The sequence below is a fragment of the Lissotriton helveticus genome, chromosome 1_2, assembly GCF_964261635.1.
Source record: "Lissotriton helveticus chromosome 1_2, aLisHel1.1, whole genome shotgun sequence".
NCBI lineage: Eukaryota > Metazoa > Chordata > Amphibia > Caudata > Salamandridae > Lissotriton > Lissotriton helveticus.
This window is the reverse complement of record NC_136058.1, coordinates 410,112,319-410,400,676: the sequence shown is the minus strand read 5'-3', so window position 1 is coordinate 410,400,676 and position 288,358 is coordinate 410,112,319. Positions and strand designations below refer to the sequence as shown.

The following is a 288,358-nucleotide window of genomic DNA, read 5'->3' as shown; positions in this document are numbered from 1 at the left end:
TTTTTATATATATTAAAATCGATATTTCGTACAACTATATTTTCTCATCTATATATTTTATTTAAATGTGTACTTACAATAATAAATATCGGATGTCAATATTTTTTACATCTATATTAAAAACTCGATAATTGTGTATGGGGATATTTGAGGGGTTGATACTCTGTCAGTGAACCCTATTTAACTCCCTCGTAGGACTCCGAAGCCAGATCCACATGGATTTAAGGACTTCATATGCCTTGAGATTGCTGTCCATGTTATGTAAACTTTAAATGCTTCCGAGATTGTCTGATAAGAGCCAACTGACCCTACATTCTGTTTAAAATATTCATCTATGGCTGTCCTCTTTGCTCTGAATACTGCGTCCCTTAATGCTGATGATGGAAACACCCAAGGTTCATGTCTTTATAGTAAGTTGGGTAGCATAATGGCAAGTAAAGTAAGTAAAGTAAAGTCCACATTTGTAAAGCGCACAATCACCCGTAAGGGTCTCTAGGCGCTGGGGGCCGTCGGGAAGATTAAGCGAGCTATTGCCCAGAGTCACATGGTGCTGGGCTACCCTGCGCCGGAGCCGGGGATCGAACCGTGGTCCCTAGATTCCAGCGTCAGTCGCCCTGGCCGCGGCGCCACACCTCTCCCCATGGCAAGTACAACGGATGAGGGGTCGGAGAATTTGCAGGGTTAGTACTCAAGGGAGTGGACCCAGGGGACCTCCTTGGCGGATTGAAGCAAGAAATCAGTCCTCAAATATGTGTTGTGGGCAGCGGAGCACTGTGAGTAGAGGTCTTTGCTTCCCCCCGCAGCTTACACCATACATCCACTAAACCGTCATGCTCAAGGATTTATTGCAAGGCGTCCGCTGCACTGGGGGCGCTAGTCATGTCTCTGTATCTGCTATCGAGTTCTGAATTAAGAACTAGGTTAAAGTTTTAAGCCCCAAATAACACTTATGTCACCATGTCTACGATAATGCTGCATAACGTCCTCGAAAAACTTTAGAAGTCTAAGTTAGGTGTGTAGGAGTTTTTGACTGTGATGGCAAAGTCACAAGGTAAGCCAGTTAGATAAATGAATGTGCCCAAGGAGTCTCAATGAATATAATTAAATGAGAAAGGCAATGTTTGATGGATTAAGATTACAACTCTAGCCATGGATGAGCTATAGGAAGCAAAGTAAATTGTGGTTCCCCCGTGATGCACAAACTTAGCCCTGTCCTAAAGTGTTAGTTGCATTGCTTGAAGAAAAGCCACTTCTGCCCCGTGTCTTTCTAAATATGCGAGTATCAATCTGCATTTTTAGGGATACCAATTTCTTGTACATTGCATGTTATATACCGAATTATATCTGCCACCCTTCAAAAGGAAAAACATAGCACACATTAAACAACCTGTTGCAAATATCCATCAACAGTGGTGTAATGAAGGACAAGTAGTTCCAGACAGCTCGCTCCTCAGTGAATGCCGCCAAACCAAAGTTGCAAATGAAACCAAACTCCTTTCCTCCCACCTCCCGTACCGACAACCCAACCATCAGTGACAACTGAAAAACTCAGCAACTCAGTTCAGATCAGCAAACGTGTGCTTAGCACATGAGACTAGAATGGTAGAGCAAGCTACCGACACACAGCTCAGTGCAGCACAACTGTGATTTGAGATTAAATACTTGGGGCATATTTACAAGCCCCTTGCGCCACTGAAGCATCACTTTTTTTATTGAGGCCAATATCTACAAGACCCTGTAAAGCCGCTCTGCGTGGCTTTTCTTGGCATTGTAGATAAGGTGAAAGACACAAGTCGCTGCGCTGCCCGATAACCCGGAAGGGAGGCGTTCCGATGCAACACCCTGGGATTTTGACACTGCCCCAGATTTACAACATAGCGTGAATCTGCGGCAGCGCCAAAACACATATGCCTCCCAGAGTAGACACAGCGAGAAGAAATGTTTACATTTCTCCTAGTTTTCTGCTCTTTCCATGTGTGCTGCATTGTGTTTATGCAGGAAGGTGTCCCTTGCTGCACAAATATAATCATGCCAACAACACAGACACCTGGCACCATGGTGCAACAGTGCCTGAGTTGGCGCACATCTGCCGTTTATGATTTGGCACTGGCTGAAAGAATTGGAATGCACTGTATCTTGTAAATGCAGTGCATTTCTGTCCTTTCAAATTTGCATAGGGCAGCGCATCAATTCTTTGTAAATATGGCTGTTGAATTTTGCAACAAATGACTAAGGCAGGGTGGAACATCAGGTTGTCGTAACTGTTATTGTGCGGACCACCTACAGGTGTATAGCTAAGACACGCTGCCCTCTATCACTGTCAGCACATCAGAGCTAAGTGTCCACTCCAGGGGACGTCGTTTGTGAAGTAATAGTTAAGGTTAGGCATGACGGGGGGCCATTACTGGTAGGAATGCAATCGCTGATCGAACACCAACAAAAAAACAACCAAAACAAATAACTTCACCCTGCAGTGGATTCTGGTGAAAGCAATCAATCTCAGCAAAGGTGGTGAAACCCGAGAGACAGCATTCCACACATGCAATGCACATACGTAACTGCAATAACTACGAAAAGACCCCAGTCTCATGAAATTACATCTCATATCCTATATAGAATGGAATCTGCCAACATAGAAATGTGCCAGACATTGCATCATCTCTCTAAAATCAGACAACAAATACAGTGGACTTTCACAAGTAAGAAATTACTTTCCAGCAACGATTACCATTAAAAAGCACAGCATGTTTTCACAAACATAAACTTTCTAGCTATTTAAAAAAGTTCAGGCAAGTAGCGTCACAGTAGAAAGTCATTTTATATCAGCCCAGATTAAAATCTTCTGAAACATGCAATTTTCATTTAGGTAAACATAACAGCCCACTGAACTTCCGTCTCATCTTGTGCTGGGACATGTTCCTGATCAATAAAATTGATGTAAAACTTACCAATAAGTGAATTCGCAGAAAGCAGCCGTCTGCAACCTCGCTCCATGAAAATCAGCGAGACCCTGGGGTCTAGAATGACATCGACAGGTCTTCTACTGCTTATGCTGAACAGGTCACAATGCGGAACGCATCATTCACACTATGACATCACCCAACGTCACAGAGCTTCAGGCTAGCAGGGCAGGGTCCCTAAAGCCATGGCAACAAGGGAGCACTGGTACAGGAAAGTTCACATATTTCTAATGAATTATTAGGCAGATTTAGTTTTCCTATTTGTTGTCAATTTATGAATCACTGTCCACTACTACGTTCAATTTAGAATGTACCTCAAATAAATGCCTCTGGCACTGGTTAATATCAAATTAAAAATTATTTAATAAAAGGAAGACCAGTTGATAAAAACAAAGAGATTCTAGGGGCCTCATTTACAAACTTTGGATTCACGGCAGCGCTGCAGGCCTTTCTGCTGCCCTGTTGTGCGTCACAAGAAAATGGCAGGAATGTGCTGTATCTATGAGATACAGCGCATCCCTGTCCTTCTCCCCTGCGCCGGCGCACAAACAGCAGCCATGCGCCAACACTGACACCCTTGCGTCATGTTGCCAGGGTGCCTGCATTGCGGGTATGATTGTTTTTGTACATGAAAGGACACCTTCCTGCAAAAAAACAATAATTCATGGCATTTGCCTCTTTCTATGAGTGCTGCAGAATGCATCAAGCATAGAAAGTGGACAAAAACCAGGAGGAGTAAAAGTATTTCTCCTTGCTGGGCCCCTCCTATGCCACTCCCACGCCACTCCCACACCTCCCATGCGTAGGTTTATGACGCAATCCCAGGTTTGCGATTCCTTGTACATATGGTAATGCTTCAGATTCCAAGCGTGTTGTGTGGGAAAACCCACAGCAACTCACATGGAACTCACCTTTAACGCAGTGTCCTGCATCAAAGGGGCATATATGGAGAGAAGTGTGGCTCAGGGGTTAGAGGCAGCAGACCCGGAAGCTGAGATCGGTCCTGGACCAGGGTTCAATTCCCCGCCTAGGCGGGTCTTGGGCTAAAAATTCTACGGACTCGATAATTCTCGCCCCGGTGCCTCCTCGACTCACGGGTTCACACTCTGCGACTCTGGGCAATAGCTTGCTTAATCTCCACAACGGCCTCTCGCGGCGGGATGCCTGACTTTCACCTTGTGGATACCCTGCTATCTCACAGGGGAATACCAGGAAGGGTTCCCTAAGCAAGCGCCGGGAAACCCACTGCGGGTAGCTGTGCGCTATATAAGCTCAACTACATTTACATTTACATATATTTACAAGGCAATGAAAAGCACTGTACGGTGGCTTTGCGTGACCTTTTAAGTATGCTGTGGCACTTTGTGCCGCCGGAGCGTCAAAAAAGTGATGCTCCATTGGTGCAAAAGTGCCACTGGTGGCTCGTAAATGAGGCCCCAAGTGTCCAATCAATTCACTCACAGAAGATGTAATAATCACTTTTCATAAATAACACTGTACACCGCGGCTGTCATAGAGACATACCCAAGAAGAAGAAATCCTTACATTTGGAAGTGCATCTTTTCATTCACAACTAGGCAAATGCAGGTTTATGCTTCATTCAATGAAGTTCCTGATATATGTTTTGTTTACTGTCACGCAGCTGCCCGGCAACAGCTCGACTTCTTAATCTGGTGCTCATGTAAAGCACACTAATCCCCTTAGGGCCAAGCTCGCACTATATAAAGCTGCCCAAAAATAAGAATTAAAAAAAGCATATTTGGATTTCATCCCAAGAAGGAAAAGCCAACTCCAATGACTCAGTAGATGCCAGTGGTGAGCAGCTGCATTCACTCCCACTCTGAACAAGTGGAACGGGCATCAGTACCCTGGACATTGGCACATTAGACTCCCAGGAAAGACACCTGTGTGTGTCTCACGTGCTACGTAGTTTCAATCTGTGATCTTGCTGAAGTCCCTGAAAGACTGTGGGGCTTTGTGGGCTTACATTCTACTGTCCACATAGGATCACTTGCAATTCTGCCCCTCCGCACCCCTTCTCACAGCGTTCGCCAATAGGTGTCAGGCCGGCTAGTTACCAACCTCAGGTCATTAGGTGCCTAGTGGGTCTGTGAAACATGACAGCCACTCCCTGAAAGAGGGGGACATTGGGGCTTCTGTTCTTTGTTTATTCAAGCAATGAAGTACATCTGCAGGACCTGGTACTAACAGTAGTAATACCACCTCTCTGTCTACCAGTGTCCTGCTGTCATCTAAAAACATGAGACTGCAGTCATTCCTAGCTTGTGAAAGTGCAGCAAACAAAGTTGACCAAGTGAAGAGGTAGGAAAGTGAGAGCCACAATGCACCCTAGTATCAAATAAGAAGGATGGGCACGAAATAGCAAAGAAAACATTGTGTGCTTGAAATAGGTGGGAACAACGTATTCTCATTTGGAAAAATAATGCTTAACATAAGTTTGGTTCAGTTAGCATAACTAGGCCGCAACGAGCCACTTTACTAAATATTGGTTTTGCTCTCAAAGTGTTTTGACCCCACTGACTCATATGTTTGCTGGCTTTGGCTCTAATGAAAGCCTGAAGAGCTGGACTGTGTTAACAGATCATTTGTATCACCTGTTCCATCGCTCCAGCGCTTACGGGACGCTTCGCAGCGCTCGGCTCCCGCTGTCTTCGTGGATCGCGCTACAGATTACTCTGCCTCTGCGACGCTGGATTGTAACAAAAATAGCCCCTAAAGCAGCACAAATCTCGAAGGAGCAGGGAGGCACGAAAGAAGAGAAGAACATCAAGGAAGGTAAAGATGCGAAAGACCTGAGAGACCTGAAAAAAGCAGCCGGGGGGCCAAAGATAAGAATGAACACCTGAAAGAGCACCCGGGCGGACTGGTCTCTTACACTGAAACAAACCAGGGGCAGTCACGGCGTGGAGGAGCCAAAAAGAAAGGCAAGGAGAGCAAAATGCTGGATGTTGGTGTGGCCGGTAACACAAGATTGGGGACAGCTAATGCGGGTGAGTGCACTCTGCGCCAGCCATCAGTAATGGAGGTGTTTGGGATGTCAAGCACTACAGACGCTACAGCAGTAGGTCCCGTGAGCAATACGAGTTTACCGGTCAGTGCCCCTGTTCTGGCTTCGCCACCGGGAACCGAGACTGTCCAACAGGCTCTACAGGTTGCTCCACTGGGGGGAGTCCCAGTCAAGACTATGTCAAACACTGCTCTTTCCATCACCACCCAGCTGCATTCTGGGTCTGGTAGTCTCTCCTATGAACAACCACATCAGACAGGAGATAGCAATGTGCTGGTTTCGGGGGGAAATAGAGCGAGACAACTGGAGGGAAATGAGGCAGATGGACTGCATTTAATGCCTAATTTGGAGGGGAAGAGCCAATCCACAATTGCATGCTCGATTAATACATACAACAGTAGTGGAGGCAACGGCGATGTGTAAAACAAGGGTGCAAGTGGCTCTCACAATAAGGCCCCAATAGGAGGTATGAACATAGAGGTCGAGGCTGAGACTGGGGGTTTTGGGGGGTCTCCCCTCTCAGTCAATCGAAGGTCACTTGCACGTGCAAACTCACCCCACGAGGGAACCTTCGGGCATCGAAGTTGGAAATATGAGCATGTCTGGCAGGCCGGGCGATCAAGAGACTACCTCTACTTGGCTGAGCGCCCCCCTGCTTTCCCCCGATGGAGAGAATTTTTTTCACTGAACGACGACTCTGACACATCTAAATCAGTGTGGAGGAATCATCACAGGAGAGTGTCTCAGGGGAAGAGTTCCCGGCTGCGCAGAAGAAGCATCACGACCAGCTTAAGGCCGCTAGGCGACGGACCAGGACAAAAGGCCGATCCCTGGATTCAGCCAGTAGGTGACATGAATGGGACTATTCTGCATCAATCCTGACAGCCGGCTCTGGTAGTGGGCCTGATGGCGGCACAGGAGGAACTAGTGACTATGGCAGCACACCTCAACTTCCATCCCGTACTCTGGAGCTACTGAACACGACCCTCAAACAAATGCAGGGCGAGGCACGGCAGGAAAGCAAGAGGTCGCAACTAGCTTCTAAGAAACTTCAAGGTGCAATTCGCAAAACAAATAAGTTATGCTCTGACATGTCGGAGCGGATAACTCATTTAGAAGCACGAACTGTTGCAGTAGAGGAGGAGGTAAAGAAATTGCATATATTCAAAGCTGCTCAGGAAAAACAAGCATGGGATGTGGACTGGAAACTCGAGGATTTTGAGAACAGGCAGTTCCGAAATAATGTCCGGCTGCTAGGCCTTGAAGAAAATGTGGAGGGGGAGAATATTCTGGCCTTTGTTGTGAAACTCTTGAAGAGTGCATTCCCAGATTTGGCTCACTGGAACTGGGAGATGGAAGTGCAGCGGGCGCATCGCTTCCCGATGTTAACCGCATCCGTGCGGCTCATTTTCCCGCGGTGGGCTAAAGATTTTAAAACCCCGCGGTTCATGATGAGCTCAGCTCGTCATCAGCGTACAAGAGATGTACTTCATGACGAGCTGAGCTCGTCATGAGCGTCCAAGGGGTTAAGGAAGAATCACACCAAACATTAGGGAGAAGGACCTAGAGCGATACTGATCTTCATTGGCAACTTCCTGCATAGGCAGGCAATTATAGATCGAGCCAGACCTGACTCAAAAAGAGCAGTTGAGTGGCATACCTTCTTCGCTCGGCCAGACTTTTGCCACACAACGGTCGAGCGGAGATGGAGGCTATGCCAGCTGATCACCCCATTTCAGGGGGTGGGCTGTGAGGCCTTTTTGTTATTTCCTTCACGACTTAAGGTTATTTACCAGGGGAGGGTTAGAATGTTTTTCTCGGAGATTAAAGCGCAAAAGTTTCTCACAGAATGAACCAAATCTCGAGGGATGAGGGCTTTGGTGAATGCAGTTGAAAGTGAAAAGGGTGCCACAGGGAAGGAATGATGTTTTTGTCTAGATAAAAAAAGTCTATCCCAAAAATGATAAATATATGGAGAATTCTGTTAGTAATCAAGTAGTTAGTAATCATCTAAGTGTATGGATGATAGGGCTTGGGGAGAAAGAGAAGTGAAGATAAGAAATGTTTTGTTTGATTATCATTGGAGTCACTTCCTTGCTAAAGCTGGGGGATGGGGTCGGGGTCTGTAATTACTTGTTAGACAGATGTAACAATGTTTTCATTGGGGTTTTGAAGTAAGTGAAGCATTTTTGTTTTCAGGGTCACCTGGGGGGAGGAGTCCGGCGCTGCCTGAGATGAAGTCATCTCGGTCATATTTAAGTCATGTCTGACCCAATTGTTTGTAATGGAGGTAAGGGGGGGTGGGGGTTAGGGGTGGGAGTGGTGGGGTGTTTCTGGAGGGGGTTGGTGTGGGATCAGTACAGTATAAGTTATTCCATCATGTGAGGTTAACGAAGGGGTAGCAGAACTGGATACAAGACGGATTGGCTAGGCTATTTAAGGAGGCTTGATAAATGAGTAGGAAGGGAAAGGCAGGATGCAAGAGACTAATTGGCAGAAGGAGTCACTGTATAGAGCTGAGAAATCTTAAGACATGAGTTTATGGATCTTGTCATTGAATATTTGTGGGCTTAATGATCAGATCAAGAGAAATAAAGTAGCAACCTGGCTGAAATTAGCAACCTGGCTGAAATCTCTACGGATAGATTTTCTTTGTGTCCAGGAGACACACATAGAGGGCAGTAGAGCTCGTATAATGGAACAGCTTGCGTTTAAACTGCTGGCCTATACCACACAGGGGTCTCAAAATCGAGGGGTAGCAATTCTTACACGGAGGACTGACATTAGGGTGCTCAGAAAGTCCGTAGACCAATGGGGTCGGTGGGTAGTGATTGAATGTCTGCTCAGTAATTTTAAATTTACACTTTGCTCGCTATATGGCTCAACATGCGATGATCCGGAGCTCCTAGAAACCTTAGATCTTAGTCTGGCTATATGGCCCGCCCCGATCATTATCTACGGGGATTTTAATATTAATGGTTTGGGCATACGATGGGGTATGCCAGGAAGAACGTACTTGGGGAAAAAAAGGAAGGTTGGTTATGCCCTTACTAATCTAGTGCGCAACAATGGCCTGACTGATATATGAGCACATTTGAAACCATCTGATCCAGCCAGTACTTTTTTTCGGCCCCGTATAAGGTGGTTTCCCGGCTGGATTATTTTTTTATTTCAAAACAACTCATAACTAACTCTGGTATAGAGAGGCATCCTCGTGTTATATCGGACCACAACCCGCTAATTCTGACTGTTAATTCTAATAGCATAGAGAAGAAAAATGTGGCATGGACTTTTGAGCAGAGGTTGCTATACGACTCAGATTATATTGTATTCATGAAAGGGTGGATTAAGGAATTGTGGGATTTTAATCGGGGGAGCTTGGGATGCTTTCAAGCGGGAGTGGGAGGAGAGACAATAAGCTATAGCTTGTGTCGTCAAAAGAAGGAACAACTCCGGGCACTTTTAGCTCAGGAAGAGCTAATTAAACTCGAAGAAGCTCTAGCCACTACTATTTGTGTTGGAGGAGAGACAGCCAGAATATTATTACAGCTGGCTATGAAGAAGGCTGAGGTGGGAGAGCATATTGCCAAGAAGGCAGCAGAGGTATATTTGTCTAAAAAAGAGCATTGCTATGAATTCAACGAGCGGGTGGGGCATACGTTGGCCGTAAGAGTTAGGCAAAAATTGGCAGCCGGGAAGATTCTCTAAATATATGAAGCCAACAAGAATTTATTCGAGAAACCTTCAGGCAATGTTATCAGTGTTTATATAGTAGTGGACCACTAGTGGCAGCTGCGGATGTTCGTATATTTTTGGATAGGGTGCCTGTGCAGAGGGTAGACCCCTCAGACAGGGAAGAACTGGAGAAGGTGTTCTCTCATGAGGAAATATGGGTTGCTCTGGGGTCTCTCCCCTCTGGTAAGGCAGTCGGTCCGGACCAGATTCCGCTGGAGTTTTACAAGATCTTCAAAGACGCTATCCACCTAGACCTTATAGATGTTATGCTGCTAGCCCAAAAGGGTGGGTCGTCCCTGAATCTTGGGCGGGAGCAGACGTTGTGGTCTTTCTGAAGAAAGGCAAACCAGCCAGAGAGACGGGCTCATACCGTCCGATCACACTGTTGAATAGCGATGTGAACATTTTTTTCTAAAGTTTTGGCAACACGTTTAAATGGGATTTTCAAAAATAACTATTCAACACGGCTTTATAATGGGCCGGGGGGCCATACAACATGTGCGTCGGGTGATCACTCTCTTTGATGCAATGGAGATCTCAGGAGACCCTATGGCTGTTATGTTTTTAGATGCTGGGAAGGCATTCGATAGGGTCTCCTGGGATTTCCTCTGGGAATTTTGGGCTAGGGGGAAGGGTTTATCAAGTCTATTCAAATGCTATACGTGGCACCTACTGCTCGCTTAAGGTTAAACGGGAACTACACTCTCCCTTTTAATATATAGAGAGGGACACGACTTCACCGCTACTATTTGCTGTTTATATGGACCCCTAATGAGGTTATTTGAGTCCAATATGGAAATTTGCCCAGAAGTAAGCCATGGGATCGAGTCTAAAATCCTTGCCTATGCCGACGATGTGGCTATCATCACCTCAGACCACGTCTATTGCATTAGAGTTTGGCATATATAGTGGATATGCACTGGATAGATCTAAAACTCAAATAGTATAGAATCAGTTTGCCATATATGAGGACCCCCGGGTCGCAGAATCGGCAATATATTTAGGCATAACGGTTACATCTGATTTAGAAACGTTGGTGGCAAAAATATCGAACCGATTATCAGGAAAGCAAGGCTTGATTTTGACAGGTTAAATAATCTACATCTCTCTTTGGTGGGATGGTGCAATGTAATTAAGATGATGTTTTTACCTAAGATTCTGTATTCGATTAGGACTATCCCTTTGGAATTTCAAAAATCGTGGTTTGTTATTTTGGAGGGTTTAGTTAATCGTTTCATCTGGGCACATGGGAAAACTAGGAGGGCTCTACGGTTTATGTCTTTGACACGGTAAAAGGTTTTTTTTTCAGTGTTGGAGAGTAGGGTCTGCTGCCTATGGTCACCCCCACTTTTTGCTATGATTCTCTGGTTTTTCGGCTTTAGTGTGGCTGTGGGTCTGCTAATCAGCCCCACAGCCCAGCTGTTCTCTCTCTAAATTGACACCATGTACTTCAGGTACATACCTGATTGGGATTGGGTCACCTTTGTGAGCCTCTGTATAGTGTACCATACGTACCCAGGGCATAGGTCTATCCAAGGCCTACCAGCGGCTGCAGCATGTATTATGCCCCCCTGGCTGGCCATCTAAACTGACACCGCAGGCTGATCACTCAGCTTGAGTAAGGTGGTGTACTCACCCGTTACTTAGATATAGTATATCTATATCTACCTTATATATAGACACATAGTAACCTATAAGTCACTCCTATGGCAGGCCTTAACAATCCTGGATGCAGAGTGCTTGGTTTTATGTGAGAGGGTGCCCTAGCATGAGCTGAGCCCCTCTGCAGCTTTCGGAACCATCTCCTTATAGCTGTTCTATGATATAGCCATACCATATACTCTTAAGTGCATTATAATCCTTGCGGTTAATGCTAACTTTGGTTTGGCTTTATCAAAACATGTAGTGTAAGGTGTCAAGCACTTTGGAATACTACCCCCCCCCGCCAGTCCTGGCGGCGGGGGTAGCATTCCACCCTTCTAGAGGGAGAAGACATGTAGTTACTGGTTTACCCGGTTAAAGTTAAACAGAGCCCAGAGCCTCAGCATCACAAAATGGATGCTGCTGCCACAGACACGAGTGTGACCTCCTGCAGCTGGACAAAACTCCAGCAAGGGAGGCCTGGACAACAGGTTTCCTGTCGCTAGCACCTCCCCAGCGAGGCCGTAGTGTATTGGGGCAGGGTGGGTTGAATGGAAAGATGCTTTTCCAGACACTGCCTGGGGCACACAAGGTGCTCCATGCATAGCCCGGTTCAAACCAGTTGCTGGGGCACTCCAGCCCCGCTCTGGCGCAAAACTGGACAAAAGGAAAGGGGTGTAACCACCCCCTTCCCAGGTCCACCCTAGCAGGTAATCCAGCCCCTAAAATCAGTATAAAGATAGGAGTTGTGTCCCCAGGACATTAGATTATCCTAGAATGAATCTCTGATATGAAACTCTTGGACCTTCGACGTTCTATTTCGACTAGAAGACTGAAGACATTTCCCTTGTGATCAAGGAGTGACCACCCTGTGCAAACAGGCACCGCCAGTAACTTGCCCGTTTGCTTTGTCAATGTTCCTACTAGGACACGAAGACTCAGTGACACAGGAACTGGACTTCAAGAGTTCTCTGACTCCGATCCACCTCTACAGCAAAGCTGAGACCCGTGACAGACACGAGAGACGTGGGACCAGACACCCTGGACTTCCTGCATTTTGCTAACTGCATCGACTCCTGAGGTAACTCGCAGTTGTGCAGTGGGGTACAAGAAGCCCCAGACCCGAGCGCCATTTGCACCAAAGCTCAGCCCTCCACACTCCATGAGTGCTGCGTGGGTCCTGCTCCTGCATTTCAGCTCGATGCGTCTTCCCAGTTGCTAGCCTGCTGGCTAGTTAGCCCTCTGAAGACTTCTTTTTGAATTTACACCACGGGCCTAGTTGCTCCAGGCTTGCTCCAGCTTCCCTTCAAAGGAGAAGCTCCCCCGACCTTGCTGGTCTGACTCGAAGCCAATCTTCACTTCCTGCGTGGGTTGCGTTTGCCAAGGCTTGTTGGGTCCAATCCGGATACTGATGCCGCAGTCAACTAGATCCTTCATGGGGCAGCTCAAACCCAGCTTCTGCTCATCGTTGACGCCTCCTGGTCCTTATGGCTGTAGAGACAAGCTTCACCTCTTCACCTGAAATCGACTCGACATTGCCTGGTTCCTTCCTGGTTCCTTCCTGGTCACTGGCTAGTGACCCAGACTCTGTCCCCTCTGCTTTCAGGTTCTTCAGTTCCTCCATCCACCTTTGGATCCACCCGGACACTTTTCATCTGGTCGCCTGCAGCACTTCTTTGCAGATCTCCATTGAAACGATAGACAAAACCCAACATCAAAAGGCACCTATGCACCCGGCTTCCCTGGGTGAGGTAACACGAGTACTCCGGTGCTCCCGTGGATCTTGACTCTCGAAGTGTCCTACTTTAAAGTGGTTTTGTTGTAGTCCATCCGGAAGTGCCCAAAATCTTTAACTTTGTAACTTTTACGTTCCCATTATAAGTCAATGGTATTAAAGCTATGGGGAACTCGGGTTTTTTAGAAGTTCAGGGAAATACTGGGCGCACAGCTTACGTAAGTGTAGAGAATGGTTAGGTCTGGGTGCAAGAAGGTGAGGGGAAAAAAGGCCCTAAACCCCTCTAAAGAGTGTGCAGGGCACACGCTCAATAAATACAGAACAACTACCAAATGCACACCAATATACAGTACAGAAAGAGATGTCTCAATGGGCATAATATAGTACAAATGACCAAGTTCAGAACAGAAAGAGGGAAGCGAAGTTGTGCGGTTCCTCTTTAATTGTATGGATGGCCAGCCGACACGTGTTTCGTCGTCAAGCGGTAACAATGCTTGTACGACTCATCAGGGCTGGGGAAGATACAAAATACATGATGGAATAGGTAGTCCACACAACAAAATGAAGTTTTTCTATAGCAACTAGTGATCGTGTCTAGTTCTTGGTGCGCGTGAGAGTGCAGGTGAAAGTTGTGACAGTAATAACTTAGTATAAGTCCAACAGATTTCGTAGTGGTAGCACACAGTGCCAAACACGGTGAAGGCGAAAAAACCGTAACGACGGGTGTCAGGAGTGATTGAATGCAGGTGCGTGAAAAGGTGCGGGTGTGGGTAGTGCCGGTCGTCAGGTGCCTATGGTAACTGGGTTGTCCCCTATTGAGAGTAGACGGATGAAGGTGAGTATTCTGTGATCGTAACATGGGTGGTGGTGCCAACTGTGGTGGTTCTAGAGAAAAGAGGATTGGTAGTCCTCCGAAGGTGTTGCTAGAGCATGCAAACACACTACGCGGGTAGATTCAAAATGTAAAACAAGAGGGGGGGGGAGGAAATGGTTTAAAAGTGCACGCGCACGTCATCAATGTGGGAAGTGAGACCGAATTGGCTGAGTACTTCCTACCTGTAACGCGATGAAATAGGACCATAGGTCTATGGGGATGAAGAATGAAAGAGGGAACAAAAATGGCAAGACAAAGTATCAGGCTCAATGGAAATTGAAGAATAATAATAACGAGGAGCACTGTACATTTAAGTAAGGTCCCATGCGTAGATATTGTCACAAACCAAAAAAATGAGTAATGTGCAGACATGAAAGACTCACCGCTAAGCCGGTGATTCTTCCGACCCGGCCCCTGCTCGAGACCAGGTTAATGCTTGTCGGTGATTGATGCTCCAAATTTCGAGAGTTATGCAGTTAGGGCACGCTGTTATGAAATACAATAGAAATATTGTATTTGTGAGACCCACAAGTAGTGCATAAGTAAAGTTAAAACAAGGCCCCAAACTAAGGAACGGGGCGCGGTTAAGGTAACAGAATCATTCATAGCGATTGAGTCCCAAAGTGAAAGTGAGGCTCTCACCTTTGTGTTTCAGAAACAGTGCTCCAGGCGATTATGGTGGATACGAAGCCACAAATGAAATACAGCAAAGCCTCTGTTTTCGTGGTGCTTGAATGTCTGGGTTGGACGATCCGTAGTGATGGTCCAAGGTTCTAGTACTCGCACAAGTGTGTGCGTTCTGTATGGGACAAGAAAGGAGAGCGCGAGCGTGAGTAAGCTCGTTTGCACAAGACCGGAAAAAGCGGTCTTGTCATCAAGAACGTGGGGATCGGACTGAAATACTCCGTGCGAGGGAGCATAACAAAAGGATAAATAGATAAAATGAAAAGGGGGGCTTACCAGAGATTAGAGCGAGCTGCTGATGGCACGGTCTGCGGGATGTGTAACTCCTCACAGCGGTTCCGGGTACGGACACGTGATTCCGACCCGGAAATGAATTTATAGCTTTTCGGCGGAACTGCCCGTATGCGGACAGCTAGAGCGCTAACACCTCCGGTTTGGTTTTTGTATTGAAAGGAGCGTGAAGCATGTTTCAGGAGGTGCGCAAAAAGGGCCAGGGCGACCCAATCCGTCAAATCGTGGTAATGGCATGTGTCAGAGGTGTCAAGACAGTGTTGTCTGTAGTCATATAATACGTGGCGGGATATTGTGAGGCTTGACAGTTTACAGCCAGTATGTTGATCATCTGGGAGTAAACGGAAAATGGATAAGATACCAATTACTGCGTAGATAAGTCCCGCGACAAGACAAAAAATAGTGTCAGCGAAAAAGTAGAGTGATACTTTATACAAAAAATATAATCATCATGCAAAAAAGGTGGTCATGCATCCGATCCACGACGTGTAGAGGTGATCAGTGACACATTAACATGGACGTAAAAAGCACATAATACATCACATCGGTCATATCAACTCAATTAGGACGACATGTAAAGGTAAAAAGGTAGCTGATCAACACATCTTATCCCAATTAATTGTGGAAAATTATGCAGATGATCCAGATTGGGCACAAAAGTACATGATAACACAGTTGAATGGAAATGCCTGCAGGTTGATGGTGTTGCGTGTCCATTATGACACGAAATGAGTGACATGGGTATCGCAGTAACATTTGTGGCATGAAATTAACATACATGTGTTGCAACGATGCAGAGATAAACAATAGTGTCATAACCAATAGTGGCCTCATGGACACTTCACTGCGAGACACTGCCGCAAGGGCAGTGGCGGAGCAAAGTACAGTAGGTCAGGTATAATGTTCCCTACAGAAATGACAGGATTATAGCATGTAGAGAATCGCAAGCAGGAAATGAACAAAGGGGTTGGAAATGTACACAGGGATTCAATCCCCTAGAAAGAATTGCATCTCCTGGTCATAATTGAGCCCCTGGGTCACGGTGCGAAGGCGGAGAATCCATGTTGCCTCCAGGCGTCTTAGCTTGAGTTCTCTGTTACCGCCTCGTGCACCAATGGGGACAGTGTCAATCCCATAGAACGAAACTTGTTTGTCCAAAGACTGATCGCCACACGCAGCCGCGTGTAGGGCCACTGGATATCTAGGATCCTGTTTGTGTAGCGCCCTTATATGTTCCGCTATTCTCTCTTTTAACGGGCGGATGGTACTCCCCACGTAAATTTTCTTGCATCTGCATTCAATTATGTAGACCACATAGCGTGTGGTACAATTAATGTTAGTTCTGATGCAGTAGGTTTCTCCCTTGGTATCCTGAAATTCAGTAGTTCTGTGTTTGGCCCACCGGCACATGGAGCAGAACCCACATTTGTAGAAGCCAATGTTACGCTTGGTCAGCCAATTGTCCTCCGTGCTGCTTCGAGGTATTGTGGGACTTAGTCTGTTCTTCAGCGTTCTGCCTCGCCTGTAGGTGATCTGGGGGTATTCTCCTATGTAATTCGAGATGTTTTTGTCTTTCTTCAGGATGTTCCAGTGTTTGCTAAAGGTCCTGCGCAGTGCCTGGTGGTGGTTGCTGAAGTCAGTAATCATGCGAATAGTACCAGGGTCGTCTGTCTTCTTGTTGGGTCTCTTTTTCAGAGTGTCTTGTCTTTGAATTTTCATGATCCTAGATGTCGCTTTATTTAGTAGGTTGTCTGAGTAGCCTCTTCTCTTAAAACGTTCCTGCATGCTAACCAAAGTGTTCTTGAAATCTTGGTCGTTACTGCAGTTTCTGCGAGCTCTTAGGAATTCTCCAAAGGGAATGCTGCTAATCTGGTGGGATGGGTGAGCGCTGCCAGCGTGCAGAATCGCATTACAAGCAGTATCCTTTCTAAAGAGTCTGCTGTTCAGTTTGTCGTCCAGGACATAAATCTCCAGGTCTAGAAACTCAATCCTATCTAGACTCGCCATCATGGTGAACCTCATGTCCCACGTGTTGTTGTTGAGATGCTTGTAGAAATCCATCAGGTGTTCATGTGTGCCAGACCAAATCAGGAAACAATCATCTATATAGCGCCCCCAGTATACTATTGAGTCAATGAAGGTCGCTCCTTTGGGGCCCCATATAAGATCATTCTCAAGGGCGCCCATGAATAGATTGGCAAATGATGGGGAAAATTTCGAGCCCATGGCGACTCCTTTTGTTTGTCTGTACCATGAATTGTTGAACATGAACGAGTTGTTATTAAATATGAGGTCCATCATGGAGATGAGCATGTTGGTGTGTTGCCACATGGTGGCTGGACGCTTCTGTAGTATTTTGGTGACGACTTCGAGTCCCAGATCTGGTTTGATGCCTGTGTACAGCGCTACCACATCCATGGTGACCAAAAAGTTGCCAGATTGCCATTGTAGATCAGAGAGAATACTCAATATGTGTTTGGTGTCCTGTATGAAGGACGGTTGGTTACGTACCAGAGGCCCCAGGAACAGGTCGACATATTCCGCAATTCTTTCTGTGGGGCCCCCAATCCCGGAAATAATGGGACGTCCGGGCGGGAAGGGTTGATTTTTGTGCACCTTGGGAAGAGTGTACAGCCAAGGGTACGATGGTTTATTAACCTTCATGTACAGAAATTCATCCTCATTAATCAGGCCACTCTCTTTCCAAGTGATAAGAGATCGGTTAATGTGGGTCGTGAGTGGTGCCATGGGATTGTGGTCCAGAAGCAGATAGCACGTGTTGTCCTGTAGCTGACTGAGGATTTCTTGGTCATCGTCCTTTTTATTCATAATGACAACGTTCCCTCCCTTGTCCGCTTCCCTAATGATGATCTCATGATCCTTGATGAGGCTGTTCATGGCTGCTCGTTCTCCTGGAGTAAGATTGTCTTTGTATCTAAAGGTTCGTTTGGTGTCTTTCAGTTCAAGTTTATCAATGTCCTCCAAGACTCTTTTGTGGAAGTTGTCTATGGAATTCCCTCCCGGTAATGTGGGGATCCATTTGGATTTAGATTTGAGCCCACTGACAATGCTGAAATCTGATTCTATATTAAGCTCCTCTAGTAGGGTGTCCATGTCTTGAGGAGATCGTTCTACATCCGTGAGAGAGAGAAGGAGGTGTGTGGCTTGAATATCATTAATGGTTAAAATATCAGGTTCAAACTCAGTAGGGATGTTTGTAGGGTTTTTAGGGTTTAAGAACAGACTAAGTCCCACAATACCTCGAAGCAGCACGGAGGACAATTGGCTGACCAAGCGTAACATTGGCTTCTACAAATGTGGGTTCTGCTCCATGTGCCGGTGGGCCAAACACAGAACTACTGAATTTCAGGATACCAAGGGAGAAACCTACTGCATCAGAACTAACATTAATTGTACCACACGCTATGTGGTCTACATAATTGAATGCAGATGCAAGAAAATTTACGTGGGGAGTACCATCCGCCCGTTAAAAGAGAGAATAGCGGAACATATAAGGGCGCTACACAAACAGGATCCTAGATATCCAGTGGCCCTACACGCGGCTGCGTGTGGCGATCAGTCTTTGGACAAACAAGTTTCGTTCTATGGGATTGACACTGTCCCCATTGGTGCACGAGGCGGTAACAGAGAACTCAAGCTAAGACGCCTGGAGGCAACATGGATTCTCCGCCTTCGCACCGTGACCCAGGGGCTCAATTATGACCAGGAGATGCAATTCTTTCTAGGGGATTGAATCCCTGTGTACATTTCCAACCCCTTTGTTCATTTCCTGCTTGCGATTCTCTACATGCTATAATCTTGTCATTTCTGTAGGGAACATTATACCAGACCTACTGTACTTTGCTCCGCCACTGCCCTTGCGGCAGTGTCTCGCAGTGAAGTGTCCATGAGGCCACTATTGGTTATGACACTATTGTTTATCTCTGCATCGTTGCAACACATGTATGTTAATTTCATGCCACAAATGTTACTGCGATACCCATGTCACTCATTTCGTGTCATAATGGACACGCAACACCATCAACCTGCAGGCATTTCCATTCAACTGTGTTATCATGTACTTTTGTGCCCAATCTGGATCATCTGCATAATTTTCCACAATTAATTGGGATAAGATGTGTTGATCAGCTACCTTTTTACCTTTACATGTCGTCCTAATTGAGTTGATATGACCGATGTGATGTATTATGTGCTTTTTACGTACATGTTAATGTGTCACTGATCACCTCTACACGTCGTGGATCGGATGCATGACCACCTTTTTTGCATGATGATTATATTTTTTGTATAAAGTATCACTCTACTTTTTCGCTGACACTATTTTTTGTCTTGTCGCGGGACTTATCTACGCAGTAATTGGTATCTTATCCATTTTCCGTTTACTCCCAGATGATCAACATACTGGCTGTAAACTGTCAAGCCTCACAATATCCCGCCACGTATTATATGACTACAGACAACACTGTCTTGACACCTCTGACACATGCCATTACCACGATTTGACGGATTGGGTCGCCCTGGCCCTTTTTGCGCACCTCCTGAAACATGCTTCATGCTCCTTTCAATACAAAAACCAAACCGGAGGTGTTAGCGCTCTAGCTGTCCGCATACGGGCAGTTCCGCGGAAAAGCTATAAATTCATTTCCGGGTCGGAATCACGTGTCCGTACCCGGAACCGCTGTGAGGAGTTACACATCCCGCAGACCGTGCCATCAGCAGCTCGCTCTAATCTCTGGTAAGCCCCCCTTTTCATTTTATCTATTTATCCTTTTGTTATGCTCCCTCGCACGGAGTATTTCAGTCCGATCCCCACGTTCTTGATGACAAGACCGCTTTTTCCGGTCTTGTGCAAACGAGCTTACTCACGCTCGCGCTCTCCTTTCTTGTCCCATACAGAACGCACACACTTGTGCGAGTACTAGAACCTTGGACCATCACTACGGATCGTCCAACCCAGACATTCAAGCACCACGAAAACAGAGGCTTTGCTGTATTTCATTTGTGGCTTCGTATCCACCATAATCGCCTGGAGCACTGTTTCTGAAACACAAAGGTGAGAGCCTCACTTTCACTTTGGGACTCAATCGCTATGAATGATTCTGTTACCTTAACCGCGCCCCGTTCCTTAGTTTGGGGCCTTGTTTTAACTTTACTTATGCACTACTTGTGGGTCTCACAAATACAATATTTCTATTGTATTTCATAACAGCGTGCCCTAACTGCATAACTCTCGAAATTTGGAGCATCAATCACCGACAAGCATTAACCTGGTCTCGAGCAGGGGCCGGGTCGGAAGTATCACCGGCTTAGCGGTGAGTCTTTCATGTCTGCACATTACTCATTTTTTTGGTTTGTGACAATATGTACGCATGGGACCTTACTTAAATGTACAGTGCTCCTCGTTATTATTATTCTTCAATTTCCATTGAGCCTGATACTTTGTCTTGCCATTTTTGTTCCCTCTTTCATTCTTCATCCCCATAGACCTATGGTCCTATTTCATCGCGTTACAGGTAGGAAGTACTCAGCCAATTCGGTCTCACTTCCCACATTGATGACGTGCGCGTGCACTTTTAAACCATTTCCTCCCCCCCCCCTCTTGTTTTACATTTTGAATCTACCCGCGTAGTGTGTTTGCATGCTCTAGCAACACCTTCGGAGGACTACCAATCCTCTTTTCTCTAGAACCACCACAGTTGGCACCACCACCCATGTTACGATCACAGAATACTCACCTTCATCCGTCTACTCTCAATAGGGGACAACCCAGTTACCATAGGCACCTGACGACCGGCACTACCCACACCCGCACCTTTTCACGCACCTGCATTCAATCACTCCTGACACCCGTCGTTACGGTTTTTTCGCCCTCACCGTGTTTGGCACTGTGTGCTACCACTACGAAATCTGTTGGACTTATACTAAGTTATTACTGTCACAACTTTCACCTGCACTCTCACGCGCACCAAGAACTAGACACGATCACTAGTTGCTATAGAAAAACTTCATTTTGTTGTGTGGACTACCTATTCCATCATGTATTTTGTATCTTCCCCAGCCCTGATGAGTCGTACAAGCATTGTTACCGCTTGACGACGAAACACGTGTCGGCTGGCCATCCATACAATTAAAGAGGAACCGCACAACTTCGCTTCCCTCTTTCTGTTCTGAACTTGGTCATTTGTACTATATTATGCCCATTGAGACATCTCTTTCTGTACTGTATATTGGTGTGCATTTGGTAGTTGTTCTGTATAAGTCAATGGTAACTCGCGACTGTGTTTCCGTGGGAGTCGACCTGAGGGCTCAGTCAGAGCGGGCAGCTGGAGAGGCACACTGACAGGAAGACTGTGTGCAGTTGAAAGATTAGTTAGAGCAACTCTGCCACGTGAAACAGCGGCCAGGAAAACATTGCGGGCGGCGAAGTGTGGTCTGAGAAATAGCTCATGTAAGGCATCGCCACGAAGTGAGGAGCCGCCTGGAGTGATCCTGTAGGCTCCAAAGTAACCCAAGAGACACGCGACCCAGGAGATATGGATGCAAAGGGGAAATCCCATGTAGTGCGGCCTGTGAGTATGAGGTGGAGCAGCGGTGGAACCAACATCGGAGTATAAGTGGGGTACGGATCGCAGGCATAGCCCTACACGACAGACATATGCTTAGTGAATTGAGCAGTTGGTCCCTCCACGCACGACGCTACACGCTGCGGCTGATAGGTACAAGGTGGGGAAATAACTGGAGAGTACAGTGCGTCTGCAAAGGGCACTACATGGGTGCGTGGGGAAACCAGAATTGCAGCCCGGAACTTCTGATCTGTGGATTGAGCAAGCATACGCCCAGTGGCAGAGGAACAGCCTGGGGAAAGCAGATAAGGCACAGGCAAAGTTGCAATTTGAGCCACAAAAGTCTAAAAAGCAGAGACACCGAACCTGATGCTGCTGGCTCCATGCCTGAAGTTAGTGACCTCCTGCGGAAGCAGATCTCAAACAAATGTTGGTAGCCATGCAACACAGTTCAACAAAATTAGATGGGAAAATAGGCATGCTTACTAACCGTATGGACAAAATGGTGGAAAGACTAGACAAACATGCAGAGAGACTTGACACTGTAGAAAGAAGTGTCTCTGACATGGAAGATACGATCAGCGAAGGAGTGACTAGGAACAAGGTAATGGATGGAATACTCCACACCCTGCAAGCAAAGTCAGAGGATCTAGAAGCACACTCTAGGCGGTGCAATATACGCATAGTGGGTGTTGCAGAAACAGCCAATATAATGAATAAAGAGGAATTTGTGGAAAGCACACTGGTGAGCATAATGGGCAGAGACACTTTTTCAGAGATCTTTGGTATGGAGTGGGCTCACAGTGCCTTGGCCCCGAAGCTGGTCCTGGGGGGCCGCCCCTCACCCAATAATTGCCAAACTTTTAAACTATAGGGACCGCGGAGGGGGGCGTGGCTTGGCAGCGACCAAGATGGCCGCATAATCCCACCGCGCACCGGCGGCATACCTGAAGACCCCTGAAATCTGAAATCGATCCTGTGGATCCACGACGCTACACACTGGGATCTGAGAGTTGACATACTCCGATGCACAACAGTGTGTTTTCTATCTGGATCCGAAACCGGGAAGCCGAGTACTGGGGATCGGTGAGTGTGGGCCTGCTGCGGCCTAAGCGGTGGAGGCCTGCCATTGAAGCACCGGCCTCGAGTGGAGAGCGGGCCGCCGCGGGAGCGCAGGAGGTCGGCACGACACAGGGAGGGGACGCGACGTAGCGGCGATCCCCAGAGTAGGACGAAGCGTTTGGAACCCCCACCTCCCCTGGTGTGTGCCGGTGTGGTGTGCTGCTCTCTCCAGTGCTACGGTGAGTGGGCTGGTCCCCCGGGCAGTGGATGCAGAGAGGGCAGGCCAGTGTGGCGGTGCCCCTACCACGTGGCGGAACAAGGCGGCGGAGAGGCCTAAGAATCCTTGCCTGCGGGCCCAGGATATGGCGGCAGCAGGGGTGCACTAATTAGTGGAGGTAGCAGTGGCAGAGGCCCTTGGTGACCACGGTGCCGAGGCCGGGGGCGACAACAGACCGCGGACCGGTGGGAGAGGTGTGGGGTCCCCGCCGGGCGGCACTAACGATTGGCAGACGGCCGGCCGGCATCAGTGGGCTCATGCTGGACTGACAGGGGCTACCCCTGCCTTTCCCGAGTGAGATGGGGTGCGAACGGAGGACGGAGGGCCAAGTGGCGGGCACCCTATATCACGGACTGCCATGAGAAACAAGAAGTCCACGGTGACCCAATACAACACTATGGACAACTACACGGCGGAACAAGGAGGGGGAGCCGGACCCCACCCCGGGACTTCGGAGGAGCCCCGTGAGCCATCCCTGTCCTCCATAATGCAGGCCATACAATCTTTAGGCACCACTCTGGAGTTTGTCTATCGAACTGACGCTTTAACGGGCGGACTTGAACAAGACGTCCAAGAAAGCCACATAGAACGCCGCCTCCATTACGCAACTACATGGTGCTACTAAGAAGTTACAACAACAGGTCCAACAGCTCACACACCAAGAGAGACAGATGGCGGCAAAGCTGGAGGACCAGGAAGGGAACTCTCAAAGAAACAACCTGCGGGTGGTGGGAGTGCCGGAGAAAATGGAAGGGGCTAGCATGGAACTGTTTTTGGAAGATCTCATTTTAAACCGCCTGCAACCCAAAAGACTGTCTAAATTCTTCGTCATAGAGCGGGCACATAGGGCACCGATCCCGCCGCCACGCCCGGGGGCCCCACCGCGCACCATCATTGCGCGGATTCTCAACTACAGAGACAGGGATGCAATCCTACAGGTGACCCGGCAACATGGGGACATTCATATGGACAACGCCACGATACGTTTCTTCCCAGACTTCACAATTAGGGTCCAGCAAGAGCGCCGTTCATTTGATGCAGCCAAGAGGGAACTCCAGGAACGCGGAGTCAAGGACATGATGTTCTTCCCGGCGTGGCTCAAGGTCTTGGCGGAAGGGAAATCCTTTTTCTTCACCCCCCCGGAGGAGGTACATACCTGGCTTGAAGAGCGTGGCCAGCAGCAGAAGGGCCCGGAGCGTGGGGGAAGTTGGAGAAGCGTGGCGCCCCAGTCTCCGGCCTCATCTGTGGGATCAGCAGGGGGAGCACGACGACGACAGGAGAGCCAGCACCAAGCAAACAGGAGGAGGACCCGCAGCCTTTCGGCGTCTCCGGACCTGGAGTGACAAGAATGAACACATTGGTTTGGACTGGCCGGAAATCGTGGACACGTAATGTATATGGGGGCTATTGATACTGGTCCTACAGGGAAACTGAGGGATGGGGGTCTCAGAATGTATGGGGGTCCTGCGAGGGACAGATATGAAGGCCCCGAATATTATTTGCTGTTACTCCTATACCGTACGGGCGGTGAGACCCCGGTTGAGTCTCTCGGAAGTATTCTTTCATAATGGGACGCTGCTCCAGATCAGGGCAAATGGGGGAGTACATTATGAACTGTAAGGGGGGGTCGGATGGGAGCCTCGGATGCTGATCTTGGTTGTACCACTCGCCTCTGAGTTTTTCGTTTTAAGGGCTACAGGCGCTCTGCTTGTAGGGGATGTCTGGCGCGGTTCGCCGGCGTAGCAGGCCAGCAGGGTGGGGGGCTGATGATGGGGGGGGAATGGGGTTTTTGTTCTAGTTCTTACTGTTTGTATTTTATGCTATATGTCTTTTCTGACTCCATTGACACAATCAGCTGGCGGGTGGGAGGGGGGTGGAGGGGAGATTTGGTTGCTCACCCTTATACTTGGCGGGAACGATGGCTAGGTTACACACGACATGGACGCAACACATTGATATAGTATCCTGGAATGTGAACGGCCTGCAAAACAAGATCAAACGCACTGTGGTCCTTCAATACCTTCGAAGGCACACCCCTGATGTCATTCTCCTACAGGAGACGCATCTGTTAGGGAATCGCTGCAAGGCCCTAAACAGATTTGGTTACACCTTACGTGCCCACTCTGGCTTTACTACGAGCTCCAGGGGGGTAGGGATCCTTGTCAAAAACTCCCTGCCACTGGTCCTGGGGCGGTGTTGGTTGGATCCCCTGGGTCACTTTGCGGCGTTGTCTGCACAATGGGAGGGCCGAACTCTGAACCTATGCTCACTTTACATTCCTCCACACGAGTACTCTCCCCGATATTGGAAAGTTGCTGTTGGAAATGCCCATGAGGACACTGATCCTGGGAGGGGATATGAACAACGTGATGGCTAGGGAACTGGACCGGTTGCCGCCTCAACTGAGTAGGAGAGGGGCAAACCACCTTAGGGACTTTGCACAAGCGCTGGGTCTGGTGGATCTCTGGAGGACACATAACTCGCAGGCTAAACAATACACACATGTCTCCGCGGCCCATGGATCGTCCTCCAGGATCGATTACAAATTCACACGGACAGACAACATGAGCCTCTTTAGGGACAGACATCATAAAGCTAGAGGGATATCTGACCATTCACAGGTGGGGGTTCAGATGGTGGGTCCCAGGCGAGATTGGAGTGTCCCCCCTTGGCTCGATACCTTTTTATTTAAGGACAGGGAGTTCCAGGAGAGATTACGGGAGAGGGTAGATCATTATTTCGAGGACAATGTAGGCTCGGTGAGCTCCCCTGGGATAGACTGGGAGGCGTACAAGACAGTGGCCAGGGATTTCGTGCAGGCCGAGGTTGGGAGACGGCGCAAAGAAAAACATGCACAGGTGGAAAAACTGGAATTGGAGCTTTGTGCTCTGGAGGATAAGACGGGGCTTACCCAGGAACAGTGGCAGGACAGGCAGCATAAGGCACGCCTCCTAAGCAAAGAGTTAAGGGACATTCTGACGGAACAGGCACTATCACATGCACTTGCTACCCATTGGAGGGTGTTCGACTTGGGAGACAAGGCAAGCAAAATGATCGCCTGGCTGGAGAAGAGAGATCGGGAGCGCAGTTAGGTACCGGGAATAGAGCGACCGGACGGGTCGGTGAGCACCACGAGTGTGGCGATTTCAGAGGAATTCGCGTGCTATTATGAGGAGGTCTACCGATCTCAAACGGCTAGGGAGGAGCGGGAGTGTCGCAATTTCCTAGCCCCCTTGCGGCTGCCCATACTGGAGTCTGCTGACAGGGATATTCTGGAAGTAGATATGACGGTCAAAGAAGTGGAGGAGGCCATGGGGGACCTGCAGGCAGGAAAGGCCCCGGGACCCAATGGGTTCCCAGCAGAAGCGTTTGGGTGTGTGGCAAGTCGCACTGCACCACACATGTGAATTATTCATTTTAGGGAATCTCGGTTGTGTTAATGTATTTTTATAATTGCGTTGGCTGGTCTGTTTTAAAGCAGGTTTGAGTGGGAGCCTGACTCGTGCACAATCTAATATTTAAACACAGAGTTACATAATATTTGTTTTCGGTGAGTCCCAGATGGTATTTATGTATTATGTATGTACAGCGTGATTATAAGAATGCTTACATTAATCCAGGATTGGAGTTTTAAGTGCGATTGTATATTTCATGGCGTAAAACATTCGTTTTAAAGGATTGAACAATTCTGTATGAAATACAGATTGTGAGGATTGATTTTGGATAGAACTGACCAGGATTCAACCACTTGGATGTTTCATAGGTGGGGACTTTTCCACAGGTACACTGGACATCTTGTGGTGTTCTTCTTGCCCAGCGACTCCAGGTGTTGTACACTTTCTGGGGTGTCTTTTTAGGTCTTGCCTACGCAGCGCACATGCGCTGCTTAGGAGATCTTTAGCCGCCGTTCAGCTCTTTTTTAAGCACTGCACTCGTGCTTGTGGCAGCATACACTTTGCGGGAGCGCGCAGGGGCACACCACTAGCAAGAGTGTGTCCTTCGAAAAAGAGCAGACTACTCTCCAAAGCGCGCACCTCGCTCCGCCTCTCCATCTTGCTCACGCTTCTTGTTTCACTATCCCATCCTTTTCACTTTGAGGTTTATTCTTTGGGGATGCATTTTTCATATGCTTAGATTATTCTTTGACGTTTGCAGATTGAGACTCACTCACCGTTCACAAGCTCATACAACTTTATTGAGGCTTTGAGCCAGTGGACTGGTAGAAATGAGCACTGCACTTTTAAGGTCGACCAGGATTATGACGTTCGCATAACGTTTTCACATCCGGTTTCTACATAAACACACTATGTTTTCTTGCGTGCATTCACTACTTTGTTGGTTTTGGATTATATATGGATGGAGGTCACAGATGCACCAGTAAGGAATGCTTATATGTCTTTTTTCTGATACTTTTTCACTACTGTGACTTGGTCTCGTTTTCACATTTGTTGCCATATGGGATTAGATTCGGGTTAAGCCAATCTCCAATCATAATAGCTTTCACGGGTAGCGGTCACGCAATTGTTGTTAAATTATACAAGTATTCCTAGACTCTCGTATTCACTACTCTGGTCTGCATTTTTACAGGGTGGCATATTCCAACTGTATTGTTTTCTGTCTTTTGATCAGGTTACCGCGCATCCCTGTGTCCCTTTACCAATTACTGATTTTTGCTTAAGAATTTGGGGACTCTGTGTCCTTTGCTGGTGAGTTTTAGCTTCCTACAGATCATTTCACCATTGGGTTCATTCCAATTCTCTAGTAACGTTTTATGGCCTATTTGTTTTCAGTTGGAATGGGACATATGATGTCCCATTCTGCCTTTCATCCACGTTGAGTTCCTTAGGTATTGTAGTTCAGCGATTAGAATAGGTTTAGCTTTTTGGACCTAATAAGTATTTAGTTATGCAGCACAATATCCTTGGTGCAACAGCATCAACTGTTCCATGGCTAAGCACTTATAAGGTCCCAAAGGCAAGACCTATTGGCTATGCCAATGCTGGTTTGTTCTTGATGCAACAGAGTTCTTGATGAGAAAGAACTTGTCTGTTGTGGCATCTTTCGGGTCTTTTTTCCTACTTATGTTTCTGTTACCCGACTAGTGAACACATTGGTACACCTTGTAGTTGCTTTTGAACTAAATAACCGAACATGAACTGATAAATACTCTTGGAGATGGTCTTTTGGCGTAAAGTGATATAGCATGAAATAGAGTGCTGTGTAGTGGCATTGAGAGGCTTTACATTGTTGTAATTGCGTATAGTGGAGTGGCATACACTGGAGTGCCTTAGAGAGGAGTGGGGTAGAGTGGTTCTAGTTTTAAAAATAAGTTTATTTAGACAATTGTCCATAGGGCAGAGACAAAGACCACTATTATTTTGCACCCCGGTCCTATATGTGTGGGATGAATAGATTGGATTACATCCCCCCCGAGCCCATTAGGATTTCTTTTCTCAATACCTGGATCTGGTAACTGTGTTAAGTAAGGGAAGATACAATCTTGGTCAAGTGAAGCCAACGAGAAGCTAATAGATGATTTCTTCTTTAAATTTAATACATCACATTGTTGCGACACCATAGCAGCAGAATCTCTCAATACTCGTTTGCCTGGGAATGTGAGCCAGGATGTGACTGTACCACTATTTAAATGGAGATTCTTCATTGCAGTCATTCTGGTTCTAACAGCCTTTGCCCACATCCTTTCTCCTCTTCGGCTCTCTCAATCAATCAATCAGGAGTTTGTTAAAGCGCGACTACTCACCCGTAAGGGTCTCAAGGCGCTAGGGGTCAGGGGGGGTTTGGGGGGGTGCAGGTTCCATTCCATCAAGGAGGGGGTCTGTCGAAGAGCCAGGTTTTGAGGTTTCTTGCGAAGATGGGGAGCGATGTTGTCTGTCTGAGGTGGAGCGGAAGGGCGTTCCATGCTTTGGCCGCGAGGAAGGAGAAGGAGCGGCCTCCCGATCTGGTCTTTCTGGTGCGGGGGACCACAGCGTAGGAAAGCTGGGCAGATCGTAGGGTCCTTTGGGGTGCGTGGAATTTGAGTCGGCTGTTCAGGTATGCTGGTCCGGTGCCGTGGAGGGCCTTGTGTGCGTGGGTGAGCATCTTAAAGGTGATTCTCGCCGCGACGGGGAGCCAGTGGAGTGTGCGCAGGTGCTGGGAGATGTGGCAGTGTTTTGGCAGGTTGAGGACCAGTCTTGCGGCGGCGTTCTGGATGTTCTGTAGCTTGCGGATGAGGTTTTTGTTTATTCCGGCGTAGAGTGCGTTGCCGTAGTCGAGTCTGCTGGTGACCAGGGCGTGAGTGACTGTCTTTCGGTGTTCGAGGGGGATCCATTTGAAGGTCTTACGAAGGAGGCGGAGGGTGTGGAAGCAGGAAGATGAGACAGAGTTGATCTGGCAGTCCATTTTGAGCTCGGAGTCCAGGATGATTCCCAGGTTGCGTGCGTGGTCTGTGGGGGTTGGCGGGTTTCCGAGGGCGGTGGGCCACCAGGTGTCACTCCAGGCGTCGGGGTTTGGGCCCATGATGAGTACTTCTGTTTTGTTGGTGTTTAGTTGTAGGCAGCTGTTTTTCATCCATTTGGCGACGGCTTCCATGCCTTCTCGAAAGTTGCGTCTGGCGGTGTTGGGCTCGTTGGATAGGGAGAGGATGAGCTGGGTGTCGTCTGCATATGACACGATGTTGAGTCCGTAGGTTCTGACGATGGGGGCAAGTGGAGCCATGTAGACGTTGAAGAGCGTCGGGCTGAGGGAGGAGCCCTGGGGGACTCCGCAGGTGATAGGTGTGGGGTCCGAGAGGAAAGGGGGGAGTCTGACCCGCTGCGTCCTGCTGGAGAGGAAGGAGCAGATCCAGTCGAGGGCTTTGTCCTGGATTCCTGCATCGTAGAGTCTGCGTATTAGGGTGCGGTGGGAGACTGTGTCGAACACCGCTGATAGGTCGAGGAGGATGAGGGCTACTGTTTCTCCTTTGTCCAGTAAGGTGTGGATGTCGTCTGTTGCGGCGAGGAGGGCGGTTTCCGTACTGTGGTTTTTTCTGAAGCCGGATTGGGAGGAGTCGAGGATGTTGTGTTCTTCAATGAATGTGGCGAGTTGGCTGTTGATGGCTTTCTCAATTACTTTCGCTGGGAACGGGAGCAGGGAGATGGGTCTGTAGTTTTTGAGGTCGGTGGGGTCCGCTGAGGGTTTCTTTAGGAGGGGGTTGACCTCGGCGTGTTTCCAGTCGTCGGGGAATGAGGCGGTCGCCAGGGAGCGGTTGATGGTTTGGCGGAGCATGGGTGCGATGGTGTTGGCGGCTCTGTTGAAGATGTGGTGGGGGCAGGGGTCCGTGGGGGCCCCTGAGTGGATTGACTTCATTGTCTTCAGTGTGTCTTCGGTGGTGAGGGCTGTCCAGTCATCAGTCGCTGGTTTCCGTCTCTCTTCCCAACACAGTCTGGATACTTTAACCACCTCATCATTCTCCAGCAGGGTGTTGAAGCATCTTAGAGCCCGGGTAGCGGCTGCCATGTTCCAAGATACCAGTGCTAAAACGTACCTCTGACGCAGGCCATTGTCGAGAGAGATTCTTTGGGACAACCGTCCTGCCTTATCTAACTGCACCAGGGCCCAATTGCCAGAGTGCAGGGATTGAAGAGCCCCAAGAAGGTATGGTTGTAAGTTCCAAGCAGGAGATTTTCTCCATAATATCCCTGTCAACAGAATCGAAGGCTGTCCGGAAATCTACAAAGCAACTGCACAATCTATGATTTCCCTCCAGAGCCTATCGAGTAATAGCCCACAAAGCAAAGCAGTGGTCTGTGGTGGAATGACCCTCCCAAAAGCCCCCTTGTTCTAATGGAATTCTCTTGGTTTCAGTGGCCCATTCTTCAAGTTTGGCTAAAATAATCTTGGAGAATATCTTTAGTGAAATATCCAAGAGGCTTATAAGCCTGTAATGCATCGAGTCTTTACCGCTCCCTTTTTTTATAATCGGTTTCACACCCTCCAAGTGTTGGTCTAGCTGTACAGGGAATAAACGAGCATTTAAGTCCCCCGCCATTATAACTGCTTCTGGGTATTTTGCCACTAAATGCTGGAAAGAGGATTCAAATAATTCCAGCCATTGATTCATTTGGCGATGATCTTCTTTGTGAATATAAACATTTATAAGCAAAAAAATAATAGAGGACATTTTTACCCACAACCATTTCCCCAACAGATTCTCTCTTAGCCAAGACTCCTGAAGGAATACCGGATGAAAGGGTTTCAAACTTTCTTCCAGTTCACTGCTGTTCCTCAACTATTCAAACCCATGGATATTTCAACTTAAGATTCTTAGATTTTGAGAGGACTCCTCATTCTAGAGTAAGGTGGGCCTAATATTCCAGTTACCTTCTGCCGGCAAGTGTCGCAGAGGGGAAAACCTATTACTTTGAGCCCATACTTATTGTCTAGATAGATTGTGAGATTGGCCTATCATTTACTATAACCACTCTCAAGGCGGTGGGTAGATGGCTACTTTGTTGTGTAGCTTCGGGCCTTTGGGACGGGATGTATGATAAAGATCATTCCCATTGAGTTGCGGATAACCCACTGTGCATGTTTAAAATAGCGGAAGGAAATGAACCTGGCTGAGGTATTATTAATTGAGGGCTCTTTTTTACGGATCATAAGGCCTGTAAAGCTAGTTTGGCCTGGTCTTCGTCTGCCTTAAGTACTAGGTCAGCTCTACAAAGAGATATAAAACAAACTCTGGAAACTTCTCTACCTTGATCGCCCAATTGAAAACCCACAGACTCTAAGTCTAACGAGGTTATCCCTGAAAGAGGGGGGATTTGTTGGAATAACTGAAGGATTTTGGAGCGGTTCAGGGGTCGAAGTTTCTTTGCTTTTTTTCCTCAACGAATAATATCGAGCAGAAGTTCTGTACTTCCTAATTGCGACCTGATAAAGGATTCCTTAGCTGAGGGGTGTTCTAGGGGCAATTTATTTAAGGGCCGAGGCTCAACCATCTTATTACGGGCCACCATATGTTCCTTATTAGGTATGGTAGAGCGGACTATTGGGGAAATAGAAGAAGAATCAGGACTGGTTTTAGGACGGGGTTTCACACTAAGGTTTACGCTGTTATGTGCCTTTTTATGTATCTTTTTGCATTGAGGCACTTTTACAGTACTACCACAATGGGGTCTGGGATGTTGGCCTTGGGCTTGGGAACAAACACCATTACTATATTCCCCTTTCTTATGCTTACATTTCTTTTTGCATACACGTGGGGCACACCACCAAGCAATCCATTCCAGGACCCAACCCCCATTGTACGGTATGACCTTGCGGTAAATTTTGAGGGCATAAAACCGTGCTGCCTTTTCCTGACAAGCATAGGGTATTTAGAAACATAAACAGATCTCTCCATATCTAACTGGCATTCACCTTTCTCTGATGTTACACTATGCAACCCAAACGCTGTAGCCATTACTACAGGAGGTAATTGAGTTTTCACAGAGCCACCCAGATTGTCTTTAAAAGATTTTAAGGGTATCAGTTCATGTCGAATGTCATTCAAAGAATTTAATTGCATTAAATTGATACCAGAGTTTCCTTATTGATACCAGAGTTTCTAGAATCCCTGGAAAGGTGGTCTGCATAAGTAACATAACGTCCAACAAAGATGACGAGGAGGAGGGCTGGAATGATAAAGACCTCCCCAGCAATCCAAGCGTAGAGTTTGGCTCCCCAACCATGGAGGCAATATATAATAACGTTGAGCTTCCTTGATGGTCTTCTCGTGAAGGTGACTGGGATGAGCTGGAGTCATCGGGACTAAATGATGGTAACGAAAAGTTCAAGCAGGGAGAAGAGGACATTCTTGGACCCCCTCTCACAGATGCCGTTTCATTCTTAAATGGATCCACTGAAGGATAAGCTGGTTGCACTTCATCCAGAGCTAAGAGAGAGGCATCTATAACTTAAGCCGGAGGACAGAGGTGCCTGTGGGGGGTCTTTGCCACCTCCTCTGAGAACCGCTGAGCTCCATTATGGTAATGCTTAAATACAAAGTTCCTTATAGAGGTTGCTAGGGGTGAGCGTGGGACCTCGCTTGACGACACACTTTGGACATGCTGGACGGACCCCTTCTCCCCTCCAATCTTCCTCTTTTTAGTAGCTCTCCCCTTCGTTTTGCCTTTTGAGGCAGCAAGAAGAGGTCTCTTACTGCGGAGCACAGGGGGAGATGGACATGAGGACATACTCTTTCCTTAAAAGGATATGCAACAAGAAAAAAAAAGAAACCAGCTCACGGGGGCACACAGGATACGCAGAGGCACTACTGCCACAGTCTCTACTTCTGCTGCTTGCAATATGCCACTAGCCGTCTGCCTTTTCAAAGCTCACCTGTGCTCCTGTGCTCCCCCATCATTGCTGTTTCTGGTGCTCTGGATGAGGTCAGCAATAGGTTGGATACACCACCGGCAGCCGCAGCCACAGCCACACTCACGATTAGCACCCGGCTACTCGCAGCTCCAGAAGTTGTACAAAAACCCCCACTAATTGGAGGGCAGAGAAACGGTGCAGATCAGCCAAAGAAACCGGGAGCCGGTGTTCAGCCAGGGGCCAGGGGGCCGCGGTTCAGCTGCATTGGCGCCTTCCTCCACGAAGACAAGAGCCGCAAATTGGCGATAACCAGGGGCCGCAATGCAGTGATGCAGCGAGCCGCGGTTCAGGTGAGAACCGGGAGCCGCAATGGCGTCTTCCTCCTCACCGCCGGCTGTGCGACTGTCTGCTGACTGGCAGGCGGAGTCCCGTCAAGTCCGGCCTGGAGATAGGGAGATAATGAGAGAGGGGGAGAGCAGGGCTCACTGGAAGCACCACAAGCCTCACCTGACCTATGTGGGCATGCCTGGGCTCTTCACTCTGTGACCTCCACTAGAGGTAGTCACGCTCTCCTCCTCACTCTCTCATGGCCCTCTGTGAGCTCTACACCCTGTTCGCTGCTGCCAGCTCCTCACCGGTGCCCCGCTGCGCTGCACCATACCTCACAGAGCCTCTCAGCTCTCAGATCCGCTCAGTGCACAATGCTGTCCATGGCAGGCTGCGGTAATCTGTGGTTATTGCTGTGGTTTCAAGGCACAGAGGGCTCGGGCCGACTCATGCTGGTGCAACACCAACACCAACTCGGCCCCACCGCGCACCTCACAGCCCTGCTCCTCTTTGCATTATCTGCCTCGCTCGGCTCAGCCTGCCCCAGCGCCCCAGCAGGGTTGGGAAACTGGGACCTGGAAACCACGGAAGCGCAAGGCAACAATTTCGGAGTATCGGCGTCTCTGAGTCCTTCCTCATGCCTCCTTGAAGCCTGAAGCACACCGCAATCGGCAGTCAGCGGTCAGAGTGGGGCCAAGGAGAGGTCAGAGTGGAGTTACCTACAGTGGAATAGCATAGAGTAAAGGGGAGTGGTATAGAGTAGAGTGGTGTATAGTGGGGTAGAAGGGAATGAGGTACATTGGAATAGTATTGAGTAGGGTGGGGTAGAGTGGAGTTACCTACAGTGGAATAGTGTTGAGTAGAGTTGTGTGGAGGGGAGTGACTTCCAGTGAAAAAGCCTACAGTATAGAATCACACACTAAAATAGGGAACAGTGGAGTAATGTAGAGTGGAGTGGCATACACTGAAATCCTTAGAGTGGAGTGGCATAGTGTGGAGTGACGTACAATGAAGTGGCTTAGAGTGGAGAGGCATACACTGAAGTGGCTTAGAGTGGAGTGGTGTACACTGAAGTGCCTTAGAGTGGTGTGGCATAGTGTGGAGTGACGTACACTGAAGTGGCTTATAGTGTTGAGTCGACATAGTGTGGAAGTGGCGTACAGTGGAATAGTAAACACCGGGGTGGAATAAAGGGGAGTGGCATAGGGTGGAGTCGGCGAAAGTGGAATAGCATAGAGTAGTGCACAGTGTAGTGGAGTGCTGTACAGTGGAGTGGGGTAGACTATAGTGCCGTACTGAGTAATAGTGTACTGTGGAGTGGCAAACAGTAGAATAGCGTACAGTGGAGTGGTCAAGAGGAAAGTGGCATAGAGTGGAGAGTCACACAGTGAAATAGCGTACCGTCCAGTGTTGTACATTGAAGTGAAATAGAATGGCACAGAGTTGATAAGTGTAGAAATTATGGTCATAGAGTGGAGTTGCCAAAGTAGGGCGAAGGAGTGCGAGTCACTCCTGAGTCCAAAGAACAAGTCCCTTGAGAGAAAAACCTAAACGGTGCTCTGGAACAAACACTTGCCCATCGTTGAGCCCTCTAGGCTCTAAAAGAAAACATGTCTCACTGTTGGAGCGCAATGGCTCTGTGTGGGCATGGGCCCCCGGGACCACAGGGCCCTCGAAACAAAAGAGAGGCAGCGGTGGAGCGGCCGCCACCGCGGGCCCGCTCAAACAATCAGGAAGGACTTTGCGCCACTCTGGGGCGACCCGCTCTCCTGGCGGGACCACTCCCTCTCTGCCTCTCCCCACCCGGACTCCCTGGCTGACTCACCGGCTGGGGCGGGTGGAGGCAGATGTACTCAATCAGGGGCAGTAGCGGGGCTCTCCCAATCCCTGGGAGCCCCGCCCAACAGTGCCCTTGTTCACCCATCCCCCATCGTGGGACCGGGACTCAGAGATGAGCCTGAGAGGCTCGGCGGCTTCTCTTCTCCTGCTGGCGGCCCCGGAGCTCTCCACAGCTCATGTGAGCCCCGGGCCGCGGGGGGACTTCTCTCCTTCCCTCTGGAGCTCAAGGAGGCGGGGTGGGCTCCCGACCTCCTCTTCCGGCCGCACTTCCTGGTTGCCGCGTCCGGCGCCTTGCCCACAGTCAGGCGGGCCGCAGGTGGCGGCGGCATCTTGTGTCGGGGGCAATAATGAGGGGTAGGCTCCCTTGGTGCACAAAATAAACGTAGAAATGGGGTGGGCACCCGTTAAGCTACCCAAATAAGCGGGGTGGGCACCCGCTCTAGAATTAAGCAACTGACCAGGCATAACGCAGGGTGGGCACCTGCGAGGGGTGCAAAAGGGCAGGAGAGCTTCCCTTGGGGAAAATGCCAGCACTCTCCCCAAAAATAGAAATAAAGCACTCACGAGGCGCTGGGGGCCAAGAAACCACCAAAGGCCCCAGAAGGGGGGACCCCCCTAAAGCAAAAAGGGGTCCCAGCGGTCCTGGGCATCAGGAGGGGAATGCAGGGCCCAGAGGCCAGCACACAGGGCAGGAGACAGCCCCCAAGGCGGTCCCTCCTGGGCCCCACCAGCAGCAACCCCCTCCTATTAGGACTAAGCATGGGCGGATTTTGCGGATCCACGATTCGCGGATTTGCGTATTCACGGATCGTGGATCCGCAAAATCCGCGGATTTTGCGGATTTGCGTACCCGCGGATTTGGGGCGGGGCTTCCATGTGAGTGCACATGCCTCTTGTGTGTATAAAAGGTCAGAGACCGATCAGAGCAGCAGATGAAAGATGCAAAGGCCTCTGGGTAGATGTATAGTGCTTTTACTACACTACAGCTGCCTAAAGTGCCAGAGAGTTGTCTACAGCGACCAGGTGTGTGTTACTATGCAATTGCGCCGAAGGGCGCAGGGGTCCCTTGAGTGAGCTGCCCATCATAGTGGGTAAATGGCGGGAAGACGGTGCACACCGCGAGTGTGTGGGCGGGGCCAAACGGACGGCGCTTCCATGCGAGTGCACATCCCTCTTGTGTGTATAAAAGGTCAGAGACCGATCAGAGCAGCAGATGAAAGATGCAAAGGCCTCTGGGTAGATGTATAGTGCTTTTACTACACTACAGCTGCCTAAAGTGCCAGAGAGTTGTCTACAGCGACCAGGTGTGTGTTACTATGCAATTGCGCCGAAGGGCGCAGGGGTCCCTTGAGTGAGCTGCCCATCATAGTGGGTAAATGGCGGGAAGACGGTGCACACCGCGAGTGTGTGGGCGGGGCCAAACGAACGGCGCTTCCATGCGAGTGCACATCCCTCTTGTGTGTATAAAACGTCAGAGACCGATCAGAGCAGCAGATAAAGATACAGAAGCTCCTGGCCACAGGAACAGCACGAGGATTGCGCTCGTGAAAGTCAAGAAAGCAAAGGCCTCTGCCCAGCATCACACCTAATTTTCGATGGTATATTTAGGAAGAAGGTACATCTGCCCAGCCTTGACAACGCTCACGATTGTTTTTGGGCAGATGAATGAGTCACTGAATTTAAGCTTCAACTAGGGCACATGCTTAATCGGTATCTGAAAGTGCCTGCGGTTGAGGTTTAATTTTTGTGCCAGGACCGTCGTGCCAGAATGAACCCTGCCCTTCATATTTATTCAAGAAGACGCCACCGTTTTGTGCCTGTTGTAACTAATTTACGATGGCGCCGGCAAGCTGCCAGCGCCATCCTAAAATAGTTACTAAATTAGCTTCAACAGGAAGCTCTAATAGATAAAATAAAGCAGGCGCTCGATGACCTGCTTTAGCTTATCTATTAGAGCTTCCTGTTGAAGCTAATTTAGTAACTATCTTAGGATGGCGCTGGCAGCTTGCCGGCGCCATCGTAAATTAGTTACAACAGGCCAGCAAGGCTTGAACTTTTGCCCCCGGAATCCGCCGCTCGCGGATTGCGAATTTTCGGTAAATTCGCGAAAGTTCGCGGATCGCGGATTTGCCGAAAATTCGCAAAATCCGCGAGCGTAGCGGATTTTGCGCTCATGCTTAATTAGTACCCAAGCAGGAACTCCAGGAATCCAGGCATCCAGGGGCTGGGCAGGGCCCAGGAAGGCAAGCCTTCCCCAGGGCCCCAGCAGCAGCACGCCCCTGGTGGATTCAAGTTGAGCACAAAACCTTTTATAGGAGGTCACAGCCTCCTTTTATACACAAAATCCCTTTGTCTCTAGGGTGCAGTGTGGGGCGAAAACCAGACGCAGCTGGTTTTGGAGCACTCTGTTGATCAGCCCCTCTTCCCATTTACTGGCCAGGCTAGGGTCATCAGTCGCCCCACAGGGGGTGAAGCCAGCATTGTGTAGGGAAAGCCCAGGCCTATTCAGGTCCCATGTGCACTCCTCCCCAGCCATCAACATGCAGATCTCCCATTCACCACCGGGGCAGACCCATCCTGACTCCTGGAGCCAGGCACACCAGCCAGCTCCAGCCAATCACAAGCCCGACAGCCAATTCACATAAATTACACATACATGCCAGCTTCTAGTAGTGGCACTACCACACTAGACAAATTTATGCCGCACACATCATCGCGCAGCATTTAATCTCACGAGTCCGCACATACCAAACTCGCACCTGCACTCCCCAGGCATCAGGAACTACCAGGGACACACATATTCCCCATGCATTCCTATGGGAGGGCAGGCCACTCTCAAACACGCACTCAGAGAGCGCACACACTTTATACTGCGCCACGGTGCTAAAGTGCGCTAAGACCAGAAATCACTATAATGAGGTAACCTTAAAAGGCAAAAAGTTCAGGGGTGAACCTGCCAGAAGGGCCAAGTCCAACACTCGGCCTGGCTATCACAGAGCTGCAGCTTTGTTTGCTCAGAGGGCAGCGCACACCAGCAGGGTTTATGTAAAATGAGGGTTCCGTTTTGCTCATAAACACAAACCCAAAATGTTATTTGTGTCAGGAATAAATATCATTCCTGCTCCTTCTCTTTTGAATCCAGATTTCTGTTCTAGGCCAAGGGACCAGAACTGTAAAGCAGAGAGTCAGTAGGTCTGTATTCTAGCTTCTAAGCCCTGGAATTTTTTACTGTTCAAGATTCAATTTTTACCGAGCCGTCAAGATTTCAGAAACCTGTTAATAACTAAAATGTTTAAACTTCTTTGTCTCCTCAGATTTGATTGAATGATGATGGAAATGAGCATCATTTCTTCCACATCAGGGCTTCAGGGGTAAATTGTTAGACCTGGCATCATTGGCGTGAGTCTCCCATCCATTTTTTACAGATTGCCACCTCTGTTTTGATTTTATTTTGCTGGATTTATGCTTTGGGCACTGTGCCACTGCTAATCAGTGCCACAGTGCAAGTGCTCCCTATGTTACATTCATGTACTAATTGGTTATTCCATGATTGGGGAATTTGATTTACTGTCAGTCCATAGTACTAGTACAGTGCACCATGTGTGCCCGGGGCTTGTAAATCAATTGCGGCTGGTGGGCTTGCAGCACTGGTTGTGCCACCCACAGAAGCAGCTTGTAAAGTGTGTCTCACACCTGCCATTGCAAGGCCTGTGTGCAGATTAGCACTGCCATGTTGACTTGGCCAAGTGCACCCACTTCCCAGTCTCTAAACCATCCCTTTGCTTCATATTAGACACCCCTATGGTAGGCCCAAGGGCCGGGTGCATTATAAGTATAAGGTAGGACATGCTCTGATGGGTGTAGTATGTTCTAATAGTGAATTACAGCCATTTTTGTTTTTCACTATTGAATGCCAGCTGTTCTCTATAGGCCAGAATGGGCAGTTAAGATTAATACATTCTTATAATCCTAACTGACTGGTAAAAATTCGAATTTAGTATGCCTGAACTCAGAAATAATAAAATACATCTTTTAGTAAAGTTTATTTTAATATTCTGTGTTTGCAAATACCACTTTTAGAAAGTAGGTATTTGCTTGCCTAACCATTTGAGCCTGCCTCTGCTGAGTTGTGTATTCCTTGTCTGGATTTGGCTGTGACAGGGCTAGGGGATTCCAAGAGACAGGCTGGGGCAGCCCCGTGGTGAATAGAGAGATCTGCATCTAGATGGGAGGGAGTAGTTGCACCTGGGACCTGAATAGGGCTAGGCCTTCCCTCTACAATGCTGGCTCCACCCCTTGTGGCTTGTCTGATGTCTCTACCCTGCACTGTGAAAGGAGAGGAGGAATCATGTCAACAGAGTGCTCCAGAGCTGTATCTTCCCTCCCCTGTGGTGGCTCCACCTCCTGTGGGGCGGCTGATGTCTCTGCCCTGCACAGTGAAAGGAAGAGGAGAGTCATGTAAACAAAGTGCTCAAGAACTGTTTTGAACTAGGCAGAGGCCTCTCTGCCTTCAGAGAACAAAGGATTTTGGGGTATAACTATTGGGACCCTGATCCCAAGAAATTAGATCACTTCTGGACAAGAAACCTTTCTGCCAAGGAGAAGAACCAAGGAAGCTGCAGGAGTTTGGACTACCCCTCTGCCAGTGTGCTGTTTGCTGGGTTGGCCTGCAGTGGTTGCTTCATTGCGAAAGGGAAAGGAAAGGAACTTTGTAAGGACTTCCATCTACAGAATATTCTCTAAGGGCTTGAACTGTGCTTGCCTCCTGCTGAAGTCTCAGGGACAAAAGACTTCACCTCCCGCTCCCTCCTGAATTTCCTTGCTGGGAATTCTGACTCCAGTCACTTGCGTGCCGCTGGGAGCTGGAAGCGCGATGCAGCGATAAGAAGCGTGTCGCCGCAGCAGCTGAAATCATCGTAACGCCGGAGAAGCGAGCCTTCGCTGCATCTCCCTGGAAGCGTGTGTTCATCGAAGCTGCCTGCTGTCGCAAAACCGGAGAAGCATGACGCCATCGTGAGAGTCGCCATCGCATCATCGGAGAAGCGTGTCGCAGGGCCTGTCGCAGCTCCAAAGTACAAAGTCGTCTCAAGGCTGCCAGGGCGTCATCACATCATCATCGCATCACCACATCAAGGGCGCCATCTTCTCGCAGCGCAACCGGATCATCGCATCGCATCAAGGCGACATCTTGCGCATGGCAACAGGCCCACAGGCCGAGAATCTACGCATCCCCTCCACACCGGTAAGAAGCACGACACATCCTCTACTCTGCGCAAGCATTGAGGCACGACGCATCATCTCCCCCGGATCACGCAACCGACGCATCTCCCCTTTTGCGAGCCTTTTGTTTACCTTGCGTTACGCATCCAGGTACTTTGTTGAGAACTTTGTAGCATTTAACAGCAACTTTAACTGCTCATTATTCCCTGTCTCTGCCGAGCCAAAAGGAGTGTTTTATCATTCCCCTGGAGGGGTTAGAACGCTGTTTACTTGCCCTGAGAGGTCCGACCGCTGGTGGGAGATCGTCCACAATCGGCGGATTGATAGCACGCTCCCAGTGGTTGTAAAGACCCAGGTTCATAAGGTGCCCTACCGGGGGACTGCGAGGCCCAGCATCCATCACTGAACGCAGCTGGTGCCTCTTCCCCCGGCGGACACGCCCCCACGCTCGCCTGCTGAATACCTTTCGCGACACCCGCTCCGCGGGTGCCGCTCATTATTCCCTGCCTCTGCCGAGCCAAAAGGAGTGTTTTATTGTTCCCCTGGAGGGGTTAGAACGCTGTTTACTTGCCCTGAGAGGTCCAACCGCTGGTGGGAGATCGTCCGCAATCGGCGGATTGATAGCACGCTCCCAGTGGTTGTAAAGACCCAGGTTCATAAGGCGCCCTACCGGGGGACTGCGAGGCCCAGCATCCATCACTGAACGCAGCTGGTGCCTCTTCCCCCGGCGGACACGCCCCCACGCTCGCCTGCTGAATACCTTTCGCGACACCCGCTCCGCAGGTGCCGCTCATTATTCCCTGCCTCTGCCGAGCCAACAGGAGTGTTTTATCGTTCCCCTGGAGGGGTTGGAACGCTGTTTACTTGCCCTAAGAGGTCCGACCGCTGGTGGGAGATCGTCCGCAATCGGCGGATTGATAGCACGCTCCCAGTGGTTGTAAAGACCCAGGTTCATAAGGCGCCCTACCGGGGGACTGCGAGGCCCAGCATCCATCACTGAACGCTGCTGTTGCCTCTTCCCCCGGCGGACACGCCCCCACGCCGTGAGTACTTAACAGACCTTGCTCAAACCGCGAAGCGGGACGCACGCGGGACAAAGCACGGGGCGAAGACCGGGCAAAGAGCGGGCCGTTTTAGGCCGTTCGAGGACCTGAGAGACTGGACTGGGCCACTCCCTTTGTAAAGTATTTTAACACTCTTATAAATTTATTAACTAGATAAGATTTTACGTGCTGCTATCCTCTGTGCTTTTCTTCCTTTACTTTTTTATTATGGTAGTTACCAGAGGAAACAAGATAGCGGCTCCAGGGAGTGTAGGTAAACTGCTAGGTCCCATGGACGACTTCATCACTAAAGCGAACTCGTTCATTGATCAAAGCATCTCACTAATGGAGATAAGGGTTTCACTAGATTTAGATTTTGCTAAAAGATCTTCCCTGGGAAATCTCGCAGAAGCTAGAACACCTATCCCGAGTAGTAATAAAGAAAGGTCAAGGTTAGCTGGAGAGGGAAGACGTAGCTTACCCAACAACGTAGACCTGTCTGTATCTGAGCTCGCAGATTCACCCCTAAGCTCAGATATAGAAAAAACCCCTGAGTTACCCCCTCAATCCCCTTCACAAATGTCAACTATAGAGAGAATTCAAGCTAGGGGAAGGAGGGAAGGAGCAATAAGCAAAAGAAAGATTAATCAAACAAACTCCAACAGAATTATGACGGAACCCCTCCCTAGCACTCCACATATCCCACTCACAAGATTAGACCAACATGCCGTTACAGCATTAATACATCAGGACGACCAGGAAGGTGCCACTCATGTAATAACAGACTCACCAATCTTAGTATCTACTGACAAGGGTCCGATAGACCCTGATAATGCAATCATCCTAAACAAAATTGCCGCTCTCCTTAAACTATCCTTACAACCAGTAGAACAAAAACTAGCAAAATTGGAGAGTCAGATTTCAAAGCTTATTACACTTTCACAACACAATCAGGTGCCTGTTCCACAGAAAAGAGGGAGAACCAATCCTGTCCAGCATCCCCTTCTGAACCCTTTGGGTGTCATCCCAAAACCTGTTACTCCCCAAACAAATTCACCACAGACTGTAAGATCCACAGCACCGACTCCCATTCCAACGTCTTTAGTAACGTCTACCTCGAGCACACCAAACCCAACCACTAACGTAGTAACTACAGCGAAACAGGGCAATACCGTACCATCAATAACAACCCTGTCGCAGCCAGTGGCAAGAAAGAACCTAGCCCCCAAAACTTCGGCGCAAAATTTCTTTCCACATCCAACCAATAGAAACGCGTTAAGAGGTCCCGGAGAGGTCAGAGCCCCTGTAGAGTTACCTCCAGAGGCTGCACCGTATGTAGCGGTCATGACTGGTGTACCTGAGTTAGCTCCCAATAATGCGGAACCTCCTTGGTCACTAAAAAATAAGGTACAACACTGGCTACAGACAAACCGTCCCATGCCACCAAATTGGCATGGAAGGATCTCCTCACTGCGCAGGACCCCATGGGTGGGAAAAGGCAGAAAACTGCTTCCAGGAGATTGCATAGTTATCACCTTCGAAGATCCCTGGGTAGCTGATTACATTAGCTCCTGGGATCAATCTAATGTAAACGGGGGTATTAGAATTAAACCGCTGTCTTTCTTCTATCCCATAACCCTACCTAACAACAATAATTTCTTCGAGGATCCTGTTTTTCCTTGGGGTGAACCACCCTCCCGTCAGGTCACACTCTACGACAATAGACAAAACGGAGCCCCCCGCTTCCGTGAGTACGAGAATCCCTGGCATGTAGTAAGACCACGTCACCAGGGAGGGAACTGGGAGGAATGGGGACAACAACAGCAGAGGATGGCCTACAGAAAACCGCCCCGATGGGACCCCTGGCATAACATCCCGCTAACAAACAGATTTAGTGCATTAGAAATGGTTGATTGACCATCAAGGGATACGGAGTACATCAATCCCAACCCACCACACACCCCACCCCCAAGAGAAAACACGGCGCGGGCTCCAGCAACAGCAATTCCAAAAACTGACGCATTAATTATACCCCTCCTTTCCTGGAACATGGCGGGTCTACGCTCAAAGATTGAGGACGCTGTGGCCCTTAATTTCCTGGAGCAAGGGGAAATAATTTGCCTCCAGGAGACTTGGTCCATAACAGAGCTCCATCTTTTGGGCTATAAAACGTATTCCTCTCCAGCTACCCGTAGTACAATAGGTAGGCCCAAAGGAGGGCTAATAATATATATAGCGAACACACTTACCCTCTTAAAAGTGTTTAATGTATTCACTGATCCTAACTGCCAGATTTTATCCCTCTCTCTTCCAAACAAGGACATTATCCTCCTAGTAAATATGTATAATAATCTAGACGAGAATGACTTTTTGATTCTTGTCAGAAACATACAGGAGAGACTAAGAAGTGTTTATCAGTGGAAGGACCACCCCGGAATGATTCACCTCCTATGGGGAGGTGATTTTAACCTTCACCCTTGTTCTATGGCTAACTCCCAATGTTGTGGGTTTGTGGACGAACATGAGATTTCATTAGCCCATTTCGTCCACAACAAATCGGGAAATATAATGAATAATATACTTTCTGACCTGGTAATTGCTAATAGCCCAAATCTGGAAAAAAATCTTTTCTATCCGACCTATGTGGGCAGAGGCCATCAAACGACAGTCGACTATATTCTTCTGTCTCCAGGACTGCTTCCGATGGCCAAAGCCTACCAGGTCATCGCTAATCCACTAAGTGACCATTCCACATTAAAAATGGACATTCATATTATTGAATCCAAATCCAAGTTCACCGAAATAGCCAACACTCTCACCCAAAACAGGTTAGAGCTAGCAAAAAACAACGGATTCTCAATAAAATGGGAAAAAGTTAATCCCAATGAACTCACGAAAAAGTTAGTGGACCGGGCATATCCAAACATAATTAAATGCTTGGACCTTGCGGCAAACCATAAAGAGGTTCTAAACAATTTTATAGAAATCTTAGAAATAACTAAGGGATTGCTCACGACGAAAACAATAACTAAACACCCCAGGAAGAAAGGGTGGTTTAACCACAATTGCACCAGAGCCCTATCTGATTTAAAATCCGCTCTCCACAATAAACCGAGAGATGCGGGCTTTATCCAACTCCTTAGACGCAATTACACTCAAGAACGCAAGCTAAGAGTTCAGCAACTGAAAGAGAAGCTCTGGGAAGATCTAAATAAGAGCGCTCTCTCAAAAAATAGTCAGGCCTTCTGGCGAACGGTCAGATCCCCCTACTTTACAGACACCAATTCCCCCAGGATAGAGGTAGCCATAGATGAGGACACCTGGATAGCACATTTCGCAAATATTTTTAAAGATCATGTGTGCGTAGATGGGCTAACAAACCTCCACGCCAAGGTACAATACCCAATTCCATTGTCCTTTGACATCCCGGATACATTAGTGGCCCTAGAAAAAAGTAAGACTGGTAAAACGCCTGGCCCTGATGGCGTCCCAGAGGACCTTTTTAAATTTAACCTAGATCTATGGGCGCCTATTCTCACAAGAGTGTGTATAGCTGCAGCCAGTGAGGGCGTATTAGATTCTTGGACCAAGTCAATTATGGTCCCCATTTTCAAGAAAGGGGACCGCCAGGACGTGAAATGTTATCGCCCCATTTCACTCCTGGACTCTCTGGGCAAAGTGGTGGGGAGGGTCATCTTGGAGAGACTTCAGCAGTGGGGCGAGGAAAGAGGCATTATTTCGGACTTGCAGTTTGGGTTCCGAGAAGGTTTTGGGACGGTAGAGCAGGCCCTTAACTTCAGCCTGATAATGGGCAAATACATGGAGGCAAAGAAGAGTACGGTGTACATGGTCTATGTGGACCTGTCCGCCGCATTCGACTGCGTCTCGCATTCAAAACTATGGACAGTTTTAAGACAAATGGACGTGGATCCCTCCCTACTAGACTTCCTGAGAGAGCTCTATTCAGGTGCCTCCCCGAGAGTTCGCTTTGGAAGAAACGGCAAGCTGACGGCGTCATTCGGAGTGGAGCGGGGAGTTAGGCAGGGCTGTGTCCTGGCCCCCTTCCTATTCTCACTTTACACCAACGGCCTGGAGGGGGATATGTTGAGGGGGGCCCAGGACCTCCCAAGAGTAAACCAGCGCCTGATCCCAGCTCTGCTCTATGCGGATGACGCCGTCATCCTGGCGAGAACCCCGCGCGAACTCCAGAGCTCACTGAACAGATACACTAATTTCATGAGTAGTCTGGATCTAAAGGTGAATGTAAAAAAAAACGTTTGTCATGATCTCGGGGGGTGCGAAGAAAGGCACAAAAAAGATATATCTTGACAATCAAAGCCTCGAGACCACAGCCCAGTACCCATACCTAGGGATCATGATAGATGACAGGCTGACATGGAAACCAGCAGTGGAGACGAGATGCCATCTGTTTAAAAGATCGATAGCGGCCTTACAGATTTTTTCACAGAAACTGGGGAGGAGGGCCCCAGTGGAGTTATTGACAATCTATAAAGCTAAGTGCCAGGCCATCGCTCTTTATGGAGCAGGAGTGTGGGGTCACACAGACACAAGAGCCCTCCAGGTAATTGAAAACACATTTATAAGATTTCTCTTAGCAACATCAAAAGGCACATCAACCTACGTCTCCCACATGGAACTGGGAACTCCCTACCTTGAGGACCTTCTTAAAATTCAGCCATTAATGCTGTGGAGGCGCATTTGGTCATCCGACACGAATGCGCTAACACAGTCAATTGTGGCTGATACAATGTCACTTGACCAGTCCTCAAAGCTAAAGTGGCTCCGCTATATCAGAAACTTCTTCACAGACCTTGGCCTTGAGAACTACTATTTGCAACCTGACTCGATGGCTGGCTTGTCGAAGAAGAGTCTGAAGGAGCTAGCCCTCCATCACTTAGAAACATTGAGATTGACATCAGAGGCCACAAAACCATCAGTTATCCACGCGAACCTGGTCCAGACAACATATGGCATTCAACCGTATTTAACCTTACAGATTAAAACATACGAGAGAATGCTGATGACCAGATTCAGACTGGATACTTTTTTTAGATTGGTTGTTTTTCCAACAAATAAAGGCTGGGAATTAACTTTGCCCCCATGTCCATGTGATGGGAAATCTATACAGTCCAACATACATGTGATCATGTTCTGTAAATTTTACCATCCGCACAGAAAATGTTGGCTTCTTCCCACATTTAGGCGGTGGGGTCTCAGACAGTGTCGACCAGCATTTTATCGACTGCAATTGCTAAAGACCGAAGAAGTGTGTTATGTAGCTCTAAACTTTTTAAAATGTATCATGAATCACAGAAAAAATCTTTAAAATATTTTTCCTGATAAAATAATAACATTGAAATGCATTACTTTTTTCCTTTAGAAATCTTTATTTCGACCGTTTGGTCATAAAAGATACATATACAATAAAATCACATAAATTCCGACACAGTCATAAAAACATCAATGTATGCAATTAAAACCATAACCAGAGAATGCAAGTGATTATTAAAAAGTAAGCAATTCTACAATCTACCCAGCAATTTTTAAAAGACGACTGCGCGTGTGCCAAACATTCGTAAAGAATTTGGAAAGTGCAAAAACAATTGGGCCGGAAACATCACTTTTCAAAATCCTGTACATCGGTCCATATTCCCTGCCCCCCAAATTCTTAATCAAGGGCAGCAGCCAGTACTTTCTTGCTGCCTTATATGCTGGGCAGAAAAAGATCACGTGCAAATCATTCTCCTCTTTGTCAACACAAAGAGGACAGAACTTAATAGAAGGGACTTTTGACCATGTACTGCAAAAGGACCGTAATGGGAGTGTGCTGTATCTCCACTGGAGGAATAACTTTCTAGAGAGAATGGGATAAACAGGATCCAAAACTTTCTCGAATGTATAGAGATCCTTGGTTTGCAGGAATATATAGGAAAGGGACCCCTCCTTCTGGGTAGCTATAGCCCTTACCCTTTTGTGTTCGTGGTACAGCTTCGCCAATGCTCTCCTGGAGATTCTTGGTGCTGTATCAGCTGGTTCAGTCCACAATTCAGGGAGCCCCACATCTGTGCAAACTGACTGGATGTTTTGGACCCAGGGGATACTGAGCGCCTTAGGATGTTTTAATAATTCGACCAGTTCCGCCCTATAATCGGCGAGATTATCGCTGCTCCATAGCCTGCGCCAGAAGGCAATGGGTCTTAGGCTTATCTCGTCGGCAAGTGGCCGCAGCCCTAAATCAAGCCTCAGGGGGAGAAGCGGTGTGCTGGGGGGAAGTGCGGTAATTAGCCTTAAAAACCTGTTTTCTGTACAAGACAAATTCCGACATGGAATGTGTCCCCACAATTCAGCCCCATACAGAATAGCCCCCCTTGCCTGTGCCTTATATATCTGAATTAGGGCCCCCAATGGGCGGTAGGTCGAACCGGTCATCATCCGGGAAATACCCCCGGTGATTTGTACTAACTTAAGGTTAGCCCTAGTTTGATGGCTCTCCCAGGTCATATTTTCATTGAGTGTCACGCCAAGATATTCGAACGTGGCTACTCTTTCCAGTCGTACTGCTCCCAGTAGGGGGTTTGGACGCTGTTTAGTGTTTGGGTTCAATACCATATATTTGGTTTTTGTGGCATTGATTTCCAACCCTCTATCCTGGCAGAAGGCCACAAAAGCATCAAGTATCTTTTGAATGCCCATGGGTGTTTTGGATACCAACAGTGTGTCGTCCGCGAACATTATTGCGGGTACACTGTTGCCATTCAATTTAGGGGCATCTGTGTAGTCGGTGGCGTTTAGATGGGCGATTACCCCGTTGACAAAGAGGCAAAACAGGGTCGGCGCCAGCACACAACCCTGTCTCACCCCTCTGCCCACGGGGAATCTATCAGTCAGCTCCCCCGACCGCCCACACCTCACCTGGGCATAATTATTTTGATGCAGCCTCTGCAGGGTCAATAGGATATCTGGTGGGACGCCCATCCCTGCTAAGATGACCCATAGTTTACCCCTAGGCACAAGGTCGAAGGCGGCTCTTAGGTCCACGAAAATCGTGTACAGACTACCGCCTTCGAACCTTACTGTCCTCCAGTAGATCAGATTTAGTCTGAAGACCTGGTCCACAGTCGATACCCCTTTCCTAAAGCCTGCCTGGTATGGACTGAGGGCGCCCACCTCCTCAATCCATTCCTGAAGCCTGTTCAGGAGAACCCTGCCGAACAGCTTCTGTGCTACATCTATCAGGCTAATTGGTCTGTAGTTGGCTGGGAGCAGGGGGGATCCTTTTTTGAAAATCGGGACCACCTCGGCCCCCAGCCAAGTACTGGGGATTTCCATCCCACCAAGGACACCATTAAAAAGGGTTGCGAGGTAGGGCGCCCATTACTATTTTAACATGCCTGCTTATATTCAATTTATACTGTCTTTTGTATGAACCTTTTAAAAAAAAAAAAAATCACTGTATAACCTGCACCTTTTTATCAATTGTATTGCTGATTGTCTCTTTTATGCTTTTCCTTGTGATAAACCGAATAAAGATTTGTTATATTATTTAACTGAGAGACTTTAATCATCTTTTAAGTAATCTTAAGTGTAGTATTGTGGATTTTTGTTGTCTGTGGTCTTGTGTTTAGGTCTATATAAAGAACACTTATTTTTTATAAAACCTATGTTGTGTCCATCTGTAGTGTTTTCAATGTATTACTGTGTATATTCACAAATGCTTAACACACTCCCTATGAGATTAGCCTGTCTGCTCGTGTCAAGCTACCAAGGGGGTGAGCAGGGGTTATTAAGGAGTGTAATCCCCTTATCCTGACTTAGAAGTAAGGGTCCCTATCTGGACAAAGGTGAATACCATTGCCAACTAGAGACCCCCCAGATCTAACATTGGTGGTCAGCGGTGAGGATTTGGACTTTGCATTTGTGTTCATATACAGTGATTGGTGTACACTACTAGTGAGTAAAGACCAAACGCGACCACATACTTTGTTTAGAATCTTTTTCCTTGGACTGTTAGTTTTTCATGAAAACTTCTCATTTTTACTACCATGAGTAAACCGTGTTCTATATAAAGGGGGTAACCCATATATACTACCTGGCCTGGGTCAATGAGTACAGTATCAAAATGTGTGGTCGCGGCAGCAAACAAAACTTTTCATGCAATTATAGTAGCATTCCTTTTTCCTACCTCACCCAGAGCACTGTAAAATATTTCACATTTGTTTCAATGTGCAATTGTATGGCTCCTATCTGTAAATACTTTGAATTGAATTGCATCAGATATCCTTGAACGATATAAAGTCACAGAAGTGGACTTAGACCACATAAATTTGAGTTGTGTTTTGTGCTACTATATCTGCATGAAAAGTTTTGTTTGCTGCCGCGACCACACTTTTTGATACTGTACCATGATTAAACCAGCATCTTTTGCATCTATGGATCTTGAATTTGAGGAAGAAAGGTTGGCAACCTACACTGTGAAACAGCTCAAGTATCTCTGCAGGAAATTGAAAGTTGCTACACAGGCATTTCTAAAAAGGAAGATTACCAGAAGGCGCTGAGGGCCTGGGTAGAAGCAAGAATTGCCCCTGATCTTGTAGAGCAGCCAGTTGGGGATGCAGATGGGCAAATTGATGGGCCAGAGTTTCCAGCCAGGGGAGGGGTGCCGTCCCTACCTGGCAGCAGCATCTCTTGCAAAGAACTGTCTCCCAGAGATCTGGAAGACAGGGAGAGAAATAGGGCACTAAAGCTGGAGTTGGCTAAGCTTAAGATGGAGTCAGAGGGAAACAGAGAATAACAGGTTGCCTTTGGAAAGAGAGAGAATGAGAATGGAGCATGAGAGAATGTTGAGGGAGTTAGAAATCAAGGCCAAGGGCTTATAACTCAGTTCCTCTGGTGGCAGCGCACCATCTGTGCCTTCAGAAGGTGGAGTACATATTCCCAAGGATGTCATCAAAGATTTTCACAAGAATGAAGATATTGGGCAGTGGTTTGCAGCCTATGAGATAGCAATGTTGGCCCACCGGGTCCCTGAGAAGGATTGGGGAGCGGGGTTGAGGGCCGCTTTTTAACTGAAGGTAGGGATACTTTGTTAGACTTGCCCAGTACTCACAGGATGTCTTATGCCCACATGAAGGAAGCACTGATGACAAGGTATGGATTAACTCCAGAGCTCTATAGACAGAGGTTCAGGAATTGTAAGAAACTGGAGGGAACCACTTGGGTAGACTATGTGTCTTTCTTTTGCAGAGCTATGGATGGTTGGGTGAGGGGTAGCAATGTTGATAATTTTCAAGAGCTCTATGACTTGATTGCTAAGGAACATTTGTCTGCTAATTATTTTCCAGAGCTACGCCAGCACCTTATTGATAGCAAGTTGAATAACCCTAGAAAACTTGCTGAAGAGGCGGACCGCTGGGTCAGTACCAGGGTCCACAAGGGTCTTGTGGGAGACTCTGCCAAAGGGGGGCAGGGTCCCCAGCAGAGGAGTGGTGGGGCAAAGGGTAAACAGAGGGAGTTACAAAAAGGTCCCCATAGTAATTCCCAAGAGAACCAGGGTAAGGGTTCCCAGCTTCCCCCTGAAAAGAAGTCAGGACCCCCAAAGGGTAAACATGTTCATAGGGGGCTTGTTACCTGCTTTCAGTGTAAGCAGGTGGGACACCGTTGGTATGATCCCGAGTGTCCTCAGAAAGGACAGTATGTGCCACCCCGTGCACCACCCCGTCAGATGGCCAGTGTAGCCCTGGGTGGGTAGGAGATGGGTGCCCAAGGTGGGTGGGGTCCCGCAGAAATGTCCCTTGTCTCATTAGGAGACTTTGAGGTGGTCCCTCAAACTCAGCTGCCTGCTAACACTAAAAAATACAGGCAGTGGGTAACCATGATTGGCCATAATGTGGAGGCTCTCAGAGACACAGGAGCAAGTGTGACATCTGTCAAGTGCCACTTGGTCTCTGAAGAGCAGGTAGTCCCCAATGCATTCTTCCAGTTGTTGCCGCTGACAAAACAGAGAGCCATTGCAAGGTGGCTCAAGTTCCCTTTGAGTGTGGGGGGTCTCTGGTACTCTTCAAGTAGCTGTGAGGCCATCCATGCCTGTTGGCTGTCTGTTAGGCAACGATTTAGAAGCTCCCCTTGGGCTAAGGTGGAGAGGAAGTCGCATTTAGAGATGTTGGTCTGCCTGAGTGGGCATGTGTGACCACTCAGTCTATGGCAGTTAAGGGTGTTCAAGAGACCCTGGAGCCTGGTCTTATTCTGGGGCAGAATAAGACCTTTGAAAGGCTTGTCTCCCACTTTTATTGGCCCCAGATGCGGAAGAGTTCAGATACTCATCATAGGACCTGTCAAACTTGTCAGGCAAGTAGGAACAGTAGGAGGAGGCACAAGGCCCCTCTCCAACCCTTCCCTATAGTCAGTACCCCCTTTGAACGGGTAGGGAGTGACATTGTGGGGCCACTGGACCCCGAGGCAGCCATGGGCAACAGGTTTATCCTGGACTTGGTGGACCATGCTACCTGGTACCCAGAAGCCATTCCGCTCAGGACAGTGACGGCACCCGTGGTGGGACGTGCACTGATGGGGATCTTCTCCCGTGTGAAGTTCCCCAGAGAGGTTGTGTCTGACCGAGGTACAAACTTCATTTCTAATTATATGAAGTCTCCGTGGAAGGAGTCTGGTGTTCGCTACAAGTTCACCATTCCTTACCACCCACAAGGTAATGGGCTGGTTGAAAGATTCAACCGGACCCTTAAAGGCATGATCATGGGTCTTGAGGAACCAATGAGGTGTAAGTAGGACGTCCTCTTGCCATGCCTTCTGTTTGCCTACCGAGAGGTGCCAAAGAAGTCTCTAGGGTTCAGTCCTTTTGAGCCTTTGTATGGTCACCCGGTAAGAGGACCTTTGAGTTTGGTCAAGGAAGGCTGGGAGCAATCTCCCAGGAAACCTCCCCAGGATGTATACAGCTACATGCTGAAACGGTAAACAATATGCTAGATTCAAGATCCTAAACAATTACAAACAGTGAACAAAGCCAGGTCACTGTTTGTAATTGTTTTGGATCTTGTATCAAGCATATTGTTTACCATTTCAGATATTGTGCCCTACAGCTAGCAAGATACATTATTGTTTTGTAGGGGTCCCCGTTTTTCAAAATAGTATAGCTACATGCTGGCCTTCAGGAACCAGACTCAGCGTTTCAGAGATCTTGCTCAGGCGAATCTGGAAGCCAGCTAGGAGGAAATGAAGCGGTGGTACGATCAGAATGCCACTCTGATTGAGCTTCAGCCTGGACAGAAAGTTTATGTCATGGCCACTGTGGAGCCTTGTGCGCTCCAGGACAGGTGGACCGGTCCATATGAGGTGGTGGAATGCAAGATTGATGTCACCTATCTGGTGAACTTTTGGTCTCCCAGGAACCGCTTGCGGGTTCTGCATGTTAACCGCCTCAAGCCCCACTTAGAAAGGTCCAAAGTGGGCATGCTCCTAGCGACAGATGGTGAAATGGAGGAGGAGACTGAGCCTCTTCCTGACCTCCTGTCTGCAACAGAGCAAGATGGGTCAGTGCATGGTGTCAGCTTCTCTACCACACTGAACCCTGATCAGCAGCAAGATTGTCGCCAGCTGTTGGGGCAATTCTCTGATCTATTTTCCTTGGTTCCTTGTGTCACAGAGTGGTGCGTCCATGATGTGGACACTGGCAACAGTTCTCCTGTCAAGCACAAGGCTTACAGAGTGACTGACAAGGTTAGGGCTTACATTAAGGAGGAAATCTCCAAGATGTTTGCTTTAGGGGTCATTGAGTCCTCCAACAGTCCTTGGGCCAGCCCAGTGGTCTTGGTCCCAAAGGCTGCCTCGCCAGGCGCCACACCCGAACTCTGGTTCTGTGTGGACTACAGAGGGCTCAATTCAGTAACCAGGACTGATGCACACCCCATCCCCAGAGCTGAGGAGCTCATTGATCGGTTAGGGGCTGCACGGTACCTCAACACGTTTGATTTGACGTCTGGGTACTGGCAGATCGCCTTGACTGGTGGGGCTAAGTAGAGGTCTGCAATCTCCACACCAGATGGGCACTACCAATTCCGGGTTATGCCCTTTGGGATGAAGAATGCCCCTGCTACCTTTCAGAGGTTGGTCAACCAGGTGTTGGCTGGGCTGGAGGATTTCAGTGCCGGCTACCTGGATGACATTGCAGTGTTCAGTGCCAGTTGGGAAGAACACTTGCAGCACCTCTGGGAAGTGTGGATGTCACTGCGCAAGGCAGGCCTCACTATCAAGGTGAGTAAGTGCCAGATCAGGCAGGGTTCTGTTGTGTACTTGGGTAACCAGGTAGAAAGCGGCCAGGTGGCGCCCCTACAACCCTAGATTGATATCATCCTGGCATGGGGACCCCCAAAGACTCAGACACAGGTGAGAGCCTTTTTAGGACTCACAGGGTACTACAGGAGGTTTGTCAAGGGGTATGGCAACATTGTTGCACCCTTGACTGAGCTGACTTCCAGGAAGCAGCCCAAGAAAGTGAACTGGACTGACACCTGTCAGAAGGCTTTTGAACCCCTGAAGACTGCCTTGGGTACAGCCCCCGTGCTTCATGCGCCCAACTTCTCAAAATATTTCATTGTTCAGACAGACGCTTCAGAGCATGGTGTGGGGGCTGTTCTATCACAGATTAATGAAGAAGGCCTAGACCAACCTGTAGCCTTCATCAGTAGGAGGTTACTCCCACGGGAACAGAGGTGGAGTGCAATTGAGCGTGAGGCATTTGCTGTGGTCTGGACACTGAAGAAATTGAGACCATACTTGTTTGGGACTCACGTCCGGGTTCAGACCAACCGCAGGCCCCTCAGATGGCTGATGCAGATGAGAGGTGAGAACCTAAAGTTGTTGAGGTGGTCCATTTCCCTACAGGGTATGGACTTTACGGTGAAACACCGCCCTGGTACAGAACACGCCAACGCTGATGGTCAGTCCATATTTTTCCGCCTTAGTGAAGAGAACTCCCAAGGGGAAGGGTAGGTCTCCCAACATTTCAGCTGGAGGGGACACGTGTTAGACCTGGCATCATTGGCGTGAGTCTCCCTTCCATTTTTTCTGATTGCCTCCTCTGCGTTGATATATTTTTGCTGGTTATATGCTTTGGGCACTGTGGCATTGCTAATCAGTGCCACAGTGCAAGTGCTCCTTATGTTAAATTGATGTACTGATTGGATTTCATGATTGGGTTATTTGATTTATCTGTCAGCCCCTAGTACAGTGCACCATGTGTGCCCATGGCTTGTAAATCAAATGCTGCTGGTGGGCTTGCAGCACTGGTTGTGCCACCCACAGAAGCAGCTTGTAATGTGTGTCTATGGCCTCCCATTGCAAAGCCTTTGTGCAGCCTAGCACTGCCATGTCGACTTGGCCAAGTGTACCCACTTGCCAGTCTCTAAACCTTTCCTTTGCTTCATATTAGACACCCCTATGGTAGGCCCAAGGGCAGGGTGCATTGTAAGTATAAGGTAGGAATGCTCTGATGGGTGTAGCATGTTCTAATAGTGAATTACAGCCATTTTCGTTTTTCACTATTAAAGGCTACCTGTTCTCATAGGCCAGAATGAGCAGCTAGAATATTACACTCTTATAATCCTAACTGACTCAGGGAACACAGTAGAAATTTGAATTTAGTATGCCTGAACTCAGAATAATAAAATACATATTTTAGTAAAGTTTATTTTAATATTCTGTGTTTGCAAATACCACTTTTAGAAAGTAGGTATTTGCTTGCCTAACCATTTGAGCCTGCCTCTGCTGGGTTGTGTATTCCTTGTCTGGGTTTGTGAGTGATAGGGCTGGGGAATTCCAGGAGACCGGCTGGGGTAGCCCGGTGGTGAATTGAGAGATCTACATCTAGATGGGCGGGAGGAGTTGCACCTGGGACCTGAATAGGGCTGGGCCTTCCTTCTACAATGCTGGCCCTGTGGCCTGTCTGATGTCTCGACCCTGCACTGTGAAAGGAGAGGAGGAATCATGTCAACAGAGTGCTCCAGAGCTGTATCTTCCCTCCCCTGTGCTGGCTCCACCTCCTGTGGGGCATCTGATGTCTCTGCCCTGCACAGTGAAAAGAAGAAGAGAGTCATTTAAACAAAGTGCTCAGGAACTGGTTTGGACTAGGCAGAGGCCTCTCTGCCTTCAGAGAACAAAGGATTTGGGGTTATAAATATTGGGACCCTGATCCCAAGAAATTAGATCACTACTGAAACAAGAAATCTTTCTGCCTAGGAGAAGAACCAAGGAAGCTGCAGGAGTTGGACTGCCCCTCTGCCAGTGTGCTGTTTCCTGGGTTGGCCTGCAGTGGTTGCTTTATTGCCGAGGGAAAGGAGAAGGAACTTTGTAAGGACATTCATCTACAGAATATTCTCCAAGGGCTTGAACTGTACTTGCCTCCTGCTGAAGTCTCAGGAACAAAAGACTTCACCTCCAGCTCCCTCCTCAATTTCCTTGCTGGGAATTCTGACTCCAGTCACTGGAAGCTGGAAGCGCCATGCATCGAGAAGAATCGTGCGAGAAGAATCGTGTCGCCGCCGCAGCTGAAATTATCGCAACGTGGGAGAAGCTAAACTTCGTTGCATCTCTCTGGAAGCGTGTGTTCATCAAAGCTGCCTGCTGTCGCATCACCGGAGAAACATGACACCATCGAGAGAGTCGCCATCGCATTACCGGAGAAGAGTGTCACAGGGCCTGTCGCGGCTCCAAAGTACAGAGTCGTCACAAGGCTGCCAGGGCGTCATTGCATCGTCATCCCATCGCCGCATCAAGGGCGCCATCTTCTCGCATCGCAACCAGATAATTGCATCAAGGCGCCATCTTACGCACCGCAACGGGCCCGCAAGTCGTGAATCTAGGCATCACCTTCGCTCCAGTAAGGCTCACGACGAGTAACCTACCCTGCGCAAGCATTGAGGCAGGACGCAACCGTTCCCCCGGAACACGGAACCGACGCAACTCCCCTTTTGTGAGCCTTTTGTTTACTTTGCGTAGCGCATCCAGGTACTTTGTTGAGAACTTTGTTGCATTTACCAACAACTTGAACTAAGCAACTTGCATCATCTTTTAAGTCATCTTAAGTGCAGTATTGTGGATTTTTGTCATTTGTCGTCTTGTTTAAAACCTGTGTTGTGTTAATCTGTAGTGTTTTCACTGCATTACTGTGTATATTCACAAATGCTTAACACACTGCCTCTGAGATAAGCCTGTCTTCTCGTGCCAAGCTACATAGGGGATGAACGGGGGTTATTAAGGAGTGTAATCCCCTTATTCTGACTTAGAAGTAAGGGTCCCTATTTGGACAAAGGTGAATACCATTGCCAACTAGAGACCCCCAGATCTAACACATCCTCATACACAAGAGTACTTGTAGTTCTCACAGTACACTAGCTGCACATCAGAATCGGCTTGCTCCTATGCAATCCCTCTGTGGCTTCCTTGGTCTTGCGACCTGAATGTCTAGGCCACACACTTTCGGACCACAACCACCTCAAACCGGTGATTCAGTGGAGCAGAAGACATGCACCAGTACCTACTAGGAGGCTGTATGCCCAGGCCCTACAGGACAGAGTCTTCTGTGATACTGTAAGTACACATATCGCCATCTTTGAGGAGAACAAAGGGACTGCCTCTACGACAGTGATAGAGTGGGATACCTTTAAGGGTGTCACATAAGGCCTGTGCATCAAGATGTAGCACAGTGTAAAACATGCCTTGTGAGCCAAGAACCTCTCCTATGAACAAACAATATGAACAGCGGAAATATATGTGTGGTAGCTGCATGAAACGAGAACCTAATCACCCCTCTCTGAAAGGAGTAAAGAGAGGCGATGGTCAGACTAGGAACACTACACTATCAAATAGTAGCAAGGCTCCTATGGTCGTTGACCCCAAAGACCCCAAGAAACGGCAGTAGATCACCGGTGGGAGAGATATTGAATGTGCAAACAGATATAAAACAGGCTTTCCAGTAGAACCAGACGCCTGTATACCAGGCTGTGTTGAGAGTGCAGGCACCCCAATTAGATGAGTATTTGAAAAGACTGACGATCCCCAAACTTAAACATCTTCAGGGACATACATCAGATGAAACCCTGACCACTGAGGAAATTGGCTTCATGATTGACTAGATCGCGTGCAACAAAACTTCTGGGATGGACGGGTTACCGGTGGACTTTTACTTAACCTACAGAGCATTCCTCTCGCCAAAGCTACTCCAAATGTACCAACAGGCCAGGCAGGAGGGCACATTGCCGGGATCCCTATGGGAGGCTATGATAGTGGTACTGCCTAAGCCCAACAGGGACCCACTGGAGCTACGCTGTACACCAACCACAAGATTTGCAGGAAGGTCCTTTCAAACAGGTTGCTCCCCTGCCTCTCTACATTGGCATCAAGACCAGAATGGTTTCGTACTTGGGAGGAAAGTATATCTTAACCTATTGTGGTGTTGGGTTCAAATCAGGCCTACATACTCTGCTAAACTCTCGAACACCTTAGTATAGAAGTTGGCACGGACACTGGAAAAGGTAAAAGACAAGTTTATTAAGACCCCATGGGGTGGTGATACATTCCAACAGCACCCTTCGGTAATGTAAGAAGTAGCACACCGAACATCGGTGCACGACCTCTTTTATATAGTTTAATAGCAATAAAAAGATAGGCGGTTACAAGTTTACACATTTTAGGTACATATAAGGTCATTTTTGGAACACAGCCAACACGTGGGAGGAGTTTCGACAGCACTGGTCAGTTAGCATGAACATTCCTGAAGAGTGACCAATTGGTGCGTAATGCGCATGTGCGCTTGACCAGTACTAAAAATAGCCTGTTGCCGAGCAGACTAGTGACCATGGGTATCGAGAAAGGACAAAAGGGCACACTGACCACGAGGCAGCGTGTTCATTGAAACGGAAGTCAGAGGGATTCAAAATGGCCCCCGTTCGTTTTGGTCAAGTTTACAGAAAAGACCGTGTAGCTGTGCTAAACGCTAACTCAGGAGCTGTCAAAACACGACAGACGGCCCTTTTAGCGTTTAGCAAAAGCTACCTCATAGTGGACATAGTCAGAACGCTCATCCTCAATGTTAATAGCCATAATTTTCAATACTTCATCATTGCTCAGTTTCTCTTGCTTGACAATAGTTTGTTTGGACGGAATGCAGGCTGTGATACATATAGAACATAATGTAGGGCCACATTGAATACATAGACAAAGGAAAAATAATACTCCAATAAAAACACAGAGAATCGTTAATAATTTCCAACCCCAAGTACTAAGCAGAGTCCAGAACCAACCAGAAAAAGTCCATGTTCCATTTTCTGGGTGGATCTCAGCAGCTATCTTATGTAATTTTGTAATCGAATCATATACAGAAGGTGAGTTATCTGGTACGTACACGCAACAACTACTTCCGATGACGCGGCATGCTCCACCCCTATCAGCTAGTATCACATCTAGAACCATTCGATTCTGGAGCGCCACAATTCTGGTAATTTGCAATTCCTCAGTAATATTCCCTAAAGCAGAGGCAGTTTCGTTGGCAACGGCTTCCACCACACGTGTAAGCCGCCTTATCTTTCTACTATTTAATGCAGCTCCTACGAATGAAAATAACCCCAAATTGAAATCTACATATTGTTGTAAAGTGGTATCAGTCTGGTCTATTTCATCAAGGTCTATTGATCGTTTCACTCTATTCAATATGAAATCATGGTACAAAACATAATCATTGTGATACATGGGAGGAGCAATAAACACAGGTGGTAATACAAATGCTACATAACACGTTCCTAACCATCCCAAAGGTAGACGGTGATATCCCTTATTTCCACAAATAAAATATGTGTTATGCGAAGCTACAAATGCAATTCCAGTTGGTGTATCAAAGGTAAGTGTAATATTACACTCACTGCGACCTACGGGGATTGTACCTTTATTTCTAATACACAAATCTGCTTTTGTATCGATCACGGTTATTATATGCATGTTCGTCACATTTATGAGTCTTTGATTCGTATATACACGAGGTGTAGAAATATTGTCCGGACGATATTCTTCCCATTCAAATTTAGTTCCTTCAGCATGTGGATAGCCATCTTTATCGTTATAGCATATTTTATTCAACCGAAAAAGTAATCCACCTTTCGTTGGCCATCGCAGAGTAAAAAGAAGAGTGTACCAAGCATGACAAGAACCATTATGAGAAAACGGGAGAGGAATGAGTGGTGTTCCTCCCTTCTTCTGATGTCCGGGCAACATCCCACATACCCAACAATTGGACGTGTTGGTCATGTTATGAGTATGATGCAGAATCTTAATAAAACTGTTATTCAAATAAGTCTGCCTATGTCTTTCTTCGTGAAAAGGCAGAGTGAAATGAAAATGTTCAGACGGACTTGGAGTGGTGGGCAGTAAATGTTCTCGTGCAGGAAACAACAGTTCTATAGTCCAAGCTAATACTGCGATCACCACTACGGTCAAGACAAACAAAACAGCACCAAGAATTCTCCCTTTTCATGTCGAAGGAGATGCCATAGTTCATAAAACAATACTCTTCAAAAAGCAACACTAAGCGAGAAAAAATAAAACGATGGTTCTGAACCGAGGCTGCCGTTGATTTGTTCTCCGGGATTCAAGACGGGTGTCGCTACACTGGGCAGAACTGATCCCCCCCCCTTGATATTCCCGGCTTCCGTTTCACAAACCTCAGAGCGGTCACCAACCAGTTTCAAAAAGAGCACAAAAGAAATCTTATTTCCTGGGGCGTAGATTGTACTTCACTTTATCAGAAACAACGTGGTCCGGGAAGGCTCCCTCCAATTCATCAGGCGTGACAGCTGGGCTCTTTTCTGTATCCAAAATCTTTCTGTAGTCGGATAGCACCACAGGGCTCACCAGATCCGGAGAGACACGTCGGCAGTGCGTTGAATGAATCCACCGCTTCTTATTGGTGACTCTCACAGCAGTTCGCGTAGCCAGCAGCACTTGCTCAGGGCCATGCCATCTCGGTTCCAAACTGCTGGATCGCTCAAAGATTTTGACCATCACGTGGTCCCCAGGACGGAGATCGTGAGCCTCACCAGCGGAGTTATCAGGGAGCGCCTCTCGAACCTGTTGATGAATAGAAAGCAAATCATTTGTTAATCGTGCCAGATAATCGTTCATCATTATACAAGGCATATCATGTATCAAACGAGGTTTTGGAACTCCCCAGATATTCATAGGCCTTCCAAACACTACTTCATAGGGTGTGAGGCCAGACCGAGAATGGGGCACTGATCGAATGGACAGCAATGCCAGAGGCAAAGCGTCCGGCCATTTCAGAGATGTCGATGCCACTATCTTTGCTAGCTTCAGCTTCAGAGTTGCATTATATCTCTCCACTAAACCTGCTGATTGCGGATGAAAGACAGCATGGAATCGTTGTTTGATTCCCAATCCTTTCAGGACATATTCCACTACTTTTCCAATGAAATGAGGGCCATTATCACTCCACATAAGTTTACAAACACCATAGCGCGGGAAGTACTCCTTGAGTAGCACCTTAGCTGTTGTCAATGCTGTATTGTCTTTCGTAGGGTAAGCCTCAATCCATTTGCTGAAGGCACACACCACTACTAGAACATACTTGAGATTATTACAGCGTTCCAGCTGGATGTAATCCATTTGTAGTACTTCGAATGGTGCAGTAGGTGGAACAAACCCACCTTTAGGAGTATGAGTCCCTTGTCCGGGATTGTGCTGCAAACATATCAGACAGGTCTGCACTACTCTCTTAGCCGTGCTAGCAATGTCAGCATTTTCCCAAACTCGTGTAAGCAATTTAGTAATTGCGAGAGCTCCAATGTGTGCCAGTCCATGTGTCATTTGCACCATTGTTTGTAAATAGGCCATGGGTAGTTTCCATCTCTCCATATCTTTACTACGCCAGCAACCCTCATCATCCAATACTCCCTCGGTGGCCCATTTCACAAGTTCTGCCTCTGATGCTGACTTCTGTATATCTAGTATTTCTTCTCTAGCATCATGCCACCGCTCAGCTTGTGACTTCACCACATACATGGGGCAATTATTTTGCAGCATAGCGGTCTCTCTCGCAATGCGGTCTGCAAAGGCATTGCCTTGCCCTATTTTGTCCGTCACCTTTTTATGTGCACTGCACTTGACTATTGCAACTTTCTTTGGGCATAACAGTGCATTCAGGAGATCGCGCACCAACTCTCCATGCATGATGTGTACTCCGTGTGAAGTCAGGAATCCTCGTTCCTTCCAAAGTAGGCCAAAATCATGCACTACTCCAAAAGCGTAACGACTATCCGTGTAAATGTTCACACATAACCCAGCACTTAACTCACATGCCTTCGTTAAGGCTATCAACTCAGCCGCTTGAGCCGATTTTTGGGGTATCCGTGCTGCTTCTACCACAGTCTTAAGTGTCGTGATCGCATAAGCTGCGGAAGTCGTACCATCTGGTAGCCTCACACACGACCCATCAACCCACAGTTCCCCATCCACATCTGGAAATGGCGTATCCTGTAAATCGATACGACCCTTTGTCTGTTCCTCAGTCAGAAAAACACAATCATGTTGTTCTTCCTTCTGGGTCTCAGCAACAGGATCCGGCAATAAAGTAGCAGGATTTAGTGCTGCACATCGCTTTAGTGTGATGTGCGGCGCCAACAATGTTAGCTCATATCCTGTCAGACGGGCACTAGTTAGATGCTGTGTTTTCGTTTGATTCAGTAACGCATCTACTGCATGGGGAACTAGCACCAACAATTTGTGTGACAAAACTATTCCCTCACTTTGTCGTATCGCAACTGCTGTTGCTGCAACTGCTCGAAAACATCCAGGCAATCCTCGAGCCACAGGGTCGAGTACCGCCGAGAAGTATGCACAAGGCCTCTGTTTATCTCCGTGTGTCTGCACTAACATTGACAATGCACACCCATCCTTCTCGTGTACATATAATATAAAAATCTTCGTGTAATCAGGTGTACCTAACACTGGTGCAGAACAAAGAGCTTGTCTCAATTGTTCAAAAGCATTCTGACATTCATCCGTCCATTCAATGGGAATCGGTGTATCTTTAGACAACAATGCTAACAATGGTTTAACGATATGTGAAAAACCCAATATCCATTGCCTACAAAAAGACGTCAGACCTATAAAGGCGCGAACATCCTTCTGAGTGCGAGGGACTGGAGTATCTAGGATTGCTTGAATTCGATCTGGTGTCAATGCACGGCCCTCCTTAGACAAAAGATGACCGAGGTAGGTCACCTTTGGTCTACAATATTGCAGCTTTTTCTTTGAAACTTTATGATTATGTTTGGCCAGGAAGGAAAGCAAAGCAAAGGTGCTCTTCTCACATTGTTCTGGCGTGTCTGCAGCAAGTAAGATATCGTCTACATATTGAATGAGAACCACTCCCTCTTGTAAGTCAAAAGAATCAAGCTGTCTTTTTAATGCTTGACTATAAATGCTAGGACTTTCAGTATAGCCTTGAGGAATTCGACAGAATCTGTACGATTTATTATTTAATGTAAAGCCGAATAGATATCGACTGTCAGGATGTACAGGGATCGAAAAGAAGGCGTTCTTCAAATCAATGACCGTAAAAGTAGTCGCCGTCGGTGGAACCAACGTAAGCAATGTGGTGATGTCAGATACCACTGGATACTGAGGCACTACTATCTTGTTTATTTCCCTCAAATCAATAATGAAACGGTAAACTTTAGTATCTGTATCTCTTTTAAGAATCGGTAAAATTGGGCTATTGCAAACATTGTAGGGAACTTCCTCAACTACTCCTGCAGAAATCAAATCATTTACAATGTGTATCAAAGCAAGTTCACCTTCTCTAGAAATCTTATATTGTGGGACACGTGGTAAAGATACTCCCTCCTTTACAGTAATTCGTACTGGAGGGATTAACATCTGCCCCACATCCGTGTCAGAAGTGGCCCATAACGTATTTGGTAAGGAGGCCAATACTTCAGATTCATGGAGAAAACACACTCGCTCAAAGTCTGGGTAATTCTCATTCAGCACAACTCGCACTCCTTCTGGGGCACAGCGAATAGTAGCTCGAAAGTGTTTTAACATATCGAGTCCAATAATATTATCGGGTGTATTTGGGGACAACAAAAAGGGACAAGGGGCAGCAAATTTATCAACATGAAATGCTACTGGTTGAGACAGTGGGCTAGAAGTAGGTGTTCCATCGAACCCTATTGCTGTAATTACCTCGCCAGACAGGGGAGCCCTTGGAACCAAGTGTTTGGACAAAGCGCTACGAGTAGCTCCTGTATCGACCAGAAATTTATCAGTAGAACCCAAAACATATGCTTCTATGTATGGACCCCTCTGATCAACTGGTACCTCAACCGATTCCACACCCCATCCTACGCAATCCTATGCGTAATGCTCATTCCGTGGTTCAGCAGGATCACCCTCATTTATCTGATATTGATTGCGGTTATCAAACGTATTATAATCTGACTGACCACGACCCCTTGCTCCATATCCTCCACGATCGTTCGTGCCAGAACCTCCTCTTGACCCTCCATAATAATTCCTAGATCTCCCACTTCCTCGTCCCCTCAAATTACGCTGCTCTCGAAACACCGGACAGTCTGCAATCCAATGCCCAAACTGTTTGCAGTATGCACATTGATTCACAGAAATGTCAGAACGAGGGGGAGGAGCATTACTGTACGATCCTCGCCCCCCTCTATTGTTCCCTCTCGTAGCCTGAACCTGAGCTAACATTACCTTCGTTTTCAATTCCTTCGCCTTCTTTTCACTACTTTCTTTCGCCTCCAATTCCTGTCTTTCATAATATTGAGCCATAGTCAATAAAGAAGCAGGGGTTGCTGTGGTCCATGAACTTTCACTCGCTTTTAATCGTTTCGCAATCTCCGGTAGGAGATTAGCTACATACTTATCAACGAATAGATGCCTGCCAGTATCTTCTGTCAATAATTGACCACTGTAATCATGGAACGCTTCCTCGAAGCGAGAGAAAAAATCAGAAACTGATTCATCCGCTTTCTGCTTACACGAGGCTAATATAGTCCAATCAATCTTTTTAGCGGGAGCAAGAGTCTTTAATTTTGTTAGTATGGCACCTGGAAGGTCTAATATTAATTGACACGGTTTACATGCTGGTTCTCTATCTAAATCAGCCTGAGCAATATCTTTCCAAGTGGCCCCGAGAGTCGTCTGGTCATCAAACCTACGAATTACTCTCCACATATCAGGGGGCAATATCAACCCGAAAAATAGATCAATATCAACTAACGTCATGATACATGAAGAAATTGCACTTTCAACATTTTCATAAAAAGCCGCAGGGTTTTTACGGGGATCAGGTAACGCATTCTTAAGCGCCATAACATCTGCTCTATTCCAAGGCGTATAAACCCAATTATATACAAAATACCCTTTCGCGTCTTTGGAGCTTTTATCATCATCTGTGCCATCCCCTTTATGAGGGACATATAAAGGCGCAGCTTCTCGCATAGGTCTAACATTAATCGCAGCGATCTTATCTGTTTCAAAGATAGGGCATTCTTTGGATATCCCCGTTGCTCCGGACGTAGACGAATTCTTCGACTTTTCCAACTCCCGTAGCCGTGTCGTCTCATTACGCAGTTCAAGCAAACGCTTGAAGAAGTCGTCCGCATCTGAAAGAACAAAAAGACCTTTACGAAAATTCTCACGATCCTTGGATATCTCCTTAGGTTCTAACTCGAGAGAATATTTTCTATATCGCTCAACAACTTCATCTCCAAAATGATCTAAAAAATACAGTCGTTCCTTATCAGACCACTGTTCCATTTGTTTAGTAACATCAGAAACAGTAACAGTATTACTATTTAGCTTTCGCGCAATCGAGCGCAATTCCGTAGCTCGTTCCGTATATAACCTGGTACGCTGTGTTCGATCACTATCCTCGTCCGAGTCCTCGTTCGGAGCCGTAGGTGCGACGTACGGAGGCGGACAATGATCTAGTAATGAAAAATCATCCGTTTCATTAGTAAGGACTGGATAGAGAGGACGCCTGATAGGGAATTGACCATTAACCTGTAGATTACGTTCTCGTCTCTCCCTCTCTTTCTTTTCCTGTAATTCCTTCTCCTGTAGCTTTAAAGCTTTGTCATGTGCAGCCTTCCGCTGCACTTTCTCCGCCAAGGCTTCCTCACGCTTCGCTCGTTCACGCACCTCTTTCTCCCACGTACGCACACAATCAAACATATCTTGTCTAGACCTTCGTTGAAACAAGCACTGCTCTACATATTGTACCTTTCGAAGGTCAAACGACCCATATAGTGGCCACTGTAATTCACGATCAGTCTTAGTATACTTATGCCATAATGCACTATACATTATAGGTGGAATACCGTATTTAACATACATTTCACGATTTGGAGTCCCCTCTGGGGGAGCCGGCTGTTTTTCACTTAATCGATAATTGGTACCATTTTCAGAACAGCACATCCTACGGAGTGTGCTAAAAACAGGCATGTTTCAAAAAGTACCACGAAACCGCGATACTACAAAATGACACCTAACACGGTGCACTATTCAAATCAAATAAATCAGAGAAATATCCCTACATGCCTGCCTATGTGAGGTGCACTTCACATATTCAAATTCAAATTCATAGATTCAAAACGTTAGCTAACAAATTCAAATTCAAAATCAAAGTTTCAAAAAGCCACAGTAAGTGTCAGTAGACTACCTCACCACTCAAAAGCTTACCAATTTTCTTTTCAAACGTCCAAAGTCCAACTGCCAAGTTCTGTGGTCGAATCAGCCAAAACGGCACATCACGACAATCCAAGATCAGAATCTCAGTCGAGGACCGGCGCCACCTGGAAGGTCAGATCGGAAGGACGGGAAAACACACCGTGGGTGCCGAGACTCGGGTCACTCAATGGCAGCGATCGCGTCCATGGCGAGTTTCCTAACCTTCGTCACGACCTTTCCTTCGGGCATCCGAGTCGCCGATGAGTCCCTTCGTGGTCGCCAATTGTGGTGTTGGGTTCAAATCAGGCCTACATACTCTGCTAAACTCTCGAACACCTTAGTATAGAAGTTGGCACGGACACTGGAAAAGGTAAAAGACAAGTTTATTAAGACCCCATGGGGTGGTGATACATTCCAACAGCACCCTTCGGTAATGTAAGAAGTAGCACACCGAACATCGGTGCACGACCTCTTTTATATAGTTTAATAGCAATAAAAAGATAGGCGGTTACAAGTTTACACATTTTAGGTACATATAAGGTCATTTTTGGAACACAGCCAACACGTGGGAGGAGTTTCGACAGCACTGGTCAGTTAGCATGAACATTCCTGAAGAGTGACCAATTGGTGCGTAATGCGCATGTGCGCTTGACCAGTACTAAAAATAGCCTGTTGCCGAGCAGACTAGTGACCATGGGTATCGAGAAAGGACAAAAGGGCACACTGACCACGAGGCAGCGTGTTCATTGAAACGGAAGTCAGAGGGATTCAAAATGGCCCCCGTTCGTTTTGGTCAAGTTTACAGAAAAGACCGTGTAGCTGTGCTAAACGCTAACTCAGGAGCTGTCAAAACACGACACTATGGCGCCTCTCCGGCTGATGGAAAAGAATCTTCATGAATTGCCTCCATACACAGCACTCTCACTAGATATAAAGAAGGCCTTCAACACCCTGGAGTAGTTTTACTTAACGAAAGTGCTAATGTGCATGAAACTAGTCCCAGAAATATTACACTGGATTAATCTCCTCTACACCAACCCGCTGTCCCGCATCCGGACAGGCAGAAATATCAGTTTATTTTGAAGCATACAGCAAAGATGCCCACTGTCGATTACTTTTGCCCTAGCCATGGATCTGTTCGCTGTCCTGTTTCGGTCACAGGACCCAGCAATCAGTATACCGAGTGAGCCAAATTGAGAGGACATATCACTGTATGCTGATGATGCATTTGTGTACCTCAGGAACGTGCATTCGTATCTACCACAGGTGATGGATGTTCTAGACGATTTTGGTAGGGCTTCTAGACTAAGGCTAAATTAGACCAAATCCAGCTTATATCCCATGCGCAAACTAACAACTTAAAACAGGAAGTGCTGCCACAATTAGCACTGGGGTGGCACCCTAACATCTTCAGGTATTAAGCGATGAACTTACCACACGAAAATGAACGTGTACAGGGCAACTTAGGTGATATCCAAGGTTTGCAGCTCCCTGTTGTTTTGGGGCTCCCTGCAACTATCGACCCATGAGTAGAGTGGAAAAGCAAAAATGCTGTAAATACATTTATACTGCTTCTCGACCCCTCTAGTTTACCTGCCTCTGCGCTTCTTCAGGCAGGAAATTGGACTCTGTTTCTGTTCTTATGGACTTAATCTGGGGAGCGGGCCACGAGAGAGTCGCGCTTCGCAAACTTTATTCTAACTTGGAACGGGATGAGGATGTACATTTAAAATACTAATAAAGAACTACAAACTACTGTGTGACTTGGAAGACGATTATTTCTCAATACAGCCCTTGTTTGTGATCTCGTTACAGTTCTCACATTATCATCTGCACTAGAAGAGATGGGAGCCTGGGGTGTCTGATCACAGAAACTCATTTGCATACAAAGGGGGGTGAAAGCCTGTTCACAAAGCACAACACAACTTGTTTATGTAAAAGTTTGAACATTGCACAGGGAGTGTGATTCAGTGTGAGTGTTGTATGACAGGAGCGGGCAGTCTTAGTTGCTGAGACATGGATCTCTGACGGGTGCCTCTTGAGCTCTTTCAACTGTTTGAGACTGTTTGAGAGGCAGTCTCAAATTCCCGGGGCACAGCTACCAACAGCTTCCCTCATAATCTTTGATTTTTGCATCTACAGGTGATGCAGAAGCCACCTAAGACAGTAACCTTGGTGTGCTTTCTGGAGTCAGCCTGCTTTGCTTTTCCCAAATTTTGGCCAGCAAAGGTAAATGTGTCTTCTACTGAAGTGTTCTTAGCACGCTTTTGGTAACGTGGCTTGAGCAGTATGGCCTAAGGGGCGCTCGAAGGAAAAGCAAAACAGTGGAAGTCACACATTTCAATACAGTTTATTAAAAATAGACAAGGAACTGTAAGATTCAAACCAAGTTTAGAGCAAAAAGAATATTTAATAATTATTAAGAAGCAACATCAAAAGGTGGGCTGTGATTTAAGGATTATTAATTAGCAAAAAACAACTGTCAAAACCAAACAAAAAGGTAAATAAATAAAAAACAAGCAGTTCTACTAAATCAATCAGGAAGTCATCTACAAAATTGTAGCTGACTTTGGTAGCTATGCTCGAGAGGACAAAGATAAGTTTAGTCTCTGGTGATGATTAAAACACTGGAATTTGATGCAAGGTTTTTGGCTGAATCAGTCTCAGAAGATGACGAGCTGCACAGAAGTGGCTTGAAGTGCAAAATGCCCACAGAGTAGAGTTGGGTCATCAAGTTGAACCTGAATCCACGGCCATCAAAATGTGTGAAACTTCAAGCAGTTACAACAGCTGCGAAGTCTTCGGAGCTTCCAAGTTATGGAGACGGTTCGAAGTTGATGATAAGAGCTAAAGCATGGAACCTGGCAGGCCTGAGGCATGGTTTAGGGGATAGCAGGTTCCATTGGAAACAAAAACAAGATGGAAAGAGGCCACTCATGTGGATCTTTGTAATACAAGGCTGTGTCCTTTTGGAACAGAAGTCATTACGACTATTTAGGAAGGGGCCAAGAATCGTTTGCATATGGCTGACCTCATCTGTAGTTACACAAAGACTAGAGAATGATGTGGTGGGATGTTGCAGAGATTAACTACCAGTCCATCCATCACGTTTAGTTTTTCTCAATGATCAGCCCTACGTGGTACAGACATGAACAGATGTTGGTCCCATAGAGACCTATGCCAAAGGGACTCCTGCTTGAGCCCCCTGTGAGGCTCGTTAAGGCTGGAAACAGTTTGAGGTTCAAGCATTCCAGATCCTTGGGGGCGTGGCCTCAAAGTTCAGGATCGAATGGACTTTGTGGGTCAGTCATTGCTTATAAACACTCAGCAAACAAAACACGCTGAATGGAATGAGGCCACAAATAGTTACAAAAGAATGAGGTTAATTCAAGCATTTCCATTCCACGCTGTGTACTTTTCTCAGTAGACGGTTTGTTGGACAATCAATAGAGCGGTGTCTTTGTGGCTGCTTCATCTAAATGTTTTGTGATGCTGAAAGCTCCTCCTCAGGGTTGACAGTGAGCACCTTTTATTCTCCCACATTGTCTCTTTTATGTGGAAAGGTTACATTTACAACTGAAGTTTTTGTCACATTGAGAGCACGGATCATTTTCTTTCACGTTGTGGGTTCTCTCTTGTTGAATGAAACTGAATCTCCAGCAGACCCTTCCCTGGCATTTAGAACAATGACAAGGTTTTTTCCAGGTAAGTTCTCCCAAATTGAGTGAGACCAGATTTCGGACTGAAACTTTTCCAGCATTCAGAGAGCTAAGAAGGTTTTACCCCAGTGTGAGTTCTCTCATGTCTAGTGAGAGTTGTTTTCAATCTTAAGCTTTTCTGGTATTCAGAACACTGATACGGTTTGAGCCCAGTGTGTGTTCTTTCATGCACAGTAAGGTTGGATTTCTGACCAAAGCTTTTCCAGCATTCAGAGCACTGATAAGGTTTTTGCCCAGTGTGAGTTCTCTCATGGTGAGTGAGAGTCTGTTTCAGTCTGAAGCTTTTCTGGCATTGAGGGCACTGATATGGTTTATGCCCAGTGTGGGTTCTTTCATGCACAGTAAGGTTGGATTTCTGACTGAAGCTTTTTTGGCATTCAGAGCACTGATACGGTTTGAGCCCAGTATGGATTCTCTCATGTTGAGTTAAACCGGATTTGTGATAGTAACCTTTTTGGCATTCAGAACACTGATACCGTTTCTGCCCAGTGTGGTTTCTTTCATGCACAGTAAGGTTGTATTTCTGATTGAAGCTTTTACAGCATTCAGAGCACTGATAAGGTTTTTGTCCAGTGTGGGTCCTTTCATGTGCAGTAAGGCTGGATTTATGACTGAAGCTTTTCAAGCATTCAGTGCACTGATAAGGTTTTTGCCCAGTGTGAGTTCTCTCATGGTGAGTAAGAATTATTTTCCGACTGAAGCTTTTCTGGCATTCAGAGCACTGATAGGGTTTGAGCCCAGTATGGATTCTCTCATGTTGAGTTAAACCGGATTTGTGATAGAAACCTTTTTGGCATTCAGAACACTGATACGGTTTCTGGCCAGTGTGGGTTCTTTCATGTGCAGTAAGGGTAGATTTATGACTGAAGCTTTTACAGCATTCAGAGCATTGATAAGGTTTTTGTCCAGTGTGGGTCCTTTCATGTACAGTAAGGGTAGATTTATGACTGAAGCTTTTAAAGCATTTAGAGCACCGATAAGGTTTTTGTCCAGTGTGGGTTCTTTCATGTGCAGTAAGTCTGGATTTATGATTGAAGCTTTTCTGGCACTCAGAGCACTGATAAGGTTTTTGGCCAGTGTGAGTTCCCTGATGTTGAATCAGACTGCCACTAAAACTGAAGCTTTTTTGGCATTCAGGGCACTGATAAGGTTTTTGCCCAGTGTGGGTTCTTTCATGTGAAGTGAGATTGGATTTGCTACTGAAGCTTTTACAGCATTCAGAGCACTGATAAGGTTTATGCCCAGTGTGGGTTCTTTCATGTACCGTAAGGCTGGATTTGTGATTGAAGAGTTTCTGGCATTCAGGACACTGATAGGGTTTTCGTCCAGTGCTAGTTTTCTCATGTTGGGTGAGGTGGGATTGATAACTAAAGCTGTTCTCACAGTCATTGCTCTTATTCGAGTTGTTTGTTTCTCCAAGTTGGGTTTGTTCCTGGATACATGCCATCTTAAGACTAAATTTGATTTCTGATTGTGTAGTTGTTTATGTTACAACTCAGCATTAACTTCTAAAGTACATTTCAGATGCTCTTCTTAACATATATTTAACTAATGATAGTTTTTACCTGGAGATCATTTTTCTACCTTTAAAGGCACCAATCTAACTTGTCTTATTAACTTTCACCGAGGAGCCCCTTGTATTGATTAAGATGCCCTCATGGATTCATTTTCTCCAAGTTATGCCCGGGTGAATTCCCTCTAGTTTAATTAGTCTTATTTAGTGATTCTAGTTTATCACATTTGATTTAGGAGTTTTAAGGTCTTTGGGCTTTAGTGTTTGCCTGTTAGGTATGTTCGTTCATACCAGTAATGACCGATGATTAGGGCATGCCAGGGTGGTTTATGAATTATCAATAGCGTAACACTGGGCCCTTTTATACTTTCTGTGCCAGAATATGCTTTTTTGTTCAGTGGTTAATGATCGACTTTGGAGTTACAGGACACTTTGAAACCACTCGGATCAACCCAAGAGACAGAGTTGGTGGGGGAAAATCTTCCTATATTGGAAGTGGTAATCCAGCATCTTTGCTGTAACGACATCTGAGAAAGTGTATTTAAACAACCTTTTCTCTCCTCTCATCTTCAGGAGACAGAGACAAAAGCTTCCGCTTGTAAACCAGGGATATTAGTCTTTTTGATGGTTCTGTCACATCACAACACGTCTACGGATGCTGATCTGTTGGGGAGGGTTTGCGTCTCCAAAGCATTTCTCATAAACCATCAAACAGAATTTACAACACTGAGTTTTCTCAAGTGCACTGTGTAGGTATCAGTTGTGGCCAATGTTCTCCTCAATCTCAGTTTCCTGACACTTGATAAACATTTATGGTCATTTTCCTTTAGGGATTTGACAACTTTCGCATTCACCAGTTTCTTCCGCACCAACATCCTCACCATTCCTGGCACATAGATTGTGTTTTCTTCTCAAGAGCTCGAGAATGTTTTAACTTTCCTTGAAATAATCCTTTTCGTTGCGTTTCACTAAATTTAAACCTTCTTTTTTCTCTTCATGCTTCAGTCACCTGTAGAAACGGAGTCAGAAATTGTAAATGAAAACAAAGAAAAAATATTTATGACCTTATACTTTGCACAAAGAATGTATTGACAAAAACAAGCCAGGAAATCAGTTGAGTATCAATTCTGATAGTGGTGAAACAGCTCAGGGACACTGTAAATCGGGAGCTACGGATCACTGGAACTCATAGATGTGGGAGAAAACGTAATTAATATTTAAGAAAGAAACACAAGTTGCACATATATTGTGACACAGATTCTCAGCAGCAGCCAACACTATCAATTTACAACTACTGTGGCAAAGGCTGGCATCACAAAGAGATATTTGTAATACTTTTAATTAATTATCTCCTGCCCACCTAGACTGTTAATCTATTCGTTTTTCCAGTGATCTAGAACAATTATTGAACAATTTATTGAACAAAGGTATTTGCTTTGTTGTAATCACTGCTTTAAATGCCACCATAGACTGACGCTGTGTCCAGTAAGCTCAGTGGAATTCACTATTTCAAATTGTGCGGATGATAAGGACTTACTTGGTGCCCAGAACTCATCACACTCCTCCGACAGGCCCCAGGCACTGCAACACCTGAAAAAGAGAAAAAAACAGCACAACAGTAAAGGAAACAAAAAGGGTCTAGAAAAGAAAAACACAAAACAGAAGAAAGAGATAAAAGGCTATCTTCCACTCGCACCACATGTTCCAGCACAGGAAACTGTGCAGCAGGTGCTTGTGAACCCATAGGTTACTTCTAAAGACAGTGCCCCCAAGGTCAGCCCCAGGTGCAGCTCCACCGGTTGCACCACCCTAAAGCAAGCCTTGTGTGCATGTGTGTCCACACACATATACTGTGTCTTTTGCTTGTAGTAGATAAGACTGAAAAGGATAGTTTAGGAGGACGTAAAGAGATGGAAGTCAGATCAAGAGAGAAAGACGGCAAAAGAACAGTCAGAGGGGGAGAGTATCACGTGGTGTAGAGGAGGAGACAAATGTGCCAATAGTTAACGAACTGCTGGGCAAAACCGACCTAAAAAGGAATCGGACCTGCACTACACCCCCAACATTTCCAGGAGGAATGTGGCTCCATCATATTATTATCAGAAGTTTGATAACAAGAAGGTTAGTGTACAGAAGGAGTCAAATGTTGAAGCTGAAGAGACAAAAACAAAACAGAGATGAAGAAAGGGAATAGAGAAAGAAGAAACAGGGTAAAAGGAAACTTAAGAGTTATAGGAATCCTTACCTGACAGTTATATTATGTTTTGTTCCTCCAAGGGTGGCAGCCCGCTGCACTGCCTGGTCAGCCCAGAATACCTTGAAAGGAAGTAAAGAAATAGTTTTGCGTCAGATGACTATCACACTTCATCACATTTTACAAAAAAAGTCCTGAACTTACAAAACAAAAGAATCTCTTGTTCTCTGGAGGCCATTGTGAAGCAAATATGGGTATGAATAAACACTTTTTTGGTTCACCAAGAACCATGATCCCTTGCTGGAAAAGGTCTCTGTGAATATAGAGTGCACCCACAGTCTCAGAGAACAAACCCTAACAACCCGGTCCATGTCTTCATAACCCCCATCTTTCCATTTACAACCCGTGAAACTTGCAAATCAAAACAATCTGGTTTGCAAAGGTATGTTAAATTCCTTGTACATAATTCTGCCCCGTTCATAAATCCGTCAACCAGACTCTTAGATTTATACAAACCATGCTCTCGGAGGAACTGCAATTCATGCTCAAGCTGATGCAGAGTTCGAATGCTGAGCAATGGAAGCAACAAAGCATCAATGTGTTGGCGCTTTGTATTTAAAAATTATCTGAAGGGATGATGCGGAGGGTCAGTGTCTAGTGAGCCCCACAAGACGGAATTCGGAATTGAACCTTCAGAAGACAAAGCTTAGAACATTGAAATGTTAAGATCTATTGAAGACAGATATACAGATATACAACCTGATATTGGCCCGCTGCTCTCAACAATACAATGTCCTAATACACAGCCTCTGCCTCTCCAAAATATTTGGATTGGGTAAGAGAAGGCAGAAGATAGAGGCTGGAATCAGGGCACACAGGAGCCTCCCCCCTTCCTCCTCCCGTAGCTTGCAATGTCACTGGCGTCTCGGAAGGAGGGGGGGTTCTGCTCATCCCCTGCATCTCCCCGGCTCACGTGAATGATGAAAAGCAGTTTAGCCGAGCCCAGGGAGAACCAGGGGCTGACTTCAGCCTCCTTTAACAGCTATTGCTGTGAATGTTCAACAATTAACCACCGTGGTCCAGCTTGCGGCTGTTAACCTTTGAACATTCACAGCAACAGCTGTGAAATAAAGGTTTCGGAGTACCGGAGGTGTTTCTACCCCCTCGGTCTCTGGGACACCATTGTTTTATTAATTAACACATTCTGCCCTCATTGTGCAAACAGTGCAACGGCCTTATAGTCAGCCGTAGCAGGCAATACTGCCCATTAAAGGACCGCTCCCTTGGTAAAGGCCCTTGCCTTTGGAGCTACAACAAGCTTCAAAGCTATATTAAAGGTTTCAAATAATTACTGAAGGCATAAACATGGTTACTCAGATAGAGAAATAATTATCATAATATTTGCAGGAGGATCACATATTGGTAACCTCTAAAGTATATCAAAAGCCAGATTCAGAAACAACTTTAGCTGTAAAGTCAATAGACAGACCACCACAACAAATGTGTGCTAAGAAATATCAAATAGCAAACTAGCATAGAACCTGCTTAGTTAGAAATCAAGGAAAAGTTCTTAAGTACAAAATCAGTAAGAGGAATGACATGTAATCTGCCTTTAGGAAAAGTGTATAATAAAACAATTCCAGCAAATATCCCAAAACAGTACATTTTATACGTTTTTAGACTGAGAGAACACATTATTGACATGGTTCATGATGAGGTAAAATTGACAGCAATCAATGAATAGTCATGAAAACATGGCACAACAAAATGTAATGTAATAAACCACACCTACAAAATGAATAATTAATTGTGACTCTTCCCCAAAAAGCCACAAGTAATTTTAGAAGGTTATTCCCTAACATAATAACTGGATCTTAATCACAGTTTAAGTTTGTGGCCATTCATCATTGACCCAATTTGTAGAATTAGTAAAAACTCCTAGTATAGATGCAAGTTGTGGAAAATCCTTTTTAATCACTTAAGGATTTTGTTGAAATTCGGAATTTGTTGAGATTTTGGCGTTCTATTCTGCACTGGGCTGTGTGACTATCTGGACTGAAGGCATGTTCCAATATATCTGCCTTTGATTCTGCATGCTCGGCACAGAGGCCAGTTGGGCTGGGACCATTAATTGAGACATCCCATTCGGTGCCATCTGATTCATGTTCCATTTTCCCAGGTTCCTGCAAACATCGCAAGGATCATGTCTTATTCTGCACATTATTAGTGTTTGAGGTATTTAAATTGCCACTGTTAGTAAAACCTATACCCTAAGCAGGGCCGGACTGGCCGTAACGGGCTTCCAGTGTTTCCCCGGGAGGCTGGAAGAGTGGGGGCTGATTGTTCAGTGCTGAGAAACATATTGGTCACTGGTGGCTGGTTTTGCTGTGGTGTTGCTATAACACCCCCCAGCTTCAAAAGAGGCAGGGAGCTGGTTCGTCAAAATTGTCAGGCCTGGTTTGGGTTCCCAGTTTTGATCTTCTTCTGCTTAGTAACAAAATTGTCACTAGAGTACTTTGGTTACAACAAAGTCTCATCCAGAATGTTGGTCTGCAGCCTCTCACATTTTGCTGGATATGTGCACTAACCTCTGGATGCAACGCTAAATGATGCGTCCTCCTTTACCCGGTCTTCGACTTTGCAATATTGTCTGTAGATCTGCATTAATCTCTTGTAATATATAATGAAATATTTTGAGGCGCTTCACTCTGTGGCTCTTCAATTGGCCAGTTTACAAACAACTTACACTGATTCCACAAATCTCTTGGGACAACAATTAACAAACTTAAACTCAGCACTCAATCACCCCGCCTGGACGAACAGGTCTCATCACCACTGCATCCCTCCTGGACAGGCCCCACCTTCTATGAACCACCCAAACACAGGACGGGCCTCACCTCATCTGCGCCCCTGGACAGGCATCTCCCCCTCTGCACCCCTGGACAGGCCTCACCTCCTCTGCACCCCTGGACAGGCCTCACCTCCTCTGACCCCTGGACAGGCCTCACCTCCTCTGCACCCCTGGACAGGCCTTAGCTCCTCTGCACCCCTGGACAGGCCTCTCCTCCTCTGCACCGCTAGACAGGCCACGCCTCCTCTGCACCCCTGGACAGGCCTCACCTCCTCTGCCCACTTGGACAGGCCTCACCTCCTCTGCACCCATGGACAGACCTCACCTCCTCTGCACTCCTGGACAGGCCTCACCTCATCTGCACCCCTTGACAGGCTTCTCTCCCTCTGCACCCCTGGACACAGGCCTCACCTCCTCTGTACCCCTGGACAGGCCTCACCTCCTCTGTACCCCTTGACAGGCCTCACCTCCTCTGCACCCCAGGCCTCACCTCCTCTGCTCCCCTGGACAGGCCTCTCTTCCTCTGCACCCGTGGACAGACCTCTCCTCCTCTGCACCGCTAGAAAGGCCTCACCTCCTCTGCACCCCTGGACAGGCCTCACCTCCTCTGCTCCCCCTGGACAGGACTCTCATCCTTTGCACCCCTGGACAGGCCTCACTTCCTCTGAACCCCTGGACAGGCCTCACCTCCTCTGTCCTTGGACAGGCCTCAGCTCCTCTGCACCCCTGGACAGGCCTCACCACCTCTGTCCTTGGACAGGCCTCACCTCCTCTGCACCCCTGGACAGGCCTCACCTCCTCTGCACCCCTGCACAGGCCTCACCTCCTCTGCACCCCGGGACAGGCATCACCTCCTCTGCACCCCTGAACAGGCCTCACCTACTGCACCCCTGGAAAGGTCTCAGCTTGTCTGTACCCCATGGCAGGCCTCACCTCCTCTGCACCCTTGGACAGGCCACACCTCCTCTGCACCCCTGGACATGCCTAACCTCCTCTGCCCACCTGGACAGGCCTCTCCTCCTCTGCACCCCTGGACAGGCCTCACCACCTCTGCACTCCTGGACAGGCCTCACCTCATCTGCATCCCTTGACAGGCCTCACCTCCTCTGCACCCACTGGACACAGGCCTCACCTCCTCTGCACCCCTGGACTGGCCTCTCCTCCTCTGACCCCTGGATAGACCTCACCTCCTCTGCACCCCTGGACAGGCGTCAGCTCCTCTGCACCCCTGGACACGCCTCACCTCCTCTGCACCCCTGGACAGGCATCACCTCCTCTGCACCCCTGGACAGGCCTCACCTACTGCACCCCTGGACAGGCCTCAGCTTGTCTGTACCCCTGGGCAGGCCTCACCTCCTCTGCACCCCTGGACAGGCCTCTCCTCCTCTGCACCCCTGGACATCCCTCACCTCCTCTGCCCCTCCTCTGGACAGGCCTCTCTTCCTCTGCTCCCTGTACAGACTTCTCCTCCTCTGCACCGATAGAAAGGCCTCACCTACTGTGCACCCCGGGACAGGCTTCACCTCCTTCGCTCCCCACTCAGCCTCAGCAGCAGGAATAGCTGAGCTCTCCTGACATCAGGGGGGGAGGGGGGTGGGGCTGATCCATGTATTAATAAATTGCAGCCAAGTGAGTTGGCAGCTCTCCTACCTGATCAGAAACCTGTCCAGGCTCTCTCCTCCTCCTGGGGCTGGGGGGGGGGGGGAGGTGCAGATCTGGGGTCTGAGGGGGGTCTGTAGATGGAGGTAACTGCACAGACAGATAGGTCTCCTTCCTCCTCTGCAGCAGGCTGGACCACACCAGGAGAGGCTGGAAGTGATGTCAGCACCGCTGCCGGTGCTGTCTCTGCCACCGCTGACCCGGAAGAGGAAACCCTTCTCCTTTTCACACGAAGTGCAGCTCATTGGGTTTCATCAGCAGGCGAGGATCGCCCTCTGGTGGCCGCTGACGGAACCGCCGCCTCCAGGCTCCAGCAGTGAATACATTTCACACAAACAAGCATTTATACCTGTAAATACCTGGGCTTTCAGATGTCACAGAAGTGAATGTTTTTAAGGGTCAGACAGTTCAAGTACAAGTCTCAAATATATTTGCTGCTGTAGAAAGGTATTTACAGCTTCACTTCAGATGAGCATCTCCCAAACACTGATGTAAAGGACTTAAGAGTATTTACAGAAATTTGACAACTGGAAGTGACAGTCTGTATTTCAATGAATATATCTGTATTTCAATGAATATATCTGTATTTCAATTACTATATCTGTATTTCAATTATTATATCTGTATTTCAAAGAATATAATCAGAATATCAGTCAGTTTTCCAATGAAACTGGGTAGCTTAAAGTATTCTTTTAAAGAATTTATTTGCAGTTGTTCAAATCCACAACTTCCTAGATAGCAAAGTAAACAGAGGTAAATATCATGGAGTTTAAGACACCAGATCAGTGACAATGAGGCATAGGTAAAAGCGACAATTGAAGGAGCTTATTTCTAATTTTCCTGTGTCTGTGGCTTATTCCTTATATTTAATACGGTTTTATATCCTCGAACAAGACTGAATTGTAAATTCTAATTAGGTTTTGAGTTTGTGGTTTGAGAGCACACTGTCTCCTAAAATATTAAGATAGCGGCCTCTTCCAGGCTTTGCAGTTTTGTTTACAGTAACCACCATCCTCTCTCAACAAAGATTCACTGACAACAATAAAGCAATATATCTTTGAAACAATTAATTCCTAAGATAGGGCAACCAAGTATGAACCAGAAATTTCTCACATAATTTACATTTTATCATAAAAATGAGTGGGCGTTACTAGTCTGAGAAACAGGGGAGGGGCATTTCATTACTCGAAAATATTCTACTCCTTCACATAGGCCCCTATATCATAGTACACTCGTCATCAATACACCGCTGATTAGTGAGTGCATCAACTCTTTGTAGCATTGTCATGCAAGAAGCCTTGAGTGCCTCGCCAGCAACATTAGTTTGGACGTGCATACATCAGAGCCCTCAAGCCTCACTCATCACGAGTGACACTCACACATTTGGAGGTCGGTCTGAAGTCTCACACAAACCTGGCCCATTCTTCCAAACTATGGAGATTAACTAGAAATTTGCACATGACTATTCGGCACAGAGCAGACCCTCTGTCCCACATTTTATTGGCAAAAACCTCTCGTATTTCACCTTGAGTAGTACTGCACACAGTTCAGTGGAATGTTAAATTGAATGTTATTAATGTTATAATGTTATCGCTTTGCATGTGTTCTGATCATGTCTATAAATTCAGTAATGTCTCTTCCTTTGACATTGTCAAAGCCAAATGTTAAGTGACACCACTCCTTGTGAGGTCATCAGTATTCTAATTCATTTGAAAAACTTGAGAGGTCTTTTTTTAATATCTCAATTCTTTACTGATCTTTGATATACAATCAGCATATAACACGTATGAAATATTATCGATTCAGCAGAGTCCAAGATACTGTGTAAACTAGAACTTGTGAGAATACATTGATAACAGGAAAAACAATAAATAAAATAACCCCTACAGATAGAGTTGATGTGGCCCAGAAGATCCAGCAGATGATCAGGGAAGGAGGACGAGGGGGAACACAGGGGGAAGGGACATGGGAACAGGAAGAAAAGTCAGGGTGCCAGGCCCCATGGTCGCCCTCAAAAAAGCCAACTCCCACCACGGAATTTGTCATGAGCCAGGTACAGAGAATGAAACCAGGCTGATTGGTGTCAGCGTCTACAGCTACCCATGTAGGAAGGAACCCCAAACCTCTTCAAACTTCCACCGTTGGTCAACGAGTTAACAAATATATCTTGTATAAGTGGCCATGTCGTGCCTGTCAGAGAGCCATGTACTATGAGACGGTAACGTGGTGGATAACCAATGGTGCAAAATTTCCACCTCCGCCACTACGAAGGCCGTAGCCAGGCAACTCTTACCATGGTGCATTATATCCTGGAATATTGACATTTTGTGAAGCGAGGTCAGATGGGTTGTCAATTGCGATGTCACCCCTAGGTTGGTCATCAAGGTATCCCAAACTGAGCCCCAGTAGCACAAAGTACTGTTCAGTCCCACAGGAAATGCAAAATGTCACAGGCCGGTGCACTACACCGTCAGCACCTCCAGCCCTTGGAATCCTCTGCCATATCTGCTTTATAGATCCACTCCAGCATCCAGTGCCAGTGGTGTAGGACCTTGAAATAACTGAATTTCAACCTGACCTCCTGGAGGAAACTGCCATAGTCTTTCCAAAGGTCATGGGAGTCCTCCTCAGAGAGTGAGAGGCACACCCTCTGCTCCCACACACAACATACATTGTGGGTGGTGGGGCTCCAAAAAAAGGCTGTCCATAGTGGTAACATACAATCCCACCATAGTGTCATTGTATCCTTTCCACATCAGGATATAAGGCAACATTGGGACGGTCTCTAGATCATAAGGGGGAGCACCCAGCATGTGTCGCAGGCTCTGCAAGAGCTGTTGATACTGTCAGTATTGCGAATGTGGCAGCCCATAATCACGCATGAGAGTAGCAAAGGGCCCTCTCAGTGGCAGGAAGGTTCTCGCTCATCAAGATGGTGGTGCTCCCTCGTCTCCTTTACTATTTTACAAATCTGCCGTTATACCTGTCATCGTCCTTTTTTTGACCTATTGATCGCCTGCTGCGTAACCTCATATGGAACAACTCGCACTGTGGGGTAGCACGTACTAAGTTATATTTACCGGCGGGTCAAGGGGGGCTGGCAGTACCTAACCTAGAGAACTATTATGTAGCACCTCAGCTACAGTGGGTGGCCTGCTGGGTGGAAGACAGATATCTAGCCGATACGTCAGGAAACGAGACTCCACAAACGGTGCACATGATCCTTATATGTCTCACCCGTGCAGCAGGAGGGATTGTTCATTCCCCCTGTTGTTGCAGGTGGCCCACCACTGTTTCCGCAGAGCTCTGTTCCTCACCAGGCACATAAGTCGTTACGCTCCAGAGATTCCATTGCTTGAAACACCCAGTGGAAACAGAATTACTGCTCCGCTTGATGTAGCAGATTAGCATAAGGCGGGTATACATACATTGGGAGACCTTTATTTAGACGGAACCCTCAGGCCATTCAATGCCTTAGTGTGAGAGGAGGGGGTGCCTCCAGGATATGTCCTCACGCATGCCTCATGCATTAGTCAGCGGCAAAGCAGATGGGGAGATATAATGCAAGAATTACAGACACATCTGGTACCCCAGTATGTCCATGTTATGGTAAATGGTAGTAAACCCACCCGCTGGTTTGCGGATGCGCGCCGCCAGCACACAGCAACAGATCCAACCCCACTATGCACAGACACAGAATGGAATACAGTACGAGCCAGCCCTACATATGTTACTCGTAATGCTAGGTTTAAACTAATTTAATATTATATAATACACCGAGCATACCTCACCCCGGAGAAAATCAATCGTTACATTAATAGAAACAATGTACAATGCACTTGATGCTTCCATTTTGATGCTGATATCACACACATGGTATGATCATGTCTCAAACTACAAAAATACTGGGCAGGGGTAACACTGCACCTATCTAACTCTACAGGTAGACACCTCTTGAACGCCTGGGAAATATGTATCCTGGGCTTAATCCCGAGAGATAAAACGCACAGAGCCAAGAAGTCGGTTTTTAGATCCAGGTCTTGTAGCAGCCAAAAGACTCCTAACAAAACGCTGGAAATCTCATGACCCACCACCTTTATAAACTTTGAAAATATATGTATTACTTTACCAATTCCAAACGTATACAGCAAAGAGCAGTTATCCATTCGTCATTTCAGTATCTATTTTTCACCCAAAGATGTGTTTCTATGCTGCAGTGATATCCCAGGACAGCCTGTGATCCATTCCAGCTACAATCAGTTTGTACTGAATATTTTCCTCTGCTATTTCTGCACAAATTCTCTTACTTCCACAATATCACGATATGACGGGTCTCTGGAGTAAGAAAGGAATATGTATCCTCACATTCAGGGAAGGTACCAGCTTGATGGGTGTGCCAGGTGATCTGCTGAGTTCATCTTCTGTACAAAAGGGGGTGGTGATGGACGGAGCATCTGAACCAATCAAACACTCACACCCAGTCAACAGATCTGGGTTTAATCCATCACCGTTCTTTAGCCCACTCTGCCACCCCAGTTCATTCATGGCCATATGCAAATCAGTCTGACCCTGTGCCTCATGGGAACAGTCCAGCCCGAACTGCCAAGGTCATCTTCTGGGCTGATGTCACATCACTGAAGTCAAGTTTGTAGGCTTTCTTGCTTCCCTACCTCAGTGACGCCCTTACAATATAATATATCTACCTTTCTACATATGGTGTTCATTTCATAGCCAATTGACTTTTATTTTATTTTCATATTCTGCTTATTGGTTATAGAACAAATGACAAAGATCAGACAAACTGAGGGCTCATGTCCCCTGTAAGAAGAACAGCCAAGCAGAGCCATTATCCACATTACATAGTATGACAATATGACAAAGGCATATCTGGGGGAATTAATCCCAACCAATGCTTCTTTGAATCAGACCCATAAAGCTTTGATAGGGTAGAAAGACAGATTGTAGTGTCCCCCCTAACGCCAACTGTCCTGGGAGGATATACATTCCAGCAAGAGGCTAAAAACACTGAGAGGAACCCACAATACCCCCAGCAATATATGGGGTCTACAGTTGGTAAATCAATATAAACTTTAGTGTCGAGCCTTGTGGGACAGTTCAATATAGACATGTTGTCCTCTGATCTTGGGGCCCTTTAATCTATGCAGGCAACAAGGACCCGTCATCAGTGTCATGTATATAAAACATGAAGAAAGAGAGAGAAAGAAAAAAGAAAAAAGAAAAAAAAAGGGGGAAAACTCTCTAAAGGAAAAAGAGAGAAAGGAGAGGATGCGCTGAGGGGGTCAATCTCCATGGGAATGTCAAAGTCATCAGGAGGGAATAGAGGAAGTCTTCCAGCCTAAGTGGACCTGCCTGAAGACTTTGGCTTTCGACCCCTGGCGTACGGTTCAAATGGCTCCTCAAACAGTTGTAGAGCTCGTGGGCATGGTGGAACCAGTCTGAAGTGTTTAGTCATGGTAAAATAGTGTATGAGGGGCTTTCAGATCCGAGTGAATTTGGCATCCGTGTGGTTAATGCGAGCAGCGAGTAATTTAAGGGCCAATACATTCCCCAAACAGAGGAACCAAGTGGCGATGGGGCGAGGGTGCGGTTTCTTCCAATATAAGGCAATGGACTGCCTAGCCACCCCTAGCAAGTGTAAAATCAAGCGCCAGTCCAAGTGTGTCATTGCAGTTAGTGTTAAAGGCTTAATGCCCAGTAGGGTAACTATTGGTGCAGAAAGATTAGGAAACCCCACTATCTCCCTGATGTGACTAAGGACTTCCTTCCAGAACATTGTGTGGTTCGGGCATGATCTCTATATATGAAAAAAGTCTTCTCTACCTCCCTGGCACCTCCAGCACATCGGGGGTAAAGTTGGAAACATTTGGTGGAAGCGAGTCGGTGTGTAGTACCTTCTCGTCATTACTTTGTACGCTGATTTGCGCTTTAGCGTACTCTGATATATTTTCGGGATATCCCGCCATAGTCGGTCCCAACCCTCTGGCGGTATATCCTCTTCCATATCCAAAATCCATTCTGTTTGATATCCATGAGTTGTGGGGCTCTGGGAATGCTGTAGTACAGAGTATGCCTGAGAAATCAAACCTTTTGAGCCCTCAAATTTATGAATCAGAGATTCGAAAGCAGTAAGTTGTCTGGTGGCCCCTTGGGTGTGCAACTTGGAGTTGAGCCAGTGTCGTATCTGGTAATATTGCATTCATGCTCCTTCCGTGAGATGAAAAACCTGCCTACATTGATCGAATGTAAGAAAGTTATCACCATCAAAAGGTCCTGAATGACTCAGCATTCGCCTTCCGTCCATGCAAGAAGTGCCTGTGGTTGCAGGGCAGGAGGAAACATAGGGTTACAAGCTATAGTGGTATTGGGGAGGGGAACATAGTCAGATCCCGGGGTATTGCTAGCTTACCCCAGATCTCCAAGACTGTCTTTGTGGGGGTAGCTATGTATGCACTGTGAGGGCAATCCCCGCGCTGAAGCCAAGCCAAGTCCTATAAAGGTCTACAGGATACGGCATGATCTAAGTGAAACCAACGATTTTCGCTCTTGCAAACCACCCATTCCGATATGTACTGGAGATGGCAAGCCCAATAGTATTCCAGAAGGTTAGGACACACCAGTCCTCCCCGGTCCCGTGCAGCATCAAAATCCTTTCAGAGAAGCGTGGTCGGGAGTTCTTAAATATAAATTTGGTGAAATCTTGTTGTAAGGATAGGATATCAGACTGTGGTATTGCAGTAGGGAGGGACTTAAAAAGATACAATATTTTGGGAAGCAGGAATATTTTAATGGTGTTAATGCGGCCAAGCCATGTGAGAGAAAGGTCCTTCCATCTATGTAGTTCCTCCCGGATAGCGCACCTATATCTAGGCCAATTGGCCGAAGTCCATGTCGAGAGCGTGGGAGTTAGATCGCGGCCCAGGTACCTAATTGTTTCATCAGTCCACTCTATCAGGATCAGTTCCTTCAGATCTTGGACCTCTTTGGTCTAAAGAGTAAGGTTAAGGGCATGGGACTTGGTGAGGATAATCCGGTATCCCGATGCTTCTTCGAAAGACCACAAGAGAGTAGCTACTGCTAGGAGGGAGGTAGAAGGAGAAGAAAGCACCAATTGAAGCAAATACGAGTGGTAGGCCGAGCATAGGGCGTCATCAGTTTGGACATCATCTCTGGACCCAGCCCCACCCTTTGTAAAACCGCCCTGAGGAAACCCCAATCCACTCGATCTAAGACTTTCTCCGCATCGAGGGACACCAGACAGGTGGGAATGTTTCTAAAATGCGCTTTTTCCACCAGGTGGGCTATCCGCCTGATATTATCTGCCCCTTGTCGCTGGCGGATGAATCCCACTTGATCAGGGTCAAAGAGACCCGGAAGCTGGGGTTCCAAGCAGTTTGCTGGAATTTTCATGTAGATCTTGGCGTCAGTGTTTAAAAGAGCAATAGGGCGAAATTTCGCTGGTAGGGAATGATCCTTATATATCACAATACTAGACCTGATACTTTTGGTGATCTGATTATCCTTGGCTAGATCCTCCTATGTCTCCATTAGGATGGGGGCATTGCCATATCTACAGGCTAATATTTCTAGACCAGGTACACCACTTTTTGACTCTTTAAAACAGAGAACACTGCTGGCCCATCTGATTCTACCAATCTCTACCTCACCTGCCACACACATCTAGTGAGAAAAGCACAGGTGGGGGGGTTTATACACTGTAGTCAAATGAGAATCAAGAAGAGAAAAACGTGAGGAAACAAAAAACGTGAGGAAAAGAATGGTGTCGCCTCACGGGAGTATCACCATGGAGGCTCTGCAGGAAGGTACTCGCCTGCCGCCTAGGTTCTCATCATCAGCGTACACCACTCGAACAGAAATTGTGAAGTGTTAAAGAAAAAGAATAAGAGTAGGTGAAGGTGCTCGGGTGCCAGTGCCTGCTTATACACCCAGATCTGTGTATAGCAAGATGGAACCCTTACTCCGTTAAAAGTGAGCTACTACCAGCTGGCCTCCTGTACTTTATTCTAGGCTGCTGGTCCGCTCATGTTTAAAATGCCGACATGTTTCATTGCCTATTGGAAAACTCACGGCAATTTCTTCAGGGCTTGTATATCTTCACCCTACACCCATTCATAGGTATTTCTGTGAATAAAAAGACAACAGTGTTCTCTGTGTTAGTTAAATTAAAACGGCTGTCACACTCTACAGTAAGTTGTGTGTTCGTTCTTGGGCACATAGGTTGCCCTTTTCCCTATCTAGTGAATCATTTACCATTTCTCCTGTGTAGGAGGGCATACCTATACCTCCCTTTCAATGGTCTCTGTGTCACCAACTTGAATGGTATTGTTCCCAACTGCTCACGTCAGTTTCTGCAACATATAAAAATATATATCAATAATCATTCTTTTTGTTTCGATTGATATTGTTTCAGCACAATGTATGCAAGGCAGTTTATTCAACCTCTCTCCATGCGTGATGATAGTATCTATCATGGGCCATCCTGTTAAAATGTCTTATTAGAATATCTGCACTCATAGGCATGTAGAGTGTTCAATCCCTGTGTGTGCTGCAAGTCGTATATGTTTGTAGTCATCTAATCTCTAGGTGTATGCCTCTCTGCCCCTCATGTGGACTAGAGCGTTATGAAGTCTCACTGTTCTTCATAATAGTATTGTGAAACCCTCGGTATGTGTTGAAAGCCCTGTTGCACTTGAATCGTTTTACATGCATCTAGGGTCGTCTATCTCACTCATATTGTAGTAGTGGAGCAGCCCTCTCCCGCTTCTATTTCACTTAACTTCGGGCACACGCTGACACATTTACTACCCCCTCTAATCCGTTTCGCGCTTCAGTGGGCTTACCGGTGCAGGCTGTGTCCGGGCGTTGTCTCGGCAGCACCCGGCACTTAGACTTGTGGGCTTATGAATGTTCATGGAATTGTCGCGCGCCATGTCGCGTTTGTGACTTCGCCCCTCTCGTACCTATCATGTGGCCGCCATCTTGGAGGGTGTTAGTAAGGCGTTAAAGTATATTCAAGTCACTCGATAGTGTATTATACTATGGAATTTCTTCTCATAGTTTTGTGTCGCCTAATGTTCTTTCCGTGTGTATCCATTCTAGACGTTTTACCCGCTGTGTCGGTCATTCGGCCACATTGCGTGACCAGGCGGGGGCCACAGTGCTGCCTGTGTGTGTCAGTATTTTGTGAGTCTGGGCCGATATTTTCTTTTTTCTTTTTTTCTCTCCTAGCGCTTATCTCAATCCCCATGCCGTGTCTACTAACTAGCATGACACTTTTGCTGGATGTAATTTCTGTGGCTATTGATGACAGTCGCTAATATGATATTTTCTTGGGAGTTTTGACATTTACAGCGTAATTGTGGGGGGAGTTTCTTAAGTACACGTGTACACCACAAGGATGATATTTTCCTGGGAGTTTTACATTTTCAGCGTAGTTGTGGGGGAGGGTTTTTAAAAAATATATATATATATACACGTATACACCACACAGGTGTTTTTGTATAAAACACAGTCTCTATTGTGCTCTGTGGTGTGCTGGTTCATGGTTAATCAAACCAGTGTATGGCATATCATATGTCCTATATTTCACATCACTACTATGTGGATGAGTATGCTCTGGGTGCATGAACGTATGGCTAAATTAGATGTCTACTTTGCCCCATTCAATGTAATCGTTCAGGCCCATTTGATCTGAGCACTCCTGGTATATCCATCGTGCTTCCCTGGTGCTCAATTTCCGTTCGATATTAAACTGGTCTCCTTGTACTTTTTCAAGCACTACCCATTGCATTTGTCTCGGGTTATGTTGCATTGTATTGTAATGCTGGACTAGTTTAGTTGTTAGTTTGCCAGCTCGCAAGGTGCTCAGATGTTCTTGGATTCGAATTTTTACCTTGCGTGTAGTTAACCCAATGTAATGCAATTCACACGGGCATGTTATTCTGTATATTACGTGTGTGGAATTGCAATTGCTGAATTTATTTAGGTGCCATGTCGGGTTACTCCTCAGAGTTACGCTTTTCGTGGTGTTTGTCAGATCACACACCGAACACCCCCCACAAGGATGATGCCCATTGGGAAGGCTGGACACTTTGGGTGTTGGTTTGGGACGTGTATGCACCAACCGGTCGCGAAAACTCGTCGACCGTTTAAACGCAAATCTGGGTTGCGGCATTGTCATATTCCTAGTGCTGAGAAGATGCCAATGACCAGCCAATGACCAGCTTTCCCCAATGCAATACGAGGGGCAGTACAGGTTTATAAGGATATTGCGGTATTGCAAAGACAGCCTTGCCCCTTCACAACTTTTCAAAGGTTCACAATAAGCACGCCAACAAGTGAGGAGGCATAGAGGGTAGCTCTTGCTCAAGCAAGGTTCAAGACAGCTTTACCCCTTCACATTTTCCAGGGTTTCAAAATCAGCCTCAGAGTCAGCACGCCAGTAGATGAGGGGTCGCAAAGGAGGGCGCGGTACAAGCAAAGCGAGCGCGAACTGGGTAGAACTCTTCCCAGCGCGCCTTACCTCACAAAGCAGACCAGCGTCCGGACCAGCGTCCAATGACCAATGCCCCCGGTTTCCCAGTAGTTCGCCGTCGAAGGTGCAGGTACCAGCGGCATTTGCGGGCGCTTTCAATCACTCCGAATGTCTGCTGAACAGGGCAGGGCGCGGAGCAGAAACATCAGCGTTACAGGCGCTTCGGTCTCTCCATATGTCAGCAGGACAAGGCAGACAGGCAGGGCGCCGAACAGAAGCGCAGGGGCTCAGAGAACTCCGAGAGGCCGTCGGATCCTGTAAGACTTGCTCAACTTGCTCAACTCAATAGTTTTCAGTTTTCAGTATTCAGCGCATAGCTCTAACGCCCCGGTGTTTGGCTCCGGCATCTAGCGAGGGAGCAGCGGCGGCGGCGTTGCTGCTTGCCTGGGCGTGGCTACGCTGATTGAGGAAACAGGAAGCACAGCGTCAGCCGTTCACCCCCCTCGTTGGCCCCGCAATTCAGCAAGAAGCCGTTTATTGCGGAGGGATGGTTGCAAGTGATCTTTCCATGCTAGGGTTTCGATATCCCTAGAGAGGGTGTTTTCTACTATCCCAGCCCCCCCAAATCTGGCAATAGAGATTGAAGTAATAACCCTTTGAATGCTGGCTTTAAAAGCGTCCCGCTTAGTGGCTTCATAGGTGTCAACAAGGGTATTAGTAAAAAAGAAAGCCTCTATCTCTTTTCGAATGTCTGCCACATCTACAGGATCTTGTAGGACCTAGGGGGGTAGTTTCCATCTAGGAATGGGCTCCCTACATGGGTTGGGGGGTTGTATATATATTAGAACATGAGCATGGTCCAATTGGGATATATCTGAAATACTTGCACTCCTCAGTGCGTATAACAGGGAGAGTGAGAGAAAGTAATAGAAAAGACGAGAATATGACCGGTGTGCATGAGAGATGAATAAGTAATCTTTAGTGGATTTAGATGTCTCCATGCATCAACTAAGCCTAAGTCTGTATTAACATTACTCAACGATGCTGACATCGCCCCATCCCCCTGATGTGCCTGCGCAGTACGGTCCCATTTTGGGTCCAACTCCAGATTAAAGTCACCTCCAAGAATAATCAGTGTTGTGACAGTCTGCAAGAGATCCCTGGGGTGTAGTCGTAAGAAAGCTTCCTGATTTTGGTTAGGAGCATATATGTTCTCAAAGGTCAGGGACCACCAACCCCATGTCATGTGTGCTCTAATTAACCTTCCATCCTCGTCCATCCTTTTCCATCACAGTCCTGGTATTCATTGACTGCCATCCAGGTTTGAGAAAGATTGCTACCCCCCGGTTTTTGAAGAGGAGCAGGCCCAATATTGAGTGAGGTATTTAGGGTGGAACATGAGGCGAGAATCTGAGGAAAGCAAATGAGTTTCTTGGATAAAAATAACATCGGAATCTTGCTGCGTAGATATCACCAAACTTGACGCCTCTTATAAGGGGAGTTAAATCCTTTTACATTGAGGGATGGAAACTTTATAGGGCCAGCCATGACATTTCCGAAGAAGAAAAGGACTCTCCATAGCCTCGACAGCAAGACCATTAGCATGCATCGTCCCCTGCAAAACCCCACCACAGGCAAGTAGGTACCCCTCACGAAGCCTTGCAACAACAGAACATTCTTGAATCTGTCCATACATGTCACCATGAAGCACTTCCATCTCGTAATCCCCCCAGAGCAGCGCATCCAAAAAGAAAAAATAAAGAGGTTGGGAGGGGAGATAGGGAGAGATTCCTCTTCAACTAAGCTGGCTTTGCACGTCCTCTCAAGGTTCGTTTCGGGACACTCTTGTAGTATCCGAGCGCGATATAAATGGAAATAACATAACATAAAAATTACAAGAACAACTGGGCCACATAATCTCAGAGTCCGACGAGAACAGCCCATTGTCAATCTGACGGACAATTGAGGAGTAGTGGCTCTCCTAAAAGACTCTGAGAGAGGGGGGTGGGCGGCAGCGATCAAAAGAGGTGTGCTGGTCTCCGCTACCACTGGCCCATCACAGTACAAGAAAAGGTAGTGGTTGCTCCCACCACCGGGCCATCCCGAAGGAATTCACAGCAATGTTGATGTCGGGGTCACCCCAAGTCATCGCTGTACCTTGTTAAAGGTTCGGGTGCTACCCTCAGGTGTGTGCAACATCTCACACCTCATCAAGGGGCAGGTGCAGATGAAACTTTATGTCACAGGAAGAAGATGAAGAAGATGAAATGTCATCGGGAATTAGTTGTAAACATCGCCAGGGAAGATCCGATAACATGCAAATCAAGAAAACATCACTCCCTGTGGTCTGGCGATCGAGCCAGAGAAGAGGAATAGCTCAGAGAATGAATGTGGCTTATGATGTCTTGTTTAACTTGGGAAGATTTGAGTTCTTGCATGCGGCACTTGGACCTAGACGGCAGGACTGTGGACCAAATCGGGCGGAGGGGCCCATCCCGACGATCCTGTGATGACAACAGGTCCTCTCTCTCAGACTCCAAAGCAAGCTGCTAGAGATTTTGTGCTTCTCTCAAGGACCTTAGGACATGTTGTTTGCCCTCCCAGACAAACATCAGAGCAAAGGTGTGGCGCCATTGGTACTTAATGTTGAGATCCCTGAGCTTGTTCATGGCGGTTTTGAAGTCCTTCCTCTGCTGGAGCGTGGCCAGGGCCAAGTCCTGGAATATTTGAATTGAGAGTCCATTATACGAAACAGATTTGATCCCTTGGACTGTTTTCAAGATGGCTTCCTTATTGTGTAAAGTAGTGAACTCTGGTAAGGAGGTCGGGATGAAATCAGGCCGATTGTGAGGGCCAAAGACTCTATGAGCTCTATCAAGCAGAGTCTTCGTCCTCCCTGATAGCCTATAGGAGCTCCATCGTGTTCTCCATAATGTCTTTTCCTTCTATCCCCAATGGCACCCCACTAATATGCAGGTTGTTTCACCTACTGCGATTTTCAAGGTTTTCTTGTTTCAGCTGTAGGATGATATTTTGCTCTTCAATTTCCATCAGTTTTTTCCACAGGTTTTCATGGTCCTCTGCCCTTGTGTCCATGGTGCATTCGAGGTCATCCACTCTGCCACAGATTTCTATGACCTCCCGGCGGATATCCTGTATCCCAGCCTTGAAGTCCTGTTTAAGGGTTCCAATTTCGTCCTCGATTTCCTGCAAAAAGGACGCCATGAATGCCTGGGTGATTGACACTTCCGAGGAGGATTTTCCTGATGCCGGCATGGAGGAGTTAGAGTCTTCCTGAAGCTGCAAGTTTGTTTTAGACTAAAGAAACATGACAAGGTTGTCCCGTGATGCGGCAGGTTCTGCATCCTTATTTGCTTTGTTTTTTGGAGGAATGATAGCTAGAGACCAAAGTTCCAACCGCAGGCAAGAGTCAACCCCCAGGGCAAACTGAAAGGGTGGTTGTTAGATCTGGGGGTCTCTAGTTGGCACAGGTTTGTACTTGTGACAAATAGGGACCCTTGCCTCTAATCAGGGTAAAGGGGTACACTCCTAAAATAACCCCTGCTCACCCCCTTGGTAGCTTGGCACAAGCAGACAGGCTTATCTCAGAGGCACTGTGTGAAGCATTTGTGAACACATGCAGTAATCAAGTGACAACACTACAGATGGACACCACACAAGGTGTATATTGAAAACAAGTATTCTTTATATAGACTTATCACAAGACCACAAACGGCAAAAATCCACAATACTGTGCTCAAAATGCTAGTTTTAGCTTACTTCTGTTCAGTTCTTAAAATGCAACACTTTGAGTCAAAGTACCTTACGATGCGTTACGCTTCCACAAAAAAAGTGTTTCAGCGATGGAAAAGCGGCAAAGTTCTGGGGGGAAAAGAAATAAAGACGTTCAGATCTTCCAGATGCGGCACGCTTCTCTGATGATGCGAGAAGTCTTGATTCGATGCGTCAGCTGCAGCGCAAACCCCTTGTTCCGCCATGTGACGACAACAGCTTCGGCTGCGACACTCTTCTCCGACGTTGCGAGACGGTTCCCCACAATGCGACAACTACAGCGGCGACATTCAAGAATCGATGGCAGCAGCTCCGACAGCAGCACGCTTCTCTGTGGATGTGAGGCGCTTTCCTTGATACGGTGCAATACAACAGCTAGAGCGGCGACATCCACGATACAACGCCAGCAGCAGCGATGGAGACACGCTTCCTCTTCGTTGCGAGACGCTTCTCTCGATGCGGTGCAATACGACAGCTACAGCGCTGATATCCACAATGCAATGGCAGCAGCAGTGACGGCGACACACTTTCTCTGTTTTTTGTGAGATGCTTCTCTCGATGCAGTGCAATACGACAGCTACATCGGCGACATCCACGATGTGACAGCAGCGACGGCGATACGCTTCTTCCTCTTGAGTCGCACTTCCAGCTCCTTGCGACACGCAGTCCCTCAGGAGGCTCAAATCAGCAGCAGGCACTTCCAAAGAAGTCTGCGGAGCTTGTGGTTGAAGTCTGTTGTCCCCGAGTCTTTAGCAGGAGGCAAGCTCTGTTCCAAGCCTTTGGAGATCCTTACAAGTTGATGAAAGCACACAAGGTCCCTTTCTCCTCTCTTTGGCAGTAAGGCAACCACTGCAGGCCAATCCCCCAAGCAGCACTTCAGCTTCTTCTGGTTCAACTCCTCAGCAAAGGTTTCTTCTTGTTTGTCTAAAAGTGATCTCATTTCTTGGGATCGGGGTCCCAATATTTATACCTCAAAATCATTTGTCCTCTGAGGGCAAAGGGGCCTTTGCCCAGTCCAAACCAGTTCTGGAGCACTCTGTTTACATGACTCCTTCTTTCCTTTCACAGTGCAGGGCAGAAACATCAGACGCCCCACAGGAGGTGGAGCCAGCATTGTGTAGGAATGGCACAGCCCTGGAGCACTTTGTTGACATGATTCCTTCTCTTCTTTTAAAGTGCAGGGCAGAGACATCAGCTGCACCCCAGGAGGGGGAGCTGGCATTGTGGAGGGAAGGCACAGCCCTATTCAGGTCCCAGGTGCAACTCCTCCCTCCCATCTAGATGCAGATCTCTCTATTCACCACTGGACTGACTCATTCTGTCTCTTGGAATCCCCAAGCCCTGTAACTCAAACTCCAGACAAGGAATACGCAACCTAGCAAAGGCAGGTTTGGATAGTTAGACAAGAAAATACCTACTTTCTAAAAGTGGTATTTTCAAACACAGAATGTTAAAGCCGACTTCACTAAAAGATGTATTTTATCATTATGAGTTCAGGCATACTACACTCAAATTTCTACCATGTTCCCTGAGTCAGTTAGGATTATAAGATGTAATAATCTAACTGCCCATTCTGGCCTATGGAGAACAGGTTGCCTTGCAACAGTGAAAAACATAAATGGCTGTAATTCCCTATTAGGACATGCCACACACACCAGTGCATGTCCTACCTTATACTTACAATGCACCCTGCCCTTTGGCCTACCATAGGGGTGTCTGATATGAAGAAAAGGGGAGGTTGAGGGACTGGCAAGTGGGTGCACATGCTCAGTCAAAATGGCAGTAAAAGACTGCCCATAGGCTCTGCAATGACAGACCTGAGGCACACGTTTACAGGCCGCTTCTGTGGGTGGCACAACCAGTGCTGCAAGCCCACCAGTCGCATTTGGTTTACAGGCCCTGGGCACTCCTGGTGCACTGTACTAGGGTCTGACAGGTAAACCAAACAAGTCAATCATGGAATCACCAATTTATACATCAATTTATAATAGGGAGCACTTGCACTGTGGCACTGGACAGCGGTGGTACAGTGCCCAAAGCATCTAACACCAGCAAAAACACATGAGGCAACAGCAAAAATGGAAGAGAGACCAACGCCAATGGTGCCAGTTCTAACACGTGTCCCCTCCAGCTGAAATGTGGGGAGAAATACCCTACCTCCTGGGAGTTCTCATCACTAAGGTAGAAAAATCTGGATAGACCATCAGCGATGGCGTGTTCTGTACCAGGGCGGTGTTCTACCGTAAAGTCCATACCGTGTAGGGAAATGTACCACCTCAACAGCTTTGGATTCTCACCCCTCATCTGCATTAACCATCTGAGGGGCCTGTGATCTGTCTGAACACGGAAGTGAGTCCCAAACTGGCATGGTCTCTGATTCTTCAGTGCCCAGACCACAGCAAATGACTCACGTTCAATTGCACTCCACCTCTGTTCCCGTGGACGTAACCACCTACTGATGAAGGCTACTGGTTGATCTAGGCCCTCCTCATTCATCTGTGACAAAACAGCCCCCACACCATGCTCTGAAGCATCTGTCTGAACGATAAACTCTCTGGAGAAGTTGGGTGCCAGGAGCACGGGCGCCATGCACATGGCAGCTTTCAGGGCCTCAAAAGCTTTCTGACAGGTGGCAGTCCAAATCACTTTCTTGGGCTGCTTCCTGGAATTCAGCTCTGTCAAGGGTGCAACAATGTTGCCATTCCCCTTGACAGATCTCCTGTAGTACCCTGTGAGTCCTAAAAAGGCTGTCTGGGTTTTGTTGGGGTTCCCAAGCCAGGAGGATTTCAATCTTGGGTTGTCGGGCGCCACTTGGCTGCTCCCAACCTGGTGTCCCAAGTACACCACGGAAACCTGCCCGATCTGGCACTTACTCACCTTGATCGTGAGGCCTGCCTTCCGCAGTGCCAACAACACCTCCCAGAGGTGGCACAGGTGTTCATCCCAACTGGTGCTGAACACTGCGATGTCATCCAGGTAGGCGGCACAGTCCAACCAACACCTGGTTGACCAACCTCTGAAAGGTGGCAGGGGCATTCTTCATCCTAAAGTGTATAACTCAGAACTGGAAATGCCCATCTGGTGTGGAGAATGCTGACCTCTCCTTTGCCCCATCAGTCAAGGTGATCTGCCAGTACCGAGACGCCAAGTCAAATGTGCTGAGGTACCGTGCAGACCCTAGCTGATCAATGAGCTCATCAGCTCTGGAGATGGGGTACGCATCAGTCTTCGTGACTGAATTGAGCCTCGGTAGTCCACACAGAACCAGATTTCGGGTGTGGCACCCGGCACGGCAGCCTTCGGGACCATGACCACTGGGCTGGCCCAAGGACTGCTAGCGGCCTCAATCACCCCTAACGCAAGCATCTTTGAGACCTCCTCTTTAATGCAAACTCTCACCCTGTCAGTTACCCTGTAAGTTTTGTGCTTCACAGGTAAACTGTCTCCTGTGTCCACATCATGGACGCACCAATCTGTGACACCAGGAACCAGGGAGAACAGATCAGACAACGGTCCCAGCAACTGGCAGCAGTCATTCTGTTGCTCAGGGGTCAGGGTGGAAGAGAGGTTAACACCATCCACTGACCCATCTTGCTCTGTTGCAGACAGGAGGTCAGGAAGAGGCTCAATCTCCTCCTCCATTCCAGCATCAGTTGCTAAGAGCATGCCCACTTTGGACGCCTCCAAATGGGGCTTAAGGCGGTTGACATGCAGGACCCGCAAGGGGTTCCTGGGAGACCGCAAGTCCACCAAGTAGGTAACTGGACTCTTGCGCTCCACAACCTAAAATTGTCCAGTCCACTTATCTTGGAGTGCGCAGGGCTCCACTGGGGCCATGACCCTCACTTTCTGACCAGCCTGAAGCTCCACCAGAGTGGCATTCTGGTCATACCATCGCTTCATCTCCACTGAGCTGGCTTCCAGATTCGCCTGAGTGATTTGTCAGAAACACCGAGTCTGGTTCATGAAGGCCAGCATGTAGCTATATACATCCTGGGGAGGTTTCCTGGGAGATTAATCCCAGCCTTCCTTGACCAGACACAGAGGTCCTCTGACTGGGTGTCCATAGAGAAGCTCAAAGGGACTGAACCCTAGAGATTTTGTGTCACCTCGCGGTATGTAAACAGCAGGCATGGTGAGAGGACTTCCCACTTAAGCCTCATAGGTTCCTCAAGACCCATGATCATGTCCTTTAGGGTTCGGTTGAATCTTTGAACCAACCCATTTCTTTGGGGGTGGTAAGGAGTGGTGAACTTGTAAGTTACCCCACACTCCTGCCACAGGGACTTCATATACTTGTAAATGAAGGTGGTTCCCCGTTCAGACACTACCTCCTGAGGGAATACCACTAGGGAGAAAATTCTCATCAGTGCTAGTCCCACCATGGGGGTCATCACTGTCGTCAGACCCGGTTGGCATGGTCCACCAAAGACCAGGATGAACCTGTTGCCCATGGCTGTCTTGGGGTCCAGTGGCCCCAAAATGTCAATACCCAAACACTCAAAGGGGGTGCTGACCACAGGGAATGGCTGAAGAGGAGCCTTCCGCTTCCTCCCACTCTTTCCACTTGCCTGGCAAGTCTGACATGTCCTGCAATGGTGTCAAATTCTTACGCATTTGGGGCCACTGAAAGTGGGTGACAAGCCTCTCAAAGGTCTTGTCCTGCCCCAAATGTCCTGCCAATGGCACATCATGAGCCAGCCCCAGTAGGAAGGCTCTGAAGCTCTGGGGTACCACCAGCACACGGGCTGACCCAGGATCAACAACCTGAGGCTTACTGATCAACTGCTGCCTGGCTTGCAGCCTGTTGCCGCAAACCCTCAAGAGAAGGGCATTCTCTCTGATCCTGGCAGAATTCTTCCCTGGAGGGGCCTCCTTCCTGCTGCCAATGGGTCAGCTCAGGCAGGTCCCCTAGTTCAGCTACCTGTTCCCCGGAAGGCTCCGGGCATCCCCCCTAGGGTCTACCTCCTCCTGGGCCGTGGGAACTTCGGGGGCCGGTTTCCTGCACCCTCTCCCCTTCTCTGTAAGGCAGGTTCCTGGGTCTCCCTCTCAGGCTCCAGGTCTTCTTGAGCACCCCTACGGGCTGCCATTGACCGGGTGGTCACACACGCCCAGTCAGACAGACCCACCATCTCCAAGTGAGTACTCCGCTCTACCTTTCCCCAAGGTGAGATTTCCAAATCGTTCCCCAACAAACAGTCAACAGGCATGGCAGGCCCCACAGCTACTGAAAAGTACCAAGAGACCCCCCCCCCACCCCACTCAAAGGGAACCTGAGCCATTGAATAATGGCTCTCTGTGTTGTCGGCCGCAACAACTTTGCAAAATGCAAAAGGGACAATCTGCTCTTGAGACACCAGGTGACACTTGACAGCTGTCACACTGGCTCCTGTATCTCCAAGAGCCTCCACCTTGTGGCCATTGATGGTCGCCCACTGCTCATATTTCTTAGTGTTGTTGAGCAGCCGGGTCCCTGGGACCACCTCACACTCTCTTAAAGAGACAAGGAACATCTCTGCGGGACCCACCCACCTTGGACAGCAATCTCCTCCCCCAAGGCTACACTTGCCATCTGCCGGGGCGGAGCACCAGTGGGTGCTGCTTTTCCAAATAGGCTGCACCTGGGGTCATTCATCAAATGACCCAGGTCCCCACCTTTGTAACATTTCAGGGGTCCCTGGTGAACAGGATTACCTGTCAGGCCCCTTTATTATTCTCAGGGGAAGGCTGGGAACCTTTCCCTTGGTTCCCTTGGGGACTACTTTGGGGACCTTTATGGAACTCCTTCGGTTTACCCTTGTCCCCCCCATTCTTTTGCTGGGGACCCGGCCCACCCTTGGCTGAGTCTCCCCTGTGACCCTTGTGGACCCGGGTGCTCACCCAGCAGTCCCCCTCCTCAGCAAGCTTCCTAGGGTTAGTCTGCTTGCTATCAATCAGGTGCTGGTGCAGCTCTGGAAAACAATTACTGGACAAGTGCTCCAATGCAATCAAATCAAGAAGCCCCTGAAAATCATTAACTTTGCTGCCCTTCACTCAACCATCCAATGCACTGCAAAAGAAAGTGACATATTCCACCCAGGTACTACTGTCTATCTTCTTGCAATTCCTGAATCTCTTCATATATAGTTCAGGAGTCAAACCATACCTAGACATTAATGCATCCTTCAAGTGGTTATAAGTATTGTGGACTTCAGAAGGCAAGTCTAACAGTATGTCCCACCCCTCACTAAGGAGCCGCCCCACAACCCCACTCCCCAATCTCTCTCAGGGCCCCTGTGGGAAGACATGGCTACCTCATAGAATCTGAACCACTGCCCAATATCATCATTCTTATAAAATTCCTTTACCACATCCTTGGGGATATACACTCTAGTTTCCACAGGCACTGACGGTGCGATGCCACCAGAGGGAGTAATCTCTAAGCTCCTGGCCTTTAAATCCAACTCCCTCAAGACCTTGTCATGTTCAAACTGCAATCTCTTTTCCTCTAGGGACAATTTCTTACTTTATAACTCCAGTTGCTCATTCAATTTGATTTTGGCTATCTCCATTTCATGCCTTCTGCATCTCTCTCCGTCCTCCAGCTCCTCTGGAGACAGACTTTTGCCAGAAAAACTGCTACCTGTGGGGGAAGGTGCTCTCCTTCCTCCTGGACTCACTGGCCCTTCCAGCTGCACATCTGCATTCTCATCCCCATCCTCATTCTCAGGGATCTTCCTAGCTTCTAACCAGGCCCTCAGCGCCTTATATAACCCTTCCTTCTTGGCGAACCCAATAAAGGAAACATTGAATCTCTTGCAGAAGTGCTTAAGCTGCTTTACTGTGTAGCTTTCCAGCCTCTCCTCTTCCCAATCTCCATCAACATAGGCTATGGATTCTGCTCTCTCCATCATGGTTAAACATGACAGTTCTCAAAAGTAGAAAATCCCCAAAAAGAAATCTACCAAAAAGTATGTGGTTGCGTTTTGGTCTGCACTCACTAGTAGTGTTCACCAATCACTGTACATGAGTCACAACGACAACAGCTTCGGCTGCAACACTCTTCTCCCACGTTGCGAGACGCTTCCGCACAATGCGACAACTACAGTGGCTACATTCAAGATTCGACGGCAGCAGCTCCGATGGCGGGACACTTCTCCGTGGAGGTGAGGCGCTTTTCTTGATGCGGTGCAATACTACAGCTACAGCGGTGACATCCACGATGCGACGGCAGCAGCAGCGATGGCGACACGCTTTCTCTTCATTGCGGGATGCTTCTCTTGATGCGGTGCAATACTACAGCTACAGCGGTGACATCCACGATGCAACAGCAGCAGCAGCGATGGCGACACGCTTTCTCTTCATTGCGGGATGCTTCTCTTGATGCGGTGCAATACTACAGCTACAGCGGTGACATCCACGATGCAACAGCAGCAGCAGCGATGGCGACACGCTTTCTCTTCATTGCGGGATGCTTCTCTTGATGCGGTGCCATACTACAGCTACAGCGGTGACATCCACGATGCAACAGCAGCAGCAGCGATGGCGACACGCTTTCTCTTCATTGCGGGATGCTTCTCTTGATGCTGTGCAATGCGACAGCTACAACGGCGACATCCACAATGCGACGGCAGCAGCAGTGACGGTGATAGGCTTCTTCCGCTTGAGTAGCACTTCCAGCTCCTTGCAACACACAGTCCCTCAGGAGGCTTAAAACATCAGCAGGCACTTCCAAAGAAGTCTGGGGAGCTGGGGGTTGAAGTCTGTTGTCCATGAGTCTTCAGCAGGAGACAACCTCTGTTCCAAACCCTTGGAGATCCTTCCAAGTTGATGAAAGGACACAAAGTCCCTTTCTCCTCTCTTTGGCAGTCAGGAAACCACTGCAGGCCAATCCCCCAAGCATCACTTCAGCTTAGGGATAGTCTCTCCTCAGTTTCTCTGGTTCCACTCCTCAGAAAAGGTTTCTTCTTGTTTGCCCAAAAGTAATCTAATTTCTTGGGATCAGGGTCCCAATAGTTATACCTCAAAATCCTTTGTCCTCTGAGGGCACTCTGTTTATATGACTCCTTCTTTCCTTTCACAGTGCAGGGCAGAAACATCAGACGCCCCATAGGATGTGGAGCCAGCATTGTGGAGGAAAGGCACAGCCCTGGAGCACTTTGTTGACATGATTCCTTCTCTTCTTTCACAGTGCAGGGCAGAGACATCAGCCGCACCCCAGGAGGTGGAGCCGGCATTGTGGAGGGCAGGCGCAGCCCTATTCAGGTCCCAGGTGCAACTCCACCCTCCTATCTAGATGCAGATCTCTCTATTCACCACTGAGCTGACTCATTCTGTTCTTGGAATCCCCCAGCCCTGTCACTCAAACTCCAGACAAGGAATACACAACCTAGCAGAGGCAGGCTTGGATAGCTAGACAATGTTATGTTATGTTAAAAATTCTTGTATAGCGCCCCTACACCAGGGCGGTTTCATAGCGCTGGTAAGGCAGAGATAAGGTGGCAGGAAACTAAGAATTAGATGTTATATCATTCGGTAAACAGATGAGTTTTAAGCAGTTTTTGAGACTGTACGTAGGAGGTAAGTTGATCTCATCACCACCGGGAGCGAGTTGAGGCGCTAGGACAGCAAATCTTAGGCCTCCGTGCTTATTGCGCTTAAAACGGGGAGAGGTCAATATGTTCAGATGACTGGAGCGAAGAGCCGGGGAGGGAATATATCTTTGAATTTTGGATGAGGTAAAGGCAGGGCTGTTGCCATGGAGGGCTTTGAAGATGGTACATCCTAGCTTGAAATCGCATCTTTTGGCCACAGGCAAGGCAGGATTCCCCACAAGGAGCTCTTAGCGGTGCCACCAACCCTAGGCAAAGCACCCTTCCTCGGCTAGCAGCTGCGAGCGGAGGGAACATCAGCAGCGCCAGAAGGCGGTGAGAGTGCAGGGCGCCATCTCCGATGTCCCGGGAGGCAAACGCCGACTCCAGGGAATCTCCGGTGTGGTATCTCCTCACCTATGCAGTCCAGGCCCGGAGTCACGGCTCAGCAGCACCTCCCACTGCAGGGCTCGTCTCCCAGAGTGGTCGCCTATACGGTCTCCCGGGAGGCACCAGCCCTTCCCTTCTGTCAGTCACAACCAGCAGCACCAGGATGCAGCGGGGTGAGAAGTTCTTCCACCTGGCCCCCAGCATCCAGGGGGCTTTGAGGGATAGCTGCTGATTCCAGGGGCTGCTCTGTCATGGTACCCCCTCACCCGCACACTTCAGGTCCGGGCTCACGGATCAGCAGCCCTTCACGCAGCTGGCCCATCCCCCCCAAAATGGCAGCGGGGCAATCTTCAAGAGAAGCCTCTGGGGCTCTCCGGCTGTCGGGCACAACCGAGTCTCCTCCGAGCGGGCAGAAACTCCCCACAGTGCCACTGCTTGTAGGCAAAGCTCCATGCCCCGGTTAACAGAACCGGTGGCAGGGAACAACAGCAATAACGGGACACGGTGTAGCGGAGACCCAGAGTCATGCGACTCACTCCATCCGCGTCTTTGCTACGCCCCCCCATCCACCACCTATTTTGGCCTGGTCCCGCTCTGTCCTCAACTGGGTGAGGGCTGAGGGTGTGTCCCTTTTCAGGGAAGACACCCTGGGGCTACGCAAAATCCCTATCTCAGATAACTGGAACTTACTTCTCACAACGCTTAAAGCAAATTTACACCTTGATTCGGAATCAAATAATTCGTAGCATGTGGAACTGGCAACGTGCTGAATGGAGAGGTTGGATACTACCGCTCTGAGTTAGGCGGGATGTCCTGGTCCATGCAGCAACACATGAGCAAAGTAATGTAATAACTGGGAAATGTTGGTCATGGAATAATACATATATATGTAATGTTCATATCGGGAATGAAGCCTTAAGTACTGCTATGCCTGAAGTTAATTAGGTTGTTAGTTTTGTAAATTTACTGATCTTTTAAATTCTGCCAGGTATTGGCAATGTATATGCTGGATATTATAGTATATAATGAGGAATTTCTAATCAGTTGGATATTCGTAAGATGAACGAGTAGAGAATATTTGATATAATGGGACCATCTGTTACACATGTGTGGGGTGTTATGAACATTTGTGCTGTGCACTGGGCCTTCATGGAAGCCGTCCAGTCAATGACCTGTACAATTTCCTCATCACTGATGTCAGAATCAAGCAATTTTGCTTGATCACTTGACAGCACTGTGAGGGCAACTCCAGTCAGAGACACCTGCTCTGTGGCAGCATGAACTTGTGCCGACGAGGAGTAGAGAGCCTCGTAGAAGGTGGTAAAGTCTTGAAGAATGTCAAGTGGTTCGGTAAAAAGCACATCATGAGCAGATCTAAGGGCAGTATCATTGTACGCGACTGCGCCTGACACAGCTGTGCAGCCAACAACAGGCCAGCTCCCCCCATCTCATAGTGCAGCTGCCACAAGCCAAAGTGCACCTACTACTCTTGTGTGGTGTAATGGGACTTCAGATCATTCTTGGCCCCAAGCATCTCCTTGAGAAGAGCAGGGGTCAGCAATGCATTATACATCTGAGCCAGGTGAAGCAAGAGGTCAGTCAACCAATGCTGTTATGCCTCACAGTGGCACTTATAGGCAGCCACATCTTTCATCGAATTACCTCTCGAAGGCCTTCCTGCCCTTTCACAGCACCTGTGCATAGGAGATGGACCCAGCGTTCTCCTCCAAGTACTGGCTCAGATATTGGCACCATCTGTGCTTGTCTTTAGGGGCTTTATACCATGCTGTATACATTCGCCAACGGGCCTGAGGGGTTTTCAACAATCGGAGATTATGGTTGAGTAGCACAATTTCATGATCAGTGTCAGAGGTACTGTTTGGGAGGATCAAGGTGTCAACGTTTACAATGGATGCAGGAGGTGAAGGTATAGTCCGCGTCCCTCAGGTGCGTCAATCGCCCTGGATCCATCAAGGCACGATCATCAATAATGTGATAGAGGATGAACCGGTCTCGGGCTGCCTGGTCATATGGTTTCTGGACTTGTCAAGGTACCATATTCCAGCACCCCCCTCATGAATACCCCGGCTGTCCCAAAGGAGAGCAGGAGTTTGTTCAGCCGCCGGGGCATAGATAGAGCCCACACACAAAGACTCATTGAACATCTGAACCTTGGCAACAATATATCTGTCCAGTGGGGTCCCTCCATGTCCGCAGTGTGCAAACCTCCAGGGAATTGTGAAATAGGATGTCCAACCCACTCTCCCCATGTTCCAAAGGAGTAGATGGGTGTGTACGGATAGTCTGGATCCTGCTAGCATGTACTCATTCAAACCCAGCAAATGTAGCCGCCCACGTCCTAAGGCTTGCAGTTACGAGCAGGGGCGCCATCTGTTTCCAATTATTGTGCCCAGACGCGGGAGCGATAATTGGAAACAGATGGCCTTCTGCTCGCTCTCCCATGCGTGTGCGCGTACCACTCACGGGCTCCGGCGTTTGTCTGGGCTATCTTTAGTCTTTTAGCCCCTTCCTTGTCCTGGTTTTGTTGATTAATCCTTACTGGCACGTTCACAGACTACAGAGAACCGGTACGGGTGTGTCTGAAGTGATCAACTTCCTTCCTATGTAAATTTGACCAATGCATGCGTGTTTCTGTTGTCTGACTGTTTACTATTTTATCGGTCTCATTGTTTGCCTCAGGCACTTATGTTTTACCATCCAGATTGCACTTCTGTTTTCTTCTGTCTATTGAAAGCCACACATTTCCAGTCTGGTCAAACTTTCTGCCCCTTCTGATTCTTACTGATTTAGAGTTCATTCAGTCTTAGCACTCTACCTTCCTTTTTCTGCCCATTAAAGCTCTCCCAGTCACTTAGTACAAAGTCTCTTTCTCTGCGACTCTCTGACCCCCGTCTCTCACATTTATTTGTTTCATATCTTTGCACGTCATCCTACCTTCACATTTCCAAAGCACCACGAACTTTGGAACGTCATCTTCGTTTGCTGTCATTCACAAAAATGCCATCCCTTACACATAATGTCCCCAGTTAAAGGCATAGTACTGCTTGTCTTAACAAACCCAATACAAAATACCACAGAGGACAGACTGCCTTTACTTTGCCTCAAAGGCACATAACTTCAGGTAAAAACACTGTGCCTCAATCCAACCCAGAGGGAAGGCTACATTGTGCCGCACGTATTGGAACATTAATACACACACTGTCCCAAACACCACCAAACAAAACTACCCACAAGAAAAGACACTTTCCTATCCCCACTGAAAAGGATCCAAGCCCGGCACCCGCCTCTGCCTAACACCGCCTGCCCACAGACTGCACGCCAACTCTACGCTGTGCTTTCTTTACACTGTCCTACAGTAAAGCCATTCTAAATATATCACAGCAAAACATGACACATTGCCTTGAGCCAGCTTGTTTTGACAGCTTTACGAGAGAGCTACATTAATACGAGTAGCTGCCCTCTACCTACGCGGACCGTCCAGGCATTTGGTCTACTGGCCGTAGATCGTTGTTGATCTTCAAACCAATGTCATTTCCTGCAATTGTAGCACTTCCGAGTAGCCTGGGAGGGGGCGGTAATACCACAGTGTAAGATTACCTCAGATTGGAGCACCGGGAGGACTTTAGCCAATCCTAGTACTCCGTACAGAATTCTAAAGTGCTGATTGGCTATGGAATACATACTTGCTTCTTTCTGAGCCTCACTACACCAGTGGGCAGGAGCAGCTTGCCCGGTTGGTGTGGACTGAGCCTGGTTAGTGTGGATCACCTGAGTAGTTAATCATGGGTAGTGACAGCTTGTGTTTGACCGTGTTGGCACATGTCGTCCTGCATGAGTGCAAAGGGAGGGCAAGGGGTCAGTGGCGAGTAGAGCTGTAGGGTGATCGATGCTGCTGACCGTGTTCCTGATTTCTAGTTTTCCAGTGTTACCACCATCGACCTAGTCACCTGGCACTCATACCAGATCTGTATTTTCCAGTCTTCTTACTCTCTCTCCTATTGCCTGTCTTTCTGCCTCCTACCACCCTCTGACATTCACTCTATTTCGTTCTCTGCCACGCTTAAGAACGTGCTTAAATCAGTGAAGATGATCTTATCTTTTTACTTATTAGGTTGTCCTTTTGTCCTACTTCTAAAGCACCACAAGCTGTGGCCCGTCTTCCTGCAATTCACCTAAGTTAAAAGCAGAGAGCCCCTATTTTTCCCCCTTCCACATTCCCATCAACTGACTATGATCAACCAGTGCATCTGCAGCCATCTTTCCACCACCCCTTCTGTACTTGCTGTTTTAAACGATCCATTGCTTTTGAACCCCCCAGCCCCTCGTGACCCACCACGTCCTGCTCCCTGCCTCCTTTCCCATTGTTTGGCCATAAAAGGACAGTTTATGGCCTTGTAGCCATGTGGTGACCTCTCGACCTCTCTGAAAGTGGTGCGCCTGTATTCATGTCTGTGCCACAGATCCAGATTTTTTTTTTTTTATAAAGTGTAGTGGGGCTGAGCTTTACATTCACACAGTGTTAAGTTGGCATGGGCTTATTAGAGATTTAAACACCATTTTACTTTCCTGCTCTGCTTTGCACACAACACTCACTTGCGCTATTTTTTAGAGAAGGCTGAGTATTTTGCTTCACATGAGAATAACTTGTTATGCTACATTTCTAGACTGCTTCGTTAGTTTAGTCTGTACAGTGAGAGCCTGGGCCGTCAAGGTTATCTTGGACACTGTGTCTGGGGTTCGAAGTGATCAGCGCACGTTCTAGCCATAACACACATGCAGCTGTGGCCACCTCTGATACTTGCGTGTTTAATAATGCACTGTGCAGGCATGATCAGACACACTTGGAGAACATTTGTTAGCTGAGAGCTTGTGCCGAACTCTATGTGATCCACTTCTGCTAAGTACCAGAGGTATGGGGCCGCCCATATAATCCTATGAGACCTTCTGTAGTTATAAACTAACCTACTAACTAGGGAGGGGGAAATATAGGTATATTTAAAACCTGTTTCCCTTCAGCATTATAACACGCTTTCCCCCTTTGTATTCTATAGAATAGTAACTATGCTGACAACCTTGTTTCTGATAATATGTTTGCTTGTATTATCTAAGGTACTGCGCATGAGATCAGGCGTTAGAAATAAAAATGTCAAACTTGCTTGTGTCTCTATTTTACTCCATGTTTTGGACTGGTATGAGAGTGTTACGAAAGAGTGCTCCTGTTTTCCACCGTACCTGAGGAAAAGTCACATGTTCTGGGTTGACTAATCATTGGTGTTTTTGCTATAGGACGAAGAACCAATGAGTCACTGATGCTAGTCTGGTAGGGGGTTTGGATACTAAGGTGAGTTTTGGCACACCCTAATTCACTGAGGTCCTACGTCTCTGTGCACAGTTCTGTGTAGGAGCAGAATCCCTGCAACAAAAGTACACAATATATAATTTAAACCTGAAAATCCAAGCACACGTAACAAAATAGTAAAAGAATTGCCAACACTCTTTGTTTACCGACATTGCTTACATTTCCAGACAGTGACTTTGCCTATCTATGTACGTACGGAGGCAAAACAGGTTTGAGGTTTACTTTATTGTACAGTTAATTAAAACTCACACTATAAAATGTAATGTCATTAAAAATCGTTATAACGTTAGATACACATACATTATTAAAGGAAAAAGATGTTTAAAATCGTATTAAATTATCATTCTCAGTAAAATATCTATGGTCCACATGTAAGATTTTAAAAAGACTGTCTCGATGTACTGTGCCTGCTTTAACTTGGCGGGTCCTTGGGAGACTATGTCTTGGTTAACAAGTTATTACACTTTATTAGTCACTTGCCATATGAATAGTTCATAAGTCTTGTGGACACCATATCAAAAAACTTTGTCAGTCTACAGTTTAGTTGGACTTCTTCAGGTTTGAAGCATATCATCACAGCTTGCCTGCAGCTTGCAACTCCTTTCTGATTCCAGAGTGATCAAAGTAGGGCGCGCCTTATGTCCATCCGATTTGGGCAGATGCATATTATATGGATTAAATCCTCATTCCCCGATTTGCAAAGACGGCAAAGATGATTGTCTGGCCTCCTTTTCCATGGTGCCAAGTGAGGTAGAATTGGTATAATTCCAAAACGCAGGTTTAAAAATGTATCTTTTGTCTTCCGCGTGAGACCCATTTTCAGATATTCGAGCGGTTTTAGGGCGTTATAATCTTTCAGCACAGCCCATCCATGTGCCCTTTTGGCCAAGGTTTCTTTGTCTTCAATAGACGATATCAGTTTAGTGACTTTTGTTACCGCCTTTTTGAAATTCTTATTGGTGGTTGAGCACTCCCAGGGGCTAGTTAAGTCCAGATACTCCAATGAGTTTAAGAGGTATTTTTTTGCAGGTGAGTTAGGTCGTATTGACAGTTCCGTCCATAGGTGAGCGTTTAGGGTTCCTTGTTCAGCGCCTTTGATTTTGCGCCAGCATTTTATGTAGGCACTCCTTCTCTCCACCGTTTGTTTTTGGATACCAAATTCAAGGCGAATTTGGGCAGGAGACACATAGTTTGGCAAACGGAAGATTGCTCTGTATGCTCTGCTGATTGTTTTGTCAAGAGCGTTAGCGTCTTTTCCTTGCATGGATTCACTTCCGTATGTAAGCATAGGTTGTAGACGTGCTCTAATCACCTGTAGGAAGGGGTCAAATGATCGGTCAGGGAGAACTTTTTTTAGCGGCTTGATTGAGAAGTGGAAGGTAGCACCTTTTCGAGCTATAGCCTCTAGCTGGGGTTTGAACGAGCCTCTACAGTCTAACAATACGCCAAGGTATTTGTAATTGGTGACTTGGTCCAACCTCTGTCCACCCAGGAACATACAGGTTTCTTTGGTTTGTTGTAATTCACTGACATAACTTTGTTTGTTTTTTTAAAGTTTATCTTCAAAGCATTATTTATTGAGAATTGATTAGTAGTGTCCAAGAGATGTTGCAGACCAATTGGGGAGCGACTTACTAAGACCAGGTCATCGGCGTAGAGAAGGTTAGATAGCGAAATGTCTCCCAGCCGTGGTGCATGTGAGTTGGTTTTATCCAGTTCTCCGGGCAAGTCTGCTAGGAAGAGGTTAAACAACATGGGGGCAAGTACGCATCCTTGTTTTAGACCTTTGGTGGTGTTAATTTGCATGGAAAGGTGCGCCCCACTACCAAGTTTGATCTTTACCCAGGTGTCGTGTGTAGTAATATCAACTGCTTTAGGAGTGACCCTGGTATCCCCCACTTGACCAGCTTCAGCCAGAGTTTATTTTGATCAACATGGTCAAATGCTGCACTATAGTCTATAAAGCATAGAAATAGCGAGCTCTTGACAGTCTTCGCAGCGTCTGTCAGTACGGTTAACGCCATGATGTTTGTGATTGTCCCCTGTTCTCTGCAGAAACCAGTTTGGTTGATGGGGATTATGTTTTTAAGAGTTGCCCAAGATGTTAGTTCTTCCAAGATAAGGCCCGCGTAGTACTTTGCCTCGATGTCAATTAGGGCGATGAGGCGGTAGTTGCTTGGGTTGCTCTTATCGCCCTGTTTATGGATCGGGCTAAGTATTGATCCTCTCCAAGTTGAAGGGCATGTCGCTGTTTCCCTGACCTCCTGGAAGAGTGGCACCAGTGTCTCGCTCCAAAAGTGTCTTCGTGCTTGTACATTATTGCTGGATTCCATTGGGTCCTGGTGCTCCTTCCAGTTTCCCTTAGGATATTTGTTGCTTAATCCTGACTGCTGTTATTGTGTGTTTTTTATCCTTGCTGCCTGAAGGTGGTTTAAGACTTGTTGTTCCATCTTCCACCATTGTTACAGGGTTGCGCGATGTCTCCGCCAAAATAGTGTCTTGATTTGCATTTGCATATGTTCGATGATTGACTATCGTTTTCTTTTTACTGTTTGTGATCCTAGTAGTTAGTTTTTTTCCTCTAAGTAAGCCCCCCTCTGGTTTTTTTTGTCGTTGAAGTGTGTTGATAAGTAGTGAGCCCATTCGGGCTCAGGTATATGGGAGTTTATTCCATTGTTGCTTGGCCGCTGAAGGCTATGTATTGTTTTCCAGAACCTGGCACTGTTCTTCTGTTTTTAGTCATGTACTATTTTTGCCCAGAGGTTCTCATTGATTTGCCTTTTCTTTTCCCAGGTCAGCTTGCTGAGCCGAGTCTTTCGGAGTCGCAGCTCCTCATGCAAGGCCTCATTGTTTGATTGATTGCGATGCTTCCTAAGGATCTGGTTTATTTCCCGTTTTAGTTTTTTTATCTCCTGTGAGGTTGCATTTGCTATTGTGTGGGTTGATGTGCTGTTTGTGTTGTTTTTTTGCTCTATGCCTAATTTTGTTCCAAGTTCCGTTACAAAGGCTATCCAGGCCTCCAGTGGGTTCCTTGACGAGCTTGTACTCTGATGCAGAATAATTCTTGCGTTGATTGTAAGCTCTTCTACTTTGGTGCTCTTACACCTTATCCATCTGAAGTTGGTGGTGTGCTCCATGCTGACAGTTTTTCTTTCTTCCAGGTCGTTCCTTCTGGTGACATATAATTCCACTTCCTGTGGTAGATGGTCGCTTTGACCATTTACACCGATCTTGAATGAGCAGATAGTGTCAAACAGAGGGAGAGTTACGAGGGTAAAGTCGAGATGCGAAGAGGTAGTTGAGGAGAAATACGTATATGCTGGGGGAAGTGGAGGACCAGGTATCTGCCACAAGATAAAGTAAATTACTGCACTGTTCGTAAATTGTACCAAAAATCTATTCTGAAACAGAAAAGTGATTATGTCTCTGAGAAAATTTTAAACTCGCAGAATAAGACAAAAGACCTGTTTAATATTGTTAATGATCATAGTAACAGTGACAGAACTACCCTTCAGGTTACTCCCGCTCAAGAGCTATGTAACTCTTTGGACACTTTTTTCTAAATAAAATCACCACTATAAAGCAGAGTATTTTAAATTCACTGCCTCTTCCTCCTTTGGATGATGTTTACTATAATTCTTCTATTTTTGAAACCTTTCCTCCCATTGATGTGAAAACTCTGTCTGACCTCCTTATACGTGTTAAATCTGGCTCGCCTGATGACACTTGCCCCCCACATATTTTTAGGGAGGTAGGATTGGCAATCCCACAGGGCGTCCTCCCGTTGCTAAACGGATCATTGTCGCTGGGCAAAGTGCCTTGCCGTCTCAAGAAAGCTTTGCTTATTCCACTGATTAAAAAAGCAGGAGCAGACCCACATGACCCGATAAATTACAGGCCAATATCTTTACTACCATATGCATCGAAAATCTTGGAAGCCCATATCTCTACCTGCGTGTCCAAATTCATAGAAAATTCTGAGTACCTTGAATCTAATCAGGCCGACTTCCGTCCCTGTCACTCGACAGAAGCCGTGATCCTTGCTGTCCAAAACACTCTAAGACGCAACACAGACAGAGGCATCCACCAGGCCCTTGTGCTTTTAGATCTGTCGGCAGCGTTGGACACGGTTGATTATACCATTCTTATCAACCGTGTCGAACAAGCCGGCCTCAGGGGTCCTGCTTTAAGTTGGATTACCTCCTTTATCACAGGACGCACGCAATCAGTTAGACTGGGTGCTTTCACAGCTCCTCTAACTCCCACTACATGTGGGGTGCCGCAAGGATCATCACTGTCACCCTTATTATTTAATTTGTATCTCCGTCCATTACTTTACTCCCTAAAGAATGCTAAAGTTACCATTTACAACTACGCGGATGATCTCCAACTTGTTTTTCCCCTTAACACTCCAGACTCTGTGGTGGAATTTCAGAACACCATGATTCACATACAGAGGTGGATGAGTCTTAGCCATCTAAAACTTAACCCAGGCAAGACAGAACTTATCTTGCCTGGGAAAAGCGAACTAAGCTGGAGTCCATGTATCTGGCCATCCAGCATGGGGATTCCACCTTCGAGATCTTCCTCGGTTAAAAGTCTGGGAGTCACACTTAGTGCGGATCTCTCCCTGAAAGGACAAGTTAGCGCAGTAGTCTCTGCCAGCTTCTTCTAACTTAAGAAACTAAAAAAAATAGCCCAGTTTCTTACGCAAGCCAAACTCATTCAGGTTGTCATCGCCCTTGTCCTGTCCCGACTGGATTTCTCAAACAGTCTTTATTTGGGAATCCCAGCGGGCCTGCAAAAAAGACTCCAATTTGTCCAGAATTAAGCTGCTAGGCTTATTCTCAAACAGGCAAAATGGCAGTCTATCAGACCTGGCTTGAAACAATTACATTGGCTGCCTGTTGCACAGCGAATTGCGTTCAAAACGGGATGCCTTATTTTCAAAACTTTACAGGACACAGGTCCAAAATTTATAAAAAACCTTGTTTCCAGATATAATCCCCCATTAAATCTTCGTTCTGCTTCTAAAGCTTTACTGGCTGTCCCACCTTTTAAGAAAAAACGCCTTGGCGGTTGCTGTTTTGACTACCTTGCAGCCACTTTTTGGAATTCGTTACCGATCTCTCTAAAAATCAGTCCAGATCTTCTCACTTTCAGACATTCCTTAAAAACCTCGCTTTTTAATCAGGCTTACTGCTGAGACTTACAATTGTTATGTTTGCTGAGTTTTGCAATATGTTTTGTTCCTTACGATAGCGCCATGAAGCCCTTGGGCGTACGAGCACTTAATAAATAAATTTTAACATAACATGTCCTCTATGAATTGGCCGTTTAATACCCTCAAGTTTAACTGCTCTAGGTCTCTTAATAGCTGGCTTGAGCATCTTGTTTGTTGGGAGTGAGTATGGCTTGACTAGGAATTCCCCAAGCGTTGTTAAGGTCCTGTACTATGTCATCTTCTGATTTGTCTCCGAGGAGTTGAAGGTTGAAGTCACCTGCCAGGAGTAAGTTCTCTATATCCCTTTCTTCCATCAATCTTGCCACCTCTGTGACTAGTTCTCTCGCACCTTTTAGTCTATGCTTGGGATGTAAATAAGTGTTCAATATATGCAGTTGTTGGGGGACCTGTTTTTTTCCGATCATTATTACTATTGCCTGTATGGCACTTGGAGGTGTAATTTTTGCCTCTATTACTTCCAGTTTTCCTATGGTGAGTATTGAGGCAAGCAATGCCAGGTCTCCTGAGCTATGACCGTAAGACGAGTTTCTTATAGCTGGATGGATTTGCGTTGAGTATGCTATAAGAGAAAACTCTTCCTCCTCCCAGGTTTCTTGGAGCAAAATCAGATTGAATGATTTTAGGTAATTTAGTGTGTCTGGGTCGTCTAGTTTGCTAGTCAGGCCATTTATGTTCCAAATCCATATTTTTATATTTGGAGCGTCAGCTTTGTGAGAGGCTGGATTGATGTTGTTTGTCACTTTGTGGCAGCTGCAGATATTGTCCGCTGTATGTTTGCCCAACTTGGATCAAGTTGGTGAGTTGTCAGGGATGTTAGATTGTTGTTCGGACCTGGGGAGCTACTACGTGCTCCTTTTAGAAATTAATTTGCTTTATGCGGGCGATCTTTATTTCTTCCTTCTAGGAGTGGAGTGGGATAAGCAGGTCTTTTTCCCGGTTCCAATTTTATTCCCCATATATGAGATACACTTTCAATTGAGCGGATCAGTCTTAATATATTGCCCCTGTTTAAGGTGTCCACTCTTCCCTTAGATTTGAATTCGGGAATGAACAGTATTAGGTCGGTCTCATTTATTACTGAGGATAGCGTACACTGATGAGTGGTTGATGTATGTTGGTTAAAAATGTTCGACTCTGTATGACGTGTCGTTGTGTGTGATGTTGATTCCGTGTTGATCCCGAGTGATGGAATCCTTCCGAAGATTGGCTCTGAGTGTTGACTGGTTAATTTTTGTTGCGTCTGTGCTAAGATGGGTCGAAACTTCTGGGGCTTGCTCTTTGTCGGGTGCTCCAGGTTGCGTTTGTTGTGATGATACTGTTAGCTTTATTTCTTCCGTTCTCCTTCCTGTACTCCATGTGTCATGTGCTGAATCTATTGCAAAGGTGAGTTGCTTGTTGATGATTGGGCCGGTGACTTTCTTTTCAGTCTGTTTGCCTGTTACTTTTTTGGGTTGTTTCAGTAGTGGAGTCTCTGCTATTTCCAAAGTCGTTTTGTCAGTTTGTTCGATGCCTATAAGAGGTGGCTTTTTTTCCTCCAAGAACTTCTCGTCATTTCGTTTTTGTTCTTTGTCCCCTGGCGTTGTTTTTAACTCTGTCTCTTTGATGCAACAAGCACCTGTTGTCTTTCTATTCCTGCCCTTCCTTCTTTGTTTGCGACGGGCACGTGCGTTTGTAGATGTCTCTGTGCCGTCCCTATCGTTGGTAGAAGTGTTCATAGAGGAGTCATCCAGGCTGTTTTTCAATTTTGGGGACGAGTCCCCTTGCTTGCGGGTGATGTGGTGAGTGTTGTCACCTGGTGCTTTTTGGCTGGGACCTATATTTCCGGTCTTTGTCTCTGTGTTTTGGTGCATTGCTGTATTTTCTTTTAGGTCCGCCAGGAGGTTCCCCAATATTGTTGGTAATGTTGATAGCTTATCGATTATTGGGGAACAGATGCATTTGGTTCTTATTATTTGTGATAATTTTGCTGCTTCTTGCCCTCTTTTTATAAGGCAATTTAGTTCTGATAGCGTATTTTCTATCCCTGTTGTGGTGTCTGCTAGCGCCTGAAGGACCGTCAGCTGCAGATCCAGCTTATCTGATTGATGCTGCAGTGCTGTGGCTGACAATTGGATTGTGTTCAAATGGTTTACCCAAAACATGTTTGTGGGGCCGTTACTCCCTTCGATAAGCGGGGAAGGGAGCTCTTCTGAGGAGCTATTATGAGTAGGTTTTACATTATATGAGGCCACAAGGTCCACCCATTCTTGTGATGCCAGAAAGGTCATATCACTGTCTGGAGTGCTCAAGTCTAGAGTTGGCCGGTGTGAGGGATCGATTAGTGGGTCGGAGCTTTTGTGCTGTTCCTCAGCTATTGGATTATCGTGATGTGTGACTTGCAGCTTACTTGGAGTGCGGTTTAATGCATGGGTGGTTGTAAGTGCTCCTTCGTGTACACCCCGAGGATTCTGATGTGATTGAGAGATTAAGGAGAAGGGGGAGTGATCTCGCCGATCGTTGGCCTGATCGTTGGCCTGCTAGGGCCCAGGAAGATCGTTGGGTTGACCTGCCCGCTTATTGTCAAGGTCCTTCTCGTCCTTGGGCGTGAGCCCCCTAAGGCTTTGAACTGGATGCCCTGCGTATGGCGGGGAGTTGAGCTGACAACTGAGCTGGCCATTGTCCACGTCAGTTGCATCTTCAGTGCTGTCATTTTGTCCCCCTTGTGCTCAGATTCCCGTACTGGTTTTCAAATGGACTATTGTCTCCATTTCAGTTTGGACGTTGTGTATCTCGACGACTGTTGGTCCTGTTGCTTGGGGTGGCTGGCGTGCTGCTGCTGTCAGGCTTACCGCTGCGTCTGGTCGCAGAGGGGATTGTAGACCCATTATGGTGTCGTTGTTCGAGTAAATTATGTTGCCAGGATCTTTAAGAAAGGTAAATCTGGTGTAAATTTTTGGCTGGTAGAGACTCTTGTGCTTTATCGAAGATTGTCCGTCTGCGTCTATGTCGACTATCTCGCCCAGCTTTTTCCCTTTGGCTCCTTTGGGGGATCCGTTTTGGTGGTTTCCGCCTCTTAGGTCCAAAGCGGGTGGTAGATTCTTTGCTCGACTGTCTTTGGGGCCGCCTGTTAGGTGGATACTTAGTTTGTGGGTATCAACTCCACTGATGGTGCTATTGTCCTCGATGTTTTGCCCGCTGAGGTCATCTTTTTTTGGTGCTCCTTCACCCCCATGGCTTGCTTGTGCGACTGCCTTCTTTTTTTATTTAACTGAAGGCCTTGTGAGAAGTCTTGTTACTCTTCCAGATCTCATGACAGTAATACGTGGAAGAAGAACTAGGTGGGTGGGTGCCGGGGTGGAAATAAATTAGGTAATTGACGTTATAATACCAAGCTGCTGTGTTGAGTGGGCTTCCTTCCACCGGCCCTTTGCTGCTGCCTTCTGGCCCCTACTATTTCCCTAACCCCCCTTGGGAGCCCGTGAAGAGTTCAGGGCCACAAGCTCTGCAGGGAGGTAGTGCGGCGCTGAACTCCCTGCGTACGTCAATGGAGGTCTATTTATGCTCCTGTCCCTCCTTGCGTGCTTACTAGTGCCTCCTTGGCCCCCCTGAGTCTCCCTTGATGGGCGGCGGTGGGTGGCTGGTCGTGGTCCCTCGCCCCACTCCTCTCCCGTGCCCGTGCCCTATACCGCTCCAGCAGTTGGGGGGCAGGGGAGGGCGTGTAGATGGCAGCTGACACGAGTCTCGTACACAAGTCCAGAGAGGGCTCGCAGCTACTTTCCGCTGCCTTCATTGAGCCTGGAGCCTGGAGCACAGGGCTGCAGTAGCTGCGTTAGCTGTGGCGGTCCCCGCTCACCGTCACTCGCCAGCGCTCGCAGCTGTGTTCCGCTCCGGGGCTGCTTCAGGACTCTTCGGGACAGCAATACCGAGTGATGGCGGATGGCGGTAGGTGGTAGGCTCAACGAGAATGACGAGTAAGCAGTGTACAGCAGGCATCGGCACTCCGCACACCAGGCGCCACACACCGCTCCACACACCGTTCCAGCCGCTGCAGCTTTCCTCGCCCCTCGCTCCACGCTCCGCTCCTCCTCGCAGCTCCTCACTAGACACGGAGGCAAAACAGGTGGCACAGGGACAATGCCAGCGCCCCGTACTTGGCAAGCAGCATCTGAAGAACCAGGATCCTTCTCAGGGTCTGTGGGGAAGTCCAAGGCCACGAAGAGACCAGCGGAACCTCCCAGGCTACCTATGCCACAAACTCAGTGCAATGGCAGGCCTTAAAACAAGCACTGGCATAGCCAATAGGTCTCGCCTTTGGGACCTTATAAGTATTTAGTTATGCAGCACAATATCCTTGGTGCAACAACATCAACTTGTGCATAGCTAAACACTTATAAGGTCCCAAAGGCAACCTATTGGCTATGCCAATGCTTGTTATAGCTTTCTGAGCTGTCAAGTGCTGGAGCGCAGCTATAATAATTAGAAGTCAAACTGAGCAAAGCTGACAGTGCATGTTTAGGGGCTGGCTCAGCAGCGCTTCTTCTGGTTTAGCTACATTCAGGGACAGCACTCCTATCCGTCACATGAGACTGCAATGATTTGCCCAATGGCAAAGCTGTCTGCCGGGGCCAGTTACCGTTTCCAGTCGGGCCGTGGCTCTCTCTGTCACAATAGTGCCTGCCACAACAGGTATTTATGTCCTACAGCCTCAATCCAGGGAAGGGGGCGCTTGCATTATGTTGCCGATTTTACTCGGGTCTGGGTTCTGGCACAGGCAAAAAAAATCCTTAATCATTATTAGTAGCCGAGTCAGCCCGTGTCTTACCAGCGTGCATAGCTGCTCCTCAATTGGTGATAACATAACTGCCATCACCTGCAGACAGCGCCAGGCACACGTGGATCCATGAGGCTGTGCCTTGCCTGTTGATATGTTCTGGCAAAGCTTGCCACGCTTATTCATAATACAGCGAGGCAGACATTCCAGCACCTCCCCAAAGGGCCACTAGGTTTGCAGCAGGCGGCCGCAGTGAATGTACTCTTTCCTGGTGTCCTGGAGCTGGCATGGTCAGGTCAAGAGAGCATTCGGTCTGCTTCATCCTAGCGCCAGATATCAGAGTGACAACTCGGACGACTTCATGTCTGCAGCCAGCAGTCTCTCATGCAGGTGGGCTTACAGAAGTCCTGAGCTGGGGCCTCAATACAAGTACCACATCACCAGTGAAGAGCTCCGATTGGCTGACTCACTCCCCCAGGCACTTATGAACTGATGGCCTGGGGGAGTCCCACACTTAGGGCCCGATTCACAAAGGTAAACTGAGACGAAAGTCTAACTTTGCGACTTTCGGTATTCACAAAGGGCATTTACGTGTAGTAAAGTTAGACTTTTGTCTCAGTTTAACTCAAGTTTTGGTCTTAAGTCTAACTGAGACCAAAACGTAAGTTAAATTGAGACAAAAGTCTATCTTTACTACTCGTAAATGCCCTTTGTGAATACCGAAAGTTGTGAAGTTAGACTTTCGTCTCAGTTTCCCTTTGTGAATAGGGCCCGGAGTCTGTACTGAAGTTCACTCTGACCGCTGCAGGCAGATGTTTTAACAGCGGAAGGCCGTAATTCCAATTACTTTTGATGGAGCGAGATATTGAATGAAATTTCGTTCAAGCTCGCAAAGTTAAACTTCCATAAATAATGTAACAGTACTAATAGCATGTGTTGAAACCATTAATCAACTTAGTTTTAAATTGCATACATTACATGAGGGACTAATGTGCTTTTATGTTGCATTTGCAAGTGTGTGGAAAAATAATAAACTAACCTTGTATATTGTCTTTGTCAAGTATTAAATGAGGCTGTTTAATTAATGGCATGTGCTATATTATTTGTGTGCAACATGTTTTGTCGTGTCTTTTCTGTGGCAAAAGCTCTTGGAGAATCCTGATGGCCTAAAAGAAGAAGGTTAATATAAAAGCTACTATTTGTGCTTTGGCTAGGTAACATAAATAACCTGGTTAATAATTAGAAGAGGGGTGGGTAACAGAATGGATCTTAATTCTTTAATTAATTACTGTCTTGTGTTTGTTCAAATACTAGTTTCCGTGAGTGGCCTTTTGGGCCTGCAAAAAGATGGCGTTTTGAAACCTGTCCAGAGAAGAGCCTTGCACAAACGAGAAGTGGAAAGTTTTACCACATTGCCAATTTTGTCAGAAATTACTGATGAATAAAGTCGTGCATAATGTGCACATGAAGTTTGTCCAAGGACAGGAAGCGGCAGGATTACCAAAGCAAGGAAATCGTGAACTGTAGCTCGAGAGAAATGATACAATCTCTAGGAAGCAAAATGACACGAGAAGTAAAAGGACAATGGAGCTAAAGAATTAGCTCGGACATGGTTTGGAAATGGTGATGACGCAAAATGAACTGGCATAAGTCAACCAATGGGAGCTCTGATGGCAACGAAAAAGAACACTTTTGAGAAGATTAGATAGTTAGAAAGGTATAAAATCTGGCCCTACAGGCAGGAGGGGGCTCTTGCTTCCCGATTCCTGAATGACGTGCTGATGGACTTTTGGCGCACGTAAGGACTGCAGTCTTTATTAAATTCTTTTAGGTGAAGAGAGTTTTAGACAGGGAAATAGAATTTAGGGATGGAAACTTTATTTTGCTTTAATACATGCTGATTGATTTACCTTTTAAAATGTCAGACTAATGTGCCTTTCCTCGAATGATGCTTTCAATTTGCTAATAAAATAATGATTTTTGAATAAAAATGCTCTTTCTTTGAATAAAATAAAGCTAAATCAATTAGATTTTTGAAATGACAAGCTGGTCTTGTTTATTCATGGTCTAGTTATCATTAGTTGATCCATTCGCCTTTGTGACTTAATTAAATGTCATATGTTTCAAAACCATGGTAAGAAATGATAAACTGCAGTTGTATATAAATTTGTAAATAGTTTGTGAATAGTTCTGATTAATTAGGTCACATGATTCAGTCACTCAAAAATAGTCTTGTTGGTTTATGGGCCTTGGTAGTGATTCATGATTAATGATGAGTATTGTGGAGATGAGTAGCGTTTGTGAGACAATTTTCTATTAGGAGCGCTGGAACACTTTACACAAAAATGAGACATAGGCATAGTTTTCTTAATTTATATCTCACTCATTTGAAACAGACAAAAATATTATGCATGTACGTTAACTTGTTCCATCCACAAAGAGGGAATGAAACATGCAAGAAGAAATATCAGATGAATGTTGTGTCTTCAGTGACTTCTTTGAGTTTCTCGTTGCTCGAATGGGTGTAATTTCTGATATTTATGTTTCCCTATGTGTTTCATTGCTTGATTTTCCTTGCAAAAATGTGTCACTCATAGTCGTTGAAATGTCACTCATTATTACACTGGAATTATGAAAATGTCGCACATAGCAATCTGAAACCTTGGCAGCTCTGTGGATGTTTTCAAGATACGCACATTCAAGTGCAGGCCTCACACTTGGTTGCAGCAGTAGAAAAGTAGTTATAGCTTCACTTCACATGAGCATCTTCCAAAACCTGATATCGAGAACTAAAAGTATTTACAGAAAGCTGACAACTGAAATTGACAGATTGTATTTCATGGAATAAATATGAATATTGGTCAGTGGTGCAATTTTTAAGAACTTTATCTGTTTCTTTTCAAATGCACGGTGTATTACAGAGCAAAGTAAACAGAGTAAAATACCACACAGTTTTATAAAGTAGATCAAATACAGTATCTTGCATAGTTCATGTGTCAAAGCAAACATTTTAAGGAAAGCTTGCTAGTTTTCCTATGTCTGTGGGAAATTCCTTATATTTAATATGGTTTTACATCTTCGACACAACGTTAACAGGAGGCTCTTTAGACAGAAATGAGACTGAGACAGGTGAAAACGCTACACCATATGCCAATACCGCCCGACGCAACCTCAGCAAGCAGAATCAATGCCTCTATCGCAGGTGTTGACCTCTCCTACATGTAGGACAGTCAACGGAAACCTCCTTCCAGAAATCAAGGTTTTGAAAGCTAACACCCCTCTCATACCCCACTCAACAGCATCACAAAGTACATCAAGGACCATATGAAACTCATATCCTCAGAACTTAAGACCGAAAGCCCAGGTCCCAGGAAGCGCATCCCACCCCACAAATATAGGAGACACTATCTCCCGAACCAATGACAAAAATAGGAAAAAAGAAGAAACCAAAGCTCTAAAACATCAGGACACAAGCAAAACTCGAAACTGGCAGACGCATACTCCCAAAATATCTTCACAACCTCGGAAAGAAATCGAAGCTCTTCAAACAAAAGTGGGTAAGATGTCACAGGACATTTCAAACGCATTACAAGCCTTGGAAACAATACAGGAAATCACAGTAATCACCCACGCCAAAGTTGAACGCGTCCAGAAATTAGTGCATAGCTCTCAAGAAAAGAGTAGAGAGACACTCATGCCATTATCAAATAGACATAACGGACCAGACAGAAATCTTAAATACCTATCAGACGATGTAACCTTAACCATATTACGATTATATGAGCCGGAAACTAGCAGCAGAGGGGAAGTAATTAAGTCAATCCCAATGGATGCCAATAGAAAACCCTGGCCCAAGAATAGGAAATCCAACCTTAGCAACCTACAACAAGTCCAACTCACCACCAATACTCGAGAAATGTACTCTAGTAGCGCAGGGAAACCACTGCTATGCCTACTGCTCAACTGTCAATCTGCAGCAAAACATGCCTCAGACATCGATTCCCTCATCGTTATTCAGGAAATAGACGTAACGATCCTAAAAGAAACATGGCTTATGGAATCATCTTCCCTGTTCATGGATCTTCTGGTGCCCCCTCATTATAACATTGTGAGATTAGTCAGACAAAAAAAGACAGCAGGGGTATAGCATGCATACACCGATCACATATAGAGATCAACCAAATATAGTCAGACCCTCTCGAATCTTGTAAATACCTAAGCCTCAATGTAAGAACAGCAGGCAATCAAAGATGCAACCTGTATGTGCTTTACCACCCACCAGGCATCAAGGATTCTTTCATATAACAGTTAATGGGGATCATCACGGCTAACTCTAACAGTCACACTAATATATTCCTAGGAGACTTCAATTTACACTGGGATGATAATAATGACAAACAGATCAACGCACTGAAAGACTTTTGAACAGATCTAAACCTCACTCAAACCTGCACACAACCAACCCACTCGAAAGGGACAACCTTAGATTGGATAATTTTAAGGAGCAAAGATGTTACAGTCTAATCAATTGTTCATTGTGATTGGTCAGATCATCATGCCATAACCTTCCTGATACCCACAATAAAAAGAGCAAAACCGCGCAGCCTGTCAAACTGAAAAAATGGACCAAGGACATCAAAGATCCTAATATTGAGCTACTAATGGCAAGATGTGAGAAGGAACTAAATCCGCCTAACAACTTGCTGAACGCTAACAAACTCACTGAGCACTACACTAAGTCAATGACGAATATAGTCAACTCCACCATGCCACTAAAACAAAAAAGAATATCTGAGAAGGATAAAATTCCATGGTTTAATGAGACACTGAATGAAGATAGGCATAAACTGACACTTTCAGAAAGAACATGGAGACAGCAGCCATCATCCCCAGCTTAAAACACTCAGAAAGATCAGAAACGAGTACAACAAAAAAGTACTCAACTCCAAGAAGGAATTCTTTAGATCGGAACTAGACAGCGGCAAAAACAGACAGCGGAAACTATTCGAGATGTTAAAGCAACAGTCAAATAAGCAGGCCAAATCTGCACAAGAAACTACTAAAAACCCAATTGAGCTGCAAATAATTCTCTACATTCTTCACTGACAAGGCCAACAAGCTAGAAAGAGAGCCCAGGTTGGCAACCAACAACCTTCATAGTCAACTACCAACACAAAACAATGATACCTCGAAAAAAGATCATGATAGATTGAAAAACAAAACTACAATAGTGTTCAGCCCCGAAGAAGACCTCAGAAAAAATAATTTGGTCCTAACAGGAGAAGGTCGAAACGCGTTGGCATCAATAGTGGTTTGGAGTGTAAAAGCTACAAAAAAGGGAACAGATTTTTTCATTATAGCAAATGTACAGTGAAATGGACTTTGTTTTCCACTGAATAATGAGCTTGAACTTTCTCCGACCCTATATAGGACTCCACAATTAGGTGACGCTGAGGGCAAAAAAGGATATGGTCCCGGTGTAGCTTTTTTTTGTAAAATTAAGTAGGACAAATATGAGAAAAACAATTTGCATTGATTTTGTGACTTATTGGAGATTCTGTGTGTAATGTTCAATTGTGATGAATTTATCTCAAGTTTAAAAACTCCAAGTTGCATTAAGAAATGATCTAAGTGTATATATGTTGTATAAATTATGTACATATATGTTGTGTACAGAATTGAATCCAGGAGAGGTGATTACATATTTTGAAATGAAGGAGATTCTCAATGTATAAAATAGTGAAATAACTGAAAAATTATACTTCTAAAACCCAAAGTCAATAAAAGGGACTATTGTGGTAACAAGAAAGAGCGTAATCTATGGTGTCAGAGGTATTGTTGTTTATAAGATTGAAAAACAATGCACAATGGGCAACCTTAAAGCTATATGACCAGAATACTATTGACAAAACTCTCTCGTATATCAAACCTAACAACCACCACAATGACCCCTCCCCTCTAAATGCTTAAAAAGAATCAATAATATTGTCGTCCCAGTATGGACAAAGATAATCAATGCCTCACTATCTCAAGGGATCCTACCAGATTGCCTAAAAACAGGTCAAGTCCTCCCCATTATCAAAAAACCTACATCGGACCCGGCAGAGCAAAATAACTTTCGCCCAGTAACCAATATTCCTCTACTTGCCAAACTAATCGAGAAATGTGTACAATAATCAACTGAACAGCCACATCGCCAATTTCAAGCTGCTGGACGACTGTCAATCCGGAATCAGACCTGGCCATAGTACAGAATCAGCAATCCTACACATAGTAGATGATACACTGCAAGCCCTCGACCACAATTAAACTTGCCCTCTAGTACTTCTTAACCTGTTGTCTGCCTTTGACACGGAAAACCATGAAAAATTGCTAGCCAGGCTGCAAGACAGGATGGGTCTATCTGGAATTGTTCTGAAAGCGTTTGAATACTTCCTCCACAACAGAACTCAAAGATTCCTAGTCAACCAGACGCTCTCCCTGTCATGCCCAAATTCAATTGGAGTCCCTCAAGGATCAACACTATCCCCTTCACTATTCAACCTCTATGTCGAACCCCTCACATATATTCTCCGAGACGCAAACATATCCTATCACATGTACGAAGATGACACTCAGATATACATCAAGATAACATCACTGGACGACATAAAGAAATAGAATGAGGCCTTAAAGATATCATTAAATTGGCTAACTAGTAATCATCTGAAACTAAACGCACAAAAAACAGAATTTCTATTAATATCACCACCGAAGAAACCCACAGAAGTGAAAGAATGGACCAAAATGATCACAGCACTACACTGCACCCCTGCACTAGTTGAATCCGCAAAATCTCTGGGAATCACGCTTGATAAGAACCTAGACATGAAAGCACACATCAAATCAATGACAAATAGTGCCCGGTTTCACCTGAACTATATTAGAAAAATGAAACCTCTCATCGCCACGGCAGACCTCAAACTAGCAGTCCAGCCCTTAGTTATTTCAAAGATTGAATATGGATGGACAACTCTAGCAGGTCTCCCAAAAATGTCCACAGCTCCACTAAAAGCTTGTCTAAATGCGGCAGCAAGACTCATTACTGGGTCCAGAAAATATGACCATATCTCACTACACCTGAAAGCATTAAACTGCTTACCTTACGAAGCCAGAATTCAATTCAAACTGGCATGTACTACTCACAGAGCGCTCCACTACAAAATTCCAAGGTACCTAGCTCAGAAAATAGAGCTTTCATGAAGAAGCAGACCAGCTAGGAGCACCAGAGAACTGCTGCTTAAACCACCCATCTTTCGGAAGAAGAAAACATATGACAGAGCTTTCTCCCGAGCAGCCCCCAGAATTTGGAACTCACTCCCTCCAAACATTAGAAAAATTCCAAACATAGCAACATTCAAGAAGGAAGCGAAGAGCTTCCTAATGAGCAAATTCCTTCCATAAGGCTAGATTGCTCTTTAGCATTTAAATACCAAACGTCGATCATGAACCAGTCCTGTGGTAGAACTCACAGAAAGCACTTCAGAACCTTGTATACAAAATACTGTTACTTTGCTGAAACGGATAAAAATGTCTTGTACAGGAATATTTTATATAGCAATGCTCCTGTTTTTGCTGAAACTGATAAGAAAATATTGTACAGGATTTTTTTATGTAACCAATCGCACTGAATCACAAATGTTCCATATGTAACTGTGAAGAGCTCTGATACCCAAGGGTCAAGTCCACGCTATATAAAACTCTACAAATAAATTTTTTTTTAAAATGTGGGTCAAATCCCAACTGTACGGGGGAGACTATTTTCTCTAGTAGGAGGGATAGCCGAGTCGATTCACCTCAGGCAAGAATTTATTATCACTGTTAAGTAGTGACAGAGGGCAATAAGAGGTACAATTAGCCGGGTCTGTTGAAGGCTTGGGGAGTGCTGATATGATTGCGTCACTTATACACGGCAGCGACACACCAGCCTTCAATGCCTCAGCAAACACCCCCAGCAGACGTGGGACCGGTATTTGTTTCTAGACTTTGTAAAACTCTACACCTGACCTTCAGATCCCGGAGTATTTCCCCCTCCTAGGGTGTCTATAGCTGCAACGATCTGTTGCCCAGATATTGATGGCTTACGACTGGATGTCCGAGCCAATTTATATAGCGCTGCACAGTTAGTTCGGGATAGATGAGTCCTGGCACTAGTATAATCAAATAAGTATCAAAATCACACAGCCCCTGAACACGAACAGAAAGGTTTTGAGTTGTTTCCAGGTACCTGCAGTCACCACAGGCAGAGAGCAGCATCTATTTGGATTTTCCTAAACTTAAGAGACTTTACGCAGCAAAGCAAAGTGGGATCTCACCCCTCGGCCAGCTAATACCAGGTAAAAAGCAAAGACATATATGAATGAACCCCCTGACTGTAGAGCGTTTATGACATTAAGTGCTATAAATTGACATCTGTTCAGGACACGAAGCCGGTGCAATTTGGCCAGTTTGTTAAAGATCGACATTGATTTTTTTAAGCCCAGAACCAGCTCAGCTGCTGTGTTTGTAGCGCCGGTCCCTGGTCAAAATGTAGTGTGCCAATTGCGTATATTGCGATAAAGACTCGCAAATTCTTTATAACACTTAGAGCATCAGCCGAACGCTGGGGCCAAACCCACAGGAATCTAGAGCATGAATCTACTGCCACCAAGATGTACTTGGAAGCCCGTCTGAGTATAAGGACCCATAGTGATCCAAATATACACATGGGAGAGGTTTGTCTGAGATCAGTAAATGTGTTTCTTGTGGACGTTCTATGGTGGAGCCTTCATCTGCCGGTAGAGGTCACATTTGAGGACAAAGTCATTGGTCTCCGCTTAGTAAGACCCAGACACAAATAGAACTGATTTATTAGTGAAACTGTAGCAATGATCCCTGCATGGGTTGAACTCAGACCCTCATGTGCAGCCAGTATCAATCCCAACCTGTGATCAGTGTTTGTTATTACTCTATCCCCCACTCCTGGAATTTGAGAATATGGAATATTTTGTTCATCTAACTTGTTGGAGTAGTTGAGTGGAAAGCCTTTGGGAAGTGCTGAGCTGTTGTGTGTGGAATTGACAGCTATCATAGTTGCTCCGTCTATCCTTGTACTAGAGCAAATTATTGCAGTAACTGCAGCAAAACGAAGTGTTGCCTTGGTTGCTTTATCCACCATTGACTTCCCTTCAATGTGAACGCCAGCACGTTGATGACTCAAAGTATGAATAACATGAGCCTGTGGCAGGCCTTCTTTCAGCTTTGCCACTTGTACCCAGGAGCATCTTGTACTTTAATGCGCAAATCTATTCTGCCCCAATAATGTACATATTAGTTATGAAACTTGACACAATAAGTTGAGTCACACACTATAAGTGTGGGTAATTCAGGATCCATATTTTATAATGCCAGTATTATGGCTTTTAGTAGAGACCCTGTGAGTGTTTTCCCAGAAAGAAATTTCCATCTTGCATGCGCCTTTTCACAATTGCACATGCCGCAGAATATTGCGGTTTCATTTCTAAGGCTGCATGGGCAGATCCCTCGGTACAAATGATACATTTATATCTGTCTAGAGGCATAATTTCATTTAGCAGAGGATATTCTAGTTTGTACTGCAGGAATAGGTTTGTAATGTCAAATCGAATCTGTAATCTATGTATATTGCACTGAGAGAGTTAGCTCATTTAAAATATCTTGGATGTAATGCTTTAGCATTTGGGATGTTTGCCTTTGTAATGACCCTCTAGGGTCAGAACCAGGGTCACGACAATTATGTGTTTTCCCTGCGCTAGTGCTCTCTCTCTCTACCTCTTATCTCTCTCTCTCACTACAGTAGTTTGTACTGCTATGAGTATTTTTTCAGTGGGTGTAAAAAGCATTTCAGCTTTCGTGTACAAATGTGATTTGTATGCTAAAGGGACTGTATCACCTTCATTGAAAGTGATGTAGGTGTACCCGGTAAGTCCAGTGACTATGCAAATAACCAAGTTAGTCTTGTTGACATGTGTGTAAATGTCAGCGTATACGGAACATAGGATATCAGTATGTTTCTGTGTCCAATGGTGAACTAACAAATCAGATATAATTAAGTCATAGAAAGGTTTCAACCTTTCTGCATAATCCAAAATGTATGTCCTGTCAAAATTCAGGAATCCTAAAATGGACTGTAGTCTTTTCAGATTTGTAAGAGGTTGGAGTAGGGCACATATATCTAAAGATTTTGCCACCAGGCTTTTTTTTTCACTTGACAATTAGTACCTTACAAATAGGACACTGATGTGGGCAATTTTTTATTTTTTTGATTCAAGTATTTTTGGGTTTACCCTAGACAAGTGTTCCATTCATTCATTATCCAGCAGATATATTTCATCTACATAAGAAAATGCCTCCTTATTAAACTTTTGAAGAAACTCTGTTTCCCTGGCTGCGAACAACCCAGAGCTATTCTTATACTCCTGGGGTATTCAACAAAATTGACAGTGAGAGCCTAGCGCTGAGAATACTGTCAAATATCTGCCTCCAGGGCTATGTTTTGGCAGAAAAATCCATTTAAGATATCTAGAGTTGTTCGAGACGATGTTATTCATTGGTGCGGCATTGTGTGCATTTCGTACTGTAAATATGTTTGTGTACGTGTTTAAATGTTTGTAATCTAAGACTAAATAATATGAATTATCGGGTTTCATTACAGAAACAAGGGATTATTCATCACAAGTTGATCTAAGACCTCCCTAAGATATAAGATCTCCCTAACTTGTTTCTTTACCTCATGTTTAAATGGATACTGTCTCTACGGTTGAGGAATTGATTTTAATGGGATTTCATGATGCGGTGACTCACCATCCCACCCAACATGACTGCGGTAAAATGCAGGAGCCAGATTTAACAGCAACTCCTGTGCTAAGAATTTTTAACTGATTCTGGTACGAGGCCAGAGAAGGCAGGTAAAGTAACTTATTCTACCATTGGGCAATCCATTGGGAACTCAGGTCGCCAACCCTTTTCAGCCAAAAGATTGTCATAACCATAAGTCAGGTTCTCCCAAAACAGACCCTTTATTTTCCTAGGTATGACCTCCTCCACCTGGACCATTATTTCATATAAACGATATGGACATGTATTCTTGTATCAGGTGTTTCCACCATGATATGCTCACTCAGTGCTACTACCCCCAGAAAGTCCATCAGGTTCTGGCGAGCTATGGTGACTACTGAAACGCTGTCCAGCATCGTCACTGCCCATTCCCTGTTATGAAGCAGAGGCCTCAGTAGCCTGGGTATTTATCATTTTAATCTTGACCACCTTCTTCTTTTTAAATTGAGCTTTGACATCTTTTGCTTGTCTTCCTGTTTAATGATGTAGCCAAAAGTGCAATGTGTCTTCCTTTTCAGCTTGACTCGCTCTTCCAATCTGTACTCTGACTGTCCGGCTTTCTCCTAATGCTTTTTGGATGTCTCCTGAAAGAAACGAGATGAACTTGTATCAGTATCCTGATAGCTGTCAAACTTTCTAATATTCTCACGCTTTCTCAAATTGCAAATTGTTTTTTTGTTCGGTGTGGTCCTGTGACTGTGTTTTGCTTTATTTTTTTATTATCCCATTACTACTTTGAATAATCAGGTGCTTGTTTAGAGTTATCTTTTGCAGAACTACTCTTAGCTATTGGTTTCCAATTGTTTGGCTCCCAGATTATCTTTGCCTAGAGAGGCATATTTATTTTCGATAATCTTGGACAATTCGTGCTCCCGCTGAGCAGGAGTAAATTTCCTCAGGCGTTGGCGTAAAGCCACCACTGCTGCCTGCCCTATTATGTTACTCAAAATAATTGCTCATACCTGGTCAAAATTGTCCATGAGTTTCAGCCCTAGATCTAAGGAAGGCTCTGCCCGATACTCATTCTGAATCTGTTTCAGTACATCTGGTATAACTGCTATTAAATCGGTATCATGTGTTCTGGTTTATACGGCAGAGTAAATTGTACCCCAAGTGGCACAATCTTCTAACTGGGGAGCCATCCCCATTGGCAAGCCAATTGTCAATATTCTGTGTTTTTCCTGAGTGCCTGTGTGGGGAAAAACTGCTTCAAGCTGTGCTGTTTTTTGTGCTATCTAGAATGGGATTTTCTCCTGGGGTGGGAACTTTTCCCATAATGGCATTTAGTGTTTGTGGGCTAATACCTGTGGTGCCATGTGTGGATGTGTAGCCAGAGCATCCCTGCAGGTTGGACTGTCAATGTTCTCATTATGTATTGTGTTCGATTTCTGTATATTTTTATTACATCTCTGTAAAGTTTGCACATTCCTGCTAATGGTAAAGCATCAATGTCTGGATGGTGTGTGTATGAAGCTAAGACCAGCCAGGTCGCTCCTTCTCTGCTGAGCGGACCGAGTCTCAAATGTTTTGTGGTATGGGGTTGGGTGCCTTTAAAACAATTAATGTGCTCTTGGTAAGTTAATAGGACTTCTAAGTCCCCATATGGGAAATACTCATCAGGTGGTTCATCTTCAATGTATTCATGAAACAACCATGTGTGTACATCTGCAGGTGGGAATTTAACCCAAGAACAGAATACCTCTGTTCTGTCAGCTTTGTGTGCCTCAACCAGTAAGGTAACATCTCCATTTGTCGCCGGGAAGCCATGTTGTAACAATTTCATAGTAACTGCCTGTCTGCAATTTTCTGAAATATACAGTCCAACTAGCTGTTCTTCAATATTTTCATCCTGTTCAGTCATTGTCACAGCATTAGTATTTAACTGATATTTTATAGAGATTGTTGTTTTACAATGCGGGAACTTTAAATCCTCTAAGCTTGATTTAACCTACAGTCAATATATAGGGTATACCTACTCAGCTGAGACGGATATGTTTCCCTTTCCACTACGGGCGAATCCGGTTAAAATGTTAGGAGGGATCTCTGAGAAAGCTCGACAGAACAACTCAGATTTGACCATTAAATAAGAGCCTAACTGATGTAGGTGGTGCCATTTTGTGTAGTTCCTACCAATCTGTAGGACCCGCGTATTGTTTGGACAACATGACCTAAGAGTAAGTTGTCAAGACTGATTCCGGACACCCCCACAGGACATGTTTGACTATAGACCAGCTAGCTCACAGTGCCACCGTAAGCCTCCCTAACCTTACCAGGCAGCGAATGGTTTCTGGTAACCACTGAACATGACAACCCTGACTCCTCAGGGATCATGGAAAGAGTACAATACCTTTCACTCAGTCACTGTTGCTTACTTGTTCTCAGAGAAACATACAGAGAATACAGTTTGACATTTTCAATAATATTTATTGAACCAATGTTATTCTTGCATAAAATATGTGTGCTGCAATGATTATGAGACAGAAGTAGATAAACATGATTACAAGAACCAAAGGAGAAAATAGTAGATATAGTTCTACCATGGTGCTAAACAATTGTATATATGCACTGTTAGACCCGTCTGCTTCTGAGAGTCCCCTCACCACTATGATTTCTTTTGTTCCCCTGTACCTCCAAAAATGTGTCACTTTTTATTTGTCTACCAGGACTTTTATGTGTTGTCTCATGGGGTTAGATGTTCCTTGACGCCCAGTTGCTCACAAGGTTTGTGGCACCTATTTACAAGGCGCCTGGCCCAAACCTGTGGCATTACAAAATGGGATTGTCAACCTGTGTAAATGAACTTAAAATGGTGGACACCCTTTTTCCTCATGTGAAGTGACACCCCTTGGAGCCTTCATGAACCCTGGCCTTTTGAGGTTTTGGCGCCCTTTGTTTGGCGCGCATTTCTGACAGGAATTCCTTTATTTTCCTCAGGTACACAAAATGGCTGCTCTAGAACCCCAGTACGGTGGCTGTGAGTGTCCTAAATACCCCTCAAGAGTGCCATGTCATTGTCACAGCCAGAGAAGGTTCTAGAACCTTCTGGCTCGTGCCAGTACCCCAGGGCACTGGCTATATAAGGCCCAGTCCCTGGCGGCCATTTTAGATTAGACTAGAGAAGAAGAGATTAAGAGATTCCAGACTTGACACCAGATTGACACCTGCCCTGTTGACCCCTGAGGCGGCTGGTAGCGAAGGCAGTAGAGCAGCAAAGGGTTGCTGGCGTTGTGTCTGACTGGCGTTCCAGTCAGCTACGTGAGAAGTGATCTAGCGCCTACAGCGCCTGCCCAGCGAGTGCCTCATTGCCCCCAAAGACTGTGGCCAGATTCGTGTGCCTCTCCGTCCCCCCCAGTGGCTGTGGTCGATTTATCGAGTCGCGAGGCGAGAGCAAGTTCGCCGCGACCGCGATCGTCAGCTGTGCCCCCTTCGCGACAGGTGCCTCTAGAGGGGAGCTCGGACATCTCTGAGCCCCACCAGCGTAGAGTGCTTCCTGCGCAGATTGAAGGTGAGGTGGTGCGCCGGGGCGGGGAAAGGCCGGCCTTCGTTGGGCGGGACTAGCGTCTTTGCCACTCCCCAGTGACCCGGGAGCTGTAGCTGTGGGCGGGAACCACCCTGAATGCGGAAGTCGGAGGGAGGTCCGTGGAGCCCGTGAGAGCCCCATCGCTAACGAGATGAGTGCTGTGCCCGACTGAATCGTATCTTGATTGCAGCCGATGTGAGGTGGGCCCGTTTCCTCATAGTGAATGCAGCGTTGTGAAGGAATTGTGAACCGGCATTTACTTGACTGTGCGCGAAGGTTGTGTGACCTCTCCGGCAGCCCGTTCGTCAGCCTAATGACTTTGAACTGGTGCCGCCTGTGCTCAAGTGGTGCTAAAGCCCTTAGGCGCGCATAGACTTCACCGGCCAAGCAGAGATCCTATCCCGGTGACCGCCGAGTGCAAATGATGTATTTACTGTGTTTCCTTGCCTTCTAGATATACGCGCATACGCCTTGAGTGATTATTAAAGAGTCCCAAACCTTATTTTGTGCTCAGAGAAGCCGTATACCTGGTAATTGAAAACAGCATAAACTGTAAGAGTTATCTTTCCCATTTGAAACGTATTGCAGATGTAATGATTCTAAAGTATTTAATTGGTGGCAGCGATACCAGAAGAAACATGTGGTTGTTTATTTAAATGAACCAATATTTATTCTGATATTTATTCTGATATTTAATGTGATATTTATTGTGATACTCATTCCTGAAGTTATTCTATTTATTAATACTATTTATTACTAGAACTGTATGACCAAAAGAAATGTATATGTGCTTTCCCAGTCAACCCTATTTACAACAAATAACTTTTATATAAAGGAATCGTATTTTTCTACAGCAGTGGTGTGGTGTCCTTCTTCTTGGTGTGGATGTACAAGGAGTTATTATTGGGTCAGAGCCGGCTTAACACTACAGCCTTCACTTGCCTTGTCACTTGAGCCAAGCTACCCCCTTTGTGCTGGGCTTGCCCATCGCAGGTCCAACATAAAATTGGTGCTCAGCGGTGGGATTGCGAGCCGTGCTTGTTTTGAACCCCATAATAATTCAGTGTGCACCACAGGTACACACCCGGAGTTTTCTCCTAGCGGCCCTCAAATTCAACGTTTTGCTTTTTCCAAATTCTTTCCTGGAGGTGGGTGGAAGTGACCCTCAAAGTTCTTATCCTGGTCACCTACTTCGGGGTGGTGGTCCACACTTTTCACTGACAAGATGGAATTCGAAATGTCAGAGCTGGAGACCTATACTGTGGCACAGCTCAAGGATTTCTGTCAGGAGAGGGGAGTGTTTGTCAGGCGAGGGGCCAAAAGAGAGGAGCTCCGTACTAGTCTGCGAGCATGGGTGGAAGCACACACGGAGGGAACGGTGGAGGAGGAGGAATCGGACAGAGGTACTGTCATTGATAGGACTGCGGAATGTCCCCCGGGGGTGGGTGAGATGTCAAACAGCCCCAAGGCAACCTCGCGGGAGGGCAGCAGTGTGTCATCTAGAGGGTTGTCAGAAACCGAGTTAGCTGACAGGAGAGAGGAAAGACTGTTAAGGTGGGAAATAGCAAAAATGGAGTTGGAAGAAAGGAGGGAGGGGAGGAGGTTGGAACACGAGTTCAAGCTACGAGAACTCGAGTTCCAGGCCCCTAACATCACTCCGAAGGGTGTCGAGTCAAAGGAATTTGCCAGGGAGCCCAGGCCCCATTTACCCAAGGACATAGTCGCCAGTTATACCGCTGGAGATGACATAGCCAAGTGGCTGGCAGCCTATGAGGTCTCCTTAAGAGCCCATGGGATCCATGAGAAGCATTGGGGTGGTGGATTATACCGGTACATGCCTCCGACAGGTAGGGATGCCCTATTGGCCCTAGACCGGGAGGAACAGGTTAATTACCCCGCCATGAAGTTTGGGTTGACCCCCGAGAAATACCGGCAAAGGTTTAGGGAATTGGGTTGACTTCCTGGATTTTGCCAAGAAAGCCCTGGATGGGTGGGTCCAAGGTAATGAGGTGGAGGACTATCGAGGGTTGTACGACCCGATACTCAAGGAACATCTACACGAGAAATGTCTTCCCGAGCTGAGGCAACACCTGGTAGACAGCAAACTTACTTGCCCCCGTAAGCTTGCTGAGGAGGCGGACATTTGGGCAAGTACCCGAGTGTCCACGAAGGGGACGGGAGGAGATTCTCAGAAGTCGGGACAGGGCACTCCCCAGAAGAAAGAGGGGGGAGATAACAAGAAGCAGGAGTTCTCCAGAGGCCCCCAAAATACCTTTAAGGGAAAAAGTTTCTTCTCCACTTCTAAGGCTAACCCGCAGAAGAACCCTAATCCTGGCCAGAGTCAGCAGCCAAGGGTTATCCATTGCTATGAGTGCGGTGGTATTGGACATTATAAGGGAGACGTGAAATGCCCAAAGAGACCACCCCCTCCCACTGGAGGAAAGGCCCCGGGAGTCGCTAGTGTAGCGCTCGGGGAGGAGATGCCCTTAGTTAAGGGGGGGAATGGGCGGGTGTCACCTTAGTGTCCCTCGGTGATCGGGAGATGGTTCCAAAGATCCAGGTGCCCTCAAATACTACCAAGTATGGGCAATGGGTCACCATCAATGGCCATAGAGGGGAAGCTCTGAGAGATACAGGAGCCAGTATGACTATGGTAAGGAGTCATCTGGTGTCCTCAGAGCAGGTGATTCCACGCGTAGTTCATCCAGCCGCGATGGCTGACGGCAGAATGGGCCACTATCCTGTGGCCGAGGTTCCCTTTGAGTGGGGGGGGGGTTGCAGGTTCACTTCGAGTTGCCGTAAGCCCCGCCGTGCCAGTCGATTGTCTGCTGGGAAATAATATGAAGCACAATGCTTGGAAGGAGGTGGAATACCGGACTCATACTGAGATGCTGGGTACACCTGATTGGGCCTGTGTGAGTACCAGGTCTGCGGCTGCTCGGGAGGAGAAGTCGCGTGGGTTGGAGCCTGGAACAATGGCCCACCCAGCTGCTGATGAGGGAACATTTTGAGGACAGGAGGAGCCTGCCTCGATGTCCATGCCCCGTGAGACGGATAGGCCACCTGGGGAGGTGGACCCGGAGTCCGTGGAGGAGGACATGGTTCCGTTGGAGGACTTGCCTATCCCCGCTGAGTGGCGAGTGGAAGGAGGACCATCCAGGGAGGAACTGAGCAAGGGACAAAGGGAATGTCCCACCCTCGAGGGTCTGAGGCAAAAGGCTGAAGCCCAGGCAGCAGGTAACGAGTCTGGGAACTATCGTGTTTACTGGGAGGATGGTCTCCTCTACAGTGAACCCAGGGCTCCAGTGCACGGATTGTCACGGGCCCTGGTAGTCCCACAGTGTTACCGAGCCTTCCTATTAGAGTTGGCTCATGAGATTCCCTTGGCAGGACACTTGGGTCAGGACAAGACCTTTGCCCGGCTTGTCCCCCACTTTTATTGGCCTCGAATGAGGGTGGCGTCCGACACATACTGTCGGTCGTGCGTGTCATGCCAAGCCAGTGGGAAAACAGGGACGAAGCTGAAGGCTCCCCTGGAACCACTTCCCGTCGTTGGCACCCCCTTTGAAAGGGTGGGCATCGACATTGCTGGGCCCCTAGATCCACCTACATCATCCGGTCACAGGTTTATCCTGGTCCTGGTGGGTCACGCCACAAGGTATCCAGAGGCAATTCCTCTGAGAACCATTACTGCACCAGTAGTGGCCAAGGCCCTGATTGGGATCTTTACCCGAGTGGGATTCCCCAAGGAAGTTGTGTCTGACAGGGGGACCAACTTCCTGTCAGCATATATGCGGGCCATGTGGAAGGAGTGTGGAGTGACTTACAGGTTCACCACTCCTTATCACCCACAGACCAATGGTCTTGTGGAAAGGTTCAACCAAACCTTGAAGGGTATGATCAGAAGTCTACCCGAAAGCCTGCAGAGGAAATGGGACGTCCTCCTACCCTGTTTGCTCTTTTCCTACAGGGAAGTGCCGCAAAAGGGAGTGGGCTTCAGCCCCTTTGAGCTTTTGTACGGGCACCCTGTACGTGGACCTCTCAGCCTGGTGAGGGACTCCTGGGAAAAGTCTCCCCGGAAAGTTCCCCAGGATGTGGTGAACTACATGCTGGCCTTCCGAAGCCAAATGGCTAAGTTGTGGAAGCAAGCTTCTGACAACTTGGAAGCCAGTCAGGCAGTTATGAAAGCGTGGTATGACCACAACGCTCACCTAGTGGAGTTGGAGCCTGGCCAGAAGGTGTGGGTGATGGAGCCTGGAGAGCTGAGTGCCCTCCAGGATCGTTGGACAGGCCCCTACGAGGTATTGGAGAAGAAGGGCAAGTCTACCTATCTGGTGGACGTAAAGACCCCTCGGCATCCGCATCGGGTGTTACATGCCAATCGCCTCAAGCCCCACTACGAGAGGCCCGAAATCATGTTGGTTATGGTGACTGACGGATCGGAGGAAGAGGACACGGAGCCTCTCCCCGACCTTTTTGCGTCTCAAGAAAAGGATGGGTCAGTGGACGGAGTGAAACTCTCGCCAACCCTGACTCCTGAGCAGCAGGAGGAATGTCGCCAGGTCTTGGGGTCATTCGCTCCTCTGTTCTCCCTTGTCCCGGGTAAGACCCACTTGTGTACCCATGACGTGGACACAGGGGACAGCCCACCTGTGAAGTCAAAGTCTTACCGGCTGTCTGACAAGCTGAAGGCCAGTATCCAAAGCGAAGTAGCTAAGATGCTGGAGCTAGGAGTCATCGAACCTTTAAGTAGCCCTTGGTCTAGCCCAGTGGTGTTAGTTCCTAAAGCTGCCCCACCTGGCACCACACCAGAATTGAGATTCTGTGTGGACTACCGAGGACTAAATTCGGTAACCAAAACGGATGCTCATCCGATCCCTCGGGCGGATGAATTGATTGACCGGTTGGGAGCTGCCCAATATCTCAGTACCATTGACCTCACTGCAGGGTACTGGCAGATTCCCATGTCTAATGGAGCCAAGGAAAGGTCAGCCTTCTCCACACCTGATGGACACTACCAGTTTTGCGTCATGCCCTTTGGGCTCAAGAACGCTCCTGCCACTTTTCAGCGGCTGGTGAACACGATCCTCACCGGGATGGAGTCATTCTCTGCTGCTTACTTGGATGACATAGCTGTCTTCAGTAGCAGCTGGGAGGATCACTTGCAGCACTTGCAAGCCGTTCTCCAGACCCTGGAACGGGCTGGCTTGACAATCAAGGCCAGCAAATGTCAGATTGGACAGGGGTCGGTAGTGTACTTAGGACACTTGGTGGGCCGGGGAACGGTGCAGCCCCTTCAGGCGAAGATTGAGGCAATCATGGCCTGGAAACCCCTCAAGACCCAGACTGAGGTCCGAGCCTTCCTGGGCCTCACAGGTTACTACAGACGATTCGTGAAGGGGTATGGCACTATCGTGGCACCCCTTACAGAACTCACGGACAAAAAGCAACCCAGGAGAGTCATTTGGACGGAGGCTTGCCAGCGAGCCTTCGACACTCTGAAACAAGCATTGTGTAAAGCTCCAGTCTTGAAGGTTCCAGATTTTTCAAAAGAGTTAATTGTCCAGACAGATGCATCCGACATTGGCATTGGGGCGGTGCTATCGCAACTCAATGAAGAGGGTCTGGATCAGCCCGTGGTCTTTCTGTCACGAAGACTGCTTCCCCGGGAACAGAGGTGGAGTACCATCGAGCGGGAAGCCTTTGTGGTGGTCTGGGCACTGAAGAAGCTGCGACCATATTTGTTTGGTTCACACTTCCTTGTTCAGACAGACCACCGACTCCTTCGTTGGCTCATGCAAATGAAGGGGGAAAATCCCAAACTGTTGAGGTGGTCTATCTCCCTACAGGGAATGGACTTTCGGGTGGAACACCAGCCCGGAGTTGACCACGCCAATGCAGACGGTCTCTCCAGGTATTTCCGCCTTAGTGTTGAGGACTCCCATGGGGTTGGGTAGCTCTCCCCACTTTCAGCTGGGGGGGACGCGTGTTAGACCCGTCTGCTTCTGAGAGTCCCCTCACCACTATGATTTCTTTTGTTCCCCTGTACCTCCAAAAATGTGTCGCTTTTTATTTGTCTACCAGGACTTTTTATGTGTTGTCAACCTGTGTAAATGAACTTAAAATGGTGGACACCCTTTTTCCTCATGTGAAGTGACTCCCCTTGGAGCCTTCATGAACCCTGGCCTTTTGAGGTTTTGGCGCCCTTTGTTTGGCGCGCATTTCTGACAGGAATTCCTTTATTTTCCTCAGGTACACAAAATGGCTGCTCTAGAACCCCAGTACGGTGGCTGTGAGTGTCCTAAATACCCCTCAAGAGAGCCATGTCATTGTCACAGCCAGAGAAGGTTCTAGAACCTTCTGGCTCGTTCCAGTACCCCAGGGCACTGGCTATATAAGGCCCAGTCCCTGGCGGCCATTTTAGATTAGACTAGAGAAGAGGAGATTAAGAGATTCCAGACTTGACACCAGATTGACACCTGCCCTGTTGATCCCTGAGGCGGCTGGTAGCGCAGGCAGTAGAGCAGCAAAGGGTTGCTGGCCTTGTGTCTGACTGGCGTTCCAGTCAGCTACGTGAGAAGTGATCTAGCGCCTACAGCGCCTGCCCAGCGAGTGCCTCATTGCCCCCAAAGACTGTGGCCAGATTCGTGTGCCTCTCCGTCCCCCCCGGTGGTGAACTGTGGTTGATTTATCGAGTCGCGAGGCGAGAGCAAGTTCGCCGCGATCGTCAGCTGTGCCCCCTTCGCGACAGGTGCCTCTAGAGGGGAGCTCGGACGTCTCCGAGCCCCACCAGCGTAGAGCGCTTCCTGCGCAGATTGAAGGTGAGGTGGTGCGCCGCGGCGGGGAAAGGCCGGCCTTCGTTGGGCGGGACTAGCGTCTTTGCCACTCCCCAGTGACCCGGGAGCTGTAGCTGTGGGCGGGAACCACCCTGAATGCGGAAGTCGGAGGGAGGTCCGTGGAGCCCCTGAGAGCCCCGTCGCTAATGAGAGGAGTGCTGTGCCCGACTGAATCGTATCTTGATTGCAGCCGATGTGAGGTGGGCCCGTTTCCTCATAGTGAATGCAGCGTTGTGAAGGAATTGTGAACCGGCATTTACTTGACTGTGCGCGAAGGTTGTGTGACCTCTCCGGCAGCCCGTTCGTCAGCCTAATGACTTTGAACTGGTGCCGCCTGTGCTCAAGTGGTGCTAAAGCCCGTAGGCGCTCATAGACTTCACCGGCCAAGCAGAGATCCTATCCCGGGACCGCCGAGTGCAAATGATGTATTTACTGTGTTTCATTGCCTTCTAGATATACGCGCATACGCCTTGAGTGATTATTAAAGAGTCCCAAACCTTATTTTGTGCTCAGAGAAGCTGTATACCTGGTAATTGAAAACAGCATAAACTGTAAGAGTTATCTTTCCCATTTGAAACGTATTGCAGATGTAATGATTCTAAAGTATTTAATTGGTGGCAGCGATACCAGAAGAAACATGTGGTTGTTTATTTAAATGAACCAATATTTATTCTGATATTTATTCTGATATTTAATGTGATATTTATTGTGATACTCATTCCTGAAGTTATTCTATTAATTAATACTATTAATTATTAGAACTGTATGACCAAAAGAAATGTATATGTGCTTTCCCAGTCAACCCTATTTACAACAAAGAACTTTTATATAAAGGAATCGTATTTTTCTACAGCAGTGGTGTGGTGTCCTTCTTCTTGGTGTGGATGTACAAGGAGTTATTATTGGGTCAGAGCCGGCTTAACACTACAGCCTTCACTTGCCTTGTCACTTGAGCCAAGCTACCCCCTTTGTGCTGGGCTTGCCCATTGCAGGTCCAATATGCACGCATATAAAAAGGCAGTAAACTAGCATACTCCTACTATGTGAACACTACTCTAAGTGTACCTAAAGTGTGTGTAGGTCTAGAGCCAAGACTCCCCCCAAGGGATTATCCAACCCATTACCTGAGGGGATAAGGTGAAGGACCCCATGGGGGCGTGGCTTGTCGCTGAACATGCGGTCGTACTGTAGCAGAGCTCCCAGTCGGGACTTGAGTCATCCTGATATCCCCGTTGACCCTGGGAGTCTCCCTGCTGCAGTAGCTGTCTGCCAGCTTGCGGAATCCACTCGGGTCTCCTACCTGTAACGACGGGGCTGCAAATCCCCGGTACGGGTGAAATCTCCATTTTTGGACGTTGCCAGCTGCCATCACTGCCTGCCCTGAAGGCAACCGAGGACATGCGCCCGGACTCACATTGTCACAGCGGAGGCAGAGGGCCCCAGCTTCCACATGAGGGCCTTCTGATTTGCGGAGTGCCGACTGCCCTGCTTGTGAGTCTTTCTGGAGAGGTTGGAGCGGCGTGGGGTGCCTTGCTGTGCGGCCTCTGCGTCTGCCTTCTACGAGGGGGCTGTGCCCTGGGCCTCAACCGCTGGCCGGCCGGATGTGTGGCAGCCGCGCTGCTTGTTGGCTGCGTCACTGGGAGTGGCTGCGGTGTCCGCCCTGGGGCTGCTGTTGGTGCTCCCAAGGCTGTGTGGCTGGAGCCACTCTACAACGTGCTGAAAACCCCCTTTGACCCTGGACGAGGGGAGGGGCCCGCCAGCTGGACTGGGGCTGTAGGTGCGGTGAGCAGGCTCTGTGGTCTGATGGTGGACTAGATGCACGCACAGCCGGACGGCCGTTATTGAGGACACGTGTTGTGCTGAATGTGACCCGGGCCCCACGCTTGTCTCCCTGCATGGACGCGGACCCACAAACTGGGACTGGTCACAGAGAGTACTGCTAGCGCTCTCCCTGAGGTCTGCTTTTGCTCCTGGCTGGAGTACATCTCCTCCCCTGTTTGCGGCCTACAGACTGCTTCCACGCGGGCTGTCCACTTGCCCGGTTGTACATAGACTTCTTGTTGTGCTGGGTGCACGACTGCTGCCGACGCCTGTGGGTCCTCTCACTTCCTCTTCTCGCCATTGTGCTCTTTGCCAAGGGGCGCCAGCGGGGGAAGCAACTGGAGGGGCCCGGCACTGAGGATCCACATCAGGGGACTGCAGACTAGGCCTCCCAGGCTTCCTCGATCAGCTGCTTATTTTTAGGTGAATACAAATCACCTGCTGTTCCCCCTCCTTCCATCTCTCTTTTTCTCCCCCTTTCTTTGTCTCTCTCGCTCTCTTTATCTCTCCCCCTCTCTATCTCCCACACATTCCTGTTACCTTCAGCTTCATGAATGTCACTGCCACTTCTGGCATTCATACGACAAATCCTTCCGAACATTTGAGGACAAGGGACAATCAGTGTGAAAGACGAGTTGCTGGGAGTGCAACTGATTGCCCTAGTCCATATATGCCTTTGATGTGGGATTTCACTAGTTCACCACATTCTTCAAACAGAGTCTACTGCTTACAGTGGCTCAATCCTGGTAAAAAGAAGAGTTTGGCAAGGCACAAAATGAATAGGGAGAGTCAAGTTGGAGAGGAGCCACAGGTCACACTTCGTTATAAGGTCCGAGGCACAAGCTGATACATTAACCAAACACAGTATGTAAAAGATGCAGCAAATGTCGCTTAAAAACAAGGTATATACTTTTTCATATCTAAAAATAGGTTATTTCTTGAACACCTGTGCTTCGCTTTAGTTCATTACATATACTGCAGTGGCATTTGTTAATAGTAATACATACATTTTACCAATGAAGTTTCCAATCTCCAGAGCCGTGACAACATATCCACTCTGGGTGTGTTGGGTTTGTAGGTTTTATCAAAAATCCGACAAGTTAGCTGAAAGTACCGTTGTTAGTCCCAGTATTGTTCAGTGTTGCTTTTATAGGTAGTGTGGTCAGGTGCGATTGAATGTTTTTCTTTGTATTTCTTCTTCACCAAATAAAAATCAAGAATGTTTCTTTTCTTTTAATCCACATTGTGCTAGTCTCCCACTGTGTATCCTGGTGCATCATGTCGATTTGCTATGTGTACGGAAGTGAACAATCACTGGAAACAAACACTTCTATAATTCTGCAAATACTATTATCTGTTTTTCTTCTTTACTGCTAGTCCGGTCTTCTATCATCTGGTGTTTCAATGTCCCACATAATTTGAATTTTATCTTTTTCCGTAATTCATTCCTCTCACAATAACTGCACTGTTCTGCTCTTGTCTATGTCCTCACAGCGGTTAATATTATTTTTGATGTTTTTAAGATCTCTCCGGAATCTCTGCATCTCTAGGATTATTTCCATGTGAGTTAAATGAAGGAGTGTATTGACTGAGGGCTGTGTGGGATCGAAAATTGACAAAAGCCCTTCACTCTTTCAGTGCCCTTATATATTTTCCCCCTGTGTGTGTTCGCTGATGACTTTGTAGCTCTGATAATTGACTAAAGCTCTTTCCACATTCACTGCACTTCAGTGGCTTTTTTTCCCCGTGTGTGTTTGTTGATGTCTTCGTAGGTTTGAAAACAGACTAAAGCTCTTCCAACATTCACAGCAATCATATGGTTTTTCCCCTGTGTGTATTCGCTGATGTGTTTGGAGGTTTGATAACTGACTAAATCACTTTGCACATTTACTGCCCTTGAATGTTTTTTCCCTTGTGTGTGTTTGAGTATGCGTTTGAAGGCGCATTAACTGACTAAAGCACTTTGCACATTCACTGCACTTGAATGGTTTTTCCCCTGTGTGTATTCGCTGATGTGTTTGGAGGCTTGATAACCTACTAAAGCTCTTCACACATTCACTGCACTTGAATGGTTTTTCCCCTGTGTGTATTCGCTGGTGTGTTTGCAGGTTTGATAAGTGACTAAAGCACTTTGGACATTCACTGCACTGGTATGGTTTTTCCCCTGTGTGTGTTCGCTGATGTCTTTGTAGGTTTTCTAATCGACTAAAGCTCTTCACACATTCACTGCACTTGAATGGTTTTTCCCCTGTGTGTATTTGCTGGTGTCTTTGTAGTTCTGATAACCCACTAAAGCTCTTCACACATTCACTGCACTTGAATGGTTTTTCCCCTGTGTGTATTTGCTGGTGTCTTCGTAGGTGTGATAACCCACTAAAGCTCTTCACACATTCACTGCACTTGAATGGTTTTTCCCCTGTGTGTATTCGCTGATGTGTTTGGAGGCTTGATAACCTACTAAAGCTCTTCAGACATTCACTGCACTTGAATGGTTTTTCCCCTGTGTGTATTTGCTGGTGTCTTCGTAGGTGTGATAACCCACTAAAGCTCTTCACACATTCACTGCACTTGAATGGTTTTTCCCCTGTGTGTGTTCGCTGATGAGTTTGAAGATTTGATAAGTGACTAAAGCCCTTTGCACATTCACTGCACTTGAATGTTTTTTCCCCTGTGTGTATTTGCTGGTGTCTTTGTAGGTTTGATAACCTATTAAAGCATTTCACACATTCACTGCACTTGAATGGTTTTTCCCCTGTGTGTATTCGCTGATGAATTTGAAGATTTGATAAGTGACTAAAGCACTTTGCACATTCACTGCACTTGAATGTTTTTTCCCCTGTGTGTATTCGCTGGTGTATTTGTAGTTCTGATAACCCACTAAAGCTCTTGACACATTCACTGCACTTGAATGGTTTTTGCCCTGTGTTCGTGTGCTGATGAAGCTTGAGTGGTGATGACAAACAAAAGCTTTTGCTGCATGTGTGTGATTCTTCTTTCTTGGTTAGTGTCTGCGGGTCGGGTATATATTTGCCTACATCCCATGACTGCATTTCCTGATGGGCCAACATGGCCCATCACTGTGTGCAGTATTTTGCACGTTTGATTTCTTTTTTAACAATACATTGCAATTGCCACCAAATATTTGCCACACTATAAGGTGTCTTTGTAGGTGATTGTGCCTTTAGATTGGATTATGGCTATGCACGCAAATTGGGGCAGTCTATTGTATTGTAGATAGAAGAAGTCCTCTTTACCCGTCAGTTGTCCGGCTCCGCTCTGTTGTGCTCTTCTCTGGTTACTGTGGTCTGGCCAGAAAGAGTTTACAATTCACCTAGAGCACTGAATGATGGCTTGTCGTCATTTTAGAAAACAGCACTGCGGTAATCACACCATACAAATCCCATGATCAAAGTTGGTATTGGACACTTGTTTATACAGGAGGTGGTTTGTTATTGTTGTTGCCTTAATTTTCCGAAGGTCACTTCTTCATCTTGTGGCGTGGAGATGCACAGCTCAGCCTCTGGCAATCACTGAACTGCCCTTAATGCTTCATCCGGGATCTGTTAGTTTGTGTGCAGGTTCCTCTGTCGCTGACTGCGCTGATGTTTTCCTGACCACTGTAGCTCATTATTTCTGCTAATATTGAAGATTTACAGCATTATCTTCATTATAGATGGTGATTTCCTACATTCGAGGCTTGTTTTCTGTTGGATGTAAAGATATTTAACATTAATAAATTGAAACATAATGGAATGAGAATTCACAATGTTTAATTGGTTTTAAAAGACATTTCGGGGGAGATTTACCAAATTTCCACGCAATGCAGCTTGAGGCTGCACTGCGTTGCGCGACAGGGAGGGAGCAGGAGAGCACCATATTTTCAAAGATATGGCTCTATCCTTCCCTTCCCCTTGCGCTGGCACTGATTACAGCAGCCCTGCGCCATGCACACACCTTAGCACCAGAGCGCTAGGGTGTGTGTGTGTGAATTCAGCATAGGTTTTGTACAGGAAGGACACCCTTCCTGTACTAACTACTATGCCTAGGCACGAGGGAAAGCTTTTCCCACTTTGTATGCATGTTGCACATTGCAGCAAGCATGCAAAGTCAGAAAAGGAAGGAGAAATGAAAGCTTTTCTCTTTCCTTGCACCTAGTTTAAAAGGGTGCAGTTTTCTCACTCTAAACCCAATTTACTGTATTTGGTAAATTGGGTTTAGCGTGAGAAGCCTTGGGTGGTTGCACGGGAACACCCATGCACCACCCGTGGCAGGCCCCCATGGCACAAAGTAATGCGACGCAGTGCTATGCAATACTTCACATTACTTTTACATTATTTGCTTGAAAGTAAATTAGGAAAAACTGATTTTGCACTGTTTTGTGCCACTTTTGTGATGCAAATATAGCGCAAAATCTTAGTATATATCCCCCTTCTTCTTTACAGCCTTTGAAACTTAGCACCGAATATTTCATCATACACAGATATTTAACTAAAAGTTCTGTTGATCAGGTGATATCTTATTAATGTCTGAAAAGAGGTGATTTACAAATGTTCACAGAGTAACTTAGCAAAGTAAGGGCGCTCACGGAACACCCAAGTGCTTAGAGGTATAGCTTAAGACAGAAGCATATGGTCAAGATTTAATTTAGTGACAAAAAAACATGATGTGTGGAGGGTCAAAAGGGAATATTTAACGACCTGTCTGCTCGCTCCCCAATATTCAGAAAAACACACAAAAAAGTAGAACAGGTCAAGATAGTGGTGTGTGACTATATCAGTGACTAGGGTACAGTGGGCTGCATATGCGAACCAATGTTGTTGGGAGTTATTGGAAAACAAAAAGCTAGTATCAATCCCATCAGACCACCACTTAGGTGGAATATACGTCATGTGGGAATTGCTGATCAATCCATGTCTTGGCCGGCCATATAGTGCCAGTTTGGAGCTGGATGTCAGAAAACAAGCCATGATGTTTGCCAAAACAGTGGACTAGATGGTGTGCAGTGCTGAAGTGATAGTGATAAATAAAATTGACTACACTGGCTCTGAAAAAGCGTGTATACAGAAGTCCGTGTGTCAAGGGATAAAAACCGCGCCTGGTAGTATGACTACCTTCTGGCGCTTGTGCAGTACGGTCAACATGTTTCAGCCAAAGGGGAATTACCCCGGCATTCTTCAGGACCTTAAATGTGAATTAGCTACTGCAACTGTAACTACAAATGTCACGTTAGATGAAAAAATAGCGATAAGTTTACTAGTAGAAGGATACACATCTACCAGGAACATTAGTGGTTAGACGTCCACTGGTGGTAGAGAAGCATTTCTTCTTCCCAGCATTGTGTGGGTGAAGACCTCACCTGACCCGGCAACCGCTCGGGAGCATGAGGCCCCGCTCTGTCCGTCGGTACCTCTGTTTTTGAGCCTAGTAAACTTATCGCTGTTTTTTCATCTAACGTGACATTTGTAGTTACAGTTGCAGTAGCTAATTCACATTTAAGGTCCTGAAGAATGCCGGGGTAATTCCCCTTTGGCTGAAACATGTTGACCGTACTGCACAAGCGCCAGAAGGTAGTCATACTACCAGGCGCGGTTTTTATCCCTTGACACACGGACTTCTGTATACACGCTTTTTCAGAGCCAGTGTAGTCAATTTTATTTATCACTATCACTTCAGCACTGCACACCATCTAGTCCACTGTTTTGGCAAACATCATGGCTTGTTTTCTGACATCCAGCTCCAAACTGGCACTATATGGCCGGCCAAGACATGGGTTGATCAGCAATTCCCACATGACGTATATTCCACCTAAGGGGTGGTCTGATGGGATTGATACTAGCTTTTTGTTTTCCAATAACTCCCAACAACATTGGTTCGCATATGCAGCCCACTGTACCCTAGTCACTGATATAGTCACACACCACTATCTTAACCTGTTCTACTCTTTTGTGTGTTTTTTTTTTTTCCAAGATTTAATTTAAACAACAATAGATTTGAGAAAAAGCGATAGATCAGGTTGGGCTGCAACATTTCCAGTAACTCTTTATGAAGTATACAACAAAAGTAACTCCAGTCACACACTTCTTCTCGTTCCTTTCCTATTAAATTAAGATCATCTCAAATACCAACTCCTGTCTTTACCTCGCTGTTCATAAGTCACCTTTGACACTTTCAACAGCTCCCTTGGTTCAAGCATTTCTGGTTTCTTTGTACCTGGAAGACAAACATTATTGTGAGTTGAGGGGGGCTTCCTTTCGCCATAACAACTGTCCATCTCCCTGAAACTAGTGCAGCTTACAGCACCCGGTTCTGGCCCGAAAAACAACTTTAAAAAGCAAGTCTTTAGTTCTTCCTAAAGTAGATAAAGTAGATAAAGTTCTGTAAGTTGCAGCTCTTTCCGGGGCTTTTGTGTAAATCAGAGTGAGGAGTTCACTGTAAAGCCCATCCTATGCATTATAAGCGCAGATAAGGCAAACAAACGTTGATTCATATAATTTAATATTCAACAATATCAGTCATTTTGTACTTATAGAGAATCCATCACAACCAATAATTTACCTGACATATCCCCGCAGCAGATGTGTGCATATTACTCTTTTTTTCCCCTTTTTCCACCATTACATGGCATCTGGCATAATGTTGTCAGTTTGGGGCCCTGGATGCCACTTTTTGACTGGATGGGCATTTGGAAGATCGGGAGGAGGTGTCAGTTATCCACAGGTGATGCAGCATTTCTATCTTTCCATAATTCTAATATTCAAGTTTACTAATTTCCTGTCCTTCGCGCCCCTACTGCCCGGTGGCTGCCCACTCACTCTGTGGGGTTCATCAGAAGTCAGATAACGGCCTGATAGTCACTAGGCCATGGATCTCACTTCTTCTACAACACTTATTGCAGACATAGGGCCTAGTTAGGAGTTTGTCCAACAGATTATTGCCTCAAAACTAGGGGTGGTGGAAGAATTCCGCTCTGCCGGGGGAGCTTGCGATGTTTTAGCCACAGGTGCGGAGTTCCAAAAACCTCCACAAAGTGATGCAGAACTGTGTTTTATGTCTCAAGCGGTTCACCAACGGTAAGGTGGCGAGCGCTCGTGAGAAAATATAATGCGCTAGACGTTCTCCTGGCGAGATTGCTCATTGCGGGAGGTCGCGACCACTTGAGTGTAAAATCTGCTATTCTCGTTGATGAAGCGGCCACTCAATTAGAAAGCAGCAGCGCCCTCTGGCGTGACGCATAGTGCCGTTCATGCTGATTTTACAATGCGGGACAAACTCCTGGCACTAAAGATCAGTGAGAGCAGCGCAATTTAACAAACTCTGCCACTTGCGGAAGTCCGCAGAGTGTGGAGTTTCGTGGAGTTCTGCAAGAGTAAAACTCTGCGAACTACTCCAAGGCATTATAAAAAGGTGACATATATCCTGTCTGCTTTATTATGATTGCCACAGGATGTAATGCATTTTTAATGGGGCGGGCAGGATACCTGTCACATTTGTGATGGAATAAACCATCCGCTGAAATCTAAATCAGGCCTTTGATGTACATTGCGCCCAGTGTGGCTAGCTGGGCTCGAAGGATCTTGTGGTTTGTGGGTCTCTCACTGCTTTGAGGTCACTGCCAGGAAGAACTTCTGTCAGCAGCGCCTTGTGCAGATCTTCCTTTCCAGGCAGGACATCTGTCAGCTGCACCTTGTGCAGATCTTCCTTCCAGGCAGGACATCTGTCAGCTGCACCTTGTGCAGATCTTCCTTCCAGGCAGGACTTCTGTCAGTGGTGCCTTGTGCAGATCTTCCTTCCAGGCGGGACTTCTGTCAGCTGCGCCTTGTGCTGATCTTCCTTCCAGGCAGGGGCTTGTGTCAGCTGCACCTTGTGCAGATCTTCCTTCCAGGCAGGGTCTTCTGTCAGCTGCACCTTGAACAGATCTTCCTTCCAGGCAGGACTTCTGTCAGCTGCACCTTGTGCAGATCTTCCTCTCAGGCAGGACTTCTGTCAGCTGTGCCTTATGCAGATCTTCCTTACTGGCAGGGGCTTCTGTCAGCTGAGTCTCGTGCAGATCTTTCTCCCAGGCAGGGTCTTCTGTCAGCTGAGCCTTGTGCAGATCATCCTTCCTGGCTGGTCATCTATCAGCTGTGCCTTGTGCAGATCTTTCTCCCATGCAAGGTCTTCTATTAGCTGTGCCTTGTGTAGATCTGCTTTCCAGGCAAGGTCTTCTTTCCTCAATGATCAGTTCAAAGGTCGGGCGAGGTAGAACTGGTCTAGGTCATCTTCTTTATTGCAGTTCTACTGGTCATGCCACAGAGCTCGAGCTCTGAGATGAAGGAGAGTCTGGATTTGTAGAGTCTGTAGAGCATTGAGACAGTTCTACCGCATTCAGCACACACGACAAGTCTCCAGAAGTCAACACTACAAGTGCTGTTCCAAGGTTTAATTCAACCACTGAATCTGAACATCCCGTGCAGGACGCTTTTCAAAACTAGAGGTAACTGGGCTTTCTCTCAGTGGCGGCAGGTGACATTTGAAAGTGGTGAGGCATAAAACAATTGTTGTACTTCACTGTGGCGACCGAGCGAGACTGAACCACCTACGTAGGGTGCAAATGGTGCATTTTCAAGCAAATTTGAGAGTGTAATCCCACTATTCGGACTCCTGCCTCATATTCGTCATTCCTACTGATGCCCTGCACCAAAACACGGACAGCCCACACCCACCCTACATTAGGATAAGGTCTTCTGCTACTACCACACGCTACACAGAGACAGATCCCACATACTACATCACAACAAGTGATACCCGTAGAGTCCATTTTCATGGCTTCCTGCGTGCATAGACAAGCATGGGGGCAAATTCAAAGACAGAGCCATATCAAACAAAAGAAAATATTTTAAAAACATGATTTAAAAAAAACGAGGCCTGACAGTTTCCATTCACTCACCTTTTAGATGAGCCTCGGTGTGAGGAAACAAAATCGTAGCCAATGAATGAATAGTTTTTCTGATGAATTGGTGTTATTCCCGACGTCATTGCGAGGCAGTTACAAACACACGTTTTATATTTCAAAGACCAAAGTTGAATACATCAACCACTCAAAAGAAGTTAATAATTAATGAACTAAGAACTGCTTAAACAATTGCAGACAAAAGGTTGTTTCTGGTTTGGTAACGCCTGTTACAATGCAGCCCCGATTTTAAAAAAATGAACTCTTCACATTGTGTACAACACAATAGCAGATGAAAATGATGTTTAATAAAACAAACACTTATGATTCTTATGTACGTACGCAGCCTGTGGTGTGATTCTTTTAAGCACGCAGCCAGCTCCAATACATGTCTGTTGAAAGAAGGGCGAATGCCAAGAGTAATGAGGTAGCTAGGTTAAAAAAAAAGGGCCAGATGTAGGTAGCCTAATGGTCGGTAATGGCCGAAATTACAGAATTTCGTCCGTTACCGACCGGTATTAGGCTTTTCAGATGTAGGGGCCTAATTTAAGGATTCGATAATTTACCGAATCGGTAATTTAAGGAATCGGTGAATTACCGAATTCTTAAATACCGATTTGGTAAATTACCGAAACCTTAATGTAGGGAGCGCTCAAATGAGTGCTTTTCCCATTTTAGGATTTGTTATTTACCACCAACTACAAGTTGGTGGTAAATATCAAAAACCCAAAAGAAGCAATTTTTTGCAAATTATTACAGTGCCATGTGGCAGACATAAATGCCCTTAGGGCATGTATGTGTGCCACATATGCACCCATACACTATTCAGGGGTGCAACAGGATGTCAAAGTGACACCCTGCCACCCTTCAATGTGTTCCCCCTTTTACCGAATCAGTATTGTATTTACCGAATCTTACCGATCCGGTAATACTTACCAAATGAATACCAACATCCCATTTACCGATTCTAAAATTCCGAATCGGTAAAATTCGGTATTTTAGAATCGGTAAATCTGGATTACCTACATCTGGCCCTAAGTCTTGAACTGACCCACCCACTGGCACTTTGCACGAGATGGGGAGTGAAAACACTCGTATTTATGACTAACCTTCACGATTCCCACTGCTTTCGCGCATTTCCTGCTGCGACTACACCTGGAAACAGCCAAGATAAAAGTGGCCTGACCCCATGGTTATGTGTTCCTCTTCGGGAAGCCCCGCAGAGGACTTCTGGTGCCTCTGCAGCCTCTGTGAATGAGAGTTTAGCCACACAGCTTGTTAGCAGGAAAATAATAATAAAGTTCACTATCGTAAAGATTAAGGACTGAGCCACACATAACAGGCAGTGAGAGTGTGAGATGCCTCCTGCTTGTCTGGCATCTGGTCGACGACACTGCAGGGAAGACAATCCGTGGTCCACAGATACGGCCCTGGCAGGGTGGACTGGAGGACGGGTCATTTAGATCGTATTCCCAAGCAGGGGAGGCTATTAAGATATTATCAACATAAACACGGCAGCATCTTTGAAACGGCAGATAATATATTGTGTCAGGAGAGATGCCGATTTCCAAGCAGGAACACAAGCAGATCGGCGGGAAGCAGAAAACAGGCAGAGAGTTCTTGCAGGCCAGGCCAGGCACTTCAGCACTCATCCCTCCTATGACTCCTAAAAAGCCTGTCATCAGAATGGAACAGCGTTTGCAGGACACAACAGATCAGTAAATATGCACATGCTATGTATATTGTATTCAAGTTTGATTTGTTTTGCTCGGTTTTACAGTGCAGAGACTGCGGGATTTAGGATGCTAACGGTTATCCACAGTTGAGAGCTTAGTAAAGAACGTTGTTGATGCAGATAACTGCACTAGACATTGATACAACCGTATCGTCTACCCTGGGTGGGCGGCTTTATGTGCACCGTGTTTGAGTCTCACAGACTATCTTTATTAACCAATACTCCACTTTGGAAAACGCCATCTTCTTTTTATTCCAGTGTCTTTTTCAGCTCAACTGTTACGTGGCTATACGGTTATGAAAGTTCCTGAATAGTTAGCAAAGACACAAGCCCAGGGACGTAACACAGGCCCCCACGTCCCCCACAGCCCCCTCAGTACTGTACTCACGCCGGAGAGCTCCAGATTAAACCTGGAGGGGGGCCCCTCTGTGAACCTTGCCCCTTCCACTTTCGTTACGCCACTGCACAAGCCTTCTCTACAAAATGCGTCGGAGGATAAGGTACGCTGGAAAACCGTGATAGCATCTTGCTTGTTAACAGAGATCGCTTTTGGTTTTGTCAGCCTGAGAAACGATGGTGACACTATACGTAAGAACCTTGACATATTAATACGCAAATTTATGCAAACAGTGCTACCATGCACTGTCAATCAAAGAGGACCCCTGCTGTTGATCTATAGCCTAATTGTTTTCAATGATAGGGTTCCATAATACGCCGGGGGGTAATCTATCAGTATCTTAACTATATAAAATAAAAAAAACGTACCTGCTTCCTCCGGGACCGCATCACGCGCCTCCGCCTCAGCTCCTGCTTGCTCCGGAGTCCTGGCGCCCTTTTAGGCAGCCTCCTTCTTCCTTCTCCCCTAATCCAATCACAACGCTTTGTGATTGGTTAGGCGCAGCGGAGAGCGCCCCGGCAGGGCCATTTTCTCTATGTAGGCTGCATGCAACCTAAAAAAAAGGTCAACACTAGCTACAGTATGATTGCAGATACTAAAAATGTAACATCTGATAGCACAGTAAGCATTTACACGTTCTACCTTTTTGCAAATAAAGCGCAACTGATCTTATACTCTCTCCAGCCCATCCTATAATTTGTGTAGCGTATTTTATATTTTGTTTAATTCTTTCTTTAAACTATTGGCTTTCCTATTCAAAGTGCTGTCTCTCACAGGCAGGGCTGTCATAGCACTGTAAATATACAAGTCACTATTCCCTAGTGCACCAACCAGGATTCAAATTAGCGACCCTTCAGTTTGAGATGAAGGCATCAGAAATTGTAACACTACGCAATTGACCACTTCATACAGAATAGTTTAACTTGCATTTTCTTTTCATTTTAGATGTGTATATTATATTACAACTCCTACCACTCCTCCCTGATTGGTAGGACCCTCATACAGCTCAAAGTTCTGCTGCATTTTTTTGTAATTTTATAAATGAAGGTTAACATAAATAAATGAAATATCAGAGGCTAATTATATTAGGGGAAGACAACAATATAGACTGGCTAAGCCCTGCTTGGTCACCCTTTCCCCCACCTCGGCCAAAGCCAGTGCACCCTTGCCTTGAGAGACGGAACTGCAAGTGACTCTGGTATCCTGATTTCATTTTGGCCTCAGCAGGCAGAAGATACTTTGATTGCACTGCATGAATAGGCCCAAAATTGACTTGAAGACCCAGAGCCTGGCTCTGGGGACATTGACGGACACTACAACCACTCTGTTGGTGGGGCAAAGACTACGGTCTGTGTCCCTGGCTATGTACAGTGAGTAGTGGTAGCAGTGTACCATGTTCTTAGAGGTCACCAGCTGAACTGGTCACTTTACTTGTCAGAGGGCGGCTGCGATGCATACAGGGCATTGGGTAAAGTTCCATTCACGTGTCATGACCAGACCTCGCATTGGCATCCCCGTTTGAATTTCGAGACGTGTATTTATAATATAAGGTAGCAGGGCTCTATATTGTTTCAAATGTGTAAGTATATTGTTACCAGTTACATCCATGTTCGATTGACCATCATCTAACATGGCACAAGATGGGCAATATTGTCAGCAATCCAGACGAGAAGGGTGTAACTATGGACACAAGGGTGGAGGGATGGAGTCAGGACCGCCTTTTAGAAGGTTCACACTTACTGTGCTCATGTTGTAAGTATTCCCACATGGAGGCATCATCATCACTACCTGCTGTGAGCAGCAATCACCCTGCACAAAGTCCTTGTTTGTGCAGCAGAAGAAAATGGATGATGAAATGCAACCAGGGAAACCAGTAAACCCAGACAGGGAATAAGCATTCAGGGTCTGAAAATACTACAGAAAAGTGGGTCGCAATCATATGGGCTTTGTTGTAACTCAAGTTGCTTTACTGCCCGACACGAAGAGCTGCTGTTTCAAGATAAGTATCACTGATAGTGACTCCCCCGTAGGCGAGGGCACATTGCCTGGTTTCTGCAAGTCTTCCGGGATGAATCTATTGCCTGAGCAGTGGCCCTGTGAGCTGCCTGTCTGATGAGAGGGAGGAGGAGAGAGCCTTGTCTGGAAGAAGTCTCCCTGCCCTTTGAGGAGGACCAGCAGCAGAGCACTGAGGTTCCGTGGCGATTTTACTCGTGTTCATAACATTGTCTTATATACATAATTTTGGTATCAGTGAACCGCAAATGATCCATTTAGTATATCCTGATGTTTTCGCTATGCTACGAGCAAGAGCACTCCTGTTACCAACACATTTATGATTTACCCATGGCACCCATCTTAGATCACGGAAGCCATTTTGTTTTCCTTGCCCTTACATAGTCAATGGACACGCAATGATCTCTTTTTCATTTAAGGACACGTAGGCTTTAACCGGCAATTCACCTTGCTAGTGACACGTGCACCTTAGGCCAGCAACGCTGTAGCAGCATGACTCGGCAAGAACTGCCTCCCCAGCCTGAGGCCAGTCCTGCTATACTGGTTCTTGTGTTCGTTGGCCTGATCATGATTAGGCGGCCGAAGCTGGTAACCGTGCCCATTTACGACCCACAAACATTTCTTATCCTGTCTTTCTATCTTCCACACCTGGCTATGCTCCTTTCCTTCTGGGCCTTTATTAGGGGGAGGTAACGAAATTTACGATGAGGCGGTCCGGGTCTTGAATGAAGAATTGACATGGGAGTATGATGGACTAGTGGGAACCCCTCATTCGTAATGTTTTGACATCAGATACTGTTGACGATTCCTGTGCAACGCCAAATATTTATTGTTTAAGACACGAATGTTTAGAACTGTGGTAACATGTAAAGAATTTGCCTGAAGCCCAATATTTAGTATATAAGAAGCAATCCTCTTTGTACAAATCGAACAGGCTCCTAGATACTGCCCATGTGTAGTTTCTGTGACTTCTGTGTCCCTGCAGTAATAAACCTTTGGTCTTTGACGCCACCATCGAGAAGCCCGTGTTTCTGTTTGTTTGTGTACCAAGACAGGTTGAACTCCGGGGTCTTTGGGTGTTGTCCCTGACACCTCTGGACGGAACAAGAAAAAGTCCAGAACTCCATTTGGCGCCCAACGTGGGGCGACGTCATTCGGTACCGGTCCAAAAGCCTGAAGAGTTCGAGGAGCTTCGTGTGAAGATTTCAGAGGGAGGCGCCCCACTTCATCGATCCCGGCATATCGCAAAAGTGGCCCCGACGTCCTCTTCCACGAGGGTTCCCGTTCAGACGGCTGCAGTGCTCCGTTGCCTTGACCGTCGCCCTGTCTTGGACCCGAGGTGCAGTCCTCAGTACGGCGAAACGTGACGGGTTTCTCCTTGGTGACGTCTTCAGTGCCTCAGTTAAGTATTCAGTGGTTGCTAGTTAAATATTTTGTGAGGATTGCTCCTGTTTGGATAATCCTTTTAGTTCTCAGTTCAGTTCAGTCCTGTAAGGTTATCACTGGTTATTCTGGTTACGATAATCATTCTGTTCAGTTCAGGTATCGATACATTTGTCAGTTCTGGTAGGCCTAAGTTCGTGGGTCGAGTGCGCATTTTTTTCTGTTTGTGTCTTGTTTGTCTTGTGTTCCGGATTATAAAATGGTAAGTCGGAAAAATTGTATGTTGTCTTGTTTTAGTTGCAACAGTGATTCCCGGTTGGAGGACTCGTGTTTGGTTCCTCCGATTGGAACTCCCCTTTATGATCTATATTGCAAATTTGGTGTGGGCCCTATCTCTTATAATGAGGTATGGATCCGCTACACAGAGAAAGACGGTGTCCTTAGTTGGCCACTACATGGTAGTTTCGAACCTGAAGTTCTCGATAATCTAGAAAGAAGGTTGTTTAAGAAGAAAGCCCGGCCGGCAATGTTTGATTCTTTCCGTTATTGGCGAAAAGAATCTAAACAGAGAGAAATTAAAAAGTTGAAGAAAGAACAAAAAGAGCAAGAGTTGACTTTAGAACAGTCTGCTAGGCAGCTGCAACTCAACGAGTCTGAGAAAGCGATGGAGGTAGCCGATAGAGAGCGTAATTTAGCGATAGACAAGTGCTATCCTGCTTTGCCATCGAGTACGGCTAAGATAGTAGAGGACCCTGAAAAGGATCCCCTGTTGTCTTACTTGTTACGATCACCCCCACCGTATGCACAGGGTGCTACGGCTCCACCTATACCGAATGTTCAATTACCGGTTGCTGGACAACCTGGTGTCCCTGTTCCCGCTCCCCTGAATCTAGTTCCTGTACCTCCTGTGGCCAATATTAATGTTCCTTCGACAACCCCTCTTCTAGGGTTGCCGGCTTCTGTTCCTATGCCTGTGTCACTCACACCTGCTACTTCACAAGCTATCTTGCCTGCTACTCCTACTGTTCCTGATCTATCTATTCCAACTACTACTCTATTCACTGCCTCAGCAAGTATTATGACTCCGATTTCGGTTCGTCGAAGAATCACTGATTCTGTCTCTAATATTCTATCTCCCTTCTATAAAACTCTGATTAAGACTCCTACCTCTGACTCTGTGCAGAGACGTAGTCAGCTTCCCAGTACTGAAGAAAGAGGAATACTAGATTCCACTGCCCTTAGATGGGTTTCAAAAGTGGGAAGATATAATGTACAAAATGTATTAGATACATTTATGCAATGGAACGAACCGACACAACGATATGTGTTCGATGAAATGTGTTTCCTTCTACGTGAGGAATTGGAAGAGGATGACCCTGAATCTAATTTAGGAGAATTAATTAATGTTCAGAAAGAGTTTGCTACAGGTATGATAGTTGGTCAAAATATAAAAGAAGCGATGGAACTAATTTTAAGTTATAGATCCGATTCATCCCTTCTTTCACCGAGAGAGTTAGAGAAACGTAGTACGAAACGAAATCGTCAATATCCAATGAGAGAGGTTCCACCAATTTGGCGCGAAGCTGTGCAAGCTAATGCACCGCTTGGTATTGCAGCCGCTCCGGCCCAATTCCAGAGAGTATGGATACATATTCCATGGAAACGAGCTGAAGTGTTAGCCGTAAAACAGGCCTTGCCAGATCCGCGTAAAAATCCTGCAGGGTACTACAAAGAGTTGGCTCAAACAGTTGACGCTTGTGTATTGAATCTTGCTGACATAGATCTGCTATTTGGTAACGTAGTACCGCAACCAATTTGGGCTAAAATTCGTAAAGAGAATCATCCAGCTGCCCTAGGTGGTGACTGGGCAGCTATAACTGCAGCGGATGGTCAACAAATAGGTGGTTCCAAACCTGAACCTTTAATTGCTAACTTGCCTGGTAGAATAATCGATTTAATGAAAACCTTAATGCCTGCATTACGCGTTAACTGGGATAAATTGTCCGCATGCAAACAAAAGAAAGACGAAAGCGTCTCCGACTTTTTCACAAGATTCGAAGAGACTTTCGTAGATCATAGTGGTCAGGATATGAGCACAGAAGGGGGCCAGAGATTATTTGTTGATAAATTTGTGCACAATCTGTTGCCAGAACTTAGTGGTAAATTAAAGAATTCTGAAAGTGCGTGGGCTGTCTCTACGACTGCGCAAATACTTGCGACTGCTCAGTACTACGAAAATAGGGATAAAGAAGAGAAGGAAAAATCAGATAAAAAGACGAAAGATTTAAAAACTAAAGTACTTTTACAGCAAGCTTATCCGCCTCGCATGAATCAAACTAATATGCAGCAAGGGTCATATCAAAGAACGGATTATAATTTTCAAAGGCCACAATACCAATGGAATCAATGTGCTTATTGCAAAAAGGAAGGTCATTACAAAAGTGATTGTCCAGTTCGGGCGCAAAATAATGATGCGGCCGCTCAGAGAGGTCGTGGTAGTTCTATGCAGAACTCTAGAGGTCGAGGACGAGGTGCTATGCCTCCACAGACAAGTGATCGCCCCTCTAATTATTTCGACCAGCGTAATGGACAATCTGCCCAACAGAATAGGTCTCCACAGTATCATGTTGAAGACTATTATGAAGCTAGTGAGGAAGGTCAGCAAAGTGAATACTAGGACAGCCATGGACAAAGAGAGGGAGTAGTATCAGTACCAGTAGATCAGAGTGGGCCTTATGTCGCGGTAGCAACATCAGGTATAGTCGAACCGTTTCTGTTGGATACTGGTGCAGCAAAAAGTTCTATCATACATGCAAAACTCCCTGGCGCACCTTTGTCTGGCTCAACAAACGTTTCAGTAGGTTTTTCGGGCGCCCCTGTTCACAACCCTGTTTCTGGTCCTTTGTCTATTTCTGTTGGACCCCGTCAATTGAAAGCACCCCTGATTTTGACGACAGGTTGTAACGAAAATCTGCTTGGTTTAGACTTGTTAAAACGCCTGTACGCGACATTGTACTGTTCTCCAGCAGGAGTACAGCTTACGTTGGGTAAAAGAATAATCTCTCCGATGTACTTGTCGATGGATGCGCTCCCACCAGAGCTGCGTTCACTCCCTGATACTCTTTGGGCGACTGGTCCTAATGATGTAGGTCTATTGGAAATTCCACCCTATGTAGTAACTTTGAAAGCAAATGTCAAACTTCCACGAATTCCGCAATACAGAATCTCTAGTGAAGGTGAGCGTGCGCTCCTACTGATAGTGCAAGACCTGATCAAGAAAGATGTTGTAGAAGAGACTAGAGGTAATGTCTGTAATAGTCCTGTACTGCCTATTTTGAAACGAACTGACCCTACAAAGCCTCCAGTATATAGGTTCGTAATTGATCTTAGAGAGGTTAATAAAATTGTGATCCCACAGTTTCCTGTGGTTCCAGATATTACTGCATTGTTAACGTTGATTCCTGCTACAGCAGCATGGTTTTCGGTTGTCGACTTGAAAAATGCCTTTTTCAGCATTCCGATAGCCGAGGAAAGCAGAGATATCTTCGGTTTCTCTCTAGGAGGACGAAGTTTTAGATTTAAACGCGCTCCACAAGGTTATTGTGAAAGCCCATCCATTTACAGTCAAGCATTAAAAAGCCAGTTAGATTCCTTCGTACTTCCTCGTGGTTCTGCTTTAGTACAGTACGTCGATGATCTTCTAGTGGCTGCCGATGACAAGGAAACTTGCAAAACAGCTACGATTTCTTTATTGCATCACTTGTCAGATTTGAATCACAAGGTGTCACCTTCTAAAATACAATACTGCTGCCAAGAAGTGACCTACCTAGGTCATCTCTTGTCAAAGGAGGGAAGGAAGTTGACCCCAGAGAGAATAAAAGCAATTACACAGATGAACGTTCCTAGCACGCAGAGAGAAGTACGTGCCTTTTTGGGTATTACCTCATATTGTAGGCAATGGATCCCAAATTTTTCTCTTCTAGCAAAACCATTGGTAGCCTTGACTGGGAAAGGTGTCCCGAGTCCGGTACCATGGTCTGCTGAATGTCAGCAGAGTTTTTCTGAGTTACGGAATGCACTGTGTTCAGCACCTGTATTGGGTACACCCGACTACAGTAAGCCATTCACGCTCTATGTCCACGAGAGAGAAGGTTGTGCATTGAGTGTTTTGACGCAGAAATTCGGTGATAAACAACGCCCTTGTGCGTATTTTTCATCAACATTAGATCCAGTAGCTAGAGCATTGCCTAGTTGCTTGAGAGCTACAGCCGCAGCTGCAGCTTCCATTCGACAATCTGCTGGTTTAGTAATGAACAACATGTTAGTAGTCATGGTTCCTCATGCTGTGGATACACTCATGAACCGAACCAAGACGCAACACCTTACCAGTGCTAGATTATCAGGTTATGAACTGACACTGTTAGCTAGTCATATTCAGATCAAAAGATGCAATGTATTGAATCCAGCAACATTGTTGCCGACTAGTGAAGAGTCGAGTGATCCCGAACCACACGACTGTTGTTTCAGAACTGAGGAAGAAACAAAAGGACGAATCGACCTAAAAGACACTCCGTTGTCAGAACCAGATGGCACGTTGTATGTTGACGGGTCTTGCTTCAAATTGGAGAATGGTGATGTGACTGCTGCTTATGCAGTAACGACTTTGAGTACGATTGTGGAGACTGCAAGAGTGAGTCAGAATTCTGCCCAGGCTGCAGAATTGATCGCGCTAACAAGAGCGTGCGTTTTAGCTAAGGGAAAGAGAGTGAATGTGTTCACAGATAGTCAGTACGCGTTCGGCGTGGCCCATAGTTTTGGCCGTTTGTGGAAAGAGAGAGGTTTCATTACGTCCCATGGGACTAAGATTCAACATGGTCAGCTAGTTAATGACTTGTTGGAATCTCTAACCTTACCGACTGAAGTTGCGATTGTGAAATGCAGTGCTCATAAAGCAATCACGGATGATGTTGGTCGTGGGAATGCTTTTGCTGATGAGACTGCAAAACAGACAGCCAGGAATATGATGAGTAGAATGTATGTTGCAACGTCTGCAAGATGGATTTCTGAGTCTGGAATGTGTGAAGACACAGTGGAAAGCGTGAAAGAAATTCAGAAAGAGGCGACTGAGGAGGAAAAACTTGCATGGAAAGAGAGCACGGGTAAATTGGACTCGAGTGGGTGTTGGATTGATTTGTCGGAACAACAGCGTTGGATGTTGCCTGATGCGTATGTGCTTGCAGTAGTGACAATGGCACATGGAACAGCGCACATCAGTTCAAAAGGGATTTGTAAGATGTTGGCTCCGGTCTGGAAGAATGACGGGATTAGTAGGTGTGCAGAGAGAGTGGTGAGGAATTGTATGGTATGCTTGATGCATAATCCTGGCAAGGGAATCCCCACACCTGCAGGTCACTTCGCTCCTCCTTCCTGCCCCTTTGAAGTGATCCAGCTGGACTTCATTCACATGGATCGTTGTAATAACCTGAAATACGTCCTAGTGGTAGTTTGTGCTTTCTCCAGATGGATCGAAGCATACCCACTGAAGGACAATACTGCCTTATCCACTGCCAAAATTCTTCTTAAAGAATACTTCCCCAGATACGGAATGCCACGGATTGTATGGTCAGACAACGGAAGTGAGTTCGTAGGGAAAGTTATGCAGAGTGTGTGTGCCGGCCTAGGGATTAGACAGAAATTTCATAGTGCGAATCATCCCCAGTCCGCGGGTTTAGTCGAGGGTTACAATGGCACCCTTAAACTGAAACTCGCTAAGATACAAGCATCCACGGGTTTGTCCTGGCCAGACGCATTGCCTTTGGCTTTACTATCAACAAGAGCAACTGTACATTCTAGAGTAGGGCTTAGTCCCTACGAAATAGTTTTCGGTCGTCCTGCAAATGTTTGGGGGGTACCTAGACCGAAAGAATTTAAGCAGCTGGAATACCCAATGTTAATTGATTACCTTTTCGACTTGACTGCTAAATTGAGTCTTATTCACCAACAGGTTTTCGATGCATTGCCAAAGCCATCGGAGAGTCCAGGCCATCAGCTGAAACCGGGTGATCAGGTGGTCATCCGAAATTTTGCAAGAACGAAAAATCTCCAGCCCAGATTTATTGGCCCGTTCCAAGTCCTGCTAGCAACGAGAACTGCTATTCGTGTGGCCGGGAGAAGAAATTGGATCCATACAACACACGCTAAACGTGTGCCTCTGCCACTTCCTTATGACAGCTGGGTAAAGAAAGGAATCGGTGCCTCTGAAACGGAACAAATCCCCAGGTTCATACCTTTCAGCGATGCAGAACTGATCACGGATTCACCAAATTCTGACTCTCCTCCTGAAACTGCTCTTTTGAACCCTGAACATTTACTTTCTGCACCAAAAGAACATTTGTCATCTACGAACGTGAACATTGCAACGTCAGCTGAAAATACATTGTTTCCAGATCAGACGGCTCCTGCAAAACTGAGATACAACTTACGTTCTCGCAATATGGACAAATAAAGCAGGAAACTGCCTATTTTCAGATTTGAATTTGCTATACATTGCCTCCAGCCAGGAAGTTTGCTAATACTATGTATTGTTTCCTTTTGTTTCAAAATTGCCTTGCCGTCTGGGTAGCCGTAGGGTCGTGGCTGTGTGCCTAGTTGGATCTGCAGGGGTCCGACACAAGGTCGATCTTTCTGTTAGTTCTGGGAACTCCCAGGGCTGATAGAGGCATTTTCATCTACGTACACATCATCAGTGGTCGCGAACGGTCGTAGAAGATGGAGCTTCCTGAGCTGCAACGAGAAAATGTAATTTATGTTCGCAGAAATAGACTGTACAGAATACTTCACAGCAAATGCTTTCTAATGCAATGTGCAGTTACATTTTTAATTGTTTTAATAACGTTGATGGGTGGAATCGTCTTTTGTGTACATTTGATTTTTATGCCAGTAACTACAGTACCTTCCCTTGATCCTGCTACTTCTACGGTTTCTTCTATGCATTCTTTTCACTCATTTCCTGAACACGAACAAGCTCGACGCTCAGAATTTATGAACAATACATTTGTACAGCTCTTGCATCAACACCAACTGATAGTTAATACTACAGACTGCTGGGTGTGTGGTTTGATACCTCACACTATGGATAAAGGCATTCCCTATCTAGTCTTGCCTTTTAGCTATAATGGATCATTTCAGGCCTTTCAGACCATTTTTTCATATGCCCTTGAGACCTATCCTCCGCGTCCACCACGGTCCACTAAATACAACTCAGCCAACAAAGCTTTAGTCCAGGGAATTATTGATATGATTAAAGACGTCAATAATACTCCATCTTATCCTAGGGATGAATTGCTGGTGTATTTGACTTGGAACTCTACAGAGTACCGCCTTGGTTTGGGAGAAAGCAAGCGTAAAAGCTCCACTTCAGTTTGGGTCGTGCCTCATCGAGGTCAGGTCTGTTTGCAAGGAAATGGGAGAAATCCGAGAGCTCAGCTAGGGAGCAGTGAGTGCGTTGAGACTTACGTATTTCCGTCTGACTCCTCCCCTGCCTTTCTGACTGCTAGGGGTACCTACTTCATTTGCCAGGACAGGGCATATACATGGCTGCCTGCTGACTTTTCAGGTTCATGTTATATTGCTCGATTGTTACCTCCGACATACACTGCTTTTTCAGATTATCACAAAACCAGAATAGCAAGAGGTGTCTTCAGCAAGGAAGATACCGCTGGTCAAGAAGCTGGAGACTTTTTCAAAGGTTTCCTTCCGTTTTGGGGGCCTATGGCTAATAGTAGAAGTATACGTCAACTAACACGAGTAGTTGAATCTACTATTACAGAAACTGCTGGTGCCCTTAGTAACTTAACTGCTGAGCTTCAAGCGGATCGTCTCATGACGTTGCAGAACCGTATGGTTCTAGACGTAATACTTGCAGATCGAGGTGGGGTATGCAGAATGATCCAATCGAGCTGCTGTGTCTTTATTCCAAATAATGCTCCAACAGTCTATGAAGCAATCTCTAAGCTACATAAGATTTCCGACTCTATACACGTAGATAAGGGAAACTGGTCCCTCATGGAGTGGTTTTGGACTCTGGTATCAGCGTGGGGATGGAAGGTTCTGATGGTCATTGGTGTCATCTTAGTATTTCTGTTCTCGTGCTGTCTTATTATCCAATGTGGTCCCGCTCTGTGTAGCCTCTGTGCTGCAACCTGTTTCAGAAAACCACCTACATTAGGAGAAAAGACACGAGACAGGATGATGATACAACAACATGTCACTGACCTAATGAGCATAGAATTGGACTCTGACTCTGATATAGACTAAGTAATTGCCTACGTAAGGGCAAAAGGAGGGTCTGAGGTTCCGTGGCGATTTTACTCGTGTTCATAACATTGTCGTATATACATAATTTTGGTATCAGTGAACCGCAAATGATCCATTTAGTATATCCTGATGTTTTCGCTATGCTACGAGCAAGAGCACTCCTGTTACCAACACATTTATGATTTACCCATGGCACCCATCTTAGATCACGGAAGCCATTTTGTTTTCCTTGCCCTTACATAGTCAATGGACACGCAATGATCTCTTTTTCATTTAAGGACACGTAGGCTTTAACCGGCAATTCACCTTGCTAGTGACACGTGCACCTTAGGCCAGCAACGCTGTAGCAGCATGACTCGGCAAGAACTGCCTCCCCAGCCTGAGGCCAGTCCTGCTATACTGGTTCTTGTGTTCGTTGGCCTGATCATGATTAGGCGGCCGAAGCTGGTAACCGTGCCCATTTACGACCCACAAACATTTCTTATCCTGTCTTTCTATCTTCCACACCTGGCTATGCTCCTTTCCTTCTGGGCCTTTATTAGGGGGAGGTAACGAAATTTACGATGAGGCGGTCCGGGTCTTGAATGAAGAATTGACATGGGAGTATGATGGACTAGTGGGAACCCCTCATTCGTAATGTTTTGACATCAGATACTGTTGACGATTCCTGTGCAACGCCAAATATTTATTGTTTAAGACACGAATGTTTAGAACTGTGGTAACATGTAAAGAATTTGCCTGAAGCCCAATATTTAGTATATAAGAAGCAATCCTCTTTGTACAAATCGAACAGGCTCCTAGATACTGCCCATGTGTAGTTTCTGTGACTTCTGTGTCCCTGCAGTAATAAACCTTTGGTCTTTGACGCCACCATCGAGAAGCCCGTGTTTCTGTTTGTTTGTGTACCAAGACAGGTTGAACTCCGGGGTCTTTGGGTGTTGTCCCTGACACCTCTGGACGGAACAAGAAAAAGTCCAGAACTCCAGCACGTTGTGAGGGACGGCCCCGAAGGAACAGAGGAAATGTGGCAGAGTGCCGAGAAGTCCTGTGAAGTGCCCGGGGTCCCCCAGTCTCCCTGACGGAGCAAGTCTGTGTAGAGGTTGTGTCTCACTTGCCAGTGTCAACTGCTAAATAAAAAAAGCTGATTCGGAGACCGCAGAGGGGAAGATGCAGACAACCACTGCTGACTCTACCGTTGTTGCACTTCTGCGATAACACCAGCACCTCAGACCCAAGAAGGAGATCCTTCCCCCGCGACTACTCGACCTTCCGCCATGACTTCTGGGGCAGACATCTCAATGTGTCTTCATGGAGACACTGTCACACCAGCGAGCTGCCCATGGAGAGGAAATCAAAGGGACAGCGATGGTCTGTCCCTTTGCCCCAGAGCTGGCCGTGTTATTCATGGCCAAATTTCAGGAGAAATTTACCTATGATAGCAATCCATTTGTGCATCATATCCACAAATGGTTTCGGTTTATTGATCACATTTTTTGCATTTGGGATGGACAAGATGATATTTTAAATGTGTTTATTGAATGGTTGAATGCCAGATTAGTAGATATACAATTCTGTGTGTCCAGTAGCCAGTCATCTATCAAATCTTTAGATGTAGCAGTCTTTGGCCACAATGGCCGATTATGAACTACATTGTTTACCAAATCAAGGGTTAGGAACAATCCCCTGCATTACACTATTCATCATCTACGCAGTTTACGTGACAAGTTGCCTTAGGGCCAATTTCTCCGAATAAGAGGGAATTGCTCAGGTAAAAGTGATTATTTCATGAATGCAGAAATTCTTGTGCACAAATTAAAGGAACGCGCATACCCAAACAAGTTGCTGAAAATACGATGAAACGTGCTTGGTGGAGTCCAAGAGAGACCCTTCTGGAAAATAGACCAGCAAATGACAAGTTAGAACGCATGGTATGCATCTCCACATTTTGTTCAAAGACTACCTGTAGGAAAGGGGGTTTCTGTTATAGTAACCCCCCCACTTTTTTCCAGACCACTGATGCAATTTGACTTGATGTGCCCTGGTACCCTGCCAATCAGGTTCCTAGGGCCTGTGTTCTTTCCCCAAAACTAACCCAATTGGCATCTCTGGCCACATGTCAGCCCCTGGTAAATGGTACCACAGGTACCCAAGGCACTGTGACCAGAGAAGGCCTCAAAGGGCTGCAGCACTTATCGTGCCACCCTTAGAGGCCCTGTACCTCTAGACACACACACACTGCCTTTGCAGGCTGCGTGTTTTGATGCAGAACAAAGTGAAGAGTCAACATGGCACACATCCCTGTGAGCCATGCCTACAAAACACTGCCCTGGCCTAGATCAGCCACCCCTCCAGCTAGGTGTACTATACCAGTGGTGAGGGTACAGGTGAATGAGCCCTGTACCCCTCCAGCTAGGTGTACTATACCAGTGGTGAGGGTACAGGTGAATGAGCCCTGCACCCCTCCAGCTAGGTGTACTATACCAGTGGTGAGGGTACAGGTGAATGAGCCCTGCACCCCTCCAGCTAGGTGTACTATACCAGTGGTGAGGGTACAGGTGAATGAGCCCTGTACCCCTCCAGCTAGGTGTACTGTACCAGTGGTGAGGGTACAGGTGAATGAGCCCTGCACCCCTCCAGCTAGGTGTACTATACCAGTGGTGAGGGTACAGGTGAATGAGCCCTGCACCCCTCCAGCTAGGTGTACTATGCCAGTGGTGAGGGTACAGGTGAATGAGCCCTGCACCCCTCCAGCTAGGTGTACTGTACCAGTGGTGAGGGTACAGGTGAATGAGCCCTGCACCCCTCCAGCTAGGTGTACTATACCAGTGGTGAGGGTACAGGTGAATGAGCCCTGCACCCCTCCAGCTAGGTGTACTATACCAGTGGTGAGGGTACAGGTGAATGAGCCCTGCACCCCTCCAGCTAGGTGTACTATGCCAGTGGTGAGGGTACAGGTGAATGAGCCCTGTACCCCTACAGTGGCCAAGTCCATTCTTAGGCATTGAAATTACAGTGCTGACATTAAGAGTATATGGTGCTGGGAGATTGTCATTACGAACTCCACACCATAATGGCTACACTGAAACCTGGGAAGTTTGGTATCAAACTTCTCAGCACATTAAACCCGCACTGATGCCAGTACCTCATGTATTTTTATCTGAAGTGTTTTAGTGCGCCAAATTATATTTTGTACTGGGGGATTAAAATTAGAACTGTTTATAGGGAGTCACATATATAATCTACTTTTTAAGTAAAAACACAATAACATGAGTTGTATTTTTTTATATTAAAGCTATTATGTGGAATGTGTTTCTTGCTGGTATATATGTGTAATTAACGGATCTTGTGTAGATGTGATTGAGTAGAGTGGATTGAATGGTGGCTATACCTATTTGGTGATATTTTTGACTCCAAGAGGACATTTTATTTTCTACTCTTCAATAAAGATCAGATCTCCAGAGGACTGCGGACCTGTCCAGAAAACCTTTAACTTTAAGGATTTCGAACAATTGAACTTTGAAGTTCCGTCGTCTGACCTTCACAACTCTCAACGCACATCCAGGCCTGGCCACTGTGACTATAAACCTGTCAATTTATAAAGACATGTTTTCTTTTTGGTTTCAGTTTCTAAAAGGTCTCCGCCCAGTGTGGGTAGGGTATGCCTCTCCTGGAGTTCACGGGCCTAAGTGTTCATTCCTGGTATAAAGAACGGGTGACAGGGGGCGCTCCAGCCCAGTGCCCCAGGCCATCTGAATGGCGTCTGAGTTGAGCCCATTTACGTAAACTCAGGCCATAGGCTGTGTGTCCATCAGCTTCCTACGTGATCTCAAACTCCCTGACATACCAAGGCGCCTAAACGTCTCGATCATAAAAGACTGTTCCAGGGAGTCAAATGCCTTATCGGCATCACCAGCCTTCATGTGTGCGTTTTCCCGATGCAGCACTGCGAATACCGCCCTTAGATGAACCGCTGTGGATTTATGTGGGACAAATCTCAACTGTACCAGGGAGACTATTCTCTCTCGTAGGAGGGATATCCGAGTTGCATCACCTCAGGCAGGAATTTATTGTCACAGTGAAGCAGTGACAGAGAGCGATAAGAGATACACTTAGCCAGGTCTGTCCCAAGCTTGGGGAGCGCTGATATGATTGTGTCACTTATAGACAGCAGCGTCACAGCACCCTTTAATGCCTCGGTGTTAGAAATGGGAATTTCTGGTTGGCTAAGGCTTGCGCCAAAGCCAGGCAGAAACCACCATTCTAGTCAGGGCAAGGAAGTCACCCGCCAAGATAACCCCTGCTCACCCCCTTGGTAGCATGGCACGAGCAGTCAGACTTATCTCAGAGGCGATGTGTAAAGCATTTGCGCAGGCACCCACCAGTAACAACATCCCAGGCCCCCCACAAAAGGAACTCCACATAAGGTTATATAAAAATATCCTTTGTATTATCAGAACACATCAGAATCATAATCACAGGATGTACATTGTGCCAACTAGCACCGGCAATATTTACAAGGGATTATATACATGGGACAGGGCCACATGGACCACTGTCAGGAATAAGCACTTTTAGAACTAGCATTTGTAGAATTAGCACTTTGTAGAAGTAACACTTTTAGAACATAGCACTTAGAACCTAGAACGCTTGTAGCACCAAATAGCAAATGTAGCACACAACCAGTAACTACTGGTAAAAGGTAAGTACCACCTACGCAACCCTGACTACCTTAGGAAAGTATCACGCAGGGCACCATGAACTCACTAGCATAACGATACTAGATAAAACAACCACCTAAGCATGAAAATACATTTAGGGGTATAGGCCAGAAGCTTCACACATGATGCATAAAAAACACATTCAGAGGTGTCAGAACACAGGGTGCGCAAAACATACTACACACAGCACATTTCCTAACACCCAAAGCATTAGCGCATGAATCATAATAGCATATAAATCACATTTAGCGCAGAAATCACATGTCGCACATAACTCACATCAAAGTCCAGGTTGCACCACTGCGCCAGAACCTAAACGTAGCAGCTGCCCACTACTTGCTGGGCAGCTGGGGACAAGAGCAGGGCCTAAATGCTGCAGCTGGCACTAAGTGCTGCACAGCTGAGGAAGGCCAAAGTAGGGGAAAGGAGTGGGCCTCACTCCTCAGTCAAGAGAACACATGTCCCTAGGAAGGAAAGAGCCTAAACGGTGCAGCTGCCCACTACTTGCTGGGCAGCTGGGGAACGAACTGCGGCATGGGCTCTCACTAGCCCTCAGGAACCAAAACTGCCCAAAGGCTGGAGCCCTCTAGGCTCCAAGCCAACACTTGCCCATCGGTGGAGCCCTCTACGCTCTAAAACAATGTGCCCCCAGGAGCCCTCTAGGCTCTGAAAAATAATGGGGCCTCGTGGGAGCCATCTGGGCTCGTGGACCTTCATGCTGACTGGGGGGAGCAGCCCGCTGCCAGCCGGGGCCGCTCTACCTCCCGTAATGCCCAGAGACGTTGGAGCCCGAAGGCTCGAACTAACAATGCCCCCAAGGTGGTACAGCCTCCTGGGCTCGAGATACAAAATGCCCCCAGGAGCCTTCTAGGCTCTAACTACCAACATGCGGGAGAACAGTTGAGCGGCCCGCTGTTATCCGGGGCCGCTCTACCACTGACAGGGGGGGGCCCACCGAGACATCTGCACTCACCGGTTGCTCAAGGAGGCAGCGTCTCCACGGGGCTTCTCTGCTCTTCTTTAAGGGTGGCCGGCAGGGCTCTCTATCACCAGGGCTCCCTCCTCTGCACGGGAGCCCCGCAACACTGGTGCAGCATTGCTGGTGGCCCCGGGGCTCTCCCTCACTCCTGGGAGCCCTGGGCCGTGGGGAGGCCATGACTTGGCCGGCTTTTCTTCCTTCTTCTCAGCAGCGGCCCCGGGCAGCTAATTTTAGTGCGGCAGCGGGCAGGACTTCCTTGAAGCAAGCGAAAGTCCCACCCGCTTCGGGCGCCCGACTGCCTGACTTCCGGTTTGGGAGGCATTTTCCTTCCCGGTGCCGCGGCGGTGAAACTAAGGGGCATAAAATAAGGGGTGGGCACCCTCGGTGAAGGAAATAAACGTAGAAGCGGGGTAGGCACCCGCTAAGGCGCATCTGAAAAGGGGTGGCACCCTTATTAAAAAAATATCGTAACGGGCATAATGCAGGGTGGGCACCTGCGATGAAGGGGCTACAGGGGGAATCCCTACGCTCGGGATTCCCTCGCACAGGGCCACAGGGGAAAGGAGCCCAGCGCTCCCAGGGCGCCAACAGGTAGCATCAAGTCCTGGGGCAATGGCAACAGCAAGGAAAAAGGTCCTGGAGGTCAGGGGGGCATGTAGGGCCCAGGGGCCAGCACACAGGGCACTCCAGCAAGGAGACAGACCCTATGGTGGACCCTCCTGGGCCCCACCATCAGCCAGGCCCCCTCTGTCAGGATTCAGGCAGTAGAAGGGTCCTCCAGGCATCCAGGGGCTGGGCAGGGCCCAGATAGGCAAGCCTTCCCCAGGGCCCTAGCAGCAGCACGCCCCTGGTAGATTCAAGTTCAGCAAAAGAACCTTTTACAAGAGGACACATCCCCTTTTTATACAAAGAAATCCCTTTGTCTGTGTCTGTAGGGTGGGGGAAAAACCAGTCGCAGCTGGTTTTGGAGCACTTTGTTTTTCTCAGCCCCTCTCCCTATTCACTGGCCAGGCTAGGGTCATCAGTCGCACCACAGGGAGCGGAGCCAGCATTGTGTGGGGAAGCCCAGCCCTATTTAGTTCCCAGGTGCACTCCTCCCTCACTTTAGCATGCTAATCTCTCCACTCACCACCGGGGCAGACCCATCCTGACTCCTGGAGCCAGACTCACCAGCCAGCTCCAGTCAATCACACGCCAGACATAAATTACACAGGTATGCCAACTTCTTGAAGTGGCACTTCCACACTAGACACATTTATGCCGCACACATCATCGCGCAGCATTTAATCACACGAGTCCGCACAAACCAAACTCGCACCTGCACTCCCCACGCATCAGGAACTAACATGGACACATACATTCCCCATGCATTCCTATGGGAGGGCAGGTCAACCTCACACACGCACTCAGAGAGCGCACACACTTTACACTGCGCCACAGTGCTAAAGTGCGCAAAGACCAGAAATCATTATAATTATGTAACACTAAAAGGCAAAAAGTTCAGGGGTGAACCTGCCAGAAGGGCCAAGTCCAACACTCGGCATACACATCCAGCAGATATACATCCAGTATTTATTTCTAAGATTTGTAAAACTCCACACCTGACCTTCAGATCCCGAAGCCTTTCGTCCTCCTAGGGCGTCTATAGCTGCAACGATCTGTTGCCCAGAGATCGATGGCTTATGACTGGATGTGAGAGCAAATTAATATAACACTGAACAACTAGTTTGGGAAAGAAGTGTCCTAGCGCTAGTATAAGCACATAAGTATCAAAATCCCACAGCCCCTGAACATGAACAGAAAGGTTTTGATCTGTTTCCTGAAAGAACTCATGTTTTCTTGGGCGCACAGAGCAGGTGGGAGCGCATTCCATTCCAGGTACCAGCAGTCACCACAGGCAGGGAGAGGCCATCTATTCTTATTTCGTAAACTGAGATACTTTACGCAGCAAAGCATGATGGGTTCTCACCCTTCGGCCAGCTGATACCAGGCAATAAGCGAGGACATATAAGAATGAACCCCCTGATTGTAGAGCATTTATGACATGAAGTGCTTTATATTGACATCTTTTCAGGACAGGAAGCCGGTGCAATTTGACCAGTTTGTTGGAGATCGACCTTCATTTTTATTAACCTCAGAACCAGCCCAACTGCTGTCTTTGTAGCAGCAACAACCTACGTAGGCGATATTCAGATATGCCTACGTGTAAAGTGATGCAGGAATCCATTCTCGATAGGATCAGAACCAGTACCAGGTCCTCCTAGATGAAGCAGGGATAAATGGAAGTATTTTTCTGATAACTTTCAGCAGTCAGAAGGCTGTAGAGCAGGTGATTTTAATGTATCCTTCTAAGGACAGATGCAAGTCCAACCAAACTCCCAGTTTGCTGACCTGATGGAATGGGATGGACAGAGCTCCCAAAGGCACCGGCCGCCACCCTTGTGACATGAGGCTCCGGTCCCAAATAACCTGATTTCTGTTTTTTTCACTGTTTAGCGCCAGGGAGTTTGAGCTCATCCAATTAGCGACTTCCTGGTGGCAGATCCTGAAATTACTGGCCATTTTATCTGTATTTAATTCTAATCCAATTGTGGTGTTGGGTTCAAATCAGGCCTACATACTTTGTTAAACTCTCGAACGCTTTAGTATAGAAGTTGGCACGGACACTGGAAAAGGTAAAAAACAAGTTTATTAAGACCCCATGGGGTGGTGATACATTCCTACAGTACCCTTCGGTAATGTAAGAAGTAGCACACCGAACATCGATGCGCGACCCCTTTTATACAGTTTAATAGCAATAAAAAGATAGGCGGGTACAAGTTACACATTTTAGGTACATATAAGGTCATTTTTGGAACACAGCCAACATGTGGGAGGAGTTTCAACAGCACTGGTCAGTTAGTGTGAACATTCCTAAAGAGTGACCAATTGGTGCGTAATGCGCATGTGCGCTTGACCAGTACTAAAAATAGCCTGTTGCCGAGCAGACTAGTGACCATGGGTATCGAGAAAGGACGAAAGGGCACACTGACCACGAGGCAGCGTGTTTCATAGGAAACGGAAGTCAGAGGGATTCAAAATGGCCCCCGTTCGTTTTGGTCAAGTTAACAGAAAAGACCGTGTAGTTGTGCTAAACGCTAACTCAGGAGCTGCCAAAACACGACAGACGGCCCTTTTAGCGTTTAGCAAAAGCTACCTCATAGTGGACGTAGTCAGAATGTTCATCCTCAATGTTAATAGCCATTATTTTCAATACTTCATCATTGATCAGTTGCTCTTGCTTAACAAAAGCTCGTTTGGACGGAATACAGGCTGTGATACATACAGAACATAATGTAGGGCCACATTGAATACATAGACAAAGAAAAAATAGTACTCCAATAAAAACACAGAGAATCGTTAATAATTTCCAACCCCAAGTACTAAGCAGGGTCCAGAACCAACCAGAAAAGGTCCATGTTCCATTTTCTGGGTGGATCTCAGCAGCTATTTTATGTAATTTTGTAATCGAATCATATACAGAAGGTGAGTTATCTGGTACGTAAACGCAACAACTACTTCCGATGACGCGGCATGCTCCACCTCTATCAGCTAGTATCACATCTAGAACCATTCGATTCTGGAGCGCCACAATTCTGGTAATTTGCAATTCCTCAGTAATATTCCCTAAAGCGGAGGCCGTTTCATTAGCGACGGCTTCCACCACACGTGTAAGCCGCCTTATCTTCCTGCTATTCAGTGCAGCTCCTACGAATGAAAATAACCCCAAATTGAAATCTACATATTGTTGTAATGTGGTATCAGTCTGGTCTATTTCATCAAAATCTATTGTTCGCTTGACCCTGTTCAGTATGAAATCATGGTACAGAACGTAATCATTGTGGTACATGGGAGGAGCAATAAATACAGGTGGTAATACAAAAGCTATATAACACGTTCCTAACCAACCCAATGGTAGACGATGGTATCCCTTATTTCCACAAATGAAATATGTGTTACGTGAAGCTACAAATGCAATTCCAGTTGGTGTATCAAAGGTAAGTGTAATATTACATTCACTGCGGCCTACAGGGATTGTACCTTTATTTCTAATACACAAATCTGCTTTTGTATCAATGACTGTTATCATATGCGAGCTCGTCACATTTATAAGTCTTTGATTCGTATATACACGAGGTGTAGAAACATTGTCCGGACGGTACTCTTCCCATTCAAATTTAGTTCCTTCAGCATGTGGATAGCCGTCTTTGTCGTTATAACATATTTTATTCAACCGAAAAAGTAGTCCACCTTTCGTTGGCCATCGCAGAGTAAAAAGAAGAGTGTACCAAGCATGAAAAGAACCATTATGAGAAAACGGGAGAGGAATGAGTGGTGTTCCTCCCTTCTTCTGATGTCCGGGCAACATCCCACATACCCAACAATTGGACGTGTTGGTCATGTTATGAGTATGATGCAGAATCTTAATAAAGCTGTTATTCAAATAAGTCTGCCTATGTCTTTCTTCGTGAAAAGGCAGAGTGAAATGAAAATGTTCAGACGGACTTGGAGTGGTGGGCAGTAAATGTTCTCGTACAGGAAACAACAGTTCTATAGTCCAGGCTAATACTGCGATCACCACTACGGTCAAGACAAACAAAACAGCACCAAGAATTCTCCCTTTTTGTGTCGAAGGAGATGCCATAGTTCACAAGACAATACTCTTCACAAGCAACACTAAGCGAGAAAAAATAAAACGATGGTTCTGAACCGAGGCTGCCGTTGATTTGTTCTCCGGGATTCAAGACGGGTGTCGCTACACTGGGCAGAACTGATCCCCCCCCCTTGATATTCCCGGCTTCCGTTTCACAAACCTCAGAGCGGTTACCAACCAGTTTCAAAAACACAAAAGGAATCTTATTTCCTGGGGCGTAGATTGTACTTCACTTTATCAGAAACAGCGTGGTCCGGGAAGGCTCCCTCCAATTCATCAGGCGTGACAGCTGGGCTCTTTTCTGTATCCAAAATCTTTCTGTAGTCGGATAGCACCACAGGGCTCACCAGATCCGGAGAGACACGTCGGCAATGCGTTGAATGTATCCACCGCTTCTTGTTGGTGACTCTGACAGCAGTTCGCGTAGCCAGCAGCACTTGCTCAGGGCCATGCCATCTCGGTTCCAAACTGCTGGATCGCTCAAATACTTTGACCATCACGTGGTCTCCAGGGCGGAGATCGTGAGCCTCACCAGTGGAGTTATCAGGGAGCGCCTCTCGAACCTGTTGATGAATAGAAAGCAAATCATTTGTCAATCGTGCCAGATAATCGTTCATCATTATACAAGGCATATCATGTATCAAACGAGGTTTTGGAACTCCCCAAATATTCATAGGCCTTCCAAACACCACTTCGTAGGGTGTGAGGCCAGATCGAGAATGTGGCACTGATCGAATGGACAGCAATGCCAGAGGCAAAGCGTCCGGCCATTTCAGAGATGTAGATGCCACTATCTTTGCTAACTTCAGCTTCAGAGTTGCATTGTATCGTTCTACTAAACCTGCTGATTGCGGATGAAAGACAGCATGGAATCGTTGTTTGATTCCCAATCCTTTCAGGACATATTCCACTACTTTCCCAATGAAATGAGGGCCATTATCACTCTACATAAGTTTACAAACTCCGTAGCGCGGGAAGTATTCCTTCAGCAACACCTTAGCTGTTGTCAATGCTGTATTGTCTTTCGTAGGGTAAGCCTCAATCCATTTGCTGAAGGCACACACCACTACTAGGACATACTTGAGATTATTACATCGCTCCAGCTGGATGTAATCCATTTGTAGTACTTCGAATGGTGCAGTAGGTGGAACAAACCCACCTTTAGGAGTATGAGTCCCTTGTTCAGGATTGTGCTGCAAGCATATCAGACAGGTCTGCACTACTCTCTTAGCCGTGCTAGCAATGTCAGCATTTTCCCAAACTCGTGTAAGCAATTTAGTAATTGCGAGAGCTCCAATGTGTGCCAGCCCGTGTGTCATTTGCACCATTGTTTGTAAATAGGCCATGGGTAGTTTCCATCTCTCCATATCTTTACTACGCCAGCAACCCTCATCATCTAATACTCCTTCAGTGGCCCATTTCACAAGTTCTGCCTCTGATGCTGACTTCTGTATATCGAGTATTTCTTCTCTAGCATCATGCCACCGCTCAGCTTGTGACTTCACCACATACATGGGGAAATTATTTTGCAGCATAGCGGTCTCTCTCGCAATGCGGTCTGCGAAAGCATTGCCTTGCCCTATTTTGTCCGTCACCTTTTTGTGTGCACTGCACTTGACTATTGCAACTTTCTCTGGGCATAACAGTGCATTAAGGAGATCGCGTACCAATTCTCCATGCATGATGTGTACTCCGTGTGAAGTCAGGAATCCTCGTTCCTTCCAAAGTAGGCCAAAATCATGCACTACTCCAAAAGCGTAACGACTATCCGTGTAAATGTTCACACATAGTCCAGCACTTAACTCACATGCCTTCGTTAAGGCTATCAACTCAGCCGCTTGAGCCGATTTTTGGGGTATCCGTGCTGCTTCTACCACGGTCTTAAGTGTCGTGATCGCATAAGCTGCGGAAGTCGTACCATCTGGTAACCTCACGCACGATCCATCAACCCACAGTTCCCCATCTACATCTGGAAATGGCGTATCCTGTAAATTGATACGACCCTTTGTCTGTTCCTCAGTCAGAAAAACACAATCATGTTGTTCTTCCTTCTGGGTCTCAGCAACAGGATCCGGCAGTAAAGTAGCAGGATTCAGTGTCGCACATCGCTTTAGTGTGATGTGCGGCGCCAACAACGTTAGCTCATATCCTGTCAAACGGGCACTGGTTAGATGCTGCGTTTTTGTTTGATTCAGTAACGCATCTACCGCATGGGGAACTAGCACCAACAATTTGTGTGACAAAACTATTCCCTCACTTTGTCGTATCGCAACTGCTGTTGCTGCAACTGCTCGAAAACATCCAGGCAACCCTCGAGCCACAGGGTCGAGTACCGCCGAGAAGTATGCACAAGGCCTCTGTTTGTCTCCGTGTGTCTGCACTAACACTGACAATGCACACCCATCCTTCTCGTGTACATATAATGTAAAAATCTTCGTGTAATCAGGTGTACCTAACACTGGTGCAGAACAAAGAGCTTGTCTCAATTGTTCAAAAGCGTTCTGACATTCATCCGTCCATTCAATGGGAATCGGTATATCTTTAGACAACAATGCTAACAATGGTTTAACAATATGCGAAAAACCCAATATCCATTGCCTACAAAAAGACGTCAAACCTATAAAGGCGCGAATATCCTTCTGAGTGCGAGGGACTGGAGTATCTAGGATTGCTTGAATTCGATCTGGTGTCAATGCACGGCCCTCCTTAGACAAAAGATGACCGAGGTAGGTCACCTTTGGTCTACAATATTGTAGCTTTTTCTTCGAAACTTTATGATTATGTTTAGCCAGGAAGGAAAGCAAGGAAAAGGTACTCTTCTCACATTGTTCTGGCGTGTCTGCAGCAAGTAAGATATCGTCTACATATTGAATGAGAACCACTCCCTCTTGTAAGTCAAAGGAATCAAGCTGTCTTTTTAATGCCTGACTATAAATGCTAGGACTTTCAGTATAGCCTTGAGGAACTCGACAGAATCTGTACGATTTATTATTTAATGTAAAGCCGAATAGATATCGACTGTCAGGATGTACAGGGATCGAAAAGAAGGCGTTCTTCAAATCGATGACTGTAAAAGTAGTTGCCGTCGATGGAACCAACGTAAGCAACGTGGTGATGTCAGACACCACCGGGTACTGAGGCACTACTATCTTGTTTATTTCCCTCAAATCAATAATGAAACGGTAAACCTTAGCATCTGTATCTCTTTTAAGGATCGGTAAAATTGGGCTATTGCAAACATTGTAGGGGACTTCCTCAACTACTCCTGCCAAAATCAAATCATTCACAATGTGCATCAAAGCAAGTTCTCCTTCTCTGGAAATCTTATACTGTGGGACACGTGGTAGAGACACTCCCTCCTTTACAGTAATACGTACTGGAGGGATTAACATCTGCCCCACATCCGTGTCAGAAGTGGCCCACAACGTTTTTGGTAAGGAGGCCAATACTTCAGATTCATGGAGAAAACACACTCGCTCAAAGTCTGGGTAATTCTCATTCAACACAACTCGCACTCCTTCTGGGGCACAGCGAATAGTAGCTCGAAAGTGTTTTAACATATCGAGTCCAATAATATTATCTGGTGTATTTGGAGACAACAAAAAGGGACAAGGGGCAGCAAATTTATCAACATGAAATGCAACTGGTTGAGACAATGGGCTAGAAGTAGGTGTTCCATCGAACCCTATTGCTGTAATTACCTCGCCAGACAGGGGAGCCCTTGGAACCAAGTATTTGGACAAAGCGCTACGAGTAGCTCCTGTATCGACCAGAAATTGATCAGTAGAACCCAGAACATGTGCTTCTATGTATGGACCCCTCTGATCAACTGGTACCTCAACCGATTCCACACCCCATCCTACGCAATCCTATGCGTAATGCTCATCCCGTGGTTCAGCAGGACCACCCTCATTTATCTGATATTGATTGCGATTATCAAACGTATTATAATCTGACTGACCACGACCCCTTGCTCCATATCCTCCACGATCATTCGTGCCATAACCTCCTCTTGACCCTCCATAATAATTCCTAGATCTCCCACTTCCTCGTCCCCTCAAATTACGCTGCTCTCGAAACACCGGACAGTCTGCAATCCAATGCCCAAACTGTTTGCAGTATGCACATTGATTCACAGAAATGTCAGAACGAGGGGGAGGAGCATTACTGTATGATCCTCGCCCTCCTCTACTGTTTCCTCTCGTAGCCTGAACCTGAGCTAACATTACCTTCGTCTTCAAATCCTTCGCCTTCTTGTCACTACTTTCTTTCGCCTCTAATTCCTGTCTTTCATAATATTGAGCCATAGTCAATAAAGAAGCAGGGGTTGCTGTGGTCCATGAACTTTCACTCGCTTTTAATCGTTTCGCAATCTCCGGTAGGAGATTAGCTACATACTTATCAACGAATAGATGCCTGCCAGTATCTTCTGTCAATAATTGACCACTGTAATCATGGAACGCTTCCTCGAAGCGAGAGAAAAAATCGGAAACTGATTCATCCGCTTTCTGCTTACAAGAGGCTAATATAGTCCAATCAATCTTTTTAGCGGGAGCAAGAGTCTTTAGTTTTGTTAGTATGGCCCCTGGAAGGTCTAATATTAATTGACACGGCTTACATGCTGGTTCTCTATCTAAATCAGCCTGAACAAGATCTTTCCAAGTGGCCCCGAGAGTCGTGAGGTCATCAAACCTACGAATTACTCTCCACATATCAGGGGGCAATATCAACCCGAAAAATAGATCAATATCAACTAACGTCATGATACATGAAGAAATTGCACTTTCAACATTTTCATAAAAAGCCGCAGGGTTTTTACGGGGATCAGGTAAAGCGTTCTTAAGCGCCATGACATCTGCTCTATTCCAAGGCGTATAAACCCAATTATATACAAAATACCCTTTCGCGTCTTTGGATCTTTTATCATCATCTGTGCCATCCCCTTTATGAGGGACATATAAAGGCGCAGCTTCTCGCATAGGTCTAACATTAATCGCAGCGATCTTATCTGTTTCAAAAATAGGGCATTCTTTGGATATCCCCGTCGCTCCGGACGTAGACGAATTCTTCGACTTTTCCAACTCCCGTAGTCGTGTCGCCTCATTACGCAGTTCAATCAAACGCTTGAAGAAGTCGTCCGCATCTGAAAGAACAAAAAGACCTTTACGAAAATACTCACGACCCTTGGATATCTCCTTTGGTTCTAACTCGAGAGAATATTTTCTATACCGCTCAACAACTTCATCTCCAAAATGATCTAAAAAATACAGTCGTTCCTTATCAGGCCACTGTTCCATTTGTTCAGTAACGTCAGAAACAGTAACAGTATTAATATTTAGTTTTCGTGCAAATGAACGTAATTCCGCAGCTCGTTCCGCATGTAACCTGGTACGCTGTGTTCGATCACTATCCTCGTCTGATTCCTCGCTCGGAGCCGTTGGTGCGACGTACGGGGGCGGACAACGATCTAGTAATGAAAAATCATCCGTTTCATTAGTAAGGACTGGATAGAGAGGACGCCTGATAGGGAATTGACCATTAACCTGTAAATTGCGTTCTCGTCTCTACCTCTCTTTCTTTTCCTGTAATTCCTTCTCCTGTAGCTGTAAAGCTTTGTCATGTGTAGCCTTCCGCTGCACTTTCTCCGCCAAGGCTTCCTCACGCTTCGCTCGTTCACGCACCTCTTTCTCCCACATGCGCACACAATCAAACATATCTTGTCTAGACCTTCGCTGAAACAAACACTGCTCTACATATTGTACCTTTCGAAGGTCAAACGACCCATATAGTGGCCACTGTAATTCATGATCAGTTTTAGTATACTTATGCCATAATGTACTATACATTATAGGTGGAATACCGAATTTGACATACATTTCACGATTTGGAGTCCCCTCTGGGGGAGCCGGCTGTTTTTCACTTAATCGATAATTGGTACCATTTTCAGAACAGCACATCCTACGGAGTGTGCTAAAAACAGGCATGTTTCAAAAAGTACCATGAAAGCACGATACTACAAAAATGACACCTAACGCGGTGTACCGTTCAAATCAAATAAATCAGAGAAATATCCCTACATGCCTGCCTATGTGAGGTGCACTTCACATATTCAAATTCAAATTCAAAGATTCAAAACGTTAGCTAACAAATTCAAATTCAAATTCAAAGTTTCAAAAAGCCACAGTAAGTGTCAGTAGACTACCTCACCAATCAAAAGCTTACCAATTTTCTTTTCAAACGTCCAAAGTCCAACTGCCAAGTTCTGTGGTCAAATCAGCCAAAACGGCACATCACGACAATCCAAGATCAGAATCTCAGTCGAAGACCGGCGCCACCTGGAAGGTCAGATCGGAAGGACGGGAAAACACACCGTGGGTGCCGAGACTCGGGTCACTCAGTGGCAGCGTACGCGTCCATGGCGAGTTTCCTGACCTTCGTCACGACCTCTCCTTCGGGCATCCGAGTCGCCGATGAGTCCCTTCGTGGTCGCCAATTTGTGGTGTTGGGTTCAAATCAGGCCTACATACTTTGTTAAACTCTCGAACGCTTTAGTATAGAAGTTGGCACGGACACTGGAAAAGGTAAAAAACAAGTTTATTAAGACCCCATGGGGTGGTGATACATTCCTACAGCACCCTTCGGTAATGTAAGAAGTAGCACACCGAACATCGATGCGCGACCCCTTTTATACAGTTTAATAGCAATAAAAAGATAGGCGGGTACAAGTTACACATTTTAGGTACATATAAGGTCATTTTTGGAACACAGCCAACATGTGGGAGGAGTTTCAACAGCACTGGTCAGTTAGTGTGAACATTCCTAAAGAGTGACCAATTGGTGCGTAATGCGCATGTGCGCTTGACCAGTACTAAAAATAGCCTGTTGCCGAGCAGACTAGTGACCATGGGTATCGAGAAAGGACGAAAGGGCACACTGACCACGAGGCAGCGTGTTTCATAGGAAACGGAAGTCAGAGGGATTCAAAATGGCCCCCGTTCGTTTTGGTCAAGTTAACAGAAAAGACCGTGTAGTTGTGCTAAACGCTAACTCAGGAGCTGCCAAAACACGACACAATGATTTGTGTACATTTGAGTAGAGGTGATATTGAATGGCTCGATCAGGCGTATTTTCTTCTAATCTAATGATTTGTGTATTATCGAGTAGAGGTGATATCGATTATCGAATGACTCAATCAGGTGTATTTTTTTCTAATCTAATGATCTGTGTATCATCGAGTAGAGGGGATGTCGAATGACTCGATCAGGCTGGCCAAGTGGGCCATGTAAAGATTGAAAAGACTGTGGCTCAAAATCAGCCGGGGGAGGGGGATTTGTCTTAGGGGTTGATCTGAAGTTAGCTGATGCAACCACTTGGGTCAAATCTTTCAAAAAGGATAAGAACCAAGCAGGCACTTTCCCTAAGAGCTTGTAGCACAGAGAAGGTGGCAGGTACTGTTGCTGCACTAACTGACAGTTGTTACAACCGTTCTTTGGTTCACGCTATAGTTTCCACTCTTGCCCACCTCCTAAGACCAGCCACCAAAAATGGTCTTAACATATAAACTTATTTAACACAACAGTGGAGAGGCAAAGCGTATTAGTACTTATTTGTGGCTTTAAATGTCATACATATAAATCAACATGGATGACAGGAGTAATGGTTTTCCAAACGATGACGTGATTTTCAAGTGTTTTTATTGTGTTATAAAATCCACAGCCAAAATCCACAGCCTGTCCACTGTTGTGTTAAATACTTTCCCTAAGAGCCACCATCTGAAATCTCTGTAGTAATGTGGAGTGGGAGATGGTGGCAAAGGCTGCAGACAGATCTGATCAGATCAGAACCCCCACCCCCCACCCCCATACATAATGTCTCTAATATCCCACGTGGCTTTAGCTCTTTTGGAGCCCTGGATGGACTTTATGCAGAAGTTGGTGGGACTCAAGGTATTTGGTGAGCTGCTTGTTCACTATGGCCTCAGTTAGTTTGGTGAACATCAGGAGCAGAGAGACAGGCCAATCCTTAGAGTTAGAACTGCTGTGACTACTGGAGCAGACAACAATGGAAGTAATGTTAGCTAAAACTCTCTGATTGGCTGTATGCTGAGGTGTGACGGAGCGCAAGAACAAGAAGGTTGGGCTGGGATGTGTCCCAGAGTAATTACCAGTGGCAGAGATGAACTCAAACGTTCCACCCATCATTTTGCTTATTCATAAATACGCCAGGTGTGCACATGTGTGGGTCCCGTGCTCACTGCACCGCTGGAATGAAGTCTCACCCTGCAGTCAGTGCCCAGATATGGGTCCCGTGCTCCCTGCTCCACTGGAATGAAGCCGCACCCTACAGTCGAGGCTCAGATAGGCTGAAACCAGTCTTGGGTTGATTGTGTTCCGGTTCAGAAAGGATCTGGATTGGCTCTACAGGCTGGACTGCCCTATTGGAAGAAGTCTAAAGCTGATTTGCATATGTCTGCTTCCTGTTTAAGGTGGCATTGTGGGCCAACAACCAATTGATCTCCCTCTCCGGCTTGGCCTGGTGAGTACCTGGACGTGAGCCGGAGTCTAGTGAGGAAGAGGATGTGATCAGGGCCTGTTGAGGACCAGGATGTGAGCCAGGGGCTTGTGAGGACCAGGATGTGAGGTGGGGCCTTGTGAGGACCAGGACGTGAGCCGGGGCCTTGTGAGGACCAGGACGTGAGCTGGGGCCTTGTGAGGACCAGGACGTGAGCTGGGGCCTTGTGAGGACCAGGACGTGAGCCAGGGCCTTGTGTGGACCAGGACATGAGCCGGGGCCTGATGGAACAGGATGTGAGCCAGGGTCTGGTGGACCACGACATGACCCAGGGCCTTGTGGGGACTAGGGCGCGAGCCAAGGCCTTATGAGGTCCAGGACGTGAGCTGGAGCCTGGTAAACCAGGACTTGAGCTGGGGCCTGCTGGACCAGGATGTGAGCCAGGGCCTTGTGAGGACCAGGACATGAGCCGAGGCCTGGTGGACCTTGTGAGGACCAGGACGTGAGCGTGGGCCTGGTAGACCAGGACCTGAGCCGGGATCTGGTGGACCAGGACGTGACCCGGGGCCTTGTGAGGACCATGACGTGAGCCAGGGCCTTGTGAGGACCAGGACGTGAGCAGGTGCCTTGTGAGGACCAGGACGTGAGCCGGTGCCTTGTGAGGATCAGGATGTAAGCCGCGGGCCTTGTGAGGATCAGGACATGAACCAGGGCCTTGTGAGGACCAAGACGTGAGCCAGGGCCTTGTGAGGACCAGGACGTGAGCCGGGGCCTTGTGAGGACCAGGATGGGAGACGGGACCTGGTGCACCAGGATACTGAGCCAGCTCTCGCTCCCTTAGAGAGGCCAGACTAAACACCTGGTTTGTCCTCTCTTGCAGGACCAGGGAAGGGTCAGTCCAGAGATCCAAGGACACCAGAAACTCTGGCGCTGGATTGCACCCCCTGTTTTTCATTGTATTTCTCCCTGAAACAGATACAACTGTGTGAAATCTCCTTGAGAGAGATTCCTATTATCACAGATCTCACTGGACTCACAATCTGCAGAAAGAGCCTGAGAATGAACGTCCTTGCACATGAACTGTTCTACTCTTATCTGCCACGATGCCCTGGGAAGTACCAAATATTTCCATAGAGTGATCCCCCGAATATTCATGCCTGTAATACGTAAGTGCATTCTGGGGGTTGTAGTCTTGGTTACTTTACTAAAGACAGTGGTTTAAAAAATAAACTCCATGCTTGGAGGAGATATGTGCCTTTGTCAGGAGCTTTAATTGTGCTTCCAATTAGTAATTGGGTGCATCCCATAGGGCACAGTTACATGGTTCCATTATAGGATTCCACTAATGTTAAAAATGAAACCAATTTTGCAAAAATAGTTCCAAAAGAATAATGTATATTCCAATCGTTCAGAAATTATATACATTTCTTTTCATTTCATTCATGCTCAGTAAACAGAAAAACTGTATATTTTCATATCGAGTTCAGTTGTTAGCTCCAATGCATTTCGGGCGCTGTGCCCTTCATCTGGGAGCGTGTCTAAAGTAAAAGTAACATAGCTAAGTTTTAGACTACATAGACATCACAAAAAATGTATATAAACAATTGCATCAGCCTGCAACAGTGTCCCCGTGCTCTATAAAACGTGAAGTGAGACGTGATTTAAACGAGGTGTGTAATTCGGCGCAGTAAGTGAAGAACGCTCTATGAGTGTACAACAAGCGCGTGGTTAAAAAAATGGTGCGGCGCAACAAGTGCTAAATTTTCAAATGTGAGCGCGGACTTCAAGAAAATTATCAACAAACACTGGTCGATTCTAAGCTTAGAACCAGATTTCAATGCAATATTTGATCATAGACCACTGTTTGCTTACACCAGAGGCAAAAATATAGGGGAAATCGTCAAATCACCCACACATCTCAACTTGGAAGCAAAAGGTACAAGACCATGTGCAAATTGTAATAACTGCAAAAACATCATGCCAGGGACTAGCGTAATGCACCCAATGAAAGGCTATAAGATCAAGCTTACTGTAACAGCAACATGTGACACTTCAAATGTGGTTTACCTTCTAAAATGTCCCTGCGGGAAAGTCTACGTAGGGAAAACTGAACGGAAGATGAAAGTGCGGCTTAACGAACACAAATCTAACATCAGGACACAAAATCTCAAGTCTTCAGCAGCCACACATTTCCTAAAACAAAATCACAACATCTCACAATTAAAGTTTATGATCCTAGAGATCATACAGAAGACAGAAGAACGTGACAACAACAAATACTTACTCCGCCGCGAGAACTTTTGGATTTATAAACTGAAAGCAATTAAACCCAATGAGTTAAATTACCGAACAGAACTCGCTTGTTATCTATGACAGTTACTTTGTAATTAAGGGTCGATAAAGACCGTATGTCCTGTACACTATGTTTGTATGGTGGCATGATTCCCTACATAGTACCACATATGCATAGCCCTAATCTATACTTTTTTGCACATTTTACATTCCCTGATCACACAGGCGCTTTCCTCATCGGATCTAATCCACACTCGTAAATACATTTTTCAGGTTCTCTGCTTTTCAAACCGCCATTTCGACTCCTCGTTTTATTTTATACGTTTTATTTCACACGTTTTATTTTTAAATTTTTCACTCCATCCTCGAAGCTATCCTCTTCTAAACTACCCGTTTCCATCGTTACCAGCACAGTGTATCTTCCCTGTCGTTCGTAATCGTCCGATCACGTGGTCTCACCACGTGGTACTAGTATATCCAATGGGTGCCTGTAAGAACTGGGACCGCCAGTTCTCCGGGGAGTAGCTTGGCTCGAGCAGGAAGGCAGCCAGGGGCTTACGTGTAAAGTAGCTACACAACACACTCATCCACTGAGGAAGTAAGTGGGCACAATAATGGAGACCACACCAGTACTTTTGATTGAAAATCGATGTCTTTTATATAGGCTTCAGATCAAGGCAAACAATGCATTAGCATTTCATTAAAGCATTCTCCTTAAAGCATTTCATTATGCATTTTCATTAAAGTATTTTCATTAAAGCCTTTTCATTAAAGTATTCTCATTAAAGCATTTCATTATGCATTTCATTAAAGCCGTTCATTAAAGTATTCTCATTAAAGCATTTCATTATGCATTGCATTAAAGCCTTTCAGTAAAGCATTTCCTTAGGCATATTCATTAAAGCATTTGCATTAAAGCAGTTAACCCCCTTGTACCGGGCTAAACCATTTCAGGCCAACTCAACAGGTTTTCAGGCCTAAACAGGCAACCAGGCCCCGTACCACTTTATGGACACTCAGGGTCTAAACAGTTGAACTCAAGCGTAAGCCTGTCCAAAGGCACAAACAGTTACTGGGGCCTCGCAGACTCTAGAGGCACATTGGGGGCCAGCAGGGCCCAGTCTCACTTTCCCCGGGGGAGGAGCGAACTCGGGGCCTTCTCCGGCCTTCCGCCCTCCTCCCCTGGGGTTACCTTGTGACTTTGGCCCTCCGGGGCCCTTGCGTTGGTTCGCTGCGAGATGGGGAGGGCTTCGGCCCTCTGGCAGGCCTCACGTGGGCAAAGGGGCACTCGCTGACACAAGGGAGGGCTCCCTCGATCCACGGAGCCCTCTGGCAGTGTTCACAAGCCGCAGGGGGGTAGTAGGTCGTAGGGGGAGACCCGCGCCGCTCTTGCGCTCTTCCCGGGTCTCCCTCCGGCCCCCAGGGCAGTCCCGGCTTCCTTCCCAGCCCCTACGAGGGCCCGGGATCAATCCGGTCGCGTCCTCGGGGGGCGGGAGAGTCAACAGTCAATTGCGGCGCGGCCAGGGACCAGGCAGGGCCGCGGGCTCAATCGTGGCCCTGGAGAGGCGGGGCAAAGATGTTCCCCCGTCACGTGGGGTGGAAGCCGGCTTCACGGCCTGGCAGGCCCAGTGCCGCCTGACAGGAATCCCGGCATGGCCTGGCCGATAATCGCGGCGGCCTCCCAAGGCTACGGGGGCTGCCGCGGGGGAAACTGCACACAGTCGGGACGGTCGTAGCCCTCAGGGAACACAGTGGCGGCCCTCTCCTGGCACCGAGGGCCGCCGGGGGCAAACAGCAGTGCCTCAAGGCCAGCGCTTTCCACAGGTTGCGGTGGTGAGTACTTCAGTGAGCGATGCGAAGGCACAGCAGCGCTCCGGGAGCACAGCGCTTCACAGCAGTTGTGGGCAACAGCGCGACGATCATACAGCGCCTCGGGACAGCACGTGGGGCATTAGCGCTTCAAGGCAGGTTACAGCGCTCAGGTGGGACACAATGTGGGGGCCCACCCAGCAGTTCTGACAGGAAAGGCAGTCTAAGCCAGAGCGCTTATCAGATCAGCAGGTTACAGCGCTGATGAGGGGAGCAGGACAAGTAGTTGATCAGTTCAGTCAGGGGGAGGCAGTGAGTGCACATGGCAGCACAGTCCAGTACCTGGTCGATCCCCCAGTAGTCTCTGGTTAAGGGCAAGTAGTCTTCTCTGCGCTTGGATGGTTCTGCGCCCTTTGGAGATGGTTTCTTGAAGTGGGGGGAGGTTGAGTTGGAGGCTGGATGAGTTTTCCTCAGGTCACTGATGATGGACCCTGGGGTCCCCTACTGCTGTGCCAGATCAGGGGGCTAGTCTTGGACACCTCACTCAGCTTAAGAGGCAGCACCTAAATCCTGTCACTCCCAGTGGCATAAGTTCCTGACTAGGCCCTCCCGCCTAAATCTCCTGCGTGGGTTCCCCAGCCCAGTGATGCCCCAACTGACTAAAAAAAGTTCCCTCCCTTGCTTAAGTATGCCCAGGTCAGGTGACCACTCTCTAAGGCGGCAAAAATCAGCTCCGCCTTTCTTCTGGAAGGTTCCAGGAGCTTCCCCACTCTACCATTTGACAGGGGATGGCAGGCTGGCATTGCAACAATGTATGGGGATCCAGCCAGCTCCTGGCACTAGGGTGCTACACTAAAAGACCACGCTGCAGTAGCAGGGGCCAGTGGCAGCCATGTTTGTAGGAGAGAGCATCTGCATCCTAACATTAGCCATGAAAAGGTGCCCGAAGACCTAAGGGCCAGCAAAAAGAAGGTGGAAAAAATGGGGCAAGGGCGAAAAAACAGGGAAAGACCACCCTAGGGCTGACAGGTCTAACATGCGTCCCCCCAGCCGAAAGAGGGGAGAACTACCCATCCTCTAGGGAGTTCTTGTCGCTAAGGCGGAAAAACCGGGAGAAACCGTCAGCTTTGGCGTGGTCAGTTCCGGGTCGATGTTCAACCCTAAAGTCCATCCCCTGTAGGGAAATGGACCACCTTAGCAATTTGGGATTTTCGCCTCTCATCTGCATGAGCCAGCGAAGGGGACGGTGGTCGGTTTGAATTAGGAAGTGAGAGCCAAAAAGGTATGGCCTCAGCTTCTTCAAGGCCCAGACCACAGTGAAGGCTTCTCGCTCGATGGTACACCATCGCTGTTCCCGAGGGAGGAGTCTTCGGGATATGAAGGCCACAGGTTGGTCTTGGCCGTCATCGTTGAGTTTGCGACAGCACTACGCCATGCTCTGAGGCATCTGTCTGCACGATGAATTCCTTTTGGAAGTCCGGAGTGGCCAGCACCGGAGCGGAGCACATCGTGCGCTTCAGTGTTTCAAATGCCTCCTGGCACGCAGCCGTCCAGATCACCTTGCGTTGCTGCTTTTTGGACGTCAACTCGGTCAAGGGGGCCACGATGGTGCCATATCCCTTGATGAACCTGCGGTAGTAGCCAGTGAGGCCGAGGAAAGCTCGGACCTCAATCTGAGTCTTGGGGGGCTCCCAGGCCATGATGGTCTCAATTTTTGGCCTGGAGGGGTTGTACCTTACCCCCGCCCACCAGGTGTCCCAGATCCCTGTCCAATCTGGCACTTGCTAGCCTTGATGGTGAGGCCAGCACGTTGCAACGCCCGCAGCACCTCCTGGAGATGCTGCAGATGGTCCTCCCAGGTGCTACTGAAGACAGCTATGTCATCCAGGTACGCCGCTGAGAAGGACTCCAGGCCAGATAGCACCTGGTTCACAAACCGCTGGAAGGTGGCTGGAGCATTCTTAAGCCCGAAGGGCATCACTCGAAATTGGAAGTGGCCCTCGGGGGTGGAGAACGTTGTCTTCTCCTTCGCTCCATCGGCCATGGGAATCTGCCAGTACCCTGATGTCAAGTCGATGGTGCTGAGGTACTTGGTTGCTCCCAGCCGGTCGATCAGCTCGTCTGCCCGTGGGATCGGGTGCGCGTCTGTCTTGGTGACAGAGTTCAACCCCGATAATCCACACAGAACCGAAGTTCTGGTGTGGTGACCGGTGGGGCCTCTTTCGGTACCAGCACGACCGGACTAGCCCACGGGCTGCTGGAGGGTTCGATCACCCCCAGCTCCAGCATTTTGGTTACCTCACCCTGGATGCTGTTCTTCACTTTCTCGGACAGCCGGTAAGACTTGGTTTTTACTGGCGGACTGTCCCCTGTGTCCACATCATGGGTACACAGATGTGTAATTCCAGGCGTGGGGGAGAACAACGAGGCGTGCTGCGCCAATACCTGGCGGCAGTCCCTCTGTTGCTCTGGGGTCAAGGATGGGGAGAGGACAACTCCCTCCACTGAACCATCCTTCTCCTGGGACGCTAGAATGTCAGGAAGAGGCTCACTCTCCTCCTCCTCGCTCCCATCCGTTACCATGAGGAGAGCAAGCTCCGATCGCTCATGGTAAGGCTTCAGGCGGTTGACGTGGAGCACCCGATGGGGCTGACAGTGGTCTTCAAGTCCACAACGTAGGTGGTCTGGCCTCGACGTTCCACAATCTCGTACGGAGAAGTCCACCGGTCCTGGAGGGCACTAGGCTCCCCAGGCTCCATGACCCACACCTTCTGTCAAGCGTCCAACTCCACCGTCCGAGCATTGCGGTCATACCACTCCTTCATGACGGCTCGGCTAGCCTCTAAGTTGTCTGATGCTTCCTTCCACAGCTTGGCCATCTGGCTGCGGAATGCCAGCATGTAGCTGACAACATCACGTGGAAGCTTCTTCGAAGTCTTCTCCCACCCCTCTTTAACAAGCCTGAGGGGTCCCCTAACGGGATGGGCATAGAGCAGTTCGAAGGGGCTGAACCCGACTCCCTTCTGTGGTACCTCGCGGTACGAAAACAGCAGGCAAGGGAGGAGGATGTCCCATTTCCACCTCAAGTCCTCGGACAGGCTCTGAATCATCCCCTTCAAGGTCTTGTTGAAGCGCTCTACGAGCCCGTTAGTCTGGGGGTGGTAACTCCTTCCACATGGCCTGCATGTAGGCCGACATGAAATTTGTGCTTCAGTCCGACACCACGACCTTGGGGAATCCCACTCGGGTAAATATCCCCATCAGGGCCCGCGCCACCACAGGTGCAGTAACGGTCCTCAGAGGGATGGCCTCCGGGTACCGAGTGGCATGGTCCACCAACACCAGGATGAACCGGTGTCCCGCAGAGGTCGGAGGGTCCAACGGCCCAACGATGTCAATGCCGACCCGCTCAAAAGGGGTCCCGACCACCGGGAGTGGTTCCAATGGGGCCTTCACTTTGGTCCCCGTCTTGCCACTTGCCTGGCAAGTCTTGCAGGTCTTGCAGTAGGTGTCAGAGGCAACTCTCATCCTGGGCCAATAAAAATATGGGACTAGCCTCGCAAAGGTCTTGTCCTGGCCTAGGTGTCCAGCCAAGGGTATCTCATGCGCCAATTCCAACAAAAAGGCCCGGTAGCACTGGGGGACCACTAAGGCCCTCGAGGATTCACGCACCGGAACCTTTGGCTCACTGTACAGGAGGCCATCCTCCCAATACACGTGATAACTGCCGGTCTCTTGGTTGACCGCTTGGGCTTCGGCCTGTCGCCGCATGCCTTCAAGCGTGGGGCACTCCTTCTGCGCCTGACAGAATTCCTCCCGGGTAGGCACTCCTTCCACATGCCCCTCGGCAAGGGTCGGCAAGTCCCCCACGGGAACGACATCCACCTCCACGGACTCCGGGGGTACCTCTGCGGGCTCCCCATCCATCACACGGGGTATGTCCTCCACCACACTTTCCTCTTCACGACCAGCATTGGGTTGGGCTGTTGTCTCAGGCTCCAACCCGGGTTGAGCTTCTTGCCGGGCAGCCATGGACCGCGTGACTACGCAAGTCCACCCTGGTAACCCCAGCATCTCAGTGTGGGCTTTAAACTCCACTTCCTTCCAGGCGGTATGTTCCAGGTCATTACCTAGCAGACAGTCCACAGGCAAGGCAGGGCTGATCGCAACTCTCAATGGGCCTGACACTCCTCCCCACTCAAAGGGAACTTGAGCCTCGGGATAGTAGCTCATACTGCCATCAGCCAACACGGCCGGATGGAACACATCAGGTACTACCTGCTCAGGGGACACCAGCCGCCTCACTACGGTGGTCATGCTGGCTCCTGTGTCCCTCAGAGCATCCACCTCCTCCCCATTGACCTTCACCCTCTGCTGGTACTTAGCAGTATTCGATGGTAAGGGCGTCACTGGGACCATCTCTCTATCCCCAAGTGAAACCAGGGTCAGGCCTGTCCACTCCCCTTCCCTATCTAGGGGAAGCTCCATCCCAAGCGCTATACTAGCCACCCCGGGACTCTTGCCACCAGTGGGGGCTGGGGGTCATTTGCGACACTGGTCATCTCCCTTGTAGTGTCCGACCTCTCCGCACTCATAGCACCGGACCACTTTTAGCTGCTGACTCTTGTCAGGGTAAGTGGGTTTTGGGGAACAGTTCTGAGGTGGGGTACCTACTCCTTTCCCAAACTGTCTAGTTTGTGGGCTTGTGAGAACTCCGTCCTTTTATCCCCACCCTCTTTCTTCTGGGGGGCGCCCTGTCCGCCTTTCGGGCCATCTCCCCCAGGGCCCTTGTGTGACACCCGGGTGCTAACCCAGGTATCCGCCTCCTCCGCAAGCTCACGGGGATCAGTAAGCTTGCGGTCCACCAGATGCTGGCGCAGCTCCGGAAAACACTTATCCAAGAGGTGCTCTCTCAAAAAAAGATTGTACAGGCCCTCATAATCACGCACCTCGCTGTTACGCACCCAACCATCCAGAGCCTTACGGGCATACTCAAAAAAATCCACCCAATTCTGCGTGGACAGCTTATGGCTGCCACGGAACCTCTGCCGATACCTTTCGGGGTTGAGGCCAAAATGTTTAATGAGCGCCTCCTTCATGGGGGAATACCTGAACTGGTCTGCCTTATCCAAATACAGGAGGGTGTCGCTGATGTCAGGAGGTATATAACGGTACAGGCCACCTCCCCAATGTTTCTTGGGCAACCCATGGGCAGTCAAGGCCACTTCATATGCCTCCAACCACCTTGCAATATCATCCCCCTTGGTGTAGCTCGCTATCACCTCCTTAGGTAACCAGAATCTGGGCTCCTGCTGAGCCTCTGGTACGCTGCCACCATTCGGACTTCCTGGTGCACCCAACTGTAATGCTCTCAGCTCCATTTCCTTGAGCTGGAGCTCGTGCACCAATTTCCTTTCCTCCATAGCTAATCTTTCTCTCTCCAAAGCAAGCTTCTTGTCTTCCCTTTCTCTCTCCCTCTTTTGCTCTAACTTGGCAAGCTTCCACTTCAATCGCCTCTCCTCCCTCCTGTCCTCGTACTCCTGCGACAACACACTCCCCCTGGATACACTACTCCCTGCCCCGGAACGTCTTCCTGGCAATACATTGTCAGTCATATCAATGTTGAGCAGGCCTGGGTCTTCTTGAGTGTCCGCCTCCCCTTGTGTGACCTGTCCCTCTTGTTCCTAATCCTCACTCTCCCCTGGGTGGGCCCTTACCCATGCCCTCAAGGCGGTGCGGAGCTCTTCTTTTACAGCTCTCTGCCCCACCGGCATCCCCATCCCCTGACAAAACTCCCTTAACTGCACTACCGTGTACCTATCAAGGTCAGCCAGCTAGAACTCCATTTTGTCAGGTGGGGACCCAGGTAACTTGGAAGAAAGATCCTAGGACGCAGGCAACAATGCTGGGTCAACACAGGTCCCTACACACTTTGCAGGCTAGACAGTGGTGGGCAATTGGGCAAGCTTGTAGGCACAACAGGTGTCCACTTAATTGCAGCGCACTCTGTCCCACTGGAGGGTGTTAGGTAGCTACAGGTCCTGGATCCCACCGCTCGCCAACAATGTAAGAACTGGGACCGCCAGTTCTCTGGGGGGTAGCTTGGCTCGAGCAGGAAGGCAGCCAGGGGCTTACGTGTAAAGTAGCTACACAACACACTCATCCACTGAGGAAGTAAGTGGGCACAATAATGGAGACCACACCAGTACTTTTGATTGAAAATCGATGTCTTTTATATAGGCTTCAGATCGATGCAAACAATGCATTTCGAATTTCATTAAAGCATTCTCCTTAAAGCATTTCATTATGCCTTTTCATTAAAGTATTTTCATTAAAGCCTTTTCATTAAAGTATTCTCATTAAAGCATTTCATTATGCATTTCATTAAAGCCTTTCATTAAAGTATTCTCATTAAAACATTTCATTATGCATTGCATTAAAGCCTTTCAGTAAAGCATTTCCTTAGGCATATTCATTAAAGCATTTTCATTAAAGCAGTTAACCCCCTTGTACCGGGCTAAACCATTTCAGGCCAACTCAACAGGTTTTCAGGCCTAAACAGGCAACCAGGCCCCGTACCACTTTACGGACACTCAGGGTCTAAACAGTTGAACTCAAGCGTAAGCCTGTCCACAGGCACAAACAGTTACTGGGGCCTCGCAGACTCTAGAGGCACATTGGGGGCCAGCAGGGCCCAGTCTCACTTTCCCCGGGGGAGGGGCAAACTTGGGGCCTCCTCCGGCTTTCTGCCCTCCTCCCCTGGGGTTACCTTGTGACTTCAGCCCTCCGGGGCCCTTGCGTTGGTTCGCTGCGAGATGGGGAGGGCTTCGGCCCTCTGACAGGCCTCACACGGGCAAAGGGGCACTCGCTGACACAAGGGAGGGCTCCCTCGTTCCACGGAGCTCTGCGGCGGTGTTCACAAGCCCCAGGGGGGTAGTAGGCTGTAGGGGGAGACCCGCGCCACTCTCGCGCTCTTCCCGGGTCTCCCTCCGGCCCCCAGGGCAGACCCGGCTACCTTCCCAGCCCTTGCGAGGGCCCGGGACCAATCCAGTCGCGTCATCGGGGGGCGGGAGAGTCAACAGTCAATCGCGGCGCGGCCAGGGACCAGGCCAGGCCGCGGGCTCAATCGCGGCCCTGGAGAGGCTCGGCCTGGCCGATAATCGCGGCGGCCTCCCTAAGGCTACGGGGGCCACCGCGGGGGAAACTGCACACAGTCAGAACGGTCGCGGCCCTCAGGGAACACAGCGGCGGCACCGAGGGCCGTCGGGGGCAAACAGCAGCGCCTCAAGGCCAGCGCTTCCCACAGGTTGCGGTGGTGAGTACTTCAGTGAGCGCTGCGAAGGCACAGCAGCGCTCTGGGGGCACAGCACTTCACAGCAGTTGTGGGCAACAGCGCGCCGATCATACAGCGCCTCGGGACAGCGCGTGGGACATTAGCGCTTCAAGGCAGGTTACAGCGCTCAGGTGAGACGCGATGTGGGGGCCCACCCAGCAGTTCAGTCAGGGGGAGGCAGGGAGTGCACAGGGCAGCACAGTCCAGTACCTGGTCGATCCCCCAGTAGTCTCTGGTTAAGGGCAAGTAGTCTTCTCGGCGCTTGGATGGTTCTGCGCCCTTTGGAGATGGTTTCTTGAAGTGGGGGGTTGAGTTGAAGGCTTGATGAGTTTTCCTCAGTCACTGCAGATGGACCCTGGGGTTCCCTACCGCTGGGCCAGATCAGGGGGCTAGTCTTGGACACCTCACTCAGCTTAAGAGGCAGCACCTAAATCCTGTCACTCCCAGTGGCATAAGTTCCTGACTAGGCCCTCCCGCCTAAATCTCCTACGTGGGTTCCCCAGGCCAGTGATGCCCCAACTGACTAAAAAAAGTTCCCTCCCTTGCTTAAGTAAGCCCAGGTCAGGTGACCACTCTCTAAGGCGGCAAAAATCCGCTCCGCCTTTCTTCTGGAAGGTTCCAGGAGCTTCCCCACTCTACCTATGGACAGGGGATGGGTGGCTGGCATTGCAACATTGTATGGGGATCCAGCCAGCTCCTGGCAGCTAGGGTGCTACACTAAAAGACCACGCTGCAGTAGCAGGGGCCAGTGGCAGCCATGTTTGTAGGAGAGAGCACCTGCACCCTAACATGGATTAGCCATGAAAAGGTGCCCGAAGACCTAAGGGCCAGCGAAAAGAAGGTGGAAAAAATTAGGCAAGGGCAAATAAAACAGGGCTGACAGGTCTAACAACGCCTGTTGGACTTGGCCCGCAGGGCAGGTTCACCCCTACACTTTTTGCTTTATGTGTGACCCTGTGTCAGTGATTTTTTGGGTCTCTGCGCACTTTTCCCTGGGTCCCAGAGTGAAAGTGCGTGCGTGTAGTATGGCTGGCCTGCCCTCCCATAGGAATGCATGGGGAATGTGTGTGTCCCTGGTAGTTCCTGATGCGTGGGGAGTGCAGGCTCGAGTTTAGTATGTGTAAACTCGTGAGAGTGAATGCTGCGAGATGGTGTCTGCGGCATGTATGTGTCTAGAAGGGAAGTGCTACTTCTGGACATTGAGATATGTGTGCAGTGAGGGTGCTGGAGCGTGATTGGCTGGAGCTGGCTGGCATGCCAGGCTCCAGGAAGTCTGGATGGGTCTGCCCGGTGGTGAGTGTGAGATTAGCATGAGTGATGTGTGGGAGGAGTGTACCTGTGTCCTGGATGGGCTGGGTTTTCCCCACACAATGCTGGCTCCGCCCCCCTGTGGTGTGTCTAATGACCCTAGCCTCCCCAGTGAATGAAATGGGTGGTTGGGCCATCAAGAGTGCTCCAGAGCCAGCTGCAACTGGTTTTCCCCCCACCCTGCACCTTGAAACGAAGGATTTGTTAGTATAAGAAGGGGCTGTGTCCCCTTGGAAAATGTTCTGCTTTTGGATCCTGCCAGAGGGGGCTGTTGCTGCTGCTGGGGCCAGGAGGACCGCCACTTGGGGTGTCTCCCTGCCTGGAGACCCAGTGTGCTGGCTCTGGCCCAGCCTTGCCCCCCCTGCCTGCCTCCAGCCCCTGCTGGAGCTTGTGCTGTGCCTACAGCACTGAGAGCGCTGCTCTCTGCCCTTCAGCGCTGGGGAGTGCTGAAATCCCCTGCCTAGCGCTTGAAAGCGCTTTGTTCTGGCCGTAGCGCTGTGAGCGCTGTATTTTGTCCTGGAGGCGCTTGGGAGCGCCTGCCCTTCGTTGCTAGCGCTGCTAGCGCTTGGTGTGCACAGCCGGTGCCCACCCGGCATCTAATCGCCCCATGTGGCGATTTGGCGGCGCGGGTGCCACCCCGCTCATTGCCGCTTTGTTGTGCCCGTTTTTGTGATTTGATTCACGAGGGAGCCCACTCCTCGGATCATGGGAGCCCGCCTGCCTTCCTAAAAGCGAGCCGCTGCGCTGCCCGCGGCGACCCGGAAGTGGTTGGGGGTCCGACCAATCCCAGCGCAGCCCAGGAGAAGCCGACCGGAAGTCCCGCCTTGCTGCCAGCGCCCCGCCCCCGGGGCTCCCGAGGACGAGGGAGAGCCCCGGAGCCCAGCGAGGAGCAGGAGAAGTGTGGAGAGAGCCCCCGAGGAGCGGGAGCTCTCGTGCAGGAGACGCCGCCCGGGAGAGAGAAGCCCAGCAGCCGGTGAGTGAAAGCCGGCTAGGGGAGAGGTGCGAGGTCGCGCACCTTTCCCCCCCCCTGCCTCTACTCGAGCGGCCCCACTTGACAGCGGGCCGCTCCTCCAGGGCGCACCTTTGTTGCCCGAGTCCCCCAGAGGTGGGGACTCCCACAGAAGCACTCCCCCGTGAGGGGCCCCGACGCCCACCTCAGTGTTGAGGAGCCCAGAGAGGCTCCTGGGGGCCATTTTGTTCGTTGAGCCCCGAGAGGCTCTCCAGTTGTGCCTGGGTCCCCCGTGAGGGCCCCCCCCCCTGCCAAGTGAGGCAGAGTCCGCTGTCTGCGAGCCCTGAGAGGCTCTGAGGGTGCCATTCCCCATTCTGGTGCCCAGTGAGGCTCCAGCCCTTTTGCTTGGCGAGCCCTGAGAGAGCCTCGAGCGCCCCCCCCCCTTGTTTGAGAGCCCTGAGAGGCTCTGGGGCCCCATTTCTTGTCCAGGAGCCCTGAGAGGCTCCAACGTTGTTCTAAACTTTCCCTGCACCAGTTGCCCAGCACTTTGTGGGCAACTGCTACGTTTAGGCCCTGACATTGGGACACAGGGACAGTCACAGGTGGTGACTTGTGAGTTTGGCGCAATTGTTATTGATTTTACACCTATGAATGTATTGTGATGCATCATGTGTTTTCCCTTCATACACCTCTGAATGAATGTTATGCATTGCATCATGTGTTCTGTTCTTACACCCCTACAGGTATTGTGAAGTGTAGGTGGTTGTTTTCTCCCTAGTACAGGTGGTGCTAGTGAGGTCCTGTTACCACTAGTTACTGGTTGTGTGCTCTATTTTTATATTGTGTGCTACAGTGATTTTTATTTCTACAAAGTTCTAAAAGTGCTGATACCCTTGACAGTGGTCCAAGTGGCCCTGTCCTGTACAATATCCCTTGTAAATTCCGCCCGTGCCTGTTGGCACAGTGTAACAAGATGTGTGGTTTTATCTGATGTATATTTATTATAATACAAAGGCTATTTTTCCATAACCTTGTGTGGAGTTTACTTTGTGGTGGGCCTTGGGAGTTGTTGCTGGGGTGCGTGCGCAAATACTTAACTTACATCGCCTCCAATTTTAGCCTTGCTGCTCGCGCCACGTTACTTAGAGGGTGAGTAGGGGTTATCTTGGCGTGTAACTCCCTTGCCCTGACTTGGGAGTGGTGGTCTCTGACTGACTTTGGCGAAAGCCCTGGCCAGCCAGGGATCCCATTTCCAACATTGGCGGCAGCGAGTGGGATAAGGATTTGTGTTTGCGTTGTACCACAGTAGCGGCTGGCCGCACTTCAAAGCTCTACATTTTTAGATAACCACATTTTGGGGATTATTGTTGTTGGTAAAATTCCATTGTTTCTTCTCCTGAAGAGTGTCATTTTATAATTGTGTCCTGTACATTTGTCCCCAACCCCTGCTTCCAGAGTTTGGTACCTGTGTCGCTTTTGGTCAGGTTGAGAAGTCAGGGGTGGTAGAAACTGCCTTACCGATCCGAGGGATGGGTGTGTGTGGATGAATGGTGTGTTTCCCTGGACGCATGAGTGAGTTCTTTTTTAAGGAGAGTGTGGAAGTTTTGGAATTGTGTACTCCTACTTCAGATTGCAAGGTCCCTTGTGTTGCACGTGTCTGGGAGCATCCTGTCAAGATTGAATCTCCTTTTAACCTCTGTGGCCTGTTTAGGTACAGTGTGCCTGAGTTGGTATGGTTTTGTGAGGAGAGAGACATCCCAGTGAGTGAGTCAGACACCCAGTCCAAGCTTAGGGATAACATGATCCTGTGGCAGAAGAGTGACTGGGAGCGCGAGCACAGTGAGAGAGAGAGGGCCCGGGCCGCACACCATGAGGGTGGTGGGTCTGAGGGGAGCCCTGAAGAGTCTGATGTGGAAAGTGAGTTTGACAGTGGATGGGCGCCAGCAGAGAGCGAGTACCCCCTAGATAGGGAGTCCCTTGCTGGGTCCAGTGTCAGATGTAGCACCCCATCCCTTTCCCTGTCCCCAGAGGAGTGGTTGGATAGGAGAGAAGAGAGGGAGCACCAGCTGGCCATGGAGAAGCTCAGGTTAGAGTATGCCAGAGAGATGGCGCAGCTGGGTGTGAATGAGCGGATTGCAGAGGCTGAGAGGGCCTTGGCCAGGGAGAAGATAGCCCTAGAGTGTAGGTTATCCCCTGACCGCAGTCTTAATTTTCTGGATCCCCCAGGGAGGGTTGAGTCCAGTGGTGGCAGCTATTTAGATTCCAGTATAGGAAATTCCAGTCCCAGTTCCCCCAGTCTGGTACCTGTTTCCCCAGAAGAGGAGTATAGGTTGAAATTCAGGGGCAGTAGGAAGCTGCCTCACCAGTCGTGGGAGAAGTTTGAGGATGAATGTCATGGAGCACTGTGGGCTTGGGTAGAGGTTCACACTGACTCTGATTTTGAGAAACTGTTTGATATGATTGTCAAAGAGCAGGTGCTCAGTGGTTGTTGTCCAGAGTTGCGCCAACACCTGTTGGAATATGGGTCTCCTTGTTCAGAGCAGCTTGCCGCGGAAGCAGACCGCTGGGAGAGGGCCAGAGGTTCTTTAGAGTCCCTAGGGAGTGAGTCCAAAAGTAGTGGTTCAGGGATCTTCCAGCCCAGCGTGGTGGAAGAGGCTCAGTGTAGCCCAGCTAGGTCCCAGTATAGTGAGAAGGGTGGAGGGGCTGACTACCTGGCTCAGTGGAGCAGGAGTCAGTGGGTGGCTGAGAGCCCCCAGAGGCCCGAAGCCCTGTCTCAGAACCTGGGTGGTTTCTTGAGGGAACACCAGGTTGGGGACCTAGGCTGTCCTGTTAGCCCATTTGAGGAAGATCTCCCAGTGTGTAGAGGGCCTGGAGCGTCTGTAACCAGAGCTCCTGTGGTTCTAGAGGCTGGCAGTACCGCTCCGGTAGGGAGGGTACAGGAGTCCAGCGTGAGGAGTGATAGGGGGATGAGTTTCCCAGTGGATGCACCAGTGGACCAGAGACTAGCCAGTTGGGCTAGATCTTCTTGGGGAGACCCGGGTGGTGCCACTTCTGGTCTGGGGGATCGTCACGCACTGTCAGGTGGACAGAGGGCGGGAGATCTGCGCCAGACAGACAGTCACACAACAGATGTGTCATTTGTTAGCCTCAGGGGGATTGTGTGTGAGTCCCCAGAAGTCCTGGAGTGCCAGGCAGTTGTTCCACCAAAGGTTTTAGACCGGAGGTTGGATGGCCAGGTTCAGGATCAGCCTGACCTGAAGGGTAGGACGACTGTAACCAGTGTCCTGACCGGTTCTTCTTCCAGATGAACTTCTCCAGGTGGGAGAGGGCAGACCTCTGGAAGGGGGTGCAGAGGGTGGGAGAGCCCACCTCTGACCCCGGTGCAACCTGAGGGGTTAAACCCTGGGTTGGAATGGCGTTCTAGGTGTCCCCCTCGCACGGGGAGGAGGAACCCTAAAAGAAGAGGTAAGGGAAGGAGAGCCTTCCCTGAGACTCCTGGTCCACCTGAGGTTGTAGACCCTAGGCTGGAGAACCAGTGGCAGTCTAGCCCTGTCTTGCAGACAGGAGGAGTGGAAAATGGCTACTATGGGCCTGGGGTTACTACCCCCCACTTCGTGAGTAGGCAGGAACCAGTGGCACCTGGGTGGCCTAGGGCCTGGTCCTGGCCGCGGACAGCTGAGGAGTACCAGTGGGGTAGCCCAGCTGGTCCTTACAGTAGCTTTAGAAGGAACCCTAGGGGTTCACCGTGGCATAGAATAGGAGGGTGTCCCGGCAGTGGCGGGCCTGCGTCCGTGTTCTATCGCCCCAAGCAGGGAAGTCCATCACGGTGGTGATTGTTCTCCCCTGCGTTTTGGCTGGAAGGGGGTTGTGTTGGACTTGGCCCGCAGGGCAGGTTCACCCCTACACTTTTTGCTTTATGTGTGACCCTGTGTCAGTGATTTTTTGGGTCTCTGCGCACTTTTCCCTGGGTCCCAGAGTGAAAGTGCGTGCGTGTAGTATGGCTGGCCTGCCCTCCCATAGGAATGCATGGGGAATGTGTGTGTCCCTGGTAGTTCCTGATGCGTGGGGAGTGCAGGCTCGAGTTTAGTATGTGTAAACTCGTGAGAGTGAATGCTGCGAGATGGTGTCTGCGGCATGTATGTGTCTAGAAGGGAAGTGCTACTTCTGGACATTGAGATATGTGTGCAGTGAGGGTGCTGGAGCGTGATTGGCTGGAGCTGGCTGGCATGCCAGGCTCCAGGAAGTCTGGATGGGTCTGCCCGGTGGTGAGTGTGAGATTAGCATGAGTGATGTGTGGGAGGAGTGTACCTGTGTCCTGGATGGGCTGGATTTTCCCCACACAATGCTGGCTCCGCCCCCCTGTGGTGTGTCTAATGACCCTAGCCTCCCCAGTGAATGAAATGGGTGGTTGGGCCATCAAGAGTGCTCCAGAGCCAGCTGCAACTGGTTTTCCCCCCACCCTGCACCTTGAAACAAAGGATTTGTTAGTATAAGAAGGGGCTGTGTCCCCTTGGAAAATGTTCTGCTTTTGGATCCTGCCAGAGGGGGCTGTTGCTGCTGCTGGGGCCAGGAGGACCGCCACTTGGGGTGTCTCCCTGCCTGGAGACCCAGTGTGCTGGCTCTGGCCCAGCCTTGCCCCCCCTGCCTGCCTCCAGCCCCTGCTGGAGCTTGTGCTGTGCCTACAGCACTGAGAGCGCTGCTCTCTGCCCTTCAGCGCTGGGGAGCGCTGAAATCCCCTGCCTAGCGCTTGAATGCGCTTTGTTCTGGCCGTAGCGCTGTGAGCGCTGTATTTTGTCCTGGAGGCACTTGGGAGCGCCTGCCCTTCGTTGCTAGCGCTGCTAGCGCTTGGTGTGCACAGCCGGTGCCCACCCGGCATCTAATCGCCCCGTGTGGCGATTTGGCGGCGCGGGTTCCACCCCGCTCATTGCCGCTTTGTTGTGCCCGTTTTTGTGATTTGATTCACGAGGGAGCCCACTCCTCGGATCATGGGAGCCCGCCTGCCTGCCTAAAAGCGAGCCGCTGCGCTGCCCGCGGCGACCCGGAAGTGGTTGGGGGTCCGACCAATCCCAGCGCAGCCCAGGAGAAGCCGACCGGAAGTCCCGCCTTGCTGCCAGCGTCCCGCCCCCGGGGCTCCCGAGGACGAGGGAGAGCCCCGGAGCCCAGCGAGGAGCAGGAGAAGTGTGGAGAGAGCCCCCGAGGAGCGGGAGCTCTCGTGCAGGAGCCGCCGCCCGGGAGAGAGAAGCCCAGCAGCGGGTGAGTGAAAGCCGGCTCACGCTCGCATATTTCGCTTACTTAAGCTTTTTAACAGTTGTATTTTGCTGCATGATCGCACTGCTTTTTTAGTATAACAGGTGCTGCTTTTTATTTTAGTTTAACTTGGGGGTGATAATTTCTTCTAGCTCCTAACATTGCACAATAATCGTTGGTCACCCCGCATTTTGTGGGATTTAGGGCATTTAGGTGTGATACTCCCCGCGTCGCGGCGATTCAAGGCCGCCATCTTGGGTGGGGGGAAATCAGGTCTTGCCGATTCTGGAGCGCCATCTTTGTTGTCGGCCTAGTGGTTCCCTCGCAGACTCCCGCGCTTACGGCCATTTAAGATGCTTGGTGCTCAAGCGCGCAGCAGAAGCGTGCCAGAGGTGCGCCAGTGGTAAGCCCGTTTGTGCCCGTTCGCGCACAGGTCGCAACGGGCGCCGGGAACGCTGCCTCTCCGTCTCCTACCCGGTTAATCTATTCTAGAGACATGCTTACAAACATGGACCCTTGTTCTATACTTAGCCGCCAGCCTCATACCACCGTTAGGCGCCGGGAGTCCCTGTCCTGTGGCTTGCTTAATGTCAGATCCCTTAGCAAGCACCATGTGGAAATTGCGCTACTCATTGAGTCTTATGAGTTAGATGTGCTCTTCATGACAGAGACATGGACCAGAGCGGATTGTGCGGTGGAACTGGATCTAGCCTGACCCCCAGGCTACAAAATCAGGCACAATCCCCGTGTAGGGACTAGAGGAGGTGGTATAGGCTTCATTTTTAGGGAAGCTTTGGATATTTCCCAGCTTGAGACTAAGGAAATCCCGGGTTGTGAACTAATGGGTTTTTCCCTAAAAGGACAGGGAGGTGTCCTGCACTCCGGATTGCTGTGTTATAGACCCCCGGCCAGTGCTTTGTCTGCAGTGCCTGAGCTGATAGATCTTATTTACGATCTTTCTAACACCCATGCCAGGACTCTGGTTCTGGGAGATTTTAATTGGTGGCCAGACGGGCCTACAGATTTAGCTTATAAAGACCTGGTCCAGGCCTGTGGCAATATTCATCTGCAGCAGTTGGTGCTCTCCCAGACTCATTCGAATGGTCATGCCCTAGACCTGATCTTTGCAGAGGCCAGCCAGGTGACTATTCGGAACATTGTCCCTCAATGCTGGACGGATCATGCTCTCGTCCACTTCCCTCTTCTACTCCCTGTCGATACATCGAGGAGTGGCAGCACAGGAGTTACTACTAAGCTTGGAAGGCAATGGTCCAGGCTCCTGAAACAGTCGCTTTCAGAGACAGCAGAAAAAAGTGGGGAAGGCGAGATGGCACCTCACGGGCGCACCACCAATGGGACCCCTGGTTGGTACTCACCAGGCTGGCCCTGGTCTCATCATTGGTGCCATCAAGCCTTAACGGAAACGTGTCTTAAACCCAAAGAAGAAATGACAGTAAATGGTGCAGTGGACACAACTTATATATGACACAAACTTACAACATTAAACATTTAACCTATAAGCTACTGCGCAACCAGGACAAAAAACCTTTACTCATGTTCCCTTCTTTGTTGCAAACAGTACACATATAAACATAAAAAAGGAGGATGTGAATACTACCCATCGATTCACACCCTACTTACAGCCGACATGTTTCATTGCCTTGGTTTCTATCAGGCAATTTCCTCAGGGCAAATCAGTTAAATGCCACTGCAAAAGACACTGAGCTTTGCGTGCTGTAATAAAAACAAACATAGTCGAGGTTTACCTGCTGTCCACCCCTGTATTATATACAGAATTTACTAAGCACTGTCAAAGGCCCATGCTGTTATGGAAAATAATTACCCTTCAGTTAGCCTTGCCTCTCATACCAGCCAAGAGGAATATTAAAACAGGAATGCAGCCCCCACAGGTGAGCGTGATCCAATCTCCCTTCGGTTCTGTTACTATAATAAAACGCCAAACAAGCAAAGGTTATCTACTCGAAGAGCATCCTTATACCTTGCTAGTCTTTCTTAATTACATGGTAAAACTAGCCCATCATAACGTTACCGGTGGAGAATAGTCGTCCGGCGTCTTCTCAGCACTCGAACGCCGGATTAGTACTAAGATGATCTATTTACATTTTCATTTGCCAATTTTCGAGGGCTCTGATTGGCTGCGGTGGTCATGTGACAACCGCAGCCATTTGTAAACAGTCCCGAAGCAATGCAATGTATATGCTTTCTGAAGATCTCGCGACAGCCTCGCGAGATTTTTATGCTCGGAAAATTCTTAAACCTTAATATTGAATGGGTTACGTGTCCCTTCTGTATACCCAACTCAATTTTGCATAGGTCTTTCAAAATAAGGTACCGGCCCATTCTTTACATTTCCGTTATAATAGTGGCCTATGGTATCGTGCTCTCTAATTGGCCGCGAATGTCATGTGACAGCTGCGGCCATCTTAGGACAGTCTGTAGGCAAAGACAATGGTATACCTTGCACTACTAATAACTAGACTTCTCGTGATATTTTAGAATCCTCAAATTATTAGTACCATAATGCGAGGCCATTTATCCAAAGTATATGAGTGGTGTCCCTTATCAGGAAATATACAGAATAAAAAAGTATTGCAAAAGTATTTACATTAATAACGAGCTCTATGTCATTTCCCAGGATTTAAGAAGGACTCCACATCTACATGGATAAATAATCCATGGTGATACCATTGAAATAGGGTTTTATTCTCCCATGATTTGGAGTACAATACGTCTATTTCAATGGTAGATTACATGCTACCTGTCCTAACTGATCAGCTTTGGATGACAACATAGTTGTACTGGAGCAGGAGGTCCATATGTCTTAATCAGCAGCCCACTATACAAAAGAACATTCACAAGCGTATTTCAACGTAACTTGTTCCACTCCAGAAGTTCATTTCAATAATGTACTCAGGTCAGGATTGGAGACTTGGCTCACTACACGGAAGATCAAGCTCCGCATTCAGGAGCATCTGAGCACGATAAGGAGTGGGAAATTAACAACCAAATTAGTGCAACACTGTCACCGCAATAAGCATACCTTCACGTGGGTGGTCTTGGAGAGAGTAATGGGTGATGCCCAGACAATAGAGAGACGCCTAATCACAAAAGAAGCACGATGGATATATCAGGAACAAAGTGAACAGAAGGGATTGAATGAACTTCTGGAGTGGAACAAGTTACGTTGAAATACGCTTGTGGATGTTCTTTTGTATAGTGGGCTGCTGATTAAGACATATGGACCTCCTGCTCCAGTACAACTATGTTGTCATCCAAAGCTGATCAGTTAGGACAGGTAGCATGTAATCTACCATTGAAATAGACGTATTGTACTCCAAATCATGGGAGAATAAAACCCTATTTCAATGGTATCACCATGGATTATTTATCCATGTAGATGTGGAGTCCTTCTTAAATCCTGGGAAATTACGTAGAGCTCGTTATTAATGTAAATACTTTTGCAATACTTTTATATTCTGTATATTTCTTGATAAGGGACACCACTCATATACTTTGGATAAATGGCCTCGCATTATGGTACTAATAATTTGAGGATTCTAAAATATCACGAGAAGTCTAGTTATTAGTAGTGCAAGGTATACCATTGTCTTTGCCTACAGACTGTCCTAAGATGGCCGCGGCTGTCACATGACGTTCGCGGCCAATTAGAGAGCACGATACCATATGCCACTATTATAACGGAAATGTAAAGAATGGGCCGGTACCTTATTTTGAAAGACCTATGCAAAATTGAGTTGGGGATACAGAAGGGACACGTAACCCATTCAATATTAAGGTTTAAGAATTTTCCAAGCATAAAAACATCGCAAGGCTGTCGCGAGATCTTCAGAAAGCATATACATTGCATTGCTTCGGGACTGTTTACAAATGGCTGCGGTTGTCACATGACCACCGCAGCCAATCAGAGCCCTCGAAAATCGGCAAATGAAAATGTAAATAGATCGACTTAGTACTATTCCGGCGTTCGAGTGCTGAGAAGACGCCGGACGACTATTCTCCACCGGTAACGTTATGATGGGCTAGTTTTACCATGTAATTAAGAAAGACTAGCAAGGTATAAGGATGCTCTTCGAGTAGATAACCTTTGCTTTTTTGGCATTTTATTATAGTAACAGAACCGAAGGGAGATTGGATCACGCTCACCTATGGGGGCTGCATTCCTGTTTTAATATTCCTCTTGGCTGGTATGAGAGGCAAGGCTAACTGAAGGGTAATTATTTTCTATAACAGCATGGGCGTTTGACAGTGCTTAGTAAATTCTGTATATAATACAGGGGTGGACAGCAGGTAAACCTCGACTATGTTTGTTTTTATTACAGCACGCAAAGCTCAGTGTCTTTTGCAGGGATGTATGACGTTACAACGCATACTTTTACCACGCCTACCATTACCACGCATTTTTTACAACGCAGGATCCATGACAACGCATACCATTACCACGCATGTATTTACAACGCATATACCTTTACAACGCATACAATTACAACGTAAGTATTGGTAATTATATAATATTTTTTAATATTTAATTTAATTAAAATTAATATAATGTAATTTAATTTAATTTAATTTAATTTAATTTAATTTAATTTAATTTAATTTAATTTAATTTAAATAATTTAATTTAATTTAATCAATTTAATTTAATGTAATTTAAGTTTAATTATATTTAATTTTTACACTGTACCCTTTTACCCAAAAACCCAAAACTGACCCTGAACCCAAAAAATACCCCTTTTACCCAAAAACCCCAAACTGACCCTGAACCCTAAAAATACCCCTTTACCCAAAAACCCAAAACTGACCCTGAACCCAAAAAATACCCCTTTTACCCAAAAACCCCAAACTGACCCTGAACCCTAAAAATACCCCTTTACCCAAAAACCCAAAACTGACCCTGAACCCAAAAAATACCCCTTTTACCCAAAAACCCAAAACTGACCCTGAACCCTAAAAATACCCTTTTACCCAAAAACCCAAAACTGACCCTGAACCCTAAAAATACCCCTTTACCCAAAAACCCAAAACTGACCCTGAACCCTAAAAATACCCCTTTACCCAAAAACTAAAAACTGACCCTGAACCCTAAAAATACCCCTTTACCCAAAAACTGAAAACTGACCCTGAACCCTAGAAATACCCCTTTACCCAAAAACTGAAAACTGACCCTGAACCCTAAAAATACCCCTTTACCCAAAAACTGAAAACTGACCCTGAACCCTAAAAATACCCCTTTACCCAAAAACTGAAAACTGACCCTGAACCCTAAAAATACCCCTTTACCCAAAAACTGAAAACGGACCCTAAACCCTAAAAATACCCCTTTACCCAAAAACTGAAAACTGACCCTGAACCCTAAAAATACCCCTTTACCCAAAAACCCAAAACTGACCCTGAACCCAAAAAATACCCCTTTACAAAAAAAACCAAATAATATTTTTAATAAAATAATATACTTACCAATACTTACGTTGTAATGGTATGTGTTGTAAAAGTACCTGCTTTGTAAATACATGCATGGTAATGGTATGCGTTGTAATGGATCCTGCGTTGTAAAAAATGCGTGGTAATGGTAGGTCGTGGTAAAAGTTGCATTGTAAAGGTTGTATACCCTTTTGCAGTGGCATTTAACTGATTTGCCCTGAGGAAATTGCCTGATAGAAACCAAGGCAATGAAACATGTCGGCTGTAAGTAGGGTGTGAATCGATGGGTAGTATTCACATCCTCCTTTTTTATGTTTATATGTGTACTGTTTGCAATAAAGAAGGGAACATGAGTAAAGGATTATTTGTCCTGGGTGCGCAGTAGCTTATAGGTTAAATGTTTAATGTTGTAAGTTTGTGTCACATATAAGTTGTGTTCACTGCACCATTCACTGTCATTTCTTCTTTGGGTTTAAGACACGTTTCCGTTAAGGCTTGATGGCACCAATGATGAGAACAGGGCCAGCCTGGTGAGTACCAACCAGCGGTCCCATTGGTGGTGCGCCCGTGAGGTGCCATCTCGCCTTCCCCACTTTTTTCTGCTGTCTCTGAAAGTGTTTGTGGGTCTTGTGTTGTTTTAAATGTGTAGATCAGAGCTGGGCTATTTTTATAAAGGCAATAGACTGAGACAGCTTGAAAATCTCTATATTAAGAGACTTCCTGGTGTATTTGATGCTTAACCAGTGATGTCTACAGATCAGAAAAAGAGAATTGCTTCGAAAACTAGGACATTTATTGTGTGATGATTTATTGAGTGGAGGGCGTCCTAGTTTTGTCTTTCCCTCTAGATTCCTTTTTGCTTTCACTCCTGAAACAGTCGCGCCTGCCCTTGCTGGTAGAGGGTTTCACCTTAGGAGGCAGTGTGGAGGAGAGCTATGAGGTCCTCAGCCAGCAAATCTTAGTTTCACTGGATGTGCTGGCCCCCCTGCGGAAAACCAGGGACAGGGCTAAAACTGCCATGCCTTGGTTTTCAAAAGATCTTCTTCAGATGAAACCTCAGTGTAAGCGGGCGGAGCGTACCTGGAGGAAACAGTACCTTGAGTCAGATAAAGTCCTCTTTAAACAGGCACTGACAGACTATAAAGCACAGATTAAGTGTCCCAAAACCAGGTTTCTCGAGGAGACACTACTACAAGCAGTGAATAAATCTCAGACCTTATTTAAGATCATTAAGGATCTCTCTCGTCCTGCCTGTGCTACCAATGACATTCCGGCCTCTCAAGCTTTATGCGACTCTCTGGCAGAGGCCTTTGTAGACAAGATTGCCACTATTTTGAGCAATCTTGGCACTACGGCCATCCCAGGTATCCAGTCTACGCCTGATCTTGCACTAGTAACCATCTCAGGGTCCTCGGAGGTGGATGGAAGGCAGGTACGGCTGAACAGTTTTCCCTTCCTTCCTTTGAGAATTTCTGTCTGCTGGCCAACAGTGTATCTTCAGCCTCTCCCCTGGACCCGCTACCACATAATTTTTGGAAAGTGTTCCAAGAGGAGCTTTTTCCCCCCCTCCATGCCATCTGCTGCCAGTCCCTCAGTACCGCCCGAGTTCGGGATTGCTGGAAACTGGCCGTGGTCTCTCGGCTATTGAAGAAGGAAACGCTGGATCCCACCTGTTCAGCGAACTACAGGCCCATCTCGTTGCTTCCTTTTCCCATTAAGATCTTGGAAAAGCTGGCCACCAAACATCTGTCCAGTTTCATGGAGACCAACACCTGTCTGGATGTGGCCCAGTTTGGCTTCAGGCCAGCCCATGGTACTGAGTCCGCATTGGTGACCGTTTTGGACGATCTTTGTTCGCGAGTCGATCTCGGTCGGGCAGCCTTTTTAGTGCTGCTCGATATGTCGGCCGCATTCGACACGGTCAGCCATGCCATTCTGGTTAGGAGACTGGAGGAAATTGGGGTGTCTGGCCTGGCTCTGGACTGGCTGGTCTCCTATCTTGGTAATAGACACCAGGTGGTAGCCTTGCCGCCCTATCGATCTGACATCAAAAAAGTGGGGCAGGGCGTACCCCAAGGGTCGGCCATTAGCCCTATTTTATTCAATCTTTACCTCCTTCCCCTGGTTAGATTGATTAAGTCCTTTGGTATTGCGGTCATCAACTACGCCGATGACACGCAACTTATCTTCTCTTTTGAAGGTAGGGATGCAGTGTCTCAGGAGACCTTCCATCGCTGTATGACAGCCACCACCGATTGGATGAGTCAAAACTCCCTGCAATTTAACAGCTCTAAAACGGAGATACTGCACTGTTCGCTGGATCGTACCCCTCGGCCATTGCCATTGGACTTTTGGCCTACTTCTTCCCAGGGTGCAGTTTTGGCGGCAGACTTTGTTCGGAACCTGGGTGTGATGTTTGGATCTAACTTACAGTTAGACACGTTTGTGAATAAAACAGTGGCTACCTGCATGATGTTGCTCCGCACACTACGGAAGATCCTTCCCCTGCTCCCAGTCCATGCCCGACCAGAGGTAGTGCGTGTCATCATCTCTAGCAGACTTGACTATTTAAACGCACTACTTCTGGGTACGCCAACCACCCTAGTGGGTAAACTGCAGCGAGTACTGAACATGGCTGCCAAGCTGGCTCTTTCTCGTCGGCGCTCTGATTCATCTTCCTTGGCGCTTATGGACCTTCATTGGTTGCCAATCTCCCAACGCATTGATTTCAAAGCACAATGTTTAGTGTTTAGGGCCCTTCATGGTCTCCTCTGCAGGAGCTGTTTTCTTGGTATACGCCTGCCCGATCTCTTCGCTCCTCATCAGCCTGCCTGGTGGTAGTCCCTAAGATCTTGAGGACCCGGATGGGCGGACGCTCTTTTAGATTTACCGCAGCTAAATTGTGGAACTCCCTACCTCTGTCTTTGAGAAGCCTGGGGGACCTTCCTTCCTTTAAAAAAGGATTAAAAACATTTCTCTTTCCTAGGATAGTGTAAGTATTGCAGCAGTGTAACATCGCGTATGGTCTGCTAAGAGTCAGAGCAACAGGATACCCTTTGGGTGATAGTTTGCGCTATATAAGTATGCGATACATACATACATACATATGATGGAGGAGAGACCTAGAGGGGTCAGGCTCTGCTCCAGTATGATGGAAGAGAGACCTAGAGGGGTCAGGCTAAGCTCCCAGTGTGACTGGGGGTGAGTGGTTGAAACGTTTCAGCACTCTGTCCATTATCTTGTTGTATTTGTTATGTTTGCCTTAAGTGGACATGGGTTCCTTGCTCGCCGTGCCGCTAGATTCAAGCTAGCCTGGCTGATATGGGGTTATACCCCGAAACTGGTCCCAAGATGATTGTTTCCGGTCTGGTGAGGACCTGGCCTGGCAATTTGGTCTGGACTGTGGCCATGAGGAGCAGGGTCAAGACTGATTTGCATATGGCTGTGTCCAAACTAGGGTGATATAATGAGCACAATAAAAATGGATTAAAGCCAGATCTCTTGACTGGGGTTAAGTGGTTGAAAGGTTTCAGCACTCCGTCCATCATCTTGTGTTTTCCAGTGTGATGGATCAGAGGCCTGGAGACGTCAGGCTCTGCACCCAGTGTGATGGGATAAACCAGGCTCTGCTCCCAGTGTGATGGGATAAACCAGGCTCTGCTCCCAGTGTGATGGGATAAACCAGGCTCTGCACCCAGTGGATTGGGATAAACCAGGCTCTCCTCCCAGTGTGATGGGATAAACCAGGCTCTGCTTCTAATGTGATGGAACAGAGTCATGGAGAGGTCAGACTTTGCTCCCAGTGTGACGGAGGAGAGACCTGGAGAGGTCAGGCTCTACAGCCACTATGATGGAGGAGAGAGCTGGAGAGGTCAGGCTCTGCTCCCAGTGTAATGGAGGAGAGGTCAGGAGAGGTCAGGCTCTACAGCCACTATGATGGAGGAGAGACCAGGAGAGGTCAGGCTCTGACAGAGGAGAGACCAGGAGAGGTCAGGCTCTGACAGAGGAGAGACCTGAAGAGGTCAGGCTCTGTTCCCAGTGCGATGGAGGAGGGACCTGGAGAGGTCAAGCTCTGCAACCAGTGTGATGGTGGAGAGACCTGGAGAGGTCAGGCTCTGCACCCAGTGTGATGGTGGCGAGACCTGGAGAGGTCAGGCTCTACAGCCAGTGTGATGGTGGACAGACCTGAAGAGGTCAAGCTCTGCTCCCACTGTAATGGAGTACAGTCCTGGAGAGGTCAGGCTTTGCTCCCAGTGTGATAGAGGAGAGACTTGGAGAGGTCAAGCTCTGCAACCATTGTGATGGAGGACAGTCCTGGCGAGGTCAGGCTCTACAATTTTTTATTTTTTTTTTATTTTATTTTTAATTTTTTATAGAGCGCGAACTTGACCCGTGAGGGTATCAGAGCGATTTACATAGTATACAAGGTCAACGAACCAACATAAAATGCAGAGAAAAACAGAACTATACAAAAGATTGGCGGGGACAGGGGTGTTTGGTGTGGGGAAAGGGGATACACGTGAATGATTACAATCATAGTTAGAGACAGCAAAAACAGAGGCCCACATATTCTTTGTGGGATAATTATTGATCAGGGGAGGAGGCAATAGTCTTAGCTTCTTCTGGTAGCGATAGTCTTAGATTCATCAGGCATAATGTGGTGGGTGAGGGCAGGCATTAGACGAGGAATTTACCCATGAGGAAGGTTTTGGCCTCCTTCTTGAAGCGTGCGAGAGAAGGGATTTTTCTGATGTCTGGTCGGAAAAAGTTCCAAATTCTTGGTGCGGCACCAGTGAACGCCCTATTGTATGTCCTTATTTTCTGAAAAAAGGCAGGTTGGAGTAAGAGGTTTCTGGCGGACCAGGAATTTCTGCTTTCTCCAGATACCACTAGTTTCTGTGCCAGATAGGCAGGGGAGTTTGTGTATAGGGCCTTATGTGTAATGCATGCCAGTTTCAACTGGATTCTGGCTTCTAGCGGGAGCCAGCTCAGAGCTTTCATGTGTTTAGAGATGTGGTTGAATTGTCTGGTGCCAGTGAGCAGTCTTACGGTAGACCGGTAAGGGTGGAACATCCATATTCCAGTCTAGAGCTGACTAGAGCTTGAACTGCCATTTTTAGGCCTTTGAAAGGTTTCAGCTTCCATAGGTAGCTCAGGTGGAATCTGGCTGCTTCGGCCATCGAGTTGATGGAGAGTGTGATGGTGGGGAGACCTGGAGAGGTCAGGCTCTACAGCCAGTGTAAGGGAGGTGAGCCCTAGAAAGGACAAGCTTCACAATCAGTGTGACGGAGGGGAGATCCAGGCTATAAACCCAGAGTACTGCGGCAGAGAGAGTTGGAGAGGCCAAGCTCTTCACTCTGTTTGATGTCAGAGAGGTCCCTGGAGGCCAGGCCCAACTCTACATCCTCTCTGAGAGTGACCAGGCTCTTCACCAGGAAGAGAGATAGTAACAGACAGAACTTACTTTCTGACAGTGTGTGAGAAGTTAGACGACTTTGCAAGAAAACGAGCGAAAAGCCTGTGCCTCTTCACAGGAGAAAAGTGAGATATGTCAGTTATATTATGCCCTGCAAACAGATTTGATATGTACCCTATATCACCCGTTATTACCCCTGTGTTTGATGGAGACAGAATCTGGTACAACCTGCAATAGTAAAGTGATTCCAAAGTGTGAACAGTGTGCAGTGCTGCAAGCGAGGTGCACCCCAACAACAACTAATGGTTCCACCTGGTGTTTTAACCATCGAGGAATGTACCCAAGAATCAGACTCCATACTAAGAGATTAGCAAAAATAAAAGCAATAGTCTCTTTATTAGGAGATCATCACAGACACGTAGGTTATGCATGGGGTAGAAAGTCCCTGGACCAATGTCCATGTGACAGCTTGTACCTCATTGTATCATTCTGGCAAACCCAGAAAGTTTTCTTCTGCATGTGATTAGAGTCACAAATATCCTGACATGTGCCCAATATGATAATAGTGTGCTGTTCACCTGTAGTGTTTTAGACTCAGGAAGGTAGTTTGGGTCCACCCAAAGTGGAACTCTTGTTAAACATTTAAAACTTTAAAACCTTGGTCTTAGCCCAATAAAGCCCTACATGGCCCCTGCCCCCCCTACCTGAGTGCTAGATTTGCGTTTTACCTCCCGACCCGCAACCTGCGCTCCGCTGCGCAAAGGCGGCTGGTAATCCTTAGCTTCCGGAGAGCTCACCTGGGAGGTCAGTCCCTGGCGGTAAAAGTGTCTACCATGTGGAATGCTCTGCCTGATGCGCTAAGACACACGAGGAAACTAACCACCTTCAAAAAACTCTTGAAAACATATATGTTCAAACAAGATACGTAGCCTCCCCAGTCTGCGATGTCACTATTCCCCCAACGCGCCAGGACACTCTTGAGTAGCAGTGCGTGATACAAATCTATATATAACATAACATAACATAACATAACATTAGTGACTATTAAACAACCATGACTACTGTACCCATGACCAGGCCACGACACAGCTGATGGCTGGTGACAGTCGTTTATAGCAGTGGGCACAGACCTTTGTACTTGAGCCACAGTGGGGAGACTGACAGATGACTTGTAAATCTTTGTAGGATGTCATACATAGGTGCTGGCTGAGGTAACACGAGACGGTTGGGTCTCCCACTTAGATGTATGTAGCCCCTAAAGTTGTAGAGCATTTCGAAGAGTTGGTGGTGATCAGAGTTAGTTGTCTCAGCTCTCCTTGAATGTCGTTCAGCACTGCTCGAGACTGCTCGTTAGATTCCCTACTCCCTCTGTACTGCTCGAAGCTTCTCTGTGGATTCCCTACTCCCTTTGTACTGCTCTAATCGGCTCCTTGCATTCCCTAATCCTTCAACACAGCTCAATGCTGCTTCTTGGATTCCCTATTCTGCGCTGCTATATTCAATGCCACTCCTTTTATTTCCTTCTCCCTCTGCACTGCTCAATACCCAATCACCACGGAAGACACCATCCGCCTGATGAACACCATTCACTCAGGATCGCCAACCGACCCATGTCCCCACCACATTTTCAACAAAGCAGACTCCATTATCGCACCGCATCTTCGAGACATCATCAACAACCCCCTCAACTCCGCCACCTTCCCGGAAAGCTGGAAGCACGCCGAACTCAGCGCCCTCTTGAAGAAACCCACAGCAGACCCCACTGAACTTAAGAACTACCGCCCCATTTCGCTTCTCCCATTCCCTGCCAAAGTCATTGAGAAAGTCGTCAACAGTCAACTCGCCGCCTTCCTCGAATCCAACAAATCCCTCGACCCTTCACAGTCCGGCTTCCGAGCCAAACACAGCACCGAGACCGCCCTCATCGCAGCAACAGACGACATTCGAACCCTACTGGACAACGGAGAAACTGCTGCCCTCATCCTACTCGACCTCTCTGCAGCCTTCAACACAGTCTGTCATAACACCCTTATACAACGCCTCAGCAACGTCAGAATACAAGGAAAAGCATTGGACTGGATCATCTCGTTCCTCGCAGGAAGAACACAGAGAGTCCGACTCCCCCCTTTTAGATCTGAAGCCACCGAAGTCATCTCCGGCGTACCCCAAGGATCTTCACTCAGTCCCACCCTCTTCAACGTATACATGAGTCCCCTCACATCCATTGCGCGCCAACACAACCTCAACATTATCTCCTATGCAGACGACACCCAGTTGATCCTCTCCCTCACCAATGACCCAAACACCGCCAAAACCAACCTACACGAAGGGATGAAAGAAGTAGCCGAGTGGATGAAGAACAGCCGTTTAAAACTGAACTCTGACAAAACGGAAGTACTCATCTTAGGTTCATCCCCCTCCGCCTGGGACGATTCATGGTGGCCACCGGCCCTGGGAACCGCACCCACACCAACGGACCACGCACGTAACCTGGGCTTCATTCTGGACTCCTCCCTCACGATGACCAGACAAGTCAACGCCGTCTCATCATCATGCTTCAACACACTACGTATGCTCAAAAAAATCTTCCGTTGGATCCCCACCAAAACAAGAAAGTCGGTCACCCATGCACTTGTCACAAGCCGACTGGACTACGGAAACACCCTTTACGCCGGAACCACAGCCAAACTACAGAAAAAACTCCAACACATCCAAAACGCCTCAGCCAGACTCATCCTAAACATCCCCCGCCAAGATCACATTTCAGATCACCTGAGAGACCTCCACTGGCTTCCCGTCAACAAGAGAATAACGTTCTGCCTCCTCACCCACGCGCACAAAGCCCTCTACGACCTTGGACCAGAATACCTCAACACGCGCCTGTCCTTTTACACCCCCAACCGCCAACTTCGATCGTCCAATCAAGCCGTCGCCGCAGTTCCACGCATCCAAAGATCCACCATGGGGGGAAGATCCTTCTCCTACTTAGCGGCCAAGACCTGGAATTCCCTCCCCACTCACCTCCACCTCACACAGAACCACCTCTCCTTCAGAAAACAACTAAAAACTTTGATATTCGATAAGTAAAGTACCCCCCCTCCCTCAAGCGCCTTGAGACCCTCTGGGTGAGTAGTGCGCTATACAAATCTAAACTTGACTTGACTTGACTTAGATTCCCTACTCCCTCTGTCCTGCTCGAAGCTGCTCTGTGGATTCCCTACTCCCTCTGTACTGCTCGACGCAGCTCCTTGCATTCCCTAATCCTTCAACACTGCTCAAAGCTGCTCCTTGGATTCCCTACTCTGCGCTGCCCTATTCAATGCCACTCCTTTTATTTCCTACTCCCTCTGCACTGCTCAATACCGCTCCTTGGATTGTACTCATAGTACGGCCCGCGGGCCGCTGGCGGCCCGCCTGGCCTTAGTTGGCGGCCCGCGGACCTTGCTGCCATACCAGTCCTTCATGTAAAGTTTAAACAGAGAAGATGGCCGCAGGCGCACACGTTGTGAATACGTACTCAATACGTATTCACAGCGTTTGCTCCTGCGACGATCTTCACTGCTTATGCTTGCCTCAGATTGGCCTTAGCCTCTGGGATGTCACACCCGGCACCTGGCGCCTGGAAACCCTTTGTTGTTTACATACCCTGGTCCTGGCTGGGGTGCCGCGATGTCCTCCTCTGAAGCTGCGCCCCCGCCCCCCTCCCCTTGTGATCTCTCCGGAGCTGCAGCTGGTTCGCGAATTTCTGAAGCCGAGCCCCTAGCTGCGCGCAGTTAATACCATTGGGCCCCGACTTTAAAAACTCATTCAACTCCTCCAGCAATGGATGTTGAATTCTTATGGTGATCCGGGCATAATGTGTATTAGCAGCGTGCCTGGCGAGAAAGCAAGAAATGCAACAAATAGAAAAGACCTCGGGTGACGTGTGTGCCGCTTTCAATGGACATTAATTAAGTGTCACCACTGCTTTTGTTAAGTGTTACTCGGGGTGTCATTTACTGTGTGAAATACGGTTGGACAAAAGAAGAGGAAGAAATCTGTATTTTCACCACCCCTGTAAATCCGAAGGTACGTTATTTGTTATTTACGTTATTCCAGAGTGAGATACTTGTAATTGAAATTGATCCGAGTAGCCAAATATGCAATATGTTAGGGAGCCACGGCAGGAGATAGCATGTATGGCGCACAGGAGGAGATATTAAAATATGTTGCAGACACGCTTTCTGTTTCCAGTCCGGTATAATCACCCCTTCCATGCGCTTTAAATGTTTTACATTTCTATTTGTTAGACTGAGACCATGCCACCCCCGAAACACTTTTCTGGATAGGGGGCTTTGTTAAATAGTTATTACATGAGTGTGTAGAACTGATTAAGTTGTGCATTGCGTGATATGCTAACAAGCTGATGTGGCCTAACGGCTAGAGTTGTCGACCTCCAGGCTAAGCAACCAGGTTCGAGTCTCGGCCTCTGTGAGGCAACTGGTGTTTGTGTAAAGCGCTCTGATACCTTCGGGTCGAGTTTGTGCTATAAAAAACTCCCTAAAAAAAAAGCTATCTCTCGCTCTCTGCCCGGCCCCCCACACACTCACAAGGAGTTGCGTAGATCCTCGAAAAGGGTAACTTCCGCTGCGTTTAGTCGGGTCCATATCCCTCCCATCCTGCCTTAGAAAGGTTTGAGGCCTCTATAACGGATGGCCTCGACTCTATTGCACCTTTAAAGAGGGTAAATATTCAGGCAAGGGCAGCTCCTGCCCCCTGGTATTGAGATAGTCTCAAGAGAGTAAAGGCTTCATGCAGGGTGATAGAAAGAAAATAGAGGAAATCCAACTTGGAGCGTGAGGAATCGTGTTACCGAGTGGCTCATAGAGCCTATCTAAACAGCTGTAACATAGCTAGGTGATCCTACCTAGGATCCCACATTATGGAAGCTAGGTATTCCTCTCCGGAGCTCTTTTCTATCCTAAAGGAATTCACAAACCCGAGGTCTAACAACCGACTCCCGCCATCCACCCAAGAATTATGTGAGGATCTAGGGAGCTACTTTACTAAAAAAATGAACGTGATCTATCGCGCCTTTGGGCCTGAAGAGGTAGCTCTTGAAAAGGTCCCTGTGCCTGAGAATCACTGTCCTTCGAGCCTAGAATCGTTTCCCAACATCTCAGGGGAACAAGTAAGCCTGTTATTAACGCAGGTGAAATCCGGTTCCCCGCTAGACCCGGTGACGCCTACTGTTATATCTGAACTAACCCCAGTCTTATCTTATGTGCTTGCTCAAGTTTGTAACATCTCAAAAGGGACAGCAACGGTGCCACAAAATTGGAAATTTGCTCGTATTAAACCTTTGCTTAAAAAGGCATTAGCGGACCCTACGGATTTACAGAATTTTAGACCGATTTCCCTGCTTCCCTGTTAAAAAATTATGGAGACACTAGTAAACCTGCACCTTTCCTCCTACTTGGAACAGAATAACTTACTGGACATATCCCAGTTGGGCTTCCGTGCTTCTTATAGCACGGAGGCCGCTTGGTTGGAGGTTACTGACACTTTAAGAATGTCTCTGGACAAGGATATCCCAGTGATGTTAGTGCTGCTTGATCTATCGGTGGCCTGTCATCGCATCCTGTTGGACAGGCTCCGAGAGATTGGTGTCAGAGGCATGGCCCTTAAATGGATTCAGAACTATCTGTTTGATAGAACACAGAGTGTCCAGTTGGACTCTTTTGTGTCAAAAACCACTTTGGTAGATAAAGGAGTCCCACAATGCTCAATATTGAGCCCTACCGTGTTCAATATATATGTGGCCCCCTTAGCTGCCATCATTAGGAATTTTGCTTTTGAAACTATATCCTATGCAGACGACACACAGGTGATAGTCCCCTTTGAGGCTAACCCTGCAGTAACCAAACTTAAATTTATAAACTGCACGATCAGCATCGCAAGCTGGATGAAGAAGAATTTCCTCCAACTCAACTCAAAAACAGAGATCTTACTGTTTGGCAAGGCTGAGGAGATATGGACCCCAGATTGGTGGCCAGCAGAATTAGGAGAATCCCCTTCCCCTAGAGGATGGGCTAAGAACCTGGGTATCAAAATTGACAACAAATTAGCCATGGAAGAGCAGGTGAAGACCGTGTCAGGCACGTGTTTTGGTACCATAAGGATGCTCAGAAAAATCTTTCAGTGGATCCCACTAAATGCCAGAAAGACTCCTATCCAGTCACTCCTACTTAGTCGACTGGACTATGGCAACTCTTTGTTGGTGGGAGTAAGAGAGGACTTGGCGCCAAACTTCAAGTGGTTCAAAATACGGCAGCCCGTCTTGCCCTCAATAAGCCTGCTCGAACCCCCTCTTTACCTCTCTTTCACCAACTGCATTGGCTCCCCATTAGAAAACGAGCCATCTTTAAGCTGTTGTTTATGGTTTTCAAGGCCCTCCAGGGTATGGGCGCATCATATCTGACAAAAAAAATTGATTCTTATAAACCCGTACGACAGCTTCGATCCAGCAACCACAACCTGCTCTGTACTCGGAGAATAAGGAAGACCATATTGAGTGGGCTAGCCTTTTCTTATTTGGCACCCAGTTATTGGAAGTCTCTCCCCGATGAGCCCGTGCCAGTTCCAGTTTCTTTCAATTTAAGAAACTGCTTAAAACCTGGCTTTTCTAATCTGGTTCCCAAAGTCAATAGGTTGTTCTCTTCTCAAGCGCCAAAAGATCCCCCTGGGGATGATTCACTGCACCCAATAAATGACCAAAATATAATAAATAAACTAAATAAATTATAAACACCTCTGTTGTATACAATCTATCTAACCATGAATCACTTACAGTCAGCGGTGAGTTAAGGTCCAGCTTGATGATAAACACCTCTGTTGTATACAATCCATCTAATCGTGCATAAGCTACATAGTCAGCGGTGCGTAAAGATCAAGCTTGATGATAAACACCTCTGGAAAAGGGCCACTTTGATGGGTGAATTTACAGACGCAACGATGGACAATGGAGTCACTTCTTCCACATCAGGGCTTGGGTGGTAAATGCAGTGCACTGCAAGCATTAACCCTGAGAGTCACAGCTCACATTCTTCTCTTTTCATTCTTTCATGTCAGGGCCTGGGTGGTGAATGCAGTGCACTGCAAGCATTAACACAGAGAGTCGCAGCTCTCATTCTTCTCCTTTCATTCTTTCATGTCAGGGCCTGGGTGGTAAATGCAGGGCACTCCAAGCATTAACCCTGAGAGTCACACCTCACATTTTTCTCCTTTCATTCTTTCATGTCAGCGCCTGGGTGGTAAATGCAGTGCACTGCAAGCATTAACACAGAGAGTCGCAGCTCTCATTCTGATCCTTTCACTTGTTCGCGTCAGTGCTTGGGTGGTAAATATTGTGTACTGCAAGCAATATACCCAAGAGTGACAGTTCACATTCTTCTCCTTTCACTTTGCTTTTGGACACTGTTCTCTGACCGCTGTCACTAAATCATTACTGTTGTAGAAAACAACCAAACACCACAATCAGCTGTGACTATTCACCAGTGTGTGCTTGTTAAATTAGTTCTTCTTGCAGGGACTCAGTCCAAGTGTGTTGAGTTTATAGGTTTTATCACTAATCCCTAAAGTTAGCTGAAAATACCCTTCTTAGTCCAAGCATTGTTTCTAGAGCTGATTTTGTTGCGAGGATTCTGCTCATGCGCAGAACTATGCGCAGGAAACCAGGACATCAGTGTATTGTGGTGTACCAAAAACCCACCTCAGTGCCCAGAAGCCCTTTCCGACTAGCAACAGTGTCTCACTCATTCTCCGTACTACAGCAAAGCTACCAATGATTAGACAACCCAGAACAAGAGACTTTGGGACCTCTAAGGAATAGTGGGCATTAAGAACACTTTTTTTTAAAATTCTAATAAATGTCCACAACGTGAGTAATCAGAGACACAGTATAGTTTACAATGCTTATTTCAACTACGTGCTCTAAGATGCAGTATCTTTACCGACATAAGTAAAAAGAGGCATAAAATCAATACAATCAGCATTGTTACAATTCCATAAAATTCAAAGGGAGAAATCCTATTATAATGATAGTGGAACCAGGTCTATAGCGCCTTGTGTACCACCATCCCTTGGCTAGGAGCTATGTATTATAATAATAGAAGACCTCTAGGTTAAAACGGGGAACCCCATACCTCCAAAGTCAGGTAAAGTGAATCACATCCCAGATCAGCACAGCTCTTTGTCGATTCAAAGGTTTTTTCCAAGTGCTAGTCTCATGCATGCAGTTCAATATTAAAAGCATCTGAGTTTCAGAAATGAGCAGCTGTGTTCGTGTTGTGTATAGAGCGTGGGCCGATCAACCTGCATCAACAGCATACATTGTTATTTTAGCCTTGAACACTTTGTGCAGACTTGAGGCCGCATTGTGAATCTAGAGATGTGAAAAACAGACCATTCTCATGTGAAGGAAAATCAAGCAGTTTGTCTTTATAAAAACAGAGACATGTAGTGTTATGTGCAAAAGCAGCAAAATGGCGTTTGAGCAACTAACTCACTTATGCTATCATAGCAATGTGTGCAGGCATAACCGTATCCTCAATACACCCTCCCTTGATCGGGTCAATGCACGAAAAGAAACATAAGAAGAATGCAGAGTTCAAATTCATCCGAGACAGAAATAAGTTCATTCTTGTCAAAAAATGGGTAACGAGGAAATGAAAGGGGCAAAAAGAAAAGAATGTCTATTAAAAAAGAAAAAAAAAATGCAAGTGAGAAAAAAAAATAACATCACGGGGAGAAGCAAAAAACTTGAGTGATGCATCACATGCTGGATCGTTGCCAATCTAATCCATCAGCGTGTATGCACAGTATGTCGCAACAGCCTCCAAAAGGAAGTCATTGTTATTGTCAGCAAAGAGTCCTGCCATTCAATTTAGTAACGGAAATGAACATACATGTTCTTCAATTGCGGGAGCCTCTAGCACAATCAGAGGACAACTTGCGTTTACTTCAAGATAACTTCGTTCCAGGAAGTCAAGCGCAGCCGTATATATGTCCCAATTCGGCAAAACTCAGTGCGCTGCTGCACAGACCATAATCCTGATTCCAGAACAGGCAAACTCATGAGCCACTAAGGGACTCAATAGATGGTCAAAATCAGGAGCAGGAGACACCGTATTTGAGAGACAGAGTTCTAATGCCCCTTCGAATTGGCAATCCAGGCAATGGAACATGGGGAAGCCGCTAAAGATGCTGGAAAAAATAGAATGAAAAAATGCCAGTATCACACCAAATATAGTTTGGAATGAGGTCACAAGGCCGGAGCTAACAGTTCTAAAAAAGTGGGCCAGGCCTGTAGTGGTCGAGGCATTAAAGATAGTGTGGATTAAAGCGACAAAATGAAGTGGGAGATCTGTATTTAAAAGCGTGTGTACTTCTGTACACGTGTTAGCAACATGAAGGACAAATGTTTCACAAGAAGAAGTGAGAGCGACTTCTGTTTGAGACAATAAAGCTCTTATTCTGTTCAACTTGTTGAACTCTGCTTTCAGTGTCGGAATGGAAGGCCACATAGAGATATCCAGCCTCCATTGCGGGGGCGGGAAAAGCACATTTTTACAGCAATATACTCGCTGTGAAACAGTGACAATGTACAGAATTCCAGCTAACATCCCGAAGCAAGCTTCATTATTTAAAAGCAAATAGCTATCAGTTGCTAATAGTGTGAATGTTGGTAGGATAGCTGGCACAGGAATTCCCTTCAAAATGCAAGCTAAATTCGGAGCCTCCACATTACAAGTCCCGTGCAATTGAACATTCTTGCATACGAGTTAGTGATCAGGTGTGGAAGTGCACTCCTGCCCTTTTAAGTAAACCTCTTAGCCATCCCTCAGACATCTGTATGAGAAGGGCAGAGACCAAACTTTATGGAGAAAAGCGGTACCGAGTGGTTCACATCTACCCAGGGCATAGTGTTTCATACATGAACTAAACTTAAACAGAGGAAAAGGCAATGTTATTAAACCATGGATGAGCCACACAGCTGAATTAGATTCGGCTACAGAATATGGTAATGGTTCTAATTTTTTTATATGCAATAGAGAATGTGACGCATCCTTCATGGACATGAACTGTTGTTTTTCTGTTAAATTAAACGGTATAAACACTGACGAAATATTAATGTAGTCCCAAGGCACTTTCCCAGATTTTAAAGTTTGTAAGGTCCAAGCAAACTGCGTGATGGACCGCAATTGATTTTGACCATGGAACAAAACAGAAACATCATCTTGCACAATATGCACAACAGATAAAACAATATTATCCAAGGTGTAAATTCTGGAAGAGAGTGTGTTAATGCTATTATCAATGAGAGCAAGCACTTTTTCCAAATTAACTTGGTCTATTGCTCTTAAACAGGAAGCAGCCTCAACCTGCGACAGTTTCCAAACTTCATTGTAAATCGCACATATATATATCTTTTAGATCTTCCACTCACAGGACCCTTAACAAAATCAGTTAAATCAACATTGTCGGTGAACAAAGATAAATGATGTTTAACAGACGAAAGAGTGGATTGTTTCAGCCAATTTTGACATCATTTCCCCACTGACTAGGTGGTAACTGAATGGGAAGTTTCAAAAAGGGATCAGTTCTGTCCTGTGTAAGGCCAGGGGCTAAACCCAGAAAGCCATGTTGACAAGAATCAGAACTTGTTGGCCACAACAGCCAACCCTCAGGATCCAGGGACGAAATGTTAAAGGAGGAATTTGAACTTAAAGATTGTAATTCATCAAGGGATCTATCAGTATGATTCTTCCAATTAGGGTAAGCATGCAGATTAGGAATTTTAGGGGTATTCATGTGTTTTGAAGTGGCCAAACTAAGACAAGTTGTTTGTGAGATCGTACTATTTAAAAACAACATGTGGCCCAGAATAAGACATGCTCGGTGTACAGCTTCAGTGCACTGCCCTTGCAGATGAGAGGCGAAAACCCAAAGTTTTAGATTGTTTAGTGCAATACCAGAAACAATAGAGGCTTCAAGCTAGATAATTAAAACTTTGTTGTTTTTCTGCATTTTACACAGAAAAGTGACAAAGCCCTGATGACAGTCTGGGAACTGGATTCCTCGGACTAGAAATGCGTCGGCACATCTGAGGGAGCAATCAATATCACTAAGCGTTTGAACTAGCTCTGGCTGGTTGTAAAAGTCAACCTTATATTAGAACGTGCTCCTTCCTTTTGACTTTGTCTCTTCATTCTTTATGAATTCAGATTAACTTTATTGAAAATTTCAATTGTTTGTGTTTGTATAGTGAATTTTTTGTGGAATGTATGATAATTGTGTATATGAATTGTAAATATTTTGTTTGTAAATAGTTAGATGTTGGAATTTAAGTGTATTGAATAAACAGTTGTCTCCTTTTTTTGCAAAACTTTCAAAAGAAGAATGAATTTTTTTTCCAAAAGAGACAGGTATAAATAAAAATACCGGGTCAAACTCAATACGTTTGTGTTTCTCCTATGATCTGAAATACGTTTTTGGAAATTAATTGGGTGTAGACATATTCTTGTGTTTTCTAGTTTATTGCGATCCAGTCTACCCCATACCCTACATGGACCTAACTCCTTTGTTTCACAAAGATACTCCAAAACCAGGCAGTACGACCCATCAGGTTTGGTAACAGTGAAATGAGGATTATTCACGGGTGACACACATGTCTCAATCACACCTTGATATTCTAATTGTTCAAGGATTTCCGCAACGGGGGCTTTAGCCAATCGCCGCATGGGATATTGGGGTTGTGGCTGTGGCATAAACCGCAATGGAATCTCGTGTCTGGGAGAAAGTTTATCCCACCCGACTTGAGTATGGTACAATGCAGGTGCAAGCACCAGAGCACACTCTTCTGCAAAGTTCTGCGGAGTGCTCCTCGGGCACATTGTGTGGAAAGCTGGGGAGGGTGACCTCCTCCCCTCTTGGAGCGGCAAAATGAAAAGCGGGGGCCAGTCTGACTCAGCTAACAGAATGTCATATGTAGAGGTCAGATGGTCCCAAAAATCCCTTTTATTACACGTTGGATATCACCTTCTATTAAAAGAACTATATCATATAGTCTGTCGGGGGAGCCACCCTACTGTCAGCAGTTTCCATTGTGATAAAAGTGTCAGTTGCTGTCGCCTTCAGCTATGGACGCAGTGCTTTCCGCACTATTGTAACCTCCGCTGCGCTGTCGAGCAGCGTTAATGCCCATGTCAGGATCCGTAGCTGTGTTCTCACTATCCGTGGCATACCTTACGGATAACGCAGCAACTTTCTTTTTCTGAAAATGAGGGCGTTAACGTGGCAAGTCTTCCTGCTTGCCTTTACCATCAGACCGGCGGGGCTGCTCACGTCCTTGTGGGGAACCCCGACCCCTGCCGTGTTCTCCTCCACCAGCTTGCGCGCGATGTTTCCTGTGAAGAACGAGGAGAACGTTGCTCAGGAACCTGAAATCTCTCAGGAGACCTAATTCTTGCGTGGTCGCACAAATCATAAGTGCGCTCAGTATTTATTTATTTATTTATGACATTTCTTATTTATTTATGTCATTTATTAAGCGCGAACAAATGCCCGTGGGCGTCTCGGCGCTAAGATATCTGCGAATGATTCTCCTACTGCCAGGGTAGATCTTGTGTTACTGGTTGAACAGCCAGGTCTTTAGCTGTTTGCGGAAGGTCCAAAATGAGGGGCAGGTTTTTATTGACTGGGGTAAGGAGTTCCATAGTTTCGGAGCCGAGACCAAGAACCTCCGATCCCCCCAGGAAACAGTTTTGGTGTGGGGAACCACTAGATCGTTTAGGGTAGAGGAACGTAAAGATCTCGATGGACGGTAAGGAGTCAGATGTTGTTTGAAAAATGAGGGTCCTTGATTGTGCAGAGATTTATACACAATGGAGAGAGTTTTAAACTTAATCCTGTTTCTGATATGAAGCCAGTGTAACTTTCTAATGGTGTCGGTCGCTGACTTATATTTGGGAATTCTGGCCAAGAGTCTAGCTGCTGAGTTTTGGACAGTTTGCATTTTATTGATGACCCTTACTTGGGCATTTGCAAACAGGGCATTACAGTAGTCCAGCGTAGGCAGCACTAAGGAGGTCACCAGAGTTTTACCGGCCGTTTCAGGGAGGAAGGGGATGATTTTCTTTATAAGGCGCAATTTATGGAAGGCTGAGGATGCAATTTGGTTGGCGTGTAAAACAAAGTTGAGACGGTCGTCAAAGACGACTCCCAAGTTCCTCACCTTGCTAGCAGGTTTAGGCGGAATTCCGAAGGCGGTGGGCCACCATACGGAGGACCAACCTGGGTTAAGTTGTCCGAATATGACGACTTCCGTCTTATCGGAATTACATTTTAAACATTTGGGGGCTATCCAGTCCCCAATTGCCAACATACCTTCTTTAAAGTTTTCTGCTACCTTATCGCCGTTGTTTTTGATGGCCAAGACCAACTGCATGTCATCCGCATAGGAGGTAAGGCTCATCCCATATGCTCGAATGATGTTAGCTAGGTCCGACACGTAAATATTAAAGAGTGTCGGACTTGGGGATGAGCCTTGTGGTACCCCGCATGGCAGAGACAAGTTGGACGATTGGAAAGGGCCCAGTGTGACAGCCTGGGTTCCGTCAGACAGAAAAGATGCCAGAAGTTCCTTGGCTGTGTGTTGAATGCCCATGTTATCAACACGGTCGACCAAAATCGAGTGATCGACCGTGTTGAAAGCAGCCGATAAATCAAGCAGTATTAGTACTGCTGTTCCACCATGATCTCGGATGGATCTTGTAAATGGGTGAACATTTCATTAAGCATTTCAGTAAGACTTTTCATTAAAATAATAACCATCTCATCTAAGCAATGAAACATTAACTAACCCTGCCTGTCGCATCAGACTCTTTGGCAGGCAAAGGGGTAATTGTATAAACCTGGAGGATCCTACAAGAAGCGACTATAGTATTGCGTTTAAGTAACACATCAAACCTCTCATGGACGCTTTTCCTAGAAAGTAATAAAACATTCCAGCAAGTACTTATCAGTCTAACAAGGAACTTCAAAGAACACAGCCTTTAGTCATCAACCACAAGCCTTTCTTCTTGTGAATACAGATCGGTTTGCGACCCAGATCAGATCATCAGAATATTATGGAAGTCCACCTCTGCAAGAAAATTCAGTACAGTAAAGTGACTCTCCCTCTCATTAACTGGCTGGCAAATATGGTACACTTTAAACATATCAGGCTTGTAAATACGGTACACTTTGAACATATCAGGCTTGTAAATATGGTGCACTACGATATATTTGTGAGAAGTTGGCCTGGTATATGATGCTCACTAGTTCTAGTGATCACCTTGTACCATACCAAGCAACCCTTATGATGATTGGTTGTAAGTCAATCTTATAGACCAGCTATGCTAGTAGTAGGTGGACAAAGCAGTCTTAGACTAAACTCTGAAAGGCATGTGAAGCAAGCTGTTTTACCATATACAACCCCCTTGAATACCAAATGAAAGGACACCACACAGATATATATTGAAAATATATATAGATTTATTAACTACAAATATCCCCTGGACTCTTTATGAGCACAGAAGCACAAGCGTTAAACACAAGACAGTTTAAAATACACAAAAGTTGCACAATATGGATGAGCCCTTGGGGCCACCTAAACCATATACTAAGAAAGTGGTATAAGAGATACCAATCGAAAAGGAAATAGGCCTAGGGCCTTGGGAATCGCTGGAGCTGATCGGGACTAGCAGTGACTAAGTCGGGAAAGGCCCGCGGGACTCGGGTGCAGTGTTTAAAGTGCATGCATTCACCAAAGCAATGTCTATGGTGCATAAAAGTAATAAAGTTAGTTAGAAAGGAACCTTCCGAGTGACCTAGAGGAGTGAAACTTAAGACACAGACACTAGAGGTGTGTACCAGTGTGGGAACACCGGCGTTGCTGAGTTACCTCACCCACAGGACGCGAGTGCATAGGGTCGAAGTAGTGTCGGGTTTCGTCACGCTGGCCGATGGTGATTGGAGCTGAAGATGCTGCAGGCGGCTCGATGTGAAGAGTTCCGGTGGATCCAAGGGTGGATCTGAAGTTGTGAAGACCTGAAAGCAGAGGGGACAATGTTCAAAGTCACTAGTCAGTGACTACCGTGGAACCAGGATGGAACCAGGTGATGTCGGGTGCAAACTGTCGGGATTGAAAGCAGCACAATCACCCGCAAGCGCCACTAACCTGACTCCGATAGCCAGCAGAGACGATAGACGATAGTCCTCCCTACTCCGCACTGCACAAACCCCAACAATGGAATTATACCCACTATTCGAGTATGTACAGAAAGGGGCCGGGAGGTGGTTTGGCATCGGGGGATCTGGTACTTCTGGTATCGTCTGGTCGATATACCCACGAGGTTACCGGTACTGGGACACTGCAGACGGAGGAGAGGACAGAGAGCAAGAAATTAATACCACAACCGTAACTGTCTGAACTCTTGTCCCCCCCCTTTGATTCTGAACTCACCAGTTTCTCAACCCCATGTAACCGAGAATAAATCCAAAAATACACTCTGCACGCTTGTGGAGATGTTGCCAGAAATACGGAGAAGTTAGCTTCACTTCTCGACCTAGAACACAGTTGCCTAGGGTAGATATAAGAGGGCTAATTGTACTCGGCGTTAATAGACACGCTTCGTGAGAACCACAATACTCCTTGTGGAAAGGTGTAGCCCAAGTTGCAGTCAGTGTCAGTAAACATGGACAGAGAGAATTGGAACCCCCCGGTACATAAACTATAATGGAAGATGCTTCTGCACCAAACTTAAACAAATATCAATAACCAACAATACAATATGGTAGGAGGCGAGCCCGCACTCCTCAGGAATACTTGCGGGACAATATACGGCTTGTAACAATGATTCTACTGGAATTCTGACCACGCTGGCTCTTCATCGGCGCTGGTTGCACAAACGATAACTGACCACGCTGGCTCTTCGTCGGCGCTGGTTGCACAAACGATAACTGACCACGCTGGCTCTTCGTCCGCGCTGGTTGCACAAACGATAACTGACCACGCTGGCTCTTCATCGGCGCTGGTTGCACAAACGATAACTGACCACGCTGGCTCATCGTCGCGCTGGTTGCACAAACGATAACTGACCACGCTGGCTTTTCGTCGGCGTAGATAAAGGTAACTCAACTCAGAGTGAACAAACCAACTGCTAAGGAGAGAACACGGAATAAGATTGACAAGCCCCGTTATGTTCCGGAGGTGGAGCTTAAATAAGGTCCTCCCATTGATTCAACCCCCAGCGCCGGATGGCCTTCTGGGACTTGTAGTATTTCCGTAAGGGGCGTTCAGTACGGAATCTTTTGCATTTGGCAGTGTCGATGGTGGCGATCACTACAGAACCCCCTCTCGAGGACCGCCGTCCCGGCGGACGTCCTGGCTTACCGGGATATTGCTCATGGAATTGTTCAACCAAATAGGGACAATGTAGATGGTCCACAGGTTCCCAGGTCCTGTCTTCGGGGCCAAATCCTTTCCAATCGACCAGGTACTGAATCCTGCCACGTACCATGCGAGAGTCCAGGATGGCCAGTACCTCATATGCCTCATGTCCTTCAACTTCCACAGGACGAGGACGTTCAGGCAACCTCACGCTTGGAAGACAAGGACGTAGGAGCGACACATGAAACACTGGATGAATCATCCACGACACTGGCAACGAGAGTTTCATGGCTACCGCATTTATTACCTCACAAATACCATAGGGACCAACATATTTAGGTTTCAATTTCGTAAGTCCCTTAATGTGCAGGTTGCGCGTAGAAACCAGACTTTGTCTCCAACCTTATACTCAGGTTCCGGGGATCGTCTCTTATCAGCAAAAAGCTTCTGGGCTGTTTGGGCTTTTTCCAAATTGTTCCGCGCCTCGATCAGAATCGCCTGAAGATGTGCATGATGTTCATGGATGGCCGGAACCAAGGATTCAGCCGGCCATTCAAATGGAAGCATGTTCGGGTGGAATCCATAAAGGCAAAAGAACGGAGAACAACCCAGGGTGGTATGTACAGCGTTATTATAGGCGAATTCCGCTAACCACAAAAGGATGGTCAAATCAGAGGTGTTTTGTAAAGTAAAACATCGCAGGTATTGTTCAAGAGTCTGATTCAGACGTTCCGTTTTACCATCCGTTTGCGGATGGTAGCTGGACGAGAGAAGAGCATCTATCTGCAGAATGGTACATAGAGCCTTCCAAAAACGAGAGGTGAATTGTGTTCCACGATCCGTAATTAACACACTCGGCAATCCGTGTGGTCGCACGATGTGTTGCAGGAAGACTTTAGCTAACTCACTGGAGGAAGGCAGACCAGGTAAAGAGATAAAATGTCCCATTTTTGTAAGATGGTCAACTACCACCAGAATGACTGTCTGTTTCTCACAAGGGGGCATTTCCACAATAAAATCCATAGACAAGGTATGCCATGGTTTGGGTGGAATCGGTAACGGCTGCAACAGTCCTGGCGGTTTGATATGACTGGCTTTTCCCTGTGCACAGATCGCACAGTTTTTTACATACTCCTTGGAATCAGCTCTGACACCAGGCCACCAAAATGATCGTTCCACATTAGCGGTGGTCTTGTGAATGCCCATGTGTCCCCCTAAAGCAGAATCGTGTGCCCATTCTAAAACCTTGCGTTGTAACACGGTTCGGGGTATGTATAAGGCATGGTAATGATATGCTAACTGATCTTTTTCTCATCGGTTGGCAGGCCCTTCTTGTACCCAAGATGCTATGTCCTGGTCAGTTAGGGCGATTCGAACGTCTTCTAGAAAATCTTCGAAGGTGATTAAGGCAATAGACAGTTCCGATTGTTCGGTCCCCTTAAGAATGAAAGGGGGTTCAGTGGGAATCACTGCTCCTTCATCTTCCAACCTGGAGAGCGCATCCGCTTTTCCGTTATGGGTCCCGGGTCTATACTTGATCACAAAGTCAAAGTCTGAGAAGAAGAGGGTCCACCTCAGTTGACGAGGAGTCAAAGTCTTTGCTGTTTTCAAAAACAACAGATTACGATGATCTGTGATGATTTCTACGGTATGTAATGCCCCTAGGAGGTAGTGTCTCCATTCTTCGCATGCTCTCTTGATGGCTAGGAGCTCTTTGTCAGTGATGGTATAATTGACTTCACACGGTATGAGCTTCTTAGAGTAATATGCCACGGGGTGAAGCTGACCTGTGGTAGGGTGACATTGGGACAGAACTCCACCGAGGGCATACTGTGATGCGTCAGTTTCCAGCACGAATGGCATCTTAGGGTCTGGATGTCGGAGAATGGGTGCTCGGGTAAACTTCTCTTTAAGAAGTTGAAATGAGTTCTCAGCTGCCTCTCCCCATTTGAAAGGGACATTTTTCCTCAAAAGGGCAGGGATAGGATGTATGACCTTAGAGAAATCCTGAATGAATCGTCGATAATAGTTGGCAAAACCAAGAAAGCTCTGCACTGACTTGACGTTTCGTGGCATTTTCCAAGTTAGAATGGCATTGACCTTACTCATGTCCGTTCGGAACCCCTGAGCATCGATCACGTATCCCAAAAAGGCAACTTGTTGAACATGAAAAAGGCATTTCTCCAACTTGGCATACAGCGAGTTCTGTTGTAGCCGTTCCAACACTGTTCTTACATGTGTGATGTGGTCTAACAGAGATGCAGAATATATCAAAATATCGTCAATATAAACCACACAAAATGACTCCAAACACCCCCTTAACACCTCGTCCATAAAGAACTGGAAGGCGAGCGGGGCGTTGCAGAGGCCAAAGGGCATCACCCGGTATTCGTAGAGACCAAACTTAGTTCTAAACGCAGTCTTCCACTCATTACCCTTCTTCACGCGTACAAGATGGTAAGCCCCGCGGAGATCAAGTTTAGTGAAATAGCGAGCTCCCTTCAACTGATCCATCAACACAGGAATTAGGGGCAAAGGGTAACGGTTCTTGATTGTTACTCTGTTTATGGCTCGATAGTCTATACAAGGTCGCAACTCATCGCAGTCCTTCTTAGGTATAAAGAACATGGGCGAAGAAGCAGGAGAGGTGGAGTGTCTAATAAACCCAGACGCCAGATTGTCCTCTATGTAGGTCTTTAGATATAGTGTCTCCTTTTCCGTCAGGGCATACACCCTGCTGCAAGGGATATCCGCACCCGGAATGAGGTCTATCCGGCAATCGTAGGTGCGATGAGGAGGCAGTTGGGTGGCCTTTTGTTTGTCAAGCAAGGCGTGAAATTCACGGTACTCATTTGGTAATGCTGTTGCACAGCAAAAGGAATCAACGGAACATGCACCAGCTAAATAAGCAGCGGGTGATGGATTAGGTGGGACGTCATGGTTTATCTTGTCTCTACAATGTTCTTTACAATACTCAGAAGTCATCCTACTGTACGAGATGACCAGCTTACCTTAGGGTCATGCAGCGTGAGCCAGGGCACACCCAGAATGAGACGGAACTGCGGGGCATCTATGAGGTCGAACTGGATGTACTCACAATGATCCTCTCCAATTCTCATTAATAAAGCAAGCGTATGGTACGTTACAGGGCCTGATGAAAGTACAGTACCATCCACTGCTTTAACGGTCTCAGGCGTACGTTTCTTTTCACAGGGGATACCCAATCGGAATGCATAGTCTTGGTCGATATAGTTCCCTGTAGCCCCCGAGTCCAACAAGGCATCGACTCTTAATGAGTCCTGATTAGCTACCCATAGAGAAACACTCACGTTCATATGGGCGACTGCAGGGTGAAGGGTATTTGCCACATAAGGGGAGACCATGTTAGGTGGTCGTCTCAAATCAGAGGTCTCTATCTGATCCGAGACCTTCAGTTTTCCGATGGTTCACTTGAGGTAAGAGCGGCCTGTACTCGAGGAAGGGGATTCTTCCCCGGAACGTAGTTCCTGGCTCTACATTCATTAATGAAATGCACACCTTTGCCACAATATAGGCAAAGTTTGAGTCTCCGTCGCCTGTCCCTTTCTTCCCTGGTGAGAGGACCCCGGATTCCCCCGATTTGTATGGGTTCCGGCCCTTCTGGTGTCTTTGATTTTTCCTCACCCCCCGGCCAGGGTTTAACCATGGGGTATGAGTATCTATTGTCTCCCCTGTTTCGATCCCCTTTTCGTTCCAGCAATCGGTGATCCAGTTGGACGGTCAAATCTATTAATTCCTCACAAGTAGAAGGCAATTGCACCACCTGTGCTAATACGTCCAATTCTCCCCGTAGGCCTTGATAAAACAAAGAAATCCGCTTCTGAGCCGGCCAGTCCGTTTCTACGATAAGGCGGTTAAATGTGGTTATATATGACAACAGATCCTGGGATCCTTGTCTTAAGGTCATCAATTCGCGATCTAGGGACAACATATGGGACTTCCTGTCAAATAATTTTCGTAGTTCCAGGCAGAATTCGGAGAAATTATGCAAAACAGGGTCATTCTTTTCCAGTAAGGGGATGGTCCAACTGGACGCATTCCCTCCCATGTAGGACATCATGAAGGCTGTTTTGGAAGCCTCATCCTGAAAAACCATAGGCTTACATAGGAAATGAAGACGACATTGATTCAAAAATGTCTCAAATTTTCGAGGGTCTCCATAAAACCTTTCGGGAGGAGCTAGAGGTATTCCATGATTTTGGATTATATGGACCGTGGGATTGGTCTCGGTAGAAGTGGAAGGGGCTGCAAACGAACCCCCTGGTTGGAAGGAAGAAGGCGGCGGCAAGGTAGCCGGCCTAATCAACGGTTTCACTACCTGCTCTTTATGTGCAAGATCGGACATCTCTTTACGTAGATCAGAGACCTCTTTGTATAAGGCCTGGTTCTCTGTACGAGAGGTTTGGACTTCTTGTTGTAGTTCTGTAAAGCTCTCCAACAAGGAAGTGAGTATGGTATTTGTATCCATCGTCTAGGCTGGGCTGTATTCTTGGGCTTGTCAATCTGTCGGGATTGAAAGCAGCACAAGAACCCGCAAGCGCCATTAACCTGACTCCGATGGCCAGCAGAGACGATAGATGATAGTCCTCCCTACTCCGCACTGCACAAACCCCAACAATGGAATTATACCCACTATTTGAGTATGTACAGAAAGGGGCCGGGAGGTGGTTTGGCATCGGGGGATCTGGTACTTCTGGTATCATCTGGTCGATATACCCACGAGGTTACTGGTACTGGGACACTGCAGACGGAGGAGAGGACAGAGAGCAAGAAATTAATACCACAACCGTAACTGTCTGAACTCTTGTCCCCCCCCTTTGATTCTGAACTCACCAGTTTCTCAACCCCATGTAACCGAGAATGAATCCAAAAATACACTCTGCACGCTTGTGGAGATGTTGCCAGAAATACGGAGAAGTTAGCTTCACTTCTCGACCTAGAACACAGTTGCCTTGGGTAGATATAAGAGGGCTAATTGTACTCGGCGTTAATAGACACGCTTCGTGAGAACCACAATACTCCTTGTGGAAAGGTGTAGCCCAAGTTGCAGTCAGTGTCAGTAAACATGGACAGAGAGAATTGGAACCCCCCGGTACATAAACTATAATGGAAGATGCTTCTGCACCAAACTTAAACAAATATCAATAACCAACAATACAATATGGTAGGAGGCGAGCCCGCACTCCTCAGGAATACTTGCGCGGCAATATACGGCTTGTAACAATGATTCTACTGGAATTCTGACCACGCTGGCTCTTCGTCGGCGCTGGTTGCACAAACGATAACTGACCACGCTGGCTCTTCGTCGGCGCTGGTTGCACAAACGATAACTGACCACGCTGGCTCTTCGTCGGCGCTGGTTGCACAAACGATAACTGACCACGCTGGCTCTTCGTCGGCGCTGGTTGCACAAATGATAACTGACCACGCTGGCTTTTCGTCGGCGTAGATAAAGGTAACTCAACTCAGAGAGAACAAACCAACTGCTAACGAGAGAACACGGAACAAGATTGACAAGCCCCGTTATGTTCTGGAGGTGGAGCTTAAATAAGGCCCTCTGGGACTTGTAGTATTTCCGTAAGGGGCGTTCAGTACGGAATCTTTTGCATTTGGCAGTGTCGATGGTGGCGATCGCTACACAAACAGGCATTGAGGTGTAGCTTCTCTCTGCAGCCACGTGGACACGAAGAGGTCGAGGACGTCCAGGAGTCAATCACGAGCTGTCGCACGCAGGCTTCTCGCTGTTGGCGGTGTCGGCCACTTGATTGGAGCAAACAGGCCTTGGCTAATGCAAGCCACGCAGGAATAGAAATAGGCTTATCACTCGGACCAGCAAGGTCAGAGCGGGTGCTCCTTTTTACAGGAGCGAGGGCAAGTCTGGAGCAACCAGACCCGCAGTGTAGTTCGTAGATTTCGTCGCCAAGATGGCCGCTGACCACGTGGCTAGTGGCCGGGATGGCGCGTCGAGTGGCACAATGCAAAAGGGCCCCACGCAGATCGTGGGGAAGCTGGGGGGCTGATCTTCGGTGCAAGGGCTGCTCGGTAGTAGGGGTTCTCAGTCCCCAAAGCACAACGTCGAGGATGCCTCGGATGCCTCGGATGCCTCGGATGCTGCGCAGTCAGCTTATCGGGGGTCTTCCAAGAGGTCCGGTCCCACGTCTCTCGGTGCCTCCACGGGTCCATTCTTTGCAGGGACTGTGGATCGGGCTATGAGAAGTCTGGGAGTCTGGGTCTTGTCAGGCTCTGGGCTCGGGCTCTGGCGGGAGGCGGCGGCAAAGCACACGTCGAGTTGCTGGTTGGTACCTGTGTTCACAGGGTGGCCACTCCTAGGCCACAAGGGAGATACTCTTCAGTCTTCTGAGCAGCAGAATGTCGAAGTCCAGTCGTCTTCTTAGTTGCAAGTTGATTTCAGGATGATCCGAGGTGCTATGGCACTGCTCCCACTCTTATTCCCAATCTGAGGGGTGGATCACCTGCTAGGTCCCTCCTCTGGGTGGGACCAGGAAGGGGGGCGGTTACACCCCCTTTCCTTTGTCCAGCTCCTCGCCAGGCCTGGGTCTGGAAAGTCCCAGGACCGGTTTGGACTGGCTTATGCACGAGGACACCTTGTGTGCCCCGGGCATGTCTCAATCTATTCAGCCCTGTCCTACCCAATACACAAAATCCTGTCTGGGGTGGTGCTCGCACCTCCCAAGGCAGGAAACCCTTTGTCCAAGCCCTCCTCGCTGGAAGGACTCCCAGCAGCAGGAGGTCAGACTTGTGTCTGTGGTGGCAGCATCCATTTTGTGATGCTGAGGCTCTGGTTAACTTTAACCGGGGTTAAGGCTAGGTACATGTCGTGTCCCTCTAGAAGGGTGGAATGCTATCCCCGTCGACAGAACTGTCGAGGGGATAGTATTCCAAATCGTATGACACCTTACTCGACATGTTTTGATAAAGCCAAACCAAAGTTAGCAAATAACCGCAAGGATTATAATGCACTTAAGAGTATATGGTATGGCAACATCCCGGAACAGCTAAGGGAGTTGTTACCGACAGCAGCAGACAGGCTCAGCTCATGCTAGAGCACCATCTCACATGAAACCATGCACTCTGCCCCCAGGATTGCAGGGGCCTTCCATAGGAATGGCTTATAGGTTAACATGTGTCCAGTTAAGGTTAGATATAGGGATACTATATCTAAGCAAGAGGTGATTACACCAACTTACCCCAGCTGAGTGATCAGCCAGTTGTGTCAAAATATGGAGGCCAGGCCAGAGGTGGCACAATACATGCTGCAGCCCCTGGTAGGCCTTGGCTACACCTATGCCCTGGGTACCTATGGTACACTGTTACAGGGCCTATAAGGTGAACCAGTTTCAATTGTGTATGCACCTAAGGTACATGGAGTCCATTTTAAGGAGAGAGCAATTAGCCTGGGGCCCTGAATAGCAGGATCCCAGGCCAACTATGTCAAAAAACAGCTAAACACCAGGCAAAAAGTTTGGGGGTAACCATAGTCAGATATCCACCTTCCTACAACAATGAGGAAAGTGTCTGACCCTCCAGCCTCCAAATATTCGAGGCACATTCAGAAGGGGGCCAAAAGGACCCAGTCTCAGCTAACTCCGGGGCCCTTGCGAAGTGTCCGCTTGGGGGGAAAGGAGCTTCGGCCCTGTGCGCCACGGGGGCAGTTCTTGAGCCCCGGTGCTGGGGCGAAGCTGGACCAGCGTTTGGGCGGCAAGTGGAGGGGGCTCTCAGGCTCAGCGGCCCCCTCCGTAGTGAAGTGCAGCTCTCTTCGGCCGCCGGGCCGTGTCAGCGGGGCCCGCGGTGATGGCCAATGAGGGAGCAGTGTGGGCCGGGCCGCAGGACCAATCGCGGCACAGTGAGACGGGGGTGCGGCCAATGACGAGGCCGAACGCCCTCGTCACGTGATGGAGGCAGCGACTTGGCTTCAGGCCTAACGTGGCCTGACTGGACTACGCGGCGGCCTTCCTCAGGCTCCGGGGGCCACCGCGGGACCTCCTCTTAGTCGGGTGGGGCCCGGCCACACTGCGGCGGCCCTCTTCTGGTACCGGGGGTCACCGAGGGGTATCACAGCGCTTCCGTGGGCTGCGGCGGTGATTTGGTGCGCTGAGCGACAGCGCCTGAGGTACAGTCTCGGCTGGGCAGAAGGAGGGGGCCACTGGCGCCTTCAGGCCCGGCGCGACAGCGGCAGACAGCGACAGGCTATCGCAGTGCTCGGGGACAGCAGGTGAGCGCTTGGGGGCAAATGCAGCGCCTCGCTGACAAGATGATTCCTGCGGGGGAGAAGCGCTTTAGAATACCAGTGCCTCACAGGGGGCTTCAGCGCTAGAGTCTCGAGGGCACAGTTAGCTCAAGGCAGGCAGGATGGGAGCAAATTGAAGCGCTTGGCCACAGTTCAGTCAGGGAGAGACAGGTAGGCCCAGTTGTAGGCAGGGGATGCGCAGGGCAGCACAGTCCAGTACCTGGTCCCAGGAAGCAGGTTTCTTGGCGCTTGGATGGTTCTGCGCCCTTAGTTGCTTGTTTCTTGAAGTGGAAGGGGGGGGGTGATGAGTTGAAGGCTTGAAGAATTTCTCCTCAGTCACTGCAGATGGGCCCTGGGGTTCCCTACCACTGGGCCAGATCAGGTGGCTAACTTTGGACACCTCACCCAGCTTAAGAGGCAGCACCTTAATCTTGTCACTCCCAGTAGCATAGGTTCCTCACTAGGCCCTCCCGCCTAAAACTCCTGCGTGGGTTCCCCAGGTCAGTGATGCCCTCCCTTGCTTATATATGCCCAGGTCAGGTGACCACTCTCTAAGGCGGGAAAAGTCAGGTCCGCCTTTCTTCTGAAAGGTTCCAGGAGCTTCCCCACTCTAACTATGGACAGGGGCTGGGTGGCTGGTGTTGCAACATTGTATGGGGACCCAGCCTGCTCCTGGCAACTAGGGTGCTACACTTAAAAGACCACGCTGCAGTAGCAGGGGCCAGTGGCAGCCATGTTGGAAGTAGAGAGCACCTGCACCCTAACACAGATTAGTTATGAAAAGGTGCCCGAAGACCTAAGGGCCAACAAAAAGAAGGTGGGAAAAATGAGGGAAGGGCAAAAAAATCACGGGGAAAGACCACCCTAAGGCTGACAGGTCTAACATGCGTCCCCCCCAGCTGAAAGTGGGGAGAGCTACCCAACCTCTAGGGAGTTCTCGTCACTAAGGGGGAAAAACCGGGAGAGACCGTCAGCATTGGTGTGGTCAGCTCCGGGCCGATGTTCCACCCTAAAGTCCATCCCCTGTAGGGAAATGGACCCCCTTAGCAACTTTGGGTTTTCGCCTCTCATCTGCATGAGCCAGCGAAGGGGACGGTGGTCGGTTTGAACCAGGAAGTGAGAGCCAAAAAGGTATGGCCTCAACTTCTTCAAAGCCCAGACCACAGCGAAGGCTTCTCGCTCGATGGTACTCCATCGCCGTTCCCGAGGGAGTAGTCTCCTGGAGATGAAGGCCACAGGTTGGTCTTGGCCATCATCATTGAGTTGCGATAGCACGGCACCTACGCCATGCTCTGAGGCATCTGTCTGCACGATGAATTCTTTTTGGAAGTCCGGAGTGGCCAGCACCGGAGCGGTACACATCGCGCGCTTCAGTGTTTCAAATTCCTCCTGGAAAGCAGCCGTCCAGATGACCTGTCGTGGCTGCTTTTTGGACGTCAACTCGGTCAAGGGGGCCACGATGGTGTCATATCCCTTGACGAATCTGTGGTAATAGCCAGTGAGGCCGAGGAAAGCTCGGACCTCAGTCTGAGTTTTGGGCGGCTCCCAGGCCATGATGGTCTCAATTTTGGCCTGGAGGGGTTGCACCTTACCTCCGCCCACCAAGTGTCCCAGGTACACGACAGAGCCCTGTCCAATCTGGCACTTGCTAGCTTTGATAGTCAAGCCGGCACGTTGTAACGCCTGCAGCACCTCCTGGAGATGTTGCAGATGGTCCTCCCAGGTGCTACTGAAGACAGCTATGTCATCCAGGTAAGCTGCTGAGAAGGACTCCAGGCCAGATAATACCTGGTTCACCAACCGCTGGAAAGTGGCCGGAGCATTCTTGAGCCCGAAGGGCATCACTCGAAATTGGAAGTGACCCTCGGGGGTGGAGAACGCTGTCTTCTCCTTCGCTCCATCGGCCATGGCAATCTGCCAGTACCCCGATGTCAAGTCGATGGTGCTGAGGTACTTGGCTGCTCCCAGCCGGTCAATCAGCTCGTCTGCCCGTGGTATCGGGTGAGCATCTGTCTTGGTGACAGAATTCAACCCCCGATAATCCACACAGAACTGAAGTTCTGGTGTGGTGCCCGGTGGAGCTGCTTTCGGCACCAACACAACCGGACTAGCCCACGGGCTGCTGGAGGGTTCGATCACACCCAGCTCCAGCATCTTGATCACCTCACCCTGGATGCTGTTCCTCACTTTCTCGGACAGCCGGTAAGACTTGTTTTTCACTGGCGGACTGTCCCCTGTGTCCACATCATGGGTACACAGATGTGTGATTCCAGGCGTGAGGGAGAACAATGAGGCTTGCTGTGCCAATACCTGGTGGCAGTCCCTCTTTTGTTCTGGGGTCAAGGATAGGGAGAGGACAACTCCCTCCACTGAACCATCCTTCTCCTGAGCCGCTAGAAGGTCAGGAAGAGGCTCACTTTTCTCCTCCTCGCTCCCATCCGTCACCATGAGGAGAGCAAGCTCTGATCGCTCATGATGAGGCTTCAGGCGGTTGACGTGGAGCACCCGGTGTGGTTGTGGGGGGGTCTTCAAGTCCACGACGTAGGTGGTCTGGCCTCGACGCTCCACAATCTCGTACGGACCAGTCCACCGGTCCTGGAGGGCACTAAGCGCCCCAGGCTCCATGACCCACACCTTCTGTCCAGCGTCCAACTCCACCGTCCGAGCGTTGTGGTCATACCACTCCTTCATGCCGGCATGGCTAGTCTCCAGATTGTCTGAGGCTTCCTTCCACAGCTTGGCCATCTGGCTGCGGAATGCCAGCATGTAGCTGACAACATCACGGGGAAGCTTCTTCGAAGTCTTCTCCCAACCCTCCTTGACCAGGCTGAGGGGTCCCCTAACGGGATGGCCATAGAGCAATTCAAAGGGGCTGAACCCGACTCCCTTCTGGGGTACCTCGTGGTACGAGAACAGCAAGCAAGGGAGGAGGATGTCCCATTTCCACCTCAGGTCTTCTTGCAGACTTCGGATCATCCCCTTCAAGGTCTTGTTGAAGCGCTCTACGAGCCCGTTAGTCTGGGGGTGGCAAGGAGTGGAGAACCGATAGGTCACTCTGCATTCCTTCCACATGGCCTGCATGTAGGCCGACATGAAATTTGTGCCCCTGTCCGACACCACGACCTTGGGGAATCCCACTCGGGTAAATATCCCCATCAGGGCCCGCGCCACCACAGGTGCAATAACGGTCCTCAGAGGGATGGCCTCTGGGTACCGAGTGGCGTGGTCCATTAACACCAGATTGAACCGATGTCCAGCAGAGGTCGGAGGGTCCAACGGCCCAACGATGTCAATACCGACCCGCTCAAAAGGGGTCCCGACCACTGGGAGTGGTTCCAATGGGGCCTTCAATTTGGTCCCAGTCTTGCCACTGGCCTGGCAAGTCTTGCAGGTCTTGCAATAGGTGTCAGAGGCAACTCTCATCCTAGGCCAATAAAAATGTGGGACTAGCCTCGCAAAGGTCTTGACCTGGCCCAGGTGTCCGGCTAGAGGTATCTCATGCGCCAGTTCCATCAAAAAGGCCCGGTAACACTGGGGGACCACTAAGGCCCTCGAGGACCCATGCACCGGAACCCTTGGTTCACTGTACAGGAGGCCATCCTCCCAATACACGTGATAGTTGCCGGTCTCCTTGTTCATCGCTTGGGCTTCGGCCTGTCGCCGCATGCCTTCAAGCGTGGGGCACTCCTTCTGCGCCCAACAGAATTCCTCCCGGGTAGGACCTCCTTCCACATGCCACTCGGCAAGGGTCGGCAAGTCCCCCACGGGAACGACATCCACCTCCACGGACTTCGGGGTTACCTCCATGGGCTCCCCATCCATCACACGGGGTGTGTCCTCCACAACACTCTCCTCTGGACCGACAGTGGGTTGGGCCGTTGTTTCAGGCTCCAACCCGGGTTGAGCTTCTTGCCGAGCAGCTGAGGTGACTACGCAAGTCCACCCTGGAAATCCCAGCATCTCAGTGTGGGCCTTAATCTTCACTTCCTTCCAGGCGGTATGTTTGAGGTCATTACCGAGCAGACAGTCCACAGGTAAGGCAGGGCTGATCGCAACTCTCAACGGGCCTGACACTCCTCCCCATTCAAAGGGAACTTGAGCCACGGGATAGTAGCTCATTCTGCCGTCAGCCAACACGGCCGGATGATACACATCAGGAACAACCTGCTCAGGGGACACCAGCCGCCTCACTACAGTGGTCATACTGGCTCCTGTGTCCCTCAGAGCATCCACCTCCTCCCCATTGACCTTCACCCTCTGCTGGTACTTAGCAGTATTCGATGGTAAGGGCGTCACTGGGACCATCTCTCTATCCCCAAGTGAAACCAGGGTCAGGCCTGTCCACTCCCCTTCCCTATCTAGGGGCAGCTCCAACCCAAGCGATACGCTAGCCACCCCAGGACTCTTGCCACCAGTGGGGGCTGGGGGTCGTTTGCGACACTGGGGATCTCCCTTGTAGTGTCCGACCTCTCCGCACTCATAGCACCGGACCACTTTTGGCTGCTGACTCTTGTCAGGGTAAGTGGGCTTTGGGGAACGGTTCTGAGGTGGGGTACCTACTCCTTTCCCAATTTGTCTAGTTTGTGGGCCTCGTGAGAACTTCGTTCTTTTATCTCCACCCTCTTTCTTCTCAGGGGCGCCCTGACCGCCTTTCGGGCCATCTCCCCCGGGGCCCTTGTGTGACACCCGGGTGCTGACCCAAATATCCGCCTCCTCCGCGAGCTCACGGGAATCAGTAAGCTTGGGGTCCACCAAATGCTGGCGCAACTCCGGAAAACACTTATCCAAGAGGTGCTCTCTCAAAAAAAGGTTATACAGACCCTCAAAATCACGCACCTCGCTGCCACGCACCCAACCATCCAGAGCCTTTCGGAAATATTCAAAAACATCCACCCAATTCTGCGTGGACAGCTTATGGCTGCCACGAAACCTCTGGCGATACCTTTCAGGGGTGAGGCCAAAATGTTTGATAAGTGCCTCCTTCATGGGGGAATATGTGGTAAATAAATAAATTACCGGGACTATTTTTCTATACATTAACTGACTATAAGAACAGCTCAACAAATGAGAGGCAGAGTCCGTGGTATCTGAGTCATACGGGCTTTAATTAAGTGGCTCGAGCCAATGGACATCGTGTTCCGTCACCACTAAGGTTCAGGAAGGGATATTCAACATTTCATTAACATCAGACAATATATATAGTAAAACAGTACAGTTGCATTGAATACAGTAGGCGTAACAAGTGAAAGAGAGAAAGATAAGAACATATGGGCGTAAAAGAAGGCGTGCACAGGGCGTGCACGGAGGTGTGTGATGCAGACGTCACAAAAGTGTCATAGGTGGGTGGACACATGGAGGGGGCTTCATGGGTAGCTGGAACCTTTAACCTACTGGTGCGCGAAAAACGAGTCATGACGTGTAACTGGGGAGAGATGGGGGGCGCTGACTTCTAGCACTAATAGAGGAGACTGAAGTCTGGGATGTCAGAACGACCTGTACCTATAGTATATCTGATATCTTGTGTTTGGAGTACATGTTGCTTGATTCTAAAGGCCATCAGGGCAAAGGCTACTCGTCACTAAAGGCTAGTGTATGCATATATTTCTTTATGTATTGCGTGGGGTTATGGATCTTCTATGGAAACTAATTCAGTAAATTACTTGCACGGAGACAGAAAGACTGGACTCTATTTTCTGTAGACAGGATATGTTTATCCTGCTCGTTAGCTAGGAATGTAAATCCGGGGAGCTGAACAGATAACTGTGGGCATAACAAGGTCTTGGCAGGCAGGCCAGGCTGAGCCGGGCACCGCGGTGCTTGGCAGGAAGTAAGGGAAGGGTCAGAGATGCGGGCGGGGCTGCATCTCTCGGAGCGCTTCAGGAGGCTTGAGACCTGGATCTTGTGTCCGGGCCCTGTGGAGCCTTAGAAATGGGTGCATCTCGACAATTTAACGTGCACCATGTAGAGACATTGGCAACATAGGCCTAAAAGCCTAATTCACGTTGCTTTCACGGAGGACTGGATAACTGACATGTTAACGTTGGACGCGAATGCAAATGCGTCTTTATTTTCGGCCATTGGGGAAAGATGTATGAAGATCATGCACATATACTACATAATGGGGTACACGTAGGGGACACATAGCAGGGCAAAATTCAATTTTCCTCATTCCCTCCTTGTGCCCTACGTTCCCTTCAGGAAACATCAATATTCAAGAGACCATCTATTTGTTCAGACAGCATCATTTGCTCGTCTTTCTTCATTCGGGTACAGGATTGTGGATGTGGAATACAGGCTGTGGCGCACAAGCCGCAAATCGCTGGGCCACATTGTAAACAGAGACAACAACTGAATATGATCAATAATACTACTCCTAGGAATGACAGTACTTTCCATCCCCATGCAGATATTACACTCCAGAGCCAGCCGGACCAAGTCCAGGTGCCTGGATTCTGGTGTAGCTGATGAGCTATTTTATGAAGCCTTGTTATTGCTGAATACACTGACGGTGCGTTATTAGGAATGAAAACGCAACAACTAGATCCGATGACTCTACAAGCTCCGCCCCTATCGGCCAGGATGACGTCAAGAACAAGGCGGTTCTGAAGAACAACAATTCTCATAGCAGACTGCTCTTCTGTTAAGTTGCCTAGGGCGGAAGTAGTCTCATTCACTACTGCTTCAAGGGTTCTGGTTAACCTGCGTATTAATTTACTATTCTGGATGGGACCTATGAAGAAAAAGAAACCTTTATTGAAATCCCTATACTGTTCCAATGTAGTTTCAGTCTGATCGACAATCGGGGACTCGATCTCCCTCCTATGTCTGACATGCACTAGATGGGTATTTCGGTAATAATCGGATGGGGCTAGGAAAACTGGTGGCAGTAGGAATGCAATGTAACATGTTCCATCCCAATCTAGGGGTAAGTGTACATAAGCTGTCTGACCACATATAAAATAGGAATGACGTGAAGCTTTGAAAGTAGACTTCCCCTTATCACTGAATTCGACCACAGTAGCACAATCACTGTGTCCTAGGTGTACTGAACCATTCTTTCTAACACATAATTCACCTTTCACTGGTAGAACTGTTATAAAAGGTAAGTCTGAATTAGTCTCGGACTGAACATTCAAAATCATGAGGTTAAGGGAAAAATTACCTAGATCATATACTTCATTCTCTAGATCTGTCCCTGTTCTTCGGAGAAGACCGTCCTTGTCTGGGAAACAGGCTTTATTCATAACTGTATTCAGAAGGGAAACTGTAGATTTATTATCTAATGATGACATCAATGTAAACCATGCTCCACACGAACCATTGTGTGAAAACGGATAAGGAAAGAGAGGCAGAGCTCCCTTCATCTTCTGGTAAGGGGGGAGTCGGCCACATACCCAGCAATTTGTGGCATTGCTGGTCTGGTGCGAATGGTGTAACATACGAATAAAAGTATTGTTGCGCATTGCAAGTCGATAAGATAACTCGTGAGGGGGTAGTTCACTAAACGTGTGCACTACCGTATCATTAGAGGAGAGATGTACATGTGAACCAAGAGGAGGAAAAAATACATGTAACATACAACCAATACATGTGATCGTAAGACTCAGAATAAACATAAAAAGTAATGTAACGATGCATCTGCTTCGGAGACTTTTACAATATTTCATTTTCTTGAATTTCAGTCTATCTCTCTCACTAAGTGGGTCTATCTCATACATGTCAGAAACCTGTCTAACCGATTCACCCGAGGGGGACTTAAACAATTAAACGCTGTCTGACTTGCTAGACCTCAGTTTGATTTTATACTCCTGTTGTGGAGTTTTCTCTAACAGGGGGAGTTTAGAGTCAGTATCGGGACAGTCCTTGAAAAAAGTCTTTGGACGCAGTCCATGGAAGCGCTTGACATGACTGGAATGGAGCCAGCCTTTTCTTCCTTCCAGTTTTACGGCGGTCCTTGTGGTCATCAGAACAAGTTTCGGCTCCTTCCAGCGGGGCTCCAGAGGGCTTGAGCGATCAAAGTTGCGAACCAATACGAGATCACCAGGAACGACTTCGTGCGGTTTCACCTGGGTGTTGTCCGGGAAGGCAGCCGCGACCTGTGAACGACAAGAGAGTAGTGCAGACATCAAGGAAGCCAGGTAATCTGTCAGCATGTTACTGTCAACATCAGTGATTTTACGAGGCATAGGTGTACCCCACATGTTTGGGGGACGACCGAAAACAATTTCATAGGGTGACAAACCAGATCTGGAGTGAGCTACCATACGCATATAAAAAAGGGCAACCGGCAGGGCTACCATCCAATCTACACCTTTCTCTGCGCATACCTTCGCTAATCGTGTTTTCAGAGTTTGATTGTGTCGCTCGACAAGGCCAGCTGCCTCGGCGTGTCGTACGCAGTGGAATTTCCACTGATACCCTAACAGAAGTGATACCTGTTTCATGAGTTCGGACGAGAATGGCTGTCCATTATCTGAATACACGACACGGGGCAAACCGTATCGAGGGAAAAACTCACGAACCAGCTGTCTGGCCGTGGTCACGGCAGTGTAATCTGGGACTGGATATGCTTCTGTCCATCTGGACAGGGCACATACAACTACGAGGACATACTTGAATCCTCGACATCGATCCATCTGTATATAATCCATCTGGAGGACTTCAAAAGGATGGTCAGGAGGATGAAATCCACCTTGTTCCACGGGAATACCTTTGCCTGGATTGAACTGATAACAGATCATGCAGGTACGTACTTTCTGCTTGGCTGCAGCTCGTAAATGCTTGTTAAACCAGAGGTTCTGGATGCTGTCTAACATGGCTTTTTCTCCTAAGTGTGCTGGACTATGTGCTGTATTAATGATAACTTGGACCATAGAGTCGGGGAGAAACCAAGTGGCTTTTCCCTTCGTCAACCATCCCTGATCTGTCTGGACCCCTCCTTGTTCAGTCCATTTCTTGATTTCGTCTGGGGTAGCATGTGTCTGTATGTCTAATACATCTTGTGTAGGATCCTTAACTGTCATGCAAGTCGTCAGGGAAGAAACGTCTGTCTTTGTCGTGTCAGCTGGAATGTCTGGAGTCTGAGCTGTAAGCTTGGCTGTTCGATCTGCCAGGTCGTTACCCTGGGAAATGGTATCAGTGACCCTCGTATGAGCCTTGCACTTTATAACGGCTATAGCCGTAGGTAAATGTATTGCTTCTAACAGAGCTTGAATGAGGGGGCCATGCAGAATCTTGGTTCCATGAGAGGTCATAAAACCTCTTTCTTGCCAGAGGACTCCAAAGTCGTGAACGACTCCGAATGCATAACGTGAATCAGTATATATGTTTACTCTCAGGTTCTTGGCTCGTAGGCAGGCTTGGGTCAGAGCGATGAGCTCTGCTGCTTGGGCAGACAGGGTGTCAATGCGATGTGTTTCTATAACTTCAGTTTCAGTAGTCACTGCATATGCGGCCACTAACTCTCCTGTACTTGTCCTCATACATGAACCATCCACATAAAGTGTCAGGTCTGGGTCAGGTAATGCAATGTCTGTCAAGTCTTGTCTTGGCTTCGTAATGGTGTTAATTACATCCACACAGTCATGCGTTGCAGGGTCTGAGGAAATCGAGGGTAACAGTGTAGCAGGGTTTAATATGTTGCAGCGTCTGATCTCTATGTGTGGCTGAAACAGTGTCAGTTCATATCCTGTCAATCGTGCTATGGCCAAGTGCTGAGTCTGTGTTCGGTTTAAAAGAACTTCCACGGAGTGTGGAACCTGTACTGTCAGGGGATGTCCTAACACTATTGAATCACTTTGTCTGATAGCTAAAGCTGTGGCTGCAACTGATTTAAGGCACGCAGGCAAAGCCTGGGCCACTGGATCCAATGTACTAGAGAAATATGCACACGGCTTGTGTTGTCCTGCTTGATCTTGTGTGAGAACAGATAATGCTGTACCATCGCGTTCAGTGACAAAAAGTGTAAAAGGTTTGCTGTAGCATGGTGTCGCTAAGACAGGTGCTTGACATAAAGCTTTCTTTAATTCGTCAAAAGCCTGTGTATGTTCCTGGGTCCACGGGAGGACAGTCGATGTCGCTGCCTCCTGTGTTGTCAATTGTATCAGTGGCTTGGCTAGATATGCATACTGAGGGATCCATTGTCTGCAGTAAGAAGTGAGGCCAATAAAAGCTCCTACCTCCTTCTGTGTCTTGGGCTGTGGAAGACGTGCGATTAACTGGATACGGTCAGGTGTCAGCTGCCTACCCCTCTTGGACAGTAAGTGACCAAGGTATACCACTTGCTGGACACAGAATTGTAGCTTCGAAGGGGATACCTTGTGCCCCTTTTCTGCCAGAAAATACAAGACTGTCAGTGACGCACGTTCGCAGTCACGTTCTGTACGGGCTGTAATCAATAGATCATCAACGTATTGGAGCAGGGCAGTGTCAGTTGGCATGTGAATACTGTCTAGTTGTCGTTTCAGTGCTTGACTGTAAATACTAGGACTTTCTGTGAACCCTTGAGGTGCACGTGTGAATTTGAAGCTTCGTCCATTTAAACAGAATCCGAAAAGAAACTGGCTGTCCGGATGGATGGGGACACTAAAAAAGGCGTTCTTGAGATCGATGACAGTAAAGAATGCAGCTTCGGAATCAATGGCAGTCAACAGGGAAGAAATATCTGGGACCACTGGGTACTGGGGTATGATACATTTATTAAGTTCTCGAAGGTCAATCACTAGTCTGTAGACTGGAGGTGCATTTGGGTCAGTTCGTTTAAGAATCGGAATGATAGGGGAATTACATACATTGGAGTCAGTTTCTACAACCACTCCTTGAGCAATGAGCTCATCAATAATTTTCAACAAGGCTGTTACAGCCTCAGGTGGCAACTTGTATTGTCAGATTCGGGGTAGTACAATTCCTTGTTTCAGAGTGACACGATATGGTGTAATGTGCATACAACCTACATCAGTTGGACCTTGCGCCCATAAATGCTGTGGTACATTCAGTAATCTTGGATCAAAATCTCTTAACACATAATGTCCTTTAAAATCACGTAAAACCAATCTCACTCCTTCTGGAGAACAACAAATCACTGCTCCTAGTTCTTTCAATGTTTTAATACCAAGTACGTTTTCTGGACATGATTTCGTAAGTAACAAGTCTGTAACGCGGGACAATGGACCAACTTCTAGGGAAACTGGTTTCGATACTTCGTTAACAATAGGCTTTCCTGAAAATCCCAGGGAAACATTTCTTGAGCCTGAGAGGGGAGCCCCTGGAACCTCGTCATGACTGATGGTAGTTCTACTTGCCCCTGTATCAATCAGAAATTTTCTGTCTTTCCCTAATACCTGGCTGTGTACATAGGGACCCTCTTGATCTACAGGAACCTCGATAAGAGGCAAGCCAACCTCCCTCTCTAGGCTGTTTCATGAATACTGCTGATACTCTGGATAATCTGACTGTGCGTACTGGTACATCTGCTGTGTAATATGTTGTGTGGCAGCTATAGGCTGCGGTACTGCTACTGACTGTTGTGCGTTCTGCGGTGGTAGCGTGTTTTGTGGAACATGTTCCTGTCTAGGAGGACGCGGTCTTTCTTTCGTTTTACCAGTAGCTATATTGTGTTTCAGAACGGCACATTCGTTTATATAGTGACCTGGCTGTTTACAGTAATTGCATGTCCCTTTTACAGGAGCTGCAGAATGACTGGTCTGTGTAGTACCCCTCTTCTGACTATCTACTGGAACAGACTGTGCAACTAGTACTTTCATTTTCGTGTCTTTCATACGTCTCTTTTCGTGTTCTTGCTCTTCTCTGATTCGGTTCTGGTGATACTGTAACATTTGTAACATTTGGGACGGGGTATTAGCTTGCCAGGTACTCTCGACTTTCAGTACTCGATTTTTAACTTGTGGTAACGAATAGATGTGGATACGATTCACTACTTGTTTTCAAGCCGCTATTAATAATGAAACATTTCTCGAATCTGGAATAAAAATCACTAGTGTCTTCGTCTTGTTTCTGTTTACAGGCTGAGATGGCATCCCAGTCTTCCTTTTTCGTGGCTAGCAATCTTGGCAAGACTTGTATTAACAACTCGGGCAATGCTTTGGCTTTCTCCCCGAGACCAGTACCAGGAATTCGTGTTTTATCTTCGTCCTCTAATTCTGCCCAGTCAATCTTTTTCTCTCCCACCTCCCATTCTTTTTCTTTAAGTTTTTCATATATGCCCGCAGGCAACAGAACCTTTAACATTTTAATGATATCTGGATACGTGTACTCTCCCATGCGGAGCATGTCTTTTAATTCACGGTGGAACCCTGCTGGGTCTTTATCGTGACAGGGTACTAACTTTTTCATTTCCAGTAGTTCTATTTTCGTTAAGGGGGTGTAAACAAATACTCGTTCGAGCTCACCTCCCGTTGTCCGAACAGGATGGACTTCTCGCAAGGGATTCTGTCTGTCTATGTAAAATGTCTTCCTTACTGGGGGTGGAACAGGAACGAAATGTGGAGTCAGGAACGTTCTGTATTTGTGGCGTTGTTCTAAAATGACATTAATCAAATCGGTACCTAGGCCTTTCCATCTGTTTAGGAGCAACTAGTCCAATACATTATATAGGGGACCTGGATCAGAATGCTGGCTTTCATACAGTATAATGAGGTGTTGGATCATGTACATACCCACCAGTCGCTGGTTGTCTGGGGAAAGATTCAGAAACGTTTGGGCCACTACATCGTCTTTAAATGTGCTAGAATTACTAGTCCATTGAACTGCTGATCGGGCTAGTTCCTGTTCATGCATGGTACTGAGCTCACTGTAACCTATTCGTTGCTTCAGAACTCTATCGGTGGCTTGGAATAAATGTTCAAGAGAACACTGTTCTGGTATGGGAGGAAGAAAAGTTTCCTTGCATTCTAGGCGTGTGTGTCTGTCGAAGGGTCTTGCCCTACCTACGTACGCTATTCTATCTGGGTTCTCGGTGTCTACATCTTCGTCTGAGGTGCCGTCCTCTTTCTCGGTTTCTCTCGTTGCTCTTTCCCTTTCGTGTATGCTTAGAATTTCTTTACGAATCTTTCTATACATGGATTCTATACAACCTTGTTTACTATGTTTTCCGTCTGCTATGTTGTCACTCCATTTTATCAGGACTTTCATCTCGTCCTTGCTTTTACCTGGCTGGTCTTGTTCCCTTATCAAGCAATTTATCAAAAACTGCAAGATCATACTTTGAGTCTCCGTTTTCCTGTGTGCCATAGCCTCGTGAATACTTTCTGGTCTTTCCCCTGTTCTGATGAAATGATATATGTTGTCTAAATGTTCCCTCATCTCGGGTAGGATAGTCAAATAGTTTGTAACACGTCGTAGACGTATAGAATATAGTATCATCTGATCTTTGCCTGGCACTGGATCATATCTACAATCAGTAAGGTACTGTTTGAGGGCTGCGTATGTAGTTACTTTCGGCGTGCGTTGTAATGCTGCTTCTCTCAGCGTCATTCGTTTCAATTGAGGCGGGGTGTGGGGGGTACCTCCCACTGCTCCTCCTGGAATAGAATCATCAACTAATACTGGATGTGCTGTCGCGGCTGGTAGTGTGACTGGTAAAGTAGGTTTAAGTAATGTGGGTTGGTCCTGGGTTACTGGTGGATTAAAAGGATTGCCAGGACCAGTGGCTGGAGGAACAGTGATTGCGTTAGTAACAGGGTTGTAAGGTTGAGCGGGTGGAGGAGGATGCGTATTTGCATATTCTGGGACAGTGTCGTCTAAGTAGGAAGAAAGGAAAATTTCAGCTGCGGTCGGTTTATGACGTAACTTAGTCGGGACCAACGGTGGCGGTAAATCACAGGGTACTTCCGGGGTCGCCTTAGGCAGGCCCTCGGTGAGAAGGGGATACATGCCTTTAATAAGGGCATTTCTTTGTCTGTTTAACTGTTCAGCTCTAACTCGTTCACCTTCTTCTAGTAATTCCTTTTCTTGGGCTTTTTCTGATGCTTCCCTACTTAGTTCTGCCTTCCTGATTTCTTTTTCTGTTCGTTTGTGCGATTCTTTACGCCACAATTCTATGGCATCTTTCTGGGATTGTCTGGCTTTCTTTTTCCATAATGCTTCCTCTACTCTCATGATGCACTCAGCATCCCATGTTCCTGAAACAGGCCATCTATATTTCTCTTCCAGATTTTTGGTATAGTCTACCCATAAGTCTAAATACAATATGGCATCTAAGCCATGTTTATGGTACATGAAATGTCCGGGACTGTCCCTAGGCGGGACGGGAACTGATTCTTCGAGTATCCCTTTCCTGGTTCCTATCCGACGTAACTTTGAAAACAGAGGCATATTTGAACGTACGTGAACTTGAACACAATAAACACAATAAACACAGTAATGAATAGCAGACAAATCATTCATACCACAACATAAAACATATTAAAAACATTTCGGACGGATACTACCTAATACATCGAAAACATAATACTGGACATCTCGAGAGACTACACTAGAAAACTGAATTACTGGATGTACTGCTAAAACAGTACAGAACATACCGGTCTCATAAAGAGACACGTCTTACCGTATCCACCTAGGTGAACACGTCTGGACCGGATCTGTGTACCCAGACCCGTCTGGACCGGGCACAAATTAATGAACCCGTCTAGATGCGTTCCCAGCAATGGTACTCACCGGGAAGCAAAACTGAAGGCCTCGGAAACTCGACACTGGACTGGACTGGACTGCTACGACATCTGGTTACTGCTACGCACTACGCATGCGCTTCGGGCTTCGGAACAGGTGGGCCTCCGGATACCTCGGACCTTGCTCTCTCGGCTTGGGCTCTGGTCGGGACTCTCCGCATTCCTCACCGCCTCGTCTGGATGCTGGACCGCAGTCTCCGTCTCCTCCGTGGGCCTGAGGGAGTTTAGCAGGAAAACCTGCAGGTGCGCAGAAGGGGTCCGTCACGGCTGTAGAAGGGGTCAGGGGGCCTGCGTTACATCGCCAGCGCGTGGGGAAGGGGAAAGTCTCTATTCGGGCGCCATTATGTGGTAAATAAATAAATTACCGGGACTATTTTTCTATACATTAACTGACTATAAGAACAGCTCAACAAATGAGAGGCAGAGTCCGTGGTATCTGAGTCATACGGGCTTTAATTAAGTGGCTCGAGCCAATGGACATCGTGTTCCGTCACCACTAAGGTTCAGGAAGGGATATTCAACATTTCATTAACATCAGACAATATATATAGTAAAACAGTACAGTTGCATTGAATACAGGAGGCGTAACAAGTGAAAGAGAGAAAGATAAGAACATATGGGCGTAAAAGAAGGCGTGCACAGGGCGTGCACGGAGGTGTGTGATGCAGACGTCACAAAAGTGTCATAGGTGGGTGGACACATGGAGGGGGCTTCATGGGTAGCTGGAACCTTTAACCTACTGGTGCGCGAAAAACGAGTCATGACGTGTAACTGGGGAGAGCTGGGGGGCGCTGACTTCTAGCACTAATAGAGGAGACTGAAGTCTGGGATGTCAGAACGACCTGTACCTATAGTATATCTGATATCTTGTGTTTGGAGTACATGTTGCTTGATTCTAAAGGCCATCAGGGCAAAGGCTACTCGTCACTAAAGGCTAGTGTATGCATATATTTCTTTATGTATTGCGTGGGGTTATGGATCTTCTATGGAAACTAATTCAGTAAATTACTTGCACGGAGACAGAAAGACTGGACTCTATTTTCTGTAGACAGGATATGTTTATCCTGCTCGTTAGCTAGGAATGTAAATCCGGGGAGCTGAACAGATAACTGTGGGCATAACAAGGTCTTGGCAGGCAGGCCAGGCTGAGCCGGGCACCGCGGTGCTTGGCAGGAAGTAAGGGAAGGGTCAGAGATGCGGGCGGGGCTGCATCTCTCGGAGCGCTTCAGGAGGCTTGAGACCTGGATCTTGTGTCCGGGCCCTGTGGAGCCTTAGAAATGGGTGCATCTCGACAATTTAACGCGCACCATGTAGAGACATTGGCAACATAGGCCTAAAAGCCTAATTCACGTTGCTTTCACGGAGGACTGGATAACTGACATGTTAACGTTGGACGCGAATGCAAATGCGTCTTTATTTTCGGCCATTGGGGAAAGATGTATGAAGATCATGCACATATACTACATAATGGGGTACACGTAGGGGACACATAGCAGGGCAAAATTCAATTTTCCTCAAATACCTAAACTGGTCTGCCTTCTCCAATTACAGGAGTGAGTCCCTGACATCAGGAGGTATATACCAGTACAAATCACCTCCCCAGTGTTTCTCAGGCACCCCATGGGCAGTCAAGGCCACTTCATACGCCTCCAAACACCTGGCAATGTCATCCCCCTTGGTGTAGCTCGCTATCACCTCCTTGGGTAACCAGAATCTGGGCTCCTGATGAGCCTCTGGTTCGCTGCCACCATTAGGACTCCCTGGCGCACTCAACTGCAATGCTTGCAGCTCCATTTCCTTGAGCTGCAGCTCGTGCGCCAGCTTCCTTTCCTCCAATGCTAATTTCTCTCTCTCCAAAGTAAACTGCTTATCTTCCCTTTCTCTCTCTAAAGCCAGATTCTTATCTTCCCTTTCTCTCTCCCTCTCGTGCTCTAACTTGGCAAGCTCCCACTTCAATCGTCTCTCCTCCCTCCTGTCCTCGTACTCCTGCGGTGACACACTCTCCCTAGATACACTGCTTCCTGACCCGGAACGTCTTCCTGGCAATATATTGTCTGACGTGTCAATGTTGAGCAGGCCTGGGTCTTCCTGAGTGTCCGCCTCCCCGTGTGTGACCTGTTCCCCATCCTCTTCTTCCTCTGGGTGGGCCCTTACCCATGCCCTCAAGGCGGTACGGAGCTCTTCTTTTACAGCTCTCGTCCCCACAGGCACCACCATCCCCTGACAAAACTCCCTTAACAACACTACAGTGTACCTATTAAGGTCAGCCAGCTGGAACTCCATTCTGTCAGGTGAGGACCTAGATAACCTGGAAGAAAAATTCTAAGATGTGGGCAACAATGCTGGTTCAACACACTTTGCTGCAGGCTAGACAGTGGTGGGCATTTGGGTTTGCTTGAAGCACGACAGGTGTCCAATTAATTGCAGCACACTCTGTCCCACTGGAGGGTGTTAGGTAGCTACAGGTCCTCCTGGATCCCACCGCTCGCCAACAATGTAAGAACTGGGACCACCAGTTCTCCGGGGGGTAGCATGGCTCGAGCAGGAAGGCAGCCAGGGGCTTGCGTGTAAAGCAGCCAGTTAACACACACATCCAATGAAACACACAGTGGCGCAATAATGGAGACCACACCAGTAGTTGTATTTGAAAGAAATCAAGATCTTTTATATAGGCTTTCAAATAGAGCGATGCAATAGTAATTCATTAGTATTTCAGATAAGCATTTCATTAAGACATTTCATGAATCACGTTCAGATTGCATTTCCTGTAAATGGGTGAACATTTCATTAAGCATTTCAGTAAGACTTTTCATTAAAATAATAACCAGCTCATCTAAGCAATGAAACATTAACTAACCCCGCCTGTTGCATCAGACTCTTTGGCAGGCAAAGGGGTAATTGTATAAACCTGGAGGATCCTACAAGAAGCGACTATAGTATTGCGTTTAAGTAACACATCAAACCTCTCATGGACGCTTTTCCTAGAAAGTAATAAAACATTCCAGCAAGTACTTATCAGTCTAACAAGGAACGTCAAAGAACACAGCCTTTAGTCATCAACCACAAGCCTTTCTTCTTGTGAATACAGATCGGTTTGCGACCCAGATCAGATCATCAGAATATTATGGAAGTCCACCTCTGCAAGAAAATTCAGTACAGTGAAATGACTCTCCCTCTCATTAACAGGCTGGTAAATATGGTACACTTTAAACATATCAGGCTTGTAAATACGGTACACTTTGAACATATCAGGCTTGTAAATATGGTGCACTACGATATAATGAGGAAAGTGTCTGACCCTCCAGCCTCCAAATATTCGAGGCACATTCAGAAGGGGGCCAAAAGGACCCAGTCTCAGCTAACCCCGGGGGAGGGGCGACATCGGGCCTCACTCGGCCTACCGCCCTCCTCCCCAGGGGGTTACCTTGTGTTCTTCGGCCCTACGGGGCCCTTGCAAAGTGTCCGCTTCGGGGGAAAGGAGCTCCGGCCCTGTGCGCCGCGGGGGCAGTTCTGGAGCCCCGGCGCCGGGGCGAAGCTGGACCAGCGTTTGGGGCGCCAAGCGGAGGGGGCTCTCAGGCTCAGCGGCCCCCCATGTAGTGAAGTGCAGCTCTCTTTGGCCGCCGAGCCGTGTCAGCGGGGCCCGCGGTGACGGCCAATGAGGGAGCAGTGTGGGCCGGGCCGCGGGACCAATCGCGGCACAGGGAGACGGGGGCGCGGCCAATGACGAGGCCGAACGCCCTCGTCACGTGATGGAGGCAGTGACTTGGCTTCAGGCCTAACGAGGCCTGACTGGACTACGCGGCGGCCTTCCTCATGCTCCGGGGGCCGCCGAGGGACCTCCCCTTAGTCGGGTGGGGCCCGGCCACACTGCGGCAGCCCTCTTCTGGTACCGGGGGCCACCAAGGGGTATCACATCGCTTCCGTGGGCTGCGGCGGTGATTTGGTGCGCTGAGCAACAGCGCCTGAGGGGCAGTCTCGGCTGGGCAGAAGGAGGGGGCCACTGGCGCCTCCAGGCCCGGCGGGACAGCGGCAGACAGCAACAGGCTATCGCAGCGCTCGGGGACAGCAGGTGAGCGCTTGGGGGTAAATGCAGCGCCTCGCTGACAAGATGATTCCTGAGGGGGAGAAGCGCTTTAGAATACCAGTGCCTCACAGGGGGCTTCAGCGCTAGAGTCTCGAGGGCAGTTAGCTCAAGGCAGGCAGGATGGGAGCAAATTGTAGTGCTTGGCCCACAGTTCAGTCAGGGGGAGACAGGTAGGCCCAGTTGTAGGCAGTGGATGCGCAGGGCAGCACAGTGCAGTACCTGGTCCCAGGAAGCAGGTTTCTTGGCACTTGGATGGTTCTGCGCCCTTAGTTGCTTGTTTCTTGAAGTGGAAGGGGGGGGGGGGGTGATGAGTTGAAGGCTTGAAGAATTTCTCCTCAGTCACTGCAGATGGGCCCTGGGGTTCCCTACCACTGGGCCAGATCAGAGGGCTAGCTTTGGACACCTCACCCAGCTTAAGAGGCAGCACCTTAATCCTGTCACTGCCAGTAGCATAGGTTCCTCACTAGGCCCTCCCGCCTAAAACTCCTGCGTGGGTTCCCCAGGTCAGTGATGCCCCAACTGACTAGAAAAAGTTCCCTCCCTTGCTTATATATGCCCAGGTCAGGTGACCACTCTCTAAGGCGGGAACAGTCAGGTCCGCCTTTCTTCTGGAAGGTTCCAGGAGCTTCCCCACTCTAACTATGGACAGGGGCTGGGTGGCTGGTGTTGCAACATTGTATGGGGACCCAGCCTGCTCCTGGCAACTAGGGTGCTACACTAAAAAGACCTCGCTGCAGTAGCAGGTGCCAGTGCCATCCATGTTGGAAGTAGAGAGCACCTGCACCCTAACACAGATTAGCTATGAAAAGGTGCCCGAAGACCTAAGGGACAACAAAAAGAAGGTGGGAAAAATGAGGCAAGGGCAAAAAAATCACGGGGAAAGACCACCCTAAGGCTGACAGGTCTAACAGATCTGATGTCATCTGCGGCTTTGATCAGCGCAGTCTCCGTACCGTGGAATCGGCGGAACCCAAATTGAGTATCATCGAGTAAATGGTGTTCCTCTATGAAAGCAGATAGTTGTAAATTCATTGCTTTTTCGGCCACTTTGGCCAGGAATGGAAGTCTTGCAATTGGCCTGTAGTTTTTCAATTCATCCTTATCAAGGTGAGGCTTCTTTAGTAATGGTTTGAGGAGAGTTTTTTTAGGGCGTCTGGATAAATACCTGATCTGAACATGGTGTTGCAGATTAGAGTAATGGCAGGTATAAGCACATCGATAATAGGTGGAAGAATTTTAAAAGGACAAGGATCAAGTGCAGAGCCTGTTTTGATCGTGGTGATGATTTCCGCAGTTTGAGCGTTGGTGATATCTGTAAAATGAGTAAACTTGGGTGCAGAGTAAGTCGAGGTATGGGTAATAGAGGGGGTATTAGTATTATTTGAGAAAGCCGAGAAGATGTCATTGACCTTCGTGAAAAAGAAGGTAGCCAGGGCATCGTAAAGAGATTGAGAGGGAGGTGGGTTCAGATCAGGGGAGTAACCAGCTAGCTGCTTGGTGGTATCGTAAAGTTCCTTAGAGGAGTTTTTTGCTAGCTCTATCCATTCACTAAAGTACTTTTTCTTAGCCTCACTGATCATGGTTTTATATTTGTCCAACGTCTCCTTGTAGCTAATTCTGTTGTCTTCGCTATAGGCCTTCCGCCAATGCCTCTCCTTGTTCCTGCAGAGTTGTTTCTGGGTTCTTAGTTCTTCAGTGAACCAAGGTGCCGAGGGGGCGAGTCTGTTTCTGGTCGCCTGTTTAGTGGGAACCAGTGAATTAGCGGCAGTACCCAGCCAGTCGTGGAATTGCTTGGTGGCAATGTTGGGGTCTGCGGAAAAAATGGGGTTGGAATTACCAAGTAGCGTTTTCAGGCTAGGACTATCTATGTCATTCCAGGCTTTAACCGGTTGACGGGAATTGGCGAATACTTTAGCGGTGAGTGTTTCCTGGATGATGATGGAGCCCAAGATGGCGTAATGATCTGACCAAGTGAAAGGGAGGATTTGATTTATGTGGATATCCTCCAGATTGGAGAAGATGCCATCCAGTGTATGGCCACCGTCATGCGTAGGAGAGTTAACCAAAAGGGGAAGACCAAATGTCTTCTGTTAGATCTGTCTGTTTTTTTTTGCGTAGTCCCTCCAATTTATTATTTATTTTGTCCCCTTTTTGCCCCTCATACCATTGATAATTTTTGTCCACTAACTTTTTATAGGTGTTGGTCAAGGGGATAGGTGTTTTTTTTCCCCCTCATAGTTTTCACCTCAGGCCCAGAGGCCAGTTCTGACAGGAAAAGTTGGAACCACACAAAATGGTGGTTACCAACTGCCTTTACTGCCAAACCCAGAACTTGCCCATAGACCAGTATAGGGCATTCCAGAACCTTCTGGTCCATTCTGGACCACTGAGGGGCAGCCTATATAAGGCGGAATGCTGGGCAGCCATTTTGTCTGTCAGTGAGGAGCAGCTAGAGTGAAGGCTGAGGTCTGGTAGGGGTAGGATCCTGAAGGGTGGTTTCCTCTACAAGAGTAGCCCTCTGTCAAGGCTTTTCCATCGCCCATTCCTGTTGTCTTAGCCAGGCTAGTTCATCCTGCTGACCCTGGACAGTTAGGTAGGGGTTAACTTTTGGGATCTAAGAACTGAATTTAGAAGACTCCTGTGCCCCTTTATCTGCCCAGTAAGGAGGGCTAGTGGTCTAGTGCTGAGAAAGTGCACTGTGGCTGTAACCTGTGGAAGCCCCCCTTTGATTCCCCCTCCCTTCTGAGGGTAAGAAGAAAGCTTTTGGCCTGGGCGGCGCTGGACACCCCTTACCTGTGTCAGGACTGGTAGCGAGCTGAACCTCTTCTAATTGTTAAGGTGGTGAAGAGTGGAGAAAGGTCCCATCTAATCTGGGAAGTCCTGAAGGCTTTCGCCGTGATCGGGACCCCGGGGGCGCCTTCCGCGCTGTAGTCGCATTGCTGTGTAGCGACCCGGTTGCCAGGGGAAGTCAGGGCGAGACGCTACCAAAAAGGCGCCTTCGCGCATGCCCAATCCGTTGTTGTCATCCCCTCAGGAGGGGCCTAGGACCGAGCAGGCCCGTGCGTGACGCGTCCTTCCTGAGAGCAGGCGCTGGGTGAGGAAGCACCAGAGCGAGCGCTTCCGCGCATGCCCGCGGGAACAGTGGTCCCGCCGATCAATGCGAGGAGGGAGCGCCGGCTGCATCCAGAGCGAGTGTCCCGCCCTTTTCCCTCCGCTCGCGCGCCACGCAGAGGAGCTGGCCGAGCATGGAGAGGGAGCTGAGGGACCCGGTGGCTCTCTGGAGGTTGTGTGATTCGGCCCTGCCCTCTGCTCGAGCGCCAAGCAGAGGAGCTGGCCCGAGTGAGGAGAGCGTGCAGGGGAGCTTCAAGAGAGTCTTTGCCACATCCGATTGCTTGGCCACCTCGGTGGTGAATTCCCCCCCCCCCGCTTCTGCCACAGAAAAGGACCCAGCAACGTTGTAGAAACAAGTAAGTAGGTGAATTGCAGAGGGAAGTGGCGCTAGTGCCTACAGTGGAGCGAATTAGACACTGGTCATTCAATCCCTGCTCATCACAGGTTGGGGAGTAGCATAAAGAAACCTGTTGGCTAAGTGAAGGCATAAGCTCCTTACAAAGATTGCTGGTTATTAACTAAACTTCGGGGTAAACTGGAATTCCTCACTGAAGCCAGATTTGGTCAATGTTGTGAACTGATTAAATGTATTATTAATGATAAATATTGAGATAAGTTAACATCCCTGAAAGTAGAGCTACTGTTTACATGACATCTAAATGTAATAGAAGATACTATTGATGTGGATTTTTAATGCCAGTTAACACTGCTAAAAAGATTGCTATTAATTCCATGACATCTGCATTTGCTTATACTGAGTGGTAGTTTTCTCTCCCAAGACTTTAGCGGATTGTTATTTCACCTGATTGATTGTAAAGTACTGAACTGTGAATCCTAAAGTATAAGAGAACAGAATATATTATTTTTATAAACAAGTACTTATTTCCTAACAAATTGGTGTAGCGTCCTTTTTAAGTGTTATTGCGTGGATTTACTGCTGGGTGGTCTGCAACCTTCACACTGTGCCTCTAGAATTGCATGTCTTACCCCTAGGCCAGGCTACCCTAGGGGACCTGACATCCCAGGTTCTAACATTTGGTGCCTAGCGGTGGGATTCTGACTTGGTTGCAGCTACTCATTAGTAATTCAACGCAATACACTGACCTACACCAGGAGTTTTCTCCTTGCGGCCCTCCTAATTTGAATTTTGTTTTTTCCAAATTTATTTCTGGTGGTGGGTGGAGGTTAACCTCAGGTCACTTCTTGGTTTTCTCCTGTGTGTTAATTTTATTCCATAGTGAAAGATGGAATTGAATTTTAAAGAGCTAGAATCCCATACTGTGACCCAACTCAAAGAATGGTGTCATCAACAAGGGGTATTCTTTAACAAAGGTGCCAGGAAAGGCGAGTTGCTGACAAGCATAAGGGCATGGGTGGAAGCTCATTTAGTGGAAGAACCAGATACCGAAGAGAGTGACGGGGACACTGTCCTTGAGATTGCAATGTTGAACCAAGCTGGAAGGGGGAATCTGCTGACAGGTCCCAGGACACCTTCGAGGGAGGGCAGCAGCATCTCAGAGAGGGGTTTAACTGACGCCGAGCTAGAAGATAGGAGGGAGGAGAGGAGAATGAAGTTGGAATTAGCTAGGATGGATATGGAAAGGGAGGACAGGAGGTTAGCCCATGAGCGAACCATCAAAGAGATGGACCTACAAGCCTTACGAAGGTCCCCCAATCCAGATAATGGTGGCAGCGAAACTAAGGTGAACACCAGGGAACCCAGACCCTATTTACCCAAAGATGTCATCGCTAGTTACACCCCAGGCGATGACATTGCCAAATGGCTGGCCGCCTACGAAGTTTCTCTAAGGGCTCACGGGATCTTAGAAACTCACTGGGGAGGTGGGCTGTATAAATACATGCCCCCTGCTGGCAGAGACACCTTGTTGGCTCTGGAGCAGGATGAGCAAACCCACTACCCTACAATGAAGGTGGCACTGGTGAAGAAGTTTGGACTTACCCCTGAAAGGTACAGACAGAAATTCAGGGGAAGTCACACACTGAGTACCCAGAATTGGGTAGACTTTTTAGACTACGCCAAGAAAGCTTTGGAGGGTTGGGTCAAGGGCAGCGAGGTGAAAGAATATGAGGGACTGTACAATCTATTTTTGAAAGAACACCTCCTCGAGAAATGTTTTCCCGAGTTGCGCCAACACCTGGTGGACAGCAAGCTGACCAATCCCCGGAAGCTTGCAGAGGAGGCGGACACTTGGGCAAGTACCCGGGTGTCCTCAAAGGGGACTGGAGGGGATTCTCAAAAAGCCGGACAGGGCGCCCCCCAGAAGAAGGAGGGGGGAGATAAAAAGAAGGAGTTCTCCAAAGGTCCCCAAAATAATTTCCAAGGTAAGGGAGCAGGTTTCACCCCTAGGGCAAACCCGCCCAGAAACCCTAATCCTGGCCAAAGCCAGCAGCCAAGGGTTCTCCACTGTTTTGAATGTGGTGGTGTTGGACATTATAAGGGAGATGTCAGATGCCCAAAGAGACCACCCCCTCCACCCGGAGGAAAGTCACCGGGAGTAGCTAGTGTAGCGCTCGGGAGGAGTTGCCCTTAGATAAGGGGGGTGAGTGGGCGGGTGTCACCTAGTGTCCCTGGGAGAACGATCCAGGTGCCCCCAAATACTACAAAGTATGGGCAGTGGGTCACCATCAATGGCCAGAGAGGGGAAGCTCTGAGAGATACAGGAGCCAGTATGACTATGGTGAGGAGTCAACTGGTGTCTCCAGAGCAGGTGGTTCCCAATGTACTCCACCCCGCCGCGATGGCTGACGGCAGAATGGGCCACTATCCAGTGGCTGAGGTTCCCTTTGAGTGGGAGGGGGTTGCAGGTTCACTTCGAGTTGCCGTAAGCCCTGCCGTACCAGTTGATTGTCTGTTGGGGAATGACATGGAGCACAACACTTGGAGAGAGGTGGAATACCGGACGCATTCTGCGATGCTGGGTACACCTGACTGGGCCTGTGTAAGCACACGGTCTGCGACTGCCCGGAGAGGGAGTTCGCCTGGGTTGGAGCCTGGAACAATGGCCCAACCCGCTGCTAAAAAGGGACAGACCCGGAGACAGGAAGAGCCTACTCCGGCTTCCACGCCCCATGTGACAGATCGGCCACCTGCGGTGGTGGACCAGGAGTCCGTGGAGGGGGAAGTAGACTCTCTGGAGGATTTACCCATCCCTGCTGAGTGGCATGTGGAGGGAGGTCCTACCAGAGAGGAATTCTGTAAGGGGCAGAGGGAGTGCCCTACCCTTGAGGGACTGAGGCGACAGGCTGAAGCCCAAGCAGCAGGTGATGTTACGGGACACTACCATATTTACTGGGAGGATGGACTCCTCTACAGTGAACCCAAGGTACCCTTACCTGGTTCGTCAAGGGCCTTGGTAGTCCCGCAACAATTCCGAGCCTTTCTGCTGGAATTGGCTCATGCGATACCACTGGCAGGACACTTAGGCCAGGACAAGACCTTTGCACGGCTTGTCCTCCACTTTTACTGGCCTCAGATGAAAGTGGCGTCCAACACTTACTGTCGGACATGTGTATCCTGCCAGGCCAGTGGGAAAACAGGGGTGAAGCTGAAGGCTCCCCTGGAACCACTTCCAGTCGTTAGCACCTTTGAGAGGGTGGGCATCGACATTGTAGGGCCTTTAGATCCACCAAACACAGCTGGTCACAGGTTCATCCTGGTCCTGGTGGATCATGCCACACGGTACCCAGAGGCAATTCCTCTGAGGACAGTCACAGCACCTGTGGTGGCTAGAGCCCTAATGGGGATCTTTACCCGAGTGGGATTTCCCAAGGAAGTTGTGTCTGACAGGGGGACCAACTTCATGTCAGCTTACATGCGGGCAATGTGGAAGGAGTGTGTAGTGACCTACCGGTTCACCACTCCTTATCACCCCCAGTCAAATGGACTGGTTGAGAGGTTTAATAAGACCTTGAAGGGCATGATCAGAAGTCTGCCCGAAAGCCTGCGGAGGAAATGGGACGTCCTCCTACCCTGTTTGCTCTTTCCTTACAGGGAAGTGCCACAGAAGGGAGTGGGCTTCAGCCCCTTTGAACTTCTGTATGGGCACCCTGTACGCGGTCCTCTCAGCCTGGTGAAGGATGGTTGGGAGAAGTCTCCCAGGAAACCCCCCCAGGATGTGGTGGGCTACATGCTGGCCTTCAGGAGCCAAATGGCGAAGTTGTGGAAGCAGGCTTCTGACAACTTGGAGGCCAGCCAGGCAGTGATGAAAGAGTGGTATGACCACAATGCTCACCAGGTGGAATTGGAGACTGGCCAGAAAGTGTGGGTGATGGAGCCTGGAGAGCTTAGCGCCCTCCAGGATCGCTGGACAGGCCCCTTTGAAGTGTTGGAGAAGAAGGGTAAGGCCACATACCTGGTGGACCTTAAGACCCCTCGACAGCCCCTACGGGTGCTGCATGCCAACCGTCTCAAACCCCACCATGAGAGGCCCGAAGTCATGTTGATGATGGTGACTGACGGGGAAGAGGAAGCGGAAAGCGAACCTCTCCCAGATCTATTCTCGTCTCAAGAGAAGGATGGGTCAGTGGAGGGAGTGATTATCTCTCCCACTCTAACTCCTGAGCAATGGGAGGACTGCCGCCAGGTCCTGGAGCAGTACTCTACGTTGTTCTCCCTTGTCCCGGGAAGGACTCACCTGTGTACCCATGACGTGGACACAGGGGACAGCCCACCAGTGAAGTCGAAGACCTACCGGCTGTCCGACAAGGTGAAGGCTAGCATCCATGGAGAGGTTGCCAAGATGCTAGAGCTGGGAGTTATTGAACCTTCCAACAGCCCTTGGTCCAGTCCGGTGGTGCTCGTGCCAAAAGCCGCACCACCAGGCACCACACCCGAACTGAGGTTCTGTGTGGATTACTGAGGACTGAACTCAGTCACAAAGACTGATGCTCATCCGATCCCTAGGGCGGATGAATTAATTGACCGGCTAGGAGCTGCCCAATATTTGAGTACCTTTGACCTCACTTCGGGGTACTGGCAGATCTCCTTGACAGATGGAGCAAAGGAAAGGTCAGCCTTCTCCACGCCTGAGGGACACTTCCAGTTCTGTGTGATGCCCTTTGGGCTCAAGAACGCCCCTGCCACATTTCAGCGGCTGGTGAACCAGGTCCTCTCTGGAATGGAGAGTTTCTCTGCTGCTTACTTGGATGACATTGCTGTCTTCAGTAGCAGTTGGGAGGACCATTTGCAGCATTTGCAAGCAGTTCTCCAGGCCCTGAAACAAGCTGGATTGACAATCAAGGCCAGCAAATGCCAGATTGGGCAGGGGTCGGTTGTGTACCTTGGACACTTGGTGGGTAGGGGGACTGTGCAGCCCCTGCAGGCGAAGATTGAGGCAATCATGGCCTGGGAACCCCCCAAGACACAGACTGAGGTCCGAGCTTTCCTGGGCCTCACAGGTTACTACCGTCGCTTTGTGAAGGGGTATGGCACTATTGTAGCGCCCCTCACAGAGCTCACCTCAAAGAAACAACCTCGACGGGTAGTTTGGACGAGGGCTTGTCAGCAAGCCTTCGAAAAGTTGAAGCAGGCAATGTGTGCAGCACCGGTCCTGAAGGCCCCAGACTTCTCCAAGGAGTTCATTGTCCAAACAGATGCATCAGAACATGGCATTGGGGCAGTGTTATCGCAACTAAATGAAGAGGGCCTGGATCAGCCTGTAGTCTTCTTATCCAGGAGACTGCTTCCCCGGGAACAGAAGTGGAGTGCAATTGAGAGGGAAGCTTTTGCGGTGGTGTGGGCTCTGAAGAAGCTGCGGCCATACCTCTTTGGCTCGCACTTCCTGGTTCAGACTGACCACCGACCCCTTCGTTGTCTGATGCAAATGAAGGGGGAAAATCCCAAGCTGTTGAGGTGGTCCATCTCCCTACAGGGAATGGACTTCCGGGTGGAACATCGGCCTGGAGTGGACCACGCCAATGCAGACGGTCTCACCAGGTATTTCCGCCTTAGTGATGAGGACTCCCAAGGGGTTGGGTAGTTCTCCCCACTTTCAGCTGGGGGGGACGCGTGTTAGATCTGTCTGGTTTTTTTTGCGTAGTCCCTCCAATTTATTATTTATTTTGTCCCCTTTTTGCCCCTCATACCATTGATAATTTTTGTCCACTAACTTTTTATAGGTGTTGGTCAAGGGGATAGGTGTTCTTTTTCCCCCTCATAGTTTTCACCTCAGGCCCAGAGGCCTGTTCTGACAGGAAAAGTTGGAACCACACAAAATGGTGGTTACCAACTGCCTTTACTGCCAAACCCAGAACTTGCCCATAGACCAGTATAGGGCATTCCAGAACCTTCTGGTCCATTCTGGACCACTGAGGGGCAGCCTATATAAGGCGGAATGCTGGGCAGCCATTTTGTCTGTCAGTGAGGAGCAGCTAGAGTGAAGGCTGAGGTCTGGTAGGGGTAGGATCCTGAAGGGTGGTTTCCTCTACAAGAGTAGCCCTCTGTCAAGGCTTTTCCATCGCCCATTCCTGTTGTCCTAGCCAGGCTAGTTCATCCTGCTGACCCTGGACAGTTAGGTAGGGGTTAACTTTTGGGATCTAAGAACTGAATTTAGAAGACTCCTGTGCCCCTTTATCTGCCCAGTAAGGAGGGCTAGTGGTCTAGTGCTGAGAAAGTGCACTGTGGCTGTAACCTGTGGAAGCCCCCCTTTGATTCCCCCTCCCTTCTGAGGGTAAGAAGAAAGCTTTTGGCCTGGGCGGTGCTGGACACCCCTTACCTGTGTCAGGACTGGTAGCGAGCTGACCCGCTTCTAATTGTTAAGGTGGTGAAGAGTGGAGAAAGGTCCCATCTAATCTGGGAAGTCCTGAAGGCTTTCGCCGTGATCGGGACACCGGGGGCGCCTTCCGCGCTGTAGTCGCATTGCTGTGTAGCGACCCGGTTGCCAGGGGAAGTCAGGGCGAGACGCTACCAAAAAGGCGCCTTCGCGCATGCCCAATCCGTTGTTGTCATCCCCTCAGGAGGGGCCTAGGACCGAGCAGGCCCGTGCGTGACGCGTCCTTCCTGAGAGCAGGCGCTGGGTGAGGAAGCACCAGAGCGAGCGCTTCCGCGCATGCCCGCGGGAACAGTGGTCCCGCCGATCAACGCGAGGAGGGAGCGCCGGCTGCATCCAGAGCGAGTGTCCCGCCCTTTTCCCTCCGCTCGCGCGCCACGCAGAGGAGCTGGCCGAGCAGGGAGAGGGAGCTGAGGGACCCGGTGGCTCTCTGGAGGTTGTGTGATTCGGCCCTGCCCTCCGCTCGAGCGCCAAGCAGAGGAGCTGGCCCGAGTGAGGAGAGCGTGCAGGGGAGCTTCAAGAGAGTCTTTGCCACATCCGATTGCTTGGCCACCTCGGTTGTGAATTCCCCCCCCCCGCTTCTGCCACAGAAAAGGACCCAGCAACGTTGTAGAAACAAGTAAGGAGGTGAATTGCAGAGGGAAGTGGCGCTAGTGCCTACACTGGAGCGAATTAGACACTGGTCATTCAATCCCTGCTCATCACAGGTTGGGGAGTAGCATAAAGAAACCTGTTGGCTAAGTGAAGGCATAAGCTCCTTACAAAGATTGCTGGTTATTAACTAAACTTCGGGGTAAACTGGAATTCCTCACTGAAGCCAGATTTGGTCAATGTTGTGAACTGATTAAATGTATTATTAATGATAAATATTGAGATAAGTTAACATCCCTGAAAGTAGAGCTACTGTTTACATGACATCTAAATGTAATGGAAGATACTATTGATGTGGATTTTTAATGCCAGTTAACACTGCTAAAAAGATTGCTATTAATTCCATGACATCTGCATTTGCTTATACTGAGTGGTAGTTTTCTCTCCCAAGACTTTAGCGGATTGTTATTTCACCTGATTGATTGTAAAGTACTGAACTGTGAATCCTAAAGTATAAGAGAACAGAATATATTATTTTTATAAACAAGTACTTATTTTCCTAACAAATTGGTGTAGCGTCCTTTTTAAGTGTTATTGCGTGGATTTACTGCTGGGTGGTCTGCAACCTTCACACTGTGCCTCTAGAATTGCATGTCTTACCCCTAGGCCAGGCTACCCTAGGGGACCTGACATCCCAGGTTCTAACATCTTCATATCCGAGATAAGAGATAAAGTATCCCTATCCTCTAGTTTGTCTAGGTGAAAATTAAAATCACCCAAAACTGTAAAAGAGTCTTCCAGAGCCAGGGATTCCAGGATAGAACTCAAATCTGTGATAAAGTCTGATCGTGGTCGTGATCCAGGCGGTCTGTATACGAGGATCCCTTTGAAGTTGTTGGAAGTGGATAGCATGATTGCGAATTGCAAAGCTTCGCAGGAGGATGACGGGGTGGCAGTAATTCTCACATTAAGTGAGTCACGGGCGATAATCGCTACTCCGCCCCCTTTTTTATGCTGTCTATCGTGTCTATAGATTGTGAAACCTCTTGGGACTGCAATCACTAGGTCTGGGTCGGATGAATTGTCCATCCAAGTTTCGGTCATGAATAATATACCTAAATTCCTATCCTCTATCAAGTCTGCTATGTCCTGTCGGTGTTTACCGAGCGAGCGTACATTAGAAAGTGCTATTGATATGCTGGTATGTGTATTTTTGTTAGCACTGGAGGGTGATTTAATGGCGAGGGGGATAGAAACCATACAATGAGGACAGAACTGTGTGAAAAGACCGGGAAGGGATATTGGGTCAAGCTTTCGACAATCGCAGTGATTGTGAGGACGCATCTCGAGCAGCTTAATATTAGAGTAGTGTAGACAAGTCGCTGGGTTAAGGGGACCAGGGGTGGTGGCCCTGGGCCCGGTCCAGGCGCGGACGGGTGCAGACGGGCTTGCCTTTGGCGCGCCACCGGCGCGCCCGCTGTGCCCGCCCGCTGCGCGGATGGGGAGGGTTAATGTTTTTGTACATGTAAGGGGCGGGTTTAGAGGAGGGTGGGGGGCGTCCAACAACTGGACCGCAACCCTTCCTCCCAGCAAGATGTCTGAAATGCGTGCAGTTATGGTGGCAGCGCCTTAAATCGGCTGCGCCGTGCACAACAAAGGAATTGGCGGCTTCGGAGCGAGGCTAGTCTCGCGCCGAAGTGCAAAGAGGTAGCGTTTAAAATAGAGCTGTTAAAATATATACAGATTTTAAAATACACGTACTTCGTATTTCAAGAGCGTGCAGTAAGGCAGTGAACAGAAAAGAGCTGAGAGCCCCCGGCTTCCGCCTCAGGGGAGAATATGGAATATATCACAGCTATAGTATGTGACGCCCCTTAAATATATTGGGAGGGCGGGAGGCGTCCAACAACTGGACCGCAACCCTTCCTCCCAGCAAGATAGTGTCTGAAATGGGTGCAGTTACGGTGGCAGCGCCTTAAATCGGCTGCGCCGTGCACAACAAAGGAATTGGCGGCTTCGGAGCGACGCTAGTCTCGTGCCGTAGTGTAAAGAGGTAGCGTTTAAAATAGAGCTGTTAAAATATATACAGATTTTAAAAAACACGTACTTCGTATTTCAAGAGCGTGCAGTAAGGCAGTGAACAGAAAAGAGCTGAGAGCCCCCGGCTTCCGCCTCAGGGGAGAATATGGCAAATATCACAGCCATAGTATGTGACGCCCCTTAAATATACTGGGAGGGCGGGAGGCATCCAACAACTGGAACGCAACCCTTCCTCCCAGCAAGATGGTGTCTGAAATGGGTGCAGTTACGATGGCAGCGCCTTAAATCGGCTGCGCTGTGCACAACAAAGGAATTGGCGGCTTCGGAGCGACGCTGGTATCGCGACGCCGGACGCGACCCCTGTTTCTTTTGCTGCTTCCGCTGATTTTTATTCTTCCAATTCTGTTTTGGAAAATTTGGATGGTTGTCTTTAGTAGACTTTGCTATCTGAGTCTGCGGTTGAGTTGCCGTTTTAGCAAAAGGCTTAACACCCAAACTATTGCGGCCAATGGTCTTATAAGCCTCTGCAATAATTTATGGTAACGCTCGGGGTTTATCGACGTCTTGGACAAGGCGCAAAGCATTCGACACCTGAAAGTTAACCGCATCTCCCTTTACATTACAAAAGATGAGATCAGCAACTACGTCAAACACTCCAACGAGCCTCATTCTCAACTCGACAGCCGCCTCCGCACTGTGCTCATCCGGAACATGCTTGATCACAGAGGGCAAGACATTCATAGACAGCGCGCAGAAATACTTCGCATATTCTGCTGCAAATACTTTACCCCAAATCTCACAATCTGTTAACTCTGGCAATAAGTCTTTCTGCAAATTAATTGTGAGAATCCTGTGTTTTTCCACAGGAGTGGTATTAGGAAACACTGCTTCCAGTTGGTCAAATTTCTCAGCAAGACAATATAGCATATTGTACTTAGTTTGAGGGTGCTTGCCCATTACCGAATTAACCGAATTAACCATGAATGGACTAATCTACATCCCGGCCGGTCCAACTTGTTCCGCTGCAAGAAACATATTGAACCAAAGCCCTATGTACCCCAACAAAAGAGGTATAAAGTTGACACAAGTCATCAATCGGGGCATTGAGATAACGTGGATATGGTGTGAACCCGGCTAAGACTGGCCAAGTTGCCCCAGGAATTGACAAGCGACCTAACCGAACCGGAGTTACGGTGTGGGGGAGGGTGCCATACAACCAAACACGATGCTGCCATGGGGAAACTGGAATCTCTTGTGTCCTATATGGAGTATAGTTCACAGGAATCGCAGTGTGAGTGTATGTATGAAATGTATCCTCATCTGCATTTATTGCAGGAAACGTGACCCAAGAGTAGAAAAGCTCAAAGGAGAACGCCGAATATGCACTCACCACAAAGATAACAGACATACCATCGTCTGGTACTCCAAACTGCGTCAGATGACGCCGGAGCGCTGTCCAACTATGCTGAGCTATGTCAATATCACCCATGAGGACATAGAGAAGAAAAACAATTTATATAAATTGCAGTACAACAAAGGGTAGTATTCAAAATGTGAACCTTTTCATAAATCTCATGCTTGAATTAACCTATAACACATTCATATAGGTAGGTTAATCCGTCACGCATGTTAACAGGAAAAGGTGTTGAGGGTATTGTGGACAGATACGAGCACTAATCAAGACTTTGGGCGCCATGTTGCGGGAATTCTGCTCATGCACAGAACTATGCGCAGGAAACCAGGACCTCAGTGTATTTTGGTGTACCAAAAATCCACCTCAGTGCCCAGAACCCCTATCCGACTAGCAACAGTGTCTCATTCATTCTCGGTACTACAGCGAAGCTACCAATGAACAAGCGACTTTGGACCTCTCAGGAATAGTGGGAATCAAGAACACTCTTTTGTTTTTATTCTCATAAATGTCCACAACGTGAGCAATCAGAGACACGGTATAGTTTAAAATGTTTATTTCAACTACGTGCTCTAAGATGCAGTATATTTGCTAACATAAGTAAAAAGATGCATAAAATCAATACAATCAACATTGTTACAGTTCCATAAAATACAGAGGGAGAAATTATATTATAATGATAGTGGAACCAGGTCTATAGCGCCTTGTGTACCACCCTCCCCTTGCTAGGTGCTAGGTATTATAATAATAGAAGATCTCTAGGTTAAAACCGGGAACCCCATACCTCCAAAGTTAGGTGAAGTGAATCGCATCCCAGATCAGCAGAGCTCTTTGTTGATTGAAAGGTTTTTCCCAAGTGCTAGACTCATGCATGCAGTGCAATATTAAAAGCACCTGAGTTTCAGAAATGAGCAGCTGTGTTCGTGTTGTGTTTAGAGCGTGGGCCGATCAACCTGCATCAACAGCATACATTGTTATTTTAACCTTGAACACTTTGTGCAGACTTGAGGTCGCAGTGTGAGTCTGGAGATGTGAAAAACAGATCGTTCTCATGTGAAGGAAAAGCAAGCAGTTTGTCTTTATAAAAACAGAGATGTAGTGTCGTGTGCAAAAGCAGCAAAATGGCGTTTTCGCAACTAACTCACTTATGCTAATATAGCAATGTGTGCAGGCAGAATCATATTCATCCCTACACTTTTACAGGTAGCATGAACAGGAACACTTGGATGTTTTTCTTTGCAACTCTTCATCGCCAAATAAAAACCACCAGTGCTTCTTTTCTTTTATTTCACATTGTGCTAGTCTCCCAGTAGATTTCCTGTTATATCACGGTTTTTTTCTATGTGTACCGAAGTGAACAATCACTGGGAACAGACACTTTTATTATTCTACAAATCTTTGGTTTTCTTCTTTTCTTCTAGTCGAGTCTTCATTCATCTGGTATTTGAATAACACACATAATTATATATTTGTTCCTGTAATTCCTTCATCTCACAATAACTGCACTGTTCTGCTCCTGTATATGTCTTCAGATGAGTCAATATTATTGTTAATGTTCGTAAGTTCTTTCTGAATTCACTGCATCTCTAGGATTATTTCTAAGTGAGTTAAATGAAGGTGTGTGTTCGCTGAGGCTATGTAGGATCAGAAATTGGCAAAAGCTCGTCACACTTTTAGTGCAATTGTAAGGTTTAGCCCAGGTGTGTTTGCAATTGACAAAATCACTTCTGACATTCATTGCAATGCCCATTTTTACTCTGTGTGTGTTAGTTGATGTATCCGTAGGTTTAATAACTGACAGAAGATATTCACACATTCACTGCACCTGAAAGGATTTTTCTCTGTGTGCATTAACTGATGAATCCTTAATGTGAAAGATTTCCTAAAGGTACTTCTACACTCATTACAGTTGTACGGTATTTACAGAGTGTGTGCAAGCTGATGTCTACATAGGCTTGATAATTGACTACATTTCTTCACACATTCATTGCACTTGAAGGCTTTTCTTCTGCGTTTGTTTGCTGATGCCTGTTTAGGATTGATAATGGACTTCAGCTTTTCAAGCATTCATGGCATTTAAGAGATTTGTTTGCCCTTTGTGAGCTCGCTGATGATTTCTTAATGCTGAAGAGTAAGTAAAACTACTGCCACATTCACTGCAATGGTATGGTTTTTCCCCTGTGTGTATTCTCTGATGTCTGCGGAGGTTTGAAATGTGACTGAAGCTCTTTACACATTCAGTGCAATGGTATGGTTTTTCCCCTGTGTGTATTTTCTGATGTACGTGTAGCTGTGAAATCTGATTGAAGTTCTTTGCACATTCACTGCAATGGTAGGGTTTTTCCCCTGTGTGTATTCTCTGATGTCTGCGGAGGTTTGAAATGTGACTGAAGCTCTTTACACATTCAGTGCAATGGTATGGTTTTTCCCCTGTGTGTGTTCGCTGATGTGTTTGGAGTTCTGCTAACGTACTGAAACTCTTGGCACATTCACTGCACTGGTATGGTTTTTCCCCTGTGTGTATTCTCTGATGTGTGCGGAGGTTTGCAATTTGATTGAAGCTCTTTACACATTCAGTGCAATGGTATGGTTTTTCCACTGTGTGTGTTCGCTGATGTGTTTGGAGTTCTGCTAACGTACTGAAACTCTTGGTACATTCACTGCAATGGTATGGTTTTTCCCCTGTGTGTATTTTCTGATGTACGTGTAGCTGTGAAATCTGATTGAAGTTCTTTGCACATTCCTTGCAATGGAATGGTTTTTCCCCTGTGTGTATTCTCTGATGTCTGTGGAGGTTTGAAATGTGATTGAAGCTCTTTGCACATTCCTTGCAATGGTATGGTTTTTCCCCTGTGTGGGTTCGCTGATGTGTTTGGAGTTCTGCTAACGTACTGAAACTCTTGGCACATTCACTGCAATGGTATGGTTTTTCCCCTGTGTGTATTCTCTGATGTGTGTGGAGGTTTGCAATTTGACTGAAGCTCTTTACACATTCCTTGCAATGGTATGGTTTTTCCCCTGTGTGTGTTTGCTGATGTATTAGGAGTTCGTGTGACCGACAGAAGCTCTTCACACATTCACTACAACGGTAGGGTTTTTCCCCTGTGTGTATTCTATGATGTCTATGGAGGCTTGATAATTGACTGAAACTCTTTACACATTCCTTGCAATGGTATGGTTTTTCCCCTGTGTGTGTTCGCTGATGTGTTTGGAGTTCTGCTAATGTACTGAAACTCTTGGCACATTCACTGCAATGGTATGGTTTTTCCCCTGTGTGTATTTTCTGATGTACGTGTAGCTGTGAAATCTGATTGAAGTTCTTTGCACATTCCTTGCAATGGTATGATTTTTCCCTTGTGTGTATTCTCTGATGTCTGTGGAGGTTTGCAATCTGATTGAAGCTCTTCACACATTCACTGCACTGGTATGGTTTTTCCCCTGTGTGTATTCGCTGATGTCTTTGAAGGTGTGATAACCGACTGAAGCTCTTCCCACATTCATTGCAATGGTATGGTTTTTCCCCCGTGTGTGTTCGTTGATGTCTTCGGAGGTCTGTTAGCCGACTGAAGCTCTTCACACATTCAGTGCAATGGTAAGGTTTTTCCCCTGTGTGTATTCGCTGATGTCTTTGGAGGTGTGATAACCGACTGAAGCTCTTCCCACATTCATTGCAATGGTAAGGTTTTTCCCCTGTGTGTATTCGCTGATGTCTTTGGAGGTGTTTTAACCGACTGAAGCTCTTCCCACATTCATTGCAATGGTATGGTTTTTCCCCTGTTTGTATTCGCTGATGCTCTTTTATGGTTTCTATTTGGCTAAAGTTCTTGACATATTCAGTGGAATTGCACGACTTTTCTCCTGACCGTGTTTCCTGAAGGGTCAGCATAGTTAATAAACCACTTGCGTTAATTTCACAATCCATGTATATGTGTGATATTTTGGACACTTGATTTCCAATTTAACAATAAAATACAAGACTCACTAAATACCTGCCACATTCATAATATCAGTAAGGCTTCCTTGTGGGTGATTGCATCTTTAGATAGGATAATGGCTTCGCATGCTTGCGGGTAAAGCTTAATCTTTGTTCCGGTAGGTGCAAATTGGGACAATACTCTGTACTTTAGAGAGCAGAACTCTCCTTTCCTTCAGCCTTCAGTTGTTAGGCTCCACTTCGTTGTGCTTTTCCCTGGTGCCTGTGGTTTGGCTAGGAAGAGTTTGCAATACACCTAGAGCACTGAATGGTGGTCTGTTGCCAGTTTAGATAGAGAAGCACTGCTCTAGCCATATCATGATGATGAAGCGACTTGCAATGTGTACAGCTACTCCAAAGAGTGTCCCAGGGCAAAGCACAGGTCAGAAAAGAAAGTAAATCAGTTTGTTTCAAACATGGACAAAAAGCCAAGTTTTCAACCTTTTTTCAACATTATCATGTTGCTAACAGCTCAAAGCTGAAGAGGGAGTTTGCTCCAAGCTATGGATCCCAAATAGACACGAGACCTTCCTCCAACTCTCATACCGGCCTCATGATCAAAGCTGGTGTTGGATGCTTGTTTATACAGCAGGTGATTTGTCAGTTTTGTTGCCTTAATTTTGTTGAGGTCATTTCTTCGTATTGGGGTGTCGAGGTGCAGATCTCAGACTCGGACACTCACTGAATTGCCTTTGACTGCTTCTTCCTGGATCGTCCTCTGCCTCTGATTGCACTGATGTTTTTGGAGCTCCTTATTTTTGACAATTTTTGCAGGTTTGATGTGTTCTCTTCATTATTCATAATCAATCCGTGCATTTAAGGCTTATTTTCTGTTGGATGTAAAGAAATGTAATATTACTAAATGCAAATGTAACAGAATGTGAATACACAATATTTAACCAGCTGTAGAAGACATCTCTTCTCTGCCATATTTGAAATTTAGTAAGGAACATTTTACCATACATGGATATTTCATTAAAACTGCGGTCGAACATGTCACATCTTATTTACTTCTGAAAAGGCAGTGATTTACCATTGTTCAGAGTAAATTGCTAAGCAAAGGGCAGCTACAGAGCACTCATGTGCTACAGGTACAGTTTTGGGTAGATACACATGGATAAGATTTCATTTAAACAGAACAGATTGTGGAAAAAGAGAGGCATCAGGAAGCGCTGCCGTTAATTCAGTTTCAGGAAGGATCTACCAAAGGTAGCTCTTCAGGAAGTGTATAACAAAGGTAACTCTTCAGGAAGTCTATAACAAAGGTAACTCTTTATGAACTGTAGAACAAAGGTAACTCTTCAGGAAGTATATATGAGAAAGGTAACTCCGGGCATCTTTTTCCACAATGCTTTCCTGTTCACACTGGATCAGCTCAAATGCCAACTGCCACCTTTACCTTGCTTGTTACTAAAGACAGGGGTCCCTATTTACACAGGGTGGTCACTCCTTGGCCACAAGGGAGATGTCTTCAGTCTTCTAGTCGGTATAGAATGTCGAAGGTCCAAGAGTTTCATTTCAGAGTTTCGTTCCAGGATAATCTAAGGTCCTGGGGACACAGCACCTATTTTTATACTAAGAAATTGGGCTGAATTACCCGCTAGGTCCCTTCTATGTTTGGACCTGGGAAGGGGGTGGTTACACCCCTTTCCCTTTGTCCAGTATCGCGCCAGAGCGGGCTGGAGTGCCTCAGCAACTGGTTTGAACCGGGCTATGCATGGAGCATCTTGTGTGCCCCAGGCAGTGTCTGGAAAAGCATTGTTCCATTCAACCCACCCTGCCCCAAAACACTACAGGCTTTCTGGGGGCAGGAAACCCATTGTCCAGGCTTCCCTTGCTGGAGTTTCGTCCAGCAACAGGAGGTCAGACTCGTGTCTGTGGCAGCAGCATCCATTTTGTGATGCTGAAGCTCTGTTTAACTTTAACCGGGTAAAGCAGTAACATACACGTCTTTTCCCTCTAGAAGGGTGGAATGCTACCCCCGCCGCCAGAATTGGTGGGGGTAGTATCCCAAAGTGTTTGACACCTTACATCACACGTTTTGATAAAGCCACACCAAAGTTAGCATTTAACCATGAGGATTATAATGCACTTAAGAGTATATGGTATGGCTATATCATAGAACAGCTATAAGGACATGGTTCCGAAAGCTGCAGAGGGGCTCAGCTCATGCTAGGGCACCCTCTCACATAAAACCAAGCACTCTGCCTCAAGGATTGTCGAGGCCTACCATGGGAGTAACTTATAGGTGCATAAGTGTCTATATATAAAGGTAGATATAGGTATACTATATCTAAGTAAGGGGTGATTACACCACCTTACTCAAGCTGAGTGATCAGCCTGTGGTGTCAGTTTGGATGGCCAGACAGGGGTGGCATAATACATGCTTCAGCGCCTGGTAGGCCTTGGATGCACCTATGCCCTGGGTACCTATGGTACACTGCACAGGGGCTCACAGAGGAGACCCAATACCCAATCTGATATGTACCTAAAGTACATGGAGTCCATTTTATAGGGAGAGCAGATAGCCTGGAGCCCTGAATAGCAGGATCCCAGGCTAACTAAGTCGAAAACCAGCAAAACACAAGGCAAAAAGTTGGTGTAACCATATAGTCAGATATCCACCTTCCTACACCCAGTATCTTCTCAGTGTTGGAAATTATCAATTTTATTAACAGCACAATATTAACTCACCACTGCTGTGGCTTGCAGTCATAAGGCCATTTTGAACGGACTATGTTGTGTGCCAGAATGCCTGTGAATAGCTTAGCAAGAATGTTTGGGAGGGAGATTGGTCTCATGATGAGCAGGACTAGGGGGTTTGCCAGGGTCTGTGAATAACTGTTATTACCGTTTCTCTCTTGGTGTCAGTGGGCTTGTCTGTGTTCTCAGCTCTTTCAACAATGTTTGAAAACAAAACTAGTCCGATGATAGCTGCCAGGTGTACATGTTTTGCACGTGTAGAATCACACACTAGTAACTGTAGTGCATGCATGATTCACCTTGTCAGTTTGTGAGCAAGTGAGCATTCGCAGACCCCGATCTGACTCTTTCTGACACTGGTAACAGTTAGAGTTTAACTTCAACAAAATGCGGGAGTAACTCTCTTTCCAGGGTAGGAAGAGAAATGGATCACCCTCTAAACGTGGTGGCGAGTAGTGCTATACGGTTCATAGCACCATTCATCTGGGGGAAACTGGGGAAATGGTCCAATGCACTGGGAAAATGGCATGTGATGGCAATGTGTCATGACATTCCCACTAAACCTGCTTTTACACCTTTTTTGAGCTGTCTGTGTTCAGTTTATCAAGGCCCAGGGTTTAGTTTCAAGTCAAGAGATAGTGCAGGATTAGACTAATTATAATGTCATAGATACCAACAAATGCCTTTACCACGTATGCCTTGACCCTGCAATGCCTTACACACGTATGCCTTTACCACGTAACACCTTTACCATGCATATGCCTTGACCATGCATAATGAAGGATTTACAAAAATGGCCCTGCCAGTAAAGGGTGGGTGCCCTTGAGCCCATCCAGGGCACCCACATGATCAATGTTGAGGGCCCCCAGAGACCCCATGACGCCAGCGGGAGCCAGTATTGTTCCTACCCGTAGAGAGCAGCTTAAAATCCTGTGCTCTACGGGCAGGAACAATTTTTTCATGTGTTTCTCTGCCCGCTTTATAAGTTGTGCATTGTTGGGAGTGTAAGTTATTGTTAGCCCAGGTAACTATAACTGCTCAGTTTCTACGGTTTTGAGTATGTAAAATCTGAACCTAAGTAAACGTCTCTGTAACCTTTGGTTTTTTTGGTGTATTTCTAAGGTTTTTGATGGCATTTCCTACCTATAACGTCTCTGTAAACTTTGGTTTTCTTCAGTGAAAATATCTCTCTCTTTTTCTCTCTCTTTCTCTCTCTCTCTCTAAATTAAGGATCCATGCCGGTGGCAGCATCCTCTTAGGTGGTGCAATCCTTTTTGCCCCTTCCAGGAATCTCTTTACTACTTGTGATGTAAAGAAGCTCTTTCTTGTCTCTCCTCTTGTGTAGGCTACTATCGCTGCTAGGTGTACTCTTAGCGAGGATGAACTTAGTTTTGCTTTCAGCAGGCGTGTGAGGTATCTTAGCACTGTTGATTCTCTTATCTTCTTGTGTAGTTTCTTCTTGCTGCACCATTGTGTGAACCTCTTCCATTTTGCCACATAGCACCTTCGTGTGGTAGGTCTCCTTGCCTCTGGTAGCACCCGCAGGGCGCTCTCAGGTAACCTTAGGTGTGCAAACTCTATGTCTTCAGGAGCCATGCCGCTAGTCTGAGGCTCTCTGGCTCTGGGTGCAGTACTTCTCCGTTTTGCATAGAGAGTAAGTCTTTTCTTTTCCCGAACTTGTGGGGTGGTCCCTGTGCCATTTCCATTATTTGTGAGTACCAGGTCTGCCTTGGCCACTGTGGTGCCACCAGGATCAGTGTCATGTTGCTGGTCCTGCACTTGTTGAGTACCCTGTGTATCAGTGGTATCGGGGGAAAAGCGTAGGCAAATGTTTTCGACCAGCTTATCCATAGGGCAGTCCCCTGGGATCGTTCCCCTGGTTACCTGGATGCGAAGTGTCGGTATTTTGCATTCTGGTGTGTTGCAAATAGGTCTATCGTCGGTCTTCTCCATCTCCTGAATAGCCTTTGCGTTTTTTAATGTGCATTGAGCTTCCACTCGTGGGATGCTGAAGTCTGTCTGCTGAGCCAGTCTGCTTCCACATTGTCCTTCCCTGGTAGGTGTATGGCTAGCAGGTCTAATTTGAGTGGGATGGCCCATCTCTATATTTCCTGCGCTAGGTTGGATAGTGCGACTGATTGTGTTCCTCCCTGTTTGTTGATGTAGAACATCATTGTTGTGTTGTCTGTTTGTATCAACACTCTCTGGTTGTACAGTTGTTTCTGGAATGCCTTCAGGGCGAGGAACACGGTCTTCAGTTCCAGGTAGTTGATGTGTCTGACCGCATCTGCTGGAGTCCACAGACCCTTCACTTTGAGTCTGTTCATGTGTGCTCCCCATCCCATCTGGGATACGTCTGTGGTGATGGTTACCGTTGGGGTTGGTGGTGTTAAAGGCTTCCCTTTTGTTATGGTCTCCCTGTTCCACCACATAATCTCCTCCTGCACTGCGTGCGTTACAACCACTAGATCTTCCCAACTTCCTGTAGCTTGTCACCATTGTTGTTGCAGCCATTCCTGGAATGGTCTCATGTGGAGCTGTATATTGGGGACCAGGTGTATGCAGGACACCATCATCCCCATGATCTTGCTCGCTGTCCTCACTGTCAGAGCTCGCCCCTTCTGGTAGTGGCGTGTCTCCTTCAGCAGAGCCAGTGTTCTCTTGTCGCTGGGGAACACCTTGCGCTGTATGGTGTTGATCTGTGCCCCCAAGAAGATCTTCACTTGCTCTGGTTCCATTGAGGATTTCCCCCAGTGTATGGAGAAACCCAGGCCTGTCAGTGTTTCTGTGACCCGCTGTGCGTGTTCCTTGCATGTCCTGTGTGAACTTGCTTTTATTAGCCAGTCGTCGAGGTAAGGGTATACATGAACCCCTGCCCTGCGCAGGTACGCTGCCACGGCTGTGAGACATTTGGTGAACACCCTTGGTGCGGACCTTAGTCCGAAGGCTAGGGCTGTGAACTGGTAGTGTTCTTTGTTGATGGTAAATCTTAGTAGATGTTTGTGCTGCCTGTTCATGGGAATGTGCAGGTAGGCATCTTTGAGGTCTATGGTGGACATGAATTCTCCATCCCTTATCTGAGGAATGACCTCTTGTAGGGATGTCATCTTGAATTTTTGTGTCTTTATGTATTTGTTTAGGAACCTTAGGTGAAGGATGGGTCTTAGCGTTTCGTCCACCTTTGGAACTAGGAAATAGTTTGAGTACACTCCCTTGTTCCTTTCTCTGAATGGAACTGGTTCGTTAGCCTCCTTTCGGAGGAGTTCTTGTGATTCCTCTAGGAGTAACGCTAGTTCTTTTCCTGAATGTGCCTTCCTTTTTGGTTTTCTGTTTGGTGGTTTCTTTTCCAGTTCAATACAGTATCCAAACTGTATGATGTTGAGTATCCATTTGTCTGTAGTTATCTTCTTCCACTCCTGGAAGAAGTGTCTTAGCCCACCTCCTACTGGTATCACATGCTCATCGATGTTTGGTCCATGTAACCCCCTCTTGTTGACCTTGTTGTGCCTCACCCTCGGAGGGGTTGTGTGGGTGGGCACGCTTTGCGTGGCTGAGTCACTTTGAGGTGGGTTGTAGGCCCACTCTTCTTGTTTGCCCTCATCAATTCACCCTCCCACCAAAGGACTGGCCCTGAGGTTGGTACTGCCAGGCTTGCTTTTGCTGTCCCTGCTGTGATTGATTACCGCCTTGGTGTGCCTGCTGGAATGTCTGGTGAGATGTTCCTGGCTGGTTTCCTCCCCTTCCGTTTGGTGTCCGTGTCGGGCTACCCCATCTCATCCCTTTGAATTGTAAGGCCCCCATGGACCTTGGAGTTTCATTTTCTTTGTTGAGATAGGTGAATTTCTCACCCACCGGTGCCCCGAACAGTGTCTCTCCATTGAACGGGGTGCTCAGAATGTTGTTTTGTACTTCTGGCGTCGGGTCCTTCTCCTTCGAAGTCGAGCGGTCCTTTTCGGGGACGTGCTTCGATGACCTTGGCTTTTCGCCGGTCTTCGCTGCCTGGGAGTCCTTTTCGAAGCATCCGCTGGGCTGTTTGTCCTTGGATGCAGCTGCGGCCGTCGAGATTTTCAGCGCCAGTGCTCCCTTCGAGGACTTAGACTCTGTTTTTCGAGAGTCTGACTCGGGCTTTCGAGAGCCTGTCGGGGGTTTAGGGGTCGACGTCTCTCCTACCTCTTTAGATGCCTTCTTAACCGTCTCTACGACCGTGTAATCATCTGGTCCCTCGGCAATGTTGTCCTCTTCATCGCTGGAGAGGACCAGGCCCCAAAGCGACAGAGGTTGGCCTTTGCCTTGCATATTGTAGTTGGCTTTCCTCTGTCTCTCTCTAACCCTGAGTGTCTTCGGGGTGAAGGCGGAGCAGGCGTTTGCAATCCTTGCTCTTGTGGTCAACTGGTAAGCAAAGGTTGCAGACCGGGTGCTGTCCTTCTGCGCGTATTTGTGGTGGCAGTTACGGCAGAATGTAAAAGGTGTTTTGTCCATTCCTGAGCTCAGGGGGCCCCCTGTGTGCCCATTCTCTGTTGGACGTCGAAGATCTCAAAATTCTCCTCCTTCTTCATCGTCCCGGCTTGGTGATCTCGTTCCTCTGTATCTTCTCCAATCTTTTCTGTGTAAAATTCGTGTTTTTCCTCTTCTTTTCTCCAAAAACTCTGGAGCCTCTCAGTGACGATCCAGACCCAAAGACGGAAAAATTAATCTGAAGATGGCTCCCAAAGGTGGGAGCTTCCGCAGGAAGCGTGCAGACGTCACAGGAAGTACACCAACAGGTGGGACGTCGACGCCCACCTGGGCTACGAAAAATAAAAAGAAAGAAACGACTACGATTCCGGACCCAACCACTAGACCGCGGAATAATGCACAGCATAGTGAATCCAGAAAGATTCATGCTGCAAAACTATAGGAATCAGGCACGGCCAGAGCTCTGAACTCGGATCGTTGAAAGACCTGAGAAACAAGATGGCACCAAAGATTTTTTTTTCCGAGGAACTTTGGATGCTCCAAAAAGAACACGAACACTCATTTCAGTCAAAACAAAGAGGCAGAGGAAGGGGCACAAAAGTGAAAGCCAGAGAAGAAGGCAACGAAGGAAAACAAGCAAACAGCGGAATGGGAATATCGGGCCAGCAAGGAAAGAACAAGTAATGGCAGTACAATCTAAGGAAGTAACGGTAATAAACCTCTCTAAAACACAAGCCCCACATGAGGACATTGAGACTCTTAAACTTGGACTATGCTTTTGTCCTACATCACAAGTAAATTATGCACAATTAAGGATTGATTTATTTAAGTTTGTTAGGAACGTGAAATTGTACAAAATACATGCATTATGTCCAAACAGGGAAACAATTGATGTGACAACAACTACCAATTCTCCTCAGACTGCCCTTACAATACTAGACCTTGAGATATTACAAACACTACACAGTTTAGAAGGAATAGAAGAGACCACAATCATATCTAGTAATTCCAATAACTCTCTAGATCCCACTAATATTGACTATATTAACAACATCCTTGATATCGACACAGGGGGTACTGAGGCGACAAATTTTAGAATGCCATCTAGATCCATACCCCAACTACCCGAAGACAATATTGACGTATTCTCAGACACAGTTGCAGAGGACATTTTGAAACTAAGAAGAGAACACTTGAAACAGAGTAACTTGAACAAGAGACAATGGAACACATTAAAAGAGTTACAGAAAGATCAGACAATAGTCATCAAACCCTCCGGCAAGGGGGGAAACATAGTGATAATGTGTAGAGAGAACTATGTAAAAGAGGGACTCAGACAGGTGAGGAATAGCTCCTGTTACGGTAGAACTGACAGGGAATATTTACAAAATGTAATTACACACTATAAAGAAAGACTACTGGAGTGGCATGAACACCAACTACTCAGTTGGGATGAACTACAGTTCCTATAAAATGAAACACCTACCAACCCCACACACTACCTGTTACCAAAGGTACTTAAGGATGCACTAAACCCACCAGGTCGTCCCATTGTTTCCTCAAAAAATAGTATTTTTGAAAATACCTCAATCTATGTAGATCATTTTCTGGTGCCAGATGTACAGAATTTGGATTCCTACATTAGAGATACGCAAGACTTCATCCAAAAATCCAATAATCTGTGTTGGGACAAGGAATGTTGGCTAGTGTGCTTAGACGTGGAAAGTCTGTACACTAGTATTAGGCATCAAGATGGAATGAATGCCTGTAAATACTTTCTCAGAATGAGAGATGCTAAGGTGCTACAACACACACAGATGATCATGGAAATGATCGACACTTGTCTAAAGGAGAACATTTTCCTCTTTGAAAATACATTCTATAAGCAAATACAAGGAACAGCCATGGGGACATGCTTCGCCCCCAACTATTCCAATCTTTTGGTGGGCTGGTGGGAGTAGCACGTCCTATGGAATCAAGATCTGAATAGATTCATTGGTCAAATCAGTGTGGGTTCAGGTATATAGATGACGTCTTCCTCGTTTGCGAGGGGAGTGAGGAAGATCTTAAAATCTTTTCATCTGTCATCAATAACAACAACATCAATCTGAGATTCTACATGAATTACAGCCAAGAAACAGTGGATTTCATTGATATCAAAGTTTCACTCAAAATGGCACACTCAGGACTGATCTCTATAGGGAGTACACTGCTGGCAACTCGATCCTCCTTGCGAATCTATCATCCACCAAGCTACTGCTGGAGTATCCCCTATAGCAAGTTTCTCAGAGCCAAAAGAAACAGTAGCACCAATGAAGGCTATAGGAGAACCAAACAGGACATGCTAGATCGCTTTAGTGCCAGAAAGTATCCTAAGAAAAGCTTTATAAAAGCTCGCATAAGGGCTGATGAAAAATTGAGAGATTAACTTTTACAAGGAAAACCACATATATCAAGGGAACCTGACAAAGAACCGATATGATTTATCACCAAGTTTACAAGTCAGACAAACAACTTACGCAAGATCTTAAAGAGTAGATGGGCAATACTAACACATGATACCACCTTGAGTCCGAAGAGAGGCTAATACACCCAACATCACTTTTAAGAGAAATCTCTCCATAAAAGACATGTTAGTACACAGCCATCTCACAAGTAACAGACAAACTTGGTTGCAACAGAGTTGAGGTTTCAGAAAATGTAGCCACTGCAAGGCGTGCAAATTCAGCACTAACGTCTATAAGATTACCCTAGACAGGATTAGGAAGAAACGCTGTATCACAAAACCAATCACATGCGAAAACAAACTATGTACTATATGTAATCATCTGCCCATGTGACAGATGGTATACAGGGTCGACTACCTTTCCCATACAAAAGAGTATACTCGAACATTGGCATGCCATCACAAATGCAGACATGAGCTACAGCACAGCACGACACTTCAGGGAACACCATGACGGAGATTGGACCAAAGCCAGATTGTTTGGCATTGATACTGTTGTGAAACACCCTAGGGGTGGCAACAGAACTACTGCAGTACGCAGAATGGAATTTAGGTACATACTAGAAGCAGGAAGTCTTGCTCCACATAGTATGAACCAGGACGAAGAGCTTTACACACATTTATAAATTAGAAGCTCCTATGTGTAACTCATTTTTCTTTTCTTTTCTTCTGATGATATTTCTAATAGTCACAAATGTATATAGTTCTTTCTGAAGACATATCACATTCATCATCGATAATATTTTCTCCTCTTATAATGGTTTTCCAAGATGCAACACAAAGAAGACTGTACTTAGGTTGTACTTACGTTACGCTGGTATACTAAATCATTCTTTTTCTCCCTTATAGATATTTGGAAGCTTCCATGCACATCTGCTGGTAGCGTTAAGGAGACTATAATAGGCGACCCCCATGTGGCAACACCTTTTTTTATTAACTGAGGTGGAAGTACGATTTAGTTTCATTTGGGTACTATACCCTTAAGCACAGTAGCATTTGTTTGTCAGTTTTGAGTTAGGGCTGAGGTTCCGTAAAAATTATCACGACGTTCTGGGCATTACCGAATATGGACGAGTTTGGTATCTACGAACCGTAAATGGTGAGTTTGGTAAGTGTACGCATTTTCGCTACACTACCTGCTAGGGTTTGCCTAATATTACGTGTTCTTCATTTGAACCCTCGGGTTCCATTTTAGATACGGCATCCATTTTGTTTCTTGCCCTCACGTAGTCAGCGAGCAGGTAACTGTTCGCCCCCTGACCTTCTGTTTCCCAAGCCTTGCGGAAGACGCATATTCCTTTCATGCGTCTTTATGGCCGGAGGAATGACACAGCAAAGGCAGATGGCTCAGCTTGAGGGTAATCTGGCCGTGCCGGTCTATTGTGACAGCCGTGCAGGCGATGGGATCCAGCTCTTTGATCCTACGATCATGCTTCCGATATTACCCCCACACTCTTTTCTCTACACGTGTCTGACTTCCTTGCAGCTGCTCTTGTCTCTTCTTCCTGGTCATTTACAACTCTAATGGGTGTGCCTAATGGTGGGAAGATGTGCTTTTACAGTTGGGAACCGGCATTGCTACTGTAATTATGTTCCGGGACTCTGAACACATGAAAGCGACCCTTTTGAAGTTTACTGTGGGAACTGGATTGTAACCTTTTGTTCACATGTTGTGCAATGGCAACATTCTGTATAAAAGAGAGCGACCTACATATGCAATTTGAAGCAGACTCGCAGAACCTACATGCCGATGTACTTCTAATGACTCTTGTTTCCCTGCAGTAAATAAACGCTGATCTTTGACGCCGAAGGAAGTGTCCCGTGTCTCTGTCATTGTGCGCCGAAACAGGTATCCCATGAAGGTTATAGGTGTTGTTCCCTGGCACCGCTGGTACTGTTAAAAGTCCAGTCCTTCAGTTGGCACCCAACGTGGGGCGACATCAGCGGTACCGGTCCAAAGCCTGACGATCGTGAGGAACTTCGTGTGAAATCTCCGAGGGAAGGTGCACCCCGCTTCATCGATCCTGTTGTCGAAATAAGTGGCCCGAAGATTTTCCCTGCGAAGATTCCCGCCTCCTGACGGCTGCGACGGACCGATGCCCTGACTGTCGACCTGTCTTCGACGCCCGGCGCAGACCTTACGTACAAGCGAGACGATAGACGGGCCTTCCTGGTGAGTGACGCCATTGAAGTTATGAGTTAAGTATTTGTGGGTCGCTCCCAGTCCTTAGTGGTTGTTCTAGCTTCTTGAAGCTTTGTTGTAGCCTTTTAAGGCTTTGTTGTTGCAGCTCTTGAAGCTTTGTTGTAGCTTTTTAAAGCTTTGTTGTTGTAGCTCATTGAAGCTTTGTTGTAGCCTTTTAAGGCTTTGTTGTATTGCATGGTTCCATTGCATTTGTGGTTCTTAGTTGTGGTTCTTAGTACTTTATTTGACAATTGCAATTGCCAAAAACCAAGGGTTTTGTCTTACACGAAGATTTAGCACTTCGGTAACCCTTGAAGTTTGATACTAGGTTAGTGTGCACGATGCCTAGCCATAGTGGTTTGTTTGGTATCTTCAAATGTTGCGCAATGGATTCCCGGTTGGAGGACTCGTGTCCGATACCTCCAGTTGGAACTTCGATATATGAGCTCTACAGTCGACATGGTGTGGGCCCTATTATATATAATGAATACTGGGTCCGTTACACGAAAAAAGACGGTGTCCTTAGTTGGCCACCACATGGAAGTTTCGAACTTACGATTTTAGATAATCTTGAAGCTAAATTATTTCAAAAGAAAGCTAGGCCAGCTATGTTTGATTCTTTTCGGCTGTGGCGTAAAGAGGCCAAGCAGAAAGAAATCAAAAAACTTAAAAAGGATCAAAGAGAAGGGTTTGTTCCGATAATGCAAGTTGTACAACAATGTAAGCAAGAAAAAGAAGAAAAAGAAATGGAAGTTTCCACTAGATTACATCACATGAGTGTAGATAAATGTTATCCGGTTCTACTGACTGGTCTAGATAAGAAAGAAGAAGATTCGAAGGAGGATTCCTTGTTAGCGTATTTAATGAAATCGCCACCTCCTTATGCACAGGGTGCTACGGCTCCTGTAGCTCCTCCTGTAGTTCCTCCTGTTGTTCCGGCGGCTGCGGGTCAGCCCGTTGTTAATCCTACGTTTGTCCCACCATCTGTACCTGTACCAGTACCTCCTCAATCTGTTATTCCTGTTATTCCGACTACCTTGTCTGTTTCTACTATGCCTTCCTTCGCTTCTAATGTTGTTGCTCCTGCTTTTCTTTCTTCTTCTCCTTCTGTTCGTAATCGTATCCCTAACACTGTTGCTACCCTTTATTCACCGCTTTCTGGTCAGTTATTTCCGTCTAGTCTTTCCGAAACTCCCCAGAGACGGAGTCAGATCCCTAGTGGAAGGGAGAAAGAGACATTAGTGACTATGGCACATAGATGGATAAGACACCCTGCTAACTACACTCCACGTGTGGTCTTCGACACGTTTTCTCAGTTTAATGAGCCTACGCAGAGATTCGTGTTCGAAGAAATGTGTAACGTTTTGAGGGAAGAATGGTATAATAATGATGTAGACAATATACCACCCGATATAACTGAACTCCAGAGTCACTTTTCGAATGGTATGATTGTAGGGGGTGATGTACGACGTGCCTTGGAATGTTTGTTAGCGTTCAGATCCACAGTGCATTCTCGAGTGTCATTCGATGATGCCACTGAGAATTGGAAAGCGGCTCCTGGTCAGTACCCTATGCGAGAGGTTCCGCCACTTTGGGTGCCTGGTAATCCACAGGCTCAGCCTCCGGTTTTACCGCACTTCCGAAGAGTGTGGATACACCTCCCATGGAAACGATCGGAAGTTTTGCAAGTGAAGCAATCCTTGCCTGATCCGCGTAAGAATCCGGCTGGTTATTATAAGGAGCTATCCCAATTGGTGGAAGCTTCTGTCATGAACCTTGCCGACATCGACATGTTGTTTGGTAATGTTGCACCACAACCAGTTTGGGCGAAAATTCGTCAAGCAAACCACGCAAATGAGTTAGGTGGTGATTGGGCTGCACTGATAGCGGCTGATGCATTGCAAGTTGGTGGGGCTAAGCCTGAGCAGTTGATCTTGGATTTACCGCAGAAAATAATTACGCTCATGAAAACTCTCATGCCGGCGATGAGGGTGAACTGGGATAAGTTATCAGCTTGTAAGCAAAAGAAAGACGAGAGTGTCTCGGATTTCTTTACAAGGTTTGAGGAAGCGTTTGTCGACCACAGCGGTCAGGACATGGGCTCCGAAGGAGGCCAGCGGTTATTTGTCGACAAGTTCGTGTCGAATTTGTTGCCTGAGCTAAGCAACAAATTGAAGAATTCAGAAAGTGCATGGGCGGTTTCAACCACTGCACAGATATTAGCAACGGCTCAATACTATGAGAATAGGAAAAAGGAAGAAAGTGATCGTGTAGATAAGAAAACGAAGGAGCTCAAAACGAAGGTTTTGTTGCAGCAAGCATATCCTCCACGATCAAATCAAAATGATTCGCAACAGCAGTATCGACCACGAGCACAGCCCGATAGGATGCAGCCGCGCTCTGACAACTTTGACTATAGATCTTCACTTGGGTATAATCAGTGCGCATATTGTAGAAGAGAGGGACACATAAAATATGATTGTCCTGCTTTACGGGACCGTCTAAATGGTGTGTCGACACAAGGAAACCGTGGTGGTGGTCCTCAACAGGCATCACGAGGTAGAGGTCGCGGTGCACCCCAAAATCAGATTGATCGTCTTCAAAATCACTCAGATACGAATAATTGTTTTGACCACCGAAATGCGGGGTCAGTTCGATCTGCACAATATAATGTGGATGATTATTACGTGGAACATGAGACTGTTGCAAACGACCATTACTAGGACAGCCATCGACAAAGAGAGGGAGTAGTATCAGTTCCGGTTGATCAGAGTGGGCCTTACGTTGCATTGGCTACATCGGGCGTAGTTGAGCCTTTTCTGTTAGACACTGGTGCGACGAAAAGTTCCATCATGCATTCGAAACTCCCTGGCGCACCTTTGTCTGGCTTAACGAACGTTTCCGTTGGATTCTCTGGCGCCCCTGTTAGCAATCCCATCTCTAGCCCTTTGCCCCTTATATTGGCCCTCGTGAGCTGGAGGCTCCGCTGATTCTATCTACCGGCTGTGGTGAGAATCTTTTGGGTCTGGATTTGTTGAAACGACTATATGCGACTTTGTATTGCTCTCCCGAAGGAGTAGAGCTTACATTAGGTCGGAGAGTGATCTCTCCTATGTACTTGTTGATCGATAAATTCCCACCGGAATTGAGTTCCCTTCCTGCGTCTCTATGGGCCACAGGTCCCAATGATGTGGGCCTACTGGACATTCCACCTTATGTGATTCAATTGAAACCAAATGTGCGATTACCACGTTTACCTCAATATCGTATCTCTCTTGATGGTGAGCGAGCGCTGTTAGCAATCGTTTATGATCTAATTAAGAAAGGTGTTGTTGAAGAAACTCGTGGAAACGTGTGTAATAGCCCTGTATTGCCTATTTTGAAACGAACTGACCCATCCAAACCTCCTGTGTATCGTTTCGTAATAGATTTGAGAGAAGTAAATAAAATAGTGATTCCACAATTTCCCGTGGTCCCTGATATCACGGCCTTGCTAACAATG

The 288,358-nt window shown here is 47.4% G+C and overlaps 1 protein-coding gene across 1 annotated transcript; it reads right to left on the bottom strand.

Moving 5' to 3' along the window:
- Positions 1 to 68,764: 68,764 nt before the first annotated feature.
- LOC144804691 (uncharacterized) lies at positions 68,765 to 280,009 on the bottom strand. The gene is made up of 9 exons (XM_078671925.1): positions 279,884 to 280,009; positions 271,183 to 272,740; positions 246,335 to 246,344; positions 141,978 to 142,869; positions 113,608 to 114,703; positions 99,331 to 99,581; positions 91,866 to 92,197; positions 73,200 to 73,252; positions 68,765 to 71,631 (listed from the first exon to the last, which is right to left on the bottom strand). The coding sequence occupies exons 1-9, from the start codon at positions 280,007 to 280,009 to the stop codon at positions 70,199 to 70,201; spliced, it is 5,751 nt and encodes a 1,916-aa protein (XP_078528051.1). The 3' UTR covers positions 68,765 to 70,198.
- Positions 280,010 to 288,358: the final 8,349 nt, after the last annotated feature.

Excerpts from the sequence above, each read along its gene's own strand:
- LOC144804691 (XM_078671925.1), bottom strand. The coding sequence starts at position 280,009 with ATGCAAGGCAAAGGCCAACCTCTGTCGCTTTGGGGCCTGGTCCTCTCC. Across the intron at positions 114,704-141,977 it reads CACACACAAGGGAAAAAACA|AATCCTCGGGGTGTACACGA; the intron begins TTCAAGGGCAGT and ends CAATCACATCAG. Across the intron at positions 73,253-91,865 it reads AACCTTGAAAATCGCAGTAG|GTGTTGCAGTGCCTGGGGCC; the intron begins GTGAAACAACCT and ends TCTCTTTTTCAG.